The 288,358-nt window shown below is 37.2% G+C and overlaps 2 protein-coding genes across 6 annotated transcripts; one reads left to right on the top strand and one right to left on the bottom strand.

Moving 5' to 3' along the window:
* The first annotated feature begins 60,900 nt into the window (after positions 1–60,900).
* Tmprss15 (transmembrane serine protease 15) lies at positions 60,901–191,708 on the top strand. 5 transcript variants are annotated; one of them, XM_060370672.1, is made up of 26 exons: positions 60,901–61,269; positions 62,858–62,988; positions 63,207–63,274; positions 71,719–71,870; positions 76,408–76,452; positions 88,871–88,906; positions 95,106–95,237; positions 99,115–99,223; positions 103,093–103,199; positions 110,078–110,218; positions 111,380–111,529; positions 119,719–119,824; positions 120,376–120,526; positions 125,029–125,164; positions 135,725–135,814; positions 139,154–139,279; positions 140,758–140,898; positions 153,249–153,359; positions 155,242–155,374; positions 163,611–163,706; positions 167,267–167,316; positions 167,465–167,651; positions 171,777–171,958; positions 173,517–173,612; positions 177,487–177,626; positions 191,494–191,708. In XM_060370672.1, exons 1-26 carry the CDS (start codon positions 61,125–61,127, stop codon positions 191,539–191,541), a joined length of 3,009 nt encoding a protein of 1,002 aa, XP_060226655.1. In that variant the 5' UTR covers positions 60,901–61,124; the 3' UTR covers positions 191,542–191,708. The 5 variants fall into 5 exon arrangements, with proteins under 5 accessions (XP_060226655.1, XP_060226653.1, XP_060226654.1 ...); XM_060370670.1 differs by lacking the exon at positions 191,494–191,708 and adding an exon at positions 181,817–182,196 and having other exon boundaries at positions 60,904–61,269; XM_060370671.1 differs by lacking the exons at positions 88,871–88,906; positions 191,494–191,708 and adding an exon at positions 181,817–182,196 and having other exon boundaries at positions 60,904–61,269.
* Chodl (chondrolectin) lies at positions 184,125–205,214 on the bottom strand. Its single transcript, XM_021626366.2, has 6 exons — positions 204,684–205,214; positions 195,383–195,692; positions 195,096–195,253; positions 191,560–191,646; positions 189,474–189,576; positions 184,125–185,506 (listed from the first exon to the last, which is right to left on the bottom strand). Exons 1-6 carry the CDS (start codon positions 204,760–204,762, stop codon positions 185,422–185,424), a joined length of 822 nt encoding a protein of 273 aa, XP_021482041.1. The 5' UTR covers positions 204,763–205,214; the 3' UTR covers positions 184,125–185,421.
* Between the last annotated feature and the right edge of the window lie 83,144 nt (positions 205,215–288,358).

The raw sequence follows: 288,358 nt of genomic DNA, 5'->3' as shown, positions 1-288,358 counted from the left end.
GGATCTTGAGGAAGCACTATTCCTAGTTGTATGAGAAAGCACCAGATTGATTTCCAAAGTGGTTGTGCAAGTTTACATTCCAACCAGCAGTGGAAGAGGGTTCCCCATTCTCCACAACCTCTCCAGCATGTGTTGTCACTTGAGGTCTTGAACTTAGTCATTCTGATGAGTATATGGTGAAATCTCAGGGTCGTTTTGATTTACATTTCCTGGATGATTAAGGATGTTGAACACTTCTTTAAATGTTTTTCTGCCATTCCGTATTCCTCTATTGAGAATTCTCTGTTTAGCTCTGCATCGCATTTTTTAATTGGATTACTTGATTTGTTGCTGTTTAACTTCTTGAGTTCTTTATATATTCTGGATATCAGCCCTCTGTCAGAGATAGGGTTGGTGAAGATCCTGTCCCAATCTGTAGGCAGTCATTTTGTTCTGATAACAGTGTCCTTTGCTTTACAGAAAGTTTTCAATTTCATGAGGTCCCATTTATTGATTGTTGATCTTAGAGCCTGTGCTGTTGGTGTTCTGTTCAGGAAGTTGTCTCCTGTGCCAATGCTCATGTTTGTAGTAGCTTTATTTGTAATACCAGAATCTGGAAACAACCCAGATTTCCCTCAGTTGAGGAATAGATACAGAAATTGTGGTACATTTATACAATGGAATATTACTCAGCAATTAAAAACAAAGAAATCATGAAATTTGAAGGCAAGTGGTAGGAACTAGAAAAGATCATCCTGAGAGAGCTATCCCAGAAGTAGAAAGACACACCCAGCATATACTCATTTATAAGTGGATATTAGACATGTAATATAAAATAATCATACTAAAATCTGTACACCTGAAGAAGCTAAGCAAGAAAGAGGACCCTTGGTAAGATGCTCAATCTTCATTCAGAAAGGCAAACAGGATAGACGTCATAAGCATGTGAAAGCAAGCAACAGGACAGGAGCCTATCACAGAGGGCTTCTGAAGGTCTCTACCCAGCAGGGTATATAAAGCAGATACGGATACTCATAGCCAAACTTTGGGCAGAGTGCAGGGAATCTGATTAAAGAAGGGGGAGATAGAAAGATCTGGAAGGGTCTGAAGCTCCACAAGGAGAATAACAGAACCAAAATATCTGGGCCTAGGGGTCTTTTCTGAGACTGATACTCCAACCAAGGACAATGCATGGAGATAACTGAGAACCCCTGCACAGAGGTAAACCGTGGCAGCTCACTCTCCAAGCGAGGTCCCTAGTAATGGGAACAGGGACTGTCTCTAACCTGAACTCAGTGGCTGGCTCTTACTTCACCTCCCATGAAGGGGGTGAAGCCTTTCCAGGCCACAGAAGAAGACAATGCAGCCAGTTCTCATGAGAAATGAGAAGGTCAGTGGAAGGGGCAAGTGAGGAGATGAAGGAGGGATGGAAGGCAGAATTGGGAGGGGACAAGGATGGGGCTACAGCTGAGATACAAAGTGAATAAACGTAATAAATAATTGTACTTTAAAAAACAAACAAACAAACAGAAAATCATGCCGTGCCTCTCACTCAGATCAGGCCTAGTAGTGCATCAACATGCCTTGATCCATTCAGTCCTGATGAGACCTGATAGGCTAGGGTCAGAGGGAGGGGGAGGAGGACCTCCCCTATCAGTGGAATTGGGGAGAGGCATGGGAGAAGAAGAGTGATGGAAGGCCTGATGGGAGAGGAAGAGGGAAGGGGCTACAGCTGGGATACAAAGTGAATAAACTGTAATTAATAAAAATAAATAATAAATAAATAAATAAAACAAAAAGAAAACTTCATTAAGGATGTTTTCACAATGTATAAAAATTTCTATATCCAATATTTAATATTGATATTCTATATCCAATAGTTAATATTTAATTATAATATGCAGATACTAAAATGGAAATGGAAAACTAGAAATGGACATTGTGACAGTGGTAGTAGGTGATATGAAACAATTCAACTAACTTTATTTATTTGAAATATTGTTATGAAAGAAGATCACCTAGAGAGCAATTAAAATACACATGTACATTTGGCAGAGCAATTTAAAAGAAAGGTAGTAAACATTGTGAGAGTAGATACACACTCACACAAGCATGAGGTCTTTTTATCCTGCTACCATCTTATGTTATTAAAAAACTGAGTATCCTTGGTTATGACTATGAATATGGCCTGCAAAGCTTATCAGTAATTATAAGGAAAGTTTCAGGGACAAAATAGCAAAGGTGTACTTTTTATTAGCTAACTGTGTTATATTTAAAAATAAACCATATTTCTTGAATCCATGACCAGTGACTACTCTATGTTTGATAAAGGTTGTTATTCATAAACAAAGAGAGACTTGTACACTTCATGATGAAACATTCGGATTTTTTAATTGAAATTACTTTTTCATACAATACATTCTGATCACTGGCCCTCTTCCTCACCTCCTCCCATATCCTTCCCACCTCTCCCCTCACCCAACTCCATGCCCTTTCTTTCTCTCTCTCTTTGAAAAGCAAACAAGCAGGCAAAGAAAACCAACAAGTAAACAAGACTGGGAAAACAAGAAACACACACACTCCACAAGCAAACACACACACACACACACCTTCTGATTCATAAGCTATTGCAGAGACTCAGCTTCACATCAGAATGCCCTGTGATTCCACTTGGCTCATTTGCTGCTTGAAATTTTCAAAAATGGGAGCAGAGCAACAGCCTGAACAGATTCCTTATTCTAGGCCTTCGCAGTGATTTTTGAATGATGGTTAAGTATAAACAATAACATTCACCTTGTAGTACTAATAACTATAAACTCATGATTTATAAACATGTTCTTACTGTGTCTTATTTTCTCAATGACTACCTAGAATTCAGCAAAATATAATTTTGCTGCAGGCTTTCTTGTAGTCACAGCTTATAATCCTAACTGACTGAACTTTCCCATTCAGTTACTCCGAAGTTTTTCTTTTGTTTCTTTTTGTTGTTGTTATTGTTCTTGTTTTATTATTTTTTAACTCTGAAGTTTTAATACATTATTTCTTTTCTTTTATTAAATTTTTATTTTTTATATTAGTTACAGTTTATTTACTTTGTATCCCAGCTGTACCCCCTCCCTCATTCCCTCCCAATCCCATCCTCCCTCCCTCATCTCCTCCCTGCTGCTCTCTAAGTCCATGGATAGGTGAGGTCCTCTATCTGACCCTTCTATCTGACCCTAGATTATCAGGACTCTTCAGGACTGGCTGCAATGTTTTGCTCTGTGGCCTAGCAAGACTGCTCCTCCCTCAGGGTGGGGGAAGGTCAAAGAACCAGCCATTGAGTTTATGTCAGAGACAGTCCCTATTCCCCTTACTAGGGTACCCACTTGGATACTGAGCTGCCATGGGCTAATCGGAGCAAGGGTTGTAGGTTATATCCATGTATGGTCCTTGTTTGGAGATACAGTCTCAGACATTATTTCTATTGCATTAATGAGCTTAGGTTTTCTTCCACATTACACTCTATTACGGAGCACTTTATTGTGTTCCTTTATTCACACAACACTTTACTCGGCCAACACTTTATTATAGTGCATTTTAAAATTATATATATTTAGTTTGCTTTAAAAATCATGAAACCAAAACAACCAACATTGAATGAATGGTTGCTTATGAACACCATTTTTTTTGCTTTAAATTCTTTCTTTTAACCTATTTCATTTCTTATTAGAAAGACCAACCAAATAATTGACCTCTAGAACTGAACCCTACATAAAAAATAAATAAACAGTACTCTGAGGAACACTATGTTTATCTAATATCTATTATAACATAGTATACAAATTCTGAGACTTATTCTTTACCTCCACTTACAGTCTTTTCTTGAAGAAAGAAAATTGAGTGTTGAGTAATATTGAAATTAGCATCACTCATAAAGCAGTATTTTTTCATTCAGTGACTGCTTCTTAATATTTCTATATGGTAGCTTTTATGAATTTGCTACTTTTCAGCTGACTGAGCCACTTTCAAGACAGAGCCTGACTGAAACAACTTCATTTTTTGAAGATGGAGATTATACTCTCTGCGTTTCATCAGTTTGGTGCTATTCCCACATCCTGCTTCTCGCTCTCACCCCACTAAAAAAGCCACAGTAATGACTGGCTCACCATTTCCCTTCACGGTCCATGCTGTTCGTTTAAGCCCCCTGCTTTGCTTTATCTGCATGCGGCCACACTGTAAAATGTTTCTTGGGTTGCCTTGCAGAGGGAGTTGGCAAAGATTTACTGGAACATACAACCTCTATTGATGTCTCTAGCACATTGGCGTAAATATTTCTCATAGTCCGACTAATCTTGCTAAATTTGTGTGTAGTTGCAAACATCTCAAAAAATGAAATTCAGTATTCAAATACATTTGAACGGTGTTTATAAGGTCCATTTTAAACACACACACAGACACAAAGAAAGAGAAAGTCTAAATCTTTAAAGTTCTAAACAGCTGTCATATAAATCTTAAGATTTGCTATTTCCTAGCTCTGAAGTACAAGCTCTTCTTCAACTTTTATGAGAGGATCCCACAAGTGTGACTCTTTTCAGTCTAAATGATGAGAGCAAAGTAAACAGCAAACAGCTGAAATAATAATAAAATAATATATATCACATTATTGTTTTTCCTTTGAAATGGGAAGTATAGCATAGTTTAATTCTCTGAGGAAATTAAAATAAAATAGATGTTTAGACCACATCCCTTTTATTGTTGTTGAGCAGAATGCTATGAACACAGTGTCTTTCTTTTTCTTTATTATTATTATTTATTACAATGTATTCACTTTGTATCCCAAATGTGCCCTCCCTTCTCTTCTCAGTCCCATCCTCCCTCCTTCTTCTTCCCCTATGCTCCTCCCCTAGTCCACTGATAGGGAAGATCCTCCTCCCCTTCTGTTTGACTCTAGACTATCAGGTCTCCAAGGGAATTGCAAAAGACACAATTTGTAAATTATAAGTATAGAAGAAGAACTATATGCCAAAGGAATAAATAGTAAATGTTAAAGAACTATAAAAGAAACCCTTAAAATCTAGGGGAAAGATGTTCATCCATATGCAGGAATTGGCTATAACATTAATCAAACCAAAGAAGTTAACACCAATCCCCCCCCACACACACACACACATCACACCTAGTATAAACACTAAGTATGCAGATCAGAGAGTTTGGAAGCTATAAAAGATAATAACCTTTTTGTGTACTTGAACAAACTTTGGGTATATACCTAGCAGTGGTATAGCTGGGTCTGGAGGAAGCACTATTCCTAGTTGTCTTAGAAAGCGCCAGATAGCTTTCCAGAGTGGTTGTACCAGTTTACATTCCCACCAGCAGTGGAGGAGGGTTCCCCTTTCTCCACAACCTCTCCAGCATGTGTTATCGCTTGAGTTTTTCATCTTGGCCATTCTGATGGGTGTAAGGCGATATCTCAGGGTCGTTTTGATTTGCATTTCCCTGATGGCTAATGAGGATGAGCATTTCTTTAAGTGTTTTTCTGCCATTCGATATTCCTCTGTCGAGAATTCTGTTTAGCTCTGTTCCCCATTTTTTAATTGGATTACTTGGATTGCTGCTTTTCAGCTTCTTTAGTTCTTTGTATATACTGGATATTAGTCCTCTGTCAGATAAAGGGTTAGTGAAGATTCTTTCCCAATCTTTAGGCAGTCGTTTTGTTTTGATGACGGTAACCTTTGCTTTACAGAAACTTTGCAGTTTCATGAGGTCCCATTTATTGATTGTTGCTCTTAGAGCCTGTGCTGTTGGTGTTCTGTTCAGGAAGTTGTCTCCTGTGCCAATGAGTTCTAAGCTGTTCCCCACTTTTTTTTCCAATTGATTTAGGGTATCTGGTTTTATGTTGAGGCCCTTGATCCACTTTGACTTTAGTTTTGTGCAGGGTGATAAATATGGATCTAGTTTCATTTTTCTGCATGTAGAAATCCAGTTGGTCCAGCACCATTTGTTGAAGATGCTGTCTTTTTTCCATTGAATGGAATTGGCTTCTTTGTCAAATATCGAGTATTCATAGGTGTGTGGATTTATTTCTGGGTCTTCTATGCGGTTCCATTGATCCTCCTTTCTGATTCTATGCCAATACCATGCAGTTTTTATTACTGTTGCCCTCTAGTACAGCTTGAGATCAGGAATGGAGATACCTCCAGATGATCTGTTGTTGTACAGGATCGTTTTGGAGATTCTGGGTTTTTTGTTTCTCCATATGAAGCTGAGAATCTTTTTTTCAAGGTCTGTAAAGAATTGAGTTGGTATTTTGATGGGAATTGCATTGAATCTGTAGATTGCTTTTGGCAGTATGGCCATTTTCACAATGTTAATCCTACCAATCCATGAGCACGGGAGATCTTTCCATCTTCTGATATCTTCTTGGATTTCTTTCTTCAGAGACTTGAAGTTTTTCTCAAACAGGTCTTTCACTTGCTTGGTTAGAGTCACACCAAGGTACTTTATGTTATTAGTGGCTATTGTGAAGGGTGTTGTTTCCCTAATTTCTTTCTCAGCCTTTTTGTCTTTGGTATATAGGAGGGCTTCTGATTTTTTTGAGTTGATTTTGTATCCTGCCACTTTGCTGAAGGTGTTTATCAGCTGAAGGAGTTCTCTGGTTGAATTTTTGGGGTCGCTCATGTATACTATCATATCATCTGCAAATAGTGACACTTTGACCTCTTGCTCAACCATGTTTATAGCAGCTCTATTTGTAATAGCCAGAACCTGGAAACAACCCAAATGTCCATCAATGGTGGAATGGGTACAGAAATTGTGGTATTTTTATACAATGGAATACTACTCAGCAATCAAAAAGGAGGAAATCATGAAATTTGCAGGCAAATGGTGGGATCTAGAAAAGATCATTCTGAGTGAAATATCCCAGAAGGAAAAAGACAAACATGGGATATACTCACTTATATAGACCTATAAGATATGATAAACATAATGAAATCTATACACCTAAAAACGATAATCAATTGAGCGGACATGGGGTAAGATGATCAATCCTCATTTAGAAAGACAGATGGGATGTGCATTGAACGTATGACAGGAGTCTACTGAGCGCATCTGAAAGACTCTAACTAGCAGTGTTTTCAAAGCAAAGACTCATGACCAAACCTTTGGCAGAGTACAGGGAATCATAAGAAAGAAGGGGAGTTAGTCTGATGGGGAAAGGATAGGAGCTCCACAAGGACCAAATATATCTGGGCACAGGGTCTTTTCTGAGACTGACATTCAACCAAGGACCATGTATGGATATAACCTAGAACCTCCACTCAGATGTAGCCTGTGGTAGCTCAGTAACCAATTGGTTTCCCAAAGTGAGGGGAACAGGGACTATTTCTAACAGGAACTCAATGACTGGCTCTTTGGCCTCCCCACCCCCGAAGGGAGGAGCAGTCCTGTTAGGCCACAGAGGAGGGCTTTGCAGCCAGTCCTGAAGATACCTGATAAAACAGGATCAGATGAATGGGGAGGAGGTCCCCCCATCAGTGGACTTGGAAAGGGGCACGGTGGAGATGAGGGAGGGAGGGAGGGACTGGGAGGGAATGAGGGATCGGGACACGGCTGGGATACAGAGTTAATAAAATGTAACTTATAAAAAAAAATAAAAAATAAAAAAATAAAAAATTAAAAAAAAAAGATAATAACCAAACATTGTAGCAGGGAAAACTGGTAGGAACAAGAGTTTTGATTTGTTTTGTTTTGTATTCTTCTCTTAAATACTACATCCAGACACCAGTTTGTCCTTCTTCTTTCCTCCAAGTCATTCCCCACAGCTTCCCATCTTTCCCAGATCCACTCTGTTTCCCTTCAGGAAAGGGGAGACCTTTTAGGGATGTCAATCAAATGTGGCATATCATGTTGCAATAGACTAGGCACCTCCCCTTATACTAAGACCAGACAGATGAGGCAACCCGCGCGGATGAAAGTCCCAGGAGCAGATAGAAGAGTCAGAGATAGCTATCACTCCTACTTTTAGGTGACCCACAGGAACACCAAGATATACAACCGAAATATGTGTGCATGCAGCCTCCCTGATGGCCATGTGAGTACCTGTGAGCATCTGTGAACAAGTATGATTCCCTACTTAATTGATTCTATGGGTTGTAGTTATGTGGTATGCTTGACACCTCTGGCTCCTACAAGAGTTCCTCCCTCTTCTCTGCAGGATTCTCTGATATGTGGTTGTAAGTCTCTGCATCTACTCTTTTCAATTGCTAGATAAGGCCTCTCTGATGATGATTATGTTAGGCTGCAGTCTACAAGTATTGCAGAATATCATTAAGAATCATTCATTAACAATTCATTTTTCTATTTGTATTTGGTTCTATCCTAGGACTCTGGGCTATGCAGCCTCTGGTTTCAAGCCCTCAAGGTAGTGTCAGGCAAGGCCTCCCTCTCACAGCATGGTCTTAAGTTGGACTAGCCATCGGTTGGCCACTCCCACAAGTTCTGTATCATCTTAACCCCAGTACTGCTGGCAGATGAAAGGCATTGTGGTTGTGTTGGTGTCTAAAAAACCTCCACTGGAAGCCTTGCTTGTTTAGAGTAGATGGCCAGTTCAGGCTCCATAGCCCATTACCGGGAGTTTTCCCTAGTGCTACCCTGCTAGATTCCTGGGAGTTCTGCTGAACTAGGTTTCAAATTTACCCCCAAAATGTGTCCGAATTACAGCTTTCTCTCCCAGGATGGTCATTCTCCATTCCTTCCTGTTTCTTCTTGTTTCCATTTCCACATACCCCCTGTCCACCTGCAATATCAATTTCCCCTTCTCACTGATATTCATGTGTTTCTCCTTTGAGCCCTCTTTGTTACTTAGCCTTTCTGGGTCTGAGTTATAGCATGTTTATCCTTTACTTTAGAGCTAACACACACTTACAAGTTAGTACATGCCATGTGCCTTTCTGGGTCTGGGTTACCGAACTCAAGATGATCTTTTTCTAATTCCATCCCCCTATCTGTAAATTTCATGATTTTTTTTCCAACAGTTGAGTAATATTACATTGAGTAAATGTACCATATTTTCTTTATTTATTCTTTAGTTGAGGGACATCTAGGTTGTTTTTACTTTTTGGCTATTTTGAAGAAAGTTTCTGTGAACATAATTGAGCAAGTTTTCTTGTGGTAGGGTGGAACATCCTTTAGCTATAGGTCCTGGAGTGATATAGCTGGGTCTTGAGGTAGATGGCTTCCCAATTTTCTTAAAAAAAATAAAATAAAACCACCATATTGACTTCCAAAGTGGCTGTAAAAGTTTGCACCTCCACCAGCAATGGAGGAGGGTTCCTCACGCTTGGCATCCGCACCAGCATGGGCTGTCACTTGTGTTTTTGATCTTGGCCATTTTGACAGCTGTAAAATGTCATCTCAGAGTCCGTTTGATCTGCATTTCCCTGATGGTTAAGGATATTGAACATTTCTTATAAATGCTTCTTGGACATTTAAGATTCTTCTGTTGCGAATTCTAGTTAGATCTGTAGCCCTTTTTAAGCTAGTTTGTTCTGTTTGCTGATGTCTAGTTTCTTCAGTTCTTTTTATTTTGGAATCAGTCCTTTATCAGACGTGGAGTTGGTGAAAATTCTCTCCCATTTTGCAGGCTGTAATTTTGTCATATGGAAAATGTCCATTGCCTTACAGAAGATTTTCAGGTTTCATGAGATCTCGTGTATTAATTGTTGATCTTAATTCCTATGCTATGAGTGTTCTTTTCAGGAGGTTGTCTCCTGTGTCAGTGCATTCAAGGCTGTTCCCCACTTTCTCTTCTCTCAGGTTCAGTGTATCTGGTATAATGATGAGGTCTTTATTCTGCTTGGACTTGGGTTTTGTGCAGGCTGGTCAAGATGGATTTATTTGCGTTCTTCTTCATGCTGACATCCAGTTAGACCAGTCCATTTGTTTAAAATGCTTTCTCTTTTCTATTGTATGTTTTGGCTTCTTTATAGAAAATCAGGCTTTCATTAGTATGTAGATTTATGTCTGTGTCTTCAGTTTGATTCTATCAACCCACCTTTCAGTTCTTATATCAATACCATGTGATTATTACTATAGCTCTTGTAGAACTTTAAATCAGAGATGATGTTACCTCTGATTATTCGTGTAAATGTTTTTTCTCTGTGTTCTAGTTATCCCTAAGCTTAGGCCTAAAAGCTTATAGCCTCCATACAATTTAATCTTCTGCAAACCTGGACTTTGAAAGCTTCAGCTTCCAGCCTCTGTCTGCTAACTTAAGCCTAGAATGTTTTCAGCTTCCAGGACTTATTGCTGAATAAGCCTATCCTTTATAGTTCTTTCTGAATTCTGGGTTGCTGGATCAACTCAGCTGTTCTGGTCAGACTCCTCTCCAAAATGATTGATTCAGATGGTTCTCTCAGCTTCTCACTGGATTGCTCTGTGTGAAGAAAACTGCCTCTGAACTCCAAGAACTGAACTGCACTGATTGCACTGACTGCAGGAACTCAACTCTGCTCACCTGAACTGTACCAAACTGTCTCCATGCTCTGCTCTTAAGTAGCCTCCCTTTCCTGTCTGTTCTCTTTAGAGTTGGGCAAATTCTATCTCTTCCTCATTCTTCCAAATCTTTATCTGTTTCATTCCTTTGTCTGTCCCTCAGTTAGCTGTCCTTGTTTGTCATTAAAGGTGTGTGCTAAATTCCAGCCAGAGGGATTAAAGGTGTGTCTGCATTCCAGCCAGAGATTAAAGTTGTGTACCTTGTTCTTTTGGTTTGTCTGTATTCCACTGGGATCATACATACCTAAATCTTTGGATGTGATATCTTGCCAGAGTAGCCATGTTGCTGGATTGAAATTCCTTTGAATCTTCCCACTTTCTGTTTAAGCTAAAAAGTGTACACAGTTTAATTATTACAATAGAAACATTTATCAATCCCCTAAATTTAACAGTCCAAATGTCCTTATCCAGATCCCTTAATGTGATGATCCTTTATAACTGCATTCCTGATCATCTGTCATTCAGCAAATCTCCATTTCAGCACCAATGTTTTCCAGTCTGCTAGCCTGATGAACAATCAGTCCTTCTTCTGTTGTGTTGAGCTGTCTTCAGGCAGGTAGGGGTACGTGGGGCGTGCACAGGATAGAAAAAGCTTTCTGTGTTCGCTGCTTTAGTGTCTTTCAGTGTCTCTTCCTTCTTTTGAGTCATGCTTTTCATATGGAACCTTCTCTTATGCAGTTCAGATCTTTATCAACTTTGATGGAACACATGGTCTTTCATCACCTGTGGAAATATAGTCAAAACCTCTTCTACAACTTATCACATTCCCTGACTTTCATTCTGATATTAAGTCACTTGACTGGATTAAATTCCTCTGTACATTCATTTATGTTATAGGATTGTTTTAATTATCCTAAGATTTTATTTTTCCATATGAAGTTGGATATTTTTTTTTAAGGTCAGGGGTCCTTGCAGAGACTGACACACTAACTGAGGACCATGCATAAACAGGACTTAGGCCCCCTACACAGATATAGCTGATGGGCTTCATGTGGGTTCTCTAGTAAGGGGAGCAGGAGCTGTCTGACATGAACTTCATTGCCTGCTTTTTGAAAACTTCCCCTTGACTGGGCTGACATAGAGAAAGAGAATGAGCTCAGTCTTGATTCCACTTGATGTGCTGGGTTCGGTGGGTGGAGAAAAGCTTTGCTTTTCTGAAGAATAGGTGAAGAGGAGTGGGAGAAGAGGGTTAGGGAGAGTGGGACTGGAAAAAAAAGAGGGAGTGGTTATGATAGGTATGACAAGTGAATAAATAAATTAACTTAAAAAAATAGGGTTAGAATTTTGATGGCAATTGCATTGAATCTGTAGATTGCTTTTGGTAAGATTTCTATTTTTCTATGTTAATCCTACCTATTCGTGAGCATGGGAGATCTTTCTAATTAGTCATTTACATATAGAACTACTGTTTTTTGGTTTTTGGTTTTAACTCAATCTTATATCCAGCCACTTTACTGAAGGTATTTATTAGCTGTAGGAGTTCCCTGGTAGAATTTTTTAGAGACACATATGTACTTCATTATATCAAATAGTGATGCTTTGACTTTCCAATTTGTGTCCCTTTGTCTTATTTCTCTAGCTAGAACTTTAAGTACTGTGTTAATAGATATGGAAGAATGGACTGGCCTGTATTGTTCTTTATGTTAGGGAAATTGCTTTCTGTCCAGTCAATTTGATACTGGATATTGGCTTGCTGTATATTGAGTTTTTATATTTAGATATGTGCCTGTATTGCTGGTCTCTTCAAGACTTTTATCATAAAAGGATGATGAATTTTGTCAAAGGTTTTTTTTTTCAGCATCCACTAAGATGTTCATGTGGGTTTTTTTCTTCCAAATTGTTTATGTGGTGGAACACATTGACAGATTTTCATGTCTTAAACCTTCCCTGCATCTCTCAGATGAAATCTACTTTATATTTTTATGTGTTCTTGGGTTTGTTTTACAAGTGTTTTACTGAGTATTTTTGCATCAGTGTTTATGAGGAAAATTGGTCTGTAATTCTTTTTCTGTGTTGAGTCTGTGTAGTTTGGTTACTAGAATGGCTATGGCCTCATAAAAATGAATTTAGTAATGTTTAATCTTCGTGTATTTTATGGAATAATTTGATGAGTATTGGTATTAGCTTTCCATATCTTTGAAAATCAGTTTGAATTCTACACTAAAACTGTCTGGCCCTGTTTTGTTGTTGTTGTTGTAGCTGGTTTTGTTTGTTTGTTTGTTTGTTTTATGTGTGTGTTGGGAGACGTTTAATGACTGGTTCTATTTTCTTATAGGTTATACATCTATTTAAATTGTTTAGCTGTTCCAAGAAAATTTTCCATTTCTTTTAGATTTTTCCAATATTATGGAGCAGGGGCTTTTGAAGTATGAGCCAATGATTGTTTAGTGTTCCTCAGTATCTGTTGTTATATTCCCCTTTTCATTTCTGATTTTTTTTTCTGCTTTCTCCCTGAGATTCAGGGATGGTTAAACACAGAAAAATTCATCAATGTAATCCATTATATAAATAAACTTTTTTTAAAAAATCACATGATCTACTCTTTAGATGCTGAAAAAGCTTTTAAAAAATTTTTTTGTGTGTCTTTTAGTTAGTTTAGATAAGGATTTATATATCTTGTTGATTTTCTCAAAGAAACCATTTTTTGTTTTATTGATATTTTTTTCTATTGGTCTCTTTGTTACTATTATGTTGATTTCAGCATTCTATTTGAGTATGGCTCAGACATTAAAGGCTAGGGTCACAACCAAAAAGTATAAGTTTTAGAGCCAAGAAGGGAAATATTCATGGTAAGGCACTGATCTTGATATAAAACACAGTCTGAGGGCCTAAATGAAAACATTGAAAGTGTTGCATGATTCAGATATGGACAAGCAGCTTCTAAAAAAAAAAAAAAAAAAAAAAAAAAACTATACCATTCTAGGGAATAAAACCAAGAATTAAACAAAAAGTTGCATAAAATTATTAAAACTGATGTTTAGAAAAGGAAACAAAAGTCAAATGACAACTTTCAAAAAAAAAGAAACTATTTACTGATATGCATCAAATTAGTTTACCATCAAGAATATATAAAGAAGTCAAAACAACTGAGAAACCAAATTATTCCATCAATAAATGGGCTAATGTAATTAACAAACAGTGCTCCAAAGTAAAATTGCAGTTGGTTGATAAACATATAAAAATAACATTCTCAGCCACTGAAATGTAAATTAAGACTACTGAAATACCATCTCACCTTGGTCAGAACTGTTATCCTTATGAAAGTAAGGAAAAACTAATAATGATAATGATAAAGTTGTGGAGGGATGGAACACCTTATATATCATCAGGGGAATATGTCAACCTAGAATTATGAAAATCATATGGTAGTTATGCAGAAGACCAAAAACAGACCTGCCATCTGGATCCATCCATACTTCTCCATGTAGAGATTACAAGTAACGTACCAGAGGGATATGTGCACATCTGTATTTATTGCACCACTGTTCACAGCAGCCGGACTATAAAATCAATCCTTATGTCCATCAGCCAATATATAGGAACATAGCCAATGAAGCTGTAAAGATAATGTCATCTATTATACCTCTAATGGGGTTGTATTCATCTATAAAAATAACATGATTTTTCTACTCATCAGGAAGGTGAATGTAGCCAGCAATCATTCTTAAACAATAAGTCACCTCAAACAAATACAGTATGTTAATTTCAGTGATGAATGCTATTTTCTTTAGAAGCATAAAATTATTTCTGTATGTTTGTCATAAATGTAGGAAATAAACTATCTATGGGAATTCAGGGGCCTAATGTGAAGAGAAGGAAATGATAACATACAGGACCGATGTATAGGAAAATATATTTATGAAACCCAGTAAACATACAACAAACTTATACCAATAATATACATACATGTGCAATTTTACATTTTGAATTTTTAATGAGTTAAATTGTACAATAATTAATTTGATTAGGGGAATCTGAGGCCCAAATTCAGTCATTTAAACATTTAAAAAAAGTAAGTGACTTTTCTCATTAATACAAACAAACATTTATATCCAAAAATTCTATAATTATGGACGCCTTCCTCCTGCCTTCAAGATGTAATTGAAAAAGAAAAGGAAACTGTTGAAAGGACAGCTGCCATTAGGGCGGTTTTCATTAGCCAGGTGGACAAAAGAGCAAGTATTTCAACAGCTAGCTGCAATTGCTTTCTCCTCTGGAATTTATGTTAAGGCATGTGATTTTCTACTTTATATACATGCGAATTTCATTAGCAACCAGAATGATTTCTCTTTTATTTAAGGGAAGTCATAACATAGGACTATCCCTGAATATGCCACAGTTTATTTTGCTTTTCCAAACTAAAAGTTATTACCAGAACACATTTGTTGAAACCTAGCAGTACAGTTTCCCCTGTGAAAGGTAGAATTACATACGGTACCACCTGGAGGTCTTATAGAAAGTAAATTAGAAGGCAAGGGACAAAGTGTACAGACAAAGTACAGTTATTTATTTTTAAATGAAATAAAATGAAATGCTAAGGGTGGGTAAAAGAAACAATTATTCTCCTTTGAAGTTTCTTTTGTATTACATTTTCTGGCTTTGTCTCATTTCTCACTTTGGAAATGAATTGTATAAATGTAGTTAATGGAAACATTCTAAGAAGTAAGCAAAGAGATTTAAAAAGTATACTGAACACTTACTAATTACATTTCTGCTTGAAAGACTAGAGATTTTCTGGGTTTGTTCTGTTTTCTACATGTACCTGTAATTAGTGCTAGAGAGGCTTAGCAAGTAAACAAGCCAGAGAAATATCTCTTCACTAATCAGCAACTGTATGGCAAGTACAAATGAGGCCACGCTATGAGTCTCAGCATCTGCTCTGATACCCTGCTAGGTAGAGGCTTTCAGAGCCCCTCTGTGGTAGGCTTATGTGCGGCTCCCTGTTTTCTCCCTCTTCTAATGTCCATCCCAATTGCCTTTCTCTCTTTTTTTTCTTTTTCTAAAATTTAATTTTTATTTTTATATTAATTACAGTTTATTCACTTTGTATCCCAGCTGTAGCCCCCTACCTCATTCCCTCCTAACCCCATCCTCCCTCCCTCATCTCCTCCCATGCCCCTTTCAAAGTCCACTGATAGGGGAGGTCCTCCTCCTCTTTCATCTGACCCTAGCCTATCAGATCTCATCAGAACTGGCTGCATTGCCTTCTTCTGTGGCCTTCCTCTTCCCCTCCCAATTCCACCTTCCCTCCCCTTTCTCCACTCATTCCCCTCCCCAAGTCCGATGACAGGGAGGTCTTCCTCTCCTTCCTTCTGATCCTAGTCTATCAGGTCTCATCAGGAGTGGCTGCGTTGTCTTCCTCTGTGGTCTGGTAAGGCTGCACCCCCATCAGGGTGAAGTGATGATGAAATCTTATAAATAGATCGATATTTGAAATATATTATGTTATTTGGAGAAAGTTTGTTCAACACATCATGCTAGAACAAATGACTATCCACATGGAATAAAAGTGAGATCAACTTTTACAGACACTATATGCCCCCCCCCGTACTTTACACATACTGAAAAGTCAGATGCATCATTCAGTTGAACGTAACTAGTACTAAAGAATATCTTCACTCTTTGAGGTAGAAAATAAAATTATCAGAGTATAGAACCAGTGAAAAATAGTGTGTCCAATTTCATGAAATTTAAGTGCCAGTGTGTTATGCTTTCTTCCTTTGAAAAAAACCAACCACTGTGGCTGCAACTCTCTGCTGCATTCCAGACCAGGAAAAAGAGCCATACTTGCAGAGTGGAGACCCAAAACTGACTGGACATGTTTTGCTGTCTTTACTTCTTGTCGTTGGCCTATTTGCTATTCTATCTAGGTTCTTAAGGTGGCAGTTCAGCCATGAGACTGGATGACTCTACGTTGAATTACAGTTATTATGCTTAACTCTAGCCAGAGATTCCCCTGCCCTTTTGGAATCTTTGAGTTTGACAAACATTTGAAGACACCCAGAGGCCCAGCCCATCACCTAGTGGTTTTGGAAGAAGGGTGGATAGAAAGGGATGGGGAGATGAATGTGATTTGGAGTGCATGATGAGAAGTTCACTAAGAATCAATAAAAAGTTAAAAGAAAATAACATAAGAATCAATTGGAAGCATCAACAGAAAGAAGTACATGGACAAAAAAAAAATTCTGTTCAGCAATGGAATCAATCAGCAGAGCAAGAATATATCCCAAGGAATAGGAGAAACTCTGTACCAGCTACACTTCAGACAAGGGTTGAATATTCAGAATTTACAACATACTTCAGAAAATAAATACCAAGAAGGTAAAGCTGCTGCTTAACAAATCCACAAATGCACTAAATAGAAAGTTTTCACAAAAAGAGAAACATAAATTATCATGTTTTGAAAATAAGCTTCAACTCCTCTAGCACTCTCCTACTGCTTGTATATAAAGGATATTCCAGAGTCTGTGAGATTATTCAGCAGGTAGATGCTCTTTCCACTAAACCTGATGACCTGAATTTTATCCCTACAACCCACATGGTGGAAGGAGAAATCCAATTTCTACAAGTTGTCCTCTATAAATTCACCTCCATAGAAAATATATATACACACATATGGTTTACATATACACATAGACATTTAAAACTTTAAACAATACTCATCAACCCCTATTTAATTTAAGCTATTAATTTTTTCCAGAGAAATTTGTTTTTAATTCTCAAAAACTGATCAAGTTTTCGAATGGTATATGTGATGCTTAGTTTCACTTAGAGATACTAAGTAACAATGAGAGCTCAGTGGAGAAGGTATGGACATCCATGGGGAAGGAAAAATCAAATAGATTTTGACAATTGGCTGGGGGTAGGTAGGGAGGTGAACAGGAGGGCTTATGTAAGGAGACTGGAGAGAGAGAGTACTGGGAGAGATGATTGGAACTGGGGGCCATTTCCAGGATGAGGTAAATGGAAACTCCCAAGAATGTACAAGGGTGATCCTAGCAAAGACTTCTAGTAATTGGAGAAACAGACCTTGAACTAGCCATCTTCTGTAACCAGGCAAGACTTCTTGTGGAGGTACTGGGACATGAACCCAGCCACAAGACTTCAACCTACAATATCTTCTGCCTGCAAGATGTGCTAGAAATAATAAAGGTGGCACAGAACTTGTGGGAACTGCCAGTCACCTTGATTAGGTAAACATTTCTAAGACTAGAATGGGTCCTACTATTAGGTGTGTTTCCAAAACAGCCTAAACGAGGAGGGTGACAATCTTCATTGAATTTAGACTGCACCATCGCTTGAATCTGAGCATCAGACTGAAAATAAAGGAAAAGGGGAAAGGGTAGCTGATCAATGGACTTCCTCTTTGTCTCCTTCCTTTACTTCCTGATCCACTGAAATTTGAACTACCCACCTTACACCTCTACCCAATGCCACCGAGGTTCCCACCACCATGACTCACACCAAACCCCAATAAACCCACAGCCAAAAATATAGCTCCTCACTTCATTTTTATCACATACAATTTCTGACAGCATTGAGAAATATATTACTACTATAGTACATATTGTATATTACTTAATTGCTCAGTCTTGTTTATAATAAGCCAAAATAACTACAACTCTTCACAAAGAGATAAAAGTGGATTTTTGGAGACTGATGAATCAACTAAAGACCATGCATGGAGATGACCTAGAACAGGGGCTCAGATGTAGCCCATAAACAGCTCTGTCTCCATGTGGGGAGAAGAAACAGCTTGTCACATGAACTGGGTTGCCTGCTCCTTGATCACTTCTCCTTGGTGGGGTGACCTAGCCAGCCCACAGGCAATCCTGATGGAAGCTGATAGGTTAGGGTCAGACAGTAGGGCAGGAGAACTTTCCCTATCAATGGACTAGGAGCAAGGGATAGGGTAGGAAGAGGGAGGAAGGATGGGACCAGGAGGAATTGAGGGACGGAGCTACAGCTAGGACACAAAGTAAATAAATTCTAAATAATAATAACGTGTATTTTGTAGTATTTTCTATGTACCAACTTATTTTTCCAAAAGATGCACAACATCTGCAACTCTTCATTTTTCCCTCCTGATGCCAAGAATTTCAGTAACTGTTTACAGATGATGCCAGTCAGCTATGACAAAATTAGAGGAGATATAATCCATTCCCAATTGTTTTGTATTCTGTCATTCCTGTTGCAAAGCCTGCCCAAGTGGCCAGTGTGGTTCTTCCCAGACTGATCTGTATGCACTTCTTTCTTACGGATGTATATTTGGATAGAGAATTCCCCAAACCTACGACTCATTTATCATCCAGGTGTGAGAGTAGAGAGGTGTCAACCATGAGACTAGCCATTGGTGCTAGTGGTCTCCATTGTTGGCATAACAAGCCCAAGCATGATTGAGTTACCCCTTGCCCTCACTCTTGAGTAGCAGTGATGGCCATCATGTGAAGACAACACAGAAATGCCCCTTAGAGAGATGGCCACATTTATGACTAATAAAATACTGTCAATTGCTGAAGATACAACTATATTACATCTTTTGATGAATTCATTTATATGTTATGAGATCTTTGCATGCTGAATTGGGATAGCCTATATTTTTGCTTATTTGTTGGGCTGTGTTTTTGGTTTTTTGTTTTACTTTGTTTTTTGTTTTGTTTTATTTTTAGTTTGTATCTCATTAGCTACTGAATCTCAAAATCAAATGCATTTTTTTTTTGAAGAAATGAAGGGAAGGTATACTTTTGGAGAACTTGCTCACCCATCATCAAAGAGTAATAAACAATGTTCCCAAGATCTACAATGATGTTGAAAGAAAATTTCTATATCACTAACATACATCTCAGTATAGATACTGGCTAGGGAGGCTCCTGAAGCTACACACAACACAAGATCCTGCCACTGCTTTTGGTTAAATACCAGACCTGGTGTTCTATATCCATGTTCCTGAAGACATCACATGCTTGTTTTTTTTCCCCTTTGTCTTAAAGGGCAAAGGAAAAACCAAACTGAAGTTTCAGTAGTAGCTCCTTTCCTGCTGCCTGGATTCTGTGGTGGTGGAAGACGCTGTGAAGGCTGCTTGTTCAGCTTACTTAGTGCTTCTCAGTTACAGGTGTTGTAACTGAGTTACAGGTGTTGTAACATAACAGGTAAGACATGCCCACTAGTGAAAAAGTGGTCGGACACGGGTGCCACCAACTATTGCTTTGTTTATTTTAATTTACTATTTTATTTAGAAAGGTGTTTTGCCTAGATGTGTGTGCATCCACTACATGTGTGTCTACTGCCCCAGGAGGCCAAAGAAGATGTTAAATGCCCTGGAATTGGAGTAACAGACACTTATGAGACACCATTGGGTGCTAGAGATAGACCTTGGGTCCTTAGGAAGAGCAACATGTGTTCTTAACCACTGAGTCTTCTGTCTACATTTTTTTTTTCTTTCTACTTAAAAAGATGATTAAGCTCAATTGATTATCTTTTTTAGGTGTATAGATTTCATTATGTTTATCATATCTTATAGGTCTATATAAGTGAGTATATCCCATGTTTGTCTTTCTCCTTCTGGGATATTTCACTCAGAATGATCTTTTCTAGATCCCACCATTTGCCTGCAAATTTCATGATTTCCTCCTTTTTGATTGCTGAGTAGTATTCCATTGTATAAAAATACCACAATTTCTGTACCCATTCCACCGTTGATGGACATCTATACACCTAAAAAAGATAATCAATTGAGCGGACATGGGGTAAGATGATCAATCCTTATTTAGAAAGACAGATGGGATGTGCATTGAATGTGTGACAAGAGTCTACTGAGCGCATCTGAAAGACTCTAACTAGCAGTGTTTTCAAAGCAAAGACTCATGACCAAACCTTTGGCAGAGTACAGGGAATCATTAGAAAGAAGGGGAGTTAGTCTGATGGGGAAAGGATAGGAGCTCCACAAGGACCAAATATATCTGGGCACAGGGTCTTTTCTGAGACTGACATTCAACCAAGGACCATGTATGGATATAACCTAGAACCTCCACTCAGATGTAGCCTGTGGTAGCTCAGTAAACAATTGGTTTCCCAAAGTGAGGGGAACAGGGACTATTTCTAACAGGAACTCAATGACTGGCTCTTTGGTCTCCCCACCCCCGAAGGGAGGAGCAGTCCTGTTAGGCCACAGAGGAGGGCTTTGCAGCCAGTCCTGAAGATACCTGATAAAACAGGATCAGATGAATGGGGAGGAGGTCCCCCCTATCAGTGGACTTGGAAAGGGGCACGGTGGAGATGAGGGAGGGAGGGAGGGACTGGGAGGGAATGAGGGATCGGGACACGGCTGGGATACAGAGTTAATAAAATGTAACTGATAAAAAAAATAAAGTTAAATAAAAAATTTAAAAAAAAAAGATGATTAAGGCTAGTGTTACAAGAAAGAATTCTTGTTTGGCAATATAAAGCAGAACAAAAGTACATGCCTGAAGAGGTCCTACCCAGTGAGCAGAGACTGCTAGTATTTTGTTAAATGAATGTCATTTGTCTGCTAGATCACTTTATATACCATTGAATTTGTGCTTATAAATTAATGCTATTTTCAGTCTTCATCAGAAACTTATATCCCACTGATTAGTGGTTATGAGTCATAACTCCTGATAATAAATGACTGTTGCTATGGCATAGTCTCACAATTCTCATTCACAAATGGCACCGAATAGCATACCTCTGTGTTATCCCTCCCAAGGCTCATGAGACATTGTTGAAGATGAAAACAAATGAATGAAAGAACATAAAGAGGTGGAGTGTCGTGTAGTTTCTTAGATTGAAATATTCTCTCCTGGAGAAAGGTCAGAGGCTCATTAAGCAAGACTTAGATGCTGAAAATCTACAAGTATCACGAGACTCATTGCAAAGGTTATATAAGCACTAAGCAGTCAACAGGATAGAGGAGACTATTCAGTACTGTATGTGTGCATAAGTACAGAGGACTCCAGTGAAGCTGTTCCTGAAACTTGCCATTCACAATGAAGAGAACATTTCAGTACTGCAACTGCCATTACCACTCATGCTCTTGTAAGTAACCCATCTGCCCAACAAGAAGGCCAATAAACCCATCGTCTTCAAGATGAACTTGGATGGAATTGTTTCTTTGGTGTGTGGTTACCCTTTCTGACTGGACTGAATTGAAATAGTCACCCCAGAAAAAAGTACTAAAACAAAGAGAAGATAATTATAGAGAGTTAATCTCCTGTATGTAACTATACCTTGTGAAGTTACTAATGGGACAGAGAAAAAAAAATGTATTTTTCCAACATTCCCTTATCCTTGATTAAACAAGTTCACTATTTTCTAAAGCTGGCATTTTCATCTATAATATAATATCTATAACCACTTCTTATTTTTTTATCCTAGATTCTACTGGGAATTTTTGATATTTCACAACTTAATTTAGATTTATAAACCTCATTATATAAAATGATTTATTATATAATTAAGGAAAAATACTCCTATGTTGAAATGATAATATTTAAAAGTGAACATGTTTTCCAGAAACCTGTTTACTTCAACTGTATATTAGATATTATTAAAATGTGTATTTGTTAAAAGTATACAGTTTGATTGCTTTGTGATCATCAGCAAATTCTTGTTATAAGAATTCTGATAACCTCCAGTAAGATATTTGGTTTATAATTTCACTTTTACTCATACTATTTTAAAAGAGTATCTTAATTTAGTGACTCAAGCGACCATAATGAAATGTAGGAAATTATGTAGAAATCTCTTCAGTTCCATTAAGAGATTGTGAAACATGAAGATGGGTTAAAATGTCCAGAGGTTTGCAGATTTTAAGTGTGTGTGTGTTTCTGTTTATGAATCTGTGTAAACAAGATGTTAAGCAATAATTTGAGGACTGTGAAAACAATTTTAAGAGAAAATTAAAATCAACTGAGTACTTGTTCAGTGAAATCTTTTCTATAGTCAGTCTATTTAAAAACATGCAGACGAATTCTGGTGTACCAGGAAGTGTCCTAAAGGAGAGATGAGCCCCTAGATGTCCTTTTAAATCTCTTACTCATCAACTAACTTTTTTGCCTGTGGACACATTCAATTTATCTATTAAAAAATTCTATACTATCTGTTCAAGAGTAATTGCAGTAATTTCATTTCTTTGAGGAAAAATAATTATATGACACTTCTAATTAAATTATTTTCTTTGTTAATTATAATTATATAACCTTACCCAAAGAATTATTTTATTTGAATTAATTTGAGTGAGCTGGGGATTATTCGTTTTAGTAATCTACAAGTAGGCAGAAGTTAATTATTCTGAAGAAATCAAATCAATTTTTAATCAAAATTGTTATACAATACTATGCAAGTAGAAACTGTTTTGCTTTCATTTCCTTTTTGGACTTAATTTTATCTCCTCAATAGCTGTGATTAGTTACAATCATTTGCTAGTCCTTCTCTCCCTGAACTCATTGATTGTCACTGTCAGTGTCTGACACAAAGCCAGAGTCTCTTGCTGAGGAAGTTAAAGAGATTCTTTTCTCCAGAGCTCAGGACAATGAAATAAGCAGAAGTTTCATTAGCTAAGAATATGTTTAGAATAGTTGCAAAGAGCAAATGAAGAGCTCCAAGATCTGGGGCTTAATCTAGTTTTAGAAACTATGGTCCTGATATTTCTAGCAAACACACATTATGACTACATCAGGGCAGTTTTAGGGAAACTGCTGACGGGTTGTCTGTGTATCTCAAGGAAACTTATTTTCCACAAAGGACTGTGATTTACAGGATTCGACTGATGGCAAAAGAACTTTATCAAACAATCAAATTAATCATCATCCTCTTAGGCTCCTAGGAAGAACAGTCAGTGTTTCCACTGAGGTAAATGTATCAACTAAACTACAGCTAATGGGGACAGCTGGGAAAACAGTATTTCTGGACATGTTGATTGTGGTGCTTCTGGACTTGATCAGCATTTCAGTATTTTTTCATATCAGTCTATTTTTTATGTAACTTCTGATCTTTGCTACAATAGCTACTTTTTTATCATTATTTACTTGAGCCGTCTTAGTTTAGTGAAGGGTTTGCACAATCATGTTTATTTTCTTTCAAAATCTTCTATCTTTGCATGTTTTTTTTTATTTTTTTGGTAGTTGTCTATTTATGTCTTTCTGTTTGTATCTTTGTTCTTTCCTTTCAGTAATTCCTGAATTGCTTTCATATTTTGCTAATTTCTCGAGGGGTAACAGTAACCTCTTTATTTCAGAACATCCAGCATTTTTAAATGAATGCATTAGTTGTTAGAAACCTGTTTCCTAGTTTTGCTTTTAGTGTATCACTCAGGATTGGGTGCTGCTTAGTTTCACTTTCATTTGTCTCTAGAAAGTTTCATCTTCTTAGTTTCTTCCTGATTCACTTTTGTTCAGCAAATGTTGCTTAATTTCATGTATTAAGTATATAACTTAATTGCAAGTTATATAACTTAATTACAAGTTTGTTGTTCCTGTTGTTATTACTCATTCATAATTTTATTTCATTGTTGTTGAAAATCTTAATGAAATTTACTTTGTGATCTTTGTTTGCATTTGCTTTCTTATCAATAGAAGCATCCATCCTCAGGAATATCCCAGGTGATGTTGATAATTTATCAGTTCTGACAATGCTGTGTGGAGGTGTGCTGACTCTGACAATAAGTATATACATTCTTATAGAACTGATCCTCATGTTATTACATAGTTAACCTGTCTCTGTTTATTGCTTTTTTTTCTGTTTCTGTTTATTGTTGTACTTATGACTATCCTTGTTTCGGATATATGGAAGATGCTATTTAATCCTTTCAATTTCTTTCATTCTTTCTTTCTGTCCATCTTGTTTTATTTTTCCTGTTTTTGTTTTTTTCATTAATTTGTTTACTTAATCTCTTTGCTGCCTGATGGAGACTCCCCTCAATCCTCTCCTCCCAGTCTGGTCCTCATACCACTCCCCGAATTTCCCCTTCTCCTTCTTTGAGGAGTAGGGGAGCCTGGTTACCAACACATCCTGGCACATCAAATCACAGCAGGACAAGTGCATCCTCTCCCAGCCCACCTAGGGGAAAGGGATCCAAAGGAGGCAACAGAGTCAGAGGCAGCCCCCACCCTAATTGTTAAGGAACCCACATGAAGAACAAGCTTCACATTTGCTACATATGTGTAGAGAGCTTAGGTCCAGCCCCTGCATGCTCTTTGGTTGATGGTTTAGCCTCTGTGACACCACACGGGCTCAGGTTAGTTAACTCTGTAGGTCTTCTTGTGCTGTCCTTGATCCCATCGGTTCTTTTTGTCCTTCCCACGCTTCCACAGTTTTCTTGAGCTCAGCCTATTATTTGGCTGTGGATCTCTGCAACTGTTTCCATCAGCTGCTGGATGAATCCTCAGGGGTGGGTTTCTGGGAGAGAAAATGAAAATCTTGGGGGCCATCTCTGGGACTGGGGAGGCTCTCAGGAATCTATGGGGAAGATCCTGCCTGAGACTCCTAGCAGTGGGAGATATAAAAGCTTATGTGGCCACCTCCTGTAGACAGGTGGGACTTCCATTGGGACATCCACCAACCCATAAAACCTTATACCTAAAATTTGTCCTGCCTACAATTGTAAGAATAAAGATGGAGCAGAGATTGAGGAAATAGCCAGCCAATGACTGGTCCAACTTGAGGTCCATCCTGAGGGAGAGAGCCAACCCCTGTCTCTATTAATGATTCTTTGCTTTTCTTTCAAAGAGGAGCTTTGCATAACTGTCTCCCTTTGCTTTCAATATTTTCAGCCTCTAACTTTTACTGATTGTGTGTGTGTGTGTGTGTGTGTGTGTGTGTGTGATCTTGCTTTATTTTTTTTTCTGGGTTTTTTTTTTCCTGTCTCTTTTAATTGAATAATTAAATCAATTTACATTTAAGGTAGTTTTTTTTTTTCTCTTTAGAGTTATTTATATGTTTTGTCTTGTATGTATGAATGTTCACCATGGAATTATTTGGTACCCAAGGAGGCCATACGAGGGTATCAGATCCTCTAAAACTGGAGTTATACTTATTACGATAGATATGCGAGAGCAAACATGTGGGTACTGAATGTCAAATCTGAGCCCTCTAAAAGAAAAGATAAATTATATTCTTGACTGCTAAGCCATCTTTTTAGCCCCTAAGGTAGTTTTTAGTAACAATTTTTCACTATCATTTTATTCAGTTTATAAAGAAAAAAACAAAACAAAACAAAACAGGATTTCCTTTTCCAACAATTTAAAAAGTGCATATTCATCCACTAAGATGGTGTAGTTTTTGGTTGAACTAAGTGAAAGTATAAATGGATCCTTTGGGTCCTTTGATAGAGGCCAGTAAGTAACACAAAGCACAGTATCTTTAAGCACACTCTATGATCAGTAAGAAAAGCCCGTAAAGTTCCTGTTTTTATTTTTTCTTTTCTTCATAATTTATTCATTATATATCCTAATTGAAGCACCCTCCCTCAACTCCTCCCAGTTCCACCTTCCCTCCCACTTCCCTCCATCCTCTTCCCCTAGTCCACTGAAACGGGGAGTTCTCCACCATTGCCATCTACCCATAGCTTGTTAAGTCTCATCAGGACTGCTTGGACCCTCTTCCTCCATGGCCTGGCCAGGCTGCCTCATCAGGGGCAAGTAACAAAATGTTAAGAATTTTCAGCCTTGTATTTATCTGTTTCATCTGACAGATATAATAGCTTCTAGTATTTTACTTGAAAAGCCTGGAATTTAAATTTACACATGGCAGTCTGAAGGTGTCACCAGGGGATTCTAAGGTAATGCTGACATTTAAAGCTGTGTTGGATTTTTTTTTTCCACCAGCTAAGGAAGCATTTAAGTGGCTTGAACTTCTTACCTTGCTGACAGCTATTTACCAGAGCACAGTGGGGACAAGGAAAAGGAAGTTCAAAAACTCACAATTGATTGCAAAGAAAACAGGAAGTTAAGAGGGGTAGGAAGTGGGAGTGGTTCTGGAAGGAATTAAAGGTAGCGGTAGGAGTGTGATTAGCATGCATTTTATGTATGTGGTATGTATGTTTGTGTATGAATGTATGTAATTCTTGAAACAGTAATAAGAATATTATATGTAATTATGTGTTCACTCTGTTCTATTTATTCATTTAAAACTAATAATAATATCAGTCATAGGATGATATGGCTTCCAGATGCTGAGACAGATAATGAGAATACAGAGGAAAGAGTACTAAACTTGTTAAAACCCTTGAACTCATGAGTAGTAAATACAGTGTTCTCTGAGATGCTGAATTCTCACTCCAGGTAACTCTTAGCATGTGCAATGACTCACTCTTAGAATAGCTTCCTAAGGTAGACCCATTCTCTGATACATAAGCCACTATATCCCGTGAATGCTTGGAAACGAGGTACACATTGATTACATTGGCTGATTTGATTTAAAAACACCTTATCAGGTGCCCCCGACTAATTTAATAAGAACCCTTGATGTGTGAGTTTGAAAATGAATATTTTCCAAACGTATCATTTTAACAACATTCCCAAAGCAAACTCAAATATTTGGAGGTTTTGAACATTTTGCATGTTTTAGTATTATGACCATGTCTATGTTTCTGAAAAGTACATAGAAGTTTCTGAAAAGTACATAGAAGTTTATATATTGACAATAACCCTGAATAAGTTTCATAATAATTAACAATAAAAAAATACAAAAATTAATTGCCACAGTAGACATTCTATGCATAGATTTTAAATGCAAGCAACTTGTCTGCAATAGAACCTCCATAACTTGTTTTAACAGTTCTGCTGCAATGACAACCAATCTGGTATACAATCTAGGATTATTGAAATGCAAGTATGCTTGAGTCTAGCATTTGAAAAATGTGTTCAACGTCTCTGAAAAGAAATAAAGAGCAATATTTGAACAATATCAAAAGTATGGGGTATCAAAAGGTGCTGTGTAAACTGACAAGGGAGAGAAGTAAAGGACAGCAGCCCAGTTGTTGATGTCTATTAACCACAAGACAAATCGGTACGGCAAGATATCCCTAAGGGTTAAATAGTGGCACTCATGTTGTTGAAGTAACGCACAGCTGTATAATTGAACTTATGGGCAGCTCAACAGGAGTAAATCCATTTGTGGGCCTGGAAGTGTAGCCAAATCTACAGGGATAGCCAGGGATGGATCTTAGAGGAGAACCTACTTCTCCTCTAAACAGCAGAATTCCTACCTACCTGCCTTCTAAATACATGTCTTACACCCACAGATAATGACAGACCTTGCTCCTCACCAAAAAAGCTTCCGTCTGCAACACTAGGGAATCATTACACACACACACACACACACACACACACACACACACTCACCCACACACATGGACAAAATACAGAGAAAAAATTATCCAGGAGTTCCCAGTCCTCATACATCTATAATACTTCTCTACCTAAGGTTCAAGGAGCATAATGAAAAGAGAGGCAGAAAGATTATAAAACCTAGAAACCATGAAAACTGCTGTGAAGTTGTTTCTCCTAGGGATAACAAGGAAGCTTCCTCCACGAAACTTCAACCATATGGTTGACAAATAGCACAAATAGACATGAAACTCTGTGTGTGTGTGTGTGTGTACATAAGCTGTGTGCTTGTGTTTTGTGGGTGTATGTGTTTTTGTGTATATTTGTATTTCTGTACATGAGTTTCTGATTTGTGATCTGTGATTTGTGAGAGCGTGTATTTATATCTTTGCATTCATATTTGTGCATGTGCATTTCAGTGTATATGTTGAGGTTTTGTATGTGTGTTTATGTTTCTTATTCATGTGTGTTTGTGGTGTCTTTTCACCTCTCTTCTTTTAAAGTTAACAGTATTAAATTTTGATTATTCCATACTCTCACATAGGATCAGTGTTGATCAAAGGATTCATTTACTTTAATGTTACACATCTCTCTAAGGCATCACTTCTAAACAACATGGTAAGAACAAGTTTCCAATATTCTCAACCTTACAATGTGGATTAAATTTCCAAGTGGGTTCCCTAGTAAGGGTATCAAGGGCTGCCTCTGACATTAATTCAGTGGCTGACTCTTTGATCACCTCCCCTTGTGGGATTCATCCTTGCCAGGCCACAGAGGAAGACAACGCAACCAGTCCTGATGAGACCTGATAGACTAGGGTCAGATAGAAGGGGAGGGGGACCTCCCCTATCAGTGGACAAGGGAAGGGGTATAGGGGTAGAAGAGAGAGGGAAGACAGGACTGGGAGGAAACAAGGAAGGGTACAGGATACAAAGTGAATAAACTGAAATAGACAGACAGACAGATAGATAGGTTTCAACGCATGAACTCCAACTTTATCCATTCAACATCTAACTGCTTGCAGCCAGATAACTGTGTAACCACACCAGATGGCAAGGAAATGAGGCCTCAATATCATCTCAGCTTCTTACAAGCAGACACGAGAAGAGACCAAGTGCATGGTGGTCATGGGCCAAGAAGAGGTTAACACTAAATTTTCTATTTTCCTCTCCTTTCCAGTTGCCTCCTCAACTTCTATGATTTTCTGATGTCATTCTAGTCCTTTCTAATGATCATGAATAAAATGAGGAAGCAGGTTATGGCATGCTAGCAAACAGAAAGAACTGAAATACATTCATTAATTTAGTTAATAGGTCCATTGACAACATATTTTAGATCCTAATCTTAAAGTGTTATCAATGAAATTATATAACTTTATAATGGAAAGAATCTTGACTAATCTAAACATAGCATTAAACTGGGAAATAATGTGTTGAAATTACTCATTTATCCATAAGGACTTATTAATATTTTTTAAATCAGGAAATACTTTTTTAATAATTTTTATTTTTTATATTAATCACAGGTTATTCACTTTGTATCCCAGTTGTAGCCCCCTCCCTCATTCCCTCCCAATCTCACCCTTCCTCCCTCATCTCCTCCCTGCCCCTCTCCAAGTCCACTCCCCTTCCATCTGACCCTAGCTTATCAGGTATCTTCAGGGCTGGCTGCAATGTCCTCCTCTGTGGTCTAGCAAGGCTGCTCCTCCCTCAGGGGTTGGGGGAGAGATCAAAGAGCCAGCCATTGAGTTCAAGTCAGAAATAGTCCCTGTTCCCCTTACTAGGGAACCCACTTGGATACTGAGCTACCATGGGTTATATCCGAGCAGGGATTCTAGGTTATATCAGAATAGATTTTTTTAAAAGTCACTGAGTTCCTTTCCTCATAGTAGAATCTCTCTCTGCCCATCATCAGTGACCAATTCAGCTGTCTAAGGTTGAATCCTAACCTACCATTAACTTGCTAAATAATAATTGGCAAATTCATTAAATTCTCTATTCCTTGACATTTTTTGTTTTTTTCAGAACACTCGGGGGAGGTGTAATTAATTCCTAGTTTATATAATACATTTCACATCTGAGTACAGTACTGTGTCAGTCAGGATTCCCAAAAGAAACAAAGCTATGGAAGGAATGTATGTTGTAAAAGGCCTGTACTACAAGAACTTCAAGTCTCTGAAAAAAAGAAATTGAGGAGGATACCAGAAGATGGAAAGATCTCCCATGTGCTGCATCAGTAGGATTAACATAATAAAAATGGCCATCTTACCAAAAGCAATCTACTGATTCAATGCAATTCCCATCAAAATACCAACACAATTCTTTACAGACCTTGAAAGAAGGATTCTATATTTAATACAGGAAAACAAAAAGCCCAGAATAGCAAAAACAATCCTATACAAGAGAACTTCTGGAGGTATCACCATACCTGACCTCAAGCTATAATACAGAGCAATAGTAATAAAAATTTCATGGTACTGGCACAAAAAAAAAAAAATAGGCTGGTTAATCAATGGAATAGAATTGAAGACCCAGAAATAAACTCATGTACGTATGCATACCTGAGTTTTGACAAGGGAACCAAAACCATAAAATGGAAAAAAGACAGCATCTTCAACAAATGGTGATGGCCTAACTGATGTCTACAAGTAAAAAATGCAAATAGATCCATATTTATCACCCTGCACAAAACTCAAGTCCAAGTGGATGAAAGACCTCAACATAAAACCAGATATACTAAATCTGCTAGAAAAGATAATAGGTAAGAACCTTGAACTCATTGACACAGGAGACAACTTCATTCACAGAAAACTGACAACTCAGGCTCTAAGATCTACAATTAATAAACAGGACCTCCTGAAACTGAAAAGCTTTGTAAAGCAAAGGAGACTGTCAATAGAATGAAAAGGCAATCTACAGATAGAGAAAAGATCTTCAAAATTCCTACATCTGACAAAGGGCTGCTATCCAGAATATAAAGATCTCAAGAAATTAAACAGCAACAAACGAATTGATCCAATTAAAAAGGGGAAATACAGAACTAAACAGAGAATTCCCTACAGAGAAGTCTTGAATGGTGGAGATGCACTCAGAGAAATGATCAATGTCCTTTCTCATCAGAGAAATGCAAATCAAGATATTCTGTGATTCCTTATTATACCTGTCAGAATGACAAAGATCAAAACCTCAAGTGACAAAACATGCTGGCAAGGATGTGGAGAAAGGGGAACCCTCCTCCATTGCTGGCAGAAATGCAAACTTGTACAACCTCTCTGGAAATCAATCAAACCTCAGAAAATTTGGAATAGTTCTACCTTAGGACACAGCTATAATAACACTCCTGGGCATATGTCCAAAAGATCCTTAACAACAAGGACATTTGCTCAAATTATGTTCATAGCAGCTTTATTCATAATACTCAGAATCTGGAAACAACCTAGATGTCCCTCAATGGAAGAATGGCCACCGAAATTGTGGTATATTTACACAGTGGAATACTAATCAGTCATTAAACACAAGAGAATCGTGAAATTTTCAGGCAAATAGATGGAACTAGAAAAGATCATCCTTTGCGAGGTAACACATGGTATATAGTCACGTATAAGCAGGTTTAAAAGTCATATAGTACAGGATAGACATATTATAATACACAGACCCCAAGAAGATAAGCCTGATGGACATCTTAAGATTCATGTCAGCCCACTAGTTAAAGGATTGAGGAGTATCTTTGACACTGACTATGTTGCTTTCTTTTTGATCATTGCCCCTCACGGGACTCCCCAATAAGGCCACAGGGGAGGAAGATGAACTCAGTCCTCATGTGAATAGATGATCTGGGGTGTCTAGGTAGGTGGGCTCCCCTATTCTGAGGAATAGGAGAGAGAAGATAGAGCAGGGAGGGTAGGATTGGGAGGAAAGTAAGGATGGGACTATGACCAAGACAAATTGAATCAATTAATAAAAAATAAAAATAAAAAGTCACCTTTAATTTAAAACAAAAAGTGGATTCACTGTGTTGCCTTGCACAATAAAGGTGGGGTATATAGTGGTCATTTACATGCTGAAGAACCTGAGAATGTAGTAGGATTTGGTCCACAAAACTGACCCTTTAGGAGTTAGGATTTAGCACCAAAGCTCTGGAAGATTTCTGAAGGATTGCTTGTTTCAGTCCCTTGAAGAAGGCCAAACAACCTGGGTTTAGGGACAAACAAACCCAGACAGAGTAAGGAAGCAGCAAGAAGTGAAAGTTAAGGCCGCATTGCCAGGGGCAAGTAACAAGGCCACAGAGAAAGAGGAGCCAGGCAGTCCTGATGAGACTTGATAAGCTATGGGCAAAAGACAGAGGACAAAGGGAAGGGGATTAGGGGGAAGAGGGAGGGAGGGTGGGACTGGAAGGAGTTAAAGGAGGAGGCTTCAATTGGGATATATAATGAATAAATTGTGAAAAAAAATTAAAATTAAAAAAATATGCTATAGTAACAAAAAATAAATTGTGTATTTAATAGACACACCAACAAAATTATATTTTATAGCCTCAAATATACTTGAAGCCCTGTGCCATGATAAACTTAATGTAGACCACCGTGATGCTTAGTTTTCACTAAAAATAAAAAGCCTTAATCAAGAAGAAGAAGGAAAAAAAAAGAAGTAAAAGTTAGCAGACAGAGTTCTTGCTTTGTGCTGGGTCCTCTATAATTGGACTCCTACCTGAAGGTGCTTCCTACTGCAGTGGATAGTCTTCCCTTTCAGTTAATTGCCCTGAACATAGAATCACCCAGGTATTTCTTTTCTTAATCTCTTCGAGGTGCAAGCTGACAGTCAAGATTAACGGTCACAGGTGGTGTCTATGCCGTTTACTTAGTAGGGTGGTTATTACTGTGTGGGAGAGATTGCTGAGCGCAGGTTGGTTAAATAAAGTAGTGAGGGGTCGCCAAAGATGAAAAAAAATGAAAAGAACTATACGTAATCAAAAATTTATTACAAATAATTGCATTAAGTATAAAAATATATTTATCATCAAATACAATGTATTAAACACGAATCAAAACACACCCTTTTGAATATTGTTAAAATTAATAAGCAGAAACCATTGCATTGGCACTGAACCCAAAGTAAATGTTAATGTCTCTCTTAGTTCTCACTGAATAATGTAATTTTGTTATGTTGCATTCAGATTCTGCAAGGCTTTTTATATCAAGCCTATCTGAACACCAGAATGCTGATCCATGTGAAATATCAAATTATCTAAACAAAGTGTAAATCTTTGGAGTGTGATTTCTTTAGTACTTTTAATATGAATAAAACAAAAGGTTTTTATAAAGATAAGACAACTTTTGAAACTGTGATAGTGTCTTATATATACATTCTTATACATTCTTTTTCCTTTTTAAATTTTTTTAATTATTACAGTTTATTCACTTTGTATCCCAGCTGTAGCTCCCTCCCTCTCTCCCTCCCATCCCACCTTCACTCTCTCCCAACCCACCTTTCCTCCCACACTTCCTCCCATGCCCCTTTCCCAGTCCACTGATAGGGGAGGTCCTCCTCTCCTTTCATCTGACCCTAGCCTATCAGGTCTCATCAGGAATGGCTGCAGTTGTCTTCCTCTGTGGCCTGGTAATGCTGCTCCTCACTCAGGGTGAGATGATCAAATTCGTACTTGGATGGGAGACATACTATATTCTTAAATTTTTGAAATTATTTCATGCACAATTGCCTAAATCATCAGAGTTTAAAAAATAACTTATGATTCACAAATTATAAAAGCCAGACAGATATGGACATTAACCATGAGAATTTTTCTTCAGCAATGGTGATTTTAATAAATCAGTGAATGGTTTGAGCAGTAATTATTATGCTATGAAATTTCTTTATCAGTAACCCTTTGTGCTTTTATCATTAATTTTAGATAACATAAAAAATGCAGCAAGCCCCATGATCCATCTCCCAGCTGCTTCCAAATGCAAATCAGACAATATGATTTAAAAGTTACTGTCTATAATTTTAAATGTGGATTTAACTAGAGTTCTTTTTTTTTTTTAAGTACTTTTGCTGATGGCAAGGAAAAAAAAAACATGAATGCTTAATCAATATGAGTGAAAATTTCAATAACAGTAAGCTTACAACTTCTCAATTGGGACTTGAGGGATTTTTGGTGTTGACATTCCAAAGGAAGCCTTCTTTCCTTTTGGTTTGGCTCCTCTGTGAATATACACCACTCTGAATTCTATTATTCATCTAATGGTGGTGAGTTTATTTTGCCGTAAACTCTCAGGCATTCTTGTAAAAACATTCTTTTACTGCTTGTTTATTTAATTTCTTTGTTCTCTCTCCTGCTTCAGTGAGAAATGACTGGCAACTTCATGGCTCTTTCCCTGTATTTCCCGGGCCCAGCTCTTCTGGATTCTTAGTTCTATTTTAACCACCACCTTATAATTCATAACTTCTCACAAAGTGCAATGCATTCATTTGCGCAGTCGTCTCTTTTCGCCTGCTGTTCCTTTGTCAGTTCTTTACATGAATCTACCCAGTCGAATTTACTTAGCTCTGACTCAGAATTCAACCTATCAGGGACTTGCTTATTTTTTTTTGCTTCTTATTTTAAGCAAAACAACATCATGAGTTTTATGAATCAAAAGACTAATGAGCCCATCTGTCATTTTTTGCAAGAATGCTACAATGAATCACGTTTTCTGGCTTTAACTGGTACTGGGAAATCACTACATGTAAATACACTCACTGAGATGTCAAAACAAGAGTGGTGTATAAAGCAACTGCTCTATAGTTCCCCCAAGAAATTTCCATGCATTTAAAACTTTATTAGCCACCTGGGAGCAGTCTGGGTAGCGGAGTTTAAACAAAGTCTTCAGAATTGTAAAAGATATAAAGGGCTATTAAACAGCTGGACAATAGAATTTACTCTCAAGTTAGCAGACTTATGAGGCTTGCATGGTATTGCTGAGGTCAATGAAAGCCTAAAGAAGGAATATAAGGCCACATGTGGGGGCACATGCTTTGAATGCCAGCACTTGGCGAGGCAGATGGATTTCTGAGTTTGAGGCCAGTCTGGTCTACAAAGTAAGCTCCTTGACAGGCACGGCTACAGAAAGAACCTTATCAAATAAAGAAATAAAGAAGAAGAAATATGATACAATATTGGCATAAGTATCTAAAACATTTGAATTAAAGGTACAAATATTATCCTTTATCCTTTGAAGACTTGTGAAGAAATTTTTCTTTTAAATATATAGACAAAACATCAATGCCTGGTTGAAATTTCTTATATTACTACCATGTCTTCTTTATATTTTCTTGCTGCTTAAACACTCGTGAATGGTTCAAAGGGGAAGCAGACTTAATGGGGTTGATGGTGATACCAAATTGCAATAATCAATACTAACTGCAGCGAGTTATAATCAATTTCCATCACATTGAGCTTTCACCTCTTAACACCAAGAAACGTCTTATCCTATACTATCAGTAAGAGGAATAAAGGCAAGAATTAGCGGTGTCTTCAGAAATTACTGCCTCTCCACTTAGGCCACCAAGAGAGTGACTGAAGATCAGGTGAACAACAATTTTGGGGGGAAAAATCTGTAGATAAAGGAATTTTTAAAAAAGAAATTGTAAGTTTATAAATCTAAATGAGAAGCTATGTCTGTTTCTTGCTTTATTTTTCTCGTCAGTAGTAATTCCATGTTTACTCATGTGCTTAAAGACTTTAGACCCAGTCAACGATTCGGAAAGGTTATGAGACCTTTAGAAGGTGGACTGAAGGGCTTACATCACTGGGGCCAACCTTCAAGGCTATGTATCCCGACTCTTACTTCCTGTTAGCGCTCTACTCCTAGAGTGTAATCACTCAGCTTACTGATTCCGAAACCATGCTTTCCCTGCCAGTAACCGCATCTTTGCAACCGTAATAGAAACCGCGAGCCCAAATAAACACTTCCTTGTTTAAGTCACTTTTGTATGTGTATTTTATCTCAGCAACAGAAATGAAATATAAACTCAGTAACCGCCCCAGGCAGTCACGGCCCTCCACCCTGACCCTGCATAAAAGTCTGACCCGCAACATAAAGAAACTGGGTAACTCTGGCTCATATAGTCTTAGGTCCACAAAAATACAGACCACATCCGACACCTACAAAATGACCTAAAGCCCGATGATCAGCTTTCTCACTTCCTGTCTACCATTTCATATCCATCTTGCAAATATTATAAGTTCCCCTTGTTCCAATCTTACCAAAAGTATTTAGATGTGGGTATTTTGAAGAAAATAAATTGTTGTTTAAATGAACACACAGAAAGCCACTGAATTTTGTATTTTGTAAATTTTGTAAATTATCTGACTTCTTTTTTTTTTTTTTTAATCTTGTACCTACTGGATATGATAAATGTGATGGTTAATCTCAGTTTTCAGCTAGGGGAGCTCTACAATCTCCTGAGAGATAAGTGTCTCTGGGAATGCCAGAGGGATAGTCTCTTAATTAGGTTAATTGCGGTGGGATAGCTATCCAGCTATGGGTAACACCATCCCCTGGGGTGGGATCACAGACTGTCTAAACAGGAGAAAGGGAGCTGAAGAGTGACATTCTTCATTCTCTTTTTCAGCAGTGGATGCAAGGTGCCCAGCCACCTCAGTTCCCATAGCCCTGATTGTTCAACCATGATAAATTAGACCTTCACGATTTAACTCCCCCTAAAGGTGTGTTATAAATGTAAAATTAAAAAGTAAATAACACAATACATTGGGTTATTTACATATGCACACGTTTTTGTGCCTGTTTTTGCATTATCAAGATGCGACTAGTAACAATATCTGACTCCTGGGTTTTGGGGAGGTTTCATAAATAAACATCTGCCCCATAGCAGATGACCATTAGTTGTAAGTAATTCTTTCAATGTGTTTATTTTATGTTATTCAATTCCAAATGTGTGGAGAGTGCAGTGCAATGGTAGCCTGCCTCCCTAGTTTTTCATGAGCTCATGACTTCAATCTCCTATTCCACAAATGAACAATAATTTCATGGAGTGGTATATAGAGCTCTTCACCCGTATTACATGCCTCTTTGCTTAGTCAGAACACAGTATGATCGTTTTAAAGTCAGCAGCAATGCCCAGTGAGTCTTACCAACATGGATGCTTAAACACAAACAAGGACAGGAACAGACATGCTAAGAAAAACAAGGAAAAGGCCAGGAGGCCTTTTGTAGGTTTTAAAGCCAAAAACAAACAAACAAACAAACAAAAACCCCTATAGTGCACTAAGGAATACTGAGAGCTGAAGAAATACTATTCTTCAGGTATACTATCCTCAGGAAATAGCACACCGATTGATTATATCTAATACCAAGGTGTCAGCATTGAAAACATACAAAGAAGTAACGTTATGCAGACTGAGCATATTATGTTGTATATGTATGTGTACATATAAATAAAAATTAATGAAAAAAATTAATGAATTTGAAAGGAGCTATGATGGAGGGATTTAGAGGGATAAGAAGGGAGAAATTATGTAATTATAATCTCAAAAATAAAAAAAAATAAAAGGTCACAATGAGGCAAATATCATGACCCTGTTTTTTTACCTTTCTCTCTTCTCTCTTAAATACAATACCTTGCTTTAAGCACTCTGTTGAAGCTGAGTATTTGATGCTATGCAAATGTAACAGCATCTAGACAATTTGAAAATGCTGTAGATATTTCTTTAGTAGAGAAGTTTATTTTCTGCTTCTTTGACATCAGGTCTGGTCATGCCTATTCTGGTGCTACTCACAGTAGGTGGAAAGCACTTTGGCTCTGCTCTATGTTCATTTTTCATTTGGCTAATAAAAATGAAAACCAGTATACCGGTCAGTATTCTCCTTATGTCATAAGAAAGACGTTGTCCTAAACAGGGCTGCTGTTTCAATTTGCCCCTGAGTAAAGGAATTCAAGGTCTTTGATTATTGTGTGGGACTTTTTACATGGGTTAAAGAAAAGGAGTTTCGTTGCTAGGTACATTGCATGAGTTGTTCTTTATGTTGATATATATTCAGTATTGCTTTGGCCTTTAATTACAGTTCCTCAAGCCAGATTCCTAAAGGCCAGAGGTTACCTAAAAATTCTTGCAGAAAACCCAGTGCTGCCAGAAAAGGCTCATTCACTTCTCTAACAGAACCTAGTTTTTTCTCAGAGGTAAAGTACAGGCCATTTTAAACTCATGTAGTCTGATGCAGGGTGGGTCCCAGTTTGTAAAAATGTGGTTAGGAACATTGTTTAGGAAGAGGTGTCTGCAGTAAGGTTCAAGCTAAGAGGGGTCCATTTTGGCTAAGACATTCATCCTGTCTCTGCTTTGGTTAAGACCAGTAGACATTGTAATGCTAGTTTTTGGGTAAGGGCTATTCAAACTACTGAAGCTTTTGACTTCAAATTCAAAATATAAGTATATTTACAAACAACAGTGTGAAAATTGGGTGTGCAATCTACTTTTCTGTAATGAAACTACTTAGGCATCTCACAGAAAATACACCAGCTCTGGAATTCCTAATATACAAATGCTGGTTATAAGTAGCAGTGGACCCTAAAAATGAAAAATAAAATAAAATAAAACAAGATAAAATAAAATAAAAATAACCAAAAGATCCCTTAACTTTACAAAAATTGATCTGGCAAGGGATCACATCCAAACACCTTTTAGGTCTGGGTGACCCAGATGGAATGACACACCTTTAATCCCTCTGGCTGGAATGTGAAACACCTTCAGCACACAACTTTAATCCCAAACAATGAAGGTAAAGACAGTTTGTAGAAGGAAGCACCCATATTTGAAAGTGACTTCTAATTGAGAGGCAGACAAAGTAATGAATCAAAAAAAAGATTTGACCAAATTAGTGAGAGATAAGATACACCCAACACTCATGATAACAGACAGCAAAGAGAAGCCACTTAAGAACAGCACAGTTGAGTTGAGAATTAATAGAGTGGAGTGTGGTAAAAAGAGTAGAAAAGACAATACGGTATAGTTGAGAGTTTTGTAAAGGAAGTTTTGATTTCTTTAAAAACTTATGTTATGTGAATATGTTTTTGTTTTGATTTTTAAGTATGGGTTATGAAGCTGCTTTAGTTTGCTCACAGCTGGTAATTGTCCTGTGCTCGGCATGGTCTTTGCCAGCTAGTAACAGCCTCCTGCAAGTTGGAGAGGAACATGGTCTTTGCTAGCTGCAAATAGTGGAATTCTGAGGACTCTGAGAGTGTATAAACAGGAGGGCCCAGAGAGAGAAGCCAAGGGCTTCAAAGAGACAGAGAAAGAAGAATGTTCCTGATTCTGCTGAACTGCTGGATATCTTGACAATTGAGATTGGTATTTTCCCAAAGAATTCCACCAACCTAACCAGCCAGAACTAAGTCTAAAGAGGTCTACATACTCTTTCCCTTCTGTTCTTCTAGATCTACTACCCAGGGTTGGGGAGTTGGAAGGGAGACAGAGGCTTCAAAAACTAGTGCCTACAGAGTTGAGTAGAGAAGAGAGTACAGAACAGTTGAGTTCAGTAGAAAGAGTTTGGTACAGTCTAGTTCAGTGAGTATATTGCAGTGGATTTGAGTTTGTTCATGAGTCCTTGCAGAAGCAGTTGAAATCAGAGAATCAGAAGGAGCCAGAAGACTGTCCAGTGCAGCTAAGTGTAATGTGCCTCATTCTCTGGCAAGGGCATGATTTTTGCCAGCTGCAGAAAATTTAATTCTGGGAACTCTTCAGAGGATATAAGTGGAAGAGCCTTCCTGGGCTGGCTGCTGTTTCCCCAACTGCTCTTGGTCCCTGCTGCTGATGTTTACTATTGCTGATATGTTGGTTTGCTGGATTGCTGGATATTCTGACAAAGATGAAGACTGGACTTGCTCCTAGTAACCTGATGTCCCTGGTCAGCAGAAAGTAGTCTAAAAAGGTTTAAGTTGCATTTTCTCTCTAGCTTCTTTCTTCCCTGACTAGTGTTGAGGGTTGGAAGGGTTTGGTTGTAAAAAAAAGGGTAGTAGATACAAGAACCCAATCAAATAGCTAAGAAATTATGCCAACAAGACTTAACATTCAGAAGTCAATTACATTTTTATACATACTGTTCATTTTTAGAGTCACTATAGGCCCCTATGTGGTAGGCTCCTGTCCCGTTCCCTGTCTTCTCCTGATTCCAATGTCTATTGCATTTACCCTTCTGAATGAGAATTGAGCATCTTCCCCATGTTCTTCTTTGTTGTTTAGCTTCTTTAGGAGCATAGATTTTAGTATGTTTATCCTATATTATATGTCTAAAAACCACTTATGAGTGAGTATATACCATATGTGTCTTAGAATCTACTGATCGAGGTATTGAAGCAGAAGCTGAAACTCATAGCCAAACTTTGGTCAGACTACATGGAATTTTATGAAAGAAGGGGAAGATAGAATGAACTGAAGAGGACAGGAGCTCCAAGAGGAGAACAACATAGACAAAACAACTGGATCCTGGGGGCCCTAAGGAGAATGATACCCCAACCAAGGACAACGCATGGAGAGGACCTAAAACCCTGGCTTCTATGTAACCCGTAGGCTCAGTCTTCAAGTGGGCTCTCTGGTAGGGGAACAGGAGTGTTCTTTGCCATGAACTCCGTGATAGGCTCTCTGGTCACCTCCCCCTGTGGGGTACAGCCTTGCCAGGCCACAGAGGAAGACAATGCAACCAGTCTTGATGAGACCTTATAGGCTAGGGTCAGCTAGAAAGGGAGGAAGACCTCCTCTATCTTTAGACTAAGGGAGCGACATAGGAAGAGAAAAGGAAGGAAGGGTGGTATTGGGAGGATATGAGGGAGGCGGCAACAGCTGGGATACAACTGAATAAATTGTAAAAAATGCTAATAGTAACAAATACCTAACAACAACAACAACAAAAACAAAGTCAGTACAGAACACCAAAAACTATACACAGAGCACTGAAACATCAAATGCCACTTTTGCATGCTATTCAGTCTGAAAGCCCATTTCTACACTGCATTTTTTTGTATCTTTTCAGGTCATTGGTGATTTCTGTAGTTTGTGGTCTATTGTGTACTAGTAGAGAACTCACAAGTCAAGCATTTTTACTAATGGCAAAAGACAATTTCTCAGTACCTCACCATGCTGCCCAACTGTTTAGAACATAAGTGTGCAATAAAAATTCCTATTAATTCTGAGTCTGATTTTGATTTCTATCAAATTCCATGTGATGGTCCAGGATTATGCTTCATGAAAGAAGTCATCACTTCTTGAACCTCTCCATAACTTTTTAAATTATGAACCAGGAAATTCTTCGATAATATATGACTGTGGCTCTCTATAGTGATGTCTGTAATCTGACAAAGACCCAAAGTGATACCAGCATGGCAAGACCCAGGGATAGTGTCATCCCCTCATCAGGCTTTGATAGCACACAAATAAATATCAAAGGCTTGTTTCTTACATCGGTTGGTTCAAATGATCTTTTTATCTATCAAATATGATGGCATTGAAATTGACAGAATCACTAAGTAAAAATGCTGATTATTCTAGGTAACCTTCAGATTTTACTAGACACAATGCACCTTCATCACAATCTTAACATTTCATTACTTTTTTTTAAATGTTGAAGATATCACTTAAGGGGCCACACAAAATAGCATGTTTCATTTTATTTGTACTTTATCCAACCACAGATTTCTTGTTACTCCTGAAAAAATTTACCTTGCAAGCAAGGCAATAGGGACTTTAGTAATCTTGTTTAGGGTTGCTCTAATAATAATCATGAGACATTAATGCTACCTAACAATGTTATTATAGATCTTCTCAAACACATACAGAAGCTGGCACAAGGCAGTCATTGATGAAATCTAAAAGATAGTATTTGACTTCCAGTTTAGTATCTTAAAAATAATGTTATGTCTATTTGGCATGCATGGGATTAAAACAAAATACACTGTGGAAAGAGATGTGCACTGTAATGAAAGGCCAATACAATCTAGAAGACCTATCAAAATAAAGAACCAATCATACTAGGTACCTAGCAGCCAAACTCCTTTCCTTGAATCCATACAAGAAAGTCCCAAACAATAATTGAAGCCCTTGAGTTCTTATAGTTGGGAAGAGCAAATTGACACAGCAGTTGTGCTCAGGGCAGTGTCTTAATTATGGCATAAGAAGAATGCTGACTGGTTTTACTTACTTTATTAGCCAAATGAAAAATGATCGTAGAGTGAGCTAATATGTTTGCACTTACTGTGAGAAGCACCAGAATAGGCACGAGCAGGCTTAATATCAAGGAAGCAGAAAATAAACTTTTATATTAGAGAAATATCGACAGTATCTTTCAAATTGTTTAGATGTTTTTACATTAACAAAGATATAGCATCAGTAGCACTACTTCAATGCTTACAAATAGTTGACTATTTTATTTTGGTGGTGATTCCTATTTAGAATACGTTTTCTAGAAGGTGTTGATCAAGATTAGGATTACTTTGAATGCTTACATCATTGTCCCTACTCTGACTAAAAATGCAACTGCAAATAACAGGCATATTGTTTTATAATGAATTTATTAGAGAGGAAATTATTGATCAAATCACAGAAATTTATGGTAGTCAGAGGAGGATAAGAAATCATGGAAGTTGTCATAGTCTCTTTGTCAAAGGGAGACTACATTGAATGCAGCCCACAGGTGTAAGGAGCTTACACAGGAGTCTGAGAATATAGCTCACCTGGCTGGTGCATGGCCTGATAAAGCCATTCTCGTCAAGTGGTGACTACTGACACATCCACATGGATGACTGAGTATATGACCCTTAGAGTGCAGCATGGCCGACAGGATGTCCTCATTCTCACTTCGTACAGCCACAATAGAGAAACATGACAAGAAATGTAGAAAAAAACAGAATAAATCCCTTAATTCTCTCATCTGTGTTAGGAATGTCTTTCAGAGAGTACCAAATATGAGAATGACTACTGGGTGAAATTAAATCAGAGGAAAAGATGTATTCAGAAGATGTGAAATGAATCCTACGTTTATGTGTTCAATGTAGAAAAATATGCACAATATATTTGGTTAGTTTTCCACTGAAAAAGAAACCAGGTTACAAACCAGCTTTTTGTTAAATTGCTGTGAAATTAGGTTGATTTGAAGAGATTTTTTTGAAAACTTTATTTACTTCGTTGTGAATACATTACTATTTTATTTGTATGTGTTTGTGAAAATATACATATGTGTTTAGGTAAAAATGTATATGTAAATCTGAGTATGTGCATCAATATATACCTGTGTTGTGTGTATGTATGTATACTTGCCATGATAATAAGATATTTGAGTATTTGTAGGGCTGTAGAATATTTATAACAGCATTCTCCTAATTATTTTACTCAACAGGTCAATTCCCACCGATCACAGTGTGCTTTTGGCAATCTACTTAGGTTTTGTTTTGTTTTCTGGAGTTAATTTTATTAATCTTGATCAAACACAAGTAGCAGGTACAGACATCTGAGAGACTTGGGCTGTCTTTTATCAGAGGGTTGTTGAGAGCTTGAATTTAACTAAGTTGTGAACATTATCAATCTTGCTCAGTAGCATGTGTAGCAGGAATCTGAAGGCATTTCAAAATATAACTTTTTATTTTTGTTTCCCAATATAGAAACAAAATTTATTAGCTATTATAGTTGCATATTCAGCTGCATGACTGCACTTTGAAACACTCACAGCATCTTCTTTAGTGTTTATCTTCAGAAATTCCCCTCCAGTTTCGTAGCATTTGATTCTTTGCAATGACAGAAACATTTAAATAAAGGTGAGGGTCCTGGTAGGATTATTTGTGATATTGAAATCATTTATTGTTGCCTTCTTATTGTCATAGAGTGGGGTTAATTTGATTGGATTCCCATCATGCATTTTTTTTATGAAAAAGTACAAGAAAAAATTTAGAAGTCGAAGAATTAGACCATTGGCGATTAAGGTTGTATGTATCCCACTTTATAAAAGAGTTACTTAGTTTTATGTGCATTGGCATTTTGCCTGCATGTATATCTGTGAGAAGGTGTCAGATCGTCTGAAATTAGAGTTACAGCCAGTTATGAGCTGCCATGTGGGTGCTGGGAACTGAACTCAGGTCTTCTGGAAGAACAGCCATTGCTCTTAACCACTGAGTCATCTCTCTGGCCCCGTTAACACAAAAATTTAAGATTTAATTTTAGAAGATGTTTCAGTAAAATTTGGCTGAAAAGCAATCAATATGATACTTTTTCTATGGTATTTTTCTTTTACTAGAGCTCAGTTGAAGTTGTATGTGCAAATATTAATTTTATAATTGATTCAAATACAAAGTAATTTATTTACCATTATATTTATAAAAATGAAGTAATAATTAAATGTACTGTTCTAGTCAGTCAATAAATAAGGTCTTATTACCTTTTAAAAACAAAGTATTTAAAACAGAAATATCATTCCATAGGAGATAAATGTACATGAGGTGCTATCAGAAATAAATTATATATTTTTGAATGAATAATTCTTTTGTGATCAACATCAGAAATAAATATCCATCTGGATATTTTAAAGTCAAAACCAAAAAGGATGATTATTTTAAGATGTTTTGGAAAAGGCTCAGCAGAATTTATGACTCTGTCAGATGTCTCAATGTTTTGAACATATAATGTTACTTTAAAAATTAAGCAATAAGATCTTCACTTTGAAATTTAACTTTACTCTTATAGACTAGTCACTAGGAGCTAATATCTTTCAAAAATTATTGAAACCAGTCAGATAAAACAGTGTACTCAAAAATAAACAACCTAAACTTTTTAGAGATTGCTGTATAATATAATATCTGTAGTTAACAATAGAGTCTGGTATAATTAAAGTAACTGAAAAAATATAAGAAGACAAATATCAAGTGTTCTTAATATGCACAGGATAGAAAAATGAACTATGAGAAGAACTAAAGAGGCCTATAATATGATAAACATAATGAAATCTATACACCTAAAAAAGATAATCAATTGAGCGGACATGGGGTAAGATGATCAATCCTCGTTTAGAAAGACAGATGGGATGTGCATGGAACGTATGACAGGAGTCTACTGAGCGCATCTGAAAGACTCTAACTAGCAGTGTTTTCAAAGCAAAGACTCATGACCAAAACTTTGGCAGAGTACAGGGAATCATAAGAAAGAAGGGGAGTTAGTCTGGGGAAAGGATAGGAGCTCCACAAGGACCAAATATATCTGGGCACAGGGTCTTTTCTGAGACTGACATTCAACCAAGGACCATGTATGGATATAACCTAGAACCTCCACTCAGATGTAGCCTGTGGTAGCTCAGTAACCAATTGGTTTCCCAAAGTGAGGGGAACAGGGACTATTTCTAACAGGAACTCAATGACTGGCTCTTTGGTCTCCCCACCCCCGAAGGGAGGAGCAGTCCTGTTAGGCCACAGAGGAGGGCTTTGCAGCCAGTCCTGAAGATACCTGATAAAACAGGATCAGATGAATGGGGAGGAGGTCCCCCCCATCAGTGGACTTGGAAAGGGGCACGGTGGAGATGAGAGAGGGAGGGAGGGAGGGACTGGGAGGGAATGAGGGATCGGGACACGGCTGGGATACAGAGTTAATAAAATGTAACTGATAAAAAAAAAAAAAAGAGGCCTATAAATTAAGTTGTAGTGATATTTCAATTACAGTTCATGCCCAGACTCAACAACTTCTTCACCTTAAATATAATATATTATATATTAAATATAATATAATATAATATATAATAGTATATAATATAGTATATATTATATTTAGTACTATAGGTACTATATATATATATATATATATACACATATATATATATACATATATATATATATACCAGGAAAAAAGAATAAATATAAATAGGAAAATTAAAAAAATATTAAGAAGAAAGTCTAAATGGATATAACTATGTAAAATTTTAGTAAATTCTTCTGAAATACTTGCTAAGGAAGAAAAATGTCATTAAATATATAACTAAAGAATCTCTGCTCTCAAATTTCAAGAGTTACTTTCTACATAAATGAGCTTATTTATACCATTCTTTGTAATTTAAAATTCTAATTTATAATTAGTCTCACTTTACTGTATAAGTACAACAGAGAATTATCAAACAAAGGAAATTCTTGACTCGTAGTTACATACAAATGCTTCTTATGAAGGGCCAGGTTTACAATGATATTCACAACTAGTTTTTGAAACTGCTGCTTAGAGTATTATGTCACATGTAAGAAAGAAGAATAAAATTCACCAAGGTTTCCTTGTGTCACCTTCACATCCTATCTTAATCCACAAACACTAAGCTGAAGGAAAATTGAAAATGGTAGTGGACAATAAACAAATTCCATGTTTATCACCAATTGGAAGGGAAGTGTGAGCATAGGATTTATTTCACAACTGTGGGTGTTTTCCTGCTTGTATTGTGTATCTCAGTGTTTTGAGTATGCTAGGCAATTATTCTACCACTGACCTATATTCCTGATCCTGCCATTGTATTTTTTCTTAGTTACTTTTCTGTTGTGACGAAACACAGCATAAACTAAAGTCTAAGGCTCATGGTCTCAAAGTGCTCAGTCAATGGTCAATGAGAACCATTGACTTCTATGGGAAGTGGAAAAAGGTGGAATACCACGGAAGAAAGTGTGTGGTAGAGGAAAGCTTCTCACGTCATGGCAGCTAGGAAGCAGAGAGAAAGAAAATAGAGCAATCAACAGTCTTTCTCAAAGGGTCCATCACACTTCTTCCATCAGTTCATACTTCCCAATGACTCCTGTTTTTCACATCAGTGCCTCAGGATTCAGGTAATGATTTAGTATGTAAACCGTTCATTGGAGGGCATTTAAAATCCAACACAAAATATGTCTATATAAAAATATCACTAAATATTGCAAAACCTCTCCAATAACATTTTGCTAGAAATGTGCCCCAATATGTAATTGCCCTTCTTAGTTCCCTAATCATATTTATCTAAAGTATCTCTACCATTGATTTTTAGTTAGTCAATGCAAGTAAAAACACTAGCTAGCTTCATGTTGCTTTGTGTTATTTTGTTTTCAGTGTCAATTTTCATATTTTTTTTTTTTAGCCCCCACAGTGTGATCATAAAGGCATTAACGAAACACTCAATTTTGGGTGCAACATTTTGGTAAGGAAAAATTCATGTACTCAGGTGACACAAAAGTAAGTGAAGGTAAGTAAACAATATTAATATAAAACTATGCAAAGGTAAAGGTAAGTGAATACTACTAATATAAAACTATGTATTAGCCCAATATCAGCTATCTCCAGTGGACTTATTTCAGTGGTATATAAAAATCCAGTTTGAAAACTTTGAGAGTTTTGAGGCATCAATCAGAACAAAAATCCTAAGTTTTCTAAACTAAATGGTGTCTTAATTATCCTTAACATTCTTCTTTCATTTAGGAAGAGGATAAAAAAGGTAATCTCTTGAACTTGCTTTAATGAAAAGGCAGAAAACTCAGCAAGTCGATGTCGAAAACTTGTTCTATGGAGAACGTAAAACTGGATGTAACAGTTTGGGGAATGATAGCAGGGCAATTAGATAAAAAGAATGCTGAGAAAATTGGACAAGTAGGCTCACTCTTTTTCAATATCAAAAAATCTTTTGACCTCCAGGCACTAAGATGATTAAAGTTAAAAAGTAGCCTGGTGAGAAGGTAAACCCTGCCTGAGCTACAGATGCGGCTGGCACAACAATGAAAAATCGTGGGGTTGAGAAGTGGTGAGGATCCGGGGTACACAGGGGGTTCTTTGAAAATGACCTAAACTAGCAGCTGACAGGGAAGAACATGCTGATACTGTTTCAAAGCTCCCTACTAACCAACTAAGATGCTATAAAAAGTGTGGTAACCCCTACTAGGAAAAACCAATTTCTCCCAGCCTAGTTCATTTTTCTTTGCTGAAATATAGGTCTATTTTTGAATACTTCTGTGAATAGAGTTCTTTCCTTCAAAACAGTTAAGTGCTAGTGCAATGCAATTCAGCATGTTCTGATATAATACCTTTTATTCAAAACTTTTATAATCCACTCTACAGATAAAAGTAGATTAGGGAGATAGGCTTGGTTAGAATGATTTCCATCTGACAAGGTAAGAAGCCACATGTGGAGCCTGAACAAAGGTTGGAAAAGCTGGGAAGAATTTGCATCAGAAAAAAAAAAAGTGAATACAGTCTCACTGCAGTCAGAGGGAAGGAGGGAGATTAAAAGGACTGTAAGGACTGTAATGAGAGAGAGGTCAGGGGAAGCTAGAAGGAGAAAGACATTAGGGAAATGTTTTAAAAGAAATTGTCTCAATTGTTTCCAGATTCTGGCCATTACAAATAAAGCTGCTACAGACATGGTTGAGCATGGTTGGTGAAATCTCAGAGTCATTTTGATTTTCATCTCCCTGATGACTAAGGACATTGAGCATTTCTTTTAAGTGTTTCTCTGTCACTCAATATTCCTCTATTGAGAATTCTCTGTTTAGATCTGTACCTCATTTTTTAATTGGATTACTTGGTTTGTTGGTGTTTAACTTCTTAAGTCCTTCAACAGAGGGATTGATACAAAAATTTTGGTGCATTTGCACAATGGAATACTACCCAGCTATTAAAAATAAAGAAATCATGAAATTTGCAGGCAAATGGTGAGAACTAGAAAAGATCCTCTTGAATGAGGTAACCCAGAAGCAGAAAGACACAGATGGTATATACCCACTCATAAGTGGATATTAGCCATATAATATAGGATACATATTCTAAAATCTATACTCCTAAGGAAGCTAAAAATTAGGAAGACCCTGGGGAAGACACTCAATCCTCATTCAGAAGTACAAACACAATACACATTGGAAGCAGAAGACAGGGAAAAGGACAGGAACCTACTACAGACAGCTTCTGAAAGACTACTCATAGAGGTATTGAAGCAGAGGCTGAGACTCAATGGCCAAACTCTGGGCAGAATGCATGGAATCTTATGAAAGAAGGGGAAGATAGAAAGACCTTGAGGGTACAGGAGCTCCAAAAGGAGACCAACAGAGCCAAAATAACTGAGCCCTGGTAGCTTTGCAGAGACTGATACACCAACCAAAGACCACTCATGAAGAGGACTTAAAACCCCAGCTCAGATGTAGCCCATAGAATCAGTATCCAAGTGGGGTTCCTAATAAGGGGAGCAGGGGCATTCCTTGTTTAGAACTCAATGTCAGGCTTTCACCTCTTCTTGGAGGGTGCAGCCTTACCAGGCCACAGAGGAAGAGGATGCAGCCAGTCCTGATGAGACCTGATAGGCTAGGGTCAAATAGAAGAGGAGGAGGACCTCTCCTATCAGTGGACTAAGAGAGGGGTATAGGGGGAGAATAGGGAGAGAGAGTAGGATTGGAAAGAGACCAGGGAGGGGGCCACAGCTGGGATACAAAGTGAATAAATTATAATTAATGATAATAAATATAAAAAGAAGAAATTGTATCACACAGATAAGTTTTAGGTGAATATCTGAAACACTTGCTTTACTTTTAAATGTGAAAGCATATGCTGTCTTTTGGAAGTAACCATAAAAAATTTAAGTCCAAAGTCAAGAAATTTCTAAAAAGAAAGTGAACATCAGTACAAAGTCCCAATTTATTTCTAATATCAGATATCAGACCTCTACTCTTGCCTGATGCGTCTAAAACAAAAGGGGGGAACTGCAGAGAGCTGCATAATGCCGCGCCTTAAAGATGGAGCTGGTTTCTGCCTTCCACCTTCCCGATGGTGAGTGCTCTCTGTCACGAACAACTCCACATTTGGCTAAGGCCAAGGATCTGGCTTGCTTCCATGTATGTGGACCTATCTGCATTGCCCACATGGCACGCTGGGGTTGGCTACCCAGAGGCTATTTAAGCTGTGGGCTGGCTTTCCCCAGGGTCAGATTATTCAAGGTTCCTGAATAAACTGCATTGAAAAAAAAAATCAATAGCTTCTGTGATACCTCACTCAGAATGATCTTTTCCAGTTTCCACCATTTACCTGCAAATTTCATGATTTCCTTGTTTTTATCACTCAGTAATATTCCATTGTGTAGATGTACCACGATTTCTGTATCCATTCCTCCACTGAGGGGCATCTGGGCTGTTTCCAGATTCTGACTATTACAACTAAGGCTGCTACAAACATGGTTGAGCAGATGTATACTTGTATACTTGAGCATCTTTTGGATATATCCCTAGGAGTGGTATAGCTGGATCTTGAGGAAGCGCTATTCCTAATTGAAAAAAGCGCCAGATTGATTTCCAAAGTGGTTGTACAAGTTTACATTCCCACCAGCAGTGGAGGAGGGTTCCCCTTTCTCCACAGCCTCTCCAGCATGTGATGTCACTTGAGTTATTCGTCTTAGCCATTCTGATGGGTGTGAGGTGAAATCTCAGGGTTGTTTTGATTTGCATTTCCCTGATGACTAAGGACATTGAACATTTCTTTAAGTGTTTCTCTGCCATTCAATATTCCTCTATTGAGAATTCTTTGTTTAGCTCTGTAGCCCATTTTTAATTAGATTACTTGATTTGTTGCTGTTTAACTTCTTGAGTTCCTTTTATATACTGGATATTAGCCCTCTGTCAGATATAGGGTTGGTGAAGATTCTTTCCCAATCTGTAGGCAGTCACTCTGTTTTAATGGCAGTGTCCTTTGCTTTACAGAAGCTTTTCAGTTTCATGATGTCCCATTTATTGATTGTTACTCTTAGAGCCTGTGCTGTTGGTGTTCTGGTATATGCTCACTCATAAGTGGATATTAGACATATAATATAGGATAAACATACTAAAATCTGTACACCTAAGCAAGCTAATCAGGAAGGAGGACTCTGACTAAGATGCTCAATCCCCATTCAGAAAGGCAAAGAGGATGGACATCGGAAGAGGGAGAAAACAGGGAACAGGACAGGAGCCTACCACAGAGGATCTCTGAAAGGCTCTACCCTGCAGGGTATCGAGGCAGATGTTGAGACTCATAGCCAAACTTTGGGCAGAGTACAGGGAATCTTATGAAAGAAGTGGGAGATAATAAGACCTGGAGAGGACAGGAGCTCCACAAGGACAGCGATAGATCCTAAAAGTCTGAGCACAGGGGTCTTTTCTAAAACTGATACTTCAGCCAAGGATCCCTCATTTAGATGGCCTGGTACCCCTGCACAGAGGTATCCTATGGCAGTTCAGTATATAAGTGGCCTCCATAGTAATGGGGACAAGGACTGTCTCTGCCATGAACTGATTGTCCTGCTCTTTGATCACCTCCCCCTGATGGGAGAGCAGCCTTACCAGGCCACAGAGGACAATGCAGCCACTCCTGATGAGACCTGATAGACTAGGATCAGAGGGAAGGGGAGGAGGACCTCCCTTTTCAGTGAACTAGGAGAGGGACATGGGTGGGGAAGAGGGAGGGTGCAGTGGGAGGGGAGGAAGGAGGAAGGTACAGGGGGGATACAAAGTGAATAAGCTGTAATTAATAAAACTAAAAATAAGTATTAAAAAAGTTAATAACTTTTTTGTCTCCAGATGAGAAAAAGGAATCATAGAGTTTTACCGAAAATCCCCAATTCACACAGTAAAGGTCAGTGGCTCTACAGAGAGAAATGTCTTGCATTGACATTTCTAGTGCTTTTATTTTATACACACACACACACACACACACACACACACATCATACCACCTTCTTACCTTCTTTAATAAAAACTACATCTCTAACCAACTGAAAGAGTGTGCTTTGGTGCACATAGACTGTCTTCTGCCTACCATATACTTAAGGAGCATCCTTAACTACTAAACAGAAAGTAGAAGATGAACACAACGATGGTTTAACAAGATTGTTGGAAACAAAAATATGGCAACTGATTGAGCCTACACTTTAAGGGCTATAAATGGGAGATAACTTCAGGGTTCAAAATGGTGTGTCTAGAACCCCTCTCATTCAGTCCCCTGCAGGCCCTGTGGATATTATCTTCGTCTCTTTGGGTCAATGGTGCCTGTCCTAATGTTTCTAAAATCCCTTAGTTCTTTAGTGTCCTCCATCCCATTCTGATTTCTCTTCCACAGAGGTCCTTGAGTCGTCAAGGAAGATTTGAAGAAAACATCCCTTTATGGAAAAGAGTTACAAGGTCTTTCACTTTTTGCATGCTGTCTGGCAGTGAGTCTCTGTATTTAGTCTCATCTGCTGCAGGAGAAAGCTTCCCTGATCGCATCTGAGCAAGAAACTGATCTATGAGTATAGAAGAATGTTCTGAGAAGTCATTTTATTGCTAAGTTCCTTTAGTTAACAGTGGTTCTCAAACTTCCTAATGCTATGTGCCTTTATATCAGTTACTTATATTGTGGTGACACCATCCATAAAATTGATTTTGTTGCTGCTTAACTCTAATTTTGCTACTGTTATAATGTAAAAATATCTGTTAGGCAGGATACCTGATAGGGCACCCCTGTGAAAGGGTTATACTACCCCCAGTGGTGTTATGACCCACAGGTTGAGAAGCACTGCTTTAGTAGAACAGTGTTTCATTTTCCCCTGATTCCCTGGCTTCTCTAGTCTCAGAGTATTGCCCACCCAAACAACAACATTAGATATGGCTTCCATCTTATGCAGTAAGCCTTTGCACAAATCAGAACTTGGTTTGTTACAGCCATAAGCTTTGTGCCACTATTATACCACTGTATCTTGGAGGCAGCACACTGTTATAGATGGAAGAGTTTATATATATAATATATATATATATTATTTTTAATTAAAATTTTATTTTTTATTCTTTATTACCTACACTTTATTCACTTTGTATCCTGCTTGTAGTTCCCTCCCTCCTCCCTTCCCAATCCCTCCCTTCCTCCACTCTCTGCATGCATGCCCCTCCCCAAGTCCACTGATAGGGGAGAACTTCTTTTCCTTCCTTCTGATCCTAGTGAATTAGGTCTCATCAGGAGTGGCTGCATTGTCTTCCTCTATGGCCTGGTAATGCTGCTTCCCCCTCAGGGAGAGGTAATTAAAGAGCAGGCCAATCAGTTCATGTCAGAGACAGTCCCTGTTCCTATTACAATGGAACTCCTATTACAATGGAACCCACTTGGATACTGAACTGCCATGGGCTACATCTGTGCAGGGGTCTTAGGTTATCTCCATGCATGGTCCTTGGTTGGAGTATCAGTCTCAGGAAAGACCAATGTGCTCAGACTTTTTGGTTCTGTTGCTCTCCTTGTGGAGTTTCTGTCCTCTCCAGATCTTACTGTTTCCCACTTCTTTCATAAGATTCCCTGCACTCTGCCCAAAGGTTGCCCATAAGTCTCAGCATTTGCATTGATAGTCTGCAGGGCAGAGCCTTTCAGAGGTCCTCTGTGTCAGGCTCTTGACTTGTTCCCTCTTTTCTCCTTCTTCTGATGTCCAGCCTGTTTGCCTTTCTGGATAAGAATTGAGCATTTTAGCAAGAGTCCTCCCTCTTGATTAGTTTCTTTAGGTGTACAGATTTTAAGGACATTTGCTCAACCATGTTTGTAGCAGCCTTATTTGTAATAGCCAGAAGCTAGAAACAGCCCAAATGCCCCTCAGTGGAGGAACGGATATAGAAATTGTGGTACATCTACACAATGGAATATTACTCAGCAATAACAAACAAGGAAATCATGAAATTTGCAGGTAAATGGTGGGATCTGGAAAAGATCATCCTGAGTGAGCTATTCCAGAAGCAGAAAGAAGCACATGGTATATACTCACTCATATAGACATATAATATTAGGATAAACCTACTATAATCTGTACACCTAAATTTTTATTTTTAATATTAGTTACAGATTACTAACTTTGTATCCAAGCTGTAGCCCGCTCGCTCATTCCCTCCCAATCCCACCCTCCCTCCCTCATCTCCTCCCTGCCCCTTTCCAAGTCCACTGATAGGGGAGATCCTCCTCCCCTTCCTAGAAGGAAGAGTTTTTAGGTTGCTGTTTGCCTTTCTTTTTTGATAACATTCCTTCTGGTACCATGAATACTATTTCCTAGGCGTGAAGACTCTAGGTAGGCACCAGCTTGATTTTTTCCCATGTTCAGTGAATTGTATAGATGTCATCAACCATTGCAGGGAGCCACCAATTGCCTGGATTGTTTGTGATTTAGGTTGGGCCCCTTGGACCAACATCACAACTAGATATAATCAATTCCCAGTACTGGAATGTCATTTGCTGATGAGAGATACCTAGTTGAATAGTTATACCTCTTTATTTGGCAGTTTCATTTAGAACATCTTCATATATTTATATATTTTAGAAAGCCTCTATTGTATAATATTTCTATAGGAAATATCAAATACCTCTTTGTTTTATCTGTCCCTTTCCTAATTCTTTCCCATTCTCCCCTCTTCCCTTATCTTCCCTGGTTGATCTCCCAAGTGCATTGTCCCCTTGTCCGTCCATAACTACTTATTTTATTTCCTCTGCCTAGGCAGATGCATCTCTCCTCCCTAGTCCCTTATCCTCTAGCTAACCTCTGCATTGTATGGATTATAGCTTGCTTATCAACAAATTAACAGTTAACATGTACATATAAGCAAATAAATGCCTTATTTGTCTTTCTGGTCTAGGTTTCCTCACTCAGGATGACTTTTTCAAGCCCCATAAATTTATTTGTGAATTTCATAATTTTATTTTTTAATTTAATTTTATTTATATATTTCTTTATTACAATTTATTCACTTTGTATCCCTGATGTAGCCCCCTCCCTCATCTCCTCCCAGTCCTACCCACCCTCTCTCTTCTCTGCCTATGCCCTTTCCCAAGTCCCCTGATAGGGGAGGACCTCCTCTCCTTCTATCTGAGACCACAGAGGAAAATGATGCAGCCGGCCTTGATGAGACATGATAAGCTAGGGTCATGATTTCATTTTTATAACAGCTGAGTAATATTTCATTGTGCAAACGTACGATGGCCCTTTTATCCCTTCATCTACTGGTTGACATCTGGGTAAAAGGCAGGTGAGGTAATACAGGACTTATAAGCTCAGTTGATCACTGTCTGTTGCTGATGTCAGTGGCTAGGCTAGGAAACCACAGGGCTTGTCACTTCCTAGAGAAGCCAGTTAATGTAGAGAGGAAAGCTTGGGGTAACTCTAAACAGGCAAGTAAAAGATGTGTATAATAATAATAAAAAAAATTAGGACACTGAAGAAGGTATCCAAAGAGGGAAAGATCTCCCATGCTCATGGATCTATAGGATTAATGTAATAAAAATGGCCACCCTACCAAAGATATTTTAGAGATTCCCCTTTTCTCAGGCTGATTGAAAATTTGACTTGCCTTTCTGGAAATTGCAGGTTGACAGTGAATTTTTTAACTTTGTCAGGAAACAGAACCTTGTTGTGGTTTTTAATATTCTCTTTTAAAGTATACACTTATGATTTTCTAGATTTGCTCGGTCTCTTGTTTTGTCCCACTTTCCGTCTCTAAGCTTGTTAATTTAGATCTTTCTCTTTTAGTTAATTTGGCTAAGGGATTGTCAATCTTACTGATTTTCTTGAAACAACCTAATTATTTCTTTCATTGACTCTCTGTATTGTTTGTTGTTTTTATTTTATTGATTTCAGACCCAAGTTTATTTTTTTGATGTCTTCTCCTTTTGGGCGCTATTTCTTCTTTTTCTTCTAGAGCTTTCAGGTATGCTGTTACATTACTCGTATGAGATAGCTCCATTTTTTAAGATGTAGGCACTTAATGCTATGAACTTGCTTCTTACAAGAGCCTACATTATAACCCGTTAATTTAGGTATGTTGTGTTTTTATTTTCATTCAATTTTAGAAACTTTCTAATTTCTTATTTCAGTCTAGGCCCAGCTTTCACTCAGTAGTGAGTTGTTCATTTCCATGAGTTTGGAAGGTCTCTTCAGTTTCTCTTGTGGTTAATACCTAGCTTTACTCCTTGGTAGACGGAGAGGATGCAGTGTTATTTCAATTTTCTTGTATCTGCTGAGACTTGCTTAGGGTCCAAGCATGTTACTTGATCTTTTTCTTTTGAAGCTTTTGATGTTTTATTTGTCCTGCACATTTAGCATTTTGTTCATCAAGTGCCATTGTGAATTTCTTTCCTGATACAGTATGTTTGGTGTTCTACATTTTTATTGTACCTTAATAAGCACCTCCTTCTTTATTATAGGCACATTTTCTTTTATGATTTTGTTGATAGTATTTTCTGTGCTTTTGACCCAGATTTCTTCCCCTTCCTCTATTACTATTATTCATATATTTAGTATTTTCATAGTGTCTTAGATTTCATAAATGTTTTGTGCCATGAATTTTTTTTTGTAGCTTTAACATTTTCTTTGACTGAGGTATTCTTTTATCTTGTCTTCAATGCCTGAAATTCTCTTTTCCATCTCTTTTTAAAATTTACATTTATTTATATATTTCTTTTTTATAAACATTTTTAATTTTTAATTTTTATTTTTATTACAGTTTTTTTCACTTTGTATCCCAGCTCTAGCCCCCTCCTCCATTCCCTCTCAATCCCACTCTCCCTCCCTCTTCTTCTCACATGCCCCTCCTCTATTCCAATGATAGGGAGGTCCTCCTCCCCTTCCATCTGACCTTAGACTATCAGGTCTCATGAGAACTGGCTTCTTTGTCTTCCCCTGTGGCCTGTTTTTTGTTTAAAAATTTTTAATTACACTTTATTCATTTTGTATCCCCCATAAGCCCCACCTTCCTCCCCTCCCGGCTCCACCCTCCCTCCCCCTTCTTTATGCATGCCCCTCCCCAAGTCCACTGATAGGGGAGGTCCTCTTCTCCTTCCTTCTGATCTTAGTCTATCAGATTACATCAGGAGTGGCTGCATTGTCATCTTCTGTGGCCTGGTAAGGCTGCTCCCCCCTCAGGGGGAGGTGATCAAAGAGCAGGCCAATCAGATTGTGTCAGAAGAAGTCCCTCTTCCCATTACTATGGAACCCACTTGGATACTGAACTGCCATGGGCTACATCTGTGCAGGGGTTCTAGGTTATCTCCATGCCTCGTACTTGGTTGGAGTATGAGTCTCTGGGAAGTTCCCTGTGTTCAAATTTACTGGTTCTGTTGCTCTCTTTGTGGGGTTCCTGTCCCCTCCAGATCTTACTATTTCCCATTTCTTACATAAGATTCCCTGCACGCTGCCCAACAGTTGGCCATGAGTCTCAGCATCTGCTTTGATAGTCTGCAGGGCAGAGCCTTTCAGAGGCCCTCTGTGGCAGGTTCCTAGGTTGTTTCCTGTTTTCTACTTCTTCTGATGTCCATCCTCTTTGCCTTTTGGAATGGGGATTGAGCACTTTAGTCTATTAAAATTTGCTCACTTTGTATGCCTGCTGCAGCACCCTCCTTCGTCTCCTCCTAGTCCCACCCACTCTCCCTCTTTCCCTATGCCCTGTCCCTAGTCCCCTGATAAGGGAGCACCTCCTCCCCTCTGTCTGACCTTAGCCTATCAGGTCTCATCAAGGGTGGCTACATCATCTTCCTCAGTGGCCTGGCAAGGCTGCACCCCTCAGGGGGAGGTGATCAAAGAGCTGGCCACTGTGTTCATGTCAGAGACAGCCCCTACACCCATTATAAGGGAAACCATCTGGAAACTGAGCAGCCTATGGACTTTCTTTGAATAGGGAGTCTAGGTCCTCTTCAAGCATGGTCCTTGGATAGAGTATCAATCTCTGCAGGGCCCCCTGGGCCCAGGTATTTTAGCTCTGTTGCTCTCCTTGTGGAGTTCCTGTCCCCTCCAGGTCTTTCTATCTCCCTCTTTTTCCATAAGGATTCTGGTACTGCTTTCCTCTGAGATTCCTGTTCAAGTTCCTAAAATCTTCATTTCCATTGTTTTCTCAGTTTGGGTATTATATTATATTATATTGTATTATAATATTATATTATATTATATTATTATTATTTTTATATCCACTTTCTGTCTATGATTATTTAATTTCACTCCACTGTTTGTTTGTGTTTCCATAGATTTCAATAGTGGATTCATTTATGTCTTCTTTACGGATCTTGAAGATATGGATTACAGCTACATTGGAATCCTTGTGATGCCTCTCCGGTATATTGCATTTCTCAAGACCTACTGTAGTAGAGTTGCTTGGCTTTAGTAGAGATATACTGTCCTGGTTGTTATTGACTGTGGTTTTTACACTTGATCTTGGGATGATCCTGGTACTGATACGTGGTCTTGTGCTTGTTGGGTGGTGTGTAGACTCCTGAGCATAGAGGAACGGAGAAAGCAGGGCCCAAAGAGGGTGGTCGTGTACAAAGCTGGGGATAAGAATGGAGAATTGTAATTGGAAGACAAGATGTTTTCCTCTAACACACAAAGAATGCCACTTTTTATAGTGCCCATATTATTAATGTTTTCTGGTAAATTTCTCATATTAATTAGAATTTATATCTTTGTAATCACCAAGTATTCACCCATATCTACATTTTTCTTTCTTTTTTTGTTTTGCTTGTTTTTTTTTAATGTTGTTGGAATGTTTATACCCGATTTTTGTTATTTTCCTGCTACCTGTACCCAGTAACTAAAAGAATTAAAAATTATTTTTAAAATTTTCTTAGGTTTTTTATTTTTACTGTCTATATTAATATAAAACAGCATATTTCACAGTACCATTTTTTTTTTGAGATTTAGCAGGCAATGTAAAAATTCTCAACCCACATGAACTTTCCTTCACCCAGACCTGCTGAATCTAACATCTCGTTAATTCCCACATCTTCTCCCACAGGGCAAGCTGAACTTGCCAGAGAGGGAAGGGGTGGTTCTGGAGTCACTTCCCCACAATGGCCAGGGCTGTGTAATGAGTAATGACTGTGCTTATGCACCATAACGAGAACTTTGAGCCTGCTCTCTTTGCCTCCCATTGGCAAGGCAATCTCTCAGGGGCCAATGCTGGTAATGAACGTGACCATCTCCAGGCATCGCTGCTTTTATTTTCTGTGTGATATTTTTAATTTCGTAACTTTTGTGGACTTCCTGTAATCTGCTTCCCAAATAAATCTGAGCAATTCATGATAAAATAGCGATCTAATTTCTAATGTGCTACAAACAGACACAGAAAAATAAAATCACAACCAGGTCTCTAGCTTTGACTGTGCTTTTGGTATCTTCAAAAAAAAATGAGTTATTACTGAGTAAGTTTATCAGTATAATTCTCTTTGTTTTATTCTGTTAGTTTTAGATTCTTCTTTATAACTCAATTGAAACCGTCAAAAACCACTACATTTTTCTTCTACATTTATATGTAGTTCTCATGCATATTTACTCCAACTTGAATTTATTCATCCTTAGGCTCTGAGATAATGATCTAATTTTATTTATTTTGCCGATGGATATGAAATCAACTCGGCACCATTCCTTGAATAGCAATTCTTTCTCAAGTATTAACAATAACACTATGTCTAATGTATAGTGTTTCATGCACAAATCAAGTTTGTTCCATAAATCAAGTTTGGGCTCTTTGTTCTACACTGAGTTGTATTTCTGTTCCTTGACTGAATCTACACTTCCATTATTAAAACTCTGCAATGAGTTTGTTACCTGATAGGACAGCTCTGATTCTCTTTTAATAGCTTGCTTTACAGATTTAAAAAAAATGATATATTGCTTCCCACATCCACTGGTTTATTTAATTTCAGACTGTTCTCCATATATGATTGTCTTTAGCAAGACATTCTACCATGTATTCATTACACCCTAAGAGAAGCTACTTATCATGTGAAAGGCATTGTAATCTCAACTTTTGCATTATTTCTCAACCTAAATACAGCCCTTTGGATTTTGTTTTATATTTTATTTGTGGTTTTGATACTTGTAATAGAGCTCATGAATTCAATATTATCTATCAAAATAAAAAGAATATGGCTTACTCCAAAATATATTAAATACTGATTTTATTATATATTAAATATTGATTGTATAATTGATTGATTGGTTTATAGCCTGGACTCATTACTATTCCTATTAAGAAAGTTCCAACTGTACGCTCCACTCTAATTAAAAGAAAAGTCTCATTTTTCCAGGAAAACACAGGTATAGCGTTATCACTATGGATTTCTTAACCTGGTCTCCTGTTTTATTGACACATTAAGGTTATAAGGAAATAGAAAAAGTGAGCAAGTTTTTCTCTGTCTAGAATAATTTTTTTTTAACTCAGTGGCTGGCTATTTGATTCCCAACCCCTTGAGGGGGGAGCAACATTACCAGGCCACAGAGGAAGACATTGCAGCCAGTCCTGATGAGACCTGATAGGCTAGGGTCAAATAGAAGGGGAGGAGGACTTCCCCTATCAGTGGACTTGGAGAAGGACAGGGAGGAGATGAGGGAGGAGGGTGGGATTGGGAGGAAATGAGGGAGGGGCCTACGGCTGGGGTACAAAGTAAGTAAACTGTAATTAATATAAAAGATAAAATTTAAATTTAAAAAACAGAATATTTTAAAATAGAAACCAACACTGTTTTTCTCAGAGTGATTAGCCCCAAGTACTGATAGTCGCTCGAGTCATACAGAGTAGCCATGTGATGCTTAAGTGGACTTTCCTTCAAGCTCAATCAATACTGCCTTAGATTGCATAACCTGAAAAGTGGCAATCATGCCATTCACAAGACTATGCTTGTTTCAGTTAGATATCTACGAACACATGCATACACATAAGAGGACGATAGGGAGGAACATAGGAAGGGAAAATGAGGGTGGGATATAGTAAGATTCTGTACCTCTGTCCTATACTTCAATGTGTGTTGTAGAAGTTTTTACCTTTCTGTAGAGAAACGCTTACAATGAAGACCTGAGTCACAGGGCAGAAGGTCGATGTGTTAGGGACACTCCTACAGATACCAAGTGCATTTCCCTAATGATCAATTTGTTTATCACCATTTTCATGTTTTTAAATAGCTCTCAAGGAGATTAAGGGTCAGCACTTTTGGTTATGGGATGCATTTAACTTTTCTCACACTGACAAATGACCTATTCAGATGATTGCAATTTGCAACTCTAGGCATCTTTACTCACTGTATTGTCTTAAAGATTAGCTGCTCCTTTCAAAGACACTTAGTGTATAGAGACAGACATATGCAGCACATTCATGCTGAAGGCTGCCAAATCAGTAACTTGAATGCTTGGTGCCTTTAAAATCCTCAGCAACTTGAGAGATTTTTCTTTCCTGTTAGTATTAGAGTGTTTTATTGATGTGGAAAGCTATATTCTCTCACAGTTTCTAAGTTATCCATCTTTCAACAATCAAAAATGAAGTCAAACAGAAATGTTGCAGCAGGACATCAGTCTATCAGCTCTTTGGAAGCGATGCTCTCAGCTCTCTTCATTATGCTCATGGTCCTCTCTGCTGGGTTAATTGCAGTGTCCTGGCTGGCAATCAAGGAGTCGGAAACAGGTAAGTCTTGCACTGGAACAAGGAAGGTGTTCTAAGTCATCCTTTGCTGTAATTTATTCATTATTTTAGCTGCACCACAGATGTTTTTGTTTCATTTAGATGGTTCTGAGCACTTCAGAGAATATTATTGGTATGTCATTTAAATAATCCCAAATTCAAACATGGAGACAGTGTATTCTACTTTTTTTCTTAAAATAATGTTCAGTTATTATTGCAGCACATAATACAGTAAATTTCATAGCCTGTAGATTCATTTTGATAAAAAATAAAGTCATAAACATATTGAAATACCATAGACTATTCAAGTTCAAGTACATAAAAGTAGATATATAAGGATTTCAATCTGTTTGAGGAGTGTATTAGTATGTGCTCATACTAACAGTTCTACTCAATAATGTTTAAATTTTTCTTATCTTATTGCTTCTCAGATTTGTTATATAGTATATTTGATTTAAAATGTAACACCATGTTATAAAATATCATTGACTCCATTGTTATTGGAGCTGCATAGTTCAGGTTATGAATCTGGAAAAAACTGAGAACTAGCTTGCAACAAACGTTGGCAACATTTGGTGCATTAAAGACATCAGCTCCCAAACTGTACCTCAGCTCTAAGAGTTTACTCCTAATAAATACCTCTTCACTTATAAGATACATATATAAAACTGAATCATCACAATAACCTGGGTAGCAGATGTCTTCTCTTTTTTGATAAAAATCCATGCTTTAAAGTGATGAATTGTACGTGGGCAAATTATCTTTACTATCCTAGGATGTTATGTCATTCCAAGCCCTCATTTTTCTGCTGTAGGAATGGAAAAAAAAATTATACCATGTCACTATGAAAATTATGTACGTTATTATTGTTTTTACTAATGGTTTTGTCTTTTTGTGTTTAAGCCAAAGCTATACATTTTAATATAAATATGTATCAAAAATACTCTGATAAGATTGTTTAATTTGTTCATAATATCTTATAGAATTTCCTCACTAAGACAGTGTATTTTCTACTCATTGTTAATAACATGTACAAAGTAGACAGTTCCTGTCTCATGCCAAAAGTCATACATGCCAAATTTATAATTGCTAGGATGTAAGAAATGACTTCAAAGTTACACATGTACAGAAATCTTCATAGAAATTCCCATGCAGGAAGCCAGCAGTGTCCTGGAGGCCTGGGGTCCAAGAAACATCTAACAGGAGCTACACAATTTTAATGGTTCATTTCTCACTGTGTTTTCCTAAATCACTTCCTATAATTGGTAGAGTCTGATTATTCCCTGTGATTTCCAATGGGAATCTCAATTTAAAAATAAATGAAAAATAAAGTATGGCTTGACTTCAAAGAAAAGAGGAAGAAAACAATGAAGAGAAAATAAGCCTATGTTTTTTTAGTCTTCTAAAACAACCAGACAGGTGACAATAAAAAGATAGGAACATTTCGTTTTGAAAAAAGAATGACAATAAGGAAAAAAGCAAGAGTTGAATAATTAGAGGGAAAATACATTAAATGGGAATTGTTGTGTCTACATAATAAACCAGGATTCTATTCATACTTGGGTGCCTTGTTTCTTATTAATTCATCTAGATGCAGCCCATGGAAAAACTCATGAAGTCAGAGGGACATTTAAAATAACATCTGGAGTGACATATACTCCTAATTTACAAGATAGATTCTCAACGGATTTCAAAGTTCTTGCTTTTGACCTTCAGCAAATGGTAGGGGATTGTTTCTACACAGCTAGTTTAAAATTTCAATTGATTCAAAGACAATATTCTCTCTCTCTAAAATTATCAAGAAATAGATGTCACATAAATGACTCATAAGTGAATGAAGACCCTCTTATGAAGATTTTGTCAGTTCTAAACAAATGTAGTACCTACTTTCTGTATTAATGTTGAAGTATTCAATTTAACACATTTTTTTATCTTTTTAGATAGATGAGATCTTTGAATCAAGTAATCTGAAGAATGAATATAAAAAATCGAGGGTTTTTCAATTTGAGTGAGTATATTCAAAACCATTCTAGCAGTAACACACTGCTGTGGGCCAATACTACTCAAATTTAGTGTCACGTGTAGGAAAGAAGAAATATTTCCAACATGTTGTGAGAATTTGTAAATGTCTTAAAATAAAAAATATTTTAGTAATATGATAATAATAATATTTGATAATTTGTGTATTAACATGTTTTTCTCACAATGGAAAATTGTGTAACTGTATAAAAGGGTTGAGATTGAATATATGCACATGTATATATAATGTTTAATTTGCTAAGAACATGTGAAAGCAACTTCTTTGTTAGTCGTAAAATAATGTGTTACCTAGTTCATTTACAGTGTAAATTACAAAAGACAAGAGACACCTTAATTTTTTTACTTAGGAAAAAAAATGCTATGATTGTAGAACTGTCTGTCTCCTTCTGGCCTCTTTGGATACACACACACACACATACACACACACACACAATGTTCATAATTTCAATGTTCAATAAATGAATGAGTCTCGGATTAATTGGAAAATATATAATTTCACTATAAACACTTCAATTCAGAGTATGTATTGGTATGTAGATAAGTAAATATAGCATCTATGAGAACAATCAATATGAGATTTAAGCTCTTATAAACTAATATTTCTTCAGATATTGATCCATGTGTGTCTGCTAAATCATTGTCTTTCAAAGAAAGTTCAGGACTCCTTGGCCTGTCAATTTGTTTATGTCACAGCGAATCTAGTGATTTATAAACTGTGATGACCAAAGGAACTTTGAAACAGAGATACAAACGAACAGCACAGTTAGCAAAGAAGATTGTGCTGCTATTGGGAATCTATAAAATTTAAAGAAAAAAAAGATAAAGGAGTGATCTACTAAAAAACTAGGAAGTTCAAATAAAGAGGGGGAAACACAAACACATAAAACAAAACAAATATAGAAGATTGAACAATACCTTTTGCATCTGAAATATAAAAAAAAGGGAAAGCCTTTTAATTTTCTAAAATGAGGAAAAAATGAGGCAAATGTAATTTGGATGAGAAAACAGGTCTAAAAGGAAAACATCTGTTCTTTCTGGATTTTTTTTCTTTTCTTTTCTTTTTTTTTTTGTGAAACATTACTAAAGATAGAGAGCAACTTAAAGGTCTACACATCATAACCTGTCATATTACTGTTTGGTACATTTCTCCTAGTGACTTCAGTCACCTCTGCATCTCATTTAGTTCACTTCCAAAGCAGACATTTTATTGGAAAAGCCCATCCTTTAACTAATTGTCCTTCACTTTGTTCTTCTGCCTGCTCTCTCCTCTTCAGAGAATTAGTCAGTTTATATGAAAACACACAGCGCAATCTGCATTCAAAGTCCCCTCATTTTTAAGTTAGTGAGTGAAAGACTGTGGAAACTATAGAAACCATAAACACAGTTTAAAAGCACCTTAGCCAGCTATGTATTTTGTATTAAGTTTTATTTGTGTGAATAGTTATGTAAATGAAATTCTTCTCTGAAATAGCAACAGTAGTTATTAGAACAATCATGTATAAAGATAATGAATTAGATTATTAATTAAATCAACCCATCCAGAGTACAATGTGTGTTAGTCGATCCAGAGGCCTAGGAGGAGTGTTCTAAAATGTTTCATAGCACATGTGATACAAATTGCATTTTTTCCGCAAATTGTACATTGTTTTTTTAATAAAAGCTACAAGAAAATTGGAGATGTAACAAGGATTCTACAGTAACTATATTGTGGATGTGACATAAAGACATACTAAAATATTAAAGTGATATACAGGTGTGTATGTGTAGGAGGGTGCCATAGAGGAAGACCTAAATATCTTCTGTTACAATGAAAATTATTCTCATTATTTCCTTTTACTTTTACTTCCTCCTCAGAATGACTTATCAATGTCATGTTTCTTTCCATTTAAGCATGTATAATTCGTTCTTCAGTTTGCTGTGATGGAAGCTGTTACCTTACTTTCTGTAATCTCTAGGAAGCAGCATTTCTCTTCTCTTCCCAAAATGACCTTCAGCTGAGTCAGAGAACAGGTCTTCACTACTCTGTGAAGCAAACCACATGCTTTGAAAGAGATTGTGCAATGTAAAATTAACATAAATAAAGTAAAATCATTCAAATATAAACTGTTGCTCTGCACATTGAACAAGTAGAGGGCAGAATCACACCAAAGAGCAAACACAGGAACATACATTCAAAACCATCAAAAATTCTACCAAAATGCCATTAGTGAGTCGGGGAGACAGCTCAGTCAGTGAGGACTTTACCTCGGACTGTCAAAGACTTGAGTTTAGTGTCTAGAATTACATAACAAAACAAGTTTTGATTGTACATGCATGTAATATGCAGGTGAGGTTCGCCAAGTCAAGCAGATCCCCAGTCCTTTCTGGCCAGCTAGCAAAACAAAATTCAAATCAGTGAGACCCAGATAAAATAAGAGATTCTGTCTGAAAATGAAAGTGGAGCATCCTGAGGGAGGATGGCTGAAGCTGCCCTTGGCCTCCACGTAGAGTGTCTGCACAAAATCTCCCCACACACAAATGCAAATACCCACTCAAGAACATACAGGCATTCGTTTCTATGAATGTGTACACGCATGCACACACTCACACAACCTAAGAAATACCCATGAAAAGTTAAAACAAGTATCTTGTCTTCTCAACAATAACCACTGAATATGCACTTATGCTTCCAATTCTCCCACGTATTTGTCTCACAGTCACAGGTGAGTTCTGTTTTGAACCAGATGACTTAACAGATTTTTAAGAACAAAGATATTGAGAAAGAATTTCACTAAGTAGTTCACATAACCAGCACCATCAAGACATTCTGTCTATTGTGCTGAGGTACTGGGAGCATTTTACTTACTCTCCTTCATTAGGGGTTCTTATAAAAGTTTTAATTTCCTACCTACTATGAGTTACTTAAGAGGTTACAGAAGATTAATTAATTAATAATAAATTAATCACTGAAGGTGCTTTGAGGATGCTATATATATTAAAAGCCCTATTTTAAGGAAGTGGAAAGGTTGTTGGAAGAATATATCAACATCAAGGAATGTCTAATTATGTTACTAAGTGGCAGTTAACAGCAAATTATGCATACACATTGTGTAGTGGGGCAAGAAAATAAGGAAACATTTAAGATAACTTCACTGAGCCTTTGCTTGGCTGCTTTGTCTGCGTTGTAGTCACAGCTTCAGGAGGAAGTCCATTCAAGTTCTACACATAAAAATATTCACGCTACTTAGAATTGATTCTCTCAAACAGTATGTATGTAAAGGCTAGGAATCCCTTTTTGAGATTGCTTTGGACGTCCAGAAAACCTTCCATTGAGTGACCATTGTTAGCACCATATCTTGAGCATGTTTTCTGATTTCAGTTACTGGAAAAGACACTTCGTTACTCTCAGCCCCAGGCACATTTTGTATATTTTTACCCTCCAACCGAGTCTGTAGTGTGATAACTAAGTTTAGCCCCCTACTCATACCTTGGGTTTTCAGCTCCTGAAGACTTTCTGGCCTTGTCATTCTGGCACTGCCATTCTAAATGCAGGTATGTTCATACGTGCTGTCTCAGACACTCATTTGGATCTGTGCTGACATGATATATCATATCATACCATGTGTATACCCCTTCAGCCATTTTTTTATTCTTCAGTGTAGTTTCTCTTCATCTTCTTCTTGCCGTCCTTCCTTTCCATCTTAGCAATCTGTTAAGCACCAATCCATGCCATGTTTCCGTTGAGGCTTAAGTGAAACTCTTTTTGAGTGAGGACTCTTCTCATCAGCTCATCAGCTCATTCAGAGCTTTATACTATCATACAACATACCACCATCAAGGTGTGATGGAATTGTCTATTAGCCTTTCTCCTTAGTAGACCATGGGTCTCATCACTGAGGTCAGAAGAAGACATTAAGTCTCCTGGAACTGAAGTTATGGATATTTTTAACAGTTGTGCAGTGCTGGGGATCCTACTCTGGTCCTCTATAAAGACAAGTACTCTAATCCCCATCTCCTTTCTCCAACCCAGAATCCTCTGTGTTTGATGATTAAATATAAAGGTGGGATGATCAACTCAGAGGTAAAGAAAGTATCCCTAGAAAACTTATGTCGTAAGGTCAAATGAAAATTAATGGGAAAAACACAGAGCAGTCATAACTTTTGGAATAATAGCCTGGAAACAGAAGCAAGATGTGGAAAGGGGCGGGGGCAAGGAGACATTGAGAATAATTTTTTTCTAGTGTGTGTGTGTGAGTGTGCGTGTGTGTGTGTGTGTGTGTGTGTGTGTTTATGTGTTTGCAACCAGTCTGAATAGCAAGCCGATTTTTTTTCTCTCTCTCTCTTTTGGGGATACTGTTGTTCTGCTCCGTGGAAAATGTTTTGACTCTCAGAGCATTAGCAGGTGACTCGTTTAATAAAGGCTGTTTACCCTCTGTGGCAATGTGCACTTTAAGTTTGCCCTTTGCACACAGATGAATCACAAAGTTCTCAAAGGAAAGAGCTGTGTTTATTCAGCAAACCTAAAGGTTATCAGTATCATTAAGGAAAATATAAGATAAGAAACATTTTGATCTATTACATCCAATCTCTCTGTACAATGATAGGATTTATCTAGCTTTAAAATTAAATGGAGAGCCGGAGAGACACAAAAAGGGGGCTATGCAGCTCCTCTGCTAAGAACAAGTACTTTAAAATGAAAATAGCCATTATTTTCCCTTAAAAGAATGATTTTTCTCATTTATCTTAATAAATAAAATAAGGCTCACAGCATGGATACAGATCATTGATAAACTCCCAGATATAAGTTTCTGCCTGCTTATGAGATGAAACACAATACCTTATCATGTTTCCTTGATGCTACTATATATTTTTCTTATCTCAACATTTACACTGAATCAGAAAATAAATTACAAAAAAATTGTATATGTATCTGTAATATAGAACTTTTATCCTCACAGATATAAATTATTAAGTGCAATATATAAGTCACAACTAAAAACACACATATTTCATACAAATATGTTTATGCCTGAGGTTGAATTAATCCAGTTAGTTACAACCCAGTGAAGGAAAATTTCAGAAACGTATTTTCTCTGCCCCAAATACCTTGTGTCTGTGTCTTCTACTGCCTGATGCAAGCAACACAGAATCAAGTGTTCTGTATAATTAAATATGTAGAAATATATATAGAGAGAAGATACAGATTTCATTACCATTTAAATTACCTTTTGTGCATCAAAAGAGATAGTAAAACCATGGAACTGAAGAGTGAAGATAAAAGATTCTGTGCACTAATGCTTTATTTTAAATCACAGTTAACCCTGTCCATTTTCAGTTCATACTTAAGCAGTCATGTTTTGGCAAAGGGCATAAATTCTGAACACATAAAGGAGAAGAGGAAGAATAAAAGAGAGGATGATAACAAGGAAAATGTGGTGAGGGGACAGAAAGAAAGCTGTACTTACTGGAAACATGGGAACAAAATATTTCTCTTTTGACTGACAAAAACATCCAACTAGCTTTGTCTTCATCCATCTATTTGCATATGAAACGTTTACGATAATGCAAGACAATAAGTATATGTACCTGTCTCATGGCCTTTCCTTAAGACAAATAGTTCACTACAGTATTGGAAAAAACAGGAGCAGTAATTTTATACAAGAGATAGCATGTGTCTGCTTCTTAGAAGCCTTTGAGGTTCCATCCATAAAATTTGCAGGCAAATGGACGGAACTACCGTGGCTTCTAAGAAGCAGGGTCATGCTTTCCCATAGGGCCCTGCGTAACGTTTACACTCTTGCTCTAGGCTCCAGTGTTTGTATAATTACAGAGAGAACACTGGCCAGTGTGAAGCATCCTGGAAATCCACTACTCCCAAATATCCTTTCCACTAAGAATGGAATGAAACCTGAGTGTTGTATGTCTCTTAACATGTTTTCGGTTTGGTTTGGTTTTAACTTTCAGTTATCAACGTGTATAAATAGCCAAGCCTTTAAAAGTGGAGGCTTTTTTTCTTTTTCTCCTGTGATTTTGATTTGTTTTCCTGACACCACAAGGAGTCTTGGTTTCCGTGCAGATTAATTCAATGGTCTGTTGACAATTAACTAAGAGATTCGGATGTCTGCTTTCCTCTGCCATGCTGCATCCTCAGTCATGGCTAGCCTACTGAACCCAGATTGTTCTGGAATGGTTCTCAAATTCTGGCATACAGGCATAAAAATGGGCAAACAAATCTAACAGTACTTCTCTGTAGTTTTTTTTTTTTTTAATTTTATGTTAAAAACAAAAGTCTACTGGTCTTTCATCAGTCTTCTCACATTTCACTGATAAGGACCCAATCTTTAGAAACGGACAAAGAAGACAGCTTCTTTCCCGACAAATGGACAGGTGCTCTCCCATGAAAATTGGGTTTAGGACTCTAGAGAAATGGTTCACTAGTAAGGACACTTGCTCTTGCCGAGGACCAGAGTTTAGCTCATAGCACCCACACCAAGTGACTCACAAATACCAAGAGATCCATCTTTTTCTTCTGGTCTCCAGGTGCACCTACACCATGAGCACACACCTGCCACACCTCTGCCTCAAACACCCATACACATAAATAAAAAACAAAATATTAAATATTTTTAAAAATGTGGTCAGAAGGCATAGAAAACTTAAAAGGTATTGAAAACTTAAAAGGTATTGTAAAAAGTGTCTGCATATTACTGACTTCTTATTAAGAACAAGATATTCTTGTTTCTGAATATTTAGAAGCTCTGAATAGTTACCAAGGTGCTGTTCCACTCATAAGATTTGGTTACTGTGATTCAAGAAAATAATTGGACAGTTATACCTCTCTACATTTTCAGATAATTAACTTAATAGATATGAAGTATGGGATAATTATAACAAAATATCTTGGTCATTTAAATAATGAAAAACCAACTGCATGGAAAAAAAAGATCCTGCTAAATTGTGAACATGCATACTAACACAAGCCTTGCCAGACCACAGAGGAAGAGGATGCAGCTAGTCCTAGGGAGACCTGATAGGCTAAGGTCAGATACAAGGGGAGGAGGATCTCCCATATCAGTGGACTAAGGGAAGGACATAGGAGGAGAAGAGGGAGGGTGGATGGGACTGAGAGCAGATGAAGAAAAGGGCTATAGCCAGGATACAAAGTAAATACATTGTAATAAATAATAAAAAATAAAAATTAAAAAGAGAAGGAACATCACGTCCTGTGAAATGACAGACTGCTATGGTCTTCCAGGAACTTTCTGCTCTTGGTATACAAAAATGGAAGGAAAAAAAACCAGCTTTTACTCTTGCTTCCTCCAGGACAAGTAGATAATAAAGTGCTTCAGGGGTAACAAAATCCTTCTTTGGAGATGCTTGTTACCTTTGTGTGTGTTATCATCACATCATACGTCAGAGCTGACTCTCCCTGGTCAGTCTTAAGCAGTCAGCTTTAACCTGGGAAGTCCCAGCTTATTGTCTGCACAAAATGAAGAACAGAGCTTGAGATTCCCTCCCGTGTGGTTGTAAGCTAAAGAGTAAACTGTGAGGTTAGCAGAAAGTTAGGAAAGAAAACACAGCAAAATCTCTCACGTCGTCACTATTGCTTTCAGATGCATTCCTTTTTAATCCTTCGCACAGTGTAACAGAAAATACCATTTAAAATGCAAAAGACAGAGTGGGTTTTAAGATAAAGGGGAAGGATATTCCTTAGGACCCCATGGTTGAATTCTACTATTGTGACAGATCATGTAGGTAATAAGATTACTAGTCAGGAGAATAAATACCCTAAGTTTCCAGTAATTCCAGGTATATTTATTTTCTTTCTAGCCATCAAAATCAGTATGTTTTAGGAATTTAGGTTAAACAAAGGAAATAAAACTAAATACAGATATCCACATAAGCTCAGTGTCAGTACTTCCTAAATTTGTACAATTTATTTGAAACAAGTGGAATGATGTCAGATTTCTCCTGACCTAAAAACACCACCAGGCACATTACAAGCTCACATGCTTCATTCCTTCAGACAGTAAAATGCCAAGACACTGTGTGATGCTGTTTAATTTGACATGAGAGATCAGCGAATAGCAGTGTACTCCCGTGGACAGCACTGAACACTGATTCCAGCACTGGCTTTACTTCAGCCTTTCTGTTCTTAGAAAAAATATTGAAGGTTTTAATCACTCTCTCCTTCAACTGTAAACTAAAGATAATACTTCACAGTATCTTTTATATTCTTTTCTGCATTTTAGAAAAGCAATCTTATAACTAGCATTGCAGAGCAGAGGTTACAAGGCTTTATAGTGGTGTAATGAGGATTGACAACATGATAACTAACTAGCAAATTTCTCAGACATTTTGCCTGAATTGAGAACAAATCACCCAGATACACCTAACTTTTTACTCTTATGTCATATTTTTTTTCCTTTCCAGAAATGGCAGTGTTATAGTCCTTTTTGACCTTTTTTTTGCTCACTGGGTGTCAGATGAAAATGTAAAAGAAGAACTGATTCAAGGCATTGAAGCAAATATATCCAGCCAGCTGGTCACTCTTCATATTGATTTGAACAGCATCGATATCACAGGTATCTGTGAACATTATTTGATTTCTTTGAATCATTAAGCTATGAAATTAAGATTCTAGCACTATAGGAGGGAGGCGGGAGAATCGTCCTTGGCTTTAGGAGCATGTCGGTTCGCCTGAGGTAACACATCTACATGAGAGCAGTGAAATATTTGAAGGGAACTATCAGACAGAAGAGGCTTGGAAACTATCAAATATAGAAAAGATTCTGAAAATGTCAGCGGACATAGATGTCTGCTAGTCTTGACACATTCTATATTGCTCAAGTGTATCTGACTTTTCTTCAATCATTCATTAGAAATCCAAATTAGAGAATTAATCATTGAGTCACAGACCTTATGAGATTACAGTCAAGAGGCAAGGACAAATGTGCAATTAAAAACTGAAAAGAAGACAAAGAGGGGCTAATAAATTTAATCCAATCCAATTTTCTATTGAAAAAGTTAACTTTACTCTTAAAGTGATAAAACGTTCTTTATCCTAAAGATACACAAAAGGAGAAAGCTTAGGAGTCAAAGCTAACACCAGAGAGAGCTGGGTCAGCAGATAGTGGCGCATGGCTGACACTGTGTTAAACCCGCTGAAGCCAAAACAGAGAGAGTGAACTGACTCCAAAAATTGCCTTCCAACTTTCACAGACATGCTCTCCTCACAGATTATGTCACAAATACACATGAACACACACACACACACACACAAATTGCGCAAAATAATAATTTATTTTTTATTCATTCTCGGTCGAAGGCCTGATATTATTTTATATAGAATTTCTTTCTTTAATGTGAGACACACATTTAAAGTACAGTGATTATACACAGTCCCAAGGCTATTACCAATTTCAAGTGGCCAATATTTACCTTCAGGGCGATACGTACTCAGACGTACCTTCTGCTATTGCCAAACTTTCTGAAATGTGAGTTTTGACAGTCATCAGCTACAAGCTTTGGATATGTAAAGCAATAGTGGAGAGGCTTTATTTTAAAAGTTATACCCAGATAATAGGATCTCTAATTATTGGATATGAAGTTTCCCCTTAAAAGAGTGTTATTGACAGGAACTCAATGACTGGCTCTTTGGTCTCCCCACCCCCGAAGGGAGGAGCAGTCCTGTTAGGCCACAGAGAAGGGCTTTGCAGCCAGTCCTGAAGATACCTGATAAAACAGGATCAGATAAATGGGGAGGAGGTTCCCCCCTATCAGTGGACTTGGAAAGGGGCACGGTGGAGATGAGGGAGGGAGGGAGGGAGGGACTGGGAGGGAATGAGGGATCGGGACACAGCTGGGATACAGAGTTAATAAAATGTAACTGATAAAAAAAATAGTGACAGGAGAAGAAGATTTCATCTTAATAATTAGAAACACTGTTGACTACAAGCTGAGGATGTTCAGATGAGGCCAAGATAAATTTAGTGAAAAGATAAAAATATAATTTCTGTGATTAAAGTCTATAAAAAGTAACAAAAAAAAGAGTGTTATTGAAGTGTTTGAAAGATACTTGGAATAGGAAAATGCTAAATTGACCAATAGATTATCCCACTAATGAACTCCTTGTTGAATGGATTTTAAAAAGGAGGTGAGGTATGGTTGGAGAAAGTAGGCCGCTTTTTGTGGCTTTGTAGAATATAAGTTTTAATGTCACAGTTATCTTCAGCTGTCAGCTTAAGCTATCTGAGCAGTGGAAACCACCTCGGTTGAGGAATTGTCTCTACTTTATCAGCCTGTGGTTATGTACATGGGGCATTTCCTTGTTAATTAATGGGGAGCAATCAACCCTGTGGTTGAAGCCAACCCTGAGTAGATGAGCCTGGATTGTAAAAGGAATGGAGAAGGTAAAACTATGAAAGATGGATGAGTTATTAAGCAGAGTTTTCCTGTGACCTCTGCTTCCATTCCTGCCTCCACGTTTTTGCCTTTGTTTCTCTCAGTGATGAACAGGAACCTGAAGGTTCAACAAACACTTTTTGTCCAAGTTGCATTTGGTCATGTTGTTCATAACAGCAACAGGAAAGCAAGGTGGAGCAATTAATGAAATTGGTCTCTTTATCAGGAAGTTTGTCAGGTTGTCTACCAATCTTGTTTCTGTGTTACAGAGTACAACTTAGGATTCCACACTGTATGTGGAGAGTTATTGCTTTAATAATAATAATATTATAATTCCCAAATAAAATCTATTCTTGCTTTTTCACTTCCTACCCCATCCCTCAGCACTTCTTCACTGAGCATTACTATAATGTGAGCAGATGACCTAAATCATTTCCTTCTACCCTAATTATCCACCCTCATCATTTACCCAGAAAAAGTAAAGATAGTCACCTTTGCCAGAACCTTCTGAAGTCATGAGACTAAATAAATCTTTCTTCCTTTAAGTGGTTTATCTTTACACATCAACAATCAGAACTGACATACATATAATAATTCATATTGCATTTTTTATTCTAGTCCCTTTCCATTCAGTTCAGTTCAAAAAGATATTACAGTCTGTTTAGTTTATCTGCTTTTCTATGTTCACAGTTCCTTACGTCCTAATGCTGAGGTTATGTATATTTCAGAATTCATATTTTGGGTATATTAGGGAAACTCATATCAAAAATAATATCAATAGAGAAGTAGGCATGCCAAATAAGTGTAGAAACAAACTGAATGGTCATCATCAGATCTGATGAAGAACAAAGTCAGTCAGTGTAGCTTTGCATTTCAATTAATTACACGAGCTTTCAGAAGAGTATGTCCTTTCTACGTTTAGATTTTGTAGTAGTAGATTCGCACCTGTAACACATTAGTATAGGAAATTTTTCTTTTCAGGGTTGGGTCCTGATGCACCAATTCCAGTCACTTCCCTGATTAAGTGTTTTCTTTGCCAAAAAAAAAAAATAGCCAAATTTTTATGTATACCAAGAGCCATGCTTCCTGCAGCCTAGCCTATGGAGCAGACATGGTGTATTTTGGACTTTTAATTAAATTAATCTGAAAATTACCATTAGCCATCATTAACTACACCAGATATATTACCCATCAAACCATTTTGTAACCATATCTAATAAAATTTTGTTGTGTAAGCATTTTATCACTCCCATTTTGCAAAGTAAGAGGAAAAATCCAAAAGACTTTGGTAAATTGCCTATCATAGTAGTTACAAAAGATAAAGACCTCAGAACAAGGTATTTTGACACAACTAACTGTCTTTTCTCTTTGATCATCAGGCCAGAGTTTTCTTATAATGGTTATATCATTGGAAAATAATACTTTATTTTTTCAAATCATTTTTTCTAAAAGAAATTTCTCTTTAATGGGATTAATGTTGGTAGTCTCTTTGCTGAACTGCCTGACATATGCTAAAATCAATCTTTATGAGTCTATATACCATGACTGCATAACTTTGATGATAAATTTTCTAGTCAAAAATCAAACAAGTCAGGAGCCTGACACAGAGGACCTCTGAAAGGCTTTGCCCTGCAGACTATCAATGTAGATGCTGAGACTGATGGCCAACCTTTGGGCAGAGTGCAAGGAATCTTATGAAAGAAGTGGGAAACAGTAAGAACTGGAGAGGACAGAAACTCCACAAGGAGAGCAACAAAACCATAAAATCTGAGCACAGGGTTCTTTCCTGAGACTGATACTCCAACCAAGGACCATGAATGGAGATAACCTAAGACCCCTGCACAGATGTAGCCTATGACAGTTCAGTATCCAAGTGGGTTCCATAGTAATAGGAACAGGGACTGTCTCTGAAATGAACTGATTGGCCTGCTCTTTAATTACCTCTCAGAAGAAGACAATGCAGCTACTACTGATGAGAGCTGGATAGGATCAGAAGGAAGGAAAAAAAAGACCTCCCCTATCAGTGGACATGGGGAGGGGCATGCATGCAGAGGGGAGAGGAAGGGAGGGATTGAGAAGGGAGGAGGAAGGGAACCACAGGGGAGATACAAAGTGAATAAAGTGTAATTACTAAAGAATTTTAAAAAAATCACATACTGGTACAAATAAAACAAATCTTCCTGAGTTGAGTTTAGTCTGTCTTATACCATAACCTTATTGTAAAAGTGTCAAAAGAATATTCTCAAATCAAAGTTTTGTTATATTTGATTATTGAGCTATCTTAGAGCATGTCTATAAATACAGCACCAAGATTAATTTTAGAGATTTATGTTTAATATTTGCATTATACAATTTTTCAAATATATTTGAAAAATATATTTGAAAGTCCTATTATTAGTCTTGGGAATGGCAAGTTTGGCTGAGTTATGTTATGTTAGTTAAATATAAACTGTTCCATATGAATTTAGCATGATTGGTTGGGTATTTTTTTGAATTAATACAGAAAAAGGAAATTTAGCTTTAGTAAATTATGTGAACAGATTATGCAGTTACTAAAAGCATATCAAGGTACAGTAGCCTGATAATGAATAGAAATAGCATGAAAGCAGGCAAATTGGAACTCAGAAATTAAGATGCTCTTTGAAGAAATATTCAAACTATAATTAGTGTTTTCCAGTATATTTATGTTCTAATAACATCACCTTTTCTTTCTTCTAGCATCTTTGGGTAACTTTTCAACAGCATTGCCTCTAACAACTACAGGTCAGTATTTGTATTTATAAAATTGTGTGTATGTGTTTGTGTGTGTGTGTTTGTGTGTTCGCATGTGTGTGTATGTGTTTACTTATGAGTACACAGTTATGTCTATGAACATGTGATATAGACCTGAGTTTAAAGAGTACTATCTTCCATTATTACTTTCAACTTTATGCTTTGAGGGAAGAATATTGGTCAGACAGCCTGGACAGAAAGCTCTGAGAACCCACCTGCCTTTCCCCACATTCCATTTCTAGGATTACTGATGTTCATTACCATACCTGAATTTTTTAGAAGATGACTGAGGAGGATCCAAACTCAGTTCCTCATGCTTGTATGATAGACACTTTACTTATTAAGCCATCTTGCCTGGCCACAACTTAGTCATCTTCAAACTTCATGACATTAAAAAAGAATACATATTATTTTTGCAGCTCGCTATGATGTTTAGTCGTCATTTTAAAATATAAAGGTCATATTTCGGTTAGGAGTACTGTAGTTGAAAAGAATACAAACATAGTATTACTTAATTACTTATGAAGAGGATAGGTATTTCTATTCCAATACTACTGTTTTATTTTAAGCTTTATATGGTGTGTGTGTGTGTGTGTTTCCACAACTGACCCATGTCATGAGGCCCTGAACATAAAAAGATTAAAATGATAATTTAAAATGTATTGCATTTTTTGGAAAAGAAGAATAAAGCTGTAATGCTAACTTATCCACTTCAGCACCACTGTCTCTTTTATTTAAATTTCCATTCTTGCCCATAATATTTAGAACTTCCTCTTGTCACATCAAGATAACATCACTATTGGAAGAATCTTCCATGAAAAATTATGAAACTTGCATGCCAATAAAATGTAAAATTAATCTATAATGGAAAAAATGTTAAATAATAACCAGAAATCTGAACATTCATTGTGCTTCTGCTAACTAAAACATCTACAAGACATCTTATTTTATAAATTCTTTGAAATCAGCTGCTTGAAAATTGTGTGATTACTAATCTTCCCCTGAACATTGAAAAAGTTTTTTAAATGCCAGTCTTATCTGCATACCTTTAAAGAAATGAAAATTGTTATAAAATCATGAAGATAACACCTTTAGTATCATCCATAATCATGATATTTTCACAATATTTGAGAGAAGTACATACATGGGCCAATCATTACATCATTTAATTTTCAGGAGGACTCATTAAGGAAGTGAATTTTTCACATGTAAAAAGACATGAAAGGATAAATAAGAGGATGGAGAGATAGCTTGGTAGTTAAAAGTGACTATTCCTCTGGCAGGAGACCTGAGTTGGGCTCCAGCATGTACATTATGGACAACTATCAGCAATTCCAGTTTCAAGTGACCCAGTGCCTTCTGCCTTCCATTGGTACTACACAAACACACACACACACACACACACACACACACACACACACACACACACACACCCTGAGTGTACAAATATATAAGAAGGCCAGACACCCACACACATATTATAAAAACAAGTAAATATTTTTTTCTTTATTCATTTATTTTTTATTACAATTTATTCATTTTGTATCCCAGCTGTAGCCCTCTTCCTAATTCTTTCCCAACCCCTCCCTCTTTCCCTCTTCTCCTCCCATGCCCCCCTCCAGTCCACTCATAGGGGAGGTCCTCTTCCCCTTTCATCTGACCCTAGTCTATCAGGTCTCCTCAGGACTGACAGCATTGTCTTCCTCTGTGGCCTGGCAAGGCTGCTCCACCCTCAGGGGGAGGTGATCAAAGAGCCAGCCACTGATTTCATGTCAGTGACATCCCTGTTCCCCTTACTAGGGAACCCACTTGGTGACATATAATATAGAATAAACATACTAAAATCTGTGCACCTAAAGAAGCTAAGCAAGAATGAGGACCTTGGGCAAGATGATCAATCCTCACTCAGAAAGCCAAATGGGACAGACATCGGAAGTGGAAAGTGGGAGAAAACAGGGAATAGAACAGGAGCCTACCACAGAGGGCCCGTGAAAGACTACCCAGCAGGGTATCAAAGGAGAAGCAAAGCCAACCTTTAGACAAAGTGTAGAGAATTTTATGAAGGAAGGAAGAGATAGAAAGACCTGGAGGTACAGGAACTCTACAAGGAAAGCAACAGAACCAAAAAATCTGGGCACAGGGGTCTTTTCTGAGACTGACACTCCAACCAAGGACCATGCATGGATATAACCTAAAACCCCTGCACAGATGTAGTCCATGACAGTTCAGTATCCAAGTGGGTTCCATAGTAATAGAAACAGGGACTGTCTCTGACATAAACTCAGTGGCTGTCTCTTCGATCACTTCCCCCTGAGAAGGGAGCAGTCTTACCAGGCCACAAAGGAAATCAAAGGAGCCAGTCCTGATGAGACCTGATAGGCTAGGGTCAGAGAGAAGGGGAGGAGGACCACCCCTATCAGTGGACTTGGGGAGGGGCATAGGAGGAGCTGAGGGAGGAAGGGTGGGATTGGGAAGGAATAAGGAAAGGTGCTACAGCAGGCATATGAAGTGAATAAACTGTAATTAATAAATAAAAAAATTAAAAAACAAGTAAATATTTTAATCAAGGAAAATGACATGCCCAGGGCCACAAAGGTTGTGTCAATGTGGGAAAACAAAAAAGTTCCCTCTTGCTTTCTCATCTCATAATCTAACCATGACCACTAAGTGTGCCCAACTTAGAACCTCTGAAATCATAGGCATATGATTAGTAAATTCTAGTGTTTACTTAATGGCCATTAAATAACACGCTTTATTTAGAAAAGAAAAAAACCATAGGTAAAAGTCTAAAACTTACATTTTTATATTTTGAAAATCAATGAGTAATAAGTACTTGAGCTGATATATTTGTCCATTAGTTTATTAATTTAATTATCTCACTTTGTAGATATGTATCAGAAACATCATATTTGGGCTGGAGAGATGGATCAGCAGTTAAGAGCACTGTCTGCTCTTCCAGAGGTCCTAAGTTCAATTTCAAGCAACTACATCGTGGTTCAAACCATGTATACTGGGATCTAATGCTCTCTTCTGGCATGCTGGTGTGCATAAATACAGATAGACTACTCATCTACATAACATAAATAAAGAAATCTTTAAAAGAACACACAGATTTTATCCCATACATATGCAAAATTATCTTCAACTAAAATAACTGTAAAACATTAACCTAAACCATAAAAGATTAAGCCTTATACTCACCATGTACAAAGAGCATAGAGCATATAAAAATATTAAATTGAATAAGCTGAAGCTTTCTGGGATGAAATACACACAAGATATATGTAGGATAAAATCTTTATAAACAGTCTAAATTATATAAAAATCATTTTAATCTCATTTATCTTTGCAGATAAGCTAGCAACCAGCAGTTCTATGACAACTTCTGGTCAGCATTAATAATACTATTTTTTTACTTATGATTTTATTATGTGAGTGTGTGTGTGTGTGTGTGTGTGTGTGCATGTGTGCACATTGTTTAGGCTTTCAGTTTGCTCTATTGACTGTGTTCTTTGCTTTACTGAAGCTTTTCTATAACAAGTACTTCATACTGAAGCAGTACTTAATTTCTAGTAAATATTATTATGGGTACCATTGTTTTGAGATTGACACCATTCCAATAAGTTAGCGAAATTACTGGTTTTAGGAATGGCAAGATCTGGTAGTGAACACAGCTCATTCTGTATAACTAGAACATGAAGAAATAGGTACTTTCTTGAATTAATATAAGACAAAGCAAATCGCTTTTGTAAATTATGCAAACAGATTATTCAGTTTCTGGAAACTTACCATATCACAGCCAGATAATGAATATGATAACATGAGAACGGGCCAGAAAAGGACTCAAAAGTAGGTGCCCTTTGATAAATATTCAAAAAATTCAAATGTTTTTCATCCTATTATAAAACCTATTATAAAACCAGTTATCAAATCAGTTTTACTCTCTTAAAACATCTTGGGTTCTCACAGTTCCTGCATTGACTTTAAGTTGAGTCAATACTTAACAGCACAATGGTCACCTCACATTAAACCCCATAGATACGCACAATTATTCTGCAACTAATTAAGAGTTGTAAAACAACTTTTAAGAATATAAAAGATTTATCTTTAGATTTAGATACAAAGGGCACTTCTGAGTCAATATACATTTTTAATTCACAATAAGCTAAAATTATATGAAATGTTATATTTTAGATGAACTTTATTTATTTATTTTTTAATTTAATTTTATTTTATTAATTGCACTTTATTCACTTTGTATCCCCCTATTATAAGCCCCTCCATCTTCCCTTCCTGCTTCCACCCTCCCCTTCTTCATGCATGCCCCTCTCCAAATCCACTGATAGGGGAGGTCCTCCTCTACTTCCTTCTCAACTTAGTCTATCAGATCACATCAGGAGTGGCTGCATTGTCATCTTCTGTGGCCTGGTAAGGCGCTCCCCCTCAGGGGGAGGTGATCAAAGAGCAGACGAATCAGATTATGTCAGAGGCAGTCCCTTTTTCCATTACTATGTAACCCACTTGGACATTAAACTGCTATGGGCTACATCTGTGCAGGGGTTCTAGGTAATCTCCATGCCTGGTACTTGGTTGGAGTATGAGTCTCTGGGAAGACCCCTGTGTTCAAATTTTTTGGTTCTGTTATTCTCCTTGTGGGGTTCCTGTCCTCTCCAGCTCCTACAGTTTCCCACTTCTTACCTAAGATTCCATGTACTCTGCCCAACAGTTGGCCATAAGTCTCAGCATCTGCTTTGATAGTCTGCAGGGCAGAGCCTTTCAGAAGCCCTCTGTGGCAGGTTCCTAGGTTGTTTCCTGTTTTTTTTTTGTTTGTTTTTTTTTCTTCTGATGTCCATCCTCTTTGCCTTTCAGGATGGGTATTGAGCGTTTTAGTCAGGGTCCTTTCTCTTGATTAGTTTCTTTACATGTACAGATTTTAGTAGGTTTATCCTATGTTATATGTCTATATGAGTGAGTATATATTGTGTGTGTCTTTCTGATTCTGGGAAAGCTCACTCAGGATGATCCTTTCCAGGTCCTACCATTTACCTGCAAATTTCATGATTTCCTTATTTTTCATTGCAGAGTAATACTCCATTGTGTAGATGTACCACAATTTCTGTATCCATTCTTCAGTTGAGGGGCATCTGTTCTGTTTCCAGTTTCTGGCTATTACAAATAAAGCTGCTACAAACATGGTTGAGCAAATGTCCTTATTGTGTACTTGAGCCTCTTTTGGATATATGCCTAGGAGTGATATGGCTGCATCTTGAGGAAGCGCTATTCCTAGTTGTCTGAGAAAGTGCCAGATTGATTTCCAGAGTGGTTGTACAAGCTTGCATTCCCACCAGCAGTGGAGGAGGGTTCCACTTTCTCCACAACCTCTCAAGCATGTGTTGTCACTTGAGTTTTTCATCTTGGCCATTCTCATGGGTGTAAGGTGAAATCTCAGGGTCGTTTTGATTTGCATTTCCCTAAAGGCTAACAAGGTTGAGCATTTTTTTAAGTGTTTCTCTGCCATTTGATATTCCTCTGTCGAAAATTCTCTGTTTAGCTCTGTTCCCCATTTTTTAATTAGATTACTTGGTTTGCTGCTTTTCAGATTCTTTAGTTCTTTATATATACTGGGTATTAGCCCTCTGTCAGATAAAGGGTTGGTGAAGATTCTTTCCCAATCTGTAGGCAGTCGTTCTGTTTTGATGACGGGGTCCTTTGCTTTACAGAAGCTTTTCAATTTCATGAGGTCCCATTTATTTATTGTTGCTCTAAGAGCCTGTGCTGTTGGTGTTCTGTTCAGGAAGTTGTCTCCTGTATCAATGAGTTCTAGGGTATTCCCCACTTTTTCTTCTAACCTATTTAATGTGTCGTTTTATGTTGAGGTCTTTGATCCACTTGGACTTTAGTTTTGTGCAGGGTGATAAGTATGGATCTATTTTCATTTTTCTACATGTAGACATCCAGTTGGATCAGCACCATTTGTTGAAGATGCTATCTTTTTTCCATTGTATGGTTTTGGCATCTTTGTCAAAGATCAGGTGTCCATAAGTGTGTGGGTTTATTTCTGGGTCTTCTGTTCGCTTCCATTGATCCACCATCCTGTTTCCATGCCAGTACAATGCAGTTTTCATAACTGTTGTTCTATAGTACAGCTTAAGATCAGGGATGGAGATACCTCCAGAAGATCTTTTATTGTAGAGGATTGTTTTAACAATTCTGGGTTTCTTGTTATTCCATATGAAGTTGAGAATTTTTATTTCCAGGTCTGTAAAGAATTGTGTTGGTAATTTGATGGGAATTGCATTGAATTTGTAGATTGCTTTTGGTAAGATGGCCATTTTTACTATGTTAATCCTGCCAAGCCATGAGCATGGGAGATCTTTCCATCTTCTCATATCTTCTAATTCTTTCTTCAGAGACTTGAAATTTTTTTCATACAAGTCTTTGACTTGCTTGGTTAGGGTTACTCCAAGGTACCTTATGTCATTTGTGGTTATTGTGAAGGGTGTTGTTTCCCTAATTTCTTTCTCAGCCCTTTTGTCTTTTGTATACAGGAGGGTTACTGATTTTTTTGAGTTAATTTTGTATCCGGCCACTTTAGCTGAAAGTGTTTATCTATTGTAGGAGTTCCCTGGTATAATTTTGGGGGTCACTCAGGTACACTATCATATCATCTGCAAATAGTGATAATTTGACTTCTTCCTTTCCAATTTGTATCCCCTTGATCTCCTTCAACTGTCTCATTGCTCTAGCAAGGACTTCCAGAACTATGTTGAAGAGATATGGAGAGAGTGGGCAGCCTTGTCTTGTCCCTGATTTCAGTGGGATTGCTTTAAGTTTCTCTCTGTTCAGTTTGATGTTGGTTGTAGGCTTGCTGTATATTGCCTTTACTATGTTTAGATATGTGCCTTGTATCCCTGATCTCTCAAAGACTTTATACATGAATGGATGTTGGATTTTGTCAAATGCTTTTTCAGCATCTAGGGAGATTATCATGTCGTTTTTTTTTTTTTCAGTTTGTTAATATGGTGGATCACATTGATGGATTTCTGTATACTGGACCACCCCTGCATACCTGGGATGAAGCCCACTTGGTCATAGTGGATGATATCTTTGATGTGTTCTTGTATTTGGTTTGCAAGTATTTTTGCATCAATCTTCATAAACAAGATTGGCCTGAAATTCTCTTTCTTTGTTGGGTCTTTGTGAGGTTTAGGTACCAAGGTGACTGTGGCTTCATAGAATGAGTTTGGTAATGTTCCTTCTGTTTCTATTTTGTGGAATAGTTTGAAGAGATCTAGAGTTAGCTCTTTGAAGGTCTGGTAGGATTCTACACTGAAACCATCTGGTCCTGAGCTTTTTTTTTTTTTTTTTTTTTTTTTTTTTGGATGGGAAATTTTCGATTACTGCTTTTATTTCCTTGGGGGATATAGGACTATTTAATTGATTTACCTGGTCCTGATTCAGCTTTGGTAAGTTGAATCAATCAAGAAAATTGTCCATTTCATTTAGATTTTCAAATGTTATGGCATGTAGACTTTTGAAGTATGTGTTAATGATTGTTTGGATTTCCTCAGAGTCTATTGTTATGTCCACCTTTTCATTTCTGATTTCGTTAATTGGGTAGTGTCTCTTTGATTTTCTCAAAGAAAATCTCTTTGTCAATCTCTTTGATTTTCTCAAAGAACCAGCTCTTGCTTGCATTGATTCTTTGCAGTGTTTTATTTGTTTCTAATTTATTGATTTCAACCCTGAGTTTGGTTATTTCCACTATCCTTTTCAGTGTGTCTGCTTTTTTTTCCCCCTGCAGCTTTTAGGTGAGCCATCAAGTTGCTTGGGTAATATGTTTTGAATTTCTTCTTGAAGCCATTTAGTGCTATGAACTTTCCTTTTACCACTGCTTTCATGGTGTCCCATAAGTTTGGGTATGTTGTGTCTTCATTTTCATTGAATTCTAGGAAGACTTTAATTTCTTTCTTTATTTCTTCCCTTACTTAGCTGTTATTTAGTAGCAAGTTGTTCAATTTCTATGTGTGTGTGTAGGCTTTTTGCTATTTCTGTTGTTTTTGAGGTTCAGCTTTAGTCCATGGTGATCAGATAGGATATAAGGGATTATTTCAATCTTCTTGAATCTGTTGAGTCTTTGTGACTAACCATATGGTCTATTTTGGAGAAGGTTCCATGAGGTGCTGAGAAGAAGGTAATTTTTTTTTCTTGTTTGGGTTTAAGGTTCTGTTGATGTTTGTTAGGTACATTTGATTCATAGCCCCTGTTAGAGATACTGTTTCTCTGTTTATTTTTTGTTTTGTTGACCTGTTCTTTGTTGAGAGAGGGGTGTTGAAGTCTCCCACTATTAATGTGTAAGGATCTATGTGTGGTTTAAGTTTTATCAATGTTTCTTTTACAAATGTGGGTGGCCTTGTATTTGGGGCATAGATGTTCAGGATTGTGATGTCTTCTTGGTGGAATTTTCCCTTGATGAGTATGAAGTGTTCTTCCCAATCTCTCTTGATTAATTTCGGTTGAAACTCTATTTTATCAGATATTAGAATGACTACTGCTGCTTTCTTCTTGGGTCCATTTGCTTGGAAAGCCGTCTTCCATCCCTTTATCCTCAGGTAATGTCTATCTTTGTGACTTAGGTATGTTTCTTATATGCAACAGATTGTTGGGTTTTGTTTACACATCCATTCTGTTAGTCTATGTCTTTTTATTGGAGAGTTGAGTCCATTGATGTTGAGAGAGATTAATGACCAGTGGCTGTTAGATCCTTTGATTTTGATGTTGGTTGTGGTCATAAGGTTGTGTGATTGGTTGCTTTTTGTTTTACTGTAGTGAGGTTAATTATTTCCTGTGCTTTCTTGAAAGTAGCTAGTTTTCTTGGGTTGTATTTTCCCTGCTTGTGTCTTCTGTAACATTGGATTTGTGTGTAGGTATTCTTTAAATTTGTTTTTGTCACTGAATATCCTGTTTTCTCTGTCTATGAGGACTGAGAGTTTTGCTGGGTATAGTAGCCTGGGCTGACATCTGTGTTCTCTTAGGTTCTCTTAGGGTCTGCATGATATCCATCTAGGCCCTTCCGGCTTTCATAGTTTATGTTGAGAAATCAGATGTGATTCTGATGGGTTTGCCATTATATGTTAGTTGGCCTTTTTCCTTTGAAGCTTTTAGTATCTTTTCTTTGTTCTGTATATTTACTGTTTTGATTAGTATGTGGTGGGAGGATTTTATTTTCTGGTCTAATTTATCGGGTGTTCTGTAGGCCTCTTGTATTCTTATTGACCTCTCCTTTAAATTGGGGAAGTTTTTTTCAATGATTTTGTTGAAAATATTTTCTGGGCTTTGGAGCGTGGAATCTTCTTTTTCCTCTATTCCTATTATTCTTAGCTTTTGTCTTTTTATGTTGTTTTGAATTTCTTGGACGTTCTGTGTCAAGAATTCTTTAGATTTAACATTTTCTTTGACAGATACATCTATTTATTCCATTATATCTTCCCCACCTGAGATTCTTTCTTTCATCTCTTGTAGTTTATTGGTTATGCTAACCTCTGTAGTTCCTGTTTTTCTTCCCTGTGTTCTTTCTCTCCACAATTTCCTCCATTTGTGTTTTCTTTAATTTTTTCAATTCTATCTTCAGGTCTTGAGCTGTTTTGTTGATTTCCTTCACCTCTCTGACTGTATTTTCCTGTTTTTCCTTCAATTCCTTCAGCTATTTGTTTGAACAATCCTTTGTTTCTTTTATTTCTTTCAGTGATTTAAGCATTTCCTCTCTAAAAACCACAAACTGTTTGGCTGCAACTTCCTGTATTTCTTTACGGATGGCCATAATCTGTTTGTTTTTATCTTCCTCTAGGTCTTTACATATTTTATTTGTTTCCTCTGTTATCCTCTTCATGAGCACAGATCTTTGGTCATCTTCCTGAATTTCAATTATGCTGTGGTGTCCAGGGTTACTTGCCCCTGGATAACTGGGTTCTGGAGATGCCATATTGCTCTGTCTTTTGTTGGTTGAGCTTTTACGTTGGCCTCTCCCCTTTGGGTTATCTTAGGTGTTTGGATTTAGTTTCTAGTGGTTCATGGAATCCTGTGGTGGAGAGAATCCCCTTGGCAGGAAGATGGTTTTTCCTAAAGGAAGCCTTCTCAGCTTTTTGGGTATAGTCACTGGATGGCTGGTGTTTTTCAGGAGTTGCCGCTGCTCACCTCAGGCATAGTGACCTGGGTGGTAACTGTGGTTCTTGTTATTCGAGAGGGCTCTCCTCTCACCTGGAGAAGTCCTGAAGACAGCTGCCCTGCTTCTGGGTTTCTTGCTGTAAATTTAGTGATCTGGTGCTGTAACCTGTGTGTCCCGTGGTTTGGTCAGTTTTGTTTGGGATAATTGGTTGCCCCTTGGAGCAGTATCTGGGAGTTGATCTTGGGGATTCCTGGCTTCTGTAGGTCTGAGGTTGGCATATGGGTACTGCTCTCCTGGTAACAGCAGGCTATCTGGTGCACAGCAGGTCCCTGGTTTGGGCTGGTCTGCGGGACATTTTCCAGGGATATACTGGGTGGCCCAAGTCTGTCCCTTTTGCTTCATTCCCTGTGAGGATTTCTCCCAACAGTGACTCCCAGTCTCTGGTGCTCTGGGGCACACAGCTCTGTCTCTGCTGGAGAGCTGGGTGCACCAGCTGTCTGTGCTTGTGGCTGGTGCCCAGTGCAGTGATGGCGGCTAGTACCCACTGGTCTGCAAGAATTTTCCAGGGAAAGACTGGGTGACCCAAGTCAGTGCCGTTTCCTTTCTTCCCTGTGGGGTTTTCTCCCAACAAGGACTCCCAGTCTCTGTTGCCCTAAGGTGCAAAGCTCTGTCTGTGCCAGAGAGCTGGCAAGCAGCAACTGTCTGTGTCTGCGGCTGGTGCCTAGTTCAGTGATAGTGGCTTGTACCCACCGGTCTGTGAGACTTTTTCCAGAGAAAGACTGGATGACCCAAGTCAGTACCATTTCCTTCCTTCCCTGTGCGGTTTTTCATTACTGGGACTCACAGTCTCTGGTGTTTTTTGTGCCCACCGATCAGCCTGGGAAGGTGTTCAGGACACACAAGCTTGTGGCTCTGTTCTGGTGACCTAGTGCCTGTGTGACCCGTGATCTCTTCCGGGTTCTGTCTGGGTGACTTGAGAGTGGACCAGACTGATTCCCACGCCGTGGGGGTTTCCTCTCACCTGGGAAACACGATCACTGTTGTTTTAGGGATCAGAGTTCAGTCTCTTGGTTGCTGTATGGAAAATGTTGTCGTGCTCCTCAGACACAGTGTTCTCCTGGCACCGCCATCTTGTCCCCCTTATTTTATTTATTTAAGGACTGAATGTTTTGCTTCTTATCTGTGTGCATACTACCTGCATGTCCAATGGCCATGAAGGTCAAAAGAGGGTGCTCTATCTTTGGGAAGTAGAGTTACAGATGGTTGGATACCACTATATGGCTGCTGGGAAGGAGATCAAGGTCTCTGCAAGAGTGACATGTGCTTAACTGTTGAGTCATCATCTCTTCAGCCCCTCCCCCACATTGGATGAAACATTAAATAGTTCATATAACCCTTTATTAATATATGTGATAATCATTTTAATATCACTTATTTTTGCTGTCCATTACAACTTAAATTGGCGATTAATAGCTTTTCTACATATGTGCTAAAAATGCAAAAGCAAAAACAGCACAGATGACAGATGAAAAGCGATTCACACTGTATCTGTGATTGACAATAAACTTCTATTATAATTTTGGTTGTGATCCCAGCCTTTAACAGCTGAGCCACATCTGCAGCCCAAACTCATATTATAACACAGGAGTATCAAATCAACTCTGCTTTCTTTTAGCATCTTTTTTTTTTTATCAGTTACATTTTATTAACTCTGTATCCCAGCCGTGTCCCGATCCCTCATTCCCTTCCAGTCCCTCCCTCCCTCCCTCATCTCCACCGTGCCCCTTTCCAAGTCCACTGATAGGGGGGACCTCCTCCCCATTCATCTGATCCTCTTTTATCAGGTATCTTCAGGACTGGCTGCAAAGTCCTCCTCTGTGGCCTAACAGGACTGCTCCTCCCTTCAGGGGTGGGGAGACCAAAGAGCCAGTCATTGAGTTCCTGTTAGAAATAGTCCCTTTTTGCGTAACTTCTCAACAGTAATTGCAGCAATAACTTTAGGTCAGTTCTTACAGAGTCACATTGATTGCTATAAATATGCACAACTGTTTGTCAACTAATAATAGCTGTAAAAAATAAAATAACATAAATCTATATCTCTAGGTTTGAATAAAATAATACATAATCAGTATCATGTACTAATAATTTACAACAAGGTAAAATATTATAAAGGGCAAACATATAATGGATAACTAATACTCACTTAAACGTATAAATTATCTTAATTTTACTTATTTTTTTCAGATATATTAATAATCAGCACTTCTATGGTGACTTCAAGTAAGTCTTACTAATATTATGTATATATATATATATATATATATTGCTATTATCTGGAAATTATCTGATGCCTTAGCAGTTTAATAATACTCTCTAAAGTAAAAAAAAAAAAAAAAAAAAAGAAATAGACTTAATAGTTTGCAGTTGAAGCATAAAATTTCACCAGCATGGTGAAATTTTCACCAGTATATTGGGGGCTAGGACCTGCATTGTCTGGCTTTACTCTTGCACCCTGATTTTTAAAACTATGGTTATGACCATTTGATAAGGATGTAATCACTGGGACTGAAGCCTATTCTGGAAAGGCTGACAGTTTGATTAGACACTAAATTACCTTTTCTTGACTGCGTTCTCTGCATACAACTTCCACAGGGTTGTTCTGTTAATGTGGTACTGTTGTCATCAATAATGAGATACTGCTGGATACACTTGGTCAACTGTTTTCAGGAAAAGTGTACCATAAGGTAGTTCATAGGCTGCTATTTTTATAAGTATTGTTTTATTAATTCCATAGGTAGAAGGCACATGTGTCATAGGCTGCATGCAGATGTCAGAGGACAACTTGTGGGAGTCAGTTCTCTCATTCCATATGTGGGTCCCAGTGATCACATTCAAACCATCAGACTGAGAACAAGCGTCTTTACTCTGAGCTCTATTACCCTCCTCATATCCATCCTTCAAGTGCAGTTTTCTCTAGAATCCTAGTTATTTTCTCATTGTGCTTTTCTTGTTTATTTTTTGAGGATATAATTTAATTTCAACATTTATCCCTTCCCTTTTCTCCCTCCACCCCCCTTGTACCTTTTCCTACCCTCCTTGTAATTGATGACATCTTTTTCACTGATATTGAATGCACATGTTTTTTTCGTATGCATGCACAGACTCACACACATATTTCAAAATATAACCTGTTGAGTACATATAATGTTGCTTGTACATGTGTTTTCAGAACTTACCATTTGGCATTCATCAAAAAATTAGTGTTCATTTTTCTGAGGAGGATCACTTTTCCATTCTTAGTTTTCTGCAGTTTTTTGTTGTAGGGTTGAGAGCTTGAGGTTTTTTGTTGTTGTTGTTGTTGTTTTGATTTTGTTGTTGTTGTTGTTGTTAAATTTGGCATATCCATTGTTCAGCTCATCCTTGTTCAGCTCAGACTTTGGTGGTCACGATGATCAGATTTGCGTTTGGCCTTGACTTAATCTTCAAGGTAAATGAAATGACCTAAGTGTGCCCCAACATTTAAGTAAAATCAGCAACGTCAGAAACTCAATCTCCAATTCTTCTCTCCCAGTTGTTTAAAAATTCTAAGACCCCAGTAGATGCCTAAAAGTACAGGTAAAATTGAGCACTATACAAAATGTCATAAACTTATAGTATTGTGAAACACAGTTTAATGAATGCCAGTGCCTTCTGTGAGAAAAAGAATGTCATGAAAGATGGAACAGAAAACAAAGTAAAATACCCCAATGAACCTTTCCATGATTTAAGTTAAAAGGATACAGTCAATAGACACTGGGCTTATCATTCTTTTTGAACATAAGCAAGTGATATTTAAGATAAAAATGAAAAACTAATATAAAATGTGGAGATGTTTCTCAAAGGTACTAAACTTATCAAGCATGCCCTAAGCTCTAGTTTACAATTTTTAACATTACATAAATATTTTATATAACATTTTTCATTCTTGATATGATATTGTCTGATTTACTAATTGACCAAACTCTACCAACTACTCCTTAGATAGTTAGAAATCTATATTTTATCTTAGTACTTTATAAACATTACAAAAAATATAAATATTGAAATACATGACTGAGATGGTGCCTAGATATTTTTTGTTACTAAAAAGTAGACTAAGAATAAAAAGAGATACCGTTCCACTGTGGACAGTAAAGCAATCCACACAGTGGAGGATGGAACCAAAATTAATTAGGTCAATTTTCCTACTGACTTACATCAAAATAATAGTAATAATAAAAACATCAACTGCTTATTGTTATAGAGGAGAATTTTTTCTAATACTGTATTTTAAACATGATTTTAAATTGGTGGTCTTCATTTAAACCTGGAAACTTATGCATCAACAAAATATTTTATCCAACTATTTCTTTGCATTGAAGTGTCTTAATTATATACAAGCAATTATTGTAAGGTAACTAGGTAGTGAAATACAATATTCTCGATTGCATTAAGTTCATGTAGCACATGAATCCTGAATCATACCTCTCATTTATTCCTCTCATACAGCAAGACACTATAGATTTATTGAGAGGAACAAGGCAATTAAACTTGAAAACTGCACTTTCTGAGCAGTAATTTATTATGAATATGTCTTTCAGGGATGTTAAGTTTATTCTCATTTTTATATGCCTTGAAGATAGAGTTTGAGAAAAATCAACAAACACATGCATCATATACCAGGCATTAGTACTATAATAAATTCTGCCAAAGAGAATTTTTATATGATAACAGGTAAAAAGTCCATGTGGATTATGTTCTTTTGTGCAGCTGCCTTTGCTGCCAATTACTCTAAAGTTTTACTAACCAATTTGGAGCACTAGAGGAGAGCGACAGGAGCTACAGTAGCTTTACACTCATTGATTTCTTGGCTGTTGCAGTGTGCCTAGAGGGGTTCTTCGGGGCACTGCTCATATGCTTGCAGGCTTCCTACACTGTTCTAGTTCTTTGTTGCTGACTGTGCAGGCAATGATTTCAGAAACACACAAGTTTCAATACTAAGGGCTTTTTCTGTTTCACACAGAATGCAATATCTTGCCCCTATTCTACTATGTGGTAGAATTTGGGGATTGAAGAGGGAAAATAATGAGCTGTTTTTCCTTTTCTTTTTCTTTCTTTCTTTTTTTTTTTTTTTTTATAAAGGACATGTTGGTGGGCCAAGAGAATCTAGGGAGAATTTTGCCCTTGGCTGAATTTCTCAAGCCAGGGATTTTTTCCATTAATAAGAATATTGTGGTCTTCATTTGAGAAAAGGCTATTTTCATACTTCTAAGTCTTCTTCATTCTTCCATGGCATGGTCCTGGAATCATCACTTCTAGATAAATTAGACATGTCTGTGTGTCTTATAGTGTCATCCTGTCATGCCATCGTGTATATACCACACTTGTGTATTTCAATTACTTCTAGAATTCTTCAGAATCCAATAGAAATATGAATTATCTTACGAAGATGGTTTTAATGTCTGCTTAATCCCCAGTACATTCACTGAACTCTCAACAACTCATGAAAAATAATTAGCAGGCAGCTCAGCTGGTAGAGCTGTTACCTCCTTCTCAGCCCTGTGTCGTTAACTTTCACAGCTTCATACCCTGGGTGTGGTGGTATACACCTACAACCTCGACATTCTGGAAATGGAAGCAATATAATCAAAATGTCAAGGTCACATTTAGCTACATAGAGGGTTTGAGAACAGCCTTATCCAGAGACCCTGTCTAAAAAAAATATGAAAATGATTAGTGAACTATTTCCTTACATCAGGATCTGTGAGAACAGAGGCTGTGGTGTGCCACATTTTTTTTCTACTTTCACCTTTTGTCTCCACCCTGTAGAATTCCATGGTATAAGTAGCCATAAAAACATGAATTAATGGTCACTAAAGGAATTGCCTCAGTAGGAATTCCTATTGGTATGATAAAGCAGCACTACCTAAAGCAACTTGGGAAAGAAAATGGTGCATTTCAGCTTACAGTTCCACATCATAGTCTATCACAGACACTTATCACTGAAGTCAGCTCCCAACAGAGCAGGAGGTGGGAAGCAGAAACTGATACAGAAGCCATGGAGAAGTGCTGCTTGCTGGCTTAATGCCCAAGAGCTTCTCATTCTGATGTCTTATATACCACCTACCCAGGCATTGAACCACCCACAATGGGCTGGGCCTTCTCAACAACAATCACTAATTAATAGAATGTACCACAGGCTTGTTCATAGACCAGTATTCTGAGGACATTATTCTTTCAAATGACTCCAGACTGAGGAAAGCTGACAGAACCACTCAACACAGAAACCAAAGGGTTCTGAGCACACCTCCTGTGATAGAGGCTTTCGAGTGTCAACAGATAACAGAGATACACATAGAGATTCATGAAGCAAAGATCCACAGCCAGCATCAGGATCGCCAAAAGTTACTTCTCTTCCTAACTGTGGTCCCAAATGTAGTCTTCCAAGCACTGAGTACATAGAAGCTTATGGGCCTCTGGTAAAATAATCTAGAGGTGGAAGTAAATACTTTTTTCACCTGCTTATTTACCCAAGTGTTTATGACATACTATCAAATATTATGTCATTGTGAGTTGGGACACAGCAATGAAATGACTTGCTTGATAAATAGATATTATATTTTAGGTATAATGTGCATTTAGATTTAATAAATATATTTCTATTTTAATTTTATTACATAAGAGAATTCCATCATTTGAAAATAGCTCTGATCTTTATGTTAATTTTTACTTTAACTTTTTCATTAGTTTCCCAATGGTTTATTTTCGTTTTAATCAGAACTGTTTTTTAAAAGTCTAATTTAGTTGTGTGCATAGTCACCAACCCTATCTATAAATGTCCTCAAGCAAGATTTAGCTTGGTGTATACATTGATACAAATATTTGATTTTTCCTATTGATTCTACAGAGCATAAGAAATTGCAGAATTCATTTTTTTTATAGTTTTATGCTCCAGCAGATGGCAGTACAGTGTTTTCTTTCATGGTAAGAATGCCAGTGGATTTGGCTACTCTCTGCACATACTATCAGCACTAACAGAACTCACTAGTGGAAGAGAAAAAAATATGGAGTTGGGAAGAAGATATGTTGGGGGATTCAGGGACAAGCCAGAGGGGAATTAGGGGTACAAATGATCAAAATATATTATATACATACATGGTATTTTCAAAGCACAAATAAAAAGTAAAAACATTTTTAAAAGTTAGGAACAATAGCAAAACAAATGTTAGGAAGTTAAATGTTTCAAAAACCCCTAAAGAATCATTGATACTCTAATCACAAACAAAAATATTCAAATTTCTATACTGTTCTGAAAACAAAATACCTATTATCATATAGGCATGTAAGAATATGTCTTATTCTGAGGATCACACTTAAAATTTCAAAGTAAATTTCTAGAGTTATGTGTGTCTTGGCATATTCCTATGCCGTATCCATGGAAGCAAGGCAGCTGAAGGATGAACAAATTGAGAGCTACAGAGTGGAAGCTCTGGGGCAGACAGAGTATGGTCTAGCACTCCGGAGGGGTGTGTTTGTATAGGATCCCTAAAACTGGCTGGACAAGAAGCAAAGAATTATGAAGCAGAAATAGTCAAAGTGTTTCCCCACTTTCATTACATAGTGTGCTTGCAAGTAAACATTTTTTGTCTTATTCCAAACTGGCTTTCTTTGATCCTTTTTTTTTTTTTTCTGCAGAATGTATAAATTTTATAAAACTCATTGTGTTCATAACTAAAAATGACTGAATCTTCTTTTAGATGTTATAATAAACTTCCCAGTATATTGTTCCATATAATTCAGCCTTTTTTGAATTATGAAAGTAGGGACTTGGGTCCTTTCCTATTGCTGTGATCTGACAACACGACCAAGGCAGCTCATAAACAAAAGCCTTCGGTGGGATTTACTGTGTCAGAGAACTAGAGTTCCTGTTCATCAGTGGTGGGGACAGTAGCAGCAACCAGGCAAGCAGGATATAAGAGTTCATATCCTGATTTACAAGTATGGAACGCAGAGAGAGGCAGAGAGTGCTAAATGGGAGTGGCTTGTGAAATGTCAAAATTGGTCCCATGTGACGCATCCTCTCTAATGAGGTCACACTTCCTAATCCTTGCCTAGTACTGAAGATCACGTATTCAAATACATGAACTTATGAGGATTATTCTCATTCAAATAACCATAAGGACTAAGTGATTAAACCACACATTTAGAAAATTGAAAACAACGGTGTCAACATTCACATTTAACATCAGTGAAAAATATTTATTTTTGTAGCATTCAGAATGCTTTGAATTTTAGGAATGATTGATTCATTAAACAAAATAAATATTTCTTATTTCTTTTCATCAATCTATTATGAAGCAAGAGTGATGAAAAACACACAAGAAATATTCAGCCATTGTTTATAACCAACCAATCAGAAATTTACTGTTCAAAAGCTTACACTTTGAATCTGCTTTTTAAGGCAATATCCCAATAGAGTGCCAGCCGGGTTCACGGCCCTGTGCTAATACTTGGAACTGTGTAGCAACTGATTTGTTCTGTGATGGAGAAGCAAACTGTCCGGATGGTTCAGATGAAGACACTGGACTATGTGGTAAGATCACCCACCTGCTTTCACTCTTCTTCATCCTTTTTCCACCATGACCACACACACACACACACACACACACACACACACACGAAATACATCCATGCACACACATACACATTTATATGTACACACATGCATGCACACAGTTATGCACACACAAATATCTGAAAATAGAGAAAACTGACTGATTACAATAACCATATGCATAACTAAATATCAAATCTAAAAATTATGCTATTTTTAAACTTAATTTGATAATCCATTTGCGAACACTGTAAAGAATGCTGAGAACAGACCAGTCACACATCCTTTAGGTAGGGAGGGAATGTCACTGTTTTTCATCTCACCTTTGCCTTAAGCTACCCTGATTTTAGGAAAAAAAAGTATTACTATAATTCTATTTCAGGATTTTTCACCACAGTGGTATATCATTCCCTTTACCCTTACTTCAGGGCATCAAATCAGTGAGCATTATCACTGTTCCTCATTTCTTTTCTTTGCCTCTTACAGTTCTATAAGAATTACAAACAGTCACAAGTAACACCTTAGTGTTCTGGAAAAAAAAAAACAACAACTTATGTTCTGTTATTTGTTCTGGTTGTTCTTATTTTAATTGCACTATTAGTAAGCACAACTAGCACATACACAACACCAAACGTTCATCTAGATAATCTAAATGGAATCTCTTTGATTTATATTTCCTCCCGCTTTGGTTTCATTTTAAAAAGCTTTCCAGAAAAAAAATAATCAGATCAAATAGCGTTATTTTTGTATGCCACCTAACATCCTGTAAGTGTAAATTCAGATTGGAAGCAATAAAAACTACCATTAACTTAAGCTTAACCTATAATTCATTTTTGAAAACTTAATGAGAAGTCTGAGGTAAGTCTGTTTTAGGAGTGATCCAGAATCTACCTTTTTCCTTTTTCCTTATTTCTTCCATTTTGAGAGAGGGTCTGACCTCGAGTTCACTATTATGATGCTCCTGCCAAAGGCTCCTGAGTGCTGAGGTTGCAGTCCATCTGTGTACTACTGGCAAACTCTATGACCTTTTAAGGTTGATGGTGGACACTGTTAGCTCTTGGAGTGTTTTAGGTCTGCAATTTCCTTGGTTGTTACTACTGTGTTCTCATATTCGTTTACACTAGTTAAAGCTGAAGATTTGAACAAAGAGCTAGGTTAGAGAACTTACCTATCTACTAGGTCCATGCTTCATAAGACAGACCCTATGTCTGTTTCCCAGCAACAACTCAAAAAACCACCTAAACGTAAGTTTTTTTCTATTGAGTAATCCCAATTCAAATGTTCTTGGATAATTTCAAATTCACAAAGTTGAACTTTGAAATACAGTTGTCATGTAGTGGAAAAATGTGCATGCTTATGGAATATTTTTAAGTCTTTTTATATAACTATGTTACTGAAAGAGAAGGATGGTAATGTTAATATAGTGGGGTTTGCGGGGGCATTTTTCAAACCCTTTCCAATAGAATATAATCAAAGCATGCCATCAAGAAGAAAAACTGATGATGCTGACTTCTGTTTCAAAACAATAATCCATGTGAAAGTTAGACATTATAGTTTTAGATCTGTGTAGCAATGATCAACAACTTTAAAAAGTAGAAAGTTATATAACAACATTAGGCAAATCAGTTAAGTTTATTTGGTCCTAACCTCATTGAGTTAATCATTTTTCAAAATAAGTTGATAACCATTTATATCAAAAAGTAATCATAAGACTAATACTATAAGCATGATAAATTGTCCTCAAATAAGTTTTAACGTAATAAATTATTTTCCCAAGTTACAAGATGAGGCTCAGTATGTAAATTAAATGTCTACCTTTGCTTTAAACACATGACAACGTGCTTGATTCTTTTTTATTCAGTATTAGAGTGGCTTTATATTTACTAAACCTTAACATCATCAACCTTTCAAGGGACTCAAGTTTTGTGTGTTTATTATCTCCATTCTTTTATATTGTATTAGAAAGCTAGCATTGCTTTTATTTCTGAAAGATAGCTTCAAATCATTTTTAAAACAAGATAGCAGAAAAATAAATCAAATCAACTATCTTCAGGTAGCAAGTGTTTCAGGGCACAGGTTGTCTTATTCATTTTAATTAGTGATAGGAGTGAGGCCCTGAGCCCCAGACATCCCTTCAGCACCAACTCCAATGCTTATCAACAGGCACCGCCTCAAATCCCCTCTGCATCAATCCATACTCAGAGAAAAACTCATAAGCTAGTTTAAGAATTTTCTCTGTTAGACGTTGACCTTTGATCTCTCGCTTATTTATTGATCTTACCCCAGCTGTGAGCTCTGATTCTAGTTTGTGTTATTACTAGAGTCATATTAATGATTGCTTCCGTACTGAGTTTCTGTATTTAGTCTTTGGTTATTTAGGTTTGTACAACTTATAGCTGACGATAGCTAAAATAAGATTTCTTTAAATTGTGTTTCTCTTCTGATTAGAATTGCATCAGCAAGAAATTTTACATTTTAGCCGACCTATGTAGAGAAATGATGCTGACTCACAGTTCTTAGGCCAAGGTGCGGTGCTGTTTCAAAGTTGGCAAGTGTTCTCGTAACTTGCATGCTCAAATGAGTGCACACAGTATTCTTTAGTGTCTCTCCATAGACCACGTTTAATTCCTATTTCCTGACCTAAGAAAGACAGGATCCGGATCCGTAGATTCTGATCCAGCAGAGGGAGCTCGTGGTCTGCCCCAAGCTCATGCCATCAGAACCACTGTGAATACAGGCTAGCAGGATGACTCCTGCCCTTTGCAGATTGATTTGTTTCCCACTCAGCATTTACTCTAGTGCTCTTCTAGGAGACGCTTAGAAGTTCACAGAATCAAAATTCTAAACATTCTTCTTCTTCATAGTTGAGATATATTTTTAATTCTTTTTTAATCCTGAGAACCTGTCTTGCTTCACTGACAACTGTAAAGTTGCCTTCTTTGTACACACCGTGTAAAGAAAACATAGTGCTCTCTACCCAGTCCTCCATTTTCTGACATGATTTTTTTGACACCCTGACCATCGTTATTGTAAACAGTTTAATAATGTTGTAATTTTAAATGATTTCAGGAATATTCCATAATTCTATTTATATTCAGGAACTAGCAATGTCTATTTACATCAGACTAAGATTATTTAATGACGATAAAAACATGAAGATTCATATAAAGTAGACAAACAATAAATGCTCATGTTCTTTAGAACAGGCTAGATACCATGTTACCAAACCCTACACTTAAGACAGTAACGGTCCTCTTACATCAGTCACAGACACTTGCCTAGGCATCGGAAGTGTCAGTTTCCTGTCTGTCATCCTCTCTTACTTGGCTCTTTCATAAACTGTTCACAGGCAAGGAGACATGTGGAAACAAACACAATTTAGTCAAAGAAGAGCTGCTTATGCAACTCAATACGGCTCCACATTATCGCGAGGCATTTCAGGACGACCAGAAAAGCTATTTGTTCATGAAGGGGAAGCAACAGGGTATAAAAACACAGAATACGCTCAGCTCTTTGAAAAATTATCACTCATACAACATGACGCTGTCGATTTCCTTTCTCTACAAATATGTCAGGAATAAATCAGAAGAATATCTACATTCCCTCAGCATAGTAAATACTTATTACAAGCATTTAATGTGCTCTGTTTTCTCCTCTTTTTTTTTTTTTTTAATTTTACCCCCTTCCTGTTTTAATGCTACTACTGACATGGCCTGTATTAGTGTTTAAGAACAAGAGGCCTATAGAGAAAGAAGACCTCCTGTGAATATTGTTTATGAACCAAGAGACCTTGGGTGAATTAATTAATCCCTACAATTCCAAGATTGCTTAAAGCTGACATTACCTATTCATGCAGCCACGGCTTGTGATGGACGATTTCTGTTGACTGGAGATTCTGGGTCTTTCCAAGCTGATCGTTATCCAAAGCCAGACAAATCAGGTGTTGTTTGCCGTTGGATCATCCGGTAAGAAACTTCTGCTTATGTTCTGCTCTTGACTCTGAAAATCTTCTGACATAATATTTTCCCTCTCTATGATGTTTAAAATAAATAAAGTTTTATTAACTACCATCTGATAGACCAATTCAAAATTCCTCTTTTAATCTTAACTTGAAAAAATACTCTGGGTCAAGAAAAGCTTTGTTTCTAACAAAAAAGCAGTGGTATACTGGGGTCTAAAATGTTACCTCAATTGTGGAGAAAGGGGAACCCTCCTCCACTGCTGGTGGGAATGTAAACTGGTACAACCACTCTGGAAAACTATCTGGCGCTTTCTAAGACAAATAGGAATAGTGCTTCCTCAAGACCCAGCTATACCACTGCTAGGTATATACCCAAAGTTTGTTCAAGTACACAAAAGGGATACTTGCTCAACCATGTTTATAGCAGCTCTATTTGTAATAGCCAGAACCTGGAAACAACCCAGATGTCCATCAACGGAGGAATGGGTACAGAAATTGTGGTATTTCTACACAATGGAATACTACTCAGCAATCAAAAAGGAGGAAATCATGAAATTTGCAGGCAAATGGTGGGATGTAGAAAAGATCATTCTGAGTGAAATATCCCAGAAGGAGAAAGACAAACACGGTATATACTCACTTATATAGACCTATAAGACATGATAAACATAATGAAATCTATACACCTAAAAAAGATAATCAATAGAGTGGACATGGGGTAAGATGATCAATCCTCGTTTAGAAAGACAGATGGGATGTGCATTGAACGTATGACAGGAGTCTACTGAGCGCATCTGAAAGACTCTAACTAGCAGTGTTTTCAAAGCAAAGACTCATGACCAAACCTTTGGCAGAGTACAGGGAATCATAAGAAAGAAGGGGAGTTAGTCTGATGGGGAAAGGATAGGAGCTCCACAAGGACCAAATATATCTGGGCACAGGGTCTTTTCTGAGACTGACATTCAACCAAGGACCATGTATGGATATAACCTAGAACCTCCACTCAGATGTAGCCTGTGGTAGCTCAGTAACCAATTGGTTTCCCAAAGTGAGGGGAACAAGAACTATTTCTAACAGGAACTCAATGACTGGCTCTTTGGTCTCCCCACCCCCGAAGGGTGGAGCAGTCCTGTTAGGCCACAGAGGAGGGCTTTGCAGCCAGTCCTGAAGATACCTGATAAAACAGGATCAGATGAATGGGGAGGAGGTCCCCCCTATCAGTGGACTTGGAAAGGGGCAGGGTGGAGATGAGGGAGGGAGGGAGGGACTGGGAGGGAATGAGGGATCGGGACACGGCTGGGATGCGCAGTTAATAAAAAGTAACTGATAAAAAAAATAATAATAAAATAAAAAAAAACAAAAAAAACAAAAAAACAAAAAAAAGAAAATGAAAAAAAAATAAAATGTTACCTCAAAACAAATTTTAGACATGATCAGACTTAATTAGTCAAATAAATAATTTAACTTTTCTCTTTTTAAAACTAGTTACTCTGTGAGAGATGTAATTACCACATTGCATAGTGACCCCATACACAACATCAAGGATCAAAATATGGGAAAAATACAATGAATTTTATACAAGCTTAGAGGACTGATTAAGTAAAGAGAAAATGTTTAATGCACCAGTAAAATATTTGGAACACTGTTTGTCCACCTTGAAAATGATAAGTGCATTTAGCACCTTGCCATTGTTCAGAAACGTGTTTCCACATCTAGCCTCTTCAGAATGGATTCAAGATGTGTGCGCTCGTAAACATTAATAAATTTCTTTGACCCCAAATTTTCAGATCCACATGTTTCAGAATCTATAACTATGGGATCAATTATATCATATAATAAGCTAAACATGCTTGACACCTATCAATTAAAAGATTAAAACTGTCTTTTTGCATTTTCTGTCTTCTTCAGGATTGATACTAGCTTTCCCAGTGATTTTTTTCCCCCAGTGATCTTACTGGCAGGTTAATTCAAAGTTTCTCTGAACTGCCCTAGGAGAACCAAAATTAAATAAGAAGCCAACACCTTCAGCTGGTGTTCCTCCTCTCAGTATGGGCTGGGGCTCCTGCACTCCAACTTAATCTATTTGCCTGTATAATATTCCTGTGGACACCAAGCAACTCTGAGCATACATCTTCTGACATACCTTCTTGCTTCTGTAGCCTTATGAATTTATTACTGCAGCATAATACCTTCATCAAACTGAAACTTTGCAATGAGCACATCTTGTTTCTTGATATAGACTATTTCTAGAAGTTACACCAATAGTGTCTAATCCAGGATCATATAATAGTGTGTATAAATTACGGTCAACAAGATAACAAGTATGTGGATAATATTTTCACTAATATAATAAAGTTACAGGTAACCTATTCCATGTAAATTAGAAGACAGTATTTTTTTTAAATGTTCATGGTTTCCAGATCCTATACGATCCCTAACAAAATATTGATGATACTTTTACACAAAAAGAAAGATATACACAGAAAATGCAAAGCCACAATAAAAAAAAAAAACAGAAGAAAATACAATAAAAAATATTGTCACTGGTCTTGACAATCATTTCATAGATGTGAAATAACAAAAGCACTGCAAGCAAGCATGTTAATAAAATTACCCCCAAATCAACAGCTTCCATAAAGCAAAGGACATATTAAAATGGAAGGAACACAGGTTCAAATGCATGAAATTATTTCATAATCATCTACAGTTCTAGTGACTAAACATCTAAAACCATAAAAAAAATCCTGTAATGCCTTAGAAGATAATAACAACTTGATTAAAAATTAACAGGATGGAGGCTCAGAAGTTAAGAGAGTTTTCTGTTCCTTTGGGAAACACCTGGGTTAGATTCCCAGCACTTGCATGGCATCTCACAACCATCTGTAACTCCAGTTCCAGAGCATATGATAAACTTTTGCCCTCCACCTGCAGAAGGCACACAGGTGATGCGCAGACGCACATACAGGTAAAACATCCATACACATAAATGGTTTTAATTTAATAAATGTGTCTCTTCATGGCATGTGTATAATAAAAATGGATAAAAGGCTTTTTTAAACATCAACCCATACCCAGAAATGGACAATTACACAAAAAGAGTGTTAATCTACCCAATAGTAAAAGAGATGAAATCAGCACCACTAAGAGCATTTACTAAAAGCAGGTGGTATGGTCACTATATAAAATAACAAAATAAGTGCTGGCAAAAGGGGGAAATTGTAAACTTTTGTTCTTTAAGAGTAGAAGTACAGTGAATGGTGCTTCTTTTATAAAAATTCTATATAGACTTTTTTTTTTTTTCAATTTGTGAGTCAGCCCTGGTTATATAAAGGGAGTAGAATCAGAATATAAAAATATATTGTGATTTCTTGACCATGTCGGCAATATTCACAGGGATCTGTTGGTGCTAGAGACTGATTTTCCATTATTAGAAGAAGAGATGGAGTGAAAACGGGGTGTACATATTGCAGAACATTGTTATTCAGCCCAGAAAAGGTTTCCTATCCGTACTTTATGACTGAGGCTCCAAAATGAGATAAGCTAGAAATAAGCTAACCATGCAGAAGAAATCTTCATAATTTCAACAAAGTGACGTACTTAAAATTCCTAAATTCATGAAATGAAGTAGAATAATGTGACTTAGTCCAGGGAACAGAGTATTGGGAAGATTTTGTTTAATGAATGCAGTTTCAATTTTGCTAGATGAAAGAGTCATACATGTTTGTGTTCTGATAGTAGTTGATAGGTTAAATTTGCAGGATGGCTTACTCTACATGTTTTGTATCACTAGAACAGGAAATACAAATTGTAGAATCTGTTGAGACTTATCACAACTTAAAAACTTTTATCTCTTTCTTTTTGCTTTTAATTTAGTGTAAACCAAGGACTTTCCATTAGAATCAGCTTTGGATCTTTTATTTCACATTATACAGATGTGTTAGATATTTATGAAGGTGTAGGACCTGGCAAAATTTTAAGAGGTAAGTTAAATATACAGCTGCTTATCACATTAAAAATAACTGTGAGGCTTCTAGGGTGGCAATGGTGAATATTTTATTATTTTTTTTATTTATTATTTATGAGAATGTATTCACTTTCTATCCAGGCTGTGGCTCCCTCCCTCATCTCCTCCCAATCCCATAGCCCTCTATCTTCTCCCCCGATGTCTCTCCCCTAGTCCGCTGATAGGGGAGGTCTTCCTCCCCTTCCATCTGACCCTATCCTATCAGGTCTCAACAGGACTGCATTCATTCTCTTCTGCTGTGGCCTGGTAGGGCTGCTACCCCCTCAGGGGGAGGTGATCAGAAAACCAGCCACTGAGTTCATGCCAGAGACAGCTCCTGCTCCCCTTACTAGGCTACCCACTTGAAGACAGTCTGCAGGCTACATCTGTGCTATGGTTTTAGGTCCTGTCAATGCATGGTCCTTGGTTGGGGTATCATTCTCTGCAGGATCCCCAGAGCCCAGTTTGTTTGTTTGTTTGTTTGTTTGGTTGGTTGTGTTTTTTTGTTTGTTTTGTTTTGTTGGTCTCTTTTTGGATCTCCTGTCCCTTCCAGGTCTTTCTATCTCCCCATTTTTTTCATAAAATTCTACGCAATCCTAACAAAGTTTGGCAAAGCATCTCAGACTCTGCTTAAATACCTCGATCAGTAGAGTCTTTCAGAGGCCCTCTGTGGTAGGCTGTTCTCTGGCGTCTCCTGCTTCTGATGTCTATCATGTTTTCCCTTCTGAATGAGGACTGAGCATCTTCCCTAGGTTTTTTCCCTGCTGTTTAGCTTCTTTACAAGTATAGATTTAATATGTTTATCCCATATTTTACGTCTAATAATCACTTTTGAGTGAATATATACCATGTGTGTCTTTCTGCTTCTGGGTTACCTCACTCAAGATGATCTTTTCCAATTCCCACCATTTACCTGCAAATTTCATGATTTCCTTTTTTTTGATAGCTGGGTAGTATTCCACTGTGTAAATGTACCACAATTTCTGTATCCATCCCTCCATTGAGGAACATCTAAGTTTTTTCCAGATTCTGGCAATTAGGAATAGAGCTGCTACAAACATGGTTGAGCAAATGTCCTTGTATAGTTGAGCATATTTTAGATATATGCTTAGGACTGGCATAGCTGGATCTTGATTACTAATTGTCTGAGAAAGTGCCAGATTGATTTCCAAATTGGTTGTACAAGTTTACATTCCCACCAGCAATGGAAGAGGGTTTCCCTCTCACCACATCCTCTCCAGCTTGTATTGTCACTTGAACTTTTTGATCTTAGCCATTCTGATGGGTGTAAGGTGAAATCCCAGGGTCGTTTTGATTTATATCTCCCTGATGACTAAGGGCATTGAATATTTATTTAAGTGTTTCTCTACCATTTGATATTCTTCTATTGAGAATTCTCTGTTTAAATGTTGTGGAGCTGTGTCCTGAGCTCTTAAAGTCCAAGTGAAACATCAGGAAGGTGCTGACCGCGGATGAGATCATGTACTCACATTTCACTTAAATGAACAAATCAGCTGATAATTTCTTTCTGTATCTTAAGACTGCAGTTCCTTAAACTAAAGATTGACATAACACATAAGGTTAAATACTATGGCCCAATTAAATATCACCAAAGTCTAGTATGTCATCAGTTGATGCTATCTAGAATCCTCACTGATAATGTGTATGTAAGCAATGTAGCAGTCTTCTAAATATACACCTCCCAATTTAATAAACTATAACAAAACATATGCTGATGATAAAGTCTAACTTTCCTTTAGAGATATGTACATTTTTCATGTTCTTTTACTCTTCAAACTCCTATTATTTTAAAAATATATTTACAATATAGTTTTGCAATTAAACACTCAACAAACATTGAGATAATTAGAAATGCTGGTATCAATAATCCAAAAGTAATTTTCATAATAATGTTATATGAAGCTAATATTTCCAAAGAGAAAGAGTTTATAAAAGTGAACGTGGATAACAAGTCATTCAAAGACTTTACACAACTTTTACATTGAAAATATAAGTATATCAACCTTAACAAAAAATGAAAAATGTCATTTAAAAATAAAATGTTCACTCATAATGACAGCAATGTCTCTAATACTCAGCAGATAGAATTATAAAAACTAAGAATTTCTTTATTTAAACTTAAATATATTTTATCATAACCTTACATATTTTTATTGAAGACAAAGTTAGTAACTTCATTTTAATTTATAAACACATTTTCAAAACTGTTTTTTACAAGTTCCTTTGTTTGAGAGATATTTCCAGATATTCATTAGTGAATTCTAATTCATAATACATAGCTTAAATAATGTTCTTATTTTATCAGATTGGAAAATGTATATATTTCTTACTTGACTCTAAGAAAATTATCTAAAGAAATTATAAGGAAAATAAATCATCCAGTATCACAAAATAATTGTTATATACTCAGTTAAGGTAATCCAAATAGATAAATTCCAGAATTATTTGTCAGTAACTTTTACATAATACTTCTAAATATTGCCAAAGTTATGTCAAAACCTTTTCTTTTCTATTATTAATTAATTTAACTTACATTTCAGTCATAGGCCTCTTCTTCCTCTCCTCCCAGTCTCTCATCCTCCCCCCCTGTACCTATTCCTCAGAAAGGAAAGACTCCCTACCCAGACACCCCAGCTCATCTATTCACAGGAGGACTGAGTTCCTTTTCATCCTCTGTGGCCTGGTAGGGTAGTCCCATTAGGAGGAAGTGATCAAAAAGCAGGCAATATAGTCCATGTCAGAGATATCCTCAGTTCCCCTAACTGGTGAGTCCACATGAAGGCTAAGCTGTCTATAGGCTACTTAAATGTAGAGAACCTAGATCTAGACCATGCATTGCCCTTGGTTAGTGCTTCAGACTGCTTAGTCCCTTCTGGGCTCCGCTTGATTGGCTCTACTCATTCTCTTGTGGAGCTTTGGTCACCTTCAGGTCCTTTTATTCATCTTCCCTCTTTTCCAGCAGATTCCCTGTGCTTCATCCAATGTCTGGCTCTCCATCTCAGGGTCTGTTCTAAACCATTGCTGGGCAGAACATCTCAGAGGACAACTCTAATAGGCTCCTGTCTATAAGCATATCAGTGATAGGGGTTGGCTTCTTTTTTAATGTATTTCTTTATTTATGTATTTATTATAATTTATTCACTTTATATCCCTGCTGTAACCCCCTCCCTCAACTCCTCCTAGTCCCACCCACCCACTCTCTTCTCCCCCTATGCTTCTTCCCTAGTCCCCTGGTAGGGGAGGACCTCCTCCCTTTCTATCAGACCCTACCCTATCATGTCTCATCAAGGCTGACTGCATTAGTTTCCTCTGTGGCATGGCAAGGCTGCATCCACCGGGGGGTGGTGATCTAAGACACTGTCGCAAATGAGGATGCATAAATCTCACTCAAAGGGGAAATACAATAGACAGAAGTAGTGGTTGAGGCTTGGCAACAAGGAGGACCATAGGGAAGAGGCTGAAACCTTACTCAGAAGGGTAAACAGGATAGACATCAGAAGTAGAAGACAAGGAACAGGACAGGAGCCTTCCACAGGGGTCCTCTGGAAGAGGTGTCCATCAAGGTATTGAAGGAGATACTGAGACTCATAGCTAAACTTTGGGCAGAGTGCAGGAAAACTTATAGAAGAAGAGGGAGATAGAAAGACCTAGAGGAGACAGGAACTCCACAAGCAGACCATCAGAGCCAAGAAATCTGGACCTGGGTGGGCTGCAGAGACAGATACTCCAACCAAGGATTGTGCATGCCGAGGGCCTAGATGTCCTGCTCAGAGGAAGCCCATAGGATGCTCCGTTTCCAAATGGGTTTCCTAGGAAGTGGAGCTGGGGCTACTATCTGACATGAACTCAGTAGCTGGCTCTTTGATCACCTCCCACTGGAGGATGCAGTCTTGACAGGCCACAGAGAAAGATGATGCAACCAGCCCTGATGAGACCTGCTAGGCTAAGTTCAGATAGAAGGGGAGGAGGACTCCCCTATCAGTGGGCTACTGAAGGGCCATAAGGGGAGAAAAGAGAGGGTGAGAGGAATAGGGAGGAGACAAGGGAGGGGACTACAGGGGGGATACAAAGTAAATAAATTTTAATAAATAAATAAATAAATTTTAACATTTAAAAAATAAAAAGCAGCTTTGAGAAGTTTTATTCTTTTATTGATCCACTTTTTCTACACTCAATGGTTCTACTTATTTTATTGATAGTGATATTTTTATTAATTTATTTATTTAATCACTTTACAGCCTAGGTGCAAACTCCTACTTCTCTCCTCACATCTCTTTGTCCCCACTCCCCTTCCCTTCTCCTCATGGAAGGAGAGGCCCTCCATGGCATACCACGCCACCTTGGCACCTCAAGTCACAGCAGCACTAGGTGCACCCTCTCCCACTGAGGCCAGACAAGGCAGTGGATCCAAAGGCAGGCAACAGGGTCCGATACAGCCAACGCTCCAACTGTTGGGAACCCACATGAAGACTGAGCTTCACATCTGCTGCATATCTGTAGGGCCCTAGGTCCAGCCCCCTCATGCTCTTTGTCAGTCTCTGTGAGCCCCCATGACAGTGATAATTTATATTAAAAATTATTGCTAATTTAAAGATTTGCCTCAGTCTGAAAATGACGAAAATCACCTCATTAGAGTGCCTGGAAAAATTTAGAATTCTTTTCCTGATTATCCTCATCAAAATTTACCACAGTAAATAATTGCAGGTATTTACTGTGTTCACTCAAATGTCTGGATTTTTTTTCTAATGAGGCATCTAGTTACTTATGTCATCAACTCACGGCCTCATACTGAATTCACAGTGGGCACTCAGGGCAATGTGTTGGCCATCTTCGAAATCCTCTCCATCATAAACTGATGCTCTAATAGTGCAAGCACTTTTTCTGTTTGTTTAAATAAAAAACGTAAATGTCTTTTACAGCATCTGTTGAAACCTACTCTATGGAATGTCTGTAATTTCTGTCCTTTGGATTTTCTCTAAACCTCTTATATTTTTGTCATGTTTCTCTGCTCTCCTTTTTCATTAAAATTATTCACCAGAGTTAATGCTCTTAGAAAATGGATCACTATTTCATCAATGATAACTATGCAATTTCATGTAAATTGATAGCCATACAAATGTAAATTTTGACAAAAGATAATGCTGAAAACTATACTTTCAGTTATAATGTCATATTAGGAAAAATCTAGCTTTTAATGTTATAAGGTGATTTTTTTCTTTCTACAAATCAATATATTTTAGGAATATTCAGTAACTCTGTTTATTCATATATTAATGCTTGTGCTCTAACATAAATAAAATGTGCTCATGATCTGTCCAAGTGACAAAGACACACAAGACATTAAATCACAATCTTTGCTTTTCAGAGTTAAAATATCTAATTGCCGAGTTAAAGAAACAGCTGCACTCAATGAGCATTTCCTAGATATTAACCCCTGTTACACATGGGAGTCACTTATCCTAAGAGCATACTTTCACAGGAAGCAATTCATCAGAGGAGACTAAAGGAGACTAAATAAATAAATAAAGGGGGAGGAATCTAGTGAGACATGGAGTGAAACTAAATTGAGCACTGTCTCCGGAGCCTAGATCTTAAAAACCTCTGGTATCTATCCTCTTTGGTACTCTGGTTCCCTCTTTGGTGCATGGCACTGTGGCTCTAATTCCATTTGTGCTTGAAAGAGTTTTCCAAAATGATTAACGCTTCATGAAACCCCTACACATAAACATCCTGTACCTTTCCCAGCGCACTGCAAGGAAGGCAAGCAGGCTTGTGAGCCTCACGGCCCCTTGAACTATCTACCAGATTCCTAACGTGCAAATGTGAGATCTTACACACTGTCAAGTATGCTTTTGAGTCCCCAACCTTATTTGATCCAGCGAGAAGCCACAGGAAGTGAACACAGTGGCAGGAGAGGCAAGATAGGCTTAAAGCAAAACTTCTAGAGTATCCATATTTCTTAAGTGAGCGCAGAAGACGTTCAATATGAGAATCCTGCTGTTTACGAGTTACCTACAATTCTAGGAATAATCTTGCAGCCAATATAAATCTTCACGAGAAAAAGCTGAATGAAAAGCACATTGTGGATGGAAACATGACTCATTGTTTCAGCAAGGTGCTTCTACTGGGTTTTGTGGAAATTCTCATGCTAATGTGAAGCTCTACTAATTGTACAGAAGTACATATTTTTCAATATTTCATAAATTATCTCTTTAAAGGAAAATAAACAGCACTTATGTGTCCTCCATCTGAAGTTTGACACTTTTAAAAGGCTAGAATTTGATACCTACTCCATATTGTCCATCTAAAATATGTGCTTTTGTGTATTTTAAAACATTACCATTTTAATATAAAACCCAAGTCTGATTTTCCTCAATGTGATATTACTATCTTTTATGATAGATATGACAAGCTACACAATGTTCTAAAAGTACTTCATATTGTGCTAATTTTATAAATTATGTGAGTTCCTTTAATATGTAAAGCATATCAATCCTTGAGAATCAAAAGTGGAAAAACTAGGCAGCAGACTTAAGGCAGAACAATTATATAATCAATATAAATTTATAGAAGCAATTCTTCCATTACCTATTATTATTTTGAGTGTCTACAGCTACATAGATAAGCAAATGCACGCACTGTTTCCTTCACTGTATGATCCTTTTCTAGCTTTCATTGCTGTGGTATGCAACACAAGTTAATCTTTAGACCTATAATTAACTACCCCACTTTGTGGCTTTTAGAGAAACGTGCTTGGTAAAGTAATTCATCTTTTTCTTTTATGCGTAATTATAATATACACATATCATAATTTATAAACATTTTCTTTCATAGCCTCTTTTATGGAAACTGATCCTGGAACAATTCGAATTTTTTCCAACCTAGTTACAGTCACCTTTCTGATAGAATCTGATGAAAATGATTACATTGGCTTTAATGCAACATATAATACCTTTAACAGCAGTGGCCTGAACAGTAAGTACTTTCTGCTGTTTATTCTTTGACTCTCTAAATGTTGTAGCATTTTTTTATGCCCCATCATGCCAAGTTATTTTTTAACTTTTTTTTAGTTTTTATTAATTACACTTTATTCATTCTGCATCCCCCCATAAGCCCCTCCCTCCTCCCCTCCCAATCCCACCCTCTCACCCCTTTCTGCATGCATGCCCCTCCCCAAGTCCACTGATAGGGGAGGTCCTCCTCTTCTTCCTTCTGATCTTAGTCTATCAGTTCACATCAAAAGTGGCTGCATTGTCCTCTACTGTGGCCTGGTAAGGCTGATCCCCCCTCAGGGGGAGGTGATCAAAGAGCAGGCCAATCAGATTATGTCAGAGGCAGTCCCTCTTCCCATTACTATGGAACCCACTTGGACACTGAACTGCCATGGACTTCATCTGTGCAGGGGTTCTAGGTTATCTCCATGAATAGTCCTTGGTTGGAGTATGAGTCTCTGGGAAGTTCCCTGTGTTCAAATTTTCTTGCTCTGTTGCTCTCCTTGTGGGGTTCCTGTCCTCTCCAGAGCTTACTATTTCCCACTTCTTACATAAGATTCCATGCACTCTGCCCAACAGTTGGCCATTTTTAACAGCCACAGAACTTAATTTTTCCCTATGTGAGTTCTTCTATATCTCTTAACTAATTCTCTCCTTACATGATAGTTAGAAACAAATGATAAATTTAAAAAACTTATATTCTTTATAGGAATCAACTGACCAGTTTTTGACAATCACAAGTCAATGTAATAATTAAATGATTTTTTATATTCAGTAAATATTACGAGTGAAAGCATATTAATACAAAGTAATTCTGAGAAATTTCAACATGAGGTTTATTTGATTAAATTACTGAATTTAGTTATAACAGGAGAAAAACAGATGAGACAAAGTTTATGTGGGTAAACAGGGTAATCAACATGGAAAAATAAGTAATATAAATGGGCACTGTTAAAACCAAGTATACAATAATTTGTCATGGTTGAAACAAACAGGTACCTTAAAATAAATAAAATGGATCATAGTTAAGATTAATAAAAATGACAATGGACAGTAATTACAAAATATGTAAAGTTGAATTATTTTCTATATAGCAAATTGCTTGTGTTAAATATTAAATTTAAGAGCTTTTTTAAATTCACAGATTATGAGAAAATTGACTGCACTTTTGAAGATGGCTTTTGTTTTTGGATCCAGGATCTTGATGATGATAATGAGTGGGAAAGGATTCACGGAAACCAGTTTCCTCTCTTCACTGGACCACCTTTTGACCACACATTCGGAAATGATTCAGGTGTGATTTGCATTTATTCATAAAGAAAAGAATGCATTTTTACTTCATTTAAATGGACCTTTATTTATGAAAAATATTTTACCATTTTTATTATTAACTAATAATTGTATCTAAAATGGTAATCATACATCTAAGCGACTAGGTCTTTAAAAATATGTTATACCCTCTTTGCTCACATACAATGATGAAAAGTAATCAAAGGTCATTAGACATAAGGAAATTAGCTTGTAACCATAGCTTTGAAATGATTTATAAGTAATTGGACTTGTGCAAGATAATTGACTTTTCTGACCATTAGTCTGTTTTTGCCTTAATTTCATTTTTCAGTTATTCATTGTGAGCTCAAGAAATATAATCTAGTTTTGTGAATTGGTCCAGTGCTCATTAGCCTGGCTGAACTTGTTCGTTGGTTCAGATAGTGTTATTGTTAAGAACACTTTAGAATTTGTGAGTGTACAAATCCTATCAGAACAGATGCAGATTTTCTTCAGAAGAAAATCTGAGTGACTTGAGAGCAGAGATTGCAAGGGAAGGCTGTGGGAGGTGAAGGTAGCTTTCTGTGAATGCTAGATTCCTGCGAATGTGAGACGCTAGGTACCATGCAGAAAACCTGTCACTGAAGACAGTACAGTTAGACTAAGTAGAAGAGTGTGGGAAAGATAGGGATTAGTAATTGTACCAGGATGGTACTACTGAGATACTTGAAGTAAGACATTTGTAACATTCATAAAGTCGGTGATTAAAGGTTGCAAACCTAGTAAAAATATGTATTATAAATTTAAAAAAATCAAAATCACCACAAACTGAAATCTGTGTGTGTGCATGTGTTTGTATTTATGTGTGCATATATACATGTGTGTATGTATATTGTATGTATATGTGTGTATGTGTGTTTGTATGTGTACATATGCTTGTATTTATGTGTGTATGATATGTATATATGTGTGGATATGTGTATGTGTGTATGCATACGTGTGTGTGTGTGTGTGTGTACAGACATATATAGAAACAAACCCATTCTTTGAAAAAATGTGTCAATGTCTCTGATAAAAATGCAGCACCAAGAACCTTGTACTTGTGGTACTCAAGCTCTGAGGATGCAATTCACATGTCACAGTTTCTGCACGAGCGTGAGACCCATTCTTTTCATCAAAAGCCCCCTTTTATTTATTCTTGGGTACATTATTTGACTCCTAAGTCCTGTACAAGACATTCATAATACATCTGTGAATTTAGAAAACATTTTCTGACTCATAGATCGCATGTTTTAAATGTGATTTAAAATTTTAAAATTTTAAAAATAAGCAGTTTACATAAAGAGTAATTTTGGTACATTAAATGTCTGTAAAGAACCTGGGAAAATATAAACCTTTGAAAGTAGGAATAGGAAAGAAATTACTCATTAAAACAAGGCAATCACTTTAGATGTCACTGAAGAAGTGACATGAATCAAACTTCTAAGGGATCACAAGAGCCAGCAATAATATACTAGACAAAGGGAGCTAAGAGAACAGAGAGAATGTTGGCCCCTTTGAGAAGAAGCCATTAGGCCCGCCAGGCTGCAGTGAAGTAAGAGTGGCAGTGAGGTGATTCTTCCATGGCTGTCTATGGTGCTGGCTTGCATGCTGATGACCAGCAGGAACCAGCTCAGTGAAGTGTTAGGGCTCATGCTAACCAATAGGACCTGTACACTCTGTGAAAGGGCAAGAAAGTGGGACAGACACCAGTACCAGGCTTCCCACTGACCCACAGAGGAGTCAGAGGACCTTAATCAGAAAGCAGATGTTGTGAGAAAGTCATGGTGTGACTGGAATTTGAATAGAAAAGCAGCTGCAATTAGTAATTACTAGCTAATCGTAACTAACAGCTATCAGTTGAAATGAAACATTAATATCCTTATAGACATATGCATGCAAATGTGCTCTGCATAGGTGGCTTCTTCTGAAAGCCCAATAATATTTAATTTTGAAAATGGTTACATGTGAATGAGCCAATATAGTTAGTTGGAATAAATTGTTTCCAAGAGCCTGGTTAAACCACTAACTCAACTAATTGAGAACTAACCCTTAGGCTGACAATTGCCTTAGTGCCCCCCCAAAGTCATACCAAAACAGCTAAGTAACAGGATTAGTTTTATTTCTTCTTATGTAAAAATCAATCTAATAATGTCTAGACTACACTTAAGCAACAGGAATTAAAACTTCAGCAAATCATTGGTACCTATCAGCGACTACAGATATGTGCTATGTAGTTGAAACCATTGGTGTTAAAATATCGGTTTCAGGATAGACATTGGAAGTAGGAGAAGACAAGGAATAGGAGAGGAGCCTTCCACAGAGGACCTCCAAAAGATTCTACCCACCAGGGTATCAAAGGAGATACTGAGACACATAAGTCAAACTTTGGGCAGAGTGCTGGAACCCTTATAGAAGAAGAGGGAGATTGTGAAGGGGACAGGAACTGCACAAGGAGAACAATAGTGCCAAAATACCTGGGCTCAGGGGGACCTACAGAGACTGATACTCCAACCAAGGACCAGGCATGGAGAAGACCTAGAACCCTGTTCAATGGAAGCCTGTTGGCTGCCCAGTTTCCAAGTGGGGTCCCTAGTAAGAGGTACAGGGGCTGTCTTTGACATGCACTCAGTGGCTGGTTCTTTGATCACCTCCCTGTGGGGGGCTGGGGGGCATGCAGCCTTGTAGGCCACAGAGGAAGATGATACAACCAGCCTTTATGAGACCTGATAAGCTAGGGTCAGAGAGAAAGGGAGGAGGACTTCCCTAATCAGGGAACTAGGGAAAGGGCATAGGGGAAAAAGAGGGAGGATGGGTGAGACTGGGAGGCTATAATGGAGGAGGCTGCAATGGAGATACAAAGTGAATAAATTGTAATAAATAAATATATAAATAAAATTTAAAAAATAAATAATATTATCAGTTTCTACTTTTGTGGCATCATAATAGATGTAAAATAATTTCATTGCTATTTGAAGGAGTCTAAGTACATTACAGGAGGAAAAACTGACTTCAGTTTGCCAGCAGATTAAATAGCTAAAGAAATGAGATGAAACTGGTCAAAGTGAAGCAGGATGAATGTCAGGTGAAGATTTTAAATAGTTGGGAGGGAAATGGAGTTTTAGGAGAAAGTTGTGCATCAGGACTTATAAAAAAATTAGACAAGATCAAGCAGGTCAGAGCACACCAGTGGCAGTGAGTAATGAGGGCGAAGGTAGGGCTTAGCAGGTCTCGCTAACTCTCATAGCTGTGATTTCATAATCTACCAGTCATTCACCCCCAGAGCTCTTTTTCTTTCAACTGGCTTTTTTTTTTTTTTAATGTGTCAGAACATTGTTCCGCTGAAATGCAAGAGAATTAAATCTCTCCTGCAGTTCTTCTTATCCACGCAGGGTTCTTTTGTTCTTAGCTTCACTTTAAATGACAGGAGAGCCTAAATGGAACAGATAAACTTTGAATTAGCGTCACTTTAGGGAGGAACATCTAAGCTGCTCAACTTTTTCCAGATCTTCTAAAGAACTCCCTCTTGGGGGAACCACAGCTCCTCAATCAGTGCCCTATCAGTTCTCAGGATTTCTTTGTACCCTTAAAAATAAAGGGAATTGGGCTGAGGTGGTGGCATTGATACAGGGCACTTGCCTTGGCATGTTAGAGGGGGCTATATGTTCAGAACATTTGGGGTACATGAGGTTACAGGTATTAAAAAAAGACTTCACAAAGGGAAGGGTCACAGAGGAGTGAGCTAATCTTTGGTTCTTCTCCCTCTTTGCAACAAAATTTCACTTGTTTCCAGCACTTTGAAGGGGAGCCTTAAGTAAAATAGAAGTCATTAAGAGTAAGAGCCATATGCCTTAGCTGGGATTAAATTTTGTTGTCCCCCACACATTTAGGTAAATTACCTTTCTTCTCTTTACTTTGTTTTCTTCCTTTAGAAAACAAGATTGATGATGATAAGATTTATATGTTTAAGATACACAAACATTCAATCCATCATTATGCTCCACAAAGGTCACTAAAATACTGACATGAGAGCCACACTATAACTTTTCCTTCTTGGCACAAAAGTGTTCAAGAAACAGCAGTTGTCCATGGCTCTATTCTAAGTTGCTATCTGCAAGGAAAGCAGCTGTTTGGCTCAAATTTTAAATATTATTCTTTTATATATCTGCATTTCAACTTGGCAAATAAATATACTTTTAGTGTAATTTATGTTCTTTTAAAATGGCATTCTTCATTTTTTTTTATTAGTTACATTTTATTAACTCTGTATCCCAGCTGTATCCTGCTCCCCCATTCCCTCCCAATCCCTCCCTCCCTCCCCCATCTCCTCCCTGCCCCTTTCCAAGTCCACTGATTGGGGAGGACCTCCTCCCCTTTCATCTGACTTTGGTTTATCAGGTATCTTCAGGACTGGCTGCAAAGTCCTCCTCTGTGGCCTAGCAGGACTGCTCCTCCCTTGGGGGGTGGGGGTGGAGAGGTCAAAGGGCCTGCCATTGAGTTCCTGTCAGAAATAGTCCCTGTTCCCCTTACTATGGAAAACCAATTGGTTACTGAGCTACATCTGAGCAGAGGTTCTAGGTTATATCCATCCATGGCCCTTGGTGGAGTGTCAGTCTCGGAAAAGACCCCTGTGCTCAGATATATTTGGTCCTTGTGGAGCTCCTATCCTTTCCACATCATACTAACTCCCCCTTCTTTCATATGATTCCCTGCATGTTTGTAGCAGCTTTATTTATAAAAGCCAGAACCTGGAAACAACCCAGATGTCCCTCAACAGAGGAATAGATACCGAAATTGTGGTATTTTTACACAATGGAATACTACTCAGCAATCAAAAACGAGGAAATCATGAAATTTGCAGGCAAATGGTGGGATCTAGAAAAGATCATTCTGAGTGAGGTATCCCAAAAGGAGAAAGACACACATGGTATATACTCACTCATATAGACCTATATGATATGATAAACATAATGAAATCTATACACCTACAGAAGATAAACAAAAAAGAGGAACCGGGGTAAGATGATCAATCCTCACTTAGAAAGACAAATGGGATATGCATTGGACATAGGAGAAAACAAGTAACAGGACAGGAGCCTAATGCAGAGGGCCTCTGAAAGACTCTATCTAGCAGTGTATCAAAGCAGATACTAAGATTCATAACCAAACCAGAGTGCAGGGAATCATTCTTTGTTATTTTGTTTTGTTTTGTTTTGTTTTTCCTTATATTTCTAGTTGTAATAAATTTTAGAAAGCAGAACTACTTTATAGCATTTAAAAAGACTGAATTGAGACCAATCTTTATACTAAAACACTCAGTGATATTTACCTAGTACTTATCTTTTATACATGCTAGGGCTCATGAGGCCACTTTAGTGAGTTTCTTCCTTAAAGAGACCTCCAGCTTTCTAGGAATCATAACCACCTCCCCAGGCTCTGCTCTCTGCATCAGCATCAATGCATGCCTAGAATTTACAGCTTCAGTTGGGGTGTTGACTCGAGAGAGTTTGAATTCAGCTCATAAAGAAACAAGTGGCAAAAGTGATGGAAGAAAGTTGTAAGAAAAGAAAAATGTAACGACTTGAGAAAAAGTTCATTGTGTGCAAACTTTATTTAATTTTCTGGCTCGAGGCTTACTTAAGGTTAATTTCAAGAGATCTAAAACAAATTTCATAAAAATTATCATTTAACCATAGAAATTTCACATGGTAACATAAAATGTCTAATGATCATTCTTTGTGGGGCTTTAATAAATATAAAGGAAAGTCAAATTGGTATAACAAGAATATATTAAACTGAATTTACTGATCCCAAATAGAAAATACAAAAGTAAAAAACATAGTACTCATTTTTCCCAAGTTTATCAAGTTTAGTAAGTACGTACTACATGCCTAGAGAACTAGCTTAATGGACAAAGTGTTAGCCAGGCAAAAATGAGGTCCTGAACTAGAGTCCCCAGCACCTCTATAAAAAGTACTTACAATCCCACAAGATGATGAGGGGCTAAACAGGAAACTGGAGGATATCTTGGGCTCCCAATCAGCTAGAATAGCAAAATCATCCAAGCCCCAACCCAATGAAAGACCCTGTCAAAAAAAGGACAGCTCTAAAAGTCAGACACAGGGTCATCCCTTGTGAGTATAAACAGCTAGATGTACAGCTAATTTAGAGCTCATCACATGAAGGTGCAAAGTTAAGTTTATAGGATATTCAAATTACCTAATGCAAAAAAAAAAAAATACGGTCAATTTAAAAAAGACCTAAGAAGAGAGATGATAGTGTCCTTGGAATTAAAAAAAAAGTATTTTATCCCAGAGATAAAAGTTAGAAAATTGGTGTGCATAAAACATTAACTCTCTATATTAGAAAATCTCTTAGGCTGTAAAAAAAATCTAATGAGGTTTAAATCAAATGTGTTACCTTTGAGTGTTCCTGTTGCTTCCTGTATGTGTTAAATACATAGTGATCCATATCAAAATGTCATAGATTAAACTGAAGAATAATTGGGTGACTGGTCTAAATTTAATGTACATTGCATACTCTCATCATTTTATAGGGAATTTACTTTCTCTTTTGTTGGCTGAATAATTTGTCTGACTTAGGGAATAATTTCGTATAGTATATCATTTTACATATGACAATACCTATAGTTGCATGACATTTACTATGTTAATTTATTTGCATAAAATATGAAAAGTACCATAGTTTCCATAATTAATGATGTTTTATGTGGACATAAATTCATACATTGATTGTATGATCAGTTCTAAATATATCACTATTAAATGAGTGAAAAACAGGCTTAATATATTTTAAATTATAACTAGTAGACTGACTTGATGTGCGAACATGGACAAACAGAAATAGCAACAGGCTGTGTGCTTCTGCACAAAACTACCAGCTCACTAGAAATATATCTGTGCATAATAAATAAATAAGTGCTTCACAAAGTACTTCTTTCTCATTATGCCCTAAACAACTGAAAATCAAGATGAATGCAAAATGAGTTTGGATGTGGGCGCTTGGAGAACAGATGCGGGGACTCAGGCTGTGAATCTGAAGCTGATCCTATTCGTAGCTTTGAATAAGTGAGCACAGGCATAGCTAAAATATTCATAAAGTGCCACAACATACATAAAATGTGAGTCATCTGTTACTAGCATAAACGCTTTAGACACATTTATTTTATCTTCCATTTTGCAATATGAATCCAGTGCATGTGCATATGCTACATGTGTAAGTCATTTGTCCACTATTTCATCCTGATAGAAAACTCATTTATTCTGAATAATTTCTGCCTCCTTGGACTAAGTATACGTTTATAAGCAGCTCTACTTGCATTTGTTCTTCATGCCTTATTCTTACTCTGCACATTACAAATGAGTGAGTTTGCACTTTATATGCTTTACTTTTCTATTGACAGGCGAGGAGAGAAGATGTTGATTTCAAGCAAACGTATTTGAGCGTTTCATTAAAAATTCACTGCAATCAAATTCTCTTAGTACAATATTTCATCTGCGTTGTATCATGGTTTGCTGCATGATTCTTGCTTCTGTCTTAATATATGGGTTTCAAACTAAGAATGAAGTAAATTCCCCTAAGGGAATAGTCAAGATATTCTTCACTAACCATATTTCACACACTTGGAAAGACTCAAATCATTGGCTGGAATAATGATTCTAGACCAGAAAGCACTTACGCAGTATCTTGTGCTGTTTCAAAAGCTTTCATATGGATTAGCATGCTGCCTGCTCCTCTGTGATCTGATTAGTTATCATTCAAAGGAACACAGAAATATGAAGCCCATAGAAAATCAAACACCTTCTTATGTAAAGATACGCATTGTAGTCAATAGGATATGAGACCAGTATTTGGAATACTTAGCCTCGTCATCAAATGTGTTCTTAAATGATTGTGTAGCTCATGAGCTACCTAATCAGAATATCTACATGAAGTCAGCCATCTGCTGATCATCTGTCAAGCTATGAATGCATAGAAAATTAGAATAAAAGTGGGCAGCCCAGAGTTGAGAGATTCTCCTAATCAATTTATTATGACAGAATCAACTATTCTGGACCCAAGTCTAGGATCCAACGTGCATAAATGCATGTCCTGATGCTACATTTTAACATTTACATCCCTGAAGAAAGTAAAAGTTCTTGGTCGTCTTTACAGGATTTTACATTTCTACACCAACTGAACAAGGATGGAGAAGAGAACGAGTGGGGCTTTCAAGCCTCTCTTTAGATCTCACATCGGAGCCCGTCTGCCTTCGTTTCTGGTACGTTTTTCTAGTCATTTCCTTAACTTCTGGTAAAGATTTGCTTAAATGTTATCTTTGTAAATGGCTAGCAAACTTTGATTATAGAAGCAGGCTCAAATTTCACTAAGATTTTGGCTAAAGTCTTAGTGAACGTACCATTGCATTTTTTGTTTGTGTTTTTTTTTTGTTTAACTTTTTTTAAATTTTTTATTAATTACATTTGATTCATTTTGTGTCCCCTCATAAGCTCCTCCCTCCTCCCCTCCCGATCCCACCCTCTCCTCCCCTTTCTGCATGCATGCCCCTCCCCAAGTCCACTGATAGGGGAGGTTCTCCTCTCCTTTCTGATCTTAGTCTATTAGTTCTCATCAAAAGTGGCTGCATTGTCCTCTTCTGTTTGTTTTTAATTGCTAGAACAGCAAAGTGTTGATAGGTTCCCTAACCATTCCCCTAGAAACAGCCAAGGAAAGCAAAAATATTTGATATACAAGAAAAGAGAGTAGAAAAAGCTAAAATGAAATTATGCAGTGGTCTTGGAGTCTAAACATCTTTACTGACTTCCAAACTAGGTATTATATGTGTTGTGAAAATGTCTACAACTTAAGCCTTCATATCAGCAGTGGTGAAACAACAGACAAGACAGTTTTTCAAAGGAAAGGAAATTATGGGATGAATTGGAATTATGGTCAAGTCACATTAAATGAAACAGAAGAATTTAAGGTTTGTAAAAATACTTTTAATTTCTGTTTATGTTTTTTTTTGTTGGTGGTGGGTTTTTGTTTGTTTTGTTTTGTTAATTTGGTGAAGGCATGAGTATACTTTAAAATGATGTGATAAAGAATTTTGGGGAGAAAGCTAGGTAAATTTCTTCTTTTCTAATCTATTTTGGTTTTTAGGAGATTTCATCACTGATTTATTAAATAACACTTTTGAGTAATAATTTGCAATATTAACATACCACTTATTATAGTCCATGGGACCCAGAGAAAGGAAGGCAACTTTATCTCATTTCAGCAATGCTTTTTTCTGCATTATGGTGACTTCTACCATTTCACAAACTCCACGTAGTTCAACTCAACATGCTCTAGATAATTATCTTTTCCTAATAATACAACCATGTCCATCAATATCCACCAAATTGACTCCACTCTGACTTAATCTCTGTAGATTTCCTTTAAAGAGAAATTCTATGAGCCGTATCATTAGGGAGTCTCTGATCATTTATTCTGCATTAAGTTGAATTAATTTTTCCAGATAAGAATTTAATGTCTTCATTTCCTGAGGGTTGTTGCAATTAAAGTATAGGATAATGCAGCCTATTAGTTTGATCAAATTAACACTGTTTTAATTGAGTAATTTGAAACAAGTTAGTATCACTTTCAGAAGATGTATATTTGAATAGAAAACATCATCCTCAGAGGGATATATCCTCTATGACATAGAGCAATGGTTCTCAACTTTCTTAATACTGCACCCATTAATGCAGCTCCTCAATACTCTGGTGACCCCTCCAAGCATGAAATTATTTTGTTGCTACTTATAGCTATAATTTTGTTACTGTTATGAACTATAATGTAGGCATCTGACATGTGATCCTGAGAAAAGGTTGTTTGACCCCCAAAGGGGTCACAGCCCACAAGTTTAGAACCTCTGACATAGATTATGGCAGTCATAAGCAGTGATTCTTGTCTGCATACTTCCTGTTACACCTTTACTTTTTCTTATTCTAGTTTTCACTATGACTTTTTCTTCTCCAATTTTGCTTGTTATTTGACAATTCAAATTTAAAAAATGGAATATCAATCAAAAGAAACATGAATGAAATGAGGAAATCAGTATTTCTTCAGGCAATCCTGGCCATTGAGGTTCTTTTCTAAATTCATAATGATTCATTACTTTGGACTTCGCTCACCAGGCAAAAAGATGCTAACACATCTCAAATTCAGTGACAATTACTTATTCCTGATTGAACTCCTATGGTTTGGTTAACCACAGGGGAAAGGGCTGAATACAGAATTTTAAGAATAATCCCCAGCTGGGTAGTGGTGGTGTACACCTTATTAATAACAGCGCTTGGAAGACACAGGCAGGTAGCTCTCTGTAAGGTTGAGGCCAATCTGATCTACCCAGTGAATTCTAGGATAGCCAGGGCTACACAAGAAAACCATGTCTTGGGAAAAAAAGAAAAGAAATAATTCTCATCACACAGACTTTACTATCACATATTGTTATATTATGTTGAATAACACTAATCTCAGGTATATACAAAGTAATATTTAGGAGGGAGGGGGGATCCTTGGGATGTAAAAAAAACCTGAAAATTCTCTTAAAAAGTAATATCTAATCACCCCAGATAGGAAACCAATGAAAGGCCAAAGTAAGTATACCAACAAAGTCCAACTTAGTGAACAAGTGAGCTATATTTGGGTTATTAAAGGAATATGGGTGAGGGGTTACTTATAGGACCAGGAATGCCTCAAAGACAGGTGCATAACCAAGGCTTAGATGATGGGTCACAAAAGCTGGACACTTAAAACTAACTCCTCATAGGTTGGAGAGTGCCTTTTCCAGGCAGCTCAGCTGGTCTGAGACCATCTCTCAACTGTTCTTCCTACTTGCAAAGCCTTGGACACGGCAAACCTAGTGATTCTCTTCAATTTGAAGAAATTCTTTTTCCTCCTCATTTATCTATTTTATTCACTTTACATCCTTGTAGCACCTTCCCTTCCTTTTCCCTTCTCAGTCATCCTCTCTTCCACCCTCCTCCCCTCTCCACTTTTTCCTCAGAAAAGGGGAGTTCCATTTCCATCCATCCCAGCATCAGAACTGAAGGTATCCACTTCCCCTTGACAGGCTTTAAGGGATCTCATTGCGGGAAAGTGAGTCTGTTTCCAACGCAGCACTCATTTCCCTTACTAGAGGACCCGCTTGAAGCCTAAGCTGCCAATCTGCTACATCTTTGTAGGGGGCCTAGGTCCAGTTTATGTATGGTCCTTGGTTGATGCTTCAGTCTTAGCAAACCCCTCTGGGCCCTGGTTATTTGGCTCTGCTGTTTTACTTGTGGAACTCCTGTTACTTCTGGGTATTTTTCTCTTTCCTCCCACTGTCCTCCAAGACTCCCTCTGCATTGACCAATGTTTGGCTGTGAGTCTCAGCATCTGTGTTGAGGCCCTCCTGGGTAAGGCCTCCCAGAGGACAACTCTGATAGGCTCAAGTCTGCAAGCTTAGCAGAGCATCATTCTTTCATGTTGTCAGGGGTTGGCACTCTCCAGTTGGGTGCATCTTTGGTTGGGAAAGGCATTCCCTCAATCTCTGCTCTGTCTTTACCTCTGCAGATCTTGTAGACAGGGTAAATTTTGGTCAAAGTATTTGTGGAAGGGTTGGTGATCCCTGCCCTTTACTAGGGTAAAGTTAACTAGTTTAACATCTAGTTAAAGGGTGTCTTCTTCAGTCTCTATGGTCTCTGCTATGAGGAGTCTCTGCTTGAGTCCCCCTCATACCCTCTCTGGAGCCAACCCTTACTTAGGTCTCAGCTTGTCACAGAGATATTTCCACTCTTAGTTTCTCTTCTCTACAGGCTTCTGTCCTCTTGCCCTTGCTCTCCTCACGTCTGATCTCCACCCACTGAATTCTCTGTGCCTCCTTTCCTAACTTGTTTCCCCTCTTCAGTCATTACCTCTTTCTATTCTATCTCCCCTTCCAAGTTATGATTCATCACTTGGATCCTCCTTGTTACTTATCTTCAATGGGTCTCTGCCTCATAGTAGGCTCATCTTGTACTGTGTGTCTAAAATTCACTTAAAAGTGAGTACATACTGTGTGTGTCTTTCTGCTTCTAGGTTACCTCAGTCAGGATGATCTTTTCTAGTTCTATCCATTTGCCTGAAAATTTCATGATTTCTTTGTTTTTAATAGCTGAGTAGTATGTCATTGTGTAAATGTACCACATTTTCTTTTTTCTTTTTTTATTTTTTATTTTATTTTATTAATTACACTTTATTCATTTTGTATCCCCCCATAAGCCCCTCCCTCCTCCCCTCCCGGTCCCACCCTCCCTCCCCTTTCTGCATGCATGCCACTCCCCAAGTCCACTGATAGGGGAGGTTCTCCTCTCCTTTCTGATCTTAGTCTATCAGTTCACATCAAAAGTGGCTGCATTGTCCTCTACTGTGGCCTGGTAAGGCTGCTCCCCCCTCAGGGGGAGGTGATCAAAGAGCAGGCCAATCAGATTATGTCAGAGGCAGTCCCTCTTCCCATTACTATGGAACCCACTTGGACACTGAACTGCCATGGGCTACATCTGTTCAGGGGTTCTAGGTTATCTCCATGAATAGGCTTTGGTTGGAGTATGAGTCTCTGGGAAGTTCCCTGTGTTCAAATTTTCTTGTTCTGTTGCTCTCCTTGTGGAGACCCTGTCCTCTCCAGCTCTTACTATTTCCCACTTCTTACATAAAATTCCATTCACTCTGCCCAACAGTTGACCATCAGGCTCAGCATCTGCTTTGATAGTCTTTAGGGCAGAGGCTTTCAGAGGCCCTCTGTGGAAGGTTCCTAGTTTGTTTCCTGTTTTCTTCTTCTGTCTTTCAGAAGCCCTCTGTAGAAGGTTCCTAGGTTGTTTCCTGTTTTCTTCTTCTTCTGATGTCCATCCTCTTTGCCTTTCAGGATGGGGATTGACCGTTTTTGTTAGGGTCCTCTCTCTTGCTTAGTTTCTTTAGATGCACAGATTTTCCTTTATCCATTCTTTGGTTGAGGGACATCTAAGTTGCTTTCAGATTCTGGCTATTATGAGTAAAGCTGCTATGAATGTAGTTGAGCAAGAAAGTGTCCTGGTTGCATGGCAGAGCATCTTTTTAGTATATACCCAGGAGAGGTATACCTGGGTTTTGAGGTAAAGTTATTCCCAATATTCTAAGGAAATGCCAGATTGATTTTCAAAGGGGGTGTACATGTTTTGACTCCCACTAGCAATGGAAGAGATGGAAGAGTGTCCCTTTTTTCCACACCCTCGCCAGCATGTGCCGTCACTTAAGATTTTGAGTATGTGGCTTTATTTCTGGATCTTTGATTTAATTCCATTGATCAACCAGTTTGTTTTTATGCCAGTACCATGCAGTTTTTATTACTATTGCTCTGTAGGATAGCCTGAAGTCAGGGATGGAGATATCCCCAGAAGTCAGAAATTATTACAGTAGAATAACATGATATGCCTCTCTGAATTTCAGGTTGTGATCAATGCTTTTAGAAACCCTGGTTGGAGTACAATAGCCCTGGATGATATAAGCTTAACGAAAGGAATTTGTGGTGAGAGTCTCTATCCAGAGCCAACCTTGGTCCCCACCCCTCCACCAGAGCTTCCTAGTAAGTAACCCCATTTGTTGCACTCCCTAAGTAATGAATATATCTAGTTTTGGATTATTTTTATTATCTCAGCCTGATATGATTTCAAATAAGTTATCTAGAGACCATAAGTGAAATTATAACTAACCAATTAACTAAGTTACAGTGAATACACAGAGTCATTATTATTTGGTTGTTTCCACATTTAAAATCTTTTTTTTTGAGTAATTTTAATTCTTGAAATTAATGATAGTACTAATTTTTATTTCATTCTCACTAAAATACAAGCTCCGGTGACTTATTGGACATGATAAATGAGGTGCTGCTGTCACTGGAGGAAGGATTGCTGGGGTTCACGTTGTCTTTTTTAGGAAAGCCTTGAAGATTGCAATAGCTCAGTCAAGACTGAAAATCAACAAGTCTATTTTAGAATGATTTGATAGCAAATATTAAGCCTGAACTTTTAACATACAGCCCTAATGAATGGAAAATATTTCTATTCTGAAATGATGCCTCTGTCAGTAGCTGTTTGAAGATGGTAGCTGAGCAATAACTGAGATTTTCAACCCTGCAAGAACTTTTAACTCAAAAAAAAAAAATGGAGCTTATGTCTAAATCTGTTCTTAGGTCAAATTGGGAAGACTAAATTTCGAAGACACTTTTATACCATTTATCTTACCTATGCACAAGGAACACATCCCTTTACCAGTCATGGACTGGACAGGCTATAAAAGGAGAACCACAGAGATATTTCTTATAATAATTCTTAATAAGGTATATTACCTTATATAACACAACTACTGTCCCTGTATTAAGATATTTTTAGTGCAGGGCTATGTTTTTGAGGCAATAGCCTTCTTGTCTTATGATCATGGGAAGCTGAGAAAGCCCAAAAATATACTCTGTCATATATCTGAACTCAAACACAGAATTTCCACTTCTCATTTTGTATCAGTCTTAAAACACTTAAAATACTCAAAAAAGACCCCTGTGCCCAGATATATTTGGTCCTTGTTGAGCTCCTGTCCTTTCCATGTCATACTAATCCCCCCTTCTTTCATATGATTCCCTGCACTCTGCTGAAGGTTTGGCTATGAGTCTTAGTATCTGCTTTGATACACTGCTAGGTAGAGTCTTTCAGAGGCCCTCTGAGGTAGGCTCCTGTCCTGTCATTTGTTTTCTCCTAAGTCCAATGCACCTCCCACTTGTCTTCCTAAGTGAGGATTGATCATCTTACCCCTCCCCAATCTGTGGACTTGGAAAGGGGCCAGGAGGAGATGAAAGAGGGAGGGTGGGATTGGGAGGGAATGAGGGAGCAGGATACAGCTGGGATACTGAGTTAATAAAATGTAACCAATAATAAAAATTAAAAGAAAAAAATACTCAAAAAGTATGTTTTCCATTACAAGCTTCAAATTAAAATAATAAAACAAACAAATAAAACAAATAGAAGTAAGCACAAAATAGAAAAAATGTCATAACTTGAAATAACTCAAGAATCTCAAATATATAAACATTAAAATAACATCTATAATACATCAAATCTCTTGTCATACTGGATTGAAATTAGCATTATGAATATGAAAAAAACTTGTTTAGAAATATAAAATAAATAAATAATAAAAATACAAAAGAGGTTGGCAAAAGTGCTCAGTAGATAAAGCAGGCATTGGCCAGCAAACGTGATGACCTGGGTTTGGATGTATAGGACTGATATGGAAGAAACATGGAACTGACTCCCATAGTTGTCCCCTGAACTTCACAGCTCAACATAGAATGCATACACATGGATACATAGGCACACGATACACAGATAAACACACACAGCGAGAGACTATATGTATTTGTTTTTGTTTTATTTAAGAGGCATTTTGTTTTGTTTTGGTTTTTGGCTAAGTGGCTTTAACAAACCTGAAGTCCTACAAAAAGTGGCTGGTATTGACATCTTTTAACAAATGAGCTGTCATTAGAGAACGACGTGGTTTATAGTGGCCTCATGATGCCATCTTAACCGTTCAGTGTAACCCCCAAAGAAGCCTTGTCTACACTCTGCTGGCATATTGACAGGTTTAGATGTTTTCTGAGTTCTGCAATATTTCCATCATTTGTTTAACTTATAGATATTTGCTCTGTGAATGACACTGTCAGCGAACCTTAAGAAATATCAATGAATGGAATTTTATGAAAGAAGGGGGAGATAGAAAGATCTGGAGGGGACAGGAGCTCCAAACGGAGACCAACAGAAACAAACAAACAAACAAACAAACAAAAAACTGGGCACAGGGGTCTTTTCTGAGACTGATTCTCCAAACAAGGACCATGCATGGAGAGGACCTAAAACCCCTGCTCAGATGTAGCCCATACATTCATTCCAAGTGGGTTCCCCAGCAAGAGGAAAAGGGGCTGTCTCTCGCATGAACTCAGTGGCAGTCTCCCTGATCATCTCCTGCTTCGGGATGCAGCTTTGCCAGGCCACAGAGGAAGACAATGCAGCCAATCCTGATGAGACATAATAGGCTAGGGTCAGATAGAAGGGGAGGAGGACCTCCCCTATTAGTGGACTAGGGGAGGGACATAGAGAGAGAAGAGGGAGAGAGGGTGGAATTGGGAGAAGATGAGGGAGGGACCTCAGCTGGGCTACAAATTGTAATAAATAATAATAATAATTAATAAGAAATGCAAAAATAGGTATCAATATAGGAGTTTTGTGAATTTTTTAATATGATATAAAAATAAATATATTAAACAATTTACTATTTGTGGTTAATATGTGAGAAAGTGGTAGAAAGTGTGAGAAGGACGAGGTTTAATAAAAAAATATGTGGCTGAAAGTGGTACTTTCTGCAAGAGAGGGAGAAAAACTCTGGTAGGACAACATTGCAGTAAATTCCGGTAAAAACAGAATTTGTGGGTTTTCCTTCCTTCCTTCCTTCCTTCCTTCCTTCCTTCCTTCCTTCCTTCCTTCCTTCCTTCCTTCCTTCCTTCTTTCTTTCCCAGGTCTGGGGGTGGAGTAAGCGACCTCTGACCAATTGGGCACAGACATGACTGTGTCTCTCAACATGTGCTCAATTCAGCCTGTGTTCCACTGTGTCTGTTTGGTTTCTTGTCTCACATAAATTGATAATAACACCTAAACATTAATAGACATGTCTGTTGATTATTTTCATACTTATCTTTCGGTTATAGAAACAGTTTTTGAAATAAATATTTTTGTTGAAAATAAATCTTGGGATAATAACAATATGAATTTAATAATTTGGAGTTGGTGGCATTTAAAGATAGCCTTCTCATTTTTACTCTGTATAGGCCCTCTACATTTATAGGATATGATATTTTATGCAAAATTGGATGTTCAGAATTCTCAAAATCACTACTTGTTTTATGAGTAATTCCTCCGAACCATTTTTTTTGTTGTTGTTGATTTAGAGTGGCAATCATTTAAAATCATAATTTTCTTCTGTTGGTCTGCCCCTTCTATCCACTAAATAAGCCAGATTTTTCTAAGGTTCCGAAGAACAATCTCAGACACTCCATGTTTAAAGTATTAGCTAAATCACATTACTTAAATTATAAAATCTAAAATAATTTTTCTTTTAATATTGCACATTAAATAAGTGATTATAATATAGTTGCTCATGTTAAAAATCTATATTCTGTTCGCTTTCATCATATCTACTCTAGCCACTGAAAGAAAATATCTCAATGTACTGGCATCTATGCATATTTAGCACTGGGGAAATTTTACTGTTAAAATAACCTTTCTTATATTAAGATAAAAAATTAAACTCTGCCCAGAGTGTGCTTGTTCCACTTTCCAAGGGGTTCACTTTGAGCCAATGTTTGACATAACAGAAAATGCTGATTACCGATCACGGCATTCAGAACAACATTTTTTCTAATGCCCTTTGCAGTTAGGTCAATGGAAGTCCTATTTGTGCAGAGCTATGGTGATTCCAGATCACTGATTTGTTTAAGCAAAAATAAAAGAAAGCCATGGTTGGCTGGCTAAAACCTCCCTTTCACTCTTTACAGAACAGTTAAATAGGAAAATGTCATCAGGTGAGTGAATAATAAAACTTTGTGCCTGTTCCTTCCCTGTGGTTATTTTTGGGTCTAGTTTTATGAATCCTCACAATGCAGGGATCCCTCTACTGTGGGACTTTAGTCTCTGCTCCATCAACTCTAGAATGGCATCTGTGATGTTGATACAATTAATTTCTATATGAGTACTGTACTGAGAGACATTCACAAAGGCTAATATTTGCCCAAACATCAGACAAATCTGAAACTCTGTAATGAAATATGGTCAGTGTAGACATGCCAGGCCCTGGCTGATTTTTGGCGTTCTCAACTAATTAAGGAAAAAGTGGCTTTAACCATTTTAATGGTCACTATTTAAAGAGAAAAAAAAATCTACTGTGTCCTAGTTTAAGCCATTTTTAGGTTCTTAACACACAGTAAGAGTTAATCTGAAAAAAATTTACTACACAACCATGCAGAAATCAGTCAGTATTCATGCTGTCTTTTTCATTCCCTGGAGACCAACAATCTATTACATTTGTTTAACTTAATATTCAACCCCTCACACACACAAGTACTAACTGCACTCATGGAATCCTTCATCAAAGAACTTTTTCCTATCTAGAAAAGATCATTCTGAGAGAAATTTCCCAGAAGGAGAAAGATAAACGCAGTATGTACTCACTTATATAGACCTATAAGATATGATAAATGTAATGAAATTTCTACACCTAAAAAAGATAATAAAGAGAGTGGACATGGGGTAAGATGATCAATCCTCATTTAGAAAGACAGATGGGATGTGCATTGAACGTATGACAGGAGTCTACTGAGTGTATCTGAAAGACTCTAGCAGTGTTTTCAAAGCAAAGACTCATGACCAAACCTTTGGCAGAGTACAGGGAATCATATGAAAGAAGGGGAGTTAGTATGATGGGGAAAGGATAGGAGCTCCACAAGGACCAAATATATCTGGGCACAGGGTCTTTTCTGAGACTGACATTCAACCAAGGACCATGTATGGATATAACCTAGAACCTCTGTTCGGATGTAGCCCATGGTAGCTCAGTAACCAATTGGTTTCCCATAGTAAGTGGAACAAGGACTATTTTTTTTAATTTTTTTTTATTTCTTTATTTTACATATGAGTGCTCTCTATTTTGCGTGTACATCTGCATGACAGAAGAGGGCACCAAATCTCATTATAGATGTTGTGAGCCACCATGTGGTTGCTGGGAATTGAACTCAGGACCTTTGGAAGAGCATACAGTGCTCTTTACCTCTGAGCCATCTCTCCAGCCCTTTTTTTTTTTTTTTTTTAATTTCAAGGACTATTTCTAACAGGAACTCAAAGGCTGGCTCTTTGACCTCCCACCCCCCAAGGGAGGAGCAGTCCTGTTAGGCCACAGAGGAGGGCTTTGCAGCCAGTCCTGAAGATACCTGATAAAACAGGATCAGATGAATGGGGAGGAGGTCCCCCCTATCAGTGGACTTGGAAAGGGGCACGGTGGAGATGAGGGAGGGAGGGAGGGACTGGGAGGGAATGAGGGATCGGGACACGGCTGGGATACAGAGTTAATAAAATGTAACTGATAAGAAAAAAATAAAATTAAAAAAAGAACTTTTTCCTATTCTGTTATGTTTTCACCACTTTACCTTTAAAACAAGTAGCCTCATGTAGCATTATCATTGGTTAACATTTTTAACCGCAAATTAAATTTAATATTCATGAAAAAACACTTAAATCATTTTTTCATGATTTTATAAAAATATTTGAAAAAATAAAAGAAAAAATATTTGATCATAAATGGTTAAATAATTAATGAGATTTGTTATTTTTCAAAAATTTAACTTCAAATTTTCATGTGAGGTTTAATTTTGGTTTATAACCTAAGCTTATTAACATGTTTGATATAACATTGAAAGATTTATTACTTATTGCTAAAATAATACATGATAATTGAGCATGTTGAAAATTGTTTCACGTAAATTCGAAATGATTTATCATATTCTAAGTTGCATCTATTATTTCTCTCGTAAAAGAGCACCAAGCAGAAGTCTATTAGTAATTGAAATTCTGTATTTCTTATTTTATCTTCTTTCACCTGTGTTCAACTCAAACTCTATTACTGTGAGTGAAAGTTAGACTCTCCCACTCCTCCAGGACACACCTACATAGACACATAACTTATAAGTGTCAAGCTTAAGCAGATGTTACTCACAAAATCACCCAAGGACAAGCTCCATCCTTGAAAACATGGAAAATACGACATATACACATTGTGATAATGACACTCCCTGTAGCACAGTAAGAGATTTATCAAAATACAAACATTTGAAAGAACAGAACTAGGAATACTAAAATGTGAGAATTTGATACTGTTCCTGAAAATCCCCCAGGCCTTTTGCCTGCCTTATTTTCATTGCCTGTTTGGGCATCAGTTATTCAATAGCATAGCATAGCTTGAAATTACTAGAATCGTGTGTCATGAGTTTATGGCACTTCTCCTATCAGGTGCTAAACCCACACTATGGCAACACTGCCATTAAAAGTAGTTGTGCTGTAATATCTACAATGGGGCAAAGTGATTTCCTAATTGCTAATAGTCATTAACACAAAGGCACCCAATGAAGCAACTTTCATCTAAAGATCAGAGGAATTCTGCTGGTCAGTTACTGGATGTGAAATTATATTTTGACTATCTTTCAAAATGGGCATCTTAAGCACCTTAAAGAAATTACTTTCATAAGATACCTGCTTGCAGCCTAAGTGCTAAGTGAATGTCCTGCCAGATTAGGACAATTACAACTGACATAATTTTAGTTCTAGTTGTGAGTTCATTAAAACCCTATCTATTCATCATTACTGCATAATACACTGCTTAGATTCAGTTACGTAAAAATTTAAACTCCTCGCAAAATATTACCTATGTGTCCTTAGCAGTGTTTGCTTTAGAAATTCTCGAATCTTTCCATAGAAATGTGCACATGAAAACACACTTGTGCACAATTTACCACAGAAAAAACATATATACATATATATATATATACACATGCATACATGCACATGCACACATACATACAACTCATAACACATACAAGCTGAAACACAGTGATGCATGCAAATTACTCACACGTAAACACACATGCATACACAAGTTCACACATAAGTGTACATGTACTCAAAATATACACACACACCCCTTCACACTTATGAATATATAATATAGATATTTAAACTCAAACAAATTGTTCATATGTCAACACACCCACTAACAGAAATATGCACTAATGAATACACAGACACTCTAACATGAATAGAGATAAATGTAATTATGTACAAATTCACACAAATTTGTCCTATACACATTCACATAAACACACATATATGCAAAAACATGTTATCACATAAAACACAATCATATACAGTCACACATGTGTACACACACTCTCGTACATGCACACACATGATTATCCATGGAAACAACACACAAAGCATATACAACCTCACAAAATTACACAAATGTTGCATCCACGTGTAAAATTACATATGCAAACAAATACAAACATGCTTATACACACGTGCATGTATGTACACACAATCTCACATTAAAATATGTGCATATGCAACTTGCACACACTCATATACACACAATTTGCATATGAAATTTCATGCATTCATATAACATAGACAAATACACATGCATTCACACTCAGGAATAGCTAACATAGACATTTAGGTTCAAACAAGTTGTACACATTCACAAAAAGTTCAAGTGCTTTGGGGAAAGAAGGCTGATAGAAAACTACTATTAGACAGAAGGTATAAGGGAAGGTACTGCATGAACATCGCTTGCCCAATTAGCTAAACTATCCCACTCTGAATTCTAATTTATTGAGAACAAAGAAAATTCTACCCTTGTATGTCTTCACTAGTGTATAGGAAAATATCCCATACACTTAAATCAGATTACTTACAATCTTTAACTCATTTTTAGGTATCACAGTAGTAACAGGGATTAAAATTAGTGTCCAAAAATAAAATTAGGATTCTAAGATGTCTACATGTAGAAAATGCAAATGGATCCATACTTATCATCCTGCACAAAAGTAAAGTCCAAGCGGATCAAAGACCACAACAGTTAGACACACTGTTAGAAGTTAAAGTGGGCAAAGCCTTGAACAAATTCACACAGGAGCCAATTTCCTGAACAGAACACCAACAGCACAGGCTGTAAGATCAACAATCAATAAATGAGACCTCATGAAACTGAAAAGTTTCTGTAAAGCAAAGGACACTGTCGTCAGAACAGAATAACAGCCTACAGACTTGGAAAGGATCTTCACCAACCCTACATCTGACTGAAGGCTAAAATCCAGGAGATAAAAAGAACCCCCCCAAATTAAACACCAATAAACCATATAAGCCAATTAAAATGAGATAAGAACTAAACAGAGAATTCTCAACAGAGGAATATTAAAAGGTGGAGAAACACTTAAAGAAATTCTCAACATTCTCAGTCATCAGGAAAATGCAAATCAAAATGACTCTGAGATAACATCTCACACCCATTAGAATAGCTAAGATCAAAACCTCAAGGAATGACACATGCTGGAGATATTGTGGAGAAAGTGGAATCCTACACCATTGCTGGCTAGAGTGCAAATTTATACAACCACCTTGGAAATCAATCTGGCACTTTCTCAAAAAAAAAAAAAAAAAATGGGAATAGTTCAGGATGATTTTTTCTAGTTCCATCCATTTGCCTGCAAATTTCATGATTTTATTGTTTTTAACAGCTGGGTGGTATTCCATTGTGCAAATGTACAATTTCTGTATCAATTCTTTGAAGGACATTTAGGTTGTTTCCAGATTCTGGCTATTTATGAATAAAACACAGATGGTATATACTCACTTATAAGTGGATACTAGCCATATAAAATAGGATAAACCTACTATAGTCCTAAAGAAGCTAAACAACAAAGAAGACACTGGGGAAGAGGCTTAATCCTTATGCAGAATGGCAAAGAGGGTAGACATTCAAAATAGCAGAAAGGGAAACAAGACAGGAGCCTTCCACAAGGAGCCTCTGAATGACTTTACCCAGCAAGGTATCAAAGCAGTTGTTGAGACTCATAGCCAAACTTTGGGAAAAGTGTGGGGAATCTTATGAAAGAAGGGGAAGATAGAAAGACCTAGAAGGGAAAGGAGCTCCACAAGGAGACCAACAGAGCCAAAAAATCTGGGCCCAAGGGGTCCTGCAGACACTAATGAATCCAGCAAGGAGCATGCATAGAGAGGGCCTAGACCCCTTACTTATATGTTGCCCATGGACAGCTCAGTATTCAAGTGGGTTTTCTAGTAAGGGGAGCAGGGGCAGTCACTGGCATGAACTCAGCTGCCTGCTCTTTGATCACCTCCCCCTGGTTCAGCCTTGCCAGGCCACAGAAAAGAGGATCCAGACAGTCCTGATGAGACCTGATAGTCTCTGTTCAGATAATAGGGAAGGAGGTCCTCACCTATAAGTTGACTAGAGGAGAGACAAAGTGGGAGAAGAGGGAGGGAGGGTGAGACCGAGAAAAAATGAGGGAGTGGCAACATCTGGAATTCAAAGTTAATAATAATAATAATAATAATAATAATATCAATAATAATGATGATTATGATGAAAAATAATAAAAAAGACATAGCTATACCATCCTGGGTATATATCTGAAAAATACTCAACCATACAACAAGGACATTTGCTAAACTGTTCATAGCAGCTTTATTCATATTAGCCAGAATTTGGAAACAACCTAGATGTCCTTCAACAGAAGAATGGTTACAGAAATTGTGGTACATTTAGACAGTGGAATACCACCCAGCTGTTAAAAACAAGGAAATCATGAAATTTGCAGGTCAATGGATGGAACTAGTGGATAAAGAAGGACACAGAGGGGACAGGAGCCCTACAAGGAGACCAACAAAGCCAAAAAATGCTGGACCCAGCAGGGACTGCAGAGACTGATGCATCAACCAAAGACCAAGCATAGAGAGGACCTAGACCCCCTGCTCAGATGTTACCAAATGTTTCCTGGCTACCAGATATTTCAACATTTAGTGACATTTTCAACTAATACTTTAAGAATAATGGATTTCTTTAAATCATAGGAAATTCAGAGCTTTAGATCAGCGACTTTCCACCATGGCCCTTGTAGAATGGTGGCAGAGCTGGGATTTGTACATTATAAACATTCATGTTTTTTTCTGCAGCTATTATTCTTTTCCTTGTGTTTCACAGAATGTTTTCCCTTGATCAAACAAATATGGGCAATCCTAAACACTATTACAGTCTCTTGAAAACTTATAAAGGCAAGAAGATTGTAAAGTTTTTGAGAACTTTTGTAGTAGACACACCAGTCTACTAACATCATTTATCTAGCACGCTATACAAAGTGTAAAATGAATCTGTCAGAACTAGCACTGTAGGAAATGTAATTGTACAATGTCTGACATCTAATATGACCTCTGTGGAATGGGAATGGTGCTGTTAATGATTCTTTCCTAATCTCTTTCAGCTGACTGCGGAGGACCTTTTGAACTATGGGAGCCAAATACAACATTTAGTTCTCCAAACTTTCCAGACATCTACCCTAATCAAGCTTTCTGTGAGTCTTTTCTTTCCCAGGTTATCGAAGAAAATGTAAATAACAAGGCTAGATCCGTCTTGAAATAGCAAAGTAGACTGTGAATTTGTCAAATGGGCACATTAACCTCTCTCTATGAAATAATTCTTTAATTATTTCTTTAATTTATCAGAGTATTTATAATTACATCATTTTCTGTTTTGCTTTCCTCCTTCCAAACTCTGCCACATACCCTCCCCTGATTTCCTCCTTTTAAATTTATGGCAAAGACTTTCTTTCTTTTTGTTTGTTTGTTTTAATTTTTTTATTTTTATTATTAGTTATATTTTATTAACTCTGTATCCCAGCTGTATCCTGCTCCCTCCTTCCCTCCCAATCCTACTCTCTCTCCCTCATCTCCTTCCTGCCCCTTTCCAAGTCCACTGATTGGGGAGGACCTCCTCCCCTTTCATCAACTTTCATTGCTAACTTTTTAAGTGAAGTCAAACTAATGATGTTCACCAGGAATGATTTCAGTCAATTCGTTCAATTATTCTTTGAATCATTTTACTATTGTAATTGGAGCATAAAAACATACAAGTAATGCCCTTGATGTAGTCAACTTTGCTCCAGATATTTACCTCTCGTCAATTTCCTTGCACAAGATATAATTCCTGGAGTAAACACAGAAAGTTTGAAGTTTCATAGAACAAAGCCAATGGAAAGATTAAAAACAGCCAGTGTAATATCTTCATATTTAGAAAACACATACTAAACTCAGAAAAGAATATAGCCAGGATAACATGTTTAGACTCCTATCACAAATGAGGTAATAATAGGGAATGTTGAAATACCTAAATTTAAATGTACCACAATTTCAGTATCCATTCCTCCCTTGAGAGACATCTATGTCATTTCCAGATTCTGGCTATTACAATAAAGCTGCTACAAACATGGTTGGGCAAATGTCCTTGTTATATAGTTCAGCATATTTTGGATATATAACTAGGAGTGGTATAGCTGGATCTTGAGGAAGCACTATTCCAAATTTTCTGAGAAAGCACAAGATTGATTTTACAAGTGGTTGTACAAGTTTACGTTCCCACCAACAATGGAGGAGGGTTCCCCTTTCTTCACATCCTCTCCATCATGCATCATCCCTTGAGTTTTTGATCTTAGCCATTCTGATGGGTGTGAGGTAAAATCTCAGGGTCGTTTTGACTTGCATTTCCCTGATGACTAAGGATGTTGAGCATTTCTTTAAGTGTTTCTCTGCCATTCGATAATCCTCTACTGAGAATTCTCTGTTTAGCTCTGTACCATATTTTTTAATTGGATTGCTTGGTTTGCTGGTGTTTAACTTCTTAAGTTCTTTAAATATTCTGGCTATTAGCCCTCTGTCAGATGTAGGGTTAGTGAAGATATTTTTCCAATATGTAGGCTGACATTTTGTTCTGATAACAGTGTCCTTTGCTTTACAGAAGCTCACTGTTATCATGAGGTCTCATTTATTGATTGTTGATGTTAGAGCCTGTGTTGTTGGTGTTCTGTTCAGGAAGTTGTCTCCTGTGCCAATGAAGTCAAGGCTTTTCCTCACCTTTTCTTCTAATAGGTTTATTGTATCCAGTTTTATGTTGAGGTCTTTGACCCACTTGCACTTTAGTTTTGTGCAGAGTGATAAATATGGATCTATTTGCTTTTTTTCTGCATGTGGACATCCATTTAGACCAATACCATTTGTTGAAGATGCTATCTTTTTCCATTGTATTGTTTTGGCTTCTTTGTCAAAATCAAGTTATCCGTAGGTGTGTGGGTTTATTGCTGTGTCTTCTATTCTATTCCATTGATCCTCCAGACTGTTTCTCTGTCAGTACCATGCTGTTTTTGTTACTGTTGCTCTATAGAATACAGAAATTGTGGCACATTTACACAATAGACTACTACTCAGCTATTAAAAACAAGGAAATCATAAAATGTACAGGCAAGTGGTGTGAACTAGAAAAGATCATCTTGAGTGAGGTAACCAAGGAGCATAAAGACACACATGATATATACTCACTGATAAGTGGTTATTAGACATAAAATGTAGGATTTAATACTAAAATCTATAGTCCTAAAGAAGCTAAACAACAAGGAAATGTTAGGGAAGATGCTCAATCCTTACTCAAAAGAGCAAATGCTATAGACATTGGAAGCAAGAGAAGACAGGTAATGGGAAAGTAGTCTACCACAAAGGGCCTCTGACAGACTCTACTGATTAAGGTATCAAAGCAAGCTGAGACGCAGCCAAATTTTGGTCAGAGTGCATAAAATAAAAAAGTGTCAGCACATTGCATTCTGATTGAGGCAATATTTGATGAGAATTGAATTAGAGTGAATGGTATAGTAATCAGGGTTTAGTTTCTGGAGATCAGCTGCATGTAATAAAAAATAAAAACAGGGTCAGGGTCAGAGGAGAGTCAGAGATTGATGCTGCCATTACCTAAGATGGAGAGAAAAGACCTAGAAGTTTTCCAGGCAGCCGTGTGTGTGTGTGTGTGTGTGTGTGTGTGTGTGTGTGTGTGTTTCATAGACATTAAATAGTTCTTCATATCTTTTCATTTCTGAAATGTAGGGCATAGTGAAAACACTTGGAGTGGTCAGTACTCTGCAGACAGAGGTTGATTCCTTAAGTGTGACTGAGCATACTTGGACTGTAGGGGAAATGCTGCAGACGAGAATCTGAATGCTAAATCACCTCAGAAATTAATAAAAGCAAGGAACATGTGTTGAGGCAGGCAACATTTTTAAAAATATTAACAGCATGCACTCTATTTTAATGAATGGAGACACTTTCAAATAAATATCAAAGTTTGCTTATTTGATCATGGAAAATTAGGTGTACCGCTGCTGGCTAGATGGCTTGTTAGGTAAGTGGCTTGACAATAAACGTGAGGTCCCCTGTCCCTGGAGCCTCAGCGGTGGAAGGAGAAAGCACTCTATCAAGTTATTCTTTATGCACTCTGCTCACCCCACACACACCCATGCACACACACAGTCACCCACACAGACCCACACACATATACACACACCGAATACAAAATAAATGAAAGAAAATTAAGTGAATCAAAGTAGAATGTTAATACCTACCGACATTCTTAAACTTTGTACTATAATAATAAGTGACCATTTACATTATTTGAATGAATATTTTATTTTGTACAAAATAAATTGAATTTGTGGTGAGTTTCTATCAAATTTTATTGAATTTTTGCAATACATATTTCAGACCAAACCAATATATTACCTTTCCTAGCACACACATACAAAACAATGAAAATAAACAAGAGAAATACAAATATGTATAATATAAATTAATTGTCATTATCTGTTTTCTTCAAGGTATATGGAATTTAAATGCAGAAAAGGGAAAAAATATTCAACTTCATTTTCAAGAATTTGATTTAGAAAACATTCATGATGTGGTTGAAGTGAGAGATGGGGGCGAAGCTGACTCCTTGCTATTAGGTAAGACGGAAATTTGAACCTCTGAACGTCAGCTAGCTCAAGATCTTGACTTACCGGGAGAGCACACTGAAGCAGATGCAAGCACTTTACAGCTGGTGAGACAAGAATATAACAGCAGGGTATCTTATTAAAAATATTCAGTTGATTGAAAATAATCCTTTCAAACAATATATTCTGAATAAGATTCCCCTTTGGCTAAGTCTTCCCAGAACATGCTGAGTTTTATTATGGGGGCATGTTTGCCATGGGGAAAAGATTGTGTCCTTTTAGAATATTCTTTGTGAATCAGGATTGATATATGTATGTCACAGTTCTGAAAAGTTGGTAATAATTAACTGTAAACACTTACACCATGTGTAAACTATTATGTAATTTCTATGATATATGTGTATATTAGGTATTCAGTGATAATTATTAAATAATATTTTCTTTGTCCATAACATACAAATTCTGTTTCCTATAAATATTTTAAGTTATTTTATTTTATGTTTTATCGTTAGTTTGATTATTATTGTCTCTGCATCATCTATTTCTCAACAGCTGAAAATGATGAAAAAGTTAACCAATGCTTACTTTTCTATATAGCTATTGATTACTATTATTTAATTATGCTTGCAAAATAATTGTGCCTGGAAAATAAAATATATATATTAGTACATTTAAGTGTTTTTAAAGAAACATAAGATCATATCATTTACCCATTCATTTTTAAGAAAGAAATATTTTTTATTTAGGAAATTCAGATACTAAATTACAAAGATGCTTAAATGATCACTGGGAAGCATGAACTAGAATGCCTCACCACAGAAAGGGTTTTATGTACTGTTCTAGTGACTCATACTCATCGCTTATCATAAAATCTGACTTAAAGTTCTTTAAATCAGGATATTGTTATATAAAAATTGTGACAAGTAAATTATGACTCACCATGAGTCCCAAGCCTGGGAGAGACCAGAATAAGAGTGAGAATTCCCCAGACATATCTAAAATCCTACAAATCTCTAGATCACAGCTTTCTGAAATGGATTGTCAGTGCCATACAGAATAAATCAGAAATGAAATTCTACAGGAACAGCAAGAACTGGAAAACATTTCATCTAGACCTTTATATACATTTGTAAACATATTCTGTGTTTTTTTTTTCATTTGCAGGTTAAATTGTGTTTCTAAAAAGGTCACTGGTTATATAATCAAGGAAAATAACAATCTATTATTTTACTTCTTATTAGCCACACAAATACAAAGAAAAAAATTCAGAAGCATATCAACATAAATGTAGACAGAAATTGTTTTGTTCTGGAATTGTTTTTCTTATTCTAATAGATAAGACAGTTAAGAGTAAGCATCATAAATAAGAAGGTTTACACACCTTTTGTGAGCCATGGTACACACAGTTCTACCTCTAGAAGAAGAAGGTAAAATACTTCACTTATCTCCAATATTCAAACAGCTTATGGACTCTTTTCCTTTGGGGACAGCTGTGTACACAGGACCTGGCCCTGTGAAGGACGTGTTTTCTTCCACCAATAGGATGACTGTGCTTTTCATCACAAACCTGAGGAGGGCAAGCAGAGGTTTCAAAGCAAATTTCACTACTGGCTATTACTTGGGGATTCTAGGTAAGAAATATTCATCAGAGCTATGGGAACAAACCAAGGAAATAAAACCCATTTCAAAACTAAATCACAATGTATATATTTGCATTCTGAGATATGATTTTGTCTTATTCAGCATAATGAAGATTTTTTTCTCCTTGTTCTTTATCTATGTAATAGTTACCTGAGGTTTTTCATGATATTGTTTTTGTATATGAATTACCACTTCTCTGGTAAGCTTATTGACTTCTCACCAAAGTTAAAATTTAGCATAAAGTTCAAAGTAAAGAAAGCAATTGGCTCTGGGTGAAGGACTGTTCTTTTTGCCAAGATCTTGTTGAGACAGGAGGATGGGAAGGACCACTAAACTCCTGGGAGGCAAATGACGCCCAATTAAAATATTAAACGTCATTAACTTATTAACCACAACCAGAATAAAACAGCTGCAATGGAGGAGTTTAATAATGAATGCTGCTGGCATTACAAGTTTCTTCTTGTGTTCTTTATTATGTCCCAAACTTAAGCATCAGGGAAAACAAAACAAAACAAAACAAAAAACAAAAAAAACAAAAACAAGCCATTTTGACACACACATATGGAAGAGTGGGAGTAAGAGTGAGACAAAAACAGATTAAAAGACAAAACAGAGACAGCAGAGACAGAGGCAGACAGAGGTCTAGATAGAAATACACAAAGCATGTATTTACTCTCATATCCATTATGTTTTAATATTTTGGAATACTTTGTTACTTGCTCGTCTATGCAGGCTCTGCCCTTTCTTGTGCTGCCCCACAACTCTGTGTACCTTTCCTGATTCAAATTTTTCACACATATATATAAATTCCTAGAGAGGAGGAATTTTGCACAGTTGCTTTCTTTTGGATTGTTAACAAAGGCTAAATCCTGCTGTGTGGTAAAATTATGTGTGCGTCTGTTTCTCTCCTGCTCAGCTAGCCCAAAACTCTGACCCTGCCTCAGGAAGTGGCCTGCTTTTAGCTTTGTGATCATTTTCAGCCCTGATAATAAGCCACAATATTGATGAACGCTACTTAGAAAGGGTTGGCTGCTAACCCCATCAGTTAATCTCCAGTTCTGGTTTAGAAGCAGCTACTTTTAACTATCTAAGAGTGATATGAATGAAACAAAATAAACCACTAATAAGATAAATGATAGGCACACATTTTTGTTTGTGTTAATTTATATTTATAATATATTTTATTTGTGTATATATTTTGTAAATTATACATATGCATATAATTTATATGTGTTATATATATATGAGCTATATAATTAAACATAATGCTCTCACATGACTATAATTCCAGGTTGAAATAGGAGGATCAGAATTTCTTTTGTCTTCTTTCATAAGTTTTTTTTTGGTGTTTTAGAGTATTATGGTTTATTTCAGCTTACAGTTTATAGTTCATCACACAGGGGAAAATAGGGAAAGAAGCTGGAGGCAGGATCTGATGCAGAGGTATGGAGAAGGGCTGTTGACTGGCTTGCCTAGGCATTATTTACCGACATTTGTTCTCAAATGAATATACACATATTTTTAAAGAAAAGCTTTAAAATATCTAGATTAAATAAACCCAAGGAATGACTTTTCAACTGCAGAGTAAAGCTATTTGTCAACATGAATCAGCTATTCAACACTGTGATCAGATCACTGAGAAAGTCAATTTAAAAGAGGAAGGATTTGTTTCATTTCCAGGTTTCAGAGATTTCACACCATCAGACCACAGTCCTTGGCCCTTTCATTATAGGGTCATCGGCAAGCAGAACATGGTATCAGGACAAGCCTGTGGCAGACACTACTTAATTTGTGGCGGAGAGACGAGAAACTGGGCGGGGTGGGGCAGGAGAATAGTCTTAATACTCCTAAAACAAGATTCACCAGTTCACTACTTCCTTCAACTGAGCTCCATCCTCTAAAATTTTCAGAACCTTCAAAAGAAGAATTACTAGTTAGCAATCACACTTTCCAACATCTGCGACTGAAGGGTAAAAGAGAAAGAGGACGCTCTATGTCAGTGCTGACTCCCATTATTATGTGAGGCAAATGAAACTGTTTCTTTAGAGGAATGAAAATGTTTCCATTCCCCCATTTCTTTACTTCTGGGCTTTCAAGGGATAATAATAAAATAAACTATAATAAGATGAAACAAAAACTTACACATAGGAATAGGACAAAATAAGCAAAAAGAAGGAAAAAGAATGGAAGAGATGACACAAGGACCAGACTAAGGCTCCACGTGGGTTCCCTAGGAAAGGGAGCATGGACTGTCTCTGCCATGAACTCAGTGACCGGCTCTCTGACCACTGCCCCCTGGGAGGTGCAGCCTTGCCAGGCCGCAGAAGACAATGCAGCCAGCCCTGATGATACCTAATAGGCTAGGGTCAAATAGACGGGCAGGAGAACCTCCTCTATCAGTTGACTAGGGGAAGGGAATAGGAGGAGCAGGGTGGGATTGGAAGGAGGCAAGGGAGGGGGCCACAGCTGAAATACAAATTGAATAAATTGTTATAAATGATAATAATAAAAAAAAATTTAAAAGAAAAAAAAAAAAGAAAGAAATTCATCTATAACTTATGCAGCACGCTGAGTTCCAGACCAGCCTGGACTGCCTGAGATTTTTTTTCTGACAGATGGAAAGGGAGTGGAGATGTGGGGTTGGGGAAAATACTAAGTTTTCTAAGAAATCAGAATTGAACATAAAATATAACTAATGCTGAAAATGAGACTAGAGTTCATGTAGAAGAAGAAAATAAATTTGTTGAATAGCAAATAATGAAATGTATAAAATAACTTAATAAAAATAAGTGTGCATTGGTGTCAATGCAATATATACATATGTGTGTGTGTGTGTGTGTATGTATGTATGTGTGTAATCAAAATTTAATTCGAGAAAATAGAGTCATTGCTTTGGGAATATTAATCAATATAATTTAGGAAATGACATTTTAAATTTAATCAGTAGCCCTGCTCCTTGTTAATTTTGTTATTACTGATTAAAATATGATAACAGTGTGTATCTGCCAATAGTTTGTCTGCTCCTTTGGCTTTTTTTTTTCCACTTCGGAAAAATCTATTATTTCTCTTTATAATTTAATTCACATTTGATTTGGTTTGTTATTTTTTTAATGAAATGTTTTGTGTGTCCATGTGATGAATGCAGGTAAGAATATGTTATTTGCTAGTGTTTATGTTATTAAGGTAAAATATACTTAGGATATGTATTGCTAGGTTAAAAACTAAATATGTACTTACTGTTTCGAAGAAATTTATTTAGGTCCTATAGAACACTGAGTAGCAGAAAGATAAAAATGTTTTCATTATTACTTTTTACCTAGAATTAAGATTTGGATTTTAATTATAACAAAATTGTTTGTTTCTAGTAGATTAGTGCTTGCATGTCACCTGCTTTATAAATGACATCATAACTCACTCTCTCCTCAAGACTTTTGAAAAATGTGTATTCATCTTTCTCGGAACAGTTTTCAGTGAAATTCTCCCAAACTCAGATTTTTCTTTCCAATGTGACTGGTGCCTTTGCTGGTGGCTTAAAATGTGGCTTGGGAATTCTTTTAGTTCATAAAGTGCTTGTTTTATAATCATGAAGACCTGAGTTGCATCCGAAGTGCCAATGTGAAAAACTGGGTGGTGAAGCACACTTCCAACTCTAGTGCTAAGGAGCAGAAACATAGATCCCTGGGGCTCCCTGTGCAGCCAGGCTAACCTGTTCAGCTGAGCTCTGGGCCAATAAGAGAACTTGTTGCACACACACACACACACACACACAAACACATACATGCACACACACACACTCATACACACATTATTAATATTAGCATTAAAGTTTTAGCAGGAAAGTGTATTGGGAATGAAAACTAATAAACACATGGTAAAGAATGAGAGTCACTGAATGGCATGCAAGACAAGACACAAAATAAAATCTATAAACAGAATGAACTACATCAAAATCAAGAAAGAGAATCATGTGGGGAAAATAATATATTTTCTAGGACTGATAAAATGAAGATCCTGACATCTATAGTGTTTTGTGAATTAAAAATTAATTTTCAAGTATTGGCAGTGATAAATTAATGGTATCATGCTACATATGTATATGATTAGCCCTATAATTATTATGCAGCATTTTATAACCTGCTCTCACAATCAGTAAGATGCAGACCCCTGCTAGATTTTACAGTTGCCTTATTTACCTTAGCCTGGGCTGACACTCCACCTATGCTCTCTCATATCTTCCAGTCCATGCCTTCCGTCCCAACTATTCTTGATTGGGCTACCTCCCATCCATAATCCTTAATACTTGCTGATGTTCTTCATCTGGATTGTTTCCTCCATCCACACCAGGAGCAATTTTTCCCGACCCATGTGGTTCTCTTTTATCCTAATCCATGGAGGTTTCCTCCTTCCTCCTGTCTCCCTTCTGTCTCCTTCAAGTGATTCTCCTCTCCCAAAGCCCATGAACTTTGGCCACACCTACCCCATTTTGCCCTGCTCAGGTTTAGACCTTTTAATCAGCCAGTCAGGAATCTTAGGCAAGGTTAAACAGCAATACTTGGGGTACATGACAGTTTGCTCATAAACAGTACAAATACCAGGGGGCCAGCAATTAAATACAAAGCACCAGACCATACTCCAACAGAGTATCAATATTACAGACTTTTCTACTTAACATTTTGAGTCTTAAGATTCATATTTACAAACAAAATATGTACCTTCAGTGACATTGAGTATGAAATCAGTTTTAATGATGAAAACTTAAAAATCATGGTATTTTAGCTTTAAAATACCATACACAATACTACTGCACAATGAAAAAAACACACAGCTGCTAATATTGAGTATTTCTTGATTCTTGAGTAATTGTCTCCATGCTCAGGTGGACAATGTTCCATGTGTGCTTCATGCAGGATAGTTACATGTTCACATGTGAGGAGTGTCATACGATGGCACAAAACAATAGCCAACACACAAAGGTACTTGCCCTCCCAGACATACAGACATCTCAACATAGTTTCAAGAGTTTTGTCATAAAAATATTTTTGATATAATTATATGCTTTTAAAAAATGGAAATAATTAAACCAACTGAAGTAATTTAGTTTTTTTCTAATCTATACACTGAGTAGCAGAGAGGATTTGTTACAAATCTAAGCAATTGAAATAATTGCGGAGTATCCTTTAATGACTAGAACTGAAAGTACTTCCAAACAAAGTTTATAAAAGCAATAGGCTTTTACAGTTCTACTTTAAAATCAATTGCAAGAGATGAAAGAAACTGAAACAGTATGGACTATGAATATCAAGAACAAACACATCTCTTCCAACAAAATTATCAGTTTTTTGCTTTTATATGATTGTTACTCTTGAAAAATAGTGTATCAAATATTTTCAAAAATGTCACAAAAATTCGATTTGAGAAAGTTACAAAAATTGTATCATTTAATGGAATGGAGTTAATTTTGTATCCAGCTACTTTGCTGAAAATGTTTAAAGGGTATATGAGTTTCTGATAGAATTTTGGGGGTCAATATCTGTACTTATCATATCATCTGCAAATAATGAAACTTTGACTTCTTCCTTTACAATTTGTATCTCCTTTATCTCCTGATTGTCTTATTGCTCTAACTAGGACTGTCAGTACTATGTTAAAGAGATACTGAGAGAGTGGGTAGCTTTGATTTGTCCTTGATTTCAGTGGGATTGATATAAGTTTCTCTCTGTTTAGTTTGATGTTGACTAAAGGCTTGCTATATTATTGCCTTTACTATGCTTTGCTATGTGAATCCCTGACATCTCTAAGACTTTAAGCATCAATGGATGTTAGATTTTATCAAATGATTTTTCAGCATCTAAGGAGATGATCATATGGTTTTTCTCCTTCAGTTTGTTAATGCGGTGGATTACATTTATGGATTTCCATGTATTAAACCACCCTTGCATGCCTGAGATGAAGACTACTTGGTCATGGCAGATGATATCTTTTATGTGTTCTTGGATTCGGTTTCCAAGTATTTTAATGAGTATTTTTACATCAATGTTCATAAGAGAGATTGGTCTGAGATGCTCTTTCTTTGTTGGGTCTTTGTGCTGTTTAGGAATCAAGGTGACTTGGCCTCATATAATGAGTTTGGAAATGTTCCTGTGTATATTTTGTAAACTAGCTTGAAGAGTATTAAAATTAGCTCTTCTTTGAAGGTCTGGTAGAATTCTGCACTGAAACCATCTTGCCCTGGACTTTTTTTTTTTTTTTTTGGATTGGGAGACTTTTGATGACAGCTTCTATTTCCTTGGGGGATATAGGATTATTTAATTTATTTAACTGATATTGATTCAACTTTGGTAAATGAATATATCAAGAAAACTGTCCATTTCATTTAGATTATCAAATATTGTGGCATATAGGCCTTTCAAGTAGGACCTAATAATTCTTTGGATTTCCTCAATGTCTGTCATTATATCCCCCTTTTCATTTCTGATTTTGTTTTGTAGTGTCTCTCTGTCTTTTACTTAGTTTGGCTAAGGGTTTGTCTATCCTGTTGATTTTCTCAAAGAACTAGTTCTTGGTGATGTTGATTCTTTGAATTGTTTTCTTTGCTTCTAATTTATTGATTTCAGTCCTGAGTTTGATTATTTCCAACTGTCTACTTTTGTTGAGTATGTCTGCTTCTTTTTTAATTTTTCCTAGGGATTTTAGGTGTTCCATTAACTTACTTGTATGAGATGTCTCAAAATTCTTTCTGAAGGCACTTAGTGCTATAAACTTTCCTCTTAGTACTGCTTTCATTCTGTTCCCTAAGTTTTGATAAGTTGCATCTTCATTTTCATTGAATCCTAGGAAATCTTTAATTTCTTTCCTGACCCAGCTATCATTGATTAGAGTTGTTCAGTTTCCATGTGTGTGTAGGCTTTATGCTATTTCTGTTATTGTTGAGGTCTAGTTTTAGACCAGGGTGGTCTGATATGATACAAGGGATTATATCCATCTTTTTGTATGTGTTGAGGTTTGCTTTGTATGGTCAATTTTAGAAGGTTCTTTGAGGTGCTGAGAAGAAGGTATATTTGCTGTTGTTTAAAAAAAAATGGTGTTGGTCTATATAATGTTTATTATTAGCCTAAGATTATCATGGTGGTGTAATTTAATCCTCTATCACAAACAATAAGACAGACACCTGTTAGATTTTATAACTGCCTTATTTACCTTGGGCTGGGCAGATATTTCACCTGTGCTCATTCAGTAACCTCAACATCCACCTCCCAGGCTCCAACCAATGACGTACTCCTTAACCACCCTCATCTGAGCTATCTTCTAGCCATAATCTCAATATACTTGCTTATATTCTTCATCTTCGTGGTTTTTCACAATTACTCTTGGTTTCTTCTCCATGCTAACCCACCGTGGCTTCCTCCTTCTTCATCTCTTCCAGTCTGTCTGACTGTGGTCTTTCTTCTGTTCTTTCCAAGCCTGGAAACCGTGCCTATCCCATTCTTCCCTGCCCAGGTATAGGCTGTTAATCAACCAATCAGATATAATGAGGCAGGCAGGTTCACACAATAAGGACAGATTTACACAACAAGGACAGGTCTAAGTGAGAATGTGCTCTTCTGAGCAGGGACAAGATCTTGGCAGGGGCGGGGGGGGGGGGGAGTAATTAACATTAGAATACATAGCACCAGGCCAACTCCCAACATATACTCTTTTGTGTTAGGGAAAAAAGTTCTGTAGGACGTCTATGAGGTCCATTTTATTTAATGCAATTGATACGATAAAAAGATCCAGTTATATGTGAAGGGGTTCTTTCCACTTGTTTTGCCCTGGAACCAGATTTTGGTCTTAAGCATCTTGTTTTTTTGAGAACACTGTTTCTCAGTGAAGATAGAGGACTCTCTTGCAGAACATCAGTGCATGACAAATCGACTTACTTATGGACTGCTATTTCTCCTAGAATTAGAAGATGGGCTCTGTGGTGTAGAGCTGAGTGTCCCAGCTTGCTCAGCACAGTCTTTTTCATCTAGCTTTTCTTCCTGTTTTTTCTTTCTTCCTTTTTTTTTTTTTTTTTTAGCAGAAGCCTGAAAAACAGATTGTATGTACATACTTCCTTAGATTGATGTTCTGGTTTGGCAATCATTTCAGAAAAGAAAAAAGTGAAAAAAATTATGTGATACATTATTTCCACTATTTATGAATCTTCCTTGTCTTCTGAGATGTTTTAGGAATACTTGACAGCATTTCATTGAAATATAATTATGAGGCATATTTTATATTACTCATCCTCTCTTAATTATCTCCACTCATGTTGACCTTAAGGATTCACGGTAGATATTTATTATGGTAAGTCTCTCAGGAATGTGTGCCCATTGCTTGTTTATGATTCTCAGAGTCTTCATGTGCAACTCAGTAGAGCATTGCCGACAACTCACAAGTGGCAGCTGGTTGTACTCACGGCCCTAAAGCCCTCCCCAGACTGGGTGGTGTGTGCCTTAGAAACCAATTTACTTCCTTTTAAGAAACCAAGCATATGGTGACTAAATGAAGCAGGGCTATAGAGACTTCATAAAGAGAAGATGGAGAAATTCAATTCTGAGTAATATTACTTTTTTCCACTTTCACCATGGGCATAAAACTATCAGAAATAAGATTTCAGACTCCAGTGAGAGTAAATTGTTGTATTGAAGGCTTCCTAATGACCTGAAATATATGTTTCAAAAACTCAAAATCAAGTTTGTAGATATATGGAAAGTTTTAAGTAGCTTATTTATACCTCTTCTCAAATTTTATAATTCCTAGTCACTTAGCAACAATATACCATTTTTCTCCAGTAATTTCTAATCCAGTCTATTCCACCTTCTAAACTAGGAACCTTTTCAGGACTTACAGGTATAATCCTAACAGCTTTGACTACAGAAAAACAAAATATTATAATTTTCAGGCAAGAACAGAGCATGTGCTTTCACTGAATAAAATTTAAGCTATTTATATTAATTTCAACTAAAATTTATCTTTCCAATTGAATATGGTTTGACTATAATAGTAAAAGCAAAATTTCAATAAATGTATCCATAAATAAGTATTGTCATTGTAAACTCATTTAACATAATGATTTAATAAATGTGGAAAATATAATTAATAATTTAACAGTAACTAGTAATGACTGACATTATAGAGTGTATCAAAATATTTGACTATCAGTCTAAAATTTTACCTTACAAAAATTAATATATGCTAAAATACATACTGTTATAGAATGTATATTTGTGTGTGTGCACCTATTTTGAAGATTCTGTGTATTCTAAAGGAAAGTTAAGGAATGATAACATCCAGAAGAAAGAGAAATCTTTCCAATAAGATACTTATGCTTCTTTGTACAAAAAATTTAATCATGTGAGGCCATTTGTCATCTCAGTAATCTGTTTAAAAATATGTGTTTGTAGAACAAATTGATAATTACATTCACTAGAACCTCCCTAATAATATTATGTTTTGAGATATATAGCCTACTTTTCTCCTGATATAAAAATTTGCAGAAACAGCCAGCCATAACTTTCTAAAAATATCTGTATTAAAGTAAATTAGATTTTGGTTAAAACATAGAATGTTTCAAAGCTTAAAATAGACAAATAGCTCCAATTACTATTTTCTGTAACCAAGAAAAAGTGATTAGACATATTTTCCTGTTTATCTTGTTATTTGAAGAGAAAAGTGGTGGAAGTAGAGTGGAACAAGAATATTAACTTAATAGAGAGATGCTTCAGAGCTCAATGGTAAAACATACCCACAGAGGGAAAAAAGAGAAAGAGAGATATTAGATACTTCTAAAGTTTCTATTTTTAAACAATTTAATTTCTGAGACTCACATATGTGTATATATTGTGTGTCTATCATATCTATCCAATTTTCCTAGCTCAGCTCCCATACCCAACAGCATATTCTCTACATTTTTATTTATATTTCTTTCCATTTGCTTGGTGAGTATGTGTATGGAAATCTGTAGCATGGCACTAATGCCAAAATCAGAGAATCATTTATGGAAGTTAATTCTCTTTTTCCACCAAGTGGATCCCTGCGATCAAACTCAGTTTCTCTGTCTTTGCAGCAACTACAGTTATCCATTGGGTTTTATTTTTCTCAGTCCAATTAATACTACCCATACATACATGCGTGTGGGCCCACTTAATGGATCATGGGTAACTTTCTAGGGACCACATTTCCAAACAACCTCCAGGTAAGGATAATGGGTCATGAGAGACTCCTCCATCTATCTTAGATTGTTGGCTTGCTGGTTCTTGAGCAGATCTTGTGCAGTTGTTCACAGGTGCTATAAACTTGCGAGTGCTAAAGCTCTAACGTTCAAGAAGATTGCATTTCAAGGGACTTCATAGTATCCCACATCTCTTGACATTTTTATGCTTCCTCTTCTGTAATGTTCCTGAGACATCAGGGGTATTTAAGGCTGAGCACTTACAATCATAGTATCAGCACGTTGACCAGTTATGACTCTGCAATACTTCTGCCTGCTAACAAATAATATTCCCTTTAAGGTATAAAGGGCAGATCTTAAGTTAGTTGCAGCCTCTTTTGACAGATTCTGTCACCAATTTTCTAAACAGGAAATTTAATAATGTTCCTATTTTTTGCTGTTAATATCACGTATTGAACGGTTGGTGTGTACACACTGGTATTCCAAGTGTATTTTTCTTTCTTTCTTTCTTTCTTTCTTTCTTTCTTTCTTTCTTTCTTTCTTTCTTTCTTTCTTTCTTTCTTTCTTTCTTTCTTTTTTTCTTTCTTTCATTTTCTCATGATAAGTTGAACTAATTCCCACTTAACATACAAGAAACTGAAACTCAGAAAGATTAACTTATGTGCAGAAATCTGTCTGGAGTGATTAAAATGACACAAAGTTGGGTAGGAAGGGAAGGGGGTATATCAAAGTTAGAAGGTCAGTGAATATAATCAAGCATGTTGTATGAAACCCTCAAAGAACTAATTTATAAAACTCTCCTTTAAAACTGTGTCAATACTTAACACTTCTCGGATTTCGGTCTAAAGCCTAGATTTCTAGTAGAAATGATTCCTCTCACAGACTACTACTTTTGTTCATTATAAATAAACCCTGGGAACTACATTACTGACTGGTCTGGCAAGACATAAAAGCTGGTACAATAGTGGCAAAAATAGCATGGGAGTACCATCAACATTCTGACTGTTTTATGTCCAAAAAGACATTTCTATGAGGAAAAAAAAAGATTTGGAAAGAGGAAAATTATGGATAAAAAATAGAAATGTTGGTGCTTTGTAGATGTATAAAATTTGACAATTTCATACATGTATTTAAAAAAATTAATAGGGGCTAAGGAGATGGCTCAGAGGTTAAGAACACTGGCTATTCTTCCCAATGGTCCTGAGTGCAATCCTAGCAACCATATGGTGGCTCACAATCATCTATACTGAGAGCTGGTGCCCTCTTCTTGTGTGGTATATAAATAATAAATAAATATTTTTTTAAAAACATCAATAAAAGTTTAACTCCACCCCACTCAAATACCAGCAGACCATCAAACACAGAACAATTGTTTATAGCGGAACTACAGGAATACGTTATTATCTATGTTTTTAATTACCTATGTCACAAGGTCAATACCTACCTATGTATGTATTTCAGATTAGTGACACTATATAATTGTATGTGTGCGCATATGTGTGCAAACACATACCTGAACATACACATACACACACATATATCTAACAAGTAAAAAGCTAATTTTTGTAACTTTTAAAACAAAATTTTTCATTTTGTAGCTCTTCGGTTTCTGGTATCTTTTTAATTTAAGTTGTGACTTAGTGAAATAAAGTTTAATATAATGGTGCAATTCTGATTCTGGTTTATGTTTGCTAGTTGTTTTCAAAATAGAGCTATTCCTGCTTCCTGTTATGAAAGGTTTTGCTTCTGCTTTGGGATTATGCGTGTACTAAAGAGCATGGGGTGCTAAGTGTCTACTGTGCATTCCCAGAGGATCTGTATTAATGGTGGTCTGAACAGAGCTTGTCTACCATCCCAGCATAAAGCTCTTCCTTCAATGCATCTCTCTCTGAAGGAAGTATGTCTGAGATTCCTCAGGTCAGCTTATTTTAAGGACAATCTCAGCTACCTCTTGGAACTTTTCCCGAAAGCACTTTTACAAAAGAGATTGCAAGGTGTTTTTTTAAAAATCCTTGGAATTTCAAATTTGAAAGTTCTTCCACCATAGGCTAAAGCAAAAGTCTGGTGTTTAAAGGGGCATAAGTGAGTGGCATGGGTATACAGGAACCTTCAACTTGTGATTTCTTTGTTCTGCTAAATAAACAGAGCCCTGCCAGGATGGCGAATTTCAGTGCACAGAGGGGACCTGCATTCCCAAGGCGAATCTCTGTGATAGCCACCCACACTGCAGTGATGGCTCAGATGAGGCACGTTGTGGTACGTTATATTTTCATGGAAATACTCCTGTGGTTTTAACTTTGTTTTTCTTTTTGGATTCTCCAAGTGTGAAAGAAAGAATACATACGGTTTTATTGCAAGTGTTGAGGAATGCGAGTCTCCCTCCTAAGCTGAGCTTTGAGACCATTTTTGATTTGTAGTAAAACGAACATGTAAGCCTCTAGCTCATGTGCATTGCTTGTTAAACTTGGTCATGTGCAATATAGCTGTAAGTCTAGGACAAGAAGGACTCAGTGAGAAACATACCAAACCAGGCACTTTAGTAACTGCCACTCTCTGCTCTATTTCCTTTATTGCCTTAGGGAGGAGCACCTGAATGCATATTACAACTGACTACTCTGGAGCTGGTACTTTATATTTTTAGTTCTTAAGCATCTTCTACTTCTTCTACTTTGAGTGATTTCAAGCCAAGCCTCCATTTCAGGTTGCAATGACTGAATGAGTAATTTTATTTTATTGTACATTGCTTTGATGTCTAAAAAAAAAAAAAGGATTACACATATTATATGTATTGCACTATAATAAGTGTGGTAAGAGTCCCACATTAAAAACTGACTAGATTTAGTTCTGAAGAAACTGAGTTTTGAGGAACTCAGATCTGTCACAAATCAGATGCTTCATAAAAGCTAAGGGTATTCTTTTAATCTCAGTCTGTTTAATTCAATGCCCAAATCGTTTAATGAGAGAATAAAGTAAAACCAATAACAACATGGCGTTTGCAGGTCACATCCCAGCGCTGAAAATTTCTTTACTTAAAACCCAGCTTAGATCCAATCCCTTTTTTGGCATAAAGACCGCAATATTCCTCACAGAATGTTTGTATGATAGTGGGAATATGAAGAAAATAAAATAGCAAATATGGCAAATAAAAATACAATGTTTCTGAAAAGGCAACATGAGTAAACGAAATAACTACATTATCTCCTGAATTTGTTTTTTCCATTTTTAGTGAATAAGTATATAGGAATTGCTTTTCATAAATAAATTTTAATAACTTAAATAACAATATATGCGAGTTTATTTTGTTCATTTGCTGGAAAATAACTTCTATGTTTCTGTTTTTTTCAACTTATAGTCATAGATAAAGACAAAATGCTATCAACTAAATTTGAATTTTTCAAATTATATCTTCCAAGATACTCTTCAGAAAAAATCTGCAACCAATTACTAAGCTCTGAGTGGGGGTTCAGCCTTGCCAGGCCACAGAGGAAGACAATGCAGCCAGTCCTCATGAGACCTGATAGGCTAGGATCAGATAGAAAGGGAGGAGGACCTCCTCTATCAGTGGCCTAGGGGAGGGGCATGAGAGGAGCAGAGGGAGGGAGCGTGGGATTGGAAGGAGACCACAGCCGGGAAACAAAGTGAATAAATTGTAATAAATTATAATAATAAAAAAGAATAAGCACATTTTAATTAAGGCCACCATGAACTCAATCAAAATGACCCTGTGTATTACCTAGTATCTTTCATAAACCTCTATGTGCTTATTGCTATTTTTAAAAATTCTGTTGAAAGTTTTAAATTATAGCTATGACTATTTATGGGATGCAAAGTGGCATTTAATTTTGGCATACAATGTTGAAAAAGTAAACTTAGCTAATCAACCTAAACAGTACCTCAAATGCTTAATACATTTTTGTAATGAGGCAGGTTGAAATTTATTTATTTATTTATTTATTTATTTATTTATTTATTTTAGCAATTTAAAAATACATAGTCAACATGACTATACTGTGTACTTGGTCTCAGGAACCTTTATTCCTCCTGCTGAAATGAATTTTTTTTCTTTTTGACCAATATTCCCATGTGGCCTCCATTCCCTGGCTTCTTGTAACCGTAACCCTTTTCTCTGCATTTTTAGTGCGTTTTCTCAATGGCACAATGAGCAGCAACGGGTTAGTACAGTTTAACATCCATAGCATTTGGCACATTGCCTGTTCTGAGAACTGGACCACACAAATTTCAAATGAAGTTTGTCATCTTCTGGGACTAGGGTAAGTGAGTATACCATGCTCTTTTATTTTGTATTATTAATATGCATTGTAGTATGTGTGTGTGTATGTGTGTGTGTGTGTGTGTGTGTGTGTGATATGTATATAAGGGTACACATGTGTGATATGTATATAAGGGCATATGTGAAGATCAGAGGATATCCATATAGTTTGGTAGGAATTACATTCTACATAGCATACTAACCAACATAGTTTCAGAAATGCTAAATAATATACTTGTAAATTAAGTATGGATGTGCATTAAAAGGATTGTCTACTTGAGTTTTTGATCTTAGCCATTCTGATGGGTGTAAGGTGAAATATCAAGGTCGTTTTGATTTACAATTCTCTGATGACTAAGGAGCTTGTGCATTTCTTTAAGTGTTTTTCTGCCATTCGATATTCCTCTATTGAGAATTCTCTATTTAGATCTTTATCCCAATTTTTTTTTTAAATTGGATTACTTAGTTTGTTGGTGTTTAACTCCAAAATGCAAGTGACGACACATGCTAGAAACGTTGTGGAGAAAAGGGAACCCTCCTGCACTGCAGGTGCCAATGTAAACTTGACCACTTTGGAAATTGATCTGGTGCTTTCTCAGAAAATTAGGAATAGCGCTACCTGGAGACACCGCTACACTATTCCTAAGCACATATCCTTATATGCATATATGCTCAACCATACAATAAGGACAGTTGCTCAACTATGTTCGCAGAAGCTTCATTCGTAATAGCCAGAATCTGGATACAACCTAGATGTCTCTCAGCAGAGGGATGGATACAGAAATTGTCACACATTTACACAATGGAATACAACCCAGAAATTAAAAACAAGGAAATCAGGTCTCATCAGGAGACCTGGCTGTATCATCTTGCCCTGTAGCCTAGTACAGCTACATCCTCCCAGGGGGAGGTGATCAAAAAGCCAGCCACTGAGTTCATGTCAGAGACAGCCCCTGCTCCCTTTACTAGAAACCCAGTTGGAAGCTGAACTGCCATAGGCTACATCTGAGCAAGGAATCTGGGTTATCTCCATGGGTAGGGTCAGATGGAAAGGGAGAAAGACCTCCCCTATCAGTGGACTGAGGGAGGGGCATGGGAGGAGAAGAGGGAGGAAGTGATTGGGAGGGAACAAGGAAGGAGGGCTACAGCTGGGATACAAAATGAATAAACTGTAATAATAAATAAATAAATAAATAAATAAATAAATAAATAAATAAATAAATTTTAAAAAGAATAGGGACTTCGTCTCATTAAAAAAAATACCCACAAGGAATAAAAATAAATTCTGCAATACTGAGTCATATTTACTTACATGTTAACACATCTTCAGCCAGACTTTGATATCTGGTCCACTGACCTCATTTCCTATGGATCACATTTCTTGCTGCAAGACACAGAAATCAAAAGATAGGCTCCTTCAATATAGAAAATAAGTGATGCAGTACATTGCCTTAGATACAGCATTTTTGAGAAAGGCCAGGTACTGTCTTTCTTCTGAAATGATTCAGGTAATTTGTACAAAGATGCTAATCTTTGTTCCTATTCATGCTTATTAGTCTCCACAGTGCATTAATAACTGAAAGGACATCACAGCATTAATGAGGGTTGTCTAGACTGGCAAACAGAAATGGAAAAAAAAAACTTAGTAAGTTTAAATGGTGTGTTTGGTACAGTGGGAAATAATTTAGGATACAAATTTTTGAGCCTGCACTGTAGTCCCTCAAGGTTATTTATGCAGATTGGGTAGGAACAGCAATTCCCCACAGATTTGAGAAAATCACATAAGGAAGATTTCATCAGCCTTTACTCTGTTATATTAAGCATTTTAATTCCTTTCCATTTATAAAATGCATAAAAAAGTACTCTAACATTTTTATGTCGTTGATCAACAGTATTTTGTTTTGTTTGATTTTACAGTGAGATGAAAGTTATGCTGAAGTAAACAGCGAGTTTTCAATTGTGTGTTTCTTAAGAAGGAAACCCATGGTTACAGCCCTATTTGTGCACATGGGATTGGCCTGGACAAATTATTAAAATTAATTACTGGTATTTAGAAAATATTAGTGGGAAATAGACCTAGTGGTTTGTTTCCTAATTAGAGTTTTTGGAGGGGTTGTTAACTCTCCTAAGAGTCCTGTACGATATATTGCTACCTTACAGACCAGGCTAGTCAGTTTTATCCTCTCATTCTCAAATCTAGACACGAAATAGACTTATATCTGTGTTCTTCTATTTCAAGGTGTTTGCACAAACTGAAGTAAGGATGTATTTTGTCATTCAAATACCATTGCCATAATTAACTGGAGGAAAGGGAAGGGATAAATGTTGTACTTATAATCTCAAAAGTAAAATGAAAGATCCCATGCAAACACACATTTAATTTACCCACAATTTGGCATGAGCTACTATACACCTGAAATTAAAATTGGCATTTTATACTGGCTTAATATGTTGATAGACAGTAATCTGGTTCCCATATGTAATTTCTGTAAGTGTCCTGATAATTTTCAACCGTGTAGTAAAAGCTTTAACTCGTTACAACTGTGAACACACACACAAACACACAGAGAGAGACAGAGACAAAGAACCAGAGAGAGAGAAGTTAGTTCTCCCTTTTTACCACGCAGTTCCTTGGGATGGACGTTCTTGGATTTGATGGCAAGCCTCTTTAGCTCTCCAGTCACCAAACCGTATCACTTACTTAGGTGTGGCAGAGTAAAAGAAGCTCGACAGAAGTTGTTAGAAAAATAATTTCTACTCTATTAAAATGACTATTTAAATAATTTTAGTAAATGATGCACTTTACTAGCAGCTTGTCTCTACATGACATACAAATTATGCCCATTTTCTTCTGCTTTAAAATCAAGAATGCATGAATTAAAAATAACTGAGCAGTAAACTAGCTGCAGAACTTTGACAGCACCCTAACATTCATCTCTGATCAATTTATTGCCTTATAGGGCTGGTGAAGGGACATAGGTAAGGAAGGCCAACGAGAAGTAACTCAAGAACTATAACAAGACAGACCTGATTGCCGGGGTGCACACACATGCATGCACACACACACTAAATATATAAGTAAATGAATAAATTTAAGCCAAGAACACTCAAGCAAAAGTTAAAGGAGAGCCATGCTGTACAAAGTACAGTGTATGTGGAGACCCTGCCTCATTGACAAGCTTCCGCTCAGCCACATTGAAGCACCAGCAGTTTGTTTTCATCCAAACACTATTACTTCTGTAAGATAACAGAGAGCAGTGATAAGACTGACCCATTGATTTCTCTCTTGTTGTGACCATGGTATCTTGCACAAAGGAGGAATTGACTACACCAAGATAACTTTTCTATTGACCTTTCTTCGCCCCTATGCAAAACTTTAAAGAACTGAGGCAAGAAAACCTAAAATTCATTCTCTTGAAAAGTTTTTCTAGGTAAATGAATGAAATTTGCAGTTGAAGTATGTCCTGTTCAGATATAATGTTACATAACTGCCCACTGTTGAGATTGTCAGAGTAGGATACTTTGTCGCGGACTCTCTTCCATCCACCGTTCCCCTGTCTATAAAGTCCTGAACTCTGTCCTGCCAAATCAATCCCTTCTTACCCTCCAATCCGCAAAGAAAGACCTTCATTCTCCAAAAGCCTTTTCAGCTTAATCCCACCTGGCTCCATTCATTGCTTAAGCCTTTTGGGGTGTGAAATGAGCTACAGTGCCAGGCTGCAGTACTTGCAGCATGCATTATTATTCCTTCAGCTTTCCTGTGTCCAAAGGCTTAAAACATCTCTACCTAAGCTCTTGCTGCAGGGAAGAATCCTTATCTCAGCAAATGCAGTCTGAGTAGCAAGACAAAAGAGAGGCAACCTAAGCAGGGCCTAGAAGAGTGGCTGAAGATGGAATACCGTCTAAGCAGCCTGGGGATAGCCTTTCTTCTCTCCCTAGAATTCCTTTATAAGTATATTTTTATACTCCATCTGCTACCTAAAAAGTAATTATATATATATATATATATATATATATATATATATATATATATATTTCTCTTCTCACATAGAATAAACTTTTCCTGAAGTCAGGAGGGCACTTTACTGGTATATAAACCATAAAAATTATAGTATGGGTTTGGAAGTAGGATGCTGGGATAGCCTACTATGTATACAAAGTAAAGCCATATGGCAATCTTTGTGATATTAAATCTCTACTCATCTCAGACAGTTGTGAAAATGGGCACTAGAGTTATCAAAATCTATATATATGGATATTATATATGGAAATTATCATGAATTTCAAAGACTGATTCTTTCAGATAAAACAAAATAATGTACCATACTTATCCTCTTGATTCAATCTATTAGTTATGAGAAACTTCTTCAAAAATAAATTATGACATCACATAGGGTTGCTAATCTCTTATTTTATATGTAATGTTTATTATTGAGTCCTTTAATTATAGTTTCTCTTTAACTTTAAATTTTATTATGAGTCAAACTTAAATAAATTATGTAGAAAGAGAAAGGATAAATTTAGATTGTCAGGATTTGAAATCCAAGCATTCAACTGCTAAATAAGTTCCCAAATCTAATATCCAGTTCTGATATATGAAAATATGTATCTGAATTGAAAAACTCCATTGAATACTTTTAGGTTTCTGATGTCAATACCAAACATAGAAAGTTTGTATCTGTCACTATTTTATACATTTTGTTGAAAAGGTTCATTGTTTTCTAGCTAACTAAAGATGGTATGATGTAGCATTCAGATTGAAACAGGAGTATTGAAATCCCAAGGCTAACTTGGGATGTACAATGAGACTGCTAACAGCCTAGGCTACAGAGCGAGACTCTTATCAATACATCTGCATGATTAAATTCAGCCTGTTTTCTTGCCTTCTTTTCACCCGAATCACATAGAAAAGAATGATATGTGTCTTCTATTCTGTGAAATACACATCTCTACTTCTTCCAGGGGCAGTACCAACAGCTCCATGGGTCATCATTTTTGAGCTTCCTTAGGGAAGAACATGTGTTCCTTATTCTCAGATGCCATGCTGTAGCCTTCCTTTCACTTATAATACCTGTGTCAAAGTCATTAAGCACAGTCTCACCATGTAGCACCAACATCAGATATGGAATAAACAGAGTAGGTTAAATATCTATAAAATCATAATTTAATATTCTCTATTTGCATTTAAATACTGATACTGATAGGTCCCTTTAGGACCTATATTAAAGAAATTTCAAAGGAACATGGAAAGAGAAGGAAAACTGAATTGTCTTCAGAACATTTTAATGAAGAAGTCTTGGTGTTCTCCATTTTATGCGTAGTTAAAACATATTCAAGTAGCTAGAAATAAAGTTGAAAACAGAACAAGAGGGCCTTGTACAACTCTAATACACAGAGTTTGTATTTCACCATCACCTTGTTCCCTTTCTAAATATAGCACATAACAGAACATTCGAAAGTTTTGTTACAGCAGCATGACAGGCCTGGACCTTGACTTTCTGATCCCATTGATGTAAAGCTGTTCTGGTTGGTTTATATTTTATGGAGTGGCAACTGCTGATGTTGAACAAAGCACTGTGAGGATGTCTCCTGGTGATAACAGATGTAGAAAACATTTTAATGATGGTGTAGACCTTTGAATATTAAAGAATTAGGTGACATTGTGAAACTTGCAGGCAAATAGATGGAACCAAAAAAGGTCATCCTGAGTGAGGTAACACAGAAGCAGAAAGACACACATGGTATATACTCACCTACAAGTGGATATCAATCATACAATATAGGATAAACATTCCAAAACCCACAGACCCAAAAAAGGCAAACAATCCGGAAGACCCTAGGGAAAATGCCTAATTCTCGTTCAGAAGGGAAACTCAGGAAAGACACCTAAGGCCCTTAATTAAAAAGAGAACAGGACAGGAGCCCACCGAAGATCTCCTCTAAAAGCTCCACCCAGCAGGAGATCAAAGCAGATGCAGAGACACACAGCCAAACCCTGGACAGAGCTTAGGGAGTCTCATGGAAGAAGTCGGGGATAGAAGGACCCAGAAAGGGCAGGAGCCTCATGAGAAGACCAACAAAGCCAAAAAGCTGGACCCAGGGGAGACTGGAAAGACTGATGCATCAACCAAAGACCATGCACAGAGAGGACCTAGACCTCCTGCTCAGATGTAGCCCATAGACAGCTCAATCTCCATGTGGACTCACCAGGAAGGGGAGAAGACACAGTCTCCAACATGAACTTGGTTGCCTGCTCACCTCTCACTGGTGGGGTGACCCAGCCAGCCCACAAAGGAAGAGGATTCAGGCAATCCTGATAGGACCTAGTAGGCTAGACTACATAGAAAACTGCTCAAAGGTGGTAGACAGTAGGCAGAATAAGGAACTTTACCATACATAAACACAGGAAGAAAGCTGTCTGAAAGGGAGATTGGACAGTAATTACCTCCAAGGACGTTCCCTCCCAACAGAGAAGTGTAGGAATCAGTTTCAGTACTGAAGTGCGGTGAAGCTAGCAACAACAAATGAAGTCTCTTTACAATAAGGAGGCCTGATATTTTAAGTTGGTGTGATGACTTTTACAGGAAGCTACATGCTGGTAAAATCCAGAGATCTTGATCTACATTCCCTCTCACAGGAATGGGCATCTTCACCTAAAACTCTTTTATTTTGGAAAATATTTTTTATGACTAGAGCATCCTTAATCATTCTACATTCACTTCTGCCTTATCCTAAGCTTCAGCAAATACATCAAATACAGCTATTTAAGTAAAGTAATTCTTCTGCTGGTGTAGTAACAGGAAATAGTATAATCTCTAAAAATAACAATAACAGGGCTTTTCTTTGTTTCGGTAAATCTATTTGTGATTTATTAAAGGAACATTAATGACTTTGTGTTCTTTTATTAAATTTATCTGCTTATCAAATGAAAGTGAAATACACAAAATCCTGGGACATTAGACAGAGCCCCGACTTTTCCAGCTGTCTCTTCAGTGGCTAGAAGGTACCAAATGAATGTTCATTCTTTTGAAGGCATTGTAAAAAAGATGTTACCCTATAACTTTTTCTGTTCATTGATTATAAGAATATTGAGTGTTTCTTGCACATTCCCAGTGCACCCAAACACACTGTTATTGTTTGCTATCATCCATGGAAGATATTGAATATTCTGGAGAGGCAACAAGCAGATGCAATACGCTATTTTAGGAGGTAGGGACCACATTGTCTCCTGACAAGCACAGATAGCCGTCAAATCAGGATACTTAGAACCCAAAGGCAAATAGTAATAGTAGTAGGAGTGTTAGTGTTATTAAACTGTTGCACATTTGTCACATGCACATTGTACATTGCATCATTTTAACTGTCTCTTTGTCTTTCAATGTTCATATATTAGTCTTAAGACCTTAAATGAATAAGTTAAAAAAAATTGAAACAAGACTGAAGATTTAAAGTCTCTAGCTAAATTTTAAGATAGCATAGAAAACTTTAAGAGAACTTTTCACTAGGGCACCACAGCAGATGCTGCAGATATCACAGACAGAGGTGCTTAGGTATTCCAAATACCTAGAAGATTTTACAGGGAGGTGTCCTTTGCCACCATGTGGTGGCTCAGCAGTTAGCAACTGCAAATTTAGGTTCTCAGAAAAACCATGTGTCTTCTACCTTGAATTAGGAGCACTTTAACTTTAAATTTAGTGATATATCAAAAGTGAAAAAATACGATTTTCAAGCTAATTCTGAAAATCTTATTTCACTATGTAGTTCTCAGGTGGTTTGATTTTCTTGAAAGATGAGTTATACTTAATGAAAAAAAAGGCTTAAATCATGAGCACCATATTTATTTTTATCTTATTCAAATTTTTGCTAATTTTAGATGAATTGACCACTTGAATTATTCACATTCAGAAAAGAAAAAAGATGGAATAGAAATCTGACCCTCAAGAGAAAAGTAGGATATTCAAGAAAGTACTAAAGGAATTTCCCCAAAATTCACATTTCATGTCATTAGTAATAATTCTGCTAATTGTCTGTAGTATTTCTTGATATACACACACATATATATACATACATATATATTTCTTCTCTCATTCAATACATCCCAAACACAGTTTCCCTCCCTCCACTCCCAAGTCATCACATAATTTATTTAAAAAAAATTACATCATTATGTAATTTAAAATGTAACATTTTGTTGGTAATTTTATTTCCTGTTTTTATGTCACCTTTTCCTATCTTAGGAGTGCAAATTCATCAATGACGATATTATCAACTGGAAGAGGCCCATTTGTGAAATTAAACAAAGCTCCTAATGGCAGCTTGATACTAACACCTAGGTGGGTACTAAGATGTTTTGTTTTTATTTGATACATTGGACCAAATAGAAAATATTTTTCTATTTGGTACTACATACAGACCACATGTATGTGAAAGTTGTTCAACTTCTTTTACTTATGTAATGTCAAGCAACAGCTAACTGATTTTTTTTTTCTGACAGGATTATCTGATACTCATTTTTATGACACAGTCTAATAAAGTATAAGTCATTAATATTCTGGCATACAGACAGGGAAATGATATACCCTAATACTATTTTTATTATATTTTAAAGCCCTAAAATCCATGAAAAGAAATTGTAAGTCTTAGAATAAATAGGATCTATGCTCCTCAGACAATCATCAAAAGGCAAAGGGTTAGATGAAAATCAAATATTATTTTTCTTAGCAAATAAAAATGAATATCACTTAAAATATTATAATAAGATCTATGACATATCTTGTTTACTATTTTAAGTTAGGTTTACTCTCTCCCATAGCCATTTGTGGGGTTTAATGCAGCATGTTTCATTCAAAAGTATGTCATGGGTTAACTGTGTAATTTCTCCTGTTTAGGGTTTAGTGGTGATTTTTTTTTTACTTGAAATTGATGAAATTAGCCTCTGAATTTTATAATTCCATTATAGCCAAACTGTGACTGAGAAATGACTGTAAGGAGCCATCGACATTGCATTCTAACAATTAGCATCCTATTAGCAGTTTATTTTGTTTAACAGACTTGATGTTAAAAAGAGGATCATCTTGGCTCTGTTGGTCTCCTTTTGGAGCTCCTGTCCCCTCCAGGGGAACCCTAGTAAGGGGAGCAGGGCTTTCTCTGAAATGAACTCAGTGGCTGGCTCTTTGCTCACTTCCCTCTAATGGGGATACAGCCTTGCCAGGTCACAGAGGAAGACAATGCAATCAGTCCTGATGAGACCTGATAGGTTAGAGTCAGATAGAGGAGGAGAAGGACCTCCCCTATCAGTGGACTAGGGGAAGGGCATAGGGGGAGAAGAAGGAGGGAGGGGGCCACAGCTGGAATACAAATTGAATAAATTGTAATAAATTATAATAAAAAAATAGCATCATCTAAATCCACTCTTCATGAGAGTCAACACTCCCATAAGCACAAGTAATAAAATAAATACATAAGGACATATTTCGTATCAATGAAAGGACCTTGGAGTTTAGTATTTTATAGCAGTGTTGACTGATATTATGAGTCTCACTGGGTTGAGTCAAACCACCTGAAAGTTTTCAAACAAGTTTCCCAACTTCTTTTCTATACGAAGGATGCCTTATAGGCATTCTGAAATTCATGGTTCTCCAGCATGTTGAGAATTCTACCTAATAATGTTTCAGAGAGGTAAATATTAATAAGAAAGAGAAAAATAGTTTAAAGCTATTCAAATTAATTAAATGCCTGGTTCAGAGGAGGACCACTTCATTCCGTTCTTATGAAAAGGTATAGGCTAATATTAATGCCACTATTATACTTACATTCGTGATATTTGAAGAGAAGAGACTTTATTTATATAGATGCACTCTTTACCTTTCTTTCTGTGAAAATGACAATTTCCTTAATTGGCCATATTATATTCCACTGGCAAAATTGAGACATAATGATTTATTCATTCCCTAGTTAATTAATGTATGGTTTATTTATTTGTTATATTAATTCAGAGTCATATAAAAATGGTGCTTTTGAGAGCACCCTAGTTCTAAGAGTTGTAAGAAAAATAAGGAAGAAGTTACCAGAGAAAAATTGAAAATTTTGTTTAATTAATAATGAACTATTAACTGCTTCTGTAGTTAATTATGCATTGTTTTTTCTTTGTAACACTTGTAACCTGTGAACTTTTTTGAGTATAGATTTTTATTTATGAGTACTGTAGATGGGAAAAGCATTTTCTGAGACTTTAAAGTATCTTATGAGGCATCATATAAACTACTTTCTACCCAAACACAGGTAGAAATTAAAAGAAAAAGTAATTGCAATTTTGAGGCATTTTATAGAAAGATATATAATCATATAATCACTCACTTGTTAGCAAAGTACATTTTCTCATATTTCTACTGAAAGTGTGTTCTATGTTAAACGATAATATCAAGAATGGAATGTAAGCACATTCTTTTAAATAAGCTTTACCATGCATGTTCTAAATTATTGAGTTTGCATTGTTTTGTATTTTCCCCTCTATCCTTTTTCCCAAAGTAAAAGTACGTAAGCAACATGCACACCTCATTTAGTTAAGTGCATAAGTGTAAAACATTTAATTCCACGTGTGCCCATGTTTGTTATTTAACATGTAGGATACACTCAGCAGCAGGAGTGTAAAGTGTTATGATTCCTGGTGTAACATTGCCCTCTGCTGGTTAGACTGTGTAACACCTTGTAAACAAATTTTCTCTATGTAAAGTTTTTGGCTTTTGGGAAACCAAATTTCAAAATCATAGGTGGTACTTTCACAGCAGTTTATGCCTACGCGTTATTCTAGTTACCTCCATGCACATCTGCCTCTGTTACAAGAAGCAGCTGTAATTCGTTCACCACTCACTTTCCAGAATGAATTACACAGCCTCAAAGAATGATTCACCGAAGAGCTCTGAGCTTGGTGATACTGAGGTTGCTTCTCTTCAGTTGTTTGTTTTTTTGTTTTTCCAGCGTTAATTTCCACTGCTTCAGTTACCACACGACCAATCATAGTCTAAAAATATTAAGGGGTAAATCTATACATTAGCAGGTCATTAGCTTCAATTTTCGCCAGTCTTGGTAACACTAGCCGATCTCATGTGTCCATGAACCATCGCTTGGTGTGGCATGACCTAGGCATTCATTATTTTCCCACTTTTCCCTTTAGAACTTAATTTAATTTTCAAAATTACTTGCAGTGGTCAGTGCTTTTCTCCAAGTGAGTCATAATTTGCTCAATAGTGACACTGAAGTGAAAGAATCGTGTATTTCTTTAAGTAATAATTTCTGGCTAATAAGGAGAGAAAGAAAGTCATATGTTGATGTTTTTAAAAATCTACAATCTGTAGAAAGCCTTTTTATCTAGTCATAAGATTGTGGAGAAGAAAGAAATCAACTTGTATTACTCTCATCATCATATCCCAAAATGCAAAATTTACAGCTGTGATATGTCATATTTGTTTGGTTAAAAGAGAACACATGGAACTTATGGTTTAGTACTTTAAGCAGTTTTAATATATACTAGAACTATTTAAACATATTCCCTAAGAATAAGAAAACAGTAAGATCAAGGTTGGTGTGTGCAGAGTAGCAATACCGATCAGTGGTCAAACGTTACTTATGTTTAATTCGTGATAATAATTCCAAATCAAATGTTTTTTTATAATCTGCATGAAATTCCAAAGCATTATGTTCGATTACACCCATGTTAGTACAAAATAGTTTTCCTGGAATAACACGAAGAGTAAGTGGTAAGAATGCACGCACAGCCTTATTTGGCATTCAAGTGGGTCATTTTCTTCTGTGGATTTCAGCTTTCCTCAACTTTATATCTGGTACATAGATTTAAATATGTATTTAACTAACAAAAATTTATTTTCTGTTATAGTGTACAGTGCTCACAAGATTCCTTGATTCAGTTACAATGTAACCATAAATGTAAGTTTTTGTCACCCTTTAAAGCCTTCAACTTAAAATTTCAGGCAGAATATGTCACTTGAAGTTATTCAGTCATCACTTCATTTTTTATGGGCAACTGAATTTCCTAAAACTAAAGCGTACATCTTTTCTTTGATTATTTTAATAGCATGTGGAGAAAAAATGGTGACCCAGAAAGTCGGTGCAAAGATCGTTGGTGGAAGTGATGCCCAAGCAGGGGCATGGCCCTGGGTCGTGGCTCTGTATTACAAGGACAGTTACAGAGAACAGCTGCTCTGTGGGGCGTCTCTGCTCAGCAGTGACTGGCTGGTGTCCGCTGCACACTGTGTGTATGGGTGAGTACAAAAGCGCAGGACCAGCCTGTGAATGGTTCAAGAATGAGGATGACCTGGTAAGGCTGCTCTCCCCTCAGGGGGAGGTGATCAGAGAACAAGCCTATCAGCCTTACCAGGCCACAGAAGATGACAATGCAGCCATTCCTGATGTGATCTGTTAGACTAAGATCAGAAGGAAGGAGAGGAGGACCTCCCCTATCAGTGGACTTGGGGAGGGGCATGCGCGAAGAAGGTAGGGAGGGTGGGACCAGGAGGGGAGGAGGGAGAGGCTTATGGGGGAGCACAAAGTGAATAAACTGTAATTAATTAAAAAAAACTACATCTAGAAAAAAAAAAAGAGTGAGGGTGAGCCGAATACTCGCCATCACCGCAGATTGACAAGGATCAGCTGCTCCATCTTCCTCATCTGGTGCTAATAAAGATGTACCATGCATATTTATCTCGGAGTAAGCAGAATACAGTGCACGCTTTGTTGAGAGATATTAAGTAAATCTGACAAATTGAGGAAAAGTGAGAAAAACGCTCCAGAATGGGAAAAGGGGGTTCCAAGAGATGAAAAAGCCCTTGAAAAAATCTGAGCTTTTATAGACCATAGCACAAACTGAACAAATGTTGAAATAAGTATTATGAAATCCATCAGTTCTCTGGCCTGCCAGAAAATTTCAAATTCTCAACACATATGCTCTGTTCATGTTCTGCTAACCCAACCAGGGAAGTTATCACATATTGTGCTGGCCCACTAGCCCAACAAGGAATGTTTGAAGACTCCATAGTCTGCCTGTCTTCTGTTTTGTTAGTTATGACCGTCTACCTGTTGTTAGTTGCCTGACTGGGATCAATAGACTTCAACCTCGTAGGTGTCTCCAATGCTATTAATTATGCTAAGATCTCTGTGTCGTCACAGCTACCAAAAGGTATCTGTAATTGTTACCACCTTGTCTACAAGACAATCTGGGTTTTCATTCCTGAAATAGATGAAGATTTTCTTGAGATTATGTTTTAGTTACCTGCATTAAAAACAAGAATATGTTTAAAAAAAAAAACAATAGCACTCAGATATAATTCCTAGGAGATTGGATGGTGGTCTCAAAAATCTAGCTAGCTGGAGAGCTGACACTGACCTGAATTCTCAAATCTTGCCTCTTATGGAGGCCTACAGGCTACCTCATATACAACTGCAAGTTTTGTTTGTTTGTTTGTTTTTTATTCCTAATAATAACGTGCTGTTGGCATTGGAATTCATGACATCACTGGATAAGTGCATTACTGGAGTAAATGTACATATAGATTAAAAAAACAAATACATAATCTTGACGCATTCCAATGCTTAGAGCTGGATAAGAAAGAGAGCTGAAGGGGGATAGAGAAAGTTAATTGAAAGGAAATCCGAAGTACATGGGCTGTTCTAAAAGTCATGCCAAGAAGGCTGTTCAAAGGTGATTCCTTGTGTTTCTGCAAATAATGTTGATTTTGTGGCTTCCTCCTGGGTTAGATGTTTTGTTTGTTTGTTTACTTGCCTTTTTGTTTTTTAGCACTCAATCACAAAGAGTATAGAAACTGAGTATGTTCTAATTATCTACTCACTTTTCATAAAGCTACTATATTTTTCATGCTTTACTTTTCATCTTTTGCACTTATTGTAGATTCATGCTCCTCCATTGCCAAGTTATTATGTGGACTAGGATAATCGTTATAGTTATTATGTGATGTCAAAATTGCTGACACTTGGCCAATTTTATCCAATTTAGTCTAATGTTTTTGTTCTTTCTGAATTGTTATTGGTAATTCTTAATTTTTTAAGTCTGTAGTTTCAATTTCAGAAACATCTTAATTTTTACTCCTTAAAATTATAATAGACTATACTCCTAGGGATGCTTATCATATTCAGAAGAGGGTTACTATAGAGTCCAAAAACCCTTGCTAGGAGAAGGCCGGGTTATGGCCAAGCTAGCTGAGGCTGTTCCATGATACTTTTAGTAAGGTAGGAATTCAGTGTACAATTATAGAACCTACTTATGTTAACATCTACTTTATGATCATGTTGCTTTTCCATGACACTCCTGCTATTTTCAATTCCTGAAGCATCGACGCACGAAGCAACACCACTATTAGGGGATAACACTGGTTTACACTGTCTGGTGCAAGGTCAATTTCCTAACAAGTATGCTCTCCTTTTTGAGGTTGACAGACAGGTCAGAGTACCTGCCTTTCTGCTCCCTCCCTCTCAGTTAATTCTAAAATAAGCATTTTTACCACACTTGGCACATGGAGGTAAAGTTTGGCAGAATTAAAGCCAATTTCTACACTTGAAGGAGCCTTATCAAGGTAGCATCTAAATGACTGGGAATTGCTATCCATATGACACCTGTCTTCTGTCTTAGAGGTGTGTCTGCTTTCTTCTGCCTTCCATCCTATCTCTTCACTACCTTTCCGTTCTTTCTTTTTTCTATTTTAATCTATTACATCCTGTTCTTTCTTTTCCTCTATCTTCTTTTCTTCAGAGCTCTGGTTAATCCCAAGACTTTGCACATGCTAGCCAAGCGGTCAACCACTTTGGATAAAATGTAAAGTCTATGAAGAATGAAAAATTTGAAAACTCAACGAATCTCTTCTTTTCAGCTACAATGACACCTGAGAAGACTTTTCTATCTGTTCCTCTGGAACCAGAAGCCAAATAAACTCTCCCTTCCATAAGTTTTCTTTCTCATGGTGTTTTTCATACCAATAGCTAAGTAACTAATGTAATGTAAATAGGTGTTTGAGAAGGTGTGTTATAAGAAAAAAATGTTGTTAATTAAGCTTGTTCTTTAATCTGATTAGGAATATCAATGTGCTGCCACAGGTGGAACCCAGGAAAGTTGGTCTTCCAGGAATTGATAACACAGCAGTGGTTACCAGAGGCTAGCAAGGAAAAACAGGAGAGTAGAAGGAAAAGTGGTTACTAGAACATAACGTAGAGGTTAATGTTCTATTGCTGAGCACTGTGGCAACAATGATGTACTGTATGTTTCAAAGAGATAGAAGAATTTTTTTTAGTTTATTTTTAATTAAATTTTTATTTTTTATATTAGTTACAGTTTATTTACTTTGTATCCCAGCTGGAATCCCCTCCCTCTTCTCTCCCAATCCCACCCTCTCTCCCTTATCTCCTCCCTGCCCCTCTCTAAGTCCACTGATAGGGGAAGTCCTCCTCCCCTTCCATCTGACCCTAGCTTATCAGGTCTCTTCAGGACTGGCTGCAATGTCCTCCTCTGTGGCCTAGCAAGGCTGCTTCTCCCTCGGGGGTGGAGGGAGGTCAAAGAGCCAGCCACTGAGTTCATGTCAGAGACCGTCCCTGTTCCCCTTACTAGGGAACCCACTTGGATACTGAGCTGCCATGGGCTACATCCGAGTAGGAGTTCTAGGTTATATCCATGTGATATATACTCACTTATAAATGGATACTAGACCTATAAGATAGGATAAACATACTAAAATCTGTACACCTAAAGAAGAGAAACAAGAAAGAGGACCTAGGGTAAGATGATCAATCTTCACTTAGAAAGACAAATGGGATGGACATTGGAAGTAGGAGAAAACAAGTAACAGGACAGGAGCCTACCACAGAGGGCCTCTGAAAGACTCTCCCTAGCAATTTATCAAAGCAGATGCTGAGACTCATAACCAAACCTTGGGCAGAGTGTAGGGGATCATATGAAAGAAGGGGGAGTTACTATGACCTGGAAAGGACAGGAGCTCCACAAGGACCAAATATATCTGGGCACAGGGGTCTTTCTGAGACTGTTTTTCCAACCAATGAGGTAAAAGAAATTATTTTTTAATAATTTCACCACAAAAAATAACAAATGTTGGAGAAATTTAAGTTCTTACCTTGACTTAAACATTACAACATCATATATACTCCTGTATGGAAATATCAAATGCCATTTCCTAAGTATATCTCAGTTTTGTCAAGAGTGAAAAGTAATAGAAAAATACTTTAAAGGAAGCATTTCCTATAGGAATCAAGGAATGCTGTAGCGAGTAAATGCTGCACAGTTCTCATATTTTATGCTAGATAACTTCTGAAAAGTTCTCTTCTGGAGGGAAAGTTTCCTGAATATATTTTCTTAATACAATCTTCAGAAGAAATGTAGATCCATCCAGATGGACAGCAATTCTGGGCCTGCACATGCAATCAAATCTGACCTCTCCTCAAATAGTAAGACGCGAGATCGATCAAATTGTCATAAACCCTCATTATGATAAGCGAAGAAAGGTCAATGACATTGCAATGATGCACCTTGGCTTTAAAGTGAATTACACAGGTAAGAGAACTATGACTAGCCATCTCATCTGCTCACGGCAATCCAAAATGAGATTTGAAATGTCAGCCTAGCAATTCAGGGTTAATTCATTAAAATTTGTAATTTTCTGCAGACATCTTTATAACCTATAAACAATTGAAGGTTATAGGAAAATATATGAAATCTCCTTCCATCATAGTACTTAAATCCGACTATATAGAAGACTATCAAAATGAACTCTTCCAGCTCAGCAGTGGAGAAGCTTCTGGAAGCATGCCTGCCTCTTTTGTCTGTCATGCAATAGAAACAAGGGTCCACCTACCAAACGGCATGAAGCAAGACACAAATAGAAAGATAATAGGTTAAATGAAGAATGTTCTCCATTTGGAGACAGTTTTAAAGGAGATCTTACTAGACCAACCAATGAAGGAATATATCCTGTTCAATCTCAGCCATTACTCTGAAGTCTTTTCCAAGGCCCAGTTGAGAGAAAGTACCATGCTCTGTGAAATTAGTTCATTTTTGCAGGATTTCATAAAAACAAGTATTGTGATTATATGTTTGAGAATTAAATTCATGAAATCGCTCTACATGTGGATTATGAAAAAGCAGATCATTATGGTCCTTAGTGGCATTGTGATTTTAGGGTAATCTTAATTTCTACACCTCTCATGCATTTTGTGGGCATCAGAGGCTCGCTGAAAACCAAAGAATGTGTAAGTTTATGTTGAAAGATCAAAGACGATGTTCCTATAAGATCCAACTAAGGAAGGGGCATGCGTAAAGAAGGGGAAGGGGAGGGTGGGGCCGGGAGGGGAGGAAGGAGGGGCTTATGGGGGATAAAAAGTGAATAAAGTGTAATTAATAAAATTAAATTAAATTAAAAAAAACTCTCACTGCAAGAAAAAAATCCAACTAAAACAATTGAGGGGAAAGCAGTGTTAATATGGTTGCATGTGTCAAAATATTTCAAAATACTATCCGATACATTTTTCTTAACTAACATTTTGAAAGAATATGAAAAGGGCCAGCAAGATGCCTCAGCAGGCAGAGATAAGTGGGCAGAAGCACGTCTGTAGGCCTGATGACTTGAGTTTACTCCCTGACAGGAGTGTTGCCCTGTGTCTTAAAAATTCAAATGAGTGAAATTTCACATACATACACAGACACGTATAAGTACATACCAATTTGCATACATATATGCAAACATACACATATAAATAAAATAAATTAAGATTTAAAAGAGCATTCTCAGGTTATTATCATGATTATTTACAAATCAAATACAAATAGTAAATCCTGTAATAAGGCGTACATAGAGAATAGTTAATTAGGGAATGAAGGAGAGGAATACAAAGAGCCCACCAGTACCATCAAACAGACAAATAAGTGCTACCCTCAAACGTCTTTACACCTAATATCTGAAGCTATTCAGCTGTAATGAAATCAAGTACAACCTTTTTAGATTAAAAGTTGGAAATGGTTGGGTTTTTTTTTTTCTAAATTTGTTAGAAATATGAGTGGCATCTCTTAGTATGTTGGGTTTTTTGTTGTTATTTTGTTGTGTTTTAATTTTCAGATTATATACAGCCTATTTGTTTACCAGAAGATAATCAGATATTTATTCCAGGAAGAATTTGTTCAATTGCTGGCTGGGGATATACTGAATTTCAAGGTAAGTTACCGCATTTGAAAAATGAGAAAATGTATAATAATAATTTTAAAAAGTATGCTACTGAAAATTGTTGTGGGTGTTTTCAACATTTTTACATTTTTTGGCGTATTTTTCTGCAGAATATTCTAAACAGTTATCAGGATTATATTCATGTTTACGCCTGTATAGTGCCACCAAGCATTTCCAGATTCCTTTCAGGACTACTATATCTTGAACAGAGTTTTGAAATCTCAGTAAGGCTAGGCAAAAAAGAAAGACAACTTTATCTGGCCCAAACAACTAACTTCAACAAACTATAGCCATAAAAACTAAATGCTCCAGATGTTAGTAAGATGAACATACAGAAATATTATGGAGAGATCTGGTCTCAGAATCAAATCACACGCTTTGAATATATCCTGTGCAGCCTTGCCAGGCCACAGAGTAAGACAATGCAACCAGTCCTGATGAGACCTGATAGACTAGAGTCAGATAGACAGGGAAGAGGACCTCCCCTATCAGTGGACTAGGGGAGAGTCATGGCAGGAGAAGAGGGAGGGAGGGGGGAGTGGGAAGACACGAGGAAGGGGGCCACAGCCAGGATACAAAGTGAATAAATTATAATAAATAATAAAATTTTAAAAACAAAATAGTCTTTGAGGAAAAAGTATGTAATGGCTGGGCGGCATTTTAGCCTTTAGTCGTATAAAACATGGTGATATGAAACCACATCACATCATACTTAGCCATACGAAAATACACTCTACATGTTTATTAAACTCTGTTATTTTGCTTTTAAAATGTAATTGGAGAGAGGAGTTAGGGCAATATGACCAAAAGGCTGTGTGTACATGTATGAACAGACTGAAGAATAAACACAAAATATTCTTTTAAAAAAATGGAAAAAAATGCTTATCAAAATATCATCAAGCCAGTGATCACCTGCCTACTGGTTCAGCATGATTCTTTATTAGTCACACTATCTTGCTGACAGTAACACACGGCTGCTGTCTGCAAAGCATATTCAAATCAAAGACTATGTTTTTATGTTTCCTCTGCTTGAAAAAGTCATGACTTATTAAGTTTGAAACTTAAACAGTAAAATTATTAGTAGATGGATGTTTTGTCTTTCAAACTTAAAAAAAAAAGTTTAGCCACACTGTAGAAACAAAAAACAAATTATCTGCTAACAAAATTTAGGACTCTTTATTCCATGAAGGGTTTTTCAGAGCTGAGCAAGTGTGGCTTACTTATTGTTCCTAAAATATATGGTTAATTAAGTTAAAATGTCTTTAAAGGCAGTGTGGAGCCAGAAGAGGAAAACAACATCAAAAATCATTTAGAATGAAATAGCCAGACCATGCTTCCATCCTTCTTACATGTTTTCATGGATTTTATTATTTTCCCTTCTGATTTTATACCTATTCAATACCATAAAATCACATTTTCTGATCCTAAAAGTATATTTTACTAAGTAGTTATCTAAGATATTTGCGAGTATATTTTTTCACTAGAAAAAAATAAATAGAAAACTGTTTAAGCTAGGTAATCACTACTTTCAAATAACTATTTTTTAATATTTACATGTGTGTTTTCTTAATCCTCTACATTGAAACTAATATAAAGAAATAAAAACAGGCTGGAGAGATGGGCGAGCACTTAAAAGTTTGCACTGTTCTTGCAGAGGACCTGAGTTCACATCCCAGGACCCAGTCTCTTTAGCCCACAACTAACTGCCTTTAACTCTACCTTAATGGGACCAGATACACTCTTCTGTTCTTCTCTGGCCTGGGCACTCTTGTGCATGTCCACACAGACATGCACATAATTTATTTATTTTTCTTATTACTTTTTATAATTCATTCATTTTTTATCCAGATTGTAGCCCTGCTCCCTATCTCCTCCTCTCGGTCCCATCTTCCCTACCTCTTCCCTGCTACTCTGCCCTTAGGCTCCAGTAAGGGAGAGCATATGACCCTAGCATATCAGGTCTCATCAGGACTGCCTGAATCCCCTTTCTCTGTGGCTTGGCAAGACAGCCCCAACACAGAGAAAATGATCAAAGAGCTGGTAGCAGAGTCCATGTCAGAGATAATATCCTTATTAGGAAACCCACATGGAGACTGAGGCTACATCTGAGCAGGGGTCTAGGTCCTCTCTGTGCATGATTCTTGACTGGTGCATCAGTCTCTGAAGGCCCCTCTTGGCCTAGATTTGTTGGCTTCATTAATCTCCCTCTGGGTCCTTACATGCACCCACTCTTCCAAAAGATTCACTGCACTCTGCCCAGAGTTTGGCTATGAGTCTCAGTTTCTGCTTCTACACCTTGCTGAGTAGGGTCTTTCAAAGGACATCTATAGTAAACTCCATTCCTGTTCCTTCTCTTCAACTGCTTCCAGTGTCTATTCGACTTGCCTTTTTGAATGAGAATTAAGCATCCTTAAGGGTCCTCCTTGTTATTCAGCCTCTTTAGGTCTGTGGATTTCAATATGGTTTTTAAAATAATAAAAATAAAATTTTATAAAAGAATTAAATATATAGACATCATTCATAGTTTTCTTTACCAAAGAACCCTGTTATTGAAACTTTTTTTTTTTTTTTTAGTTCAGGGACAAGTAGAAACACAGGGTTCTGTTTTTATTGCAAAACCAAGGTCTGTCCATCTATCCATCCTTGATCTTCAAAGGGCAAATGATAGAGAGGTGCTGAATTTTGCTCTTTGTTTGGTATCTTTTGTGTGCGTTCTTAGTTTGAAATCTGCTGGGTTTGGAAGCCAGGGGTGGGCTATGGGCTATCACACGGCTGGCAGCATGGAGTCAATGGCTATTTTTCTCCCAATTCTACTTTCTCCTGGGTGCCTATCCTTAAAATCGTCCATGGTAGATCTGTTTGCCAAAGGTAGACAACAGGGCACATTGGGGACATTTTCTCTTAGGTAACAAATAGCTACACATTTACCAAAATTCACTGAGGTGTGTGTGTGTGTGTGTGTGTGTGTGTGTGTGTGTGTGTGTGTGTGGTGTTTAATGCACTTAACCAGACACACATGCTTGTTTGTTTCCTTAACATTTTAATTTTCAAATGTATAAGTGAAACGTAGCTCAAAATATTACTGTATATGTTTTTACAATACTGCCTGACAGAAATAGTAAGTTATCCTTAACTTTCTACCTCTTTTGCAACACCAAATAAAATTGCTAATCATGAGGAAATGCTTATGTACCTTTTCTGGAGGCAGCACCTGCTTGCTTGACAAGCCTCTTGGGGATAGTAGTTCAGTAAGCAACGATCCATACTTCCAGTGAATGAGTCGTTATATAAAACAAATGCTAATATACCATGTAAAATACACTTCCTTTCTCTTCACCTGCATAGAATGGCAAACCGATTGCCCCCAGAGCAGAGCCCAGTTCGTCGGAGCTTTGTCTTCTGCTCAATGTGCACCTGCTCATACACACAGAACCACAAAAGAGCTGAATGCCATTAGACAGGAGGGAGTACCTCTTCAGGTGCCGAATAAAAAGCTCTGCTTGATCTCCAAGTTGGTACTGATTTCCATGAATGAAGGCTTTGTGCTGGCAGACTTCATTTCTGTGAGCAATACTGTAACTCTTTAAAACCGCTGAAAATGCTTAAAGACCACCTTCGTCCAATCCAAATCCTACTACCCCTCACAAAAGAAAGAAGTGTGTTACTGCTCTCTATTTGCCAAAGAGCACAGATGGGCTTATTATGTACTTTAAAGTGCAAGGTTAGTAGTTAGTTCCATTATGCATCCACACAGTACTTGAAAGATGAGAGCAACATGCTAAAATAAATAAGATGGATGGTGTTTTATTCAAGGATGCCCGTTAATCACTACTGACTGGCTGTCTGAATTTCTCGATTTGAGCAGGTTCCACTAGTAATGTGCTGAAAGAAGCTGATATTCCTCTTGTATCCAACGAGAAGTGCCAGCAACAGCTGCCAGAATACAACATCACTGAAAGTATGATATGTGCAGGATATGAAGAAGGAGGAATAGATTCCTGTCAGGTAAATATAAAACAGCCATCATATACATTTAGAAAGTGTTCTCTTTGCTTAGATATAATTTGGAAATCATGAAATCACTAAGGATCCTCAACTACCCTTTCATGGTAAATTCGGTTGTTGAGAATGGCTGACTTTAGGCAAGCCACTTGTCATTCACGGAAAGGGCTAGGTAAGATGACACATGTACAATCAGTAAACATTAAAAACCAATTATGATATTTTATTGGGAGAACTACTAAATGCATTTTCTGGAATGTCTTAATTATTTCAAAATTAATAAAACATTAATGCATCCACACTTACTGCATTAAACTATAAAATATTACAGAACAAATGAATGATTTATGTATGTGAAAGTAGCCATTTATATCATGAAAAAGAGTTACACTGGGTTAAAGTGTAGAAATTTGCTTGATACAGTAAAACATACATATCATAATTTGACTCTTTTTAACAGACATAAATGTATAGATACATTTCATAGTTAAATCAATGTCTAAAGTCATTTTAAATTTTCAGTTTGGTTTTACTTTTATTCTGCTTTAACAAGCATTTGGAAATTCAATACAAATCAAATAGCTTTATACTTGTTTAAAATTTACCTCTGGATCTTTATACTTTCCTTATAAAATGAAAAATGTGCTAAGGATAAGATACATTAACACTTAAATGTGATTTATAGAATTATTTGCAAGACGGAAATCAGATATACAACTTCAATTACAGTAATGGGGTTGCATGGCAGACACCTCACAAATGAGGTAGAAAATATGATAGCTAATGTTATTGATCTTCGAGTTACATTAAGCCAGTAATTCATTCCAGACCTGAGAAATCTTGTGCTTGGCTCTGCTTTCTATGGGAGCATGTCATTCATTAGCAAGAAAGATATTCCAAATGCATAGAAATATTTCTTGTAATAGAATGTTTTATAATTGAGTAACCATCTCTAGATCGTCACATTTTTGTTCAACTTTAATATTAACTAATGAAATAATAACATTATTTAAATTTTCAACTATATCATTGTTTGAATATTTTCACTGAGTTATTATTTTTTGAACAAAAATTGTTCAATAAGGCAAACCCAGTTACTTTGCATATTTGAAAAGACTTCTGAGTTTAGAGTCAATAAGAGAGAGTTTAGAATAACTTCTCATTGCTGAGAAGAATGAATGTCATCTCATTGTCCATTCAGAAACTACATTCTTCATCAGTAGCATCAAGAACACGGCCAAATGTCCTTCAAATGGATCAAAGCGATCAATTTTCAGTCTGTTTAAGTTTCAAATTTAAGAGCCCATCACACACCTACAAATCAGAATCTTATATTGATGCCCAATGATGTATGCTTTCTTGTGTCCTAAAGGTGACTGTAATATATAGTAAAGTTGGAGAACCATTGTTCTTGAAAAAAATTTGGTCACCAAGCCTTCCACATTTAAGAAGTCAACAACTTTGTGTTTGTACTGATGTATACTATACATTTTTATATACTATATATATAGTATATAAATATATAGTATATATAGTATATATAATATATATATATTGATGTATACTATACATTTTTATATACTATATATATAGTATATAAATATATAGTATATATAGTATATATAGTATATAGTAAATAGTATAAAACACAAAGTCAGTTTTTTCCTTTTTTATTCTTATTATTTATTACTATTTATTCAATTTGTATCCCAGCTGTGGCCCCCTCCTTCTACTCCTCCCAATCCCACCCTTCCTCTCTTTTCTCTGTCGATGCCCCTCATCTAGTCCACTGATAGGGAAGGTCCTCCTCACCTTCTATTTGACCGTAGCCTATCAGGTCTCATCAGGACTGGTTGCATTGTCTTCTTCTTTAACATAATGGAAAACTCCCATTGAATAAATTGTAAAATCAAGGCCAGTAATTTACAAAATATAAATGGCATTATATGGCTAGATAATTTGAAGTTATTTAATAGAAACAAAGCCAAGGCTTCCATCCATGCAGACAGCCAGGAGAAAGGCAACAAGCCTTTTCGTGGTTCAGGAATCTGCAACTCAGCTGACTTAGTACACACTGAGCAAGTTAAAATCCTTGATTCTAGCATCAATATCTTATACTTACCTATTAAAATGCCAATTATTTTCATAAAATAAAAGTAACCAGGTGACTCTTCTTAAAAACATCTAATTAAACCTTGGTTCAGTTTTAATAACTTCTTAATAATGTCTAACATACTGTGAGCAAGAGACTTCCCCATAAATGTTTATAATGTACAGAGTAAAGGCCTCAGGATACAAAAATAAAAATCACAGCCATTCCTTTGGAGAGTTTCGGCAGGTTGTTTCGCCTTGAATGTAGGTAACCAGTGATTGCCACTCTTACTGCACAGCTCTACACCCAGCTGTGGAACCGACAATGCTTGGACAGGCCACCATTTCCCCATTAAGTATAGCACCGAAAGATGGTCAAAATACTAGGCAAGAAGTTTCCCAGGATAATTCCTAACATCTAGCCCAATTTTAAATACTCCATTACAGCAGTCATTCTGATCAAAACATATAGGGTTTCATAGTATTTGATGATAAAAAAACAAACAACTTGCTGGGTAGTAAATGCCTTTAATTCCAGCGGACACAGGTAGTTCTCTGTGAGTTCAGTGCTAGCCAGGTATACATAGCCAGTTTCAGGCCAGAAAATGCTACATAGTCAGGCCTCAAAAAATGACAGATTGATAAATACTTATATAGACAGATAACCAAAATTCTTTGCATAATTAATATGGGAAAATATTTTTTCATAATCAAACAATGCTATTCATATCCATATCATTTTTATGTTTCTTAGAAAGGAATCATTATGCATAAATAGGACCTATGCAATTACCTGTACTATGACCCACCGTCATTTACATTCTTACAAAGAGACATTCTCCTATAAATGAAATCACATGTGCTGGTTACGAGAAAATATGAAATTTGCTTATTTCAGTTGCATTATTAAGGTTTTTCAAATTTGATTGCTAATTAACAAAACTTTCAGTTACAAAGGAGAACTAATTCCAAAACCATGTATAAGCTCTTCACTCTTTGAAAAATCATGATGTGGAATAGTTTTTTCCTCTTCTTCAAAGGCTTTTCTGATCCTCCACATATTATTTAATAAAATGATTAGCATGTTTGGGTTGACATGAGTTTTTACTGTAGCATTTTAAAGATTGTTTAATTATATTGGAATCCAAAGAAGGTGAGCTGGAAGGAGGACCCTGGGTAAAATGATCAATCCTCACTCAGAAAGGCAAATGGGACAGACATTGGAAGAAAGAGAAAACAAGAAACAGGACAGGAGCCTACCACAGAGGGCCTCTGAAAGACTATCTAGCATTGTATAAAAGCAGATAATGAGACTCAGAAACAGGGAATCTTAGGAAAGAATGGGGAGATAGTAAGACCTGGAGAGGACAGGAGCTTCACAAGGAGAGCAACAGAACCAAAATATCTGGGCACAGGGGTGTTTTCTGAGATTGATACTCCAACCAAGGTATATTCATGGATATAACCTAGGAGACCTGCTCAGATGTAGCCCATGGCAGCTTAGTATCCTAGTGGGTACCCTAGTAAGGGGAACAGGTACTGTCTCTGACCCGAACTCAGTGGCTAGCTCTTTGAGCACGCCTCCCCTGGGTGAGGGAGCAGCCTTGCCAATCTAAAGAGGAAGACAATGCAGCCAGTTTGGATGAGACTGGATGAGTCCAGATAAACTAGGGTCAGATGGAAGGGGAGGAGGACCTCCCCTAACCATGGACTTGGAGAGGGGCAGGGGAGCTGATGAGGAAGGGAAGGTGAAATTGGGAGGGGAAGAGAGAAGGGGCTACAGCTGGGATTCAAACTGAAAAAAAACTGTAATTAATATAAAAGATAAAAATTTAATAAAAAAAGAAATCCAATAAGTGAGGAAATAAATGAGGACAAAAGTGCTGAAGAGGATACCATCAGAAACTTTCTGCTGTTACCATTTGCCCAGTGTTCTCTAAGAGCAAATTTCTCATGATGAGAATAACAGCAAAAACACAAAAACATAACTGGCAATCAATCAAGTTTCTGTACATTTATTTCTTGATTGGTGAGCTTAGCACGTTGTACTTATTATATTTATTGGCCACGCAACCACAACTTTTCTCTTGTTCATACTTCAGGGTGATTCGGGAGGACCGTTAATGTGCCAAGAAAACAACAGGTGGTTTCTAGTTGGTGTGACATCATTTGGAGTCAAGTGTGCACAGCCTAACCACCCTGGGGTATACGTCCGGGTTTCCAAGTTTACAGAATGGATATATAGCTTTCTACATTAGGCATTTTCCTAATCCGAACATCAAAGGTGGGCAGGGTGTCTTTTTCTTCCTTCTTACTCAAAGTAGCATGGCAGCTAAGAGTGTCATGAGAAAAAAAAAATGTTTTATTTAAATGAAAGAATGGAGGGGAGATACAAACCACAAAATTAAAATTAATCTTTGCAACATAAAGTAACCTAAAATGCATTTCTGTTTCATAATAAACAATTACTACTTTATAGGCATTACCTTTTGTCTTGAATCATTTCTTACCATTTTCTATTGTACAAAGAAAAATAATTTAAGACATTTTCTATACACTTAAGCAAAAATAGGTGAAGTGACATGAAATAGTTTGCTGAAGTATGTCATTATTTGAAATGAACTGTTATAACTCACCGAGTCCCAGTTTAGTGTGCCATCAGAATCACCATTGTTTTCTTGCTTTTCCACCCATGTGCATTTGTATTTAAAAATAATACTTCCCTCATTACAAAAGTTCATTAATTTTAAACCCATATTGCACATATGGCAACATCATATGATGTCTTTCTTCCAGGTAAAGAAAATACACAAAGCTCTCTCTCCTGACCTAGCATCAACATAAAGTATGTTGCATGGTCATTCTATACATATAATCTTTTGGATCATTTGACCTTACATTTACTTCAAGCTGATTTTTTTTTTATCTCAGAAATCAGCAGGTATTCTGAATGAATGCAACTATCATAAATGTTTTATTAGTTTATGTATTTATAGAATGTCTGCAACATGTGAAAAAAAAACTTGTTCAGACACAGCTGAATTACCCATTAAAGCCAAAAATGTGTAATAAATGAATTTTCTTTACTCCTTTAATCTCTTGGATCATTTCCAGAGTAACTGCCAAAAGTCAGTTTAGCTTACCACACAAAATGTACTGTAGTTCATGCTAACTTAACACAAATGAACACAGGCAGACATATACACACTCACTCGAAGACATACTTCACAAATACACACACATTTTTGCACGAATTGACACAGTGAATGAATAAATGGGGTTCAAACAAATTGAATCCAAAGAAGCAATTGCTATATTTACTTTGTGGAGGAAGGAAGCTTGAACTACATGAGGAGGGCATGACTCCATTTGCTGCACTTAGGAGACGCTGGAGACCATGCTGCAGGTGAGAGTGGCCCTAAAAGTAGAGGGCAGATCTTGAGAGACAATCACGTTGTACCTAAAGTCAGTCAGAGCATGGAAGGCTTCTCATTACAGGAAAGCTTGGCAGGATGATAGCGGACTACATATTCCCATCAACAGCAGCATACATAATCAGGGGTCCCTGAACAGACGCTTCTTAGCAAAAACTTGCTAATAACCTCATCCTAAAAGAGAAAGGAGGAGAATGAGTCCAGTGTGTGGTTTGTTTTGAATACTTGAATGTGGCTCCATAGTTAATGGCATTCCCCAACATGTATTTGAACTATGTTCTAAAATACAGAGCAGAGTTACAAGATGTATTTGTTATCCCCCTCCCAAGGACCAGCTAAAACATTCAGAATTCCTTAGAATGGTATCATTACCATCTTTTAACAGTAAGAAAATTTGTATCCCCACCCTTGTCCCAGATGGAGTTTGTCAAAGACACTAGAAGTTTTCCTGGTTTGGATAATGATAAAACAGAAGCCAACAGCCTTCCCCCATCACTCTGTGCTTCTAACCTCCAGCTGTTAGAGTTCTGGGTGCCACAGACAAAGGGAAAGGCCCATTTCCCTTCCCACAGTCCTCGCTAAATGAAGAAATGGGTGGAGTTGGCATGGAGGGAAAACATAGATCCAAGCAGCTGGCTTCCCATTTGACCCAAAAGGTGGAGAGCCGGAGAAAGGCTGAGGCTAAATGAGGACAGCTGAACTCAGAATGCACTTGCCCTCTCCATCACAAAGCAGAAAAAAAAAATCTAGGGCTCTCTTTGCCGCTTCTTTGAAAAACAAACTCTACTTAAGGAAGTGCTTTATTGTCTAACTGAAAAAGACTAACAGAGAGAAACATGGAACTTTCATGTCCATTCTACACATTTGCTTTGCAGGCTCTCCACACACACAATGCCTGTTTCACCTTCAGGTAGTTATGAAACACATCTGACACATCTGTACTCTGTTCACTTAAAAATATAGACAACACCAGGGATCATTCTTCAGAAACAAGAACTCTTTATTTGGTTAAAAGTAACACAGGGACATTTGAAGACAAAATAGTTACCACTCTTTTGAGAAGAACAAACGCCACGTGTTGAAGATACCCCAACAGACAAAGGAAAGCCACAGTTCACAATCATAACCAACACTCATCAAAGATATCCAAACATCAGTGACCTCTAGTCCATGGCCCATTAATTGATGTGGTTTGTAGTTTTCTTTTTCTTTCCTTTCTTTTTTAATTTGTTACATCAGTGTGTTCTGCTTAGCATCACACTACTGAAAACCATTGTCTATCAAGGTAAGCTAAACTCAGTTAGGGAAACCTTTGCCAAACTGCAGCTGTCTGACTCAAGGGCCAAGCTGAACCTTCAAGCAGCCAAGCTGTTTGGTTGACAGGGAGGAGCCACATTGACTGCCCACATTCAGACAACTTGCAACTGTATAGGCAACGTGTGAAGACCTGTAATTTGTACTGTGGATGCCATTTTTTTCAAGGTTGACGACATTGGTGTCTATACAACTATTAGTAAAGATATTTCATTACAAAAATCTGTTTAATTTTAAATTAAGAATAATTGTAAGGCACGTGTCTTGCACAATTGAAGTTAGACAGTTCTTGCCTCTAAATGTTTCAGTAGATTTATAACACAGTCAATGAAATATTTCCTTATTTCTGAAGAGACTTCCTAAACCTTGTTGAACTAAAAGCAGGGAAATGGAAAGAACATGAACTATTTCTGCAAAAGAAAGTTTTTCCCTATGGAAATATTTCTTTGTGTCCATGTGAAATCATTTTAATCAAAAACTATGTATGTATTTTAATCAAAACACTATGTATGTAAAATATAAATATCATAACACTGTTTTTATCACTTTTGCAAAGGTAAAATGTTTCTGCATATTGTAAATTTGAATACAACTAATATTACATGAAGTAGAACAAAAGTTATGAAGGTGAAAAAAAAAGGCAACAGTAACTATTCCAAACAAGGGCTTCCAGATGCGTCCACAGAAATCTTGTCTTCATGGCCCGTTTCATTTACATGAAGTTTGTGTGTATCCTTTAGCAGAGTAAGCAGGTCTCACTTGTGATTAACTCAGCGTATTTTGTAAGTGAATCTATGAACATATAAAAATTATTTTGAGATTCGCCTCAAGAGGGAGCTTACAGCTCATCTTGCAGATCCTTTGAGATTTCAAGCCATTCCAAGCTAAGGATGCCATTCCTTACACAGATCAAGAATTACAAAACTACTTTTGTTCTCTGGAGCCAAGTCAGTGAATTATTAAACTTCCATGCCACTTTCTTTTCTCGTGCTTTTGGAAATCCACAGTGTAGACTGGTTAGGGCTAGTCTTTGTTCTTCCTTTACTGAAAAACATAAAAAAGAAATAAATTCAGTTCCTGACTTGTACCAAACTGGGGCTTGTCTTGGTCCAAATGGAGACACTCAGACAGATACCATGAGTTCTTCTTTCCTCATCAGCATATTCAAATTCCTACAAAAAAGTCTAGATTATCCCAATGTGCAGAGATGACAAACTTCTTATGAGTGTTGAAAACAGACAAATAAACATCGTTACACAGGTACAATGCCTGACAGAGTACAAAAACTTTCCACTCCTCCCCCTAAAAAAAAAAAAAAAAAAAAAACAAACAAACAAAAAAAAAAAACTTGTTTTCTTTGGCCTGGTTTCTGAAATTTGCTTTGTGGGCACTCTAATATAAAGGCTAATATAATTAGTGTCAGTCCATCCAAATACATGGTCTGTCCTAAATCTAAGGAACCTCCTATTGCCCTCCTGCCATCAGTCTTCCTAAACAGAACTTAAGCCATTCACATCCTGAAGGATTAATTGTGCCTAGGTAAGTTGACTGTGTTGTCTTCCTGTGGCATTGTTATCCCTTCTGGGTCCTTTCATACTTCCCCTCTACTCTTTCACAGGACTCTCCAAGCTCTACCTAATGCTTAGCTCTGAGTCTTAGCATCTCATTCAATCAGATGGTGGGTGGGGCCGCTCAGAGAATGGCTGCTGCTAGGTTCCTGTCTGAAAACATAGCTGAATACTGTTAATGTTGTCAGGGTTTGGCTCTAGAAGCATGGGAGCATACAGGAATGGAAGCACCAACCAAAGAGCATGCAAGGACTGGAGCTAGCCCCCCTAAACATATGTAACCAATGGGCACTTTGATCTTCATGTGTGTTCTCTAGTAAGTTGAGTGGTGCTGTCTACAACATGGATGCTGTTGCCTGCTTTTGATCACTTCCCTCTAAAGGGGCTGCCTTCTCTGGCCTCAGTGGATAAGGATGAGCTCAGTCCTGATGTAACTTGATGTGTTGGGTTGGGTTAGGTGGGTGGGGCTCCTTTTTGCCTCAGAAAAAGAGAGGGGGAGGGGGAAAGAGGATGGAAAGGAAGGACAAAGAGGAGAGGAGGGAGGGGCCTCTGATCTGGATGTAAAGTGAATAGATAAATTAAAAATAAATTTTAAAAGGATTAATTTTGCCTCTCTCAAACCAATGTAAGCCCAAGAAAAAAGCATATTCGGTGACTTCAGAGCTCGTGAGATCTTTCTCTTAGACATGTCTGACATGTAACTTCTGTTTTCTGGAATTGGACCTAGGCCTTCATGGTAGCCTGGGCCTGAGTGCTTTTTCCTGTAGTAGTCACTGTTCAGGCTCCTGAAAAAGTGCCTGATTGTAAGTTTCACCAAGGGATTCTCCACCGATTGTATGTCAAAATCTGTATTTCTTTGCTTTAGGTTCCTGGGAATATCCTCTCACCTGGTCTGTTCATAGCTCCTGATTTTTAGTACTTCCTTCTGCCCCTAGGAATCCATACTTCAACCTCTAACAGCTTTTGCCACCCTCACAGACACACCCTGCACCATTCCACCAGCCTGCAGAATTAGAGAACTCCTTAAAGACAATAAAGAACTATTTCTAAAGCCTCAAGCATTACAATGCAAAGAACTTCGTTCATTCGTACCAAGTCGAGTATTGTTGTGATTTATAAAATTCCAAATTTCATGTTCCATGGTTGTTCCTTTACATAAATGAGATCAACATAGTTAATTTTACCAAGTAAATATAGCACGAACAGAAAATAAGTCACGCAGAGTTTATGAAGAGGAGAATATTGTAAACGGTAAGAAAAATATTTAACTTATCAATGTGGCTTCAGTTGTAATTAATATTTCACTTTGCCCACGTGGCACACCTGGGTTGGCTACCCAGAGGCTATTTAAGCTGTGGGCTGGCTTTCCCCAGGGTCCGAGGATTGTTCAAGGTTCCTGAATAAACTGCATTGAAAAAAAAAAAAAAAAGTTCTAGTAGCTAAGGGAAGAAGAGTTATTTTTGGAAATGGTATGGAATGAGAGAAACTGCCATGTGTACCAGATTGGAATTTAAACTTTCTGCAAGGCACTCAGATGATAATGGAGTGGAGTCTTTGATGAAGTTTCTCCTTGCTTTCCTGGAAGAAAGGAAAAGGGGAGGGTCTAAGAATGATGAACAGAGAACTTCAGCTCATGCCGGCAACTCAAAGTGCCCACTTTTGGTTTATTTTCTCACTCGAAATTTTTCAAACAAGGGCAAACAGCCAAACTCCTTTTAAACAAATATGGACACTGTTTGGGTAAAGCAGAACAAACCTTAGAGGCAATGCCACTGCTCACTCATTAGCACCTGTTACTTGACAAGGCAGAATATTTGAATCATATATTTAATGTTGACTAACCGATGTGCTGTTTACATGGCCGCCCTAACAGTCTGTCTGGGCTAAAAAGAGGATGTGTGTTCTTCCTCCACCATTGCTTTCCCAAGGAGAAATCTACAGTCTTAGGAATTAGGGCAAGAAATGTGTTTATTACATATGCAACACTGGAAAAAATCTTAGTGTTTCACACGTCTTTCAATGAAAGTCAAGAGGGTCTCAAAATTTAATATTAGTTTGCTGGACTTTCTTTTACCAGCCTTTATTTTTTATTATAAATGATTTTTATATTTTCAAAAACGTTACTGTTTTGTTTCTTTTTGTTTTGTTTTGTTTTGTTTTGGTTTGATTTGGTATGGTTTGGTTTGGTTTGGTTTGAAAGTGCATGTTTGATTGTTTGTTTAAATATGAAGCCCAGATTGGACACAAACTCACAGTCCCTCTGCTTCCTAAGCTCTTGACTTTCTGAATTGAAGGCATTCCTACATTAAATCACTTCTAAATGCATATTAATCATTTAAAATTAGCATTTTTTCAGGTGTTGCTACTTTTCAGGTTCTTTAGAATTAATTTAAGGAAAAGAAGATGATGAAACAAAAAAAGAGAAAAATGATATCATTTCTACGTCCTTCTCTGATGCAAGCATTCTTTCGATCAGTTATTTAACTATAAGACAAGGAGGCCATTTATTCTATCAAACCTCTTTTTTATTTAAATGCATCTTTTTACTTTTTCCCTTTGATACATATTTATACTTTTTTGGAATTTAATTGACAAACTGTACCACATTCACAAATTTCACTTCACTGAATCAAGGCTAATGTTAAGCATAGAAAAGTGTTTGACAAGTCCCAAGAAATCTATTAGGATATATAATTTTATTTTAAAATAGCTGTCAGATAGAACCCAGGTATTTGTGTGTATATGTGTGTGTGTGTTTGGAAAATAATATTTTATTATTGTTATTAGTGAGACAAGGTCTCATGCCATAGCTCTGGAACTCAGTAGCTCAAACTGTTCTCATACTGATAATTATTCTGCCTAAGTCCCTCAAGTCACCACACTCAACTGTCTTTATAACTGCAGTTATTTGCCTAATCTTAATGTCATTTTGAAATAAAATAGAGGCAATGATTTGAATCCTGAAACTATACTACATCTTAAAAACCAAGTTTGCCATATAGCTTGATATTCATATTGAGAGGTTTAACATTTTTTTTTTATTCAACAATCCAGAGACTACAGTATGGTACATCTCATATGAGATTACAAGTACTCAAACTTCAGAGCCACCTCATATGTTAACTACGCAACAAAGCAAGTGAAGAGTTCCACCATTTTCCTGACTGAAAAAAAAAAAAAAACACAAAAAAAAAAGAAAGGAAGAAAAGAAAAGGAACAGGAAGGCAAACCATTCACAGGACTTGTGAGATATGAAGGAGACACTGGATGCCTCACAATCCAAGTGTGTCCTACAGTTTTATATGCTGGGTTTTTAATGACAGTTAAGAGCATCAGAACTCTTTAATATAAGTTAAAGATGTGGTGTCATTTTTTGAAATATATCCTAAAGTATGTTTAAAGGGGTTTCTCCCTAAATTATCTTGACAGAAGTATGTTTTTACCTTTTATGCAACATCTGGAAACAGCAGGTCCCGAAAGCAACCAGGATCAGTAAGAGCAGTGGGATCGTTGGTATAATAACATAGATTAGATTGGGAATTATTCCTACAAAAGGAAAACAGTGTTCGTTGAGAGCTCAACCAAGAAGCCAACAGTAGTTATGAACAAATGTCCCTAAAGATTAAGGTAAAATAGAATTTTTACCCAAAAAGTAAATTCCAAATACAAGAATTTATGAAAAATAGATGGATGCTTTGAAAGAAAATAACCAAAACTGTAATGTCCTGGTTGACATGCTCAATTAAGTATGCATGCTTTTAAAATTTCTATTGTATTTGCAATTCAGACTCAGGCTAATTTTCATAACATGTTAATAATCTTAGCTGTCTCATTTTATTAATTCTTCTGAATCAGTGGAGAAGACTTTACATTAAGGAATAGTAATTATTATAATCATTATTGACCTAGCAGATAACGAATTATCTTAGCCAATAAGCTCAGTGTCATGATAAAATGTATCTGGGATTAAATGACAATAAGCATGTACTAAGTGGCGATGCAGTCACAACCCAGAGACATAAGACTCTAGAGACAATGGCATGATTTAATTAAATTATGAAAATAAACAATCTTTTAACCTTCCTCTATCATTCTTTATAATGAGAGGTATTCTTGTAGATTTTAAAGAAAATTTAAAACACTCAAGACCTACAGAGCATGAAATTACTTTATTAATCATGATGCTAACATTACAAGAGGGAAAAATAGCTGTACTTTATTTACTAATAACTTTAATTATGTTTACATATTATGAATAATGTTAAAATCAGACACCTAAAACAAAAAGCTCAAAGGCTTAACAAGACTGTCTGTATATGGACAAATAATCTGAGTAACATTGCATTTGGCTTGCGAACTAAAAGTTAGTCAACGATGTCACAAGTCTTAATGATTCTGGAAAAAAAATGGCCATAATGAATTCACTTCACTGCTTTCTCTTTCTTTTGCTAAGGGGTGTGTTTAGTGGGAACTAATGATAGGTAATTTAGAGACATGTTGTTATTTAACATATTTTCAAGTTCATATATGAAAACATTTTATTTTAATCTAAGTCACCTCTCACTCCCCACACAAAAGATCCGTCTCCTAAAGCCTTCCTTACTTCATGTTTCTCTCTCTCTCTCTCTCTCTCTCTCTCTGTGTGTGTGTGTGTGTGTGTGTGTGTGTGTGTGTGTGTTTCACACACGCTTGAGATCACAGGACTGTCTAGTAGGATCAAAATTCAGAGAATAGTGGTTATAGAATTCTCAGCCTCTCTTCTGAACCTCCACCAGGTCCATGAAACACTTTAAGGATTTGTGAAATATTTTTTTTCAAATTACTGTTATTATTTCCAATATTAATAATAAAAATATAAAGTGCTACCTAGGTGTTACTGATGTATGTGTTACCTATGTGTTACTATGTGTTACTGAATTAGGATAAATATTTCTGTCCATCCAGCTTTACGTCATGTTGAAAAGGGTCTAAGGACTATTAGGAGGAGTTGTTGCCCAATGTGGCACTCTGACTCAGGTTGCATTTGGTTTTACTCTGTCGTCTGGGGTGACAGCAAGATAGCGAGCCCATCCCATCCAACATGCCACACATCACTAGGATACCTTGAAATTGGTCAGATAGAGTAATTTATGCCAAGGAAGTCTGTAGAAACTATGATGAGGCTTATTTTATACCTCACCTCTACCTCAGACAATCCCCATACAGTCAGCAGCAAAGTGCTCCTCCAGGCTATTCAATATCGCAGTTTGTGTGATACCTACTATATTATATTGGGAAATGCTTTGCAGATACATGTGTTAATGCTGAGCACTTGGTCTTAGACTAGATACTTCCACTTGAAGTGGAAATTTTAAGAAAATTTTTTCTGTTAAAATTGCATCATCACATAATTATTTCTGATGCAATTCAAAAGTAAATGTCTATGGTTCCATAATTAATGTACCACATCCCAATTTCACTCAGGTCAACATGAAGCACTGGTCAAAGTACAGCTCCTTAAGTGACAGATAAGACACAGAGGAGAATCACCTGCTTCAGTAACAACCACGTTCTCATGGGCATCCGCAGGTTCGTTTGTAAGATACGGCTTTTCAACAGGCTCTGTTGGGTGAATCTCTGTAAATAATTAGCACAAGAATCATGAATACTAATTAAACAAGGAAAATGCAAACGTTGATAAAAATGAAATGTATCACTCAACAATAAAGGTTAATTTTGATTTCTGAATAATTTGTAGTCAAATATATATTCTGATTATAAATGCACAGAAATTAATTAACAGTAGTCAATATTTAATTATGGCTAAATAAAATAACCAATTTGTTGAATTCCCTCTGTCACCAGACTTCATTTAGCAATAAAGAATGGTGCAGTGCATAAGGCAGCTTGCTACAATCAGTAATGACAAAGAGGCCCAAAGTTACATAGGTAAACAGCAATTTGTGAATTTAAAATGTAAGACATAAGACACAATTCAAAAGGAAACAGGTAAAATTCTGTATGGAGCAGCCTTTACTGTGCAGTAATTATTAGCAGAAAACTGCGTAGTTGCACGTGGAATTGCTATCAAGCAGCAGCCATCTGAAGAGCATGACATTCTTTAGATGTGCATTCCAGTAGGGCCCCTTAAATACCAGTAAATTAAGATTTGCAAGTTGTTTCTTTCCTAGCTTTGTGTGATTAGATCTTTCAGTTCTGAAATGCATAAGAAATTCTTGAGACTTCTCACCATGGTCTGGTACTATTATCTCATATACTATTCCCCCTAAGAAACCAGTTTAGCCAAAGTAAATTGTATTTGTGAGAAAAACAAAAGCAAAAAACAAAGCAACAACAACAACAACAAACCCTAGTAAGGCATAAATAAGCTACAAGTCTTCTAACTCCCTGCTACCCATCACCCACATTCTGTAGTGAAGCACACTCAGGTTGATAAGTAAGCCTACTGTGGCCTCAGGTCTCCTTTCACTTGCAACTAGCTATAAGGCCTCCATCCTGACTCCCCAAATCTCACCCAAAGACAGCTTTTCTCCAGTTCCATGCCTCCATTAAACTCCTGGCACACAGGTTAGGCCAATGGTGTGGTGGTCCCTTGGCGCCCTCAAACCCTTAACCCTCACATTTGGAAAGTTGTAACAGCAAGGAATTCCTGACCATAAGATCTTTGTCTTGCTGTCCATGTACATACTATAACTCCTGTAATATTCTGGCAGTGAAGGGAATCAAAGGAGTTTTCCCTTCAGAATGTCTATCATGCTATTCAGGAAGTGCATCACTCTGAATAGAGCTCTTCTTTGGAAACTGAAAGAAAATGGAAAGATGTCTTTCTTCAGGAATCCCATCATGGTATCTCTGATGGTTTCTTCTTTAATAGGGCTCTTTGGACCTATGGTAATAAGCTCCAGTTTTCTTCTATTAGCCAATACCATGCTTTAATTTATAAAACCTCCAGTGAGTTTGAAGCTATTCTGTTTCATGCCAGATTTAGTTATAGAGTAAAACTCTGCCTTGAGGAAAAAAAAATCTATAAATGTTTTCATTGTTCAAAGATTGAAATTTATTATTTGTCATTTATTTTATGGACAAAATAAAAGTTGCATATGGCATCTGTAGTCTTTGGAACATAAAAATATTTTAAAGATTGCTTACTCCTCATATTATTCTCCAATTTGGCAGTTTAACCAGATTCCCTGGTTAAACTAATGTCAACTAATGTTTTGAATCAATTTATAAAACATGTTATTAGTCAACAAACTAATTACATTTAAAACATTATTAACAAGCTTGAATGTGATGGCTAATTAAATATAAAAATCTAGTAACTTAATTCTATAAATGCTATTTTTATCTAGAAACAGAAGCTCATGAGGCAATTTCACTTTTTAAATTACAGCTGTTCTGTGTTGTTTGAGGGCATGAGTGCCATGGTGTGCATGTGGATGCCAGGAAACAACTTGAAGGCGTAGGTTTTCTCCTTCCATGATATAAATCCCTTCGACTGACATCAGTTTTTAGACTTGGTGACAAGTGCCTTTCTCTGCTGAGCCATCTCACCAGCCACAAAAGGCAAGTTTACACAAATACAACATTTAGTCTTGACATAAAGATCCATGATATCAGTGAACCAAAAAAAAGAAAAGTGTGTGTTCCACTAGGGAGGAGGATAAATTTAAAATTGAAGCATCCCATTCATGAAAAATCAGGGTAGTTCTTTTAAAAAAAAACATTCTAACCTTGTTGGTCATGGTATATGGGAGTAGAAATATGAAAGTAAATAATAAATTTCAAACTGATAAGGGTATTATATATATATATATGTTATACAGATAGATAGATATCCATACATATTACTTAGCTACACTCATTCCTTTAAACCCCTTCTTAATAAATTTCAAGTGTTGCAGCAAATTTAAAATATCATGAATTATGACTGTATTCCTCTAAGACACAATTAGAGAAAATATAAATGAATAACAAACTTAGCCTTGCAAAGACTTCCAAGTGTGTAAAGATAGATTTAGCAACCAAGGGCAAAGAATAAACTCAACAGGGATATAAAAACCTGGCTAATGTACTCAAGAGCAAGATAAACACAAGAAAAGGGTAATTCTAATCCAATAATCCCTTGTACTGTGTGGCTTTATGAGAAAAGATATTGTGTAATTTCAAGAGAATAATAGGAGCATTGGTACTTGGTTATAATTGCCTTCTATGGGCACATATTAGGAGGTCATGCTGACAATCCTTCAGAAAAGTCAAAATGACCCTTTCCTACGTTGTGGAGAAAAATAGAAAAATAAATATATCAAGGTTTGTGTATATAACTTGAGTGTCTAAGACGATGATCAAATATATATTTGCACACTTTTGATTAGTCCTTCTTTTAGTTCAAATTCCAATTCAATTGTGGTGTCTTATTAAAGAAACTGAGTTTCACTACATTCGGCAGGGAGCCACACTAATGTGCCTTAGTTCAAGGTGATTTTCCCATTTGCTGTGCATGAAAAGTAACTTAATATTTCAAAGAAAAATTGACAAAAGTAACACTTTTCGAGGGATACAAGTCAGAAGACAAATGTGTAACGTAACCTTACTCCCTTTAACTATGGAGCACAGTTAGACTCAGGTAGAGGTCCACATGGCAAGCATTATGCTACGACATGCCAAAGTAATGTGCCTGAAGAAAGCTGCTTCCCTCCCCTAAGCTCAGCAGGAATAAACCAAGAAACTTTTGCTCACAAGCCTATGCCTACTTCCCATACATTCTCATAAGTTTCTAAGATATATTCACATAAACGTTTGTCATTTACAAAATATGAGTACAGCAGAACAGTTGGGTCCTGGTATAAATCCTTGTTTTCTCTTGGAAACACCTTTGCCACCAAATGTTTCTACCCATTTGCTTTTATTCAGCCCACAGCTAGGTTTACTTTGCTGCAAATAATGCGCATCAGTATATTAACAAAACAAGCTCTGAGATAATGCCCCTTTCATAGGAATAACATAGAAAAGCTGTAAACCTTAAAGACAAAGTCTGATATGGATAAACACGCGCAATGTCTTACCGGGCTCATACTTGCAGATGTAATTGTGCTTCATGTTGCACCTGTCATCATTCCACTGGTAAAGGTAGGGACCTCCGAGGCCAGGATTGGCAGTTGGTTGATGGTACATGACAACACACTTTTCACTTCCACAAGAAGGTTCATCGGTGTACCAGTTCCTACAGATAGAATACCATGGGGACACTTAGCACCATGTGGTCTCTGTGTTTCTAGGTATCAGAACTTTCCTTTTGCCCTTCTGATTCCTGTAGGGTATAATAACACCTCAGGGTCCAGTCACAGCTTACCGGAACTGGGAGCTGCTTCCATCAGACCACTGGTAGAGATCTGGGCAGGCACCAGATGTTTGGCCATCTCCACCTCTCAAAAGTCCTATCCAGAAGTCGCCATCTGAAATCCCTGTTCCAGGTTTTGTGAGGTTCTGCAACATGCTCTCTATTAACTTCTGTTCAGCTTCATTCTCAAGGCTGAGGAGAACACCTCCTTCACTTTCACAAGCCAGGCGTGCTTCTTGGAAGCTCACCCGGCTAGACAGTTCATGGAAGTAGGCCATTTTGTAGCAGGGATGCTTCACATCAGCAAAACACACTTTTTGACCTACAACAGAAAATATAAATAAAGTGGTTGTGAGCTCTCTATTTATGAGTTTGGTGTTAACCACAATAGCAAAAAAACAATTAAAACAGAAAATACTATCAAGAATTCTTTTCTCCAAATTATATCTATGGGTGCAGCAGTGCCATGACTGCTAGGGGAGTAAACGACTACTCTCTGATTAATCTCAGTCCTACCTCTTCAGAGAAAGCACATGCCTAATATTGCAAATTTGGTCAAGAAGTAGTAACTGGGGAGCTGACAGGCCACAAGGATGAACCCACTACTGTTGTTTTGGTGAGTAGACATTTTATCAAGGCTTCCCTCATGTGTCTCTACTCACAGAGACTTCTCAGACCTCATCAGAAAAGAGTCTTTGTGCAGTGGACAGTGGTTATAACAGAAACTCACCACAGGTCAAAATGAAAAGAATGAGTGACTACAGAGTACTCTGCGAGCAATAGGACTTCAGATCCTTCTATTCAAGGTTCTGGTACTGTCATGGAAAGGGTGTAGAAAGAATGTAAGAACTAAATATTCAGAAGGACCAGATCAAAACTTCCTTTTTTCAATTATTTTTATTTTTATTAATTACAGTTTATTCAGTTTGTATCACCCCTGTAGCTCCCTCCCTCCTCCCCTCCCAATCCCACCCTACCTCCTTCCCTTTCTTCCCCACCTGTGCCCCTTCCCCAGTACACTGATAGAGGAGGTCCTCCTTCCCTTCCCTCTAATCCTAGTCTATCAGGTCTCATCAGGAATGGCTGCATTTCAAAACTTCTTTTAGACTTGACAGGACCACTATAGTCACAAACTCACAGCAGTTGTAATTGCCTGCACAAGACCTGCTCAGGATCCAATTCTGTCAGAATTTTAGCACAGAATGGGGAGCATCTCATGAGGCCCCATCTCTAACTGAGAAACTATGGACAACTTGCTTCTTGGGGAAGGACAGTCTGTTTTCTTTAATGGTGAGGCTACCAGTCAGTCAAATATGCTTGAATACATAGTTCCACACTGAGAAGCATATGGACAGCACATATTAGATTTGGTTAGCTATTAATTTTAAAAGGAGGAGGGTATGTAGTTGAAAAGGGTTAGGCTGGTGGTGTCAGTTCTGGGCAGAGTTAAGGGAAAGAGTTGGGATGACTATAATAAAAACACCTTGTGTGAAATAATCAAAGAACTGACAAAAAAAACATTTAAAAGGTGCTTTCTCACCCAGTAATAGCATAAAATTTAGCATATTAGAAATATTAGTATATTACTTTTAATTTATAAAAGTGATGGAACTTAGGAGATGTTCTCTAGGTAGTTTTTACTCTGCAACCATGAAACCTGAGTTTTTACTCCCAGTACTTGCATAAAATGTTTTACATCCTCTTGTACTTTCTATTTAATTTTGTAGCCCATATGAAAAGTTCTCAGTTGTAGGAGATCTTGCTTAGATACTGTGATAAATTAAGCATTTACAGTTTGTACTCTTAATTTTAGTCTGTCATATTGAGCAACACACCAACACTACAGCAGACCCCCAGCTCCTGAAGCTTCAATTTATGATCTTGAATGACATTCAAGGCAGGACCAAGCAGAAACTGGCAGAAGACCATTAACCCAACAACAGTATTTAACTGATAAGCATCCAGGATCTTGACAAAAGATGAAAACATAAAATAGTTATTTCAGGAGGGCACACAAGCAGCTGACTGGGGCCTGAGCTCAGGAGCTGCCCACTGAAAAGCACAAGCAAATTAGCATACGGGCTAAATTAACTTGAACAAAAATTAACACATCAGTAGAAACGGGAAATGAGCTTAAAGGCTTTAGTAGGGCAAATAAGACTGAAATAATCATTGAGATGAGGTGATGGAAATACCAATGCTTATTTCTATTATTAATCATGCATAATTTTAAAAAGATATTAAGTTTTGTGATGACTTCATTGTTTAAAATAGTTCTTCCTTATGGGGTTCCAATGATTCTTATAAGCCTGTATTTTTATTATTGTATTTAAAAAGCAAGCTCTCATACTATTTTCATCTAGCACATCCTTTACATATTTCTAAGTTTCCAAATATATCTTAGCTACTTTCTCCTGAGTTTTCAAGTTCCAAATTTTCACCCCTAAGACATTTAGCCTTCTATTTCACTCTAGCATTTTTTTAAAAGATTGCTTTTTTTTAAAGATTGTTTGCAAGGTCTCAATGGAAAGAGAAACAGAATACCAGGATGTTTGGGATGAGCAACATGTATTTATATGTAACAAAACCAGGGTACCTTAAAAGGCTGCCTGGATATGATTTATATACTAAAATTTACTATTAATTATGTTTGATATATATGAAAACTAAGTTCTTCCCTAGTTCATACATGGTTAGGGCATGCATTTGAAATGTATTTGAAATTCGCTCCTTTATAAAATTAAGATAATGTTTGCTCTAGAATGAATAGGAAGGCTCTAAGTATGTTGCCAAAATTCCTAATGCTATATTACATTGTAAAGAAAATGAGTAATGATGCTTAGACAAAGAATTGCATTTTAAATAATTCACTAATGCTACATGTGTCATGGAAAAATTGTCAGCCATGGCACTCTATGCCAGACAGTCTTTCCTTATTGATAGAGTGATCCATGATCTCAATAAGGAACAGAGATGTTGATGGAGGCAAAAAAGAGAACTCATGAAGGGATAAAGACAGAAGCCTTTTATCAGCTGGAAGAGAGAGGTTAACCCTAAAGGACCTTGGGTGATTATCAGCTGAGTCTTCATGTTTGAACTGGAAAGACACTACCAGGTCAGGGAGAGGAAGGCAGTTTCCAAGAAATTGTAAACACACCGCACAATTATTATGGCTTATATAGAATCAGTTAATGCTGACATGATGAGTGCCTTTACATATAATTCTACTCTACTCCTGATTTTTACCTTACTATGCACATTTAGTTCAGTCTGTGGCAAAATGAGCAGAAGCTGGAGCTTCAGAGCTTGCTGCTGCACTTCAGCTGATCCCATTTGGCTGCTATCACAGTGGAACTCCAACAGCTGGGAAACAAATGTTGCCCTAATTCCCAGACAATTTCTGTTAATGCAGATCTTCTGATACAACTTTCTCACTCCTGGAAAAGCCAGCCTTCCTAGAGAACAAGTAGGATGGTTTCCCTTCTTGCCTTGGTTGATCACATGAAAACTTTCTCTGACTTTTACTTTTAAATGTCATATTCAAATAAAAACTTCCAGAAATATTTTATGACAGGGGTAAATTTTCTGCTCGTCATACAGTGATTTATGCCACACTAAGGCTACATTCATACTAACAACGTATACAGAAGTCTCTATTCAGAATCTTTAGTTGAAAATTACATTAGTTTTTGTTCTGTCTACAAAAGACCTCCCACTCTAGGTTCTGGGAACATTGATAAAAAGAGAATTCCAGGAGAGATTTGTGTACTTACTTTTATGAAAATATTTTGGATGTACACCTGGAAATAATCTCTACATCTAAACATTATTTAATTATTTTAAATAAATTTGCATAAAATTATAGAGGGAAATATTCACTTCTTTTAAATTTATAAATACAGAAACATACTCTCAGCACAGACCTAGATATGAACTTTTATTTACAGATAATTCTTACTAATAACTATTAAACATTCCTATCATGGTCACAATGAATGATTCTGTTGTTATTTCTAGAAATAAAGATTTTGGTTTTTCATAGTTATGAAAAATCATGAATGCTGATAAAGTTTGAAACTGGTTTTGGCAATGACACAAAACCAAGGACAAATTCATGAAGTTATAACAATTTGTTTCATCATGAATATAAACAATAATTTATTTTTACTTTACTCAAGTTATTTATTGTAGAATGCTTTGCATTTGTAAGGTTGTCAAATGTTTCTTTAGCTCTGTTACTATAATAAAATGTAATCAACATCAGATAAGTGTTACATATAGATCATGTTAAATAAAATCATAGAAGACATATAAGATATGTACATAAAAACATAAAGACATATATAAGATATATAGATATCATATATATATATATATATATATAGAGAGAGAGAGAGAGAGAGAGAGAAAATGGGCTGTATAATAAATCTCACCTAACCCAGATTATCTGATCTCAAGAAAATCTAGTAGAATCCAAGAAGTTGATCTTTACTGTAATTCTTTCCTATCTCCCTCAAAACACATGGTGGTACCGTACTAGGTATCCAGGTAAGCCCTTCCTCCAACCCTCTTCACTAGGCACACCCTGCATCAAAAGCCTTTCCATCTTCCTGCCACTGTGTGATGTACAGCCTCTCTTCCCATCTTTGAAAGAGGAAAGGGGAACACTGAGTTTAATAGTTTGTCCAACATTCAACCAAGGACCATGTATGGATATAACCTAGAACCTCCACTCAGATGTAGCCTGTGGTAGCTCAGTAACCAATTGGTTTCCCAAAGTGAGGGGAACAGGGACTATTTCTAACAGGAACTCGATGACTGGCTCTTTGGTCTCCCCACCCCCGAAGGGAGGAGCAGTCCTGTTAGGCCACAGAGGAGGGCTTTGCAGCCAGTCCTGAAGATACCTGATAAAACAGGATCAGATGAATGGGGAGGAGGTCCCCCCTATCAGTGGACTTGGAAAGGGGCACGGTGGAGATGAGGGAGGGAGGGAGGGACTGGGAGGGAATGAGGGATCGGGACACGGCTGGGATACAGAGTTAATAAAATGTAACTGATAAAAAAAAATAAAATATAAAAAAAATTAAAAAAAAAATAAAAACAAGCAATAATCATAAAAAAAAATAGTTTGTCCAAGTTGACACAGCTCAAAATTGCAATTTCAGGTTTGGAACCAAGTTGATTGGTCCTGCTACAGATTTTCCATGATGTATATGCTTCTCCACATGTGTCTCAACCAATACACTGTTATAATACTTTATGGATAAAGAGACTGATAAACACATCTCCTCTGTGTTAGAGACATTGATTTAATATAGCCATTGGTAGCTTATTGATTGGTGGTATAAGCACGGGATTTTGTGTTGGGATCTTGTTTCTGAGTGTGGATTTTCCATGCTCAATAATTAAATAAAAGTTAATTTGAGGACACCTCTATTTCTGAATATGTGTGTGTGTGTGTGTGTGAGAGAGAGAGAGAGAGAGAGAGAGAGAGATGTCTCATCTGCTTTTTTGTTTTATTAATAAAACAAAGCCTACATTGAGTGTTGTCTCAAATACAAAGATTATCACTGTAGTCAGATTTTCATGGAGTGATGTAGCATCAGTAGTACATTAAAACAACTTAAAAACTTTCCTCTTCACATTTGTCTGTATGTATGCACCTGCATGTGAATATCTGTCAGAGAAGAGAGTTATAAATAATAAAAGTTACTAATTGAGCATCAGCTGGATATCCCCTCTCAGAGTCCTCTTTAAATTACTGATGCTTTTTTAGCATTAATGGATAGATATTGCCACCATAAGATAATGATGAAAAGCCACTAAGGAATAATGCCTATGATAAATGGGTAGTTTATTAAATGCCTAGTAATAAGATTAATTTGCTCCTTTCTTGCCCAAGAGATACTTAAAGTAATTGCATCTTTGCAACTTGCACTGTCATCATTTTCTTCTCTGATGATGTCATGGAATTGTTCTATTAGCTAGACTATGTTATGCAGCTTCATTTATATCTTCCTTACTGTTGAATCACTTTTTAAAGCCACTTTCTGGCCATCACTTATGCAATACTCTATAGTCTGTAGGTGCTAAAAAAAAAAAAAAAAGTCCACTACTAGGGAAGGTCTTCCTTCCCTTCCATCTGACCCTAGCTTATCAGGTATCTTCAGGACTGGTGGCCATGTCCTCCTCTGTGGTCTAGTAAGACTCTTCCTCCCTCCGGGGAGTGGTGGGTAAAGGAGCCAGTCGTTGAGTTCATGTCAGAAACAGTTCCTGTAGTGGACTTTGAAAGGGTCTGGGAGGAGATGAGGGAGGGAGTGTGGGATTGGGAGGTAATGAGGGAGAGAACTAATGCTGGGATACAAAGTAAATAACCTGAGATTAATATAAAAAAAAAGAGAGGTCCGCATGTAATTGTTCCCACTAACCAGATCTCTCTCTAGTGAATAGTGAACTCTTTATTCTCTGCAAAATTATGGAGAAAATTACTTAGTCATAGACTGAGAAAAGTTAGTGGAAAGTGATTGGTTAATTGTACGTTTAAAAAGTATGTCTGATTCCATGAAACACATGGATTGCTGAAGTCAGTAGGAGGCCTACTACCCTTGTTTCTAAATGTCTGTTATTGCTTAGCCTCTAAGATAAAGTATAGCTCAACTGTAGCTGAGCTAAAGATGTACGTTTAAGTGTGGTCTGGAGAAATGTGAGGGGTGCCTTGAAGTATTACTAGTGCCACATCGCAGCAGGATGATGTTGGGGACTAGTGCTCCAAACTCTAAAAAATGAAACAAACAAACAATTCATTAAAATATTTCAAATGTTTCCTTAATATGTCACTTGCTTACCAAACATATTCTCCTAAACTAGAAGCCCCAAGTTTTAAACCCCCCTTTTAATATTATACCATAAAGAAAAAAAAAACAAACATTAAACTTTACCAGAAGAAAAATGCCACTACCAGCTAGTGACTTTCTGAACTGAGTGATTAGAGATGCAACAGATGTTCCCCACGCATCTGCATAGAGTAAGAAATCACCACACAAATCAGATACTCAAATTAGATTCCTGTGAATCATAAATAAATCAGTAAATACACTGATTATTATCATTATGGTCTTCTGTGTGTGTCTGTGTACTGTCTTATTACATCAGATAGCAGTAAATCTTATGTATATCAGCTAATGATGAAACTGCTGGAAATGTATTTATCCCTAAAACATTTTTCTCTTTAAAATGCTGTGTTTAAAGTATCAGAATGTTGAATGTTTTGAAACATGAAAGACATATGGAGATAAAGTTGGTCAGTGTCGGTCTTTGAGGGCATGGTAAGTGATTATTTGATATTGCACAAAAATTATAAATTGCTGTCCTGAGATTTAATGAATAGATTTTTTTCCCCTGCGTTCTAAGGTGTTCCAAGTAGTGGAAAGAGAAGACCCTGTCTCCATTCTCTCCAGGCACTTTAGAGGAGACTGGGTCACTGGTCCCTAGTGGCATGAAATGGTTGCTGCACCATTCAGAACAAACATCAACAGGCTGGTAGTGGAAATGTTAGAAATCATTGCTTCAAAAATAACAGATTTTAGGCTGCTCTCTGCCTAGCCAGTAACAGCTGGAATTTATCAAATACTATGATTCATAAATCAATTTATAGGTAAGATAAACTTCAATGTGAAGACAATCAAATTATTCATAAGAAAAACATAACTAAGTAATAATTGTTCAAATCTCAAGTCAGCATCATCATTTACTCTAAATCAAATAAATCATACTCGGTTACTCAGAAATTTTCCAGAGGTCACCTTCAAGATGCCTATGAATGCTAAAGAAGAGCATAGCCAAAAGTCTGGGATCACTTTTTGTAGCAGTATGATGAAAATTACACTTTCCATCAACAAAGTACTTGAGCTGGATTTTCTGCAAGTTTAAGGCATATAATTAAGAACACAACAAAGGAACACTGTTCAAGTTAAAAGCTTCGATTTGCTTAAAAAACGTCATATATTCAAAACATAGTCTCGAGAGCTATTCAATCTGTTTGCATAAAAAAGGTAATGCAAAATATAGTTGGCTCCACAAGAGAGATCCTGACGCACCTCTTCATCCTCTCCTAAACAGGGCAGACAAGGACTTAAACTCGTAGGCTCTGAACACCCTGTGAAAAGCTACTGGAGACGGATTAGTTACCTGTAAAATTAAGAAAATCACCTGACTGAGTGAATTGCATGGATTGCTGAGTGGAAGGTCAGAGGCCGGCTTCTGGATCCTAAAGATGTTTCCAAACTCACTGAGTTGCTTTCATCTCACATCTATCTTCTACACCAGTTCTTAGATGGACAAGCTTCCAGGGGATCCCATCTGCCTTGTGTGTTAGAAGCAAACACTTTGCCCTTAAAATACCGGTATACTTTCCACAAACTCACTGCAACAGTTTGGTGAGGCAAGAGCTCTCACTGCGGGTGACCATTCAGCTGTCACGAGCAGTGCTGCCTAGTCATCTCTGTCACTGTCTATAGTGTTAACGTTAGATGTTCCCCAAACTAAGAAAAGGTGGATACGGTGTGAATTGCTCAAATACTAGACAATGGACACTAAAAAATAAAAATCAGAGACAAAGCCAGGAAGCTTGGCAACTTCACTTTTACCCTTTCACTAATTTGAAAGACTTAATTACCCCCTTCTGTATGCACAAATACAAATTTGTTACCAAGTACACTGCAAGCCAAACCTTTAACCCTACTCCCATCGACTGTTTCCTGAGTTATCTAAGTTGGAATAAAGTGTGCAGAGACAAAGGCGACAGGGCAGTGACTGTCCTCTCTTCTTTGTCAGCCCTCCTGAGAACAAAGGCTGCAAATCCAGACTTCTGAACTGGGCTAGTCTCAGGAACCATCCTGGTGGGGGCACCCTGGTGGGACTGGAGCGGGACCAACAGGGGGTGGCGGCCATGCCACAGCTCTTTCGTGTCCATCCTCTGTCTATCTAGCTCTACCACACCCCTTTCTCAGGTGCCCAACCCTGCCTGCCTGTGCTCCGCTCACTGACGTCCAAAGAAAGTAGAAAATCGTGCTCCGGGTTTAGCTACAGCTTGCTCCGCAGCTATAGAAAGCGCTTTAGAAAACGGAAACTTTCCTGTACTGCATGGAGGTTTGAAAGGAAAAGAGGACAGTTTTCACCCACTCTCTGAACCCTACGAAGTACAGTTTTCCAACTCTATGAGAAGTCTCCACCCTACTGCAGCTTGCCTCATAGTGCCCCAAAGTCCCAAGCGCCCTATCTTTCACAGGATAGATAGTACCCTGCCCTGACTCACCGCTGACTACCCTTCGGGCAAAGACTCCCTGGGCGCAGAGGATCGCAGCTCCCAGAATTAATGAGGCCGTGCGGATCATGGTGGCTGGGCTTCTGCAGCAGGTGTCCAGTGGAGCAAAGGCGATGTCCTCCCGCAGCACAGCCCCCGGCGGCTCTAACCGGCAGCCTCCTTGCTTTCCTGCTGGGTCCTACTCCCTCTTTCCCAGCGCAGGAGCTAGGACACCTCTAAGCATCGCCTTCAGCGAGGATCTGCTGCCAGGCTGCCCCGTGCGGCACCCGGCTGGAGTGCAGGCGACTGTGGGCGTGTGTCTGGGGACAGGAGGCAGGGTTAGGGGTTCCCGTGTCTGTATCTGTTGCAAAGGTGAACCAGGAGCTTTAGCGCAAAGCTCAGCAGCCTCCCTCGCTTCCTTCTCAGGTCGCTGTGTCCCAAGTAGCTGAGCCTGTGTGCCCTGATCTGGCTCTGACAGCAGCAGCAGCAGCAGCAGCAACAGCCGCTCTGCGCTCGCTGCGATGTCTTATATACACCCAGAGCCTGGGGTTCCAACCCCTAGCTAGTAATCATTTTAACTACTTCATCTCTCCTGCCAAGGAAGCATCTGGCCCCTCCCCTAAAAACTGGAGCCACTTTGAAAAGAGTCCAGTCAGCATTCCCTCCTCCTCCACTCCCCCATCTACACCCCCTTCCCATTTGCCAGCAGACTTCAATATTCATTTGTGTAAAATGTGACAGCTTTGCTATTAAACTCAGGCAAAAGTTGGCTCCCTTTGGTTTTCTCAGAGATAAATGTCCGCGGGGATGCCAAATTCCAGGGCCTTTCTGTTTTTTCTGCTAAATTGCTTGATCATATGTATGGCGAGATGCAGGGCAGTAGCCACTATTTAGATGGATTGGCAGAGTGGGAGCCAAGACCTGCTTGGTGAATTATATAATGTGGCAGCTTTTCCCCCACCTAGGTTCTACAAATAGATTATTTCCAAGCAGGTTGCTTGACTAAATTGCCACAGAAGCAAATTGAAAAGACTCTTGAAAACAAGTTTTCCCTCAACTGATTGCAATCTCAGTGTTTGGAACTCCAGTTGGGGGGAAAAAAAATCAAGGCAAAATAAATATTCCGAATTGTTGGGAATTTCATGGATGTAAAATAAATGAGTGTATTTCTCTGAACTCGTCCATCATTGGTCAATGGGTCCCATTAGAAGTCTCACTTTAAAGAATATGCTCCTTCCCAAACCTGACTCACTCTACTCTAACAATCCATTTACCTCTTTTCTGGAGTCCAGCGAAGTTCATGAGAGTTCTCATATTGAGAGTTTATATATAGCCCCACGATAGAAACACTGAAAATGTTCTCAGAACCAGCTCCAGTAGAGCTTGCATTTTTTCTTTGTGTTATTTTTTATTATACTTTATTAATTATTTTTACATTTTTTATGTGTACATGCATGTGATTGTGTGTGTGTGTGTGTGTGTGTGTGTGTGTGTGTGTGTGTGCACGCATTTGTCTGTTAAGGTCCAAAGTTGCTGTTAGGAATCTCTTCTACTTTCTTCTACTTTACTTGGTGATGTATGGTCTCACATCGAAACACAGATCTTGTCTATATGACCTGTCTTATTAGCTTGCTTGCTTGGGGTTTCCCATCTCCACCTTCAAAGTCTGGATTACTGGAGAGACACTGCAATCACCTGCATTTATATGGTTCTGGGGATCTTAACTCTGGTCCTTTGCTTAAGTGTCAAGTGCCTTAACTGCTGAGCCATTTCATCAACCCCCATTATAATGCTTAAATGCACCAAGATTTTTTGAATAGGATGATTTTCTCTTTTAATGGACAGCACACTTCCTTCCAAAGTCTGTCCTAATATTCTTTGGTTTTCATATGAAATAAAGATACTCTGTCTCTTGGTTCATTTTCTTGGAACACAGCAGTATGTACTGTCACAATAAGAACCAGTCTCACAAAATTAGGCATCTAGACAACTGAAAAGATCCTAAGATACTAAGTCTGCTTTACCAATGAAAATAGAATTCTAAGATTATATATATAAGTATATATAAGTATATATATATATCACTTTATTGTTCTTCTTATCAACTGTACATGCAATATTTTACTGTTGGGTCATGGGCAGTTGATAAATTTGAATTTGATAGGAAGTCTAATATTTTTACCACTAGCTCATGTCCTCAAGGAGGAGATGCTATTGTGATTTTGAATGGAAGATGGGAAATGCACAAAAACTCCAAGGTCATGGAGTTGCCGTGTGGTTCTGCAAATCATGTCAGTGGGAATCACTGGCTTTGGTTAGAGAAGTCTGACATGAGCTCACAATTCAGCATGGAGAGAGCAAAGGACCACAACAACCACAGTATAAAACAAGTGATGGAAGAAGAGTAAATGAAGTATCATGCTATATGAAAGAAGTAAGAATTAATTTGGACTTATATTTGTGGTCATCCCCATGGGCTGATGCCTGTAGAAAGACTCCAAGTGAAACCTCTTTTCCTCTATCATGCCACCCTGCCCCCAGGTACCAATATAGCCTAGCACTATTATGAAATGACCCTTCGGAAAGAAAACCCAGCAGATTGTACCATGAACACCAGACTTCTTAGTTGTGAGTGCTTCTGATATCTAAGACATAAAGTACTTAAGTACATAAAGTACTTTATGGTACTTTATGGTAAAGGGAACTATAGTTTTAATACTTGATCAAATCTGAATGACAGCAATAACTACACACTCAGTATAGTTTGATAGACTTTGATCTTTCATGCTAGAATTATACAAATGTAATCTGGTTAGCAATTGACTTAGCAGTCCAGCACTATTTCTAAAAGCTAATGTATTAAGGAAAATACAGTCTTGTATTCTTATTCATTTTTTTATTTGGCATTTAAAAAGGGGTTGGCAGAAAAGATCAACACATTTTTGTTTGTTTGTTAGTTTCTCCAGCACGAAAAAGATCTTGTTGGCTTATCACTAATATCAGGTAGCCTGATTTGGGTCTTAAATATAGAACAAAGAAGTGGGATTTCTATGAAGAACACTGCAAGAATGTTCTTATATAGATTACATATTTTATTATGTTTATTATAACAGATAAGCTATATAAGATAGTGGAAGATATAAATTAAAAACCTCCAACTAATTTTAATGAAACTATTATTTTTAGAATTTGCTACTATCTCAAGTTTTGATACCACCCCTCAAATATCCCTTAAGTTTAGCTGTAGTCCTTACAACAGTCACCTCTCTTCTTTCCCTCTCCACAGGACCCTTCTAGTCCAGCCATCTCCATCTATCTATAACTATCTACTCTATTGCCCAACGAGGCCTATCTGACCCCTTTAGTCTGTTAGACTCTAACTACTCTCTGTGGGTCAATGGGTTGTTGCTTGGTCGTCATTAACTTCACCCGCACCCATATACAAGTGAACATATGCTATAATCATCTTTCATATATGAATGAAAACATAGCTACGAGAGTTAAAGTTAACAACTGAATGGGCCCTTATGCCTTCTGAGAGATCTGTTTCTCTAATAGAATGACAATGGGTATATTAATCATTCTAGGACAGGCCTCATGGTCAGGAGTAGTTGACCAACATATAATGGACTAGATACTTTTCCCCATGTGCTTTTCTTTACAGTTTGTTTTTATTTTCTTTATGGGTTCATTCTATTTTTCTTGGTGTTGGTGGGTTTGTTGTTATAGTGAGCTTTTGTTTTTTGAGAAGGAACTTAAAGTTGGGTGGCCAATGAAGATGAGGGAAACTGGAAGGACTTGGGTAACAGCAACAATATGATTAAAATCTATTTAAATTTAAAAATTGTTTAATATATCAAAATGCAATAAAAACAACATTATACATATGCTATAGACAAGTATGGTAGCTTATACCAATAATTACTGGACTCTGAGAGGCTAAGGCACAAGGAGTACCATAAGTTTAAAGCCAGCAGGGGCAATATAGTGAAAAACCTGTTATAGAAAAAATAAAAACCAGCAACAGGAATGTTGCACAGTTATTGAAAGTAAAACTAATGTTTTAAACAATTTTGTTAACAACTACAGTTACTCTACATAAGGAAGAGTAAAAAAATAAATGGAAATTTTATGACACAGTTTCGCTCAAAATTACCCAAACAATACTGGACACTTAAGTACTGTGTTTGGATCAATAATGAGATGAAATGCTTCTTTGAGGGCAAACAAGAGAGAGAGTTTAGGAGGAATTGCTTGCATACATGAAGAGCTGGGCTCCGGTGAGCTGAAAGCAAGGTGTGAATAACAATCATGGGAGATTAGAGGATAAGATCTAAAAATCAATCATGTGAAAGTAGAAAAGCAACTATAGGGGAGAGAGGTCATCTGGAAAGAGGATGAAGCAAGAGCAAAGGTGTGAATATGATCACACAGTACACAGGTATAAAAGTCTCATAATTAATTAGTTATTCTGTGTGCAATTAATATATGCTAACACTGTACTTATATCTATTTCCAAATAATACAATTTTAAGTGAGAACAGTAAATTGAGTAGGGTAAAGAGTCCAACACTGACATAACAGCTAATGTGCATCTTTCTCTTGAAACTCTAAAATTGAAAAGGAATCCTTATGAAAGAAGAGGGAGATAGAAAGACTTAGAAGGGACACGAACTCCACAAGGAGAACAACAGAGCCAAAATATCTGGGCCAGGTAGGGGGACCTGCAGAGACTAACACTCCATCCAAAGACCATGCATGGAGAGGACCTGCTCATTTTCCAAGTGGGTTCCCTAGTAAGGAGAACAGGATCTGTCTCTGACATAAACTGAGTGGGCTGCTCTTTGATCACCTCCCCCTGTGGTGAGCAGCTTTAGCCAAGCCACAGAGAAAGCAGCCAGCCTTGCTGAGACCTGATAGGTTAGGGACCTCCCCTATCAGTGAACTAGGGAAAGGGAGGGAAAGGGCATAGGGGAGAAGAGGGAGGGTGGGTGGGACTAGGAGGAGATGAGGGAGGGTGCTGTACTAAGGATGCAAAGTGAATAAATTGTACTAAATAAATATATAAATAAAAATTTTAAAAAGATATCAGACCATTAAAAAAAAGAAAGAAAAGGTAATATCAAAAAGGGTAGCCCCCAAATCATCTCACAATGTTTCAATGGCTTGGAGGAACTCTAACTCACACTATTAAGTAAAGTGTAATAAAATGAATTAATTAGACAATATTGGGTTTGATAACCCCATAATTATATCAATGTAAAGTTTTAGTAACTCTTTCTTCGAGATGATGATGGTCATCCTTCTTATATAAGGCATACTCGAATGAATGAATTCTGCTGTGTCTGCTGAGGCTGAAGTGACTGTGCATAGTTGTCCTAAACAAATGCCACTGACTGGGAACAAATGTCTGGATGCCAGGCTATCTTCAGGTGCATTAACGGACCTATGAAGCAGATGCTCAGTGGGGAGTGCACATTTGAAAGTGATTGGAGAGAGAAGTAAGTCATGAAATTGGGATACAGATGGCAAGTTTGAATATCTGTAAGTAACTGTCCAAACACAGGATGGACAGGAAGCCAAATTCCCCCAACATGTATTTGGTCACCTCAAAGGGTCTCTGAGCTGTTGAATACATGAATTACCTCATTCAGCAGCCAGTGTTACTCTGGAAATTCCAGAAGTATTTGTTTGTGTAGAGCTATCTAACAGAGCTCCAGTGTTCATGGTGGTTCCAGAAATGTAATGAATTACATGAGCAGGAGAAGGCTGCTTTTCTATCACGTTAAGTTTAGTAATCTTTAAATCTGTTGTAAATTATGACCATTCAGGTAATAACATTTTTTCAAAGTATGGATCTCTACTAATGGAACATTTTGCATCAGATCTGAAAAACTGGTCAATTTTAATTAAAGTCAATTGTAATTAAATATTCTTTTAGTAGCTCCTGGTAGGCCAACCATGCTGCAATGGATAGTCCCACCCTCACGCATACAGAGAGACAAAGCAACAATGGCTTATTAAAATGAAAAGAAGTTATTAAAATAAAAAAACAGCTCAGTGTGGTAAGAGATTGGGAGCAGATCTGGGAGGAGGTAGCAGGAGGTAGGTAAAAATGATCAAAATTTAGACATGAAGTTCTCAAAGATTCACTCAGCTATAAAATAAAACAAATAAAAACGGTTCAACTGAGTGGTATTGTTATGAATCCAGAATAAGTCAATGTTTTTACTCTAAATCTTTCTTAATAACTAAATCTATTTTAATATATTAATATAATTACCTTAGCTGTCTTTTTATTAAGTATACAGTTGACAATTTTCTTCATTATAATCATGTCCATAATACCATTGCCTACCTCCAACGTTCTCTAGTGTACTTTAACCCACCTCACTCCCATATTTAATCCCTCTTTTTAATGTATTGTTTTGTTATTAATAATGAAGTCAGTCCGATCAGTTTTGCCTATATATGGGTGTGAAGCATCCACTGGTGCAGGAGCTAGTTGCCACATTCTCAAAAGGAAGAGACTTCCTTCACTTGGTAGCTATCAACTCAGAATGAGCCTATCAAATGGACGGGATTTGAGTCTCTCTCTATCCATGCTGGAATTTTGGCTAGATTCATATTGTACAAGTAACAATATGCTATGAGTATATGTATGTATGGAATTTAAAAAAAAAACCAGAAAACATATTGTTGCATATAGCTGTACAAGTATCTAACACTCTAGTGCAAAAATGCAAATGAATGAAAAAGTCTTAATGTTACTGTTTAAATGATGTAGATAAACCGGAACCCCATAGAAATAGTTGTATTTTAATTATTCTGAGGGCAAACTGTATAGTGTTTGAAAGCTCAGGAGCTCCACAAGAAGATCAACAGAGCCAAAATATCTGGGCCCAGGGGTCCTGTAGAGACTGATTAATCAACCAACGACCATGCATAGAGAGGACCTATACTCCCTGTTCAGATGTCACCAGTGGGCAGCTCAGTTTCGATGGAAGTGCCCTAGTAAGGGGAGCAGGGGCAGTCCCTGGCATGAACTTAGTTGCCTGTTCTTTGATCACCTCCCCCTTGTGTGGGGGCCTTACTATTCCACAGAGAAAGAGGATCAAGAGAGTCTTGATGAAACCTGGTAGACTAGGGTCAAATAACAGGGAAGAAGGACGAGGAAAGGGACCTATGTAGTGAAGAGGGAAGGAGGGTTGGACAGGGAGGAGATGAGGGAGAGGGCTACAGCCAAGAAACAAAGTGAATAAATTGTAATAAATAATAATAATACACATCTGAAAATATAGCAATACATTAACGAGAGAGAAAGGTAACTACTAATGAAAGAAAAATGAAACTAATCCTTTAGATGTTATATTTTCCAAATGTATTTACGTCTTTAGCTTTTATGTTAAAAGAGAGAATGAGATGAAGAAATTTTGTGGTTCCCAAATGCATGGTGTTCTACCTTTGAAATGCTACCTTTGAAATTTGTAAAACTCTGTTTTACAAATTATTCTAATTTTGTGTGTTTCACCCTGTCAGAATTTTGTATAGTGCATGGACTAATTTTCTAAATCCATATAGTCTTTGCTTATAATAAAATGTAAAAGTAATTTTTAAACATCATTGAATTTATAGATTTACACTGCACATATTTAAGCATTATTAACCTAAGAGAAATTTCTTTTTTGTAGATTCCTAAAAAAATAAAATTTGTCACATGGCTTCACACTCAAAGTCTGAAAATATACTGGGATAGATTACTTCAGATGTTTCTAACTTTACAATGCTATTTCTACTGGGAAAGCCTATTACTTTTATTCCTCCCTTCATTTTCCTTCATCTTTTTCTCTACCTTCTTCTCCCCACTTCCCTCTTCTTTCTTTCATTACTTTCTCCTTTTCTTCTTTTTTAACCTGTTCTTCCAATAAAAAACAGTATGAATTCATAATGAATATTATCTTTTTAATGCTTAAAAAAAATTTTATTATTACGTAAAGTGACAAAATATGTTATGACAACTTTATCAGTTATTTAATGTGTGTTTTTTTAATTTTTAAGCCTAGAAAGTAAAAAAAAAAAATCTGTATTTATTTCCACTTGACTTCAATTATTCTCTTTCTGTAATATTTAGTAACTAGTATATTAATTATATTTTATGTTTACTATAAGCACTTTGCTGAATACATAGTCAATCATATTCATAAAGAGTCTATCAATTATTTCTTTACAACACTTGATAGTCAGCAGATAATTTGCTCTTGCCATATCTTTCCACACTTAAATAAAAATAAACATTTTGTTTCTGTTGGTCTCCTTTTAGAGTTCCTGTTCATTCCAGGTCTTTCTTTTTTTTTTTTCTTTTTTTTTTAATTTTATTTTTTTTCTTATCAGTTACATTTTATTAACTCTGTATCCCAACCATGTCCTGATCCCTCATTCCCTCCCAGTCCCTCCCTCCCTCCCTCCCTCATCTCCACCGTGCCCCTTTCCAAATCCACCATTCCAGATCTTTCTATCTTCCCTCTTCTTTCGTAAGACTTCCTGCACTCTGCCCAAAATTTGCCTATGAGTCTCAGCCTCTGCTTTGATACCTCAATCAGTAGAGTCTTTCAGAGGCCCTTTGTGATGGGCTCCTGCCCTGTTCCCTGTCTTCTCCTGCTTCCAAAGTCTATCACATTTGTCCTTCTAAATAAGGATTGAGCATCTTCCCTAGAGTCTTTCTTGTTGTTTAGCTTCTTTTTAAAAATTAAATTTTTATTTTTATATTATTTACAGTTTATTCACTTTGTTTCCAAGCTGTAGCCCCAATCCCCCTGTCCCTCCGTCATCTCCTCCCATTTCCCTCTCCAAGTCCACTGATGAGTATTATCTTATTAGATTTCCAGACATTCAGCAAATCAAAGTTGTATAGCTATTTCAGTGGTCCTCTAAGTAACAAGTCATCACATCAAAAGGTGCCACATAAATAGAAATTCCAAACAAAAGAAAATTAAACTGAGTTCCAGGCTGAGTAAAAGATAATCCAATCAAGAGACCATAAAATTTTAATGAATATTTGAAAACCCTTTTATGTGAAAAAAAATCTGAAAGGTACAAATGGAAGAGCAATATCTAAAGACTTATAAAAGTATAAGCTGTTTATTTATGATATTTCCAAACAATCAGTGTGTGTTCTCATGTATCAAGAAACTAAAAAGTGATAATTCTGATGATAAGCATAATAGAAAACTAACTGAATTGTGTGTCTTGATATACAAAGTTTTGGGGAATTTGTGAAGAAAATACAAAGGTATTTGCACAAAAAGTCAATTTACATATCCTTCTGGATGCACACCTGCCACTTTGCTACTTTTTCAGAACTGGTTTCAATGCGTAAACAGCTCATATGCCAAGCCTGAGTGTATGTTGCAGCACAGAAAGTGGAAATGTTGAAAATAATAAGAAGCACACTGTCAAGGGAGTTGGATATTCTGCAATCCACGGAAGTGCTTTCCAATGAAAGGAGAAAACGGATAAAATTAAGTGTATCTTAGTTGCCAAGAGTCTTTGTACTAGAAAGGAAGTTGCATGAGGAACTGATACTATGGTATCTATTTCCAAAAAGTAGATTTAAAATAAAGTAGCCTTGACTTATAAGTGCTTTAAAGGCCATCAGTGAGATAAGAAATCACAGATATTTTAGCCATGTACTTTTCTACTGGGAAGAAGTCATCTAATCCGATACTAAAATATCAGAAATAACATTTAAGATTTTAAACATTTATAAAGTTTAAATAGTACAACAAAATATACAACCAGTTCTTACCAAGGAAGCATTACCACTGTGGCCTCGGGCTCATCCCCATGAAGACGATTAATATGAGACAGTAAAAGACGTCTGTGCAGCTGGCGGGATTGCTCAGTGGGTAAAAGCACTTTTTAGGCAAACATAAGGTCCTACCTCAAATCCTCAGCACCGTGTAAAAAAAGCTAGACATGGCTGCATGTGCCTGTGCACTGAGGAGGAAAAAGACAGGCAGACCCATCCAGCTGGAAAGACAGCCAGAGTAGCTGACATTTTATGATCATTCTGGAAGGCGGTAGAAAAAGAGACCCTATGCCTCCTTTGAGCTCTTCATGCATGTACATGGGTGCAAATGCATACAGAGAGACAGAGCGAGCAAGAGAGAGACAGACAGACAGAGACAGAAAGAGATGGAGACTTCTGTTAAAACAGTTTTATTGTAAATCAAGTAGATCTCCCTTTCTTACCATTTAATTACACTACCATCTGTAGTAACCCCAACCTGAACTCTTGCATGGTCACTTGACTCCACAGAGCCTATTCTAGATAGGATGTTGTTTTCTTTTCCCATATTCAGTCTTCAGTGTACCCAGAGCCTTAGGGTTTGCTTAAAGAAAATGATAGTGTGTCTGCTTTTGCCCATACCTCCCTGGCAACAAGTACTTTCCTGATCTACTTCTTGCTCATCCCATCCTCACTGTGTTTCATGACAATGTCTTCTCGTCATTCAACAAATATTGGTTGAGTACCCAACAGTTACTCTGATAAAATTGTGGTTATATGGCTATAAAGCTTGTCTCTTTCTGCATACTGTAAATCCTGAGCTTATTTTATTTACTATAAATTGGATTGTTTATGCCCAATCTATTGCCTACTCGGTAAGTAAATTGATTATTTGGCAAATGAACAATAAACAGAATATTTGATACATTTTCATGAATAAAGAATAGGTGGGTAAAATCTTTATTTTATAAATAAACATTAAATATTAAGTTACTACTTACTCTTAAAAGTATATGTAATGCTATAAATATTAAATGGAGATGTGGTTCAAATGTGAAATATCCCCCACAGACTCATATGTTTGAGCACTTGGTCTCCAAATGGTGGTAGTCATGGACCCTTCAGAATTTTTTTTTAAGATTATGTTTTTCATGAAAGTTTAAAAATAAGCAGGGTATTACTTTATTTGGCTATTGTTTTAGCAAACAGAATATATTTGCAATAATTTTTTTTATTTGCAATAATTTAGTACAGTAACTGATTGTATTTTTTTTTCAAAAACATCAAGATAATTTTTTAAATTTTACTTGTAGGATTTGAAACCTTGTTGGAGGGGAAGAAGTGGATCAGTGTCGATGGGCTTGAGATTTTGTATCTGGGCCCAACTTCTTGTTCACTCTTAGTTTCCTAACTGTAGATGTAATATGGTCATCCTGTCTCCTGTTCCTGATGTCTTGTCTTCTCTTAGTATTACTATTGTGATTTCTATTGTGACATTGACATGAAACCTAAAAGGTGTAAATAATGTCAATATCACATAGCTGTATGCTCATACCTTTGAAAGAAGTCTTGAAGTCCATTGTTGGGATTCTGAGCCTGCATAAAATACACTTCGACGACCACAGATGAGGCCAAAATATTTTCCTGAAGTAAAAGTGCAAGTGCTCAGAATATACTACAAGTTGTCAAGGCTGAAATAAATAAAAAACATTTAAAAGATTCAGAAAGGATGTAGGGGTGATTTACTTATTTAAGAACTCAAGGGGACTACAATTGTGACTGAAATTCTAAATCTAACGATTGCAATGAGAAAACTATGTGAAACTTTCAAATTCCTCCTTAATATATGGAAAATAAAGGAGGAATACCATTTAGCAAAATAGAAGGCATTTATCTTCCCTGCCCTACCCTCTAATACTTCATTTTCCAATTTCCATTTTAGGTTGCCAGGACACCAAAATATTACTGACAATAAGTTTTGATAGGAAAAGTATTTGGAGCATCTAATTCATTATCTAATTCATTCAGTTGGACACATGTATCATAGATTCTGCTATTTAGAGAAGTATTTGAACACATCATTCCTCGTGACAGGTACTTGTTAACCTTTTTTTTAGAATTAAACTATGCCTAACAGTCACAAGACAGCACCTGGAATGATACCTATAGATATGAGGATATGCAAGAGTGAATTGAAATTTAAGCTTCAGTCTTTTCCAGCCTTTCCCATCCTCTCATCAGCCCATCTGCATCAACGCATGCTTTTATCTAAAATAAAGCTTTTTTCCCAAATACTTAGGATTTTCTTAATTTTTCCAATGGTTGTATAAATATGCTTACAAAAAAATTATAGTGTGGAGCCAGGGAACATCTCAGTTGGTAAAGTGTTTGATAGCATGCATGAAGTCCTGGATTAGATTCTCAATACCTTGTATGCTGTGTGAAGTGGGGCACACCTGGAACCCCAGCAACACAGAGATGAAGGCACAGGAATCAGTTTGAACTTTTTTTTTTAAATCTTTATTTTTTTCTTAAGTGTGTATGAGTGCCTGTAAATATTTATGTATTGATATATGCCAAGTTTCCTAAGGACAAAAAGAAGGCTTGGGATCACCTGAAACTGGAGTTAAAGGAAGTTTTCAGTGGCCATGATGGATTCTTGGAATAAAAGCTGATTCCTCTGCAAGAGAAGCAAGTGCTCCTAACTTCTGAGACATGTTTCTAGTCCCCATCAGTCAAATGTCAGAGACTGTGTGGAATATTTCTAATCCACACCATCACATTATCCAAAGCCTGTGACACTAATATTCTTTCAGACCTCTCTTCCTCAACGACAAGACCAAGCATTCCATGGTCTCTTAATTTCTGCACCTAATCCACTTTTGTTCTCCTTGTTAATCTCCATATACTGCAAATAATAGCTTCTCTTATGGAGGCTGAGAGATGCACTGATCTATGGGTATAACAACAATCAATGGGGGACATTTTATTTTTTTTAATTTTTTATTTAACTTTTATCAATTACACTTTATTCATTTTGTATCCCCCCCATAAGCCCCTCTCTCCTCCCCTCCCAATCCCACCCTCCCTCACCTTTCTGCATGCATGCCCCTTCCCAAGTCCATTGATAGGGGAGGTCCTCCTCTCCTTCTTCTGATCTTAGTCTATCAGTTCTCATCAGAAGTGGCTGCATTGTCCTCTTCTATGGCCTGGTAAGGCTGCTCCCCCCTCAGGGGAAGGTGATCAAAGAGCAGGCCAATCAGATTATGTCAGAGGCAGTCTCTCTTCCCATTATTATGTAACCCACTTGGACACTGAACTGCCATGGGCTACATCTGTGCAGGGGTTCTAGGTTATCTCCATAAATAGTCCTTGGTTGGAGTATGAGTCTCTGGGAAGTTCCCTGTGTTCAAATTTTCTTGTTCTGTTGCTCTCCTTGTGGAGTTCCTGTCCTCTCCAGCTCTTGCTATTTCCCACTTCTTACCTAAAATTCCATTCACTCTGCCCGACAGTTGGCCATCAGGCTCAGCATCTGCTTTGATAGTCTGCAGGGCAGAGGCTTTCAGAGGCCCTCTGTGGCAGGTTCCTAGATTGTTTCCTGTTTTCTTCTTCTTCTGATATGCATCCTCTTTGCCTTTCAGGATGGGGATTGAGCATTTTAGTTAGGGCCCTCTCTTTTGTTTAGTTTGTTTAGATGTACAGATTTTAGTGGGTTTATCCTATGTTGTATGTTTATATGAGTGATTATATACCGTGTGTGTCTTTTTGCTTCTGAGACAACTCACTCAGGATGATCCTTTCCAGGTCCCACCATTTACCTGCAAATTTCATGATTTCCTTATTTTTCATTGCACGGTAATACTCAATTGTATAGTACCACAACTTCTGCATCCATTCTTCAGTTGAGGAGCATCTGGGCTGTTTCAAGTTTCTGGCTATTATAAATAAAGCTGCTACAAACATGGTTGAGCAAATATCTTTTTTGTGTACTTGAGCCTCTTTTGGATATATGCCTAGGAGTGGTATGGCTGGATCTTGAGGAAGCGCTATTCCTAGTTGTCTGAGAAAGTGCCAGATTGATTTCCAGAGTGGTTGTACAAGTTTATATTCCCACCAGCAGTGGAGAAGGGTTCCCCTTTCTCCACAACCTCTCCAGCATGTGTTGTCACTTGAGTTTTTCATCTTGGCCATTCTGATGGGTGTAAGGTGAAATCTCAGGGTTGTTTTGATTTGCATTTCCCTAATAGCTAATGAGGTTGAACATTTCTTTAAATGCTTCTCTGTGCTGATCTATGGGTATAACAACAATCAGTGGGGGATATTTTAATACTAGGTCTAACTTAACAGAATAATGTTAGTAGGTCCCCCTAGAATCCTATGACCTATCTAGATGTAAGTTTTTGGCCTTATAATTGTGCAAGATATTATAAGTTTCATCTTGTAGAATAGGGCATAAATTTAAGAACATTTTGGACAGCACAAATTTATCTTGAAGAGGTGCTTTGTTTTTTTTTTCATATTTGTTATTTTGGCATTTTGTATTTCAAAATGCATTATGGAGTTTGATTTAGATAGCCTTTTTAAAGTACATGTTATTTGGAAATTGATATTCTTTTTTTTCCTTTTTAAATTTTATTTTATTTATATCTTTATTTATTACAAATTATTCACTTTGTATCCCTGCTGCAGAGGACACTAAGTTGGTTGGGTAGGATGGAAGAAGTAGGAAGATTTTGGGAAAATAAATATAACCAAAACATGTTACATGAAATTCTCAAATAACTAATCAAATAAATTTTAAAGATAAATTACAGTACTGGGTGTGTTCATATGGATCAGACCTCAAATCCGATCAAACAATATTTAGTTAGCAGTCTTGTGGAAAAACATTTTGTCTTCCAGGCCCATCTTATAACATGTAGGATCCATTCCTAGGTAAGACCATTGGTATATTTTCTCTCCTAACAACATAGAAATTTCAAGCACTACAAAAGCTAGCACATTTGTAGTGAGTTTCATGGTCAGATTGAGATTGGTTTCTATGTGCCCTGCAACCAAAATGTGTAATGTCTTACCCGCAGCAGGAATCTACCATATAGCCATGGCAACGATCAATAACAATAGCTTGTATTATTTTAGATGCCCGTGGGTTTTCCAAGACAAATTACTTATAGGAGTCACCCTTGCTTTGCACTAGGATTTTCATTTAATGATTTATTTCTTCTGCAGCAACATTATTCATTCATACATCATTTTAGGTAACCATTCCACACTTCTACTTTTTCCCATCCCTGTCACTCTCCTCACTTTTCTGTTTCATGACCATGCCTGCCTCCTCTCATCTTACCAGATTCTACTATCTCTTCTTTCTTTGGGCATATATCATCCGGAAGGCCTGATTCTGATTTCCTTGATTCCACATGCACTCCAGGTTAAACATCCAATACAAAAGATTTGAAGGTGCAATCTCCATATGGAAAACAATATGCATCATAACCTGACCATAGAACCCATTTTTTAAGACTATCAGAAAGAAAGAGGGCGAGAATAAGAAAAATAATTTTGTAGATGATAGGTGATAGAGAAATATTTGAAAAATTATTGGCTTCAATTCTGCTGTCATTTCTGAAGGTGATTTGCCCACAGACTAGCCCTGGAATCCCTCAGCAACTCTGGAGCTGAATTATTAGAGCATGGCACAGTGTGGCTAGGCCATTTTATTATACAGAAGCATAAGATTTATCTTTCACCCGAATCAAGGACCATAAGGATAGTAGTGGAGTCCCTTATCCATCTGTGGTACTGTGTGGAGGAACACCTAACCAAACATATCATAAAGCATCAAAGACCAGGGAGGGGCAAGTGTGATGATAGATGAAAAGAAATAATCATGAAATTAAGGGAACCAAAAGGGAAAACACTGTCCATAGTAAGCAAAGTCTTAAATAGTAGGCTGCATAGACTTTATCCATGTTATTCTCCCAAGGGATGCTGCTACAATGCCAAAGCGTTCTCTCTTTTGTCCATTAAGGAAATCTAAACCCATCAAGAAACTATTCAACTAAGACATTTTGTGATTTGCGACCAATTCTATTCTTTAAAAAGAGAATGGAGGAGGAGAAACGGAGAGATCAAAATATGGGGAGGGAGGAAGAAAAAGATTAAAAAAGAATAAAGCTTTAAAAGCTCAAGAAAACATATTTCAAATAGATCCTTTCATAGATTTATAAATAATAAGGATTAGCCACATAGTCGTGAAGCCAGAACTACCACCCTGACAACCAATGGGCCAGTGCACGACTACTTCGAGACCATTTCTGGAAAGTCTTGGGCAATCAGTGGAAGGGCTAGCTAGAGAAGGGATGTGTTTAAATTAAGTTAAATGGAAGCACTGTGTGCCAAGTCATGGAGTTATCATACACTCCATGGCCAGCAGCCATGGAAGCAATTTCTGCTGAGTAGGTTATAAAGTAAAATGGGTTACTGCAGGGCACTCTCTGAGCAGTTTCACTTTCTGATGTTGGATCCAAAACATTGAGCACTTTAGTGGGCTGGCAGGGAAGGCAACAGTCATTTACCTTGTCAGAAATCTTTATCAAGAGAATGGCTACTTTATTATAACACAAATTATGATATTTTTGAACTGAAAAGCTGAGTCATAATTTTTTTCAAAAGTTAAGGTACAATATATGCCTTTTCCCAGCCACAAAAATCATTGACTTGCAATATGTTCTCTTTGAAAGATATTCTAAGATAATGATAGCACAGAACTTGCGGGAGTAGGTAACCCATGTCTGATTTGACCGAAGGCCTTACAAGAAGGAACTCACACACTCTACACTTTCTGTATAGTCAAGAATTAAAGACAGAGACCTAGGTTAAAGCTAAATACTACTGTTCTAAAAAAAAATGGCTCCTAATGACCACATGTAGACATTATCCAGAGAGAGACACCCTGGGACACACAAATCTGAATGGGACCTTTCCATCAAACCCCTTCCCTTTGAGCTCAGAAAACTCCAAGGAAGACGAGTAAGCAGAAAGAGTGTAAGAGTAAGGGGTCTATGTCCTATGCATGAATGGTTCTTGGTTGATTCATCAGTCACTGCAGGACCCCATGGACCCAGACTTTTTGGATCTATTGGTCTCCTTGTGGAACTCCTGTCCCTTCCAGGTATTTCTATCTCTTCCTCTTTCCATAAGATTCCTTGCACTCTGCTCAAGATTTGGCTAGGAGTCTCAGCATCAGCTTTGGTACCCTGCTGGGTAGAGTCTTTCAGAGCTCCCCTGTAAAAGGCTCCTATTCTGTTACCTGTCTTCTCCTACTTCTGATGGCTATCCTATTTGCCCTTCTGAATGAGGATTAAACATACTCCCTAGGGTACAATTTGTTGTAGATTTTAGTATGTTTTTTCTATGTTATATGGCTAATATCCACTTATAAAAGAGTATATACTATGTGTGTCTTTCTGCTTCTGGGATGCCTCACTCAGGATGCTCTTTTCTAGTTCCACCCACTTGCCTGCAGATTTCATGATTTCCTTGTTTAATTGCTGAGCAGTATTCACATGCTTAGATGTAGTCCATAGGCAGCTCAGTTTCCATGGGGTACCCTAGGAAGCGGGGCAGGGACAGTCACTTGCATGGACCTGGTTGCCTTCACTTTGATCACCTCCCCCTGGCTGGCTGGCCTTACTAGACCACAGAGAAAGAGGATCTAAACAGTCCTGATGAGACCTGATAGGCTAAGGACAGATAGTAGGGGAGGAGGATAAGTAGACTAGGGGAAGGACATAGTGAAGGAAGAGGGAAGGACGGTTGGATCAAGAGGAGATGAGGGAGGTGGCTACAGCTGGGATAGAAAGTAAATAAACTGCAATAAATAACAAGAATAATAACAATAATGGGAAAAAAGTTTAAAAAGAGTGTAAAAAAACCACTCTGAGATTTCATCTCACACCCATGAGAATGGCCAAGATGAAAAACTCAAGCGACAACACATGCTGGAAAGGTTGTGGAGAAAGGGGAACCCTCCTCCACTGCTGGTGGGAATGTAAACTGGTACAACAATTTTGGAAATCTATCCTGTACTTTCTCAGACACTTAGGAATAGTGCTTCCTCAAGACCCAGATATACCACTACTGGGTATATACCCAAACTTTGCTCAAGTACACAAAAGGGATACTTGCTCAACCATGTTTATAGCAGCTCTATTTGTAATAGCCAGAACCTGGAAACAACCCAGATGTCCATCAATGGAGGAATGGATACAGAAATTGTGGTATTTTTACACAATGGAATACTACTCAGCAATCAAAAAGGAGGAAATCATGAAATTTGCAGGCAAATGGTGGGATCTAGAAAAGATCATTCTGAGTGAAATATCCCAGAAGGAGAAAGACAAACACAGTATATACTCGCTTATATAGACCTATACAATATGATAAACATAATGAAATCTATACACATAAAAAGATAATCAATTGAGCGGACATGGGGTAAGATGATCAATCCTCGTTTAGAAAGACAGATGGGATGTGCATTGAACATATGACAGGAGTCTACTGAAGGCATCTGAAAGACTCTAACTAGCAGTGTTTTCAAAGCAGATACAAAGACTCATAACCAAACCTTTGGCAGAGTACAGGGAATCATATGAAAGGGGAGTTAGTATGATGGGGAAAGGATAGGAGCTCCACAAGGACCAAATATATCTGGGCACAGGGTCTTTTCTGAGACTGACATTCAACCAAGGACCATGTATGGATATAACCTAGAACCTCTGCTCGGATGTAGCCCGTGGTAGCTCAGTAACCAATTGGTTTCCCATAGTAAGGGGAACAAGGACTATTTCTAACAGGAACTCAATGGCTGGCTCTTTGACCTCCCCAACCCCCAAGGGAGGAGCAGTCCTGTTAGGCCACAGAGGAGGACTTTGCAGCCAGTCCTGAAGATACCTGATAAAACAGGATCAGATGAAAGGGGAGGAGGTCACCCCCTATCAGTGGACTTGGAAAGGGGCAGGGTGGAGAGGAGGGAGGGAGAGTGGGAGTGGGAGGGAATGAGGGAGCGGGATACAGCTGGGATACAGAGTTAATAAAATGTAACTGATAAAAAATAAAAATTAAAAAAATAAAATTAATAAAAAAAGAGTGTAAGAACCAGAGAGGATGGAGGACACTAAGAGATAACAGCCCTGTGACCCAACTGAGCAAGACTTATATGAACTTATGTAGGCTGAAGCTACAAGAGCAGAACTTATCAGTCTGTATCAGGTCTTCTGCATATATATTATAACTATTAGCTTAGTATTTTCATGAGACTCCTGAGTGTGTGAATGAGTAGGTCTCTGATCTTTATGCCTATTCTCAGTGCTCTTTTTCTTCTCTTGGGTTGCCTTGATGTGATTTTTTTTAAAAAAATTTATCTTATTACATTTTATTTCATCGTATTCTATTGTTATCTCCTAGAAGCCTGCTCTTTTCTAAGAAGAAACTGAAAAAATAGTGGATATGGAGGGGAGGTATATATATATATATATATATATATATATATATGTACATGTATATATATGTATGTGTGTATCTTTATATATACTTATATATGAATTGAATGAGAAAAATCTATTTTTCAATAATTGAAAAAATTCAAAATAAAAATTTTTGAAAAAGTATGGGGAAGGAAAAGATATGTCTTTCCAAGCTGTCATGAGTTGCTTCTAGTTTGTTTGTTTGTTTGTCTAGGGTTAGGGCTACATGAGAATTTATCTTTTCATGACCTGCTCATGTCATTCTTATTCAGCTGGTGTCATCCTTACACAGATATTTTTTATAGCTTTAATGCTGAGGTATCGCGGGTGTATTCCTCAGGGCTGGGAGATATATGGTGATTTGGAATTGAACCAAATTCAACATCACAATACCTATACAGCAGCTATCAATCCTACAAGGAACAAACTTAACTTGTTTGGCAACATGTGCTCACCTCTAGAAAGTGCACGGCACGACTGTAACAGGAATTGAGGACTGTCACATGAGAGAAGCCATGCTTGTAATTGGAAGTCTGCTTAATGATGTATGACTTGGGGAGGTGGCATATGCCATACAAAAACACTTAACACTGATGTTTATCTATATTGACATAGCATCAAACTGTACTGTATTCTAAATATCTATGTTTATACCCATAAACAAAATATACTCTCAAACTTAATCAAACAAACTTCTCTTTTATGAATGGTGCAGTAAATGCAAATATTCTGCCATGGCTGCCTGAGATGCTGAGAATAAGTGACAGTTGGTGGCTCAGCCCTAAATAGAACATTCCTACCACACTCTCAAAGGATTACAGAACACTGTAGAAGAGAGGAGTGTTATAACAAATAATAAAGCAGGGAAGTAAGGAAAAAAGCTACAAAACTATATCCTCTGCACATATTGTCATCATTACTATTATGAAGTCAAACCATATTCTCTAGCTATGTTGTCATTATTAAAATGATACGCTCAGGATGCGAGGCTAAGCACTGCACTCAGGGTCAGCCGCTTTGGACCCAGAGAAGAGCATGTCTAATTGCATGCGGGTTGATGCCCCAGGTCCCGCCTCTGAGAAAAAGGTATCGGACGGGTCTGATGCTCTTTGGGTGGATGACACCTAAATGAACATCTGTACAAAGTCCCAATTTATTTCTAATATCAGAGATCAGACCTCTACTCTTGCCTGATGCGTCTAAAACAAAAAGGGGGAACTGTAGAGAGCTGTGGAATGCTATGCCTTAAAGATGGAGCTGGTTTCCGCCTTCCACCTTCCCGATGGTGAGTGCTCTCTGTCACAAACATTCCACATTTGGCTAAGACTGAGGATCTGGCTTGCTTCCATGTATGTGGACCTATCTGCATTGCCCCCGTGGCACGCCTGGGTTGGCTACCCAGAGGCTATTTAAGCTGTGGGCTGGCTTTCCCTGGGGTCTGAGGATTGTTCAATGTTCCTGAATAAACTGCATTGAAAAAAAAAATTATGAAGTCACAGCAGCTGCAGTTATTACCCTGCACTTATATGAGAGACTGGTCCTGTCAGCAATCAGTCATGAGCAACAGAAGCATTCCTGAACTACTGGCTATGCATTATATACATGTATGAAATTGTCAAAAACAAACTTAATTAAAAAGGATAGTTGGAAGAAATAACAGGATGTGAAGGAGGAAGTAGAATAAATGGGAAAGGGAACTTTAACTGGGGAGGAATGAATGGGGTCAATACAGACTAAGGAGGAGAGAGAAGAAATAAATAACAATAAGGATGTTTGAAAGAGCTTTATGTGGTCATATTATTTTATATTTACTTAAAGTTACACATAATATATACATACACACATGTACACACACGTATACACATACATGTACAACTTTATTTAACATGTATATGGTAAATGAAGTTGTGACATGGGCTGACAATATTCTCTTCAATAGACATGGACCATTTAACAAAATCCCCAACACCAGGAGTAAAAACAGTGAGGGCAGAAACTCACACAGGGCAGGAACCTGGAGGTCTGAGCTGATGCAGAATTCCTGAAGGAGTGCTGCTTACTGGCTTGCTTCCCACGGCTTGCTCTACTTGTTTTCTTGGAGAACTCGTGATAGCCTTTTGAGGGACGGCACCACCCACAATGGCCTAGGCTGTCCCTCTTTGTTCACTAATTAAGAAAATATCATAATCTATATCTTACAGATACGTTTTCTCAATTGAAGATCCCTCGCCTATCTTGTATCAAGCTGACATAAAGCTAGCCAGTGCAACACTTATCCTCACACCCATAGGTAAGTGTGATTCTCATCCGCATCAAAGAACATTCTCTTTGCACTAGGCAGGAACCATAACAGAGAAGTACAACTGATAAAGAGATTAACTAATTTTTATGTGTACATCCTCAAAGCATACATTGGTAGCTGAAATCCTACAACTAAGGCTCGATGAACATTATGGAAGGCGCAAAAAGTGTTTATGAGCCAGAGGACCATAAAGTCTGTTGTGAGACAGTATGTACTAGAAATGAGAGGGAAGCTACACCCATGATTCCTCAGCATTAAAGACACCTAAAAAATATCTGAATAAGGATGACACCAGCAGAATAAAAGTGAAATGAGCAGGTATACAAACATGCAAAGGTAAATTTGCATGTGTCCCTAATGCTAGGGGGAAAAAAACTATAAGCAACTTATGACTGCTGAGGAAGGGAGAATTAATCTTCATGGGGAATAGACCCGCCCACCACAATTGGGTCCCCAATAGCATGTGGTCATCCCTGAAATCACAATATAATATAAATACATACAGTAGGTTAAATTTATATATTTATGTTGGTGTGTGTGTAAAACAATTATAATCAAAGAGAAAAATAAACAATGAATTTGAGTGGGGCTGGAGGAGCATGGGAGAGGTTGTTAGGAAGACTCGTGAGAGGGATTTGAAGAAAGGGAAGAAAGAAATGACATAATTACTTTTTATTTTAAAAATATTAAAAAAAAAACACCCTGAGAGAAAGAGAAAACCTTCCTTGAATCAGGGCTCTAATAACTAATGTAAAGAATAGAGGAAATTCATACTTTTGGTCTAGAAAACAAAGTGCTCATAGATTGTTTTATAATCATAAGTTTCATTCTTCCCATCCCTGGAGAAGTATGTTTCCGTCCCGCCAGTGACAGTTTTCATAATGTGACTTGCTTCAGCCAAGAGAATGGGATAGGATGCAATGCAGGCCAGCTTATACCAGAGCTTTAAATGAGTTTCAGTGTTTTAGTTTGGCCTTTTATCTACTTTAGCACAAACAATATTTTTGTGAGTGTTTGTTCAGCCAAGAACTCTAAATGACAGCTAAGCATACATCGAGGTGCAGACATGTAAAGGGGAAATGAAGACTTTTTATTTAAGCTATTGAAGTAATGCAGCAATTTCTTACTTAAAATTATTTCAGATAAATTTCATAAATACACAATTCTATGAGTACCAAATTAACAATTTACAGTTACATGGAAGCAAAAGTAATATTTTTACCTGATCATTTCCTCTATCAGCCTTCTATTTTTTTATGTATTTTATATGCTCTGTTGTATTACAAGAACATAGTTGCGTTAGTGATCAATTTTCTTCAACCAAACATTCTTATATCCCCAGTCAGTACTATCAGAGATTCATAAGTAAGTATTAAGCCCAAGAGTTTAACCTGACTATTCCCACAAATACATTTTCTGTACCTTTAATCTGCAAAGACTTGTTATATGGTAAGTGAGAAAGGTATGGTTAAAAAGCTGATCAAAATTCTATTTTATCTGCTGTGCTAAAGCCATAAGACATCCACAAAACTTGTGATTGCTTTCAGTAATGGCCTCACTCCATAATTATTACTCCTTATATGACTTACCTCAGTATAAGTTGTATTTATTTAAAATTGAGTTTTTTTTAAAAAATTAACAATAATCTTCTGACTTATTAATTAAACCTAAAATGAGAAATAGCAACACATCAACTCTTTTTTTCCTTTTTTATACTTGTTTTCATTTTTATTAATTGCAGTTTATTCACTTTGTATCCCCCCTGTACCTCCTTCCCTCCTCCCCTCCCAATCCCACCCTCCCTCTTCCCCACCAGTGCCCTCTCCCAGTCCACTGAAGAGGGAGGTCCTCGTCCCCTTCTCTCTAATCCTAGTCCATCAGGTCACATCAGGAGTGGCTGCATTGTCTTCCTCTGTGGCCTGATAAGGCTGCTCCCCCCTCAGGGGGAGGTGATCAAAGAGCAGGCCAATCAGTTCATGCCAGACAGCGACAGATCCTAAAAGTCTCGGCACAGGGGTCTTTTCTGAAACTGATACTCCAGCCAAGGACCACTCATGGAGATGGCCTGGAACCCCTGCCTATGGCAGCTCAATATCCAAGTGGCCTCCATAGTAATTGGGACTGGACTGTCTCTCACATCAACTCTTTTAAAAAATAGCAGGAAGTTACTGTGGTTAATAGGGCTTCAGGATTTAAGAGACCTCTTCTACGGGCTCACAAAATTGGCAAGAGGGTTGTGCTGGTCCATGAGTGCCTTTACATGCCAGAGCATCCACTGGGGACTAAAAACACAGCTGAGATGCCTGGATTCCTTGTGTGACAAACCCCTGGGGAACTGCCAGACAGATGCCCACAGTAAAGCTAGCATCACCTGTGTACCACAAATGTAAATCTAATGATGCGTCTCCTGGTACAGCTGTTAAGACAAAGACATCTGTTGGTTATTCATGCACTATTTTGTTCCTTACAGATGTGTATCAAAGAATGATGAAAGAAAGAGTGAGAGCAAGAAAAACTGAGAAAGAAAAGAATGCAAAACAAACAAACAATTCACGAGTGGATACTCCAATGGCATAGTCTAATGACTAGCCATTAAGAAATTTGAAGTTCCCTCTTCCCGTGCTGTCTTGTTTTGCACCATCCACATTCTTATGTGTGTGATAATGAAAGCTTAAAACTTTAAAGTACAGGCAGCAACAAAATTCACTAAATCATGTAAATTATTAGGGTAAATTATTGACGCAGGAGATAAGAGATCTAATGATAGGTTATGAACATAGTGAACAATTAACACTGATACACACGAGAGATTGATAGGGCTCTATCAGATTAGAGGATGAAAACCCCAAAACTCACGATTGCCCAACAGCACCCACCTTATTCTCAGTGGTTATGTAATAGCAAGCCTTGCAATAGTGACTTCAACACACAAGCCCTGCTCTTCAGGAGAAATAGGATTTTTTTTTCTTCCATAGTACACCATAGTATTCATTCAGATACTGTCAGTGTCTTCTGCTTTGTAAATATATCTAGAAATCAAAAAATTAGAGATTTGGCTCCTTTCTCAGTGTATTTAGTCTACATCATTACTTTTTTGTTTGGGATAAAATATCAGGCCCAATGCAGCTCATAAACGAAAACAGTTATTTTTTTCTTATATTTCGAAATATCAGAATCCATAAAACAATGGGGAGAGCATGGCAGCAAATGGCAGGCACTCTGAACTGGAAGCAGGAAGCTGAATGCTTACCCTGGTATCAAGTATTTCAACATCAAAACCTATGGGGGATTCAAACCCCCATAACCACGAAGGGGCAAATAATATTCCATGGGTTCCTATAATTTATCAAATATCTAGAATATGGTTCTATCATTTGCATTTAACCTATGAGATACCTGAGACCTAATCAAATATTTAGCCCAACTCTTCAGTCTGCCCCATGGCTGGAAATGAGAAGCCAATTCTGAATTGAGATTTTCTAAATCCAAATGGAGCTGAATTTTTATTACTCAATTAAAGGTATTATCTCTGCCTTCCTTGTGTGCCTTAACATCAAAATAACAAATGTTAATTGCTCAGTGTATGTTATAAAATGTAAAAGAAAAACTGTAACACATTAAACAAAATACCAAACAGAATTAAGGTACATAATCAATTCATCTTCCTTACTAATTGAGCAAATTTTTATCTATAAAGTAACAGCCATAGATGATGAGCAATTCCCCTAGAATGTAAAAATAAACACTTTAAATATGTCACCAAAATGAACAAAAAGCTAGCTCTTTTTTTTCAAGAATTATTATAATTTTTGCTAATATAATTCATCTTTAACTCAAATGAAATATGTCATTGATTAATGATAGCATACTTAAATTTCTACATTATGATAGCACCTATTTTATGCTATACCACAAATCATGAATGCATAAATGTTCCATCTAGCAGAAAATCAGTATGATCTTGAAAAAACAGACTGTACTTCTAACACACCCTTCTCCTCTCTCTTTCTCTCTCTCTCTCCCTCTTTCTCTGAGATTGTAATTTAATTACATTTTCTCCTACCCTCCCTCCCTCCAAAACCTCCAATATACTCCTTCCAGTTCTTTTCCAAAGTCATGGCTTCTTTATTTTTCATCAAATGTTAAAATATGACAGGTATAATAAAGCTCATAAATTAAAAGTGACTTTCTAAATTTACTTAAATCAAGTGAACAAATATGTAACCAACAATGAAACTAACGCTTTTAATATGCCTATAGCCATTTTCATGTGAAGATGTAAGAGAGAGCCTGAAAAATCCATGGACTATTAAGAAAAAGAGGGAGAATTTATTTCTAATATCAGAGATCAGACCTCTACTCTTGCCTGATGAGACTAAAACAAAAAGGGGGAACTGTAGAGAGTTGCGTAATGCCACGCCTTAAAGATGGAGCTGGTTTCTGCCTTCCACCTTCCCGATGGTGAGTGCTCTCTGTCACAAACAACTCCATATTTGGCTAAGGCTGAGGATCTGGCTTGCTTCCGTGTATGTGGACCTATCTGCATTGCTCACGTGGCACGATGGGGTTGGCTACCCAGAGGCTATTTAAGCTGTGGGCTGGCTTTCCCCAGGGTCAGATGATTGTTCAAGGTTCCTGAATAAACTGCATTGAAAAAAAAAGAAAAAGAAAAAGAGGGAGATTTATTGAACTCTTGAAAATATTATTTCTAACATATTTTTTTCTGAATAAACCTCTTTACCATCCCAGCTTTCTTAGCTAATGATATTAAATTAATTCATTTTTGAAATAAAAAGAAGTTGCAAGTGTGAGACTTACACAGGAAAAGAATGTTTATAGCAGCTTTATTTGTAATAGCCAGAAGCTGGAAACAACCCAGATGCCCCTCAACTGAAGAATGGATGCAGAAATTGTGGTACATCTACACAATGGAATATTACTCAGCAATGAAAAATAAGGAAATCATGAAATTTGCAGGTAAATGGTGGGATCTGGAAAGGATCATCCTGAGTGAGTTGTCCCAGAAGCAAAAAGACACACATGGTATATACTCACTCATATAGACATACAACATAGGACAAACCCACTAAAACCTGTGCATCTAAAGAAACTAAGCAAGAGAGAGGACCCTAACTAAAACGTCCAATCCCCATCCAGAAAGGCAAAGAGGATGGACATCAGAAGAAGAAGAAAACAGGAAACAACCTAGGAACCTACCACAGAGGGCCTCTGAAAGCCTCTGCCCTTCAGACTATCAAAGCAGATGCTGAGCCTGATGGGCAACTGTTGGGCAGGTGAACGGAATTTTAGGTAAGAACTGGGAAATAGTAAGAGCTGGAGAGGACAGGGTCTCCACAAGGAGAGCAACAGAACAAGAAAATTTGAACATAGGGAACTTCCCAGAGACTCATACTCCAACCAAGGACTATTCATGGAGATAACCTAGAACCCCTGCACAGATGTAGCCCAGGGCAGTTCAGAGTCCAATTGGGTTACATAGTAATGTGAAGAGGGACTGCCTCTGACATAATCTGATTGGCCTGCTCTTTGATCACCTCCCTCTGCGGGGGGAGCAGCCTTACCAGGCCACAGTAGAGGACAATACAGCCACTTTTGATGTGAACTGACAGACTAAGATCAGAAAGGAGAGGAGAACCTCCCCTATTAGTGGACTTGGGGAGTAGCATGCAAGCAGAGGGAGGAGGGAGGGTGGGATTGGGATGGGAGGAGGGAGGGGCTTATGGGGGGATGCAGAATGAATAAAGTGTAATTGATGAAAAATTTAAGAAAAAAGGGAAAAAATAATTTAAGAACCTTAAATGACTTTCAAAATTGGAGGAAAACATGGAGTTAGTCAATTGGCATGGAGCACGTCTCGCCCCTGGGGGCAATGGTCTCCTGAACCTACTCAGACCTCGGACACCACCACTGCTAGTTCTAGAACTGACGCAGGATGTTGCAACGAGGGGTTAAGGCTTCTCATAATATTTCCTATAAGCCCACACCTGTTTGTCTATATCCCCCATTTTTATTCATTATTAGCCAGATAGAGCCAAGTAATTGTGGTAATGATACTTGCTTTTTTGCCCAATGCTGGAATGCTAGTAAAGTTAGGTATGCCCTGGTTACTCGCATGCCTCACTGGGTGCCTGTGCCCATTGATGCCCCTCACGCTATGACTCTCTTCAGACAGAAAAGGGATCTTGGAACTACAGCCACCATTGTTACTACCATCTCATTGACGGCTGTTGGAGCTACCACCAGGGCATTAGCCATGAGTCATACTGGGCAGACTGCTCAGACCCTGAATAATCATTTAGCCAATGTAGCTCATGCCTTAGTTGTACATAAAGGAATTAATGCTCAACTAAAAGGAAGCTTGATGGTGTTCAATCAGAGGATTGACCTCTTGCAGGAGCAAATTGATACCCTATGGCAAATCGCTCAACCTGGCTGTCAATGAAAGTATGCTGGACTTTGTGTCACTAGCATACAACATGAGAATTTTTCCTGTGCTGCAAATCTGTCTAAACAATTGTCGAGCTATATTTTAGGTAATTGGACTGGAGAATTCGATACTACGATGGAGCAGCTGAGAGTGGCCATTGTCACAGTAAATTCTACCGGAGTGGACGCAGGACTAGCCACAGGATTATCAACATGGATTGCTGCAGCCATGAATCATCTGAAGGAATGGGCGGGCATGGGAGCGTTAGCAGGCCTTCTGGTGTTGGTCTCCTTGGTTTGCCTGTGGTATATATGCAAGATTAGAGTCTCACAACAGTGTGATGCAGCCATGATCATTCAGGCCTTTACAGCCATTGAAGCAGGACATTCTCCCCAAGCATGGTTGGATACCATAAAAAGCTAAAATGATACGCTCAGGATGCGAGGCTAAGCACTGCACTCAGGGTCAGCCGCTTTGGACCCAGAGAAGAGCATGTCTGATTGCATGCGGGTTGATGCCCCAGGTCCCGCCTCTGAGAAAAAGTTATCGGACTGGTCTGATGCTCTTTGGGTGGATAACACCTAAATGAACATCTGTACAAAGTCCCAATTTATTTCTAATATCAGAGATCAGACCTCTACTCTTGCCTGATGCGTCTAAAACAAAAAGGGGGAACTGTAGAGAGCTGTGTAATGCCACGCCTTAAAGATGGAGCTGGTTTCTGCCTTCCACCTTCCCGATGGTGAGTGCTCTCTGTCACAAACAACTCCATATTTGGCTAAGGCTGAGGATCTGGCTTGCTTCCGTGTATGTGGACCTATCTGCATTGCTCACGTGGCACGATGGGGTTGGCTACCCAGAGGCTATTTAAGCTGTGGGCTGGCTTTCCCCAGGGTCAGATGATTGTTCAAGGTTCCTGAATAAACTGCATTGAAAAAAAAAAAAAAAGAAAAAGAGGGAGATTTATTGAACTCTTGAAAATATTATTTCTAACATATTTTTTTTCTGAATAAACCTCTTTACCATCCCAGCTTTCTTAGCTAATGATATAAAATTAATTCATTTTTGAAATAAAAAGAAGTTGCAAGTGTGAGACTTACACAGGAAAAGAATGTCAACCCTGCACTAAACACTCACTGAACTTTTATAATACGGCAGTTATCCACACATATTTAAAATTGTCTAGAAGTTAACATCCACCCTACAGAAAGAAAGTAGCTTGTTCAACTGGCAAGAATCTGACTCCCTCCAACTTAAACAGACTACTTCACTAACATAAATAGTAATAGGAATATCAGTCTCAGAAAAGACCCTTGTACCCAGATTTTTGGGTTCTGTTGCTCTCTTTGTGGTGCTCCTGTTCCCTCCAGGTCTTTCTATCTCCCCCTTTTTTCATAAGATTCCCTGCACTCTGCCCAAAGCTTGGCTATGAGTCTCAGCATCTGCTTTAATAACCTGCTGGGTAGTCTTTCAGAGGTACTCTGTGGTAAGTGCCTGTCCTGTTCCCTGTTCTCTTCCTCTTCTGATGTGCATCCTGTTTGCCTTTTGGAATAAAGTTTGATGATGTTACCCAAATAAGGACCATGAATGGAGATAACATAGAACACTTTCACAGATGTAGCTCATGGCAGCTCAGTTTCCAAGTAAGGGTTTCCAAGTAAGGGGAGTAGGGACTGCCTCTGACAGGAACTCAGGGGCTGCTCTTTGATCACCTTCCCACGGAGAGGGAGCAGCCTTGCCAGGCCACAGAGGAAGACAATGCAGCCAGTCCTGATAGACCAGGGTCAGATGAAAGGGGGGAGGACCTCCACTATCAGTAGACAAGGAAAGGGACATAGGAGAAGAAGAGGGAGGGAGGGTAGAATTGGGAGGGGAAGAGGAAGGGGGCTACAGTTGGGAGACAAAGTGAATAAACTGTAATTAATAAAAAATTAATAAATAAAAATAGTAATAGAAAATCTGTCCCATTTGGACACTGATATGAATCACTTTCCATTACCTGGATTGTTTTTCTTATCACTGCCTTGGTGCTAAATATGAAGTCCTTGTGCTCATTCATACCAACAGAAGCCTTTGTCTCACTATTTCTAAGATCACTCAATCAGTTGGCCCTGGGTCTTAGTTTTGGCTCTTGTTATACCCACCTCTGTTAAAAATCACATTCCATTACTCTCCTTGTGGTGTTCCTATCCAAAATATTTGGGCACAGGAGTCTTTGCTGAGACTGATACTCCAACCAAGGTCCATTAATGGAGATAACCTAAAACCCCAGCTCAGATGTAGCCCATGGCAGCTCATTATCCAAGTGGGTTCCCTAGTATGGGAAACAGGGACTGTCTTTGACATGAACTCAATGGCTGGCTCTTTGACACACACACACACACACACACACACACACACACACACACACACACACACAGAGGGGTTAGCATCCTTGCCAGGCCACAGAGGAGGACAATGCAACCATTCTGATGAGACCTGATAAGCTAGGATCAGATGGAAGGGGAAGAGGACCCCCCATCGGTGGACTTAGAGAAGGGCAGGGAGGAGATAAGGGAGGGAGGGGAAGATTGAGAGGGAATAAGGGAGGGGGCTACAATTGGACTACAAAGCGAATAAAATGTAATTAATGGAGAAAAAAACCCACAAAAATGGAGCTGGTTTCCGCCTTCCACCTTCCCGATGGTGAGTGCTCTCTGTCACGAACAATTCCACATTTGGCTAAGGCTGAGGATCTGGCTTGCTTCCATGTATGTGGACCTATCTGCATTGCCCACGTGGCACGCTGGGGTTGGCTACCCAGAGGCTATTTAAGCTGTGGGCTAGCTTTCCCCAGGGTCAGATGATTGTTCAAGGTTCCTGAATAAACTGCATTGAAAAAAAAATTCACATTCCAGCTCTAGCTGGGTTCCCTTTTGCCCTTAAACCATTTGAGTTTTTTTCCTATTCATTTCCAGTTCATCTAGGCGCAATCCATGCTTTGTAACATGCTAACATACACAAGCCATGCTGGTTTTAACGAGAGAAGTGTTTTTTCAAACACAAACAATAAAAAAAGAATTAGACAATAATGTTATCTGATTTTTGGTTGGAACATAATAAGACATGATGACAAACAGCTATGGGCCACTTTGTAGTCTGTGGCTGAAATAATTTTCTTCTTCCTTCAAAGTTATAGGCACTTTGATCATTCTGATAACCATTTATAAATAAAAGTAGTCTGTACACACACAGTCATTCAGGTATTAAAGGCTGAAAATCTCCAAATAGCAATCTAAGGCAGTGAGCCTGGCTAACTGACAAGAGCAAGTTAAAGGACATATCTTCAATCAGAACATTACTCACAATTCCAATCACAGATGCCACAAGAAGCATTGTTCCTGTGTCACAGATTAGGTCTAGATAATTCGCTTGGCATCAACTATTGAGAAGACAAACAAATCTCTGCATCTCCATTAGTGTTTCCTGAATGCTGAATGCAGTAAATATTGGTGATTTTTCTTGAACTGAACATCATCACTGCCCCCAAATTACCTTGTGTCCCCAGGCTTCCTGCTTTCACCCCAGTTTCCATCAGTACAACGATGAACATCGTGTTGACACATTTTCTGCAAAATCATTACCTTTCATGTATAAATGAAAAAAAGAATCAAGAAAGAAATGTGTTGACAATTCGTAACTTCAAGAAATCCTCACAGAAAGATTTCTATGAATCTGTTTCTTGACCAGGTTTTATCTTAAGTACAATATACCTTTTCAGTACATTTTGACAACCTACTCTTTTGTCTAGAGTGAATATAAATGATAGCATCATGTTGGACATGAGTGTTAACTGCGCCTGTCTTTCTTCAGCTGCCAGTTCCTTTACTTTAGTGTATTCATTTTCACAAAGAAAACCACTAAAGCTTCAGTAACTTCAAGCTAATATATAGCCAAACCTGTAAATATAAGTTGGCACTTCTTTAAGTCTACATTTATGGGTGTTGGAAAAGCAATTTGCTTGTTTCTATTTTGTTTTCAAACCAACTCTAAATTTGTCTGTGTTGTCAAGATCAAAATAACCTTTCCAAATGTGATTTATTGTTCAATACTTGTATCTAAAACCAAAAAGGGTCTTTCATTGATTTATTGATTTCTAAGAGCAATTATGGTGGTTTCAGACATTAAAATTGCTATTAACTATGACTTTATTTGGGCAGTGGCAGAGCCATGCTATTAGTTAACAGTCAGACTGATTATTGATTGGCATTTTTCAACAATAAATATAAATATACTCAACACAAATGCTCAGCTTTTTCTTTCTGACAGTTATGATTCTTGCAAAAAGATTTTCAAAGACATTGTATACCTCTATCTGTACATGACATAGGATGAATTACTACATTGTTTCAGTACATTTAATATTTCATATGTACTTCTATTGAAACATTTACTACATGAATACTTAGTTTAGTATTGTTCATGTAGTTTAAGTTTTTTTAACTTTCTGAACTCTCAGCCTGTTTTCTTTATTAAGAACCATGAAACTTAGCATTATGCCAAACTTGGGGAGAGAATACATAATGAAATGCTAAGTTAAAAAAAACTACAGAGAAATTATTAGAATTGTTACAACTAATTGATTGTTAACTAATCAGTGAGCTGTAACTAATTCCTCCTTACTTCATGTCCTTTCTCCCTCAAATAAACAAAAATAAAATCAAAACAATAACAAAAAACTAAGTTGACAAACAAAAGCAATAGTATTCTACACTTTTAATCTGCTCTTCGGAGACAGAAGCAGAAGAATCTTTTCTTAATTCAAGACTAGCTTTGTCTACATAGAGGTACTCTGTCTCATGAAAACTAAAAGAAAGGAGGGAGGGAGGAAGAAAGAGAGAGAGAGACGAACACACACACACACACACAGAGAAAGAGATTTGGAGTCCTTTTTGTGTTGGTCTGCTACTTACTGGGCAGGGAGACAGCCCTGAAATGTGATTGATATACCCAATGGCACATCTTTAGAGATAACTGATTTCCCCTTTTTCAGGAGGTATCAAATGCAAATAACTTCTAGGTGGGAATTTGTGTCCACTTCCTCTTTCTCTGTGCTGGAAGTTTGTCTCTTTTGAGTATGTGAGGTTTGTTTTATGCTGTCATAGTCTCTTTTAGTTCATATGTGCATCATTTCTGTTATGTTTGGAAGATACCATTTCCTTGGCATCTTCACCACCTCTGGCTCTTAAAATCTTTCTGCCTCCTTTTCCATGTGGCTTCCTTGAGCCTCAAGGGCAGAGGTTTGATGAAGACATCCACTTAAGACCGAGTGCTCCAAAGTCTTTCACTCTCTGCACACTGTCTAGTTGTGGGTCTCTGTGTTGATTCACATCTATTGCAAAAAGAAGTTTCTCTGATAAGGGCTGAGCAAAGTTCTGATCTATGGGTATAACACTATCCCATTTAGAGTCATTTTACTTTGTTCCCTTAGCACAATAAAATTTGGAGATTTTCCCCTAGCCTATATACTATCTAGTCTCAGGCCCTTGGCCACTCTGAGAGTGTTAGCTGTGGAATCTATCTCAAGGATTTGGTCTTAAATCTAATCAAAATGTGGTTGGTTTACTTATAAGCGGTTATTAATCATATAATATAGGACATACATGCTAAAATCTATGGTCCTAAAGAAGCTAAACAAGAAGGAAGACCCTAGCGTAGTTGCTCAATCCTCACTCAGAAAGCAAATAGGATAGACATCAGAAGGGGGAGAAAACAGGGAACAGGACAGGAACCTACCACAGAGGGCCTCTGAAAGACTCTATCCAGCAGGGTATCAAAGCAGATGCTGAGACTCATAGCCAAACTTTGGGCAGAGTGTAGGGAATCTTATGAAAGAAGGAGGAAATAGAAAGACCTGGAAGGGACAGGAGCTCTTCAAGGAATCAAACAGAACCAAAATATCTGGATCCAGGCGTCTTTGCAAAGACGGATACCCCAACCAAGGATCGTGCATGGAGATAACCTAGACCTCTTGCTGAGTAGCCCGTGGCAGCTCAGCCTCAAAGTGGGTTCCTTAGTAAAGGGAACAGGTAGCGGGGGGAGTGCAGATGTACCAGGCCACAGAGGAAGACAATGCAGCCAATCCTGATGACCTGATAGGCTAAGGTCAGATGGAAGGGGAGGAGGACCTCCCTTATCAGTTTTCTCTTTCTCTCTTTACAATTCTCTATTCTATTTCCTCTTCCTTGGAAGATCTTCCCCTATGTCCTGGTTCCTTCCTAGATATGTCCATCCTGTGGTTATTCAGACTGAAACACATAGATTGAAAGCTTAAAAGCTAACATCCACATAAATGAGAAAACAAGTAATAATTGGTTTTGGGGGTATGGATGTTACCTCACTGAAGATAACTCTTCCTAGCTCCTTCATTTATCTTGCAAACTTCACAACTTTCGTTCTCCATTCACTATTTGATGACTAATTAGGCTATTTTCAATTTCAAGCTGCAATGAATAAAGTGGAAATGAACATGGATAAGCAGGTGACTCTGGAATAAAATGGAGATTCCTCCTGGTATATGCCCAAGAGTGGTATAACTGCATCTTGTTGTAGATCAATTTTCAGCTTTTTGAGGAATCTAGACACTGATTTCCACAGTGGTTCTTCCAGTTTTCACTCCCAGAGAGTCTCAGATGCTCATAGTGGAGAAAATATTTTCAAATGAATATACTTACAATGAAAAAACAAATAAATAGCTGGCAAAATTATTCAAAAGAGGTCATAATGGAATGCTGGATCCTATATGAGAGAGCTACATAACCCCCTCCAAAGTTCAGAGAACATCTTGAAAAGGGGGATGAGAAGAATATCAATACCCACATAATGGGAAAATATGAAGCAAAATGATTCATTCTGGACTCGGCATGACTATAATAAATTCAGGTTATTGGGCTCCTCAACATTCCATCATGAATAGGGTTGTTCTCATGAACTCTGAGGGAAAAATATAAACTAACAGCTATTGGGAAGGCAGTGTCATTTTTTTTCAGGGTGTAACCACCAGTAAGTTGTCCTTACTCCATCAAATAGCCTTCCTCCTACCCCTTATCAAGAGAATGTAATTAAGCTCAAGGGATCACATATAAGTAGAAGGTGGGAAAGTAACAGTGGAACGTACAGAGAAGGACGTGTTTCAATGGACGAGGGAGGGATAGAACAGACAGGCACTGTGACAAATGACTAAAATTAATTATATAAATGAATGAAAGTGTCAAGCCATAAAAATATGATAAAATTATTATTATTCATAAAAACTTTGAGAGTGAGATGTTCAGCAACTACCTTAACTTATTTCTATAGCTATTAAAAATCTTATTATGCAAATAACTTATGTATGTGTCTATCTCTGAAATTATATGAATACAAATGAAATTATATCAAATGAGGAGATTGTATTTATACTGAGGAATATATATAATACATATATGTATGTATGTGCATATAATATAAACAAATACATATATATGTAACAACAACTAAATAAAAATATTCTAGAGGCCATGGATTTGAGAAAGAGCAAGAGAGCTATAGGAGGGCCTGGAAGGAGAAAAGGGAAAAGAGATGATGTATTTCTAGTTTAATTTCAAATAATAAAAACATTTAAATGTGATAGCTTATAGAACACATAAGCTAATTTCTCAGCTCTAAAAGCTAGAAACCCATGACCAAGGTACGAGATTTGGTGTCTGCTGAGGCTGGTAAAAACCTAATTTCGCTTCCTACAAGGCATCCCATTGCTTCAGTCTTTAGAAAGGAACCACACCTGTATCATACAACTGCTCAAAGTAGAAGACTCCTTCTCTTCCTTCAGTCCTTTACTGTTTCTTTATTTGTTGTGTTGTACTGCTGGGGGGAAAATGTCATCAAAAATTACAGTTAAGCACTTTACCACTGAGGCATTTTCCAGCTCCTTCTAAAGCCCTGTGTAATAACCCTAATGAAATCCACCATCAGGCATTATGTTTCTAACGTTAGAAATACAGCCTTAAAGCATATCTCACAGTGAAACATCTTTGACAATTGTGAGCATAGAAACTTTGATATACATATCTAGGCCTTGGCAACAACTGCATCTAATGTTTCAAAACTGATATTCTTTCCACTTATCACTGCCTCCTCCAGCCTCATCCTCCGTGTCATAGGGCAGTTTTAGATGACACATTTTTGTCATTAATTTTGCACTGATATTTACTTTCACAGAAGGTAATTAACCACTTTTGTTTTTCTTCTAGCAAGTATCTTTTTTTACAATATTTAAAGAAAATGTTTTCAATTGAGTACCTATCCCAACTGTGCACCATAAATGTATGGATTTATTTGTGTGTTCTATCATGTTTGATTTGAATAAGCATCATATTCTGTGGCAATAAAATGCTGTTAAGTTACTCTACATATTCTAAATATTTATATAGACGTAGAATATATTCACATAGTATATATATAAATATTCTACATTTTAGTTTTAATAGTATGATATCTGCAGCTTTATTTATTTTCTTGATACGTTTTTCATTATTTGTTATCTTTTGTGGTTACTTGAATTCTATGACTTTTCCACCTTTTTTTTTTTTTTTTTTTTAATGCAGTTTATTCAGGAACATTGAACAATCCTCGGACCCCGGGGAAAGCCAGCCCACAGCTTAAATAGCCTCTGGGTAGCCAACCCAGGCGTGCCACGGGGGCAATGCAGATAGGTCCACATACATGGAAGCAAGCCAGATCCTTGGCCTTAGCCAAATGTGGAGTTGTTCGTGACAGAGAGCACTCACCATCGGGAAGGTGGAAGGCGGAAACCAGCTCTATCTTTAAGGCATAGCATTCCGCAGCTCTCTACAGTTCCCCCTTTTTGTTTTAGACGCATCAGGCAAGAGTAGAGGTCTGATCTCTGATATTAGAAATAAATTGGGACTTTGTACAGATGTTCATTTAGGTGTTATCCACCCAAAGAGCATCAGACCCGTCCAATACCTTTTTCTCAGAGGCGGGACCTGGGGCATCAACCCGCATGCAATCAGACATGCTCTTCTCTGGGTCCAAAGCGGCTGACCCTGAGTGCAGTGCTTAGCCTCGCATCCTGAGCGTATCATTTTAGCTTTTTATGGCATCCAACCATGCTTGGGGAGAATGTCCTGCTTCAATGGCTGTAAAGGCCTGAATGATCATGGCTGCATCACACTGTTGTGAGACTCTAATCTTGCATATATACCACAGGCAAACCAAGGAGACCAACACCAGAAGGCCTGCTAATACTCCCATGCCCGCCCATTCCTTCAGATGATTCATGGCTGCAGCAATCCATGTTGATAATCCTGTGGCTAGTCCTGCGTCTACTCCGGTAGAATTTACTGTGACAATGGCCACTCTCAGCTGCTCCATTGTAGTATCGAATTCTCCAGTCCAATTACCTAAAATATAGCTCGACAATTGTTTAGACAGATTTGCAGCACAGGAAAAATTCTCATGTTGTATGCTAGTGACACAAAGTCCAGCATACTTTCATTGACAGCCAGTTTGAGCGATTTGTCATAGGGTATCAATTTGCTCCTGCAAGAGGTCAATCCTCTGATTGAACACCATCAAGCTTCCTTTTAGTTAATTCCTTTATGTACAACTAAGGCATGAGCTACATTGGCTAAATGATTATTCAGGGTCTGAGCAGTCTGCCCAGTATGACTCATGGCTAATGCCCTGGTGGTAGCTCCAACAGCCGTCAATGAGATGGTAGTAACAATGGTGGCTGTAGTTCCAAGATCCCTTTTCTGTCTGAAGAGAGTCATAGCGTGAGGGGCATCAATGGGCACAGGCACCCAGTGAGGCATGCGAGTAACCAGGGCATACCTAACTTTACTAGCATTCCAGCATTGGGCAAAAAAGCAAGTATCATTACCACAATTACTTGGCTCTATCTGGCTAATAATAAATAAAAATGGGGGATATAGACAAACAGGTGTGGGACAGGGTCTCCACATGGAGAGCAACAGAACAAGAAAATTTGAACATAGGGAACCTCCCAGAGACTCATACTCCAACCAAGGACTATTCATGGAGATAACCTAGAACCCCTGCACAGATGTAGCCCAGGGCAGTTCAGAGTCCAATTGGGTTACATAGTAATGTGAAGAGGGACTGCCTCTGACATAATCTGATTGGCCTGCTCTTTGATCACCTCCCTCTGCGGGGGGAGCAGCCTTACCAGGCCACAGTAGAGGACAATACAGCCACTTTTGATGTGAACTGACAGACTAAGATCAGAAAGGAGAGGAGAACCTCCCCTATTAGTGGACTTGGGGAGTAGCATGCAAGCAGAGGGAGGAGGGAGGGTGGGATTGGGATGGGAGGAGGGAGGGGCTTATGGGGGGATGCAGAATGAATAAAGTGTAATTGATGAAAAATTTAAGAAAAAAGGGAAAAAAATAATTTAAGAACCTTAAATGACTTTCAAAATTGGAGGAAAACATGGAGTTAGTCAATTGGCATGGAGCACGTCTCGCCCCTGGCGGCAATGGTCTCCTGAACCTACTCAGACCTCGGACACCACCACTGCTAGTTCTAGAACTGACGCAGGATGTTCCAACGAGGGGTTAAGGCTTCTCATAATATTTCCTATAAGCCCACACCTGTTTGACTTTTCCACTTTTATTTATTTATTTTTTAGACAGTATTTCAGTATGTAGCTTCAGATTTGCAACTCATCTTTTTTTGGCTCCTGAGTGTTAAAATCACAGATCTCTGACCTTCACATTGCTTATGATTGTTTTTTAAATTTCTGTACAAAAAAAAATTTGTTGAAATTTGAGCAATATTTCATTGAATCTGTAGCTTTCTTTGGAAACTATGAATACATTTTTACTATTTTATTCTATGAATATGAGTTTGTTCTCCACTTATTTGTGTTTTTTAAACTATTTTCATGAATACTCTACATTTCCCAGTGTATAAATATCTTTCACATTTGATTAAATTTGTTTCTATTTCATTTTTGATATTATGAATGTTATTGCAAGATATTGCACATTTTTTACTTCAGTGTTAGAAAACTTGCTTTTTCTATATAGTCACATACAGATTTTTGTATATTGAATTTGTGTCTGACAACTCTATTAATTTTGTGATTTTAACAGAATTTTTGTGGATTCTTTATTTATTGGTACATAGTACATCAATATGAAAACAATGGCAACTTTTCTTCCACACTAGTATAGATGAATTTTATTTTATTTTTTTCTTCTTTGATTACTTTGGAGAGGACTTCCAAGTCTGTGTTGCACATGATTGGTAATGGGAAGTATGTTTATCATTCTTAATCATAGAAGGAAAATTTGGGCTTTCCATAGCTGATTTTGAAGTTGGCTGTGAGATTGCTATTTTTCGTCTTTGTATATTGAGAAATAATCTTTCTATATATCAATTTGTTGAAAGTTTTTGTCATGAAAAACAAATTTGTCAAGTGTTCTTTTGTAAATATTTACACAATTATATTGCCCTGGATATATAAACTTAATAAACAAGTGTGAGCTTCATTTCAAAATATATTCTGTTGTCACTTTTATCATGCCCCAAAAATAGTAAAAATGAGTATCATCAGATTAATTTTTTATTTTTTAATTTTAATTATTATTTATTACAATTTATTCACTTTATATCCCAGCTTGTCCCCCTCCCCCATCTCTTTCAATCCCACCCTCCCTCCCTCTTCTCCCCCTACGCTCCTCCCCAAGTCCACTGATAGGGAGGTCCTCCTCCCTTTCTATCTGACTCTAGTCTATCAGGTCTCATCAGGACTGGCTGCTTTATCTTCTCTATGGCTTGGCAGGGCTGCACTCCGCAGAGGAGGTGATCAAAGAGCCAGCCACTGGGTGTGTGTCAGAAACAGCACCTGTTCCCCTCACTATGGCACCCACTTGGAGACTGAGTCTATGGGCTACATCTGAGCAGGGGTTTTAGGTCTTCTTCATGCATGGTCATTGGTTGGGGAATCACTCTCTGCAGAGGCCCAATGGCCCAGTTTTTGTTAGTTTTGTTTGTTTGTTTGTTTACTTCGTTGGTCTCCTTTTGGAATTCCTGTTCCCTCCAGGTCTTTCTATTTCCCCCTTATTTCTTATTAAAGTAACCAGTTGAATCTTTTGTCCCAATACCGTGAACATTTGAATAAAAATAAAGTATTTAAGTAACAGATTTTAAGCCATAAACATAAGCATTTAAGCCACATAGACAAATTATTCCATAATGAAAAGCACACAGTAGAATTCTAGGGTTTATATTGTTTGTTTTTTAGATGTTGTTTTCACATTAGAATGACCTGATGTAATGCTGTCTCCTGAACTTTGAGGAGGATCAAGCTACTCCTGTTGTTTCAATATAGAGGTACTTTCTTTTAAACAAACATACCAACATAGTGGTCAAGTAGACAACCTCCTGAACTCATGCTGAGTGGATGCAAAGAGCTATGTTCCTTTGATTAGTTTCAAATTAGATAAATGCTACTGAGTGTTTAAGGCCTTACAAAATATGAAGTAAATGGGATGGAGTAATAAAAAGACTCTTCATGTGAAAAATTGCAGAGCTTTAAGGGCCATAACACTACCATAGGAAGCCCCTTTACACTTTCAATTATAATAAGGAAATGGAATGTGTAGTCGGCAGCAAAATATAAAGTCATAAATCCATGTTACTGTTGTCTGCAGAGATTTAAATGCAACTAAGAAGACTTCCTGAAATTTTAAAAGGTAGTGCACAATTATCTATACATACAATTTTTAAGTAAACATTTTAGTAATCATTTTTAAATAATGTAGAATTTCTGTGTAGACTTTATTAAAAATTATATGTCAGATTTCTGAACTGACTTTTCACTCATGTACTAAAAGCCCCTAAATACTCAAATTGGTCCTAATAAACTTTGCTTCTGCCTTTCTTTTCCTCTTCTTCTAATAGTCACAAAACTTTACCTGAAACAGGATCTTCTCATTTTAAACAAAATAAAATACTTAAGACACCAGACATATTAAATAATGTATGTAAATAATTTTGATAGTATGAATAATTTAGATCACAAATACAAAAAACATTGAATTTTAAATACAAAGTTTATTTAGTGATTGGATTGGTCTCTACATATAAATTATTATCTTTTATATCAAACAGTATCAAACAATTTTTAAGAAGAACTTCCTTTTTAGATTATTGAAAATGACAATGGACAATTACTAGCTTTTTTAGCTGAAGCAATTTTATTATCTGTATTAAGTGGAACAGAATATTATACCTTTGAATATAAAGATGCTTTAGTAAAAGAAAATATTTTTCCATTAGCTTCAATCCTCTTTGGTAATAATAAGACTTATACAACCTTCCTAAGTAATATGAAGTAAATTAAGCACTCATCATGTGATCACACACACATCAGTTTACCCTGGTTGCTATAATGAGATATTTCAAAGTTGGTGACTTATACAACAGAAACACATTTTTCCATAGTTCTTAATGTCAGAGGCACATGTTTCAGAACCAGACAAGTTCAGTTTTCTGTTGATGGCTCTCCTCCTGATTTGTAGACTGCTGGGATTATAGGTGTGTCATGCCTAGTTTCACCACATCATATTAGTGCATCAAAGGATGAGATGGTTCTTGGTGCCAATTAATGATGTCAATTTTCTGGTACCATAGTAAGTACCTGGGACTATCAACTGATAGTGAAATGCAAATCAAAACGACCCTGAGATATCACCTTACACCCATCAGAATGGCCAAGATGAAAAACTCAAGGGACAACACATGCTGGAGAGGTTGTGGAGAAAGGGGAACCCTTCTCCACTGCTGGTGGGAATGTAAACTGGTACAACCACTCTGGAAAGCTATCTGGCGCTTTCTAAGACAATTAGGAATAGGGCTTCCTCAAGACCCAGCTATACCACTGCTAGGTATATACCCAAAGTTCACTCAAGTACACAAAAGGGATACTTGCTCAACCATGTGTATAGCAGCTTTATTTGTAATAGCCAGAACCTGGAAACAACCCAGATATCCATCAACAGAGGAATGGGTACAGAAATTGTGGTATTTTTACACAATGGAATACTACTCAGCAATCAAAAAGGAAGAAATCATGAAATTTGCAGGCAAATGGTGGGATCTAGAAAATATCATTCTGAGTGAAATATCCCAGAAGGAGAAAGACAAACATGGTATATACTCACTTATATAGACCTATAAGATATGATAAACATAATAAAATCTATACACCTAAAAAAGATAATCAAGAGAGAGGACATGGGGTAAGATGAGCAATCCTCGTTTAGATTGGGATGTGCATTGAACGTATAACAGGAGTCTACTGAGCACATCTGAAAGACTCTAACTAGCAGTGTTTTCAAAGCAAAGACTCATGACCAAACCTTTGGCAGAGTACAGGGAATCATAAGAAAGAAGGGGAGTTAGTCTGATGGGGAAAGGATAGGAGCTCCACAAGGACCAAATATATCTGGGCACAGGGTCTTTTCTGAGACTGACATTCAACCAAGGACCATGTATGGATATAACCTAGAACCTCCACTCAGATGTAGCCTGTGGTAGCTCAGTAAACAATTGGTTTCCCAAAGTGAGGGGAACAAGGACTATTTCTAACAGGAACTCAATGACTGGCTCTTTGGTCTCCCCACCCCCGAAGGAAGGAGCAGTCCTGTTAGGCCACAGAGGAGGGCTTTGCAGCCAGTCCTGAAGATACCTGATAAAACAGGATCAGATGAATGGGGAGGAGGTCCCCCCTATCAGTGGACTTGGAAAGGGGCAAGGTGGAGATGAGGGAGGGAGGGAGGGAGGGACTGGGAGGGAATGTGGGATCGGGACACGGCTGGGATACAAAGTTAATAAAATGTAACTGATAAGAAAAAATTAAAATTAAAAAAAAAAGGTTTTTGGGTTTTTTTTTGTTTGTTTGTTTGTTTTTTTGTTTTTGTTTTTTACCATTGGATCTTTGTTTTGAGGCCTGTTGGAGGGGGCAGGGCAGGACGCATGATGGGATTGTGTAGTAAACAATGCTCTTCACCTCTGTGCTAATCTGAATATCAAGGATGTAGTAGATTCAGACTCTTGAATACTTGGCCAACAGTTGCTGGAACTGTTTGGGAAGGATTAGAAGGTGTGGTCTTGTTAGCAGTGGGCTTTGAGTTTTCAAAAGCCAGTGTCATGTCCACTTTAGTCTTTGTTTCCTGCTTGCTATCCAAGATATGGGCTCTCAGTTGTGACTCCGTTTGCATGCCTCTGCTCCAACACCATGGGTGCTCCCTGGAAAATAAAGTTCCAAATAAAGTCTCTATTGTATATTCTTTTATCCTAACGATATGTAAGTATCTAATAAAATCTTGTAGATGGAAAAGAAAGAGAAGGAGGGAAGGCTTGGAGCCCTATTGCCAAAGAACTTATGGGTAGAAAGGAAGCAAGTTTTTAAGTCAATTAAACTTTTTGGGAAAGTAATAATAATTAACATGCTATTATAGATTCTCATAAAATGAAAGCTACACACAATAAAAGTGAACCCTGATGTATTTGTGCACTTTGATTAATGCTATGACAATATTAGTTAGTCAACCCATAACAGCTACTATGGTAAGATGGTAATAAGGATGCTGATAAGAAAAAGAACTGAGAGGAAAGAGCCTACGGGAAGGGAATTCTCTGTACTAAATATCCAATTACCTATGTGTCAGAATTTTCTTAAAATATTCTTTTTAAATATTTCTTTAGCTTTAAAAATAATAAAATATTTGAAAAGGTTTGAAAAATAAAATATTTTCAAACATTATGGAATGATTAATTTTATCTACTTAAGTTTACTAGCTTACTTAGGACTGTTAGAATATAAATTAATGAATTAATTAAAGTTAAGAAATAAAGTTGATTTTTTTCCTTCAACCTAAATTAAGATTGATTTGACTGAGTAAGCCTTTTTAAAGTTATGTGAGATTATCTGTCTCATGACATGATCTGTGGTCTATGGTTATTTCTCTTTTTCATACTTGCTAGATCCACTTTCCAACAATATCTAAAAGCCAAGAAATAAACCAAGGCTGTTATTGTAGGCCTAGGAATCTGAATAGTAGCTTATTAGTATTTTTTGTTTTCTACCAAGCAAAAATATTACTTAATCAACTTATTTTAATACTTTGTCTGTAGGATCTCTCTAAACGTCCTTAAAATTGTATGAGATAAAAGCAGCAGAAAATTCAGCTTCAGTTGAAAAAAAATGGCATTTCCTAGGGACTGTATTATTTTTATTCCATAGTGATGTTCTCTGATGGTGTCTGACTCAAAGGTGAGTTTAGTTTTCCTTCTCACCTGGTTTAATTGAAGGGAAAGTCTACTTTGTGCTGTTGAACCCTTGTCTTTACTTTTACAACGTTGCTGCTTCCTTTGTTTCCATGTTTGCGTAGTAACACATAGCATACCAATGTAAGGAACTTAATCTGGAATCACATGGAAAAAAAAAAAAAGACAATTTCCTTCCAGCAATAATGTTTGTCTCATTCTTCTGCTATATTAATACAAATACAATGAACATGTAAGAGATAAGTTTTTGAAAACATTTGTTTATTATAAGCTGCGAGTATTTTGTTGTTGTTTTGGATTTTTTTTTAAAGCCTTGTTTAGTAACCATGTCAAATCATATAGGCTGATTCATTGTGGTATCCTATGGCATCAAATGATTCCTTATTTTAAATAACAATAATTCTCACTTCTATTATTTTTTGAATCCTGATTTTTAATAACTTTAAAATAAAACAGAGATAAGGAAGGGTGAATGACATAAGTAATCGACCGAGGTGCATTTTATTTTAATGTTATTAAAAAATTTACATCATCTGTTATAGAATGAAGAATAATCTCACTGTTGATCTATAATCATGCCAAGATTAATAGATCGCAAAACCTCCATAAACTATTATATCCACCTAGGGAATATGGAAGCCCTTTGTATAATGCACTGCTTAGTACCTGACTGAAAGTCTAATCAAGTAAAACCATAGTTGCCAAAGAACCTCTGTGCTTTCAATTGTCTGTGTTATTTGCTGACGTGCAAATAACTTTCAGCTTGCTATTTTCAAATAAATAATAAAGTCCACTAATAACAACGGCTTTTCATTAAGTAAATGCCTTGTGATTGCTAAGTCAATTGTGTGTCTTTCCTCTTAATAGTGGCTCAAAATGCTTAGGTAGGTTGAAAGTATCATCAAACATTTATTCAGGTGCATTTGCATATTTTATCAATGAATATACTCACATGAATAACTGTGAAACCTACAAAGCTTCCTTTTCAAGTTTTACATCTTCTATTTGATTGTTTTCCCTTCAGGTGTCTGTGGTCTACTGTTGTGGCAATTTAGAAATTCTCTATTTATTATCATCTAAGCATAAAATTTTTTCACCCAATAATATGATTATAAAATTGAAATTTATGTTACTGCAAACAATAGAAATATCAATAACTTTATTGATACTTAGATCTAAGCTCATCTTCATTACATTGAAGTTTCCCATTATGACATTCTTAATAGCATCCTTGAATTGTCTATTTCTCCACTCTGGTGACTTCACAAATTTCTTCTGTTCTTGATCTCATTCCTCTATCATTGAATGAGAAGGCACAACTAATTTTTAAAACTAGTTTGCACTAAGCTTAGATTGGAAATAATTATTCTCTATATTACCCTTCCTACTGCATAGTAAAGTTGTTTGACACCATGCTCAAATTCAGTTTAAATTGTAAAGAATTATTTTGTACATTACTCTTCAAACTGCACATTAATGTTTGACACAGTGCTCAAATTTCACTTGAGTGCATACTTATTTTATATCCATCTTCAAATTGTAATTTGTAAGTTGCCATCTCAGAGAATTACTGCTGAATAAGTTCACCCTTGCTAGCTCTTTCTAAACTCTGGATGGCTGGTTCAACTGAGCTGTTCTAGCTCCAAATTCCTCTCCAAACTTACTGATTCAAACTTTCTTCTCTAGGTTTCTGACTGAATTGCTCTGCTTGGCCTCATACTAATTTTGGCAATATGCTGTAATTTTTTTTCTCCTACTTATTCTCTGGCTTCAACCTGCTGACCTGTACTGAACTGTAGGAACTCATGAACTCAATTGTCATGAGCTGCTGAACAAACTCGGCTTCACTGCATTGACTCTGCACGGACTTCCAAGTCAATGACTGAACTGACTCTCCTGCACTGCTCTTTCACTTCCCCCTGGAGATGCAGCCTTGCCAGGCCACAGAGGAATGGGATCCAGGCAGTCCTGATGAGACTTGATCAGAGAGGGTCAGATGGCAGGTAAGAACTCTCACTTTCAGTAGAATAGGGGAAGAGGAAAGGAGGGAACGGAAAGGGAGGGAGGGGGCTACAATTGGGATATAAAATGAATAAATTGTAAACATTTTTAAAAAGAAAAAAATGCCCCCTCTTTTCTGTTTGTCCTTGTGAGAGGTGGACACATCCTGTCCTTGACTCATTCTGTTAAATCTTTACTTTGTCCATCAATCAGATGTCAGTTTGGGGGATTAAAGTTGTGTATTAAGGGCATGTCTGTATTCCAGCCAGAGGGATTAAAAGTGTGTGGTGTTTCTGCATTCCAGCCAGATGACAGAGACCCAGAATACCTTTGGATGTGATCCCTTGCCTGAGCAGTCATGTGGCTTGATGAAAATTCTCCTACACCTCCTAAATAGACTAGTTGAGTTTATATATATATATATATATATATATATATATATATATATATATGCCTTTACTTTATTTCAGCTTTGCTACAATATAAATGATGCAATTATACATATTTAACATGTTCAATGTAATATTTTGTTATAAATCTATACTAAGAAAATTGCTGTATCATCACTTCACATGATTCCATGTATGTGAAAGAACATCCATGTGAAAGACAGTGACAGTGTGTGGGGATAAGGAACCTGGGGAAGGTGGGTGAGTGGCAACAAAGCCCAGGCAGAATTCCAGAAATCAAACTCATGAGACCAGACTCAAAGGTGCAGCTCTAACTTTATGGTCTGCAAGCATCAGTCTACTCTCTGCTTTTGCATTAAACATCTTATAATTTCACATCTAAGTAGAGGCCATGCAGCATGGTTGACTTTTGATCTTATCTTTCTTAACCCGGCTTATATTACATATCATTGTGTTCTCCAGCTTCGTAGATGTCACAAACAACAGGACTTTCTTACGCCTAAGCATTAAGACTAGGAAACCTTTCAGTGAATGTCTTCATCATACCTGTCTTTATTTATTTATTGATGGACACTGAAGTCAGTTTCACAACTTGCATATTGTAAACAATGTTGCAATGAGCATGGGAATAAAAGCACATGATTTAAAATTGTCAAAAGCATATAAAGACTGAAAAGCAAAAGAATATTTTCTTTCAAAATCTTGCATTGTTTCCAAAAGGAACTAAACTGACCAGGGAGAATGACCTCTGAAGATGTCTTTTGGGGATAATCCTAATTATATTAATTGATACAGGGAAACCCATCTTAATTATGGGCAGAGTAGTCCCTGGATCAGGAATCCCAGATTACGAAAGGGGGTGAAAGAGGAGGAGCTAAGCAGTCACGTGCATGAATTCATCATTCTCTGTTTCTGAGTCCAGATCCAATATAACCAGTTGCAGCTTCAAGGACCTCAAGCTGAGACTTCCTCACCATGATGCATTGCAACCTGGAACAGTAAGCTAAGTAAAGCCTTTAGCCTTTAAGCTGCTTTTGTGAAAGTATTCCCTTACAACAAACAGAAGAGACAGAGACACATACTTTCAGCTCACATGTCAGCACACTGTCTTTAATCTGGCAAACTATGGTGCTTTTAACTTTCACTTGAGATTTGTTTATTTATGGCTTTTTTAAATATCTGACATTTTGTATCACTCTCTTCGGGCATCTTTTCATGTTTTTTTAAATTCTTTATTAATTACACTTTATTCACTTTGTATCCCCCCTGTGGTTCCCTCCCTCCTCCAGTCCCAATTTCCCTTCTCCACCCTCTGCATGCATGCCCCTCCCCAAGTCCACTGATAGGGGAGGTCTTCTTTTCCTTCCTTCTGATCCTAGTCAATTAGGTCTCATCAGGAGTGGCTGCGTTGCCTTCTTCTGTGGCCTGGTAATGCTGCTTCTCCCTCAGGGGGAGGTAACTAAAGAGCAGACCAATCAGTTCATGTCAGAGACAGTCCCTGTTCCTATTACTATGGAACCCACTTGGATACTGAACTGCCATGGGTTACATCTGTGCAAGGGTCTTAGGCTATCTCCATGCATAGTCCTTGTTTGGAGTATCAGTCTCAGGAAAGACCCCTGTGTTCAGATATTTTGGTTCTGTTGCTATCCTTGTGGAGTTCCTGTCCTCTCCAGATCTTACTGTTTCCCACTTCTTTCCTAAGATTCCCTGCACTCTGCCCAAAGGTTGCCCATAAGTCTCAGCATCTGCATTGATAGTCTGCAGGGCAGAGCCTTTCAGAGGGCCTCTGTGTCAGGCTCCTGACTTGTTCCCTCTTTTCTCCTTCTTCTGATGTCCATCCTCTTTGCCTTTCTGGATAGGAATTGAGCATTTTAGCAAGAGTCCTAACTCTTGCTTAGTTTCTTTAGCTGTGCAGATTTTAGTAGGTTTGTCCTATGTTACATGTCTATATGAGTAAGTATATACCGTGTGTATCTTTCTGCTTCTGGGATAGCTCACTCAGGATGATCTTTTCCAGATCCCACCATATACCTGCAAATTTCATGATTTCCTTGTTTTTTATTGCTGAGTAATATTTCATTGTGTATCCAATTAAAAAGTGGAGTACAGAGCCAAACAGAGAATTCTCAATAAAGGAATATTGAATGGCAGAGAAACACTTAAAGAAATGCTCAACCTCATTAGCCATCAGGGAAATGCAAATTAAAACGACTCTAAGATTTCACCTTACACCCATCAGAATGGCTAAGATCAAAAACTCAAGAGACAACACATGATGGAGAGGTTGTGGAGAAAGGGGAACCCTCCTCCACTGCTGGTGGGAATGTAAACTTGTACAACTGCTTTGGAAATCAGTCCGGTGCTTTCTCAGACAATTAGGAATAGTGCTATCTCAAGATCCAGCCATACCACTCCTAGGCATATATCCAAAAGAGGCTCAAGTACACAAAAAGGACATTTGCTCAACCATGTTTGTAGCAGCCTTATTTGTAATAGCCAGAAGCTGGAAACAGCCCAGATGCCGCTCAGTGGAGGAACGGATGCACAGATTGTGGTATATGTACACAATGGAATATTACTCTTTTCATGTTTCTAAGACTGTATTTTGTCTTCCCTCAGCTGTGTCACTTGACTTCCCATCCTATTGCTCTTATTATCATCCCTCTCCCTCCCACCCCCTTATACTTGGCAAGAACGATTTGATTTCATCAAGGGTAACATTTTGTTTTCTAGGTAGCTTATGTTGCCTGGTGCAAACTACCATAGAGGCAAGGCTTCCTACCTATACCACTTCAAGTAAAACATAGTACATCTTGCTATTTTCTTAATATTGATATTACCTCCTTAAGAGAGTGACCCTTAAGTAACAATCTGATGTACAAATTGTATAACAGAGCAGGTTCTTATGGTCACATAAAAAGTTAGATATAATTTTTTATAATGATCTCAGATATTTCTTCAAGCATTTTTCAAATACATCTGTATTTAAATGGTGAAATACAGATCTATGAGATGTATCAATATAAATATGTCTCTGAAAGAATAACACAATAAAGGGATGTGGCCACGTCATTATGCCTTAGTCCTGGATGTTACACCTACTACCCCATTTCATAGGGAACACAAATTCAACTAAATATGCATGGGAGGAATCTGCTTATGTTAAACAAACTGTGTGGTATTTCTGAGCCACAAAGACAATGAAGAATGGACTTTATGGATAACTAGTGACATTGCCCACATGCACAGGCGAACACACACATATATGCATGTATATTATATATACACACATGGGAGCGCACACACACACACACACACGGACACTATATGCACTATATATCTGATGAAGACACACTTGTAATATTTCTGACCTTATCCATTGCTTTTTACTGCTGTGTTTCTGTGTTTTTGTACTTCACCAAATGTGTGCATAGGACACATATAGGTTTATAAAGTGTTCAAAGTGTATAGAAGCCTGATCAATCAGGTACAATTGCTCTAATTTCTTTTTTTTTCTGCTGTGATTAAAAGCATGACCAAAACCAATTTGGGTAGGAAAGGGTTTATTTCATCTGAAAGTCTGTGCTTCACCATGATGGGATGAACCCTGGACAAGAACCTGGAGGCGGGAGTTGAAGCATAGGTCATGGAAGAATGCTACTCGCTGGAATTTTCCCCCATAGCTTGCTGATTTCTTATACCACCCAGTGCCACCTGCTCAGCGTTGGCATCACCAACAGAAAATGACCCACAAATTCGCAGACAAGCCAGTTCCATGCAGGCATTTTCCAAATTGAGGTCCCTCTTCCCAGATAACCCTAGCTTGTATCAAGATGACAAAAACCTAGCCAACACAGCAGTGTAGAAAGCCTGGCATGCAATGGATGAGGCCAGAAATATTTAAAGGGATTAAGTCTTCACCAAACACAAGTTACCCGAGTTTCAGGTTATTGGAGTATTGATAGCACAAACCAGACTAAAACATGGATAGAGAAATTAAGAGATACTGCCCACACAAATTAGCTGCATTAAATTATTATGGGCAACAGCAAAGAACTCCAAATTAACTTAACTTACTTGTTTTATCTTGATCTATCTTTAGGATTAATGACTGGAAATGAATTTTCCAGGGGATAAATTTTATTTTTTCTTGCTTATACATAGACTGAAAGATCACTTGGCTTCCTGATCTTGCTTTTTTCTAAATAGCTTTATAATAAATGAGAAAGTAAACTTTCCAAAGACACAGACTTATCAGGCTTAAGTGCTTCTTTGGAAAGAGGTAGTAAATGAAAAGCCAATCTGTCACAGGGCTAAAAATGCTGATTTTTATAGATAGCCAAATCTTGATGAGGAGATCTAAGCCACACTCAGGTCTGTACTTCAGGGCCAGCAACAGGAGACTTAAGAAATGTAAATCATTTTTTAAATATGCTGATGGGAAAACAAGAAACTTTAGATAATACTCCTGAGGGCAGAAAGGAACGATGCACAGTACCAACTGGGTAAGAAGATGGGATTTCTGTTTAAATGTCTTCTTTGAGTGAAGAGAGTATACACCCCACTGTGTTATTTATTGTCAAGGCACTGTAAATCTGTAGTGACAAAGCGAAGTTGGCCCATTAGAGTTTGATTTCATGTCCAAGCTGTAGCTTGTGGGTAACTGGAAGCAACTGGCATTCTAGGGAATATCCCTCTGAGGAAATATCCTTACATATCATTGATATGGTGACAATAGTGATAAACTGCCCCAGCAATAGTTACTGAATTCTTCAAGCATAAAATTGGACACAGGTTTTACTCTAGGTGTTCACTACTAGGGAACACACTACTTTCTTAAATTTACCTCAGCTGGAAGCATGTTAGGACAATTCTGTTTCATGAATTCTTTGTATCCTTAATCAGCCGAGCATGTTTTTAGAAATGGGAAGTCTAATATAATATAGGATAAACCTACTAATCTGTACACCTAAAGAAACTAATCAAGAGGGAGGACTCTTGCTAAAATGCTCAATTCCTATCCAGAAAGGCAAAGAGGATGGACATCAGAAGAAGGAGAAAAGAGGGAACAAGTCAGGAGCCTGACACAGAGGACCTCTGAAAAGCTCTGCCCTGCAGACTATCAATGTAGATGCTGAGACTTATGGGCAACCTTTGGGCAGAGTGCAGGGAATCTTAGGAAAGAAGTGGGAAACAGTAAGATCTGGAGAGGACAGGAACTCCACAAGGAGAGCAACAGAACCAAAAAATCTGAGCACAGGGGTCTGAGATTGATACTCCAAACAAGGACTATGCATGGAGATAGCCTAAGACCCTTGCACAGATGTAACCCATGGCAGTTCAGTATCCAAGTGGGTTCCATAGTAATAGGAACAGGGACTGTCTCTGACATGAACTGATTTGCCTGATCTTTAATTACCTCCTCCTGAGGGGGAAGCAGCATTACCAGGCCACAGAAGAAGGCAACGCAGCCACTCCTGATGAGACCTAATTGACTAGGATCATAAGGAAGGAAAAGAAGACCTCCCCTATCAGTGGACTTGGGGAGGGGAAGTGCAGACAGGAGAAGGGAAGGAACCACAGGTGGGATACAAAGTGAATAAAATGTAATTAATAAAGAATTTAAAAAAAAAAAGAAAAGGGAAGTCTGTTTAAATGAACCAACTTTAGGGAGACAGGTTCTTTGTGGATATTAAAGAAGCTTTGCTTCTTCCCTTCACTGACAAAGTCTCTTCATGAGCGACATTAGATATGTCTCTGGAATTTACCTTCACAATGTAAAACTGAAACCTGTAATTCAAACCTGTAGAGACCTTACTTTAATGTGTAAAGACAATATTTTTATACTGATTAACCCAGGACACTTATAAAAAGACATTCTCAAAATTTTATAAGCATGTATAGCTGTAATTTCATTGTTTATAAACTTCTACTATGATGTATATAATCTTTAGTTACATTATATATATATGTGTGCATATATATATATGTATATAGCAAATTATCAAATCCATAAGCCTTGTCGTAAAACAGAGGAAACCTCACCAAGGATGGCTTCTCAAATACAAAGCTCCTTTAGTCCTCTGCTGGCATCACTGAGCAAGTACATATATTTCTCTAGTTAATTTAGCTTTTACATAGGTTGTTTATTCCAGATCAAGCTTCAGTACTCATAAGGTTTTGATTTGCATTATGCTTGCTCTGTTGTTTAAATCCTAGTGAGGAACAAAGAAGGCAGAAGGTATGGGGAACTATCAGAGACCATAGCAAATGCCTTAAGACAGCCCAACATCTTAAAGGGTACCTTCTATGAGTAGCAACTTACTCAAAATATCTATGAATATTCTCTCATAAAATATGTGACTGATACTGACCAATCATACCATCAACTAACATGGGAAAGATAAATATCCAATATAAAACCTATCTCTATCTACTGATTTTTCATACTCATTTTAGATTTTAGTAACTGAATGCCATAGGATGTACAGTTTTTCACAATCTGTTTATGTAGAAACTGATAATTCCATCCTCACAACTCAATGACAAAATTTAATGTTGGAAAAATTAAGAATTACAATGCAGACACAGTTAAGACAAACTGTGTAGAGATATTTTTTAAAAGAATGAAAACAGTAATATGTCTGCATTCTCAACCTGAAGAAGAATTGATGTCCTGTGAATGCAAACATAGAATTATAAACATACTTAAAATCTCTTTTTCTAAATAGTCCTCCTTTCTCCTTATAATAATAAGTGTATGAAATAAGTGTATGAAAGAGGCTATCAAAGGAAGAGGAAATTCACTTTTTTTTTGCCACAAACAACAGGATACCTTTCTTTTTTAAATGCGCATAAAGTTGAATATTTCTTACTGTGAAGAAATATTTACCCAATTTAAAACTTCTAAGGAGGGGAATCTCTTGGAATTATAAGAAAGCTTCATGATCTGGATCTATATTACCACTTAAATGGTTACTTTAAAAGGAGAACATCTCAGTTCTTTTTCATATTTTGTTTGACATTATTGCTTTTCATCACAATATTATCTTCTATTATCAATAAAATAATAGGAAGAAAGGATTTATTAGATTGATGAATGATTGTTAGAAGAGATGAGGTGTTACAGTTCTATTATATATATATATTACATATATGTCTTATATATACGTATATATATATATATATATCATTCAAAGACTCAGGATACAAGAAGACTTGTATAGATGAAAAACTGATACTCACTGTGGTTGAATAAAGTATGAGAGAACATGTGCTAAAGAAAATACTGGAAAGGGTTTTAAAGAATGGGAGTTTATCCATTAAACTATTAAATAATGTTGAGCCAGGTAGAGGCATGGTTGGGGCAACATTTTCTTACCATCAACAATCGACTTGTGAAAATGAGATGTGGTTTTTAAAACATTATTTCTTTATTGTTGAGAATATAAAATAATTACAACATTTCTTCTTTCTCTTTCCTTTTCCTAATCTCTCCCACATGGCACTCACTGCTCTCTTTCAAATTCATGGTCTCCTTTTTCATTAATTGATATTGCATCCATGTATGTATATGTACATACATACATACATACATACATACATACATATGTATTCCTAAATATAACCTGCTCAGTTTGTATAAGGTTACTTAAATGTACATTTTCATGGCTGGCTATTCGGTATTAGCTAACCAATCACTGTGCTCTAAATTCTTTCACCCTCAGCATTCCTTAGTAGCCTGTAGTTCTTTTGTGATGTTGAAACCCAGTAGGCTTTCCACCATCTACTTTAGCATGTCGATTGCTAGTCCTTACTCAGCTCATGTTTAAGCAGTCATTCTAGTGAGACTTTATGGGTGTAGCTTCTGACATTACTAGGAGTCATGATCACACAGAAAACTCCTTGGCTATTATCTGGCTATTACAATCTTTTTGCTTCTTCCTCTGCAATGTTCCCTGAGCCTTAAATGTAATTGTTGTGTTGTAGATATATCCACTGAAACTGGGCTTTACAAATCTGCATTTTATTGATTGTAGCTTTTTGTAATTGTCTCTTTTTGTTGCAAAGAAAAGTTTCCTTGATAAGGGCTGAGAACTGTACTTATCTGTGGGTATAAAGGTAAATTGGGAGTTGTTTATTTAGGAAAGTTTTAAAGCAGCTGCTTCAGGAGATTACTGGTAATTATTCAGATGAAAAATCAACATTTATTCTAAAATACAAAAATATACAGATATAATCCTAATCAGCACAAACTTTTAAAACAATTTTGACTATATAAGAATAGCTAACATTATATTGATAACATGTTAACAAGAGTTTTAAGTTCCTATAAATTGGGTAAATGTGTTTTAAATAACTCTCACTAATACCACTGTAAAGTTAGTCACAGGCAATGTGGGAGCTATTGGATATTATGGAAGAATTTGTAATAACAGTAATAAAATCATTTTATATGGTATAGTAAAATGGGCAAATTTTTAGAACACTATCTTCTTCTCAAATAGATTGTCATGCTGTGTCTTCAGTAAATGGAAAGAAACTGTGTGGACTGTTTATATTCTCTAAGCAATTCCACTTTTCCAAATGGATTCATATTGATTTTTTTATGAATGTCACCTCACAAAAATAATGTGTTTCTGTCTATTATAACTACCAGGTACCTCTTCCTGTTATTTATAACATAGCAATTTCGCATGAAGGAAATAAACATTCTAGAAAAAGGTAGAAAATTCATTTTTAAAAGTCCCAAAACAAAAGGAGGAAAATGTCCTGAAACTTAGAGATATCAGTACTTTTTGTTTGTTTGTCTGAATAAAAGTTTCACATCAAAACATTATAACAGTTGTTGTTTAATCTATGTTTTGATAAGTAATATTATAAGGAAATGCAACGTTAATAGCAAACCCAGATTCATCAACGGTGTCCATACATGTTGCATGTGTGCTATTCTTGCTATGACAGTTTAACACAAGTGTTAATGTAGATACTTAGTAATTAGGGTCACTGGAGCCCTAAAGAAATGTACAATGATTCACTATGTAACGTATGTTTGAAGTGCTAACAAGCGTCTTGAAAAGAGTTCCAATTCAAATCCTTTTAGTATGTCTTAAAAAGCTGTTATAACAAGGACTCACCTAAAGGTTGGTGTGTCATCTGGTGCTTAGCATGTTCAGAAGATTAATCATATGGTTTTGATATGCCAATCATCATCCTAAATATATATTCTTTTACAGTTTTTATTAAAATAATTATTTACACATCATTTGAGTATTTTATTTTTAGGCACTATTTTTACCCAAGGGTGCAGTGGAGAACAAGGCAGTTAATGCATGATCTCTCTGCTTTCATTTAGTTTGCCTTGTATTCAGAGAAAATAAGGAGCATACAAATAATAACTAAATTTAAAATTGTTCTGCAGAGAACTGAATTATAGTAATATGAAAAATTCCATCATCTCTGATAACATGGACAAATTTAAAGGACTTTATGATAAGTGAGATAAAGAAGCTGCAAAGAGGAAAGTACATAATCTCACTGGTGTACACAACTTTACAAAGTCAAAATCCTAGATAAAGTACATTGAATGTCAATTTTTAGGGACTCCAAATGGGATAAAAGGATCAGAAATGTTAGCTTAGTGGTTAGAAGTTTTACATAGAGGGTATGAATGCATTTAGAAGCCACTACCAAGCATAGAGGTAATAGTTAATAGCAGATTGTATTAAAAACAGTATTTTGGAAATGGTATTGGTCTAACTGGATGTTGGTATGTACAAGACTGCAATATGGATTCATATCTATCACTCTGCACAAAATTAAAGTCCAAGTGGATCGAAGACTTTAACATAAAACCAGATACCCTGAAGCTAATAGAGGAGAAAGTGGGCAATAGCCTTGAATGCATTGGTACAAGAGACAGCTTCATAATCAGAATACCAATAGCACAGACACTAAGACCAAGAATTAATAAATGGTACCTCATAAAACTGAAAATCTTCTACAAGGCAAAGGAAGCTCTCAATAGAAGAAAACAACAACCTACAGAATGAGAAAAGAATTTCAACAACTCCACATCTGACAGAGGGCTAATTTCCAAAATACATAAAATACATAATAAACATGGCCATCATAGCAAAAGAAAACTGCAGATTCAATGCAATTCCTATCAAAATACCAACACAATTATGTACAGACCTTGAAAGGACAATTTTCAATTACAAAACAAAAACAAAGAATAGCTAAAACAACTCTGTACAATTAAAGATTTATTAGATATCTCCATCCCTGATCTCAAGCCGTACTATAGAGCAACAGTAATAAAAATAGCATCTTACTGGCATAGAAACAGACTGGTGGATCAATGGAATTGAATGAAAGACCCAGAAATAAACCAACACACCTATGGATACTTAATTTTTGACAAAGAATCTAAAACCATATATTGGATAAAAGATAATCTTTTTATATAATTTTTTATGTTTTATATTAATTGGTTTATTTACTTTGTATCCCAATCTTAAACAAATGATGCTTGTTGAATTGAATGTCTACATATAGAACAAATGAAGATAGATCTATATTTATCACCCTGCATAAAACCTGTCCAAATGGATCAAAGACCACAACATAAAACCAGACACCTAAAACTGTTAGAAACAAAAATGGGGAAAAGCCTAAAATTCATTGGCAAGGGAGACAACTTCCTGAACAGAACACCAGGAGCACAATCTCTAAGAATCAATAAATGGGACCTCATGAAACTGAAAAGCTTCTGTAGAGCAAAGGATACTGTCAAGAGACCAAAATGACAGTCTGCAGATTGGAAAAAGATCTTCACCAACCTTACATCTAACATAAGGCTAATATCCAGAATATATAAAGAACTCAAGAAGTTCAACACCAACAAATCAATCCAATTAAAAACTGGGGTACAGAGATAATCAGAAAATTCTCAACAGAGGAATATCAAATGGCAGAGAAACACTTAAGGAAATGCTCAATGTCCTTAGTCATCAAGGATATGCAAATCAAAACGACCTTGAGATTTTACCTTACACCCATCCGAATGGCTAAGATAAAAAACTCAAGTGGCAATACATGCTGGAGAGGATGTGAAGAAAGGGGAACCCTTCTCCATTGCTGGTGGGAACATAAACTTGTACAATCACTTCAGAAATCAATCTGGAGCCCTCTCAGAAAATTAGAAATAAAGCTACTTCAAGACTCAGCTACTCCACTCCTAGCCATATATCCAAAATATGCTCAAGTATACAACAAAGACATTTGTTCAACCATGTTCATAGCACCTTTATTTGTAATAGCCAGGAAGGATTTAGGAACCAAAGGGGTCAAGGACACCAAAGAAAAATTTAAAGCAGTTACTGAGTAGCTATTTTAGGCCAGGTCCTGATAAAAGCAAGCAGTCACAGAAGCTTGGGCATGCCACCACATGGAAATGATGAAGTTGGAGATAATAAAATAACTTTTACTGTAAATAGTCAGGAGCTTAGGAACCAATGGAAAGATTTAGCATAGGTTAAAAAAAAAAGCATGTAGATGCAGGCAGTGTGCTTATCAGACAGGGATTATGGAAAGCATTCATATTTTATTTTAAATATGGAAAACCATTGAAGAACATTGACTTTGGAGAGGCTATTAGAGGATCAAAGAGGGAATCTAATTTGAGAACATAAAGATCACTCAGTTTCTTCAGAAAGAAAAATGGGCAATAGGAGATGCATGGTCTCCTACACAGACTAATTAAGGAGTACTTCAAATAATAAAGGTAAAATATAAGTGTGGTCTAAATAGGATGCTGAGACTGTAAATAGAGAGCAGTTCCTGGGGACGAAGAATTGGCTGTAGAGATGGACAGAACTGGATTTGCCCCATGCAACATCAGGGAGTGTGTGAAACAAAGAGATTCCTGTTTATCTTGGAAGGTGCAAATAGAACCCCTATTTGGATGTAGCCCATGGCAGCTCAGTATCCAAGTGGGTTCCCTAGTAAGGGGAACAGGGACTGTCTCTGACATGAACTCAGTGGCTGGGTCTTTGATCACCTCCCCTTGAGTGGGCAGCAGCCTTAACAGGCCACAGAGGAAGACAATGCAGCCAGTCCTGATGAAACCGGATAGGCTAAGGTCAGAGGGAAGGGCAGGATGACCTCCCCTATTGTTGGACTGAGAGAGGGTTATGGGAGATATGAGGGAGAGGTATGAGAGAGATGAGGGAGGAAGAGTGAGACTGGGAGGAGATGAGGGAGGGGTCTACAGCTGGGATAAAAAGTGAATAAGTTGTAATAAATAATAAATAAATTAAAAAAAGAAAACTCTGAGGGAAACAGTTCTATGCACATAAAGAAAAGAAAACCATTTTAAGTCTGAACATGGAACTATCTTCTCATCAAACCCAGGGATCTTGGGGCCTTTGTCAATCTTGACTGATGAAGTAACTGGTGTTAAAAAAAAAAAATACGTAAATAAAGCTCTTGGCAGAGTCACTACTTAATGATTTTTTTTAAAATGCTCTTGTTTTACAGTTCTGAACTCTCTGGATTATTCTTTCTCAAACTCCTCTCATTGCAGAAATCATCAATAATAACTCAGATCTCAAAGAAGCCCTACACAAATAATATTATTTTAAAAATTCACATATTAAACATGATATATGATATGGATGATAACATGCATTGGACTTTGATTGACTCACCCTTTTTTTTCTTTATTCCATAGATATCAGCTAAAAATTGAATCAATGTTTAGGCTAATAAAACTTTAGCTTTTACTCTATTGAATTTATATTGAAACATTTACTTTAATGGGACTAAGTATCTTTTAGAATATTTTTTATATGAATCAGTAGTGAACAACATAGAATATACATCAGAAGAGTCATTTTTCTTCCAATTTCAATTGCTTTAAAGTTAACCTCTACAGCCAATAAAGAGTTTGCTTTGTTGTTTTAGGAATTAATCTCACTGAAAGAATACATTTTAAAAACACGTAATAAGAATGTAATATGTAAATGTTTAAAATCGAAGGGGATGTTCTTTCTGTAGAAAATAGATATGATTTATTATAAAGACAAACATAAACTCTAAATAATTTTATTTGTGGAGAAATCTTACAAAAGACATTGAACAACAGTACTAAATCCTAGATTTCCAGAAATATAAACAAAACTATAAGCTAATGTGTCCTTTTTAAGACTTAGAAAACTGATTTTCTTACTGAATGACGTATGACATATTTAAAATAAAAAACATGTCTAGCAAATGTATGAAAAACGTATAAGCTTCTTTATATTTTAAATTAGGCTATAATTATGTTTTAAACTAAAAAAAAAAGTCCTAAGCTTATATTTTCAATGTCAAAACTGTACTTTTTTACTGAATTATTTAGTTGGGGCCAGATTAGATAAGCACGCATATTTCACTCTCACATAAAATGATGATTTCTTTTCATGTTGGTGATGTTCATAGAGAAAACTCATTCTCATCCATGCAACAAATTGGAACCTGAGGCAAAAAGTTTATTACCCTCCTACGAATGGATGGGTAGCTGCCTCTGCAGAAACTCTCATTTGTCTAAAGACATCTGTCTACATTTATACCCAGGCTTATTCCTTCCCTAAAAGTTACAGTTCCAGGCTAAGGAGCAAAGTCAATGCAGAAATGACTCTTCTGTTCCTGTGATAAAACACCATGACCAAGGCGACATGCAGATGAGAGCTTATTTTGGCTTATAGTTCCAGAGGGACAAGAGTTAATCATGGCTAAAAAGTATCAAAACAAGTGGGAGGCATGGCAGCAGGAAGCTGGGAGCTCTCCCCATCAAACACACAGGCAAAGAAAAGCAAACAACACTTGCTTTTCCCTCTCAAATCTAAGCAGCAGGGGCAATCTCTCCAGATTTTCATTTGCTACATGATTCTCACAAAGTATTTCATTTTTAAACACTCAACAAAAACTTACAGGTAGATAACAGTACTTTCGACGACATCATAGAGCAAATTTCTAGCATTTACCCATCAAAAACATTTTAAAATCTTACTCATCAAAAGGATTCACGGTCATTCCCTTCTTTCGGTCCTGGCTAAATATTATTCCTTTATTGTAAGTAACTATTTTGACAATCTTATATAAGTAGAATCGTGATATTTGTACTTCTGTGGCTCCCTTATTTTACTTATCAACTCCTATAACTCAGCGTAAAGACTAGTCGTCTGATTGATTGAAAAATGGAGTGGGGCTGAAGAGGTGGTGTAGTGGTTAAAAGCACTCTCCCAGAGGATCAGTGTTTGCTTCCCAGCACCCACACATATGGCCCTCTTCTGTCTCTGTGGGTAATGTACGCATGAGGTACACAGAAAACATAGAGTCAAAACACCCATACAAATGAATTAAACTAAAATCATTAACGATTTAAAATTCCTAAGAGGGATAAATTCTTAAACATTTGTACAAAGAATGCATACCAATGATGAGTAAGTCCTGCCAAAAGATGCTTACTGTCATTAATCAACTGAGAAAGACACAAATTAAGACCATGACTAGCTATAATGCTTGCTGGGGGTGGCTGTTATCAGTTTTCTTTTATGTGCAATAATCACCCCATTTGTAGTCAAAACATTTTCTCTAGGACCCTGCAGAGAACTGGCAACTGGCTCGCATAGCATAAAGTGCATTTGCTGGGTGAACTGTTTTCTGTAGCTGTTCTTCACGTTCAAAGGACTAAGAAAAACCTAGGCTGCTCTTCTCTTAAAGTCTCCCTGCATGGGGCTAGAGAAATGACGAAGTGGTTAAAAACATAGGAGATGATGGAGGGAGGATGGGATTGGGAGGGGAGGAAAGGAGGGGGCTACAGATGGGATAAACTCTAAGAGAGTAAACTGTAATTAATATAAAAAATAAAAAATTAAAAAAAGAAAAAAAAAGCATTGTCTGCTCTTCCAGAGAACTCACTAAGTTTCCAGCTTCTTACCGAATTGTCCACGACCACTTGTAACTTTAGCAACAGGGGATCCTACACACACACAGTCACACACTCTAACACACACACATGCACACTCCTGCAAGTGACCTGTTCAAGCTCTGCCTCTGGTAAAATGCCTGCATCCTATAGAACCAGAACACTGTGTTTTTAATTCAAGCATTCATACTTTTGGAAATTATTCTTGAGTGAAAAGAACACTAATAAAAATGAATAAGGTTAAAGAGACTATAAAGCTAACAAGCTGCTGTCATTATGTACAACACATTTTCACATCTTTATGCAAGCTCCTCTCTGAAGGAAGATGCTAAAATTGTGTTGGCATTTTTCTTGTACTTTACACTGAAGGCAAACATCTCACAGGACCAATATTGATTGATAAATCAACCTCACCATTGGCTTAGTCATGGATCCCTCAAGAAAGGCAGTAATCAAAACTGCCTTAGATGTAGCAATTCCTAAAAAACACCCTTTAGAAAAAAAATCTGAAATTCACATTATATTACAAATCTTATCAATGCTACATAATAATAATTGGTGAAATCTACCAACCCATCAATCCTAATTTTTCAACATTTACTCATTTGTGTTGCTTGGTTAGGGGCGTGTGCCAAGGTCAGATGATAATTTGTGGCACTTGGTTCTTTTTTTCTACCGTGTTGGTCCCGGGGTCAAACTAGGGCCTTCAGGATTGTTGGCGATTGTCTCAACTCTTGACTGAGCTATTTTGCTTGTCAGAAAAGAACATTTTTTAGATTTATTTATTCGTGTGTGTGTGTGTGTGTGTGTAGGCTGGAGGAGAAGTAAAGTTTCCTCACTATTTTGAGAATGCAGTAACTATCTAAAATAATTAGTTCAAAGTTGGGGATTTAACTCAGTGATAGAGCACTTGCCCAGCAAGTACAAAGCACTGGATTCAGCACTTAGCTCCAGGGGGAAAAAAAGCAAAATAAAGTAATTAGTTCTTTTTTTTTTTCCTTTTATAATCTTTTTTAATTATTTTTTATTTTAATTTTTATTAATTATATATACTTTTTTCACTTTGTATCCGCCCATAAACTCTTCCCTCTTCCCCTGCAAACCTTACCTTCCCTCCCCCTTCTCCAAGCATGCCCCTCCCCAAGTCCACTGATAGGTGAGCTCTTCCTCTCCTTCCTTCTGATCCTAGTCTATCAGAGCTCATGTGTTAAATGATTGAGGTATACAGTGAAGTGACTTGAGGTTTGCTTATATCATTAACAAACTTCACAATGTTTTTCAAAATACAACACAAATTATAGGAGGATAACTTAAATTGAGGCAGTTATAAATAGCATCGATAAGTAGCTTTTCACTACTTGTGTTGATTCTCCTTGTTTGTGTGTGCACACCTGGGCTATGGTTCAGGAATAGCGGGCAGAGGACAACTTTCAGGAATCCCTTCTCTCTTTCACCATGTGAGTTCCAGGATCAAACAGGGCTTCAGGCTGTTTTTCAGATGCTGTTACCACTGAGCCATCACTGACCCTGAAATTATTCTTACCACTACTTATGCTTACAAGCCTCAAAACTTTCTTTTCAAGCTCATGTATCTTTTAAAATCACATCATTAAAAAGACTATAAGAGACTTGTTTGGGAAAAAGGTGTGACAGAGATATGGTGATGAGAAAAACTGAAAAATATAAAAACCCTCTACAAGATTTAAAAAAAAAAAAACTTTGTAAGTTGTACAATTCTTATCCACAAATATTTCTAAGAAAAAAACAGTAACAAGGCAGCTCAAACACAAAACAAACAGCTCCAAAACAACAACGGCAACACAAACCTTCTTTGGATGATAACGGGCTTTCCAATTCTCATTTCCCTAGCCTTTGGTCACTCCTCTTATTTTGCAGCACACATGGCAGGATATAGAGAATACTTTGTGACTGATGGGCTTACAGTATCAGGTCAACAACCTCTCCTCCACATACTTCAGCCCTTGTCAGTTATCAATGGCTTCCCCATTGTTTTGAAGACACTTTAAATAGATTACATTAAAAATGATCCTTCTATATTCTGTGAAAAAGGATCCTTCTATATACTCTTTATCATTCATAACCTTGGCCAGTCAATGTGAATAATAACACAAGAAGACATGTACAATCCAATATGAACATTTTTAGTGCAATTTTTGTTCATACCTAATAGTTTGTGAAATCTAATAAACTAATGACTAAATTGTTTACTGTTAAAAATACTTTATAAATCTGAAATTTCTGGAATTAATGAAACATGCTATCTTAAGAATGAACATAACTATGTATAAAAGTTAGTTTCAATAACAAGATGGTTTCATCCACTTGGCTTTTAATTCTTGTAGTGACTTAAACAAAAGTATCAAAATATGCCACTGTTTTACAGAAAGAGTTAAGATGCTGTCCCTTATGGCATAAAATGGCCCAGTTGGAAATTTGCTTTTTAGTATTGATTGTTTGTGTCCTTTTTGACTCTTAAATTCACAATGCTTACTTTTGAAGAATATTCCTATGTTGCACATGCCAGATTGACAGTTTAGCCATTGGTGATAATGAAAACAGAACTAAAAATTTTATGTTTTTTTTTTCTCTTAAGTGTGAGTTGATTATTAAATGGCAGTGTAGGCATGACATCTGAGTGCGTAGGTTTGCTACCTTGGAGTTCTAATATACTCAAGCCAGGATTCAAGATGATTGATTGACTGACTGATTGATGACAAGTAGATAGATATATAGATGATAGAGATGTTTATAAAAATACTCTAGTCAATGACCAAAGGCATGTTGAAAGGTCCCATAAGATTGTATTGTCTAATAATGTTATAGCTCTCTTAGTCTCTTTAATTGATATTTGCAGAGTGAGATCACGTAAGTGAGTCAATCATCCAACTTAGTATATATTTCCACCATTACATGACACCTGACTGTGATTATGCACAAGTGAATTAAATAATGTGGACTTTAAAAGTCCAAAACTTTCAAGATTATATTTTTATATTTTTGTTTTTATTTATTATTATTTTTTATTTTAAGGAAATGGAGTCAACATGCAAAGTAGTCTTCTTGTGAGGATGTGAATAAGATTACCACATTCTCATAGCATCCAAGAGAAAAGTATGAGATGAGCTGAGAAGTTCTCTGTGTGGTTCATGCTTACATGAAATGCCACTTGAACCTATTGTTTTGCACAATTAAAGAAATTAATGAAAAGTAAGAAATAAAAATAAAATAAAGTAAGGAAATCTGGACAATTATTGTGCAGTTGATATGCACATGCTAGCTTTTTGTTGTTCTCTTTTATGGTATGTGTTTTCATGATTAAATTTTAAAAATTAAAAAAAAAAGGTGCCTGACACAGAGTACCTCTGAAAGGCTCTGCCCTGCAGACTATCAATGCAGATGCTGAGACTTATGACCAACCTTTGGGCAGAGTGCATGGAATCTTAGGAAAGAAGTGGGAAACAGTAAGATCTGGAGAGGAAAAAAACTCCACAAAGAGAGCAACAGAACCAAAATATCTGAGCACAGGGGTCTTTCCTGAGACTGAAACTCCAAACAAGGACTATGCATGGTGATAACCTAAGACCTCTGCACAGATGTAGCCCATGGCAGTTCAGTATCCAAGTGGGTTTAACTGTAATAGGAAGAGGGACTGTCTCTGACATGAACTGATTGGCCTGCTCTTTAGTTACCTCCTCCTGAGGGGGAAGCAGCATTACCAGGCCACAGAAGAAGACAGTGCAGCCACTCCTGATGAGACCTAATTGACTAGGATCAGAAGGAAGGAAAAGAAGTCCTCCCCTATCAGTGGACTTGGTGAGGGTATGCATGCAGAGGGTGGAAGAAGGGAGGAATAGGGATGGGAGGAGGGAGGGAACCACAGGGGGGATACAAAGTGAATAAAGTGTAATTAATAAAGAATTAAAAATAAATAAATAAAGGTGCTAAGAGAGAAAAATCTCTCAGTAATCTGATACAACTGTTAACCCTAAAATCTATAAATCCACCCTACCACTCAATATATGCCAAGGAATGGCACAACTCTTTGGAGGTAATCATCTGCTCTCTGATTGGATTTGAGTCTTACTTCACAAGAATGAATCTAAATAATAATCTAAATAAACCAATAATCTAAATGCAGTCAAAACTAAGGAGATGTTGAGTCCTCTGGGTGAATTTATCATTGTTGTTTATCTGAACTGTAATGGTGCCAAGCTGCCTCCTAAATATTTATATTCATATCCATAAATAAATGCTACTCCAAGCCTTAAACAGAGAAGCTTCCCTTTGTATGAAGAACACTGAATATATAGATTTATATATATGGCTCTGTTTGCTATGAATAAGTGATAATTAAGTGTTCAGTCCTAAGCAGAACATGTATACCACCAGCCGTGTGGTCATTGAAAAATAGTGGACAGAAAGGTTTTAAGAGCCAGATGATAGTGAGAAGATCTATTAAAAGCTGACCTCTGGGCCGAACCAACACAGTCATGACTTCACTGCAGCTGTGGTTGCCTACAATAGACCATCACAAGACTGGGCCAGTCAACTGTCATTCTGTCTTTTCATCCTAGTACTTCCTACTGCAGTAACCATGGATGGATTCTAAGATTGAGCAGCCACTGTTCTGAGCTGTATTCTCATTGAAATGCCCATAAATCTGAAATGGTTACTTTCAAATCCATGATCACAAAGATGATTCTGGTAGCCGTCAAAAGAGAGAGAGACATAAATGTTTAAATAGGAATCGTAGAGGGGTTGATAAGGATGGGAAGGGAATTAGAGGATGTGGGAAGCCACACCCATTAGAATACACTTTCTACTTCTATGAAATTGTCAAAGAACAAATTAACTTTGCAAAATAGTTTTTTTAAAAAATATGACCCAAAAACTAACACTAAGTTTGCTTTACTGATTTGAATCTATATAATAAATGAATGGAAATGACAGAAAACCTTTTTAAGAACTTTTTCATGATGTTAGGCAAAGAAAATAGACAGCAGCTGATACAGAACAATACACAGGCTAGCAAGAAATGTTCTGATGCTGAGGAAAAAAAATTTTAATAGGAGGAGAAGAACCCATGATATAAGGACAGCAGCCAGTGACACAACTTTGGTAGGTAGACAAGGAATGAAATTCATGAGAGAACAGGCATGTCTTCATTTTAGTAGCTACAGGAAAGGTGAAGAATCTTGTCTGTAGGAACACAAGGAAACTCTGGGGAGTTTTCTAGTTTCCTAAAGAATATTGAAATACATAGGTAAGGTAAGGAAAGGAGCAAAGTTGGAGTTTGGAATAGGTAGGTAAAAATAAAGTAGGGAACTACAATCTCTACCATGTATAACACACAGAGAAAACCATGGTAAATGCCATAAAAAATAGCATAGAATGATGAGGTGTTATCATAGAAACAAATTAGGTCCAAAATTAAGAAAAGAAGGGAGGGAAGAAGAGGGGAAGGAGGCCTTAAGAAAGACATTTCTTTCTTTGTTATATACCAAGGAAGCAGAAGCTTAGAGAAAACTGTGGTATGGGAAAGAGAGTCTGGGACAAGGAATAGAATGAAAAGATATTTGCAGACAGAATCATAGATGATCAGATTCCAGCAGCCACTATTCCATCACGCTATAGCCCGGGGCCTAAGAAGGAATCACAAATGTGAGTGGAAGACTTGAGCTATAGCACTGAGTTCTACAGACTCTGTGCTAATCATTCCAATTTTATTCTAATGTAAGAAAATTCTCAGATAATCCATGCTCTGCTCTCACACAGTGCCTCTATTTTTGTTACAGTTCTTGTTCCTTTATTATTTGGATTCTAATCACAAACCTGTCATTTTCAACATATTGATAGATCTCCAAAATGCAGTCCTTAGGCTTTTTATTTCTCTCAGAACATAAAAAATGAATAATAAATTAGACATTGTAAATTTTGTTTTAAAAACAAATAACATGAGAAATTATATGGATGTGCCCAGCAGCAACCATTGATTACATTTTAAATGAAAAAAAGTGTAAGAATTGTCACCAGATAGAAAGTGATTCATAAGTCCTGGAAAGAGGGTTCTAAATTAACTCTAAGGTAATATTCCATGTTTTTATTATTGACTTTAGGCACAATGGTACCAAATTGAGTATTTTAGGTATTTGCTGTTCTTGTGACCCTAACAATCTACTTTAAGACACCGTAAAAGATAAGCAATTGAGATATAAAGATGTAGTTTGGGTTTAAAGAGATAAAATCAACAGGTACCATTGGGCTTCTTGGTAAGTGGTCTAACAGTTGTCTTCTGAGTTGTCTGGGCAATGAGATACTAACAGATAATTGACCTTAAAATGCAAAGGAAATGATAGCATTTTTAAAATCAAGAATCTTGTGAAACATATTCCTAAAGGGAACACATATGTCTACCACAACTGCCCTCATCTTCCCTTCCAAAGAGACATCCTCTTCCCCATTCACATAATCCAGATTGAGTCTGTATGTCTTCTGGCCTGACCAGTCCCTTTCTTAGACACAGAAGTTACCGTAAGGATGAGCGCACACTCAAAACTAATCAGAGTATTAAAATAGATCTTATAAAACTCATAAGACTCAGTCATCCAGGGAATGTTAGAAGCTGCCTCTATCTCCAGTGGAATAAATATCCTGGAAATACATTCAAAAGGAGAAAAATCAGAGCATGGAGCAGACAGGGAAAAATACTGTCTCAGCCCTTCTGTGCAATAACACTGAAGCCAATGGTTACTATCAAGTTCTCATTAATTATTTTGATCTGAGTGCTCTTGTTCTCCTATATATACTCTAATATTTAATAATAGGGATTTTAAGTACTGCTCAATGGTAGGGAATTTAAGTTTCCTGAGACTTTGGACTGACCCCCAGAAACACAAAATAATAACAACAGAATCAGCTGAGCAACACAGGCACACATTCCCACCTCCTTGGGTGCTGATGCCATAGGGTGCAGAGTTCATGTCTATCCCAGGCTCGATAAGACCTTGTCTTCAGTGACAAACCACCAGCAAAAGCAAAACCCTCAGCACCAACATAACAGTTCCTGAAGGCAGGTTTTCAAAGAGATGACTTGATCATAAGGGCTTCATCCTCACACAGGAGAATGAGATGATTTTTTTAATTGACCATAGAGAAGATGCCTTCCTTTCTCAGATATGAGGTTATGGCAATTCAGAATGCAGTTCCTCGTCAATCATGGAACCGTTCAGTGCTCTGACTCAGGCTCCACAACTGCCAACAGTTGAGAAATAAGATTTTGATGCTTAAGAGCTAACAATTCCATTATATTTTGTCTCAGCTCACTGAACAGACCCTTTTACTCCTCATCGATTTCATTTCTGTATGCTGCAACAGAGAGCTGATTTGTACCTGCCACCCACTGAGGGTTTTGTAGGGATATTCAGAGAGAAAAGAAAGTAGCTAACTTTGACATTATGTTTGGATAAAGGAACTAAAAAGAACAAAGGTGACTTGATGGAAAGAGTTCGAAAGTTTCCACAAGTAAAGGAGGACTGGGCCTTCACTGTAACTGCACTAGTTACTAACCTCGCTTCTGCAACAAAGTATCCTGACAAAAGCAGCTTGAGGAAGGAAAGGTTTCTCTCTGCTGCTGATTCTAGTCATTTGTGGTAGAAAGTCATGGTGGGTGGTGGGAGTGGCTAACTGATGGCTGGTCTAATTTAAGGCCCACACCAGGAGAGGAAACCCATGCCCAACACTGCCTGGATGGCCAGGAACTGGAGGCTGGGTATCCCAGAGACCTAGGATAAAAAAAAAATCAAATAAATGATTCCTACTTATATTTTATTATACTCATAGATTGGTGCCTAGCCCAATCGTCATCAGAGGGGCTTTCTCTCTGATGGGAGCAGATGCAGAGACCCACAGAGAAACATTAAGCAGAAAGAGCCCAAATAAGAGACCTACATTGGGTTCCTCCCCTTTGAGCTTGGGGAACCCTGTGGAAGAGGGAGAGGAAGAATTACTGAAGTCAGAGGAGACAAGGAGGCCATAGAAAACACAGCCCACAGAATCAACAAAGCAGGGCCCATAGAAGCTCACAGACACAGAAGTGACAGTCATGGAGCCTTCATAGATATGCCATAGGTCCTCTGCATATATTATGTTTTTTAGCTTGGTGTTTTTGTGGAACTCCTAACAATGGAAGTGGGGGTGTCCCAGACTCTTTCACTTGCTTTTGTGACACTTTTCCTCCTACTGGGTTGCCTAGCACAGCCCCAGAAATAAGAGTTTGTACCTAGTCTTACTGTATTGATTTATGCCATATTTGGTTGAGATCTCTGGGAGGCCTGCTTTTTTCTGAAGAGAAATGAGGAACAGTGTACCTTGGAGAGAAGGGAAGTGAGATAGGGAGAGTGGGAGGAGTGGAGGAAGGGAAAAGTGCAGTCAGAATGTACTGTATAAGAAAAGAATAAAGATACACACATACATACACACACCTCCTGGATGTGATTTTGTACAACTGGGATAAAATGTCTTTTCCACTTCTATATCAATGAGATTTTAATAGCAATAGGCATTCAAGCTTCATTTGTGTGTGTGTGTGTGTGTGTGAATTCTTCATCACTTATGACTATACTGATAAATTTTACATTTATTCTGTGGTTCAAAAATAAAAGCTAAGCCATCCAAATTTTGAAATTACCAAAAATGCATTTGTGGAAAGAAATTCTCAAACACTAAAATTAATCATAACTGCACAAAACAACCTCTTCGCCAGTTTTATGTTATTCAAATTCATTTCTCCTCCTCAAGTCACCAAGTTAGTTACTGTATTTTTGAGGCTTATTTTTATGATATTTTAGATCATTCAAAATTAAAAGAATGTGTAAAATAGTAAAAAGCCCATTATTAGAAACAGTAAACTAATTCCAAATAATGAATAATTCATATACTTAAATCTAATTTTTCATCTAAACTGAAAACAAGGACTGTGGGAAAGTTCCTTTTAATATTATGTTCTCAGTAAGACTTTTATGTCATGAAAAAAATGTGTTTTCTTGAGGGAAAATGTTTTATGTTTCCAAAAATCTAAAGTGGAGTGTTGTGGCAAAAACAAAACAAAACAAAATTTTACAATTCAATGAAGCAAGTCACCACAAACTCAAACAAAAATGATCTTAATCAGATTTAAAATGTTAAACATAGTGCTTTTGGCAGATGATGTAGACGCCAGGGTAAACAGCTCCCTTCTGAGGACTTCTCTGTGTTGCATTAGGAACACAAAATTGTCACAGGTTTGTGCACAATCTCATCAGTAACTTCAAGGAAAACAGTGAGGAAGCCTTGTTTCTATTTTTTATGAATTTAGAAAGTCATTGATACATTTTGGGGACAAGTCATAGAAACTCCTTAAGCTACATTAGAAAGAAACCTAGAGAGGAAATTGTGTTTTAAAAAAAAAAATCAAAGGAATCACTTGAATAAGAAATTACTAAAGATTGGTAAAATTTGGGTTTTTTAATTTTTATTTTTTAATATTAATTATACTTTATTTACCATGTATCCCAGCTGTAGCCCTCTCCCTCATTCCCTCCCAACCCCACCTTCCCTCCCTCTTCTCCTCCCTGCCCCTCTAAGTCCGCTGATAAGGGTGGTCCTCCTCCCCTTCCATCTGACTCTAGCTCATCAGGTCTCATCAGGACTGACTGTAATGTCTTCCTCTGAGTCCCAGCAAGGCTACTCCTCCTGGGGGGCAGGGGGCGGGGAGCGGGGAAATCAAGAGCAAGATTTGGTTTTTATGGTATCTAGCCAGCACTACTGGCGGAGGGTTTGGAGTGATGATGATCAAAGTGTATAAAAGATGATGACTTAATTTCACCAAAAGAACTAGAATCAATCACTCTCTACTTCTTCTTCCCCTATTTAGACAACATATCTATACACCAATACAACTGTCATCTTGTGTATCCTAAAATCTAAAATCAACACTCAGAAAAGGCTGTGATTAAGGGAGAGTGAAACCATGACTCCAGTGTTCTATCATCAGAATATATGGTGGTAGTATAAGCATTGATAATGAACTTTGTGAAGAATGACTTTTTTCATTTTTTTATTAATTACAGTTTATTCACTTTGCATCCCAGCAGTAGTCCCCTCCCCCATTCCTGCCCAATCTGACTCTCCCTTCCTCTTATTCTCCTATGCCCCTCCCACCGTCCAATAGGATAGGAAAGGTCCTTCTCCCTGTCCATTTGATCATAGTCTATTAGGTCTCATCAGGACTGGCTTCTTTGTCTTCCTCTGTGAACTAGTAAGGCTGCTCCCGACTCAGATAGAGGTGATCAAAGAACCAGCCCATGAGTTCATGTCAGAGATGATCCCTGATCCTATTATTGGGGAGCCCTCTTGGATACTGAGATGCCTTGGGCTACTTCCGTGCAGAGGTTCTAAGTTATCTCCATGCATGGTCCTTGTTTGGAGTACCAGTCTCAGAAAAGACCCCTGTGCCCAGACTTTTTGATTTTGTTTCTCTCCGTGAGGAGCTCCTATTCCCTCCAGGTCTTTCTAGCTCCCCATTTTTTCATAAGATTCCCTGCACTCTGCCCAAAGTTTGGCTATGCATCTCAGGATATGCTTTGATACCCTGCTAGGTGGAGTCTTTCAGAGGCCCTCTGTTATAAGCTCTGTCCCATTCCCTGTTTTCTCCCTCATCTGATGTCTGTCTCATTTGCCTTTCTGAATGAAGATTGAGCATCCTACCCAGGGTCCTCCTTCTTGCTTAGCTTCCTTAGGTGTACAGATTTTAGTATGATTTCCTATATAATATGTCTAATATCCACTTATAAGTGAGTATATACCATGTGTGTCTTTCTGCTTCTGGGATAACTCACTCAGGATGATCTTTTCTAGATCCCACCATTTCCCTGCAAATTTCATAATTTCCTTGTTTTTAATTGCTGAGTAGTATTTCTTTGTGTAAGTGTACCACAATTTCTGTATCCATTCCTCAACTGAGGGACATTTGGGTTGTTTCCAGCTTCTGGCTATTACAAATAAAGCTGCTGCAAAAACATGGTTAAGCAAATGTCCTTCTTGTGTACTTGAGCATCTTTTGGATATATACCCAGGAGTGGTATAGCTGGGTCTTGAGGTAGCACTATTCCTATCTGTCTGAGAAAGTGCCAGATTGATTTCCAAAGTGGTTTTACAAGTTTACATTCCCTCCAGCAATGGAGTAGGGTTCCTCTTTCTCCATATACTCACCAGCATGTGCTGTCACTTGAGTTTTTTATCTTGGCCATTCTGATGAGTGTAAGGTGAAATCTCAGGGTCAGGAAAAGTGGGGAAGAGCCTTGAACTAACTGGCACAGGAGACAACTTCCTGAAAAGAACACCAACAGCACAGGCTCTAAGAGCAACAATCAATAAATGGGACCTCATGAAACTGAAAAGCTTCTGTAAAGCAAAGGACACCGTCATCAAAACAAAACGACTGCCTACAGATTGGGAAAGAATCTTCACTAACCCTTTATCTGATAGAGGACTAATATCCAGTATATACAAATAACTAAAGAAGCTGAAAAGCAACAAACCAAGTAACCCAATTAAAAAATGGGGAACAGAACTAAACAGAGAATTCTCGACAGAGGAATATCGAATGGCAGAGAAACGCTTAAAGAAATGCTCATCCTCATTAGCCATCAGGGAAATGCAAATCAAAATGACCCTGAGATATCACCTTACACACATCAGAATGGCCAAGATGAAAAACTCAAGTGACAACACATGCTGGAGAGGTTGTGGAGAAAGGGGAACCCTCCTCCACTGCTGGTGGGAATGTAAACTGGTATAACCACTCTGGAAATCTATCTGGCACTTTCTCAGACAATTAGGAATAGTGCTTCCTCAAGACCCAGCTATACCACTGCTAGATATATACCCAAAGTTTGTTCAAGTACACAAAAGGGATACTTGCTCAACCATGTTTATAGCAGCTCTATTTGTAATAGCCAGAACCTGGAAACAACCCAGATGTCCATCAACAGAGGAATGGGTACAGAAATTGTGGTATTTTTACACAATGGAATACTACTCAGCAATCAAAAAGGAGGAAATCATGAAATTTGCAGGCAAATGGTGGGATCTAGAAAAGATCATTCTGAGTGAAATATCCCAGAAGGAGAAAGACAAACATGGGATATACTCACTTATATAGACCTATAAGATATGATAAACATAATGAAATCTATACACCTAAAAAAGATAATCAATTGAGCGGACATGGGGTAAGATGATCAATCCTCATTTAGAAAGACAGATGGGATGTGCATTGAACGTATGACAGGAGTCTACTGAGCGCATCTGAAAGACTCTAACTAGCAGTGTTTTCAAAGCAAAGACTCATGACCAAACCTTTGGCAGAATACAGGGAATCATAAGAAAGAAGGGGAGTTAGTCTGATGGGGAAAGGATAGAAACTCCACAAGGACCAAATATATCTGGGACCAAGGACCATGTACAGATATAACCTAGAACCTCCGTTCAGATGTAGCCTGTAGTAGCTCAGTAACCAATTGGTTTCCCAAAGTGAGGGGAACAAGGACTATTTCTAACAGGAACTCAATGACTGGCTCTTTGGCCTCCCCACCCCCAAGGGAGGAGCAGTCTTGTTAGGCCACAGAGGAGGGCTTTGCAGCCAGTCCTGAAGATACCTGATAAAACAGGATCAGATGAATGGGGAGGAGGTCCCCCCCCATCAGTGGACTTTGAAAGGGGCAGGGTGGAGATGAGGGACGAAGGGAGGGACTGGGAGGGAATGAGGGATCGGGACACGGCTGGGATACAGAGTTAATAAAATGTAACTGATAAGAAAAAAATAAAATTAAAAAAAAAAAACAAAGTACACTGTCATCAGAACAAAATGACAGCCTACAGACTGGGAAAGGATCTTCACCAACACTACATCTGAAAGAGGGATAATATCCAGAATATATAAAGAACTCAAGAAGTTAAACAGCAAAAAATCAAATAACACAATGAAAAAATGGGAGGAGGACATTGCAGCCAGTCTTGGTGAGACCAAATAAGCTAGGGTCTGATGGAAGGGGAGGAGGACCACCCCTATCAGTGGACTTAGAGAGGGGCAGGGAGGAGAAGAGGGAGGGAGGGTGGGATTGGGAGAGAATGAGGGAGAGGGATATAGCTGGGATACAAAGTAAATAAACTGTAATTAATGTAAAAAAAATTAAAAATTTAAATGATGTACAGAACTTAACAGAGAATTCTCAATAGAGGAACATCTAATGGCAGAAAAACAATTAAAGAAATGCTCAACCTCCTTAGTCATCATGGAAATGCAAATCAAAACAAAGAATGATTTTTGCCTTTAACCCACACAGTTTCATTGTATTTTCTGTATTATAGAGCTTGTATGACAAGAAATGTGGTCCTTTTCCTTTGAGACAGGAATGTTGGTTCCTGAGTTTGGTTGTCTGCTGAGCAAGTGTCAGGGACCCACCTGCCTCTACCTCCTCAGCAATGGGTTTACAAATCCATCCACCTCATCCAGAACTTTTACCCGGGCTCTAATGTTGAAACTTGGGTTTTATGCCTGTGAGAAAAGTACTTTAGTATCTTTCAAGCCCCTGATACTAATTATTACAGTGCAAATATGGAGAAGTGGGTGGCAGGCAGTGTAGCAAGTACCAACAAGCGTGTTTTTCTTTACTAAATATATATAATATAATTAAAAATGTAGATAAATATTTTTGTTTAACATTTTAAAAAATGGAGACCAAGAACTGAGAAATAGAATTTCCAAGATGGCAGTGGCCAGGTCACACTGTATCTGAGTGACAGAAGATCAAAGACTGTAGTTATGGTGAGTAACCTAGAGATAGACCCCAAATCACTGACATGAGTGCTTCACCCGGAGGGGAAAGGACATACTACACCGGGTGAAGGGAACGCATGGTTCCAGCCCAAGCCCCTCTGCTACCATCGCTAAGACACAGTTTAGGATGCAGCACTTTCTCAGCCTTGTATGGTTGCAGTCTGGCCCTACCTGCAATGTGTGCTTCCCTTCTACCTGAGTGCGGGTCGCTAATCCCTCTCCAGAAACCAGGCCTAGGATCACTCCCAATCCCCTGCCTGGTTGCTGAAGCCAACACCCCAACCACAATTTGCGGGGCCCAGGGGCCAAACACAGGCCAGGGTTTGCCGTGCTCACATGGTGCTTTCTGCCTATCTGAACACAGGGCATACAGGTTCAGAGGTGCTTTGTTCTAGAAACCAGACCTCAGAATACCCCTGCTGCGCCAAGGGCAGTGTCTGGACCAGAGGCAGTACCCCAACTCCAATCCACGGTTTTTCTGATCCCCTTGTAGATAGCAGTTGTTCAATACAAACTTATAGTGTCCTTGGTCCAAGATGGTGAAGCCAAGCCCAGTCTGAACGTCAGGAGCTCATTGCCTGCTGGGCCAGCAAGGAGCGGTGTGGCTGAATCTGAATCAATAATGCCACTGTCCGTTTGACACTTGGTTGCAGTGGGTGACCCTGTAACACCAATGCTCACTTGTAATCTGCCTGCTCTGTCTGACCTACCTGGGGCACAGCCAGAAGATAGGTCCTACAGAAACATGGTCATCCATCCCCAGAGTCCGACTCCAACAGAGCAACATTCACCTTAGAGCCCACTCCCTGCAGACTCCTGATCTACCTGACTCAACTTGGACAAAGGCAGGAGAGGAGGGCTTCATTCACATCATCTGTCTGCATCCGGAGGAGGCCAGTGTTAGGCCCCAAGCAACAGCCAACTTCGATCTTTCTCTGTTTACTACCAAACTCTATAGCCATCGGAGCCCACCAGACATGCTAACACCAGAGACATCAAAATGGGTAGAGGTCAGTGTAAGGACACAAGCAACAAATCCCAGGGCCATTTAACATCACCAGAAAACAGCAGTCTTATTACATCAATCCCTGGAGATACTATTACACTAGCTCAAGAAAAAGATTTAAAATATGAGGTTATGAAAACTTCTCAAACCAGAGCAGGGCAATAAAATCAAACAGATGAAAGAATTGAACAGATCCCTTAAAGAAATTAAGTAATTACAGGAAACTACAATCAAACAGGAGAAGAAAATGAATAAAACTGTTCAAGACCTAAAAATGAAACAAGAAGCAATAAAGAAAACACAATCTGAGGCAATCTTGGAGATGGAAAACCTAGAGAAGAGGACAGAACTTCAGACATGAGTATCACCAACAAAATACAAGAGAGTAGAAAGATGGAAGAGAGAATTTCAGGGGCAGAAGATACAATTGAAAAAAAAAATGATACATTAGTCAAAGAACATGTTAACTCTAAAAAGCTACTGACACTAAACATCCAAGAAATCTGAGACACTATGAAAAGACCAAAACTAAGAATAATAGGAATAGAAGAAAAAGACTCTCAGCTTCAAGGCCCAGAAAATATTTTCAACAAAATTGTAAGAGAAAGCTTCTCCAACCTATAGAAAGAGATGCCTATAAACATACAAGAAGCTTGCAGAACAACAAATAGATTGGACCAGAAATGAAAATCATCCAGCAACATAATAATCAAAACACTAAATGTACAGAACAAAGAGAGACTATTAAAAGCTGCAAGGGAAAATTCTAAGTCACATATAAAGGCAAACCTGTCAAAATTACATCTGGCTTCTCATTAACAATTCTAAAAGCCAGAAGAGCCTAGACAGATAAATCACAGACACGAAGAGACCACTGGTGTTGACCCAGACTACTATGCCAGCAAAGCTTTTAATTACCGTAGAGGGAGAAAACAAGATATTTCACAACAAAATCAAATTTAAACAGTAGCCATCTATAAATCCAGCTCTACAGAAGACACTAGAAGGAAAACTCCAAACCCACATCAGCAAAACCAAAAGAAGAGAATCACACACAGACACACACTCACTCTACCACCACCAACATCAAAATAACAGGAAGTAACAACCACTGGTCACTAATATCTCTCAACATCAATGATCTCAACTCCCCCATAAAAAGACAAAGGTTAAAAGAATCGATGCTAAAACAGGACCCACCATTCTGCTGTGTATAAGAAGCACATCTCAGCAATAAAGATAGACATTACCTCAGGGTAAAGGGTTGGAAAAAGTTTTCCAAGAAGCAAACTGGAGTAGCAATTCTAGTCTCTAGTAAAATAGACATTCAACCAAAATTAATCAAAAGAGATGGGAAGAACACTTCATATTCATCAAAGGAAAAATCCACCAAGACAACATCTCAGTTCTGAACATCTATGCCCCCAATGCAAAGGTGCCCACATTTGTAAAAGAAACATTACTAAAGCTTAAATCACACATCAAACCACAAACATTAATAGTGGAAGATTTCAACACCCCATTCACTCCAATGGACAGAGTGAAAATGAAACTAAATGAGGAATTAATAATAATAATAAACTAAAAGATGTCATGAATCAAATGGACCTAAAAAATATCTAGAGAACATTTCACCCAAACACAAGAGAATATACATACTTCTCAGCACCTCATGGAAGCTGCACCTTAATTGACCATATGCACAGTCACAAAGCAAGCATCAACATTTATAAATGATTGAAATAACCCACTGCGTCTTATCAAACCACCATTGCTTAAAGCTGGAAATCAACAACAGAAATTCATGGAAACTGAACAACTCCCTACTTAATGACCACTGGACCAAGGAAGAAATAAGGAAATGAAAGACTTTCTAGTATTCAATGAAAATGAAGGCATACCATACCCAAACATATAAGACAAAATGGGAGCCATGCTAACAGTAAACTTCATAGCGCTAAGCTCCTTCATAAAGAAATTGGAGAGATCCACACTACTGACTTAGCAGTGTACCTGAAAGCTCTCGAACATAAGGAAGTAAACGCACCAAAGACAAGTAAACCACATAAAATAATCAAACTCAGAGCTGAAATCAATAAATTGGAAAATATAAACGAAGTGGGCTATTTTCTTGATAGAATTGGCTTACCAAAGTTAAGTCAAAATCAGGTAAACAGTTTGAACAGCCCTATAATTCCTAAGAAAATATAAGCAGTCATCAAAAGTTTACTAATCAAAAATATCCCTTCCTAATCCTACTTCCATTTTAGTTTCTATATCTTTCCTCTTTTACTTTTCTTCTCCAACTGTATTCCTTCCTCATTTATTTATTTTTATTTTTTTTAATTTTTTATTAATTACACTTTATTCACTTTGTATCCCCCCTGTTGTTCCCTCCCTCCTCCTGTCCCAATCCCTCCCTTCCTCTACCCTCTGCATGCATGTCCCTCCCCCACCTTGATTCTTAAACCACCCAAAGACTCAACAAAGAAAGAAAACTTCAGAACAATTTCATTCATGAACATCAATGCAAAAAAATAAAATAAAATACTCGCAAGGCAAATCCGAGAACACATCACATATATCCTCCACTATGTTCAAATAAGCTTCAGACTAGGGATGCAGGGAGGGCTCAACATACAAGGATCTGTCAAAGTAATCCATTACATAAACAAACTCCAAGAAAAAAAAAATATCGCATGATCAAGTCATTATATGTAGAAAAGCCTTTGAAAAAACTCAATAGCTCTTTATGATGTAAGTCTTGGAGATATCAGGGATATAAGACACATATGTAAACATACTAAAGACTATATATAGCAAGCTGATAGCCTACACCAAATTAAATAGAAAGGAACTCAAAGCAATTCCACTAAAATCAGGTACGAAAAAGGCTTTCCACTCCCTCCCTACCTCTTCATTTTTATGCTTTTTTTTTTTTTATTTTCAACAGATTATTTACTTTGTATCCCAATTGTAGCCCATCCTGAAGCAACTCCATGAGATGGCTAGATGTGAAAGGGAGCTCCCTTTATCAAAAAGCTTACTTTATTGTCTTTTTATTTACTGTTTATTACAATTTATTCACTTTGTATCCCAGGTATAGCCCCCTCCATCTTCTCCTCACAACCCCAACCTCTCTCGCTCTTCTCCCCTTATACCCTTTCCCAGTCCACTGAGAGGGGAGATCCTTAAGGTCCTTTTGACATATCTATGGATCATTTCCCGAAACTGCCAGAACACCAGGTTGTTCACTCATGGTGGCCTGCAAAGTAGTTTTCAAAGCAGTGCTCCTGTGAATGATAATTCTGTTGTGTATTTCCTATGAAGGTGTAAAACTGTAGAAAAAAAGTCTGAAGCATCTTCAAAGGGGAAACATAGAATGCACATATGACCTTTCAATACTGTTTCTAGGATAGAAACCCAAGAGAACTGCAAATGTATCTCCTTATAAAAGTTTTGTCACAAATGCTCAAGGTAGCTTCATCCCCAGCACTAAAAACAATGAAAACAACTCAACATTTGTCCCAGGTCAAATTTTACATATAAACCTCATTCACTTTCTTATTGTATTTCCTTACCTCAGAATAGGAATTGAATAGATAAATGGTGACAAATGCCCTTTATAAATGTTATTCAAATGTCATAAATAATATTAGTATTAATAACTGTCATTACAAAAAAAACTTCACTTCAATCATGACATGTTACCCAAGGGTCCTTTAAAAAGATATAATGTTACCTAGTTATGAAATATGTGTTTTAAGGCATAATTTATATTATGTTACAAAATCCTGTCAAAAAATGATAGTTTTGATTAGTAACAGAGACATCTCTAGTAATTATTTTCAACTACAAACCTGATAACTGGGACAAGGCCACTTTCTCACAATTTACATGTAATTCTGAAAACTGGAGGGGAATAGAGATACTAAGAAACATTACTACACACTCACCGAAAATGAACATTTTTATCTGGCCTCAAGTTAATATCCTTTTCAAGATTAACACATTTGTTTATGCAGTAGTAGCCTCAACCAACTGAGTAAGTTCAATTAATTTTCCCTAAAGGTTTATTTTGCATATTTGACCGGTGATATGCTATTCTAAATATAGTTTAACATTTGAAGTACAAAATATATTTAAAACATAAAATATCGTTAAGTAAACTATAAATAAACTATATAATTCATAAACTTTCTTTAAGTGTGGGTGAGGTGCAGGCTTGAATATGGCAGAGTGGGCACATGCAAGCCAGAGAATGAGTTACTAGAGTCAGTTTTCTTCCTCCATCATATAGGTTTCAAGATCTGAACTCAGGTCTTCAGTGTTGGCAGTAAGGACCTTTTTCCATTTAATATGCTGAATAGCCAGATAACTGTCATACTTTTAAATACCTTTTGAAGTGAACAAAATTTTATGATTAATTAAATATGGGGAAACATGATATATTGGGACTGGAAGTATTTTTCTCACGAATGACAAAAGTTTTGGTGTTGTGCCCCTGTCTGTAAAAAAGCAGGGACTTGAGATTGTGAGCTTAACAAATCTTTTCTGTGCAGTAGATCAGTAAACGGCTGCCCAGTATGTCATATCTTCATATATTTCACAAAGTAGGCATTCACAAATTTTATGTATCACATTTTTTTTCACAAATGTATAGTCACAAACAATATAAAATGAATAAGTGATAAATGTCTACACAGAAGAAGGAAATGACCATAGAGTATCAGGAGCTTAGACTATTTAAATCTTAACTCCTGGAACTGGGGCCAGAACTCAGTAGAGTGCTTGCCTAACATGCACAAAACCCAAGGCCTGATCCTCACCTACACATGAAGTAAGTGTGGGGACACACACTATGACTTCAGAACTCAAGAAGCACAGGCAGGAAACTGAGAAGTTCAAGGCCATCTTCAGTTACAGTGTGAATTCAAGGACAGCCTATCGTACATAAAACCCCATGTCAAAAAAGTTCTTCAACTTTTTTGCCACGTAAAATTGTGAAGCAATGCTCATAATCATTTTTTTGCTTTACTAAATAAACTAAAGCACAGTGTTAATAATGTCTGCCTTATTGGTTGTTGAAAGAAGATAGATGATAGATGATGATAGATAGATTATAGATAGATGGACAGATGATAGATGATATATATGATAACTGTAGATAGATGATAGAAAGATAGATGAATAGATATAGATAGATAGATAGTAGATAGATGTTGTCAGAAAAAGAGATGATAGATAAATAATATGTGGATACCTAAATTATACATAGACAGACAGATAAAAGACACAAATATACAAAGAAAACTAAAGAAATGCCTGCTTGTGCTAAACTTGTTATGCAACAGTTTGGATGTTTTGATGAGTCAGAAATTTGAATTTTAATTTATATTCTTTTCTACAGTCTAATTGTAATCGTATCATATGTTATTAATATCTAAGCTCTTTAACTCTCTCTAGTAAATAAGTATTGAGTCTCTTTGCAATTATAACTACTATTAATAATTATGCTTCTTATGTGTTTTCATACTAAGAGTCATTTTAAATTTTTCTTATAATACAGTCTTATCACTTGTCTTATAATATCACTGTACACCATTTCAATATCAAACATGTTTGCATTTATTAATAAATATTGTTTTAATTTTATCAAGAATAGTCTGGTTGCATGCCCCACAGACAAAGGAACATGCTTGTTTTCTTGGGGTTTGTGAAACAGTATGGGATAAAGATGTTAATCTCATGTGCTATAGAGAATTCAAGATGCCAGGAAATATATTATTAGTTATTGTTTTATTAATAAAAACTTAAAAATGGAACAGATAAAAATGAGATTAGATAAAAAATATTTATTTGTCTGGTAACACTATAAATTAGGGAGATAAGCTGATAATCAAAATAAGTATCATGAAAGATAGAAAAATTCTGAAATTTTAAAAAATTATTTTGAAAATAATCAAACAGAAAACTTTAAAGGACTTTAATTCAATGCACATTTATTCTCTACACAAAATAATTGCCACTATCTGGATTACTTATGGGCATCTCCATGGTGTGAACAGATTGACCTTTTCTCTGTTGGAAATTCAAATCCCTCTTTTATTAATAACTCCCAGAAGTTCCAGTGGACACAAACTTTATTAACAGTGGGATTTACCTTATATCTCCATTTTTCAAACCTTCTCTTCCTACTGTGTTTGTAAGGCATTAGCCATCTCATTGTTCAGGAATCTCTAGAAATAATTAACACCTTTTAAACTTTTATTTAAGCGAATTTTAATCTATGTTTATTTTCTCTGGAAAAGGATTACTGCATGTATTTCCATCCTTTTGACTTCTTCATGAGGCCCCACTCATGAAGGGGTCCCACTCTCACCCCTTGACCTTCCTCTCACTCAGCATACACACGTGTAACGTCGGTTGTATTATCACTCTTTCACAGCTGCCTGTTTTAGTTCACCCATCCCTGTGATCAAATACCTAAGCAAGCCAACATCAAGGTAAAAGAATTAATTTGGGGTCACAGTTCTGATGCCTCCCACACTGTGGTCGTTAGGAGCACTGCATGGTTGTCGTACCACAGTGGGCAGGAAGCAGGGAGAATGTCTGCTCCCGCTGGCAGGTTTTCCTTCTTGTTCTATCTGGTTTGTTGTATCAGGTGCCTCCGCCTATTGTATCAAGGATGTTGGTACTCACATTCTGGGCAGATTTTCACACCTTAGCTAACCATCTCTGGAAATATGTTTGTAGACTCACCAATGGAAGCCAATAAAACTACAAGCAAGCCACTAATTAATGCTTGTTATGGTGTTTCACCACAGTGACAGAAACCCTAAGACACTTGATAATCTTAAAAAAATACTGATTTTTCTGAGACAAAGACAAGAAAGGGGAATTACGTTTTTTAGTATAAAGGCAAAAATGGTTCATTGTGTTACTCATATCATTTTAGACAGATAAA

Source organism: Meriones unguiculatus, chromosome 17, assembly GCF_030254825.1.
Source record: "Meriones unguiculatus strain TT.TT164.6M chromosome 17, Bangor_MerUng_6.1, whole genome shotgun sequence".
Classification (NCBI taxonomy): Eukaryota; Metazoa; Chordata; class Mammalia; order Rodentia; family Muridae; genus Meriones; species Meriones unguiculatus.
Note: the sequence above shows the minus strand (reverse complement) of the source record. Positions and strands in the feature narration are given on the sequence as shown.

Coding starts and splice junctions, on each gene's coding strand:
- Chodl (XM_021626366.2), bottom strand. CDS start 204,762: ATGATCCGCACGGCCTCATTAATTCTGGGAGCTGCGATCCTCTGCGCC. Junction 191,647..195,095: donor CATCTGCAAGTATGAGCCCG/GTAAGACATTGC, acceptor AATTATTTACAG/AGATTCACCCAACAGAGCCT. Junction 185,507..189,473: donor TTCCAGATGTTGCATAAAAG/GTAAAAACATAC, acceptor TATGTTTTTCAG/TAAAGGAAGAACAAAGACTA.
- Tmprss15 (XM_060370670.1), top strand. CDS start 61,125: ATGAAGTCAAACAGAAATGTTGCAGCAGGACATCAGTCTATCAGCTCT. Junction 167,317..167,464: donor GTTACAATGTAACCATAAAT/GTAAGTTTTTGT, acceptor TTATTTTAATAG/CATGTGGAGAAAAAATGGTG. Junction 171,959..173,516: donor CTTTAAAGTGAATTACACAG/GTAAGAGAACTA, acceptor TTTAATTTTCAG/ATTATATACAGCCTATTTGT.